A 288,358-nucleotide genomic window follows, 5' to 3' on the forward strand; every position below is an offset into this window, starting at 1 on the left:
GGCCTGCTGCCCGCCGCAATCGCCGCCGGGCCGGCCCGCACCCTGCCATTGAGACTGAACGGGGATTATTTATTTTTTTAACTTGGCCGCCGGGCCGGGGCGGGCATCGCCCCCGGTACCTCCAGCCGCTACTATTTCCGCGGGCCGTGTTCCAACACTATTCACCCCGGCCAAGAGGCCTATTCCCCGGCCCGCACCCCGCCATTGAGACTGCACGGGAATTATTATTTTTTTATCTCTCAACCTGTCCAAGAGGCCTGCTGCCCGCCGCACTCGCCGCCGGGCCGGCCCGCACCCCGCCATTGAGACTGAACGGGGATTATTATTTTTTTTAACTCGGCCTCCGGGCCGGGGCGGGCTTCGCCCCCGGTACCTCCAGCCGCTTCTATTTACGCGCGCCGCGTTCCAACATATTCACCCCGGCCAAGAGGCCTATTCCCCGGCCCACACCCCGCCATTGAGACTGCATGGGAATTATTATTTTTTTATCTCTCAACCTGTCCAAGTGGCCTGCTGCCCGCCGCAATCGCCACCGGGCCGGCCCGCACCCTGCCATTGAGACTGATCGGGAATTATTATTTTTTTATCTCTCAACCTGTCCAAGAGGCCTGCTGCCCGCCGCACTCGCCGCCGGGCCGGCCCGCACCCCGCCATTGACACTGAACGGGGATTATTTATTTTTTTAACTTGGCCGCCGGCCCGGGGCGGGCATCGCCCCCGGTACCTCCAGCCGCTACTATTTCCGCGGGCCGTGTTCCAACACTATTCACCCCGGCCAAGAGGCCTATTCACCGGCCCGCACCCCGCCATTGAGACTGCACGGGAATTATTATTTTTTTATCTCTCAACCTGTCCAAGAGGCCTGCTGCACGCCGCAATCGCCGCCGGGCCCTCCCGCACCCTGCCATTGAGACTGAACGGGGATTATTTATTTTTTTAACTTGGCCGCCGGCCCGGGGCGGGCATCGCCCCCGGTACCTCCAGCCGCTACTATTTCCGCGGGCCGTGTTCCAACACTATTCACCCCGGCCAAGAGGCCTATTCCCCGGCCCGCACCCCGCCATTGAGACTGCATGGGAATTATTATTTTTTTATCTCTCAACCTGTCCAAGAGGCCTGCTGCCCGCCGCACTCGCACCCCGCCATTGAGACTGAACGGGGATTATTATTTTTTTTAACTCGGCCTCCGGGCCGGGGCGGGCTTCGCCCCCGGTACCTCCAGCCGCTTCTATTTACGCGCGCCGCGTTCCAACATATTCACCCCGGCCAAGAGGCCTATTCCCCGGCCCGCACCCCGCCATTGAGACTGCATGGGAATTATTATTTTTTTATCTCTCAACCTGTCCAAGAGGCCTGCTGCCCGCCGCAATCGCCGCCGGGCCGGCCCGCACCCTGCCATAGAGACTGAACGGGAATTATTATTTTTTTATCTCTCAACCTGTCCAAGAGGCCTGCTGCCCGCCGCACTCGCACCCCGCCATTGAGACTGAACGGGGATTATTATTTTTTTTAACTCGGCCTCCGGGCCGGGGCGGGCTTCGCCCCCGGTACCTCCAGCCGCTTCTATTTACGCGCGCGTTCCAACATATTCACCCCGGCCAAGAGGCCTCTTCCCCGGCCACACTCGTCCGCCGGGCCGGCCCGCACCCCGCCATTGAGACTGCACGGGAATTATTATTTTTATATCTCTCAACCTGTCCAAGAGGCCGGGTGCCCGCCGCAATCGCCGCCGGGCCGGCCCGCACCCTGCCATTGAGACTGAATGGGGATTATTTATTTTTTTAACTTGGCCGCCGGCCCGGGGCGGGCATCGCCCCCGGTACCTCCAGCCGCTACTATTTCCGCGGGCCGTGTTCCAACACTATTCACCCCGGCCAAGAGGCCTATTCCCCGGCCCGCACCCCGCCATTGAGACTGCATGGGAATTATTATTTTTTTATCTCTCAACCTGTCCAAGAGGCCTGCTGCCCGCCGCAATCGCCGCCGGGCCGGCCCGCACCCTGCCATTGAGACTGAACGGGGATTATTTATTTTTTTAACTTGGCCGCCGGGCCGGGGCGGGCATCGCCCCCGGTACCTCCAGCCGCTTCTATTTCCGCGGGCCGTGTTCCAACACTATTCACCCCGGCCAAGAGGCCTATTCCCCGGCCCGCACCCCGCCATTGAGACTGCACGGGAATTATTATTTTTTTATCTCTCAACCTGTCCAAGAGGCCTGCTGCCCGCCGCACTCGCCGCCGGGCCGGCCCGCACCCCGCCATTGAGACTGAACGGGGATTATTATTTTTTTTAACTCGGCGTCCGGCCGGGGCGGGCTTCGCCCCCGGTACCTCCAGCCGCTTCTATTTACGCGCGCCGCGTTCCAACATATTCACCCCGGCCAAGAGGCCTATTCCCCGGCCCGCACCCCTCCATTGAGACTGCATGGGAATTATTATTTTTTTATCTCTCAACCTGTCCAAGAGGCCTGCTGCCCGCCGCAATCGCCGCCGGGCCGGCCCGCACCCTGCCATTGAGACTGAACGGGAATTATTATTTTTTTATCTCTCAACCTGTCCAAGAGGCCTGCTGCCCGCCGCACTCGCCGCCGGGCCGGCCCGCACCCTGCCATTGAGACTGAACGGGGATTATTTATTTTTTTAACTTGGCCGCCGGCCCGGGGCGGGCATCGCCCCCGGTACCTCCAGCCGCTACTATTTCCGCGGGCCGTGTTCCAACACTATTCACCCCGGCCAAGAGGCCTATTCCCCGGCCCGCACCCCGCCATTGAGACTGCACGGGAATTATTATTTTTTTATCTCTCAACCTGTCCAAGAGGCCTGCTGCCCGCCGCACTCGCCGCCGGGCCGGCCCGCACCCCGCCATTGAGACTGAACGGGGATTATTATTTTTTTTAACTCGGCCTCCGGGCCGGGGCGGGCTTCGCCCCCGGTACCTCCAGCCGCTTCTATTTACGCGCGCCGCGTTCCAACATATTCACCCCGGCCAAGAGGCCTATTCCCCGGCCCGCACCCCGCCATTGAGACTGCATGGGAATTATTATTTTTTTATCTCTCAACCTGTCCAAGAGGCCTGCTGCCCGCCGCAATCGCCGCCGGGCCGGCCCGCACCCTGCCATTGAGACTGAACGGGAATTATTATTTTTTTATCTCTCAACCTGTCCAAGAGGCCTGCTGCCCGCCGCACTCGCCGCCGGGCCGGCCCGCACCCTGCCATTGAGACTGAACGGGGATTATTTATTTTTTTAACTTGGCCGCCGACCCGGGGCGGGCATCGCCCCCGGTACCTCCAGCCGCTACTATTTCCGCGGGCCGTGTTCCAACACTATTCACCCCGGCCAAGAGGCCTATTCCCCGGCCCGCACCCCGCCATTGAGACTGCATGGGAATTATTATTTTTTTATCTCTCAACCTGTCCAAGAGGCCTGCTGCCCGCCGCAATCGCCGCCGGGCCGGCCCGAACCCTGCCATTGAGACTGAACGGGGATTATTTATTTTTTTAACTTGGCCGCCGGGCCGGGGCGGGCATCGCCCCCGGTACCTCCAGCCGCTACTATTTCCGCGGGCCGTGTTCCAACACTATTCACCCCGGCCAAGAGGCCTATTCCCCGGCCAGCACCCCGCCATTGAGACTGCACGGGAATTATTATTTTTTTATCTCTCAACCTGTCCAAGAGGCCTGCTGCCCGCCGCACTCGCCGCCGGGCCGGCCCGCACCCCGCCATTGAGACTGAACGGGGATTATTATTTTTTTTAACTCGGCGTCCGGGCCGGGGCGGGCTTCGCCCCCGGTACCTCCAGCCGCTTCTATTTACGCGCGCCGCGTTCCAACATATTCACCCCGGCCAAGAGGCCTATTCCCCGGCCCGCACCCCGCCATTGAGACTGCATGGGAATTATTATTTTTTTATCTCTCAACCTGTCCAAGAGGCCTGCTGCCCGCCGCAATCGCCGCCGGGCCGGCCCGCACCCTGCCATTGAGACTGAACGGGAATTATTATTTTTTTATCTCTCAACCTGTCCAAGAGGCCTGCTGCCCGCCGCACTCGCCGCCGGGCCGGCCCGCACCCTGCCATTGAGACTGAACGGGGATTATTTATTTTTTTAACTTGGCCGCCGGCCCGGGGCGGGCATCGCCCCCGGTACCTCCGGCCGCTACTATTTCCGCGGGCCGTGTTCCAACACTATTCACCCCGGCCAAGAGGCCTATTCCCCGGCCCGCACCCCGCCATTGAGACTGCACGGGAATTATTATTTTTTTATCTCTCAACCTGTCCAAGAGGCCTGCTGCCCGCCGCAATCGCCGCCGGGCCGGCCCGCACCCTGCCATTGAGACTGAACGGGGATTATTTATTTTTTTAACTTGGCCGCCGGGCCGGGGCGGGCATCGCCCCCGGTACCTCCAGCCGCTAATATTTCCGCGGGCCGTGTGCCAACACTATTCACCCCGGCCAAGAGGCCTATTCCCCGGCCCGCACCCCGCCATTGAGACTGCACGGGAATTATTATTTTTTTATCTCTCAACCTGTCCAAGAGGCCTGCTGCCCGCCGCACTCGCCGCCGGGCCGGCCCCGCACCCCGCCATTGAGACTGAACGGGGATTATTATTTTTTTTAACTCGGCCTCCGGGCCGGGGCGGGCTTCGCCCCCGGTACCTCCAGCCGCTTCTATTTACGCGCGCCGCGTTCCAACATATTCACCCCGGCCAAGAGGCCTATTCCCCGGCCCGCACCCCGCCATTGAGACTGAATGGGAATTATTATTTTTTTATCTCTCAACCTGTCCAAGAGGCCTGCTGCCCGCCGCAATCGCCGCCGGGCCGGCCCGCACCCTGCCATTGAGACTGAACGGGAATTATTATTTTTTTATCTCTCAACCTGTCCAAGAGGCCTGCTGCCCGCCGCACTCGCCGCCGGGCCGGCCCGCACCCTGCCATTGAGACTGAACGGGGATTATTTATTTTTTTAACTTGGCCGCCGGGCCGGGGCGGGCATCGCCCCCGGTACCTCCAGCCGCTACTATTTCCGCGGGCCGTGTTCCAACACTATTCACCCCGGCCAAGAGGCCTATTCCCCGGCCCGCACCCCGCCATTGAGACTGCACGGGAATTATTATTTTTTTATCTCTCAACCTGTCCAAGAGGCCTGCTGCCCGCCGCAATCGCCGCCGGGCCGGCCCGCACCCTGCCATTGAGACTGAACGGGAATTATTATTTTTTTATCTCTCAACCTGTCCAAGAGGCCTGCTGCCCACCGCACTCGCCGCCGGGCCGGCCCGCACCCTGCCATTGAGACTGAACGGGGATTATTTATTTTTTTAACTTGGCCGCCGACCCGGGGCGGGCATCGCCCCCGGTACCTCCAGCCGCTACTATTTCCGCGGGCCGTGTTCCAACACTATTCACCCCGGCCAAGAGGCCTATTCCCCGGCCCGCACCCCGCCATTGAGACTGCATGGGAATTATTATTTTTTTATCTCTCAACCTGTCCAAGAGGCCTGCTGCCCGCCGCAATCGCCGCCGGGCCGGCCCGAACCCTGCCATTGAGACTGAACGGGGATTATTTATTTTTTTAACTTGGCCGCCGGGCCGGGGCGGGCATCGCCCCCGGTACCTCCAGCCGCTACTATTTCCGCGGGCCGTGTTCCAACACTATTCACCCCGGCCAAGAGGCCTATTCCCCGGCCAGCACCCGGCCATTGAGACTGCACGGGAATTATTATTTTTTTATCTCTCAACCTGTCCAAGAGGCCTGCTGCCCGCCGCACTCGCCGCCGGGCCGGCCCGCACCCCGCCATTGAGACTGAACGGGGATTATTATTTTTTTTAACTCGGCGTCCGGGCCGGGGCGGGCTTCGCCCCCGGTACCTCCAGCCGCTTCTATTTACGCGCGCCGCGTTCCAACATATTCACCCCGGCCAAGAGGCCTATTCCCCGGCCCGCACCCCGCCATTGAGACTGCATGGGAATTATTATTTTTTTATCTCTCAACCTGTCCAAGAGGCCTGCTGCCCGCCGCAATCGCCGCCGGGCCGGCCCGCACCCTGCCATTGAGACTGAACGGGAATTATTATTTTTTTATCTCTCAACCTGTCCAAGAGGCCTGCTGCCCGCCGCACTCGCCGCCGGGCCGGCCCGCACCCTGCCATTGAGACTGAACGGGGATTATTTATTTTTTTAACTTGGCCGCCGGCCCGGGGCGGGCATCGCCCCCGGTACCTCCAGCCGCTACTATTTCCGCGGGCCGTGTTCCAACACTATTCACCCCGGCCAAGAGGCCTATTCCCCGGCCCGCACCCCGCCATTGAGACTGCACGGGAATTATTATTTTTTTATCTCTCAACCTGTCCAAGAGGCCTGCTGCCCGCCGCAATCGCCGCCGGGCCGGCCCGCACCCTGCCATTGAGACTGAACGGGGATTATTTATTTTTTTAACTTGGCCGCCGGGCCGGGGCGGGCATCGCCCCCGGTACCTCCAGCCGCTAATATTTCCGCGGGCCGTGTGCCAACACTATTCACCCCGGCCAAGAGGCCTATTCCCCGGCCCGCACCCCGCCATTGAGACTGCACGGGAATTATTATTTTTTTATCTCTCAACCTGTCCAAGAGGCCTGCTGCCCGCCGCACTCGCCGCCGGGCCGGCCCCGCACCCCGCCATTGAGACTGAACGGGGATTATTATTTTTTTTAACTCGGCCTCCGGGCCGGGGCGGGCTTCGCCCCCGGTACCTCCAGCCGCTTCTATTTACGCGCGCCGCGTTCCAACATATTCACCCCGGCCAAGAGGCCTATTCCCCGGCCCGCACCCCGCCATTGAGACTGAATGGGAATTATTATTTTTTTATCTCTCAACCTGTCCAAGAGGCCTGCTGCCCGCCGCAATCGCCGCCGGGCCGGCCCGCACCCTGCCATTGAGACTGAACGGGAATTATTATTTTTTTATCTCTCAACCTGTCCAAGAGGCCTGCTGCCCGCCGCACTCGCCGCCGGGCCGGCCCGCACCCTGCCATTGAGACTGAACGGGGATTATTTATTTTTTTAACTTGGCCGCCGGCCCGGGGCGGGCATCGCCCCCGGTACCTCCAGCCGCTACTATTTCCGCGGGCCGTGTTCCAACACTATTCACCCCGGCCAAGAGGCCTATTCCCCGGCCCGCACCCCGCCATTGAGACTGCACGGGAATTATTATTTTTTTATCTCCCAACCTGTCCAAGAGGCCTGCTGCCCGCCGCACTCGCCGCCGGGCCGGCCCGCACCCCGCCATTGAGACTGAACGGGGATTATTTTTTTTTTTAACTCGGCCTCCGGGCCGGGGCGGGCTTCGCCCCCGGTACCTCCAGCCGCTTCTATTTACGCGCGCCGCGTTCCAACATATTCACCCCGGCCAAGAGGCCTATTCCCCGGCCCGCACCCCTCCATTGAGACTGCATGGGAATTATTATTTTTTTATCTCTCAACCTGTCCAAGAGGCCTGCTGCCCGCCGCAATCGCCGCCGGGCCGGCCCGCACCCTGCCATTGAGACTGAACGGGAATTATTATTTTTTTATCTCTCAACCTGTCCAAGAGGCCTGCTGCCCGCTGCACTCGCCGCCGGGCCGGCCCGCACCCTGCCATTGAGACTGAACGGGGATTATTTATTTTTTTAACTTGGCCGCCGGGCCGGGGCGGGCATCGCCCCCGGTACCTCCAGCCGCTACTATTTCCGCGGGCCGTGTTCCAACACTATTCACCCCGGCCAAGAGGCCTATTCCCCGGCCCGCACCCCGCCATTGAGACTGCATGGGAATTATTATTTTTTTATCTCTCAACCTGTCCAAGAGGCCTGCTGCCCGCCGCAATCGCCGCCGGGCCGGCCCGCACCCTGCCATTGAGACTGAACGGGGATTATTTATTTTTTTAACTTGGCCGCCGGGCCGGGGCGGGCATCGCCCCCGGTACCTCCAGCCGCTACTATTTCCGCGGGCCGTGTTCCAACACTATTCACCCCGGCCAAGAGGCCTATTCCCCGGCCCGCACCCCGCCATTGAGACTGCACGGGAATTATTATTTTTTTATCTCTCAACCTGTCCAAGAGGCCTGCTGCCCGCCGCAATCGCCGCCGGGCCGGCCCGCACCCTGCCATTGAGACTGAACGGGGATTATTTATTTTTTTAACTTGGCCGCCGGGCCGGGGCGGGCATCGCCCCCGGTACCTCCAGCCGCTACTATTTCCGCGGGCCGTGTTCCAACACTATTCACCCCGGCCAAGAGGCCTATTCCCCGGCCCGCACCCCGCCATTGAGACTGCACGGGAATTATTATTTTTTTATCTCTCAACCTGTCCAAGAGGCCTGCTGCCCGCCGCACTCGCCGCCGGGCCGGCCCGCACCCCGCCATTGAGACTGAACGGGGATTATTATTTTTTTTAACTCGGCCTCCGGGCCGGGGCGGGCTTCGCCCCCGGTACCTCCAGCCGCTTCTATTTACGCGTGCCGCGTTCCAACATATTCACCCCGGCCAAGAGGCCTATTCCCCGGCCCGCACCCCGCCATTGAGACTGCATGGGAATTATTATTTTTTTATCTCTCAACCTGTCCAAGAGGCCTGCTGCCCGCCGCAATCGCCGCCGGGCCGGCCCGCACCCTGCCATTGAGACTGAACGGGAATTATTATTTTTTTATCTCTCAACCTGTCCAAGAGGCCTGCTGCCCGCCGCACTCGCCGCCGGGCCGGCCCGCACCCTGCCATTGAGACTGAACGGGGATTATTTATTTTTTTAACTTGGCCGCCGGGCCGGGGCGGGCATCGCCCCCGGTACCTCCAGCCGCTACTATTTCCGCGGGCCGTGTTCCAACACTATTCACCCCGGCCAAGAGGCCTATTCCCCGGCCCGCACCCCGCCATTGAGACTGCATGGGAATTATTATTTTTTTATCTCTCAACCTGTCCAAGAGGCCTGCTGCCCGCCGCACTCGCCGCCGGGCCGGCCCGCACCCCGCCATTGAGACTGAACGGGGATTATTATTTTTTTTAACTCGGCCTCCGGGCCGGGGCGGGCTTCGCCCCCGGTACCTCCAGCCGCTTCTATTTACGCGCGCCGCGTTCCAACATATTCACCCCGGCCAAGAGGCCTCTTCCCCGGCCACACTCGTCCGCCGGGCCGGCCCGCACCCCGCCATTGAGACTGCACGGGAATTATTATTTTTTTATCTCTCAACCTGTCCAAGAGGCCTGCTGCCCGCCGCACTCGCCGCCGGGCCGGCCCGCACCCCGCCATTGAGACTGAACGGGGATTATTATTTTTTTTAACTCGGCCTCCGGGCGGGGCGGGCTTCGCCCCCGGTACCTCCAGCCGCTTCTATTTACGCGCGCCGCGTTCCAACATATTCACCCCGGCCAAGAGGCCTCTTCCCCGGCCACACTCGTCCGCCGGGCCGGCCCGCACCCCGCCATTGAGACTGCACGGGAATTATTATTTTTATATCTCTCAACCTGTCCAAGAGGCCTGCTGCCCGCCGCAATCGCCGCCGGGCCGGCCCGCACCCTGCCATTGAGACTGAACGGGATTATTTATTTTTTTAACTTGGCCGCCGGGCCGGGGCGGGCATCGCCCCCGGTACCTCCAGCCGCTACTATTTCCGCGGGCCGTGTTCCAACACTATTCACCCCGGCCAAGAGGCCTATTCCCCGGCCCGCACCCCGCCATTGAGACTGCATGGGAATTATTATTTTTTTATCTCTCAACCTGTCCAAGAGGCCTGCTGCCCGCCGCAATCGCCGCCGGGCCGGCCCGCACCCTGCCATTGAGACTGAACGGGGATTATTTATTTTTTTAACTTGGCCGCCGGGCCGGGGCGGGCATCGCCCCCGGTACCTCCAGCCGCTACTATTTCCGCGGGCCGTGTTCCAACACTATTCACCCCGGCCAAGAGGCCTATTCCCCGGCCCGCACCCCGCCATTGAGACTGCACGGGAATTATTATTTTTTTATCTCTCAACCTGTCCAAGAGGCCTGCTGCCCGCCGCACTCGCCGCCGGGCCGGCCCGCACCCCGCCATTGAGACTGAACGGGGATTATTATTTTTTTTAACTCGGCGTCCGGGCCGGGGCGGGCTTCGCCCCCGGTACCTCCAGCCGCTTCTATTTACGCGCGCCGCGTTCCAACATATTCACCCCGGCCAAGAGGCCTATTCCCCGGCCCGCACCCCGCCATTGAGACTGCATGGGAATTATTATTTTTTTATCTCTCAACCTGTCCAAGAGGCCTGCTGCCTGCCGCAATCGCCGCCGGGCCGGCCCGCACCCTGCCATTGAGACTGAACGGGAATTATTATTTTTTTATCTCTCAACCTGTCCAAGAGGCCTGCTGCCCGCCGCACTCGCCGCCGGGCCGGCCCGCACCCTGCCATTGAGACTGAACGGGGATTATTTATTTTTTTAACTTGGCCGCCGGCCCGGGGCGGGCATCGCCCCCGGTACCTCCAGCCGCTACTATTTCCGCGGGCCGTGTTCCAACACTATTCACCCCGGCCAAGAGGCCTATTCCCCGGCCCGCACCCCGCCATTGAGACTGCACGGGAATTATTATTTTTTTATCTCTCAACCTGTCCAAGAGGCCTGCTGCCCGCCGCACTCGCCGCCGGGCCGGCCCGCACCCCGCCATTGAGACTGAACGGGGATTATTATTTTTTTTAACTCGGCCTCCGGGCCGGGGCGGGCTTCGCCCCCGGTACCTCCAGCCGCTTCTATTTACGCGCGCCGCGTTCCAACATATTCACCCCGGCCAAGAGGCCTATTCCCCGGCCCGCACCCCGCCATTGAGACTCCATGGGAATTATTATTTTTTTATCTCTCAACCTGTCCAAGAGGCCTGCTGCCCGCCGCAATCGCCGCCGGGCCGGCCCGCACCCTGCCATTGAGACTGAACGGGAATTATTATTTTTTTATCTCTCAACCTGTCCAAGAGGCCTGCTGCCCGCCGCACTCGCACCCCGCCATTGAGACTGAACGGGGATTATTATTTTTTTTAACTCGGCCTCCGGGCCGGGGCGGGCTTCGCCCCCGGTACCTCCAGCCGCTTCTATTTACGCGCGCCGCGTTCCAACATATTCACCCCGGCCAAGAGGCCTATTCCCCGGCCCGCACCCCGCCATTGAGACTGCATGGGAATTATTATTTTTTTATCTCTCAACCTGTCCAAGAGGCCTGCTGCCCGCCGCAATCGCCGCCGGGCCGGCCCGCACCCTGCCATAGAGACTGAACGGGAATTATTATTTTTTTATCTCTCAACCTGTCCAAGAGGCCTGCTGCCCGCCGCACTCGCACCCCGCCATTGAGACTGAACGGGGATTATTATTTTTTTTAACTCGGCCTCCGGGCCGGGGCGGGCTTCGCCCCCGGTACCTCCAGCCGCTTCTATTTACGCGCGCCGCGTTCCAACATATTCACCCCGGCCAAGAGGCCTCTTCCCCGGCCACACTCGTCCGCCGGGCCGGCCCGCACCCCGCCATTGAGACTGCACGGGAATTATTATTTTTATATCTCTCAACCTGTCCAAGAGGCCGGGTGCCCGCCGCAATCGCCGCCGGGCCGGCCCGCACCCTGCCATTGAGACTGAATGGGGATTATTTATTTTTTTAACTTGGCCGCCGGCCCGGGGCGGGCATCGCCCCCGGTACCTCCAGCCGCTACTATTTCCGCGGGCCGTGTTCCAACACTATTCACCCCGGCCAAGAGGCCTATTCCCCGGCCCGCACCCCGCCATTGAGACTGCATGGGAATTATTATTTTTTTATCTCTCAACCTGTCCAAGAGGCCTGCTGCCCGCCGCAATCGCCGCCGGGCCGGCCCGCACCCTGCCATTGAGACTGAACGGGGATTATTTATTTTTTTAACTTGGCCGCCGGGCCGGGGCGGGCATCGCCCCCGGTACCTCCAGCCGCTTCTATTTCCGCGGGCCGTGTTCCAACACTATTCACCCCGGCCAAGAGGCCTATTCCCCGGCCCGCACCCCGCCATTGAGACTGCACGGGAATTATTATTTTTTTATCTCTCAACCTGTCCAAGAGGCCTGCTGCCCGCCGCACTCGCCGCCGGGCCGGCCCGCACCCCGCCATTGAGACTGAACGGGGATTATTATTTTTTTTAACTCGGCGTCCGGCCGGGGCGGGCTTCGCCCCCGGTACCTCCAGCCGCTTCTATTTACGCGCGCCGCGTTCCAACATATTCACCCCGGCCAAGAGGCCTATTCCCCGGCCCGCACCCCGCCATTGAGACTGCATGGGAATTATTATTTTTTTATCTCTCAACCTGTCCAAGAGGCCTGCTGCCCGCCGCAATCGCCGCCGGGCCGGCCCGCACCCTGCCATTGAGACTGAACGGGAATTATTATTTTTTTATCTCTCAACCTGTCCAAGAGGCCTGCTGCCCGCCGCACTCGCCGCCGGGCCGGCCCGCACCCTGCCATTGAGACTGAACGGGGATTATTTATTTTTTTAACTTGGCCGCCGGGCCGGGGCGGACATCGCCCCCGGTACCTCCAGCCGCTACTATTTCCGCGGGCCGTGTTCCAACACTATTCACCCCGGCCAAGAGGCCTATTCCCCGGCCCGCACCCCGCCATTGAGACTGCACGGGAATTATTATTTTTTTATCTCTCAACCTGTCCAAGAGGCCTGCTGCCCGCCGCAATCGCCGCCGGGCCGGCCCGCACCCTGCCATTGAGACTGAACGGGAATTATTATTTTTTTATCTCTCAACCTGTCCAAGAGGCCTGCTGCCCACCGCACTCGCCGCCGGGCCGGCCCGCACCCTGCCATTGAGACTGAACGGGGATTATTTATTTTTTTAACTTGGCCGCCGGCCCGGGGCGGGCATCGCCCCCGGTACCTCCAGCCGCTACTATTTCCGCGGGCCGTGTTCCAACACTATTCACCCCGGCCAAGAGGCCTATTCCCCGGCCCGCACCCCGCCATTGAGACTGCATGGGAATTATTATTTTTTTATCTCTCAACCTGTCCAAGAGGCCTGCTGCCCGCCGCAATCGCCGCCGGGCCGGCCCGCACCCTGCCATTGAGACTGAACGGGGATTATTTATTTTTTTAACTTGGCCGCCGGGCCGGGGCGGGCATCGCCCCCGGTACCTCCAGCCGCTACTATTTCCGCGGGCCGTGTTCCAACACTATTCACCCCGGCCAAGAGGCCTATTCCCCGGCCAGCACCCCGCCATTGAGACTGCACGGGAATTATTATTTTTTTATCTCTCAACCTGTCCAAGAGGCCTGCTGCCCGCCGCACTCGCCGCCGGGCCGGCCCGCACCCCGCCATTGAGACTGAACGGGGATTATTATTTTTTTTAACTCGGCGTCCGGGCCGGGGCGGGCTTCGCCCCCGGTACCTCCAGCCGCTTCTATTTACGCGCGCCGCGTTCCAACATATTCACCCCGGCCAAGAGGCCTATTCCCCGGCCCGCACCCCGCCATTGAGACTGCATGGGAATTATTATTTTTTTATCTCTCAACCTGTCCAAGAGGCCTGCTGCCCGCCGCAATCGCCGCCGGGCCGGCCCGCACCCTGCCATTGAGACTGAACGGGAATTATTATTTTTTTATCTCTCAACCTGTCCAAGAGGCCTGCTGCCCGCCGCACTCGCCGCCGGGCCGGCCCGCACCCTGCCATTGAGACTGAACGGGGATTATTTATTTTTTTAACTTGGCCGCCGGCCCGGGGCGGGCATCGCCCCCGGTACCTCCAGCCGCTACTATTTCCGCGGGCCGTGTTCCAACACTATTCACCCCGGCCAAGAGGCCTATTCCCCGGCCCGCACCCCGCCATTGAGACTGCACGGGAATTATTATTTTTTTATCTCTCAACCTGTCCAAGAGGCCTGCTGCCCGCCGCACTCGCCGCCGGGCCGGCCCCGCACCCCGCCATTGAGACTGAACGGGGATTATTATTTTTTTTAACTCGGCCTCCGGGCCGGGGCGGGCTTCGCCCCCGGTACCTCCAGCCGCTTCTATTTACGCGCGCCGCGTTCCAACATATTCACCCCGGCCAAGAGGCCTATTCCCCGGCCCGCACCCCGCCATTGAGACTGAATGGGAATTATTATTTTTTTATCTCTCAACCTGTCCAAGAGGCCTGCTGCCCGCCGCAATCGCCGCCGGGCCGGCCCGCACCCTGCCATTGAGACTGAACGGGAATTATTATTTTTTTATCTCTCAACCTGTCCAAGAGGCCTGCTGCCCGCCGCACTCGCCGCCGGGCCGGCCCGCACCCTGCCATTGAGACTGAACGGGGATTATTTATTTTTTTAACTTGGCCGCCGGCCCGGGGCGGGCATCGCCCCCGGTACCTCCAGCCGCTACTATTTCCGCGGGCCGTGTTCCAACACTATTCACCCCGGCCAAGAGGCCTATTCCCCGGCCCGCACCCCGCCATTGAGACTGCACGGGAATTATTATTTTTTTATCTCTCAACCTGTCCAAGAGGCCTGCTGCCCGCCGCAATCGCCGCCGGGCCGGCCCGCACCCTGCCATTGAGACTGAACGGGGATTATTTATTTTTTTAACTTGGCCGCCGGGCCGGGTGGGGCATCGCCCCCGGTACCTCCAGCCGCTACTATTTCCGCGGGCCGTGTTCCAACACTATTCACCCCGGCCAAGAGGCCTATTCCCCGGCCCGCACCCCGCCATTGAGACTGCACGGGAATTATTATTTTTTTATCTCCCAACCTGTCCAAGAGGCCTGCTGCCCGCCGCACTCGCCGCCGGGCCGGCCCGCACCCCGCCATTGAGACTGAACGGGGATTATTTTTTTTTTTAACTCGGCCTCCGGGCCGGGGCGGGCTTCGCCCCCGGTACCTCCAGCCGCTTCTATTTACGCGCGCCGCGTTCCAACATATTCACCCCGGCCAAGAGGCCTATTCCCCGGCCCGCACCCCTCCATTGAGACTGCATGGGAATTATTATTTTTTTATCTCTCAACCTGTCCAAGAGGCCTGCTGCCCGCCGCAATCGCCGCCGGGCCGGCCCGCACCCTGCCATTGAGACTGAACGGGAATTATTATTTTTTTATCTCTCAACCTGTCCAAGAGGCCTGCTGCCCGCCGCACTCGCCGCCGGGCCGGCCCGCACCCTGCCATTGAGACTGAACGGGGATTATTTATTTTTTTAACTTGGCCGCCGGGCCGGGGCGGGCATCGCCCCCGGTACCTCCAGCCGCTACTATTTCCGCGGGCCGTGTTCCAACACTATTCACCCCGGCCAAGAGGCCTATTCCCCGGCCCGCACCCCGCCATTGAGACTGCATGGGAATTATTATTTTTTTATCTCTCAACCTGTCCAAGAGGCCTGCTGCCCGCCGCAATCGCCGCCGGGCCGGCCCGCACCCTGCCATTGAGACTGAACGGGGATTATTTATTTTTTTAACTTGGCCGCCGGGCCGGGGCGGGCATCGCCCCCGGTACCTCCAGCCGCTACTATTTCCGCGGGCCGTGTTCCAACACTATTCACCCCGGCCAAGAGGCCTATTCCCCGGCCCGCACCCCGCCATTGAGACTGCACGGGAATTATTATTTTTTTATCTCTCAACCTGTCCAAGAGGCCTGCTGCCCGCCGCAATCGCCGCCGGGCCGGCCCGCACCCTGCCATTGAGACTGAACGGGGATTATTTATTTTTTTAACTTGGCCGCCGGGCCGGGGCGGGCATCGCCCCCGGTACCTCCAGCCGCTACTATTTCCGCGGGCCGTGTTCCAACACTATTCACCCCGGCCAAGAGGCCTATTCCCCGGCCCGCACCCCGCCATTGAGACTGCACGGGAATTATTATTTTTTTATCTCTCAACCTGTCCAAGAGGCCTGCTGCCCGCCGCACTCGCCGCCGGGCCGGCCCGCACCCCGCCATTGAGACTGAACGGGGATTATTATTTTTTTTAACTCGGCCTCCGGGCCGGGGCGGGCTTCGCCCCCGGTACCTCCAGCCGCTTCTATTTACGCGCGCCGCGTTCCAACATATTCACCCCGGCCAAGAGGCCTATTCCCCGGCCCGCACCCCGCCATTGAGACTGCATGGGAATTATTATTTTTTTATCTCTCAACCTGTCCAAGAGGCCTGCTGCCCGCCGCAATCGCCGCCGGGCCGGCCCGCACCCTGCCATTGAGACTGAACGGGAATTATTATTTTTTTATCTCTCAACCTGTCCAAGAGGCCTGCTGCCCGCCGCACTCGCCGCCGGGCCGGCCCGCACCCTGCCATTGAGACTGAACGGGGATTATTTATTTTTTTAACTTGGCCGCCGGGCCGGGGCGGGCATCGCCCCCGGTACCTCCAGCCGCTACTATTTCCGCGGGCCGTGTTCCAACACTATTCACCCCGGCCAAGAGGCCTATTCCCCGGCCCGCACCCCGCCATTGAGACTGCATGGGAATTATTATTTTTTTATCTCTCAACCTGTCCAAGAGGCCTGCTGCCCGCCGCACTCGCCGCCGGGCCGGCCCGCACCCCGCCATTGAGACTGAACGGGGATTATTATTTTTTTTAACTCGGCCTCCGGGCCGGGGCGGGCTTCGCCCCCGGTACCTCCAGCCGCTTCTATTTACGCGCGCCGCGTTCCAACATATTCACCCCGGCCAAGAGGCCTCTTCCCCGGCCACACTCGTCCGCCGGGCCGGCCCGCACCCCGCCATTGAGACTGCACGGGAATTATTATTTTTTTATCTCTCAACCTGTCCAAGAGGCCTGCTGCCCGCCGCACTCGCCGCCGGGCCGGCCCGCACCCCGCCATTGAGACTGAACGGGGATTATTATTTTTTTTAACTCGGCCTCCGGGCCGGGGCGGGCTTCGCCCCCGGTACCTCCAGCCGCTTCTATTTACGCGCGCCGCGTTCCAACATATTCACCCCGGCCAAGAGGCCTCTTCCCCGGCCACACTCGTCCGCCGGGCCGGCCCGCACCCCGCCATTGAGACTGCACGGGAATTATTATTTTTATATCTCTCAACCTGTCCAAGAGGCCTGCTGCCCGCCGCAATCGCCGCCGGGCCGGCCCGCACCCTGCCATTGAGACTGAACGGGATTATTTATTTTTTTAACTTGGCCGCCGGGCCGGGGCGGGCATCGCCCCCGGTACCTCCAGCCGCTACTATTTCCGCGGGCCGTGTTCCAACACTATTCACCCCGGCCAAGAGGCCTATTCCCCGGCCCGCACCCCGCCATTGAGACTGCACGGGAATTATTATTTTTTTATCTCTCAACCTGTCCAAGAGGCCTGCTGCCCGCCGCACTCGCCGCCGGGCCGGCCCGCACCCCGCCATTGAGACTGAACGGGGATTATTATTTTTTTTAACTCGGCGTCCGGGCCGGGGCGGGCTTCGCCCCCGGTACCTCCAGCCGCTTCTATTTACGCGCGCCGCGTTCCAACATATTCACCCCGGCCAAGAGGCCTATTCCCCGGCCCGCACCCCGCCATTGAGACTGCATGGGAATTATTATTTTTTTATCTCTCAACCTGTCCAAGAGGCCTGCTGCCTGCCGCAATCGCCGCCGGGCCGGCCCGCACCCTGCCATTGAGACTGAACGGGAATTATTATTTTTTTATCTCTCAACCTGTCCAAGAGGCCTGCTGCCCGCCGCACTCGCCGCCGGGCCGGCCCGCACCCTGCCATTGAGACTGAACGGGGATTATTTATTTTTTTAACTTGGCCGCCGGCCCGGGGCGGGCATCGCCCCCGGTACCTCCAGCCGCTACTATTTCCGCGGGCCGTGTTCCAACACTATTCACCCCGGCCAAGAGGCCTATTCCCCGGCCCGCACCCCGCCATTGAGACTGCACGGGAATTATTATTTTTTTATCTCTCAACCTGTCCAAGAGGCCTGCTGCCCGCCGCACTCGCCGCCGGGCCGGCCCGCACCCCGCCATTGAGACTGAACGGGGATTATTATTTTTTTTAACTCGGCCTCCGGGCCGGGGCGGGCTTCGCCCCCGGTACCTCCAGCCGCTTCTATTTACGCGCGCCGCGTTCCAACATATTCACCCCGGCCAAGAGGCCTATTCCCCGGCCCGCACCCCTCCATTGAGACTGCATGGGAATTATTATTTTTTTATCTCTCAACCTGTCCAAGAGGCCTGCTGCCCGCCGCAATCGCCGCCGGGCCGGCCCGCACCCTGCCATTGAGACTGAACGGGAATTATTATTTTTTTATCTCTCAACCTGTCCAAGAGGCCTGCTGCCCGCCGCACTCGCCGCCGGGCCGGCCCGCACCCTGCCATTGAGACTGAACGGGGATTATTTATTTTTTTAACTTGGCCGCCGGGCCGGGGCGGGCATCGCCCCCGGTACCTCCAGCCGCTACTATTTCCGCGGGCCGTGTTCCAACACTATTCACCCCGGCCAAGAGGCCTATTCCCCGGCCCGCACCCCGCCATTGAGACTGCATGGGAATTATTATTTTTTTATCTCTCAACCTGTCCAAGAGGCCTGCTGCCCGCCGCAATCGCCGCCGGGCCGGCCCGCACCCTGCCATTGAGACTGAACGGGGATTATTTATTTTTTTAACTTGGCCGCCGGGCCGGGGCGGGCATCGCCCCCGGTACCTCCAGCCGCTACTATTTCCGCGGGCCGTGTTCCAACACTATTCACCCCGGCCAAGAGGCCTATTCCCCGGCCCGCACCCCGCCATTGAGACTGCACGGGAATTATTATTTTTTTATCTCTCAACCTGTCCAAGAGGCCTGCTGCCCGCCGCAATCGCCGCCGGGCCGGCCCGCACCCTGCCATTGAGACTGAAGGGGATTATTTATTTTTTTAACTTGGCCGCCGGGCCGGGGCGGGCATCGCCCCCGGTACCTCCAGCCGCTACTATTTCCGCGGGCCGTGTTCCAACACTATTCACCCCGGCCAAGAGGCCTATTCCCCGGCCCGCACCCCGCCATTGAGACTGCACGGGAATTATTATTTTTTTATCTCTCAACCTGTCCAAGAGGCCTGCTGCCCGCCGCACTCGCCGCCGGGCCGGCCCGCACCCCGCCATTGAGACTGAACGGGGATTATTATTTTTTTTAACTCGGCCTCCGGGCCGGGGCGGGCTTCGCCCCCGGTACCTCCAGCCGCTTCTATTTACGCGCGCCGCGTTCCAACATATTCACCCCGGCCAAGAGGCCTATTCCCCGGCCCGCACCCCGCCATTGAGACTGCATGGGAATTATTATTTTTTTATCTCTCAACCTGTCCAAGAGGCCTGCTGCCCGCCGCAATCGCCGCCGGGCCGGCCCGCACCCTGCCATTGAGACTGAACGGGAATTATTATTTTTTTTATCTCTCAACCTGTCCAAGAGGCCTGCTGCCCGCCGCACTCGCCGCCGGGCCGGCCCGCACCCTGCCATTGAGACTGAACGGGGATTATTTATTTTTTTAACTTGGCCGCCGGGCCGGGGCGGGCATCGCCCCCGGTACCTCCAGCCGCTACTATTTCCGCGGGCCGTGTTCCAACACTATTCACCCCGGCCAAGAGGCCTATTCCCCGGCCCGCACCCCGCCATTGAGACTGCATGGGAATTATTATTTTTTTATCTCTCAACCTGTCCAAGAGGCCTGCTGCCCGCCGCACTCGCCGCCGGGCCGGCCCGCACCCCGCCATTGAGACTGAACGGGGATTATTATTTTTTTTAACTCGGCCTCCGGGCCGGGGCGGGCTTCGCCCCCGGTACCTCCAGCCGCTTCTATTTACGCGCGCCGCGTTCCAACATATTCACCCCGGCCAAGAGGCCTCTTCCCCGGCCACACTCGTCCGCCGGGCCGGCCCGCACCCCGCCATTGAGACTGCACGGGAATTATTATTTTTTTATCTCTCAACCTGTCCAAGAGGCCTGCTGCCCGCCGCACTCGCCGCCGGGCCGGCCCGCACCCCGCCATTGAGACTGAACGGGGATTATTATTTTTTTTAACTCGGCCTCCGGGCCGGGGCGGGCTTCGCCCCCGGTACCTCCAGCCGCTTCTATTTACGCGCGCCGCGTTCCAACATATTCACCCCGGCCAAGAGGCCTCTTCCCCGGCCACACTCGTCCGCCGGGCCGGCCCGCACCCCGCCATTGAGACTGCACGGGAATTATTATTTTTATATCTCTCAACCTGTCCAAGAGGCCTGCTGCCCGCCGCAATCGCCGCCGGGCCGGCCCGCACCCTGCCATTGAGACTGAACGGGATTATTTATTTTTTTAACTTGGCCGCCGGGCCGGGGCGGGCATCGCCCCCGGTACCTCCAGCCGCTACTATTTCCGCGGGCCGTGTTCCAACACTATTCACCCCGGCCAAGAGGCCTATTCCCCGGCCCGCACCCCGCCATTGAGACTGCATGGGAATTATTATTTTTTTATCTCTCAACCTGTCCAAGAGGCCTGCTGCCCGCCGCAATCGCCGCCGGGCCGGCCCGCACCCTGCCATTGAGACTGAACGGGGATTATTTATTTTTTTAACTTGGCCGCCGGGCCGGGGCGGGCATCGCCCCCGGTACCTCCAGCCGCTACTATTTCCGCGGGCCGTGTTCCAACACTATTCACCCCGGCCAAGAGGCCTATTCCCCGGCCCGCACCCCGCCATTGAGACTGCACGGGAATTATTATTTTTTTATCTCTCAACCTGTCCAAGAGGCCTGCTGCCCGCCGCACTCGCCGCCGGGCCGGCCCGCACCCCGCCATTGAGACTGAACGGGGATTATTATTTTTTTTAACTCGGCGTCCGGGCCGGGGCGGGCTTCGCCCCCGGTACCTCCAGCCGCTTCTATTTACGCGCGCCGCGTTCCAACATATTCACCCCGGCCAAGAGGCCTATTCCCCGGCCCGCACCCCGCCATTGAGACTGCATGGGAATTATTATTTTTTTATCTCTCAACCTGTCCAAGAGGCCTGCTGCCTGCCGCAATCGCCGCCGGGCCGGCCCGCACCCTGCCATTGAGACTGAACGGGAATTATTATTTTTTTATCTCTCAACCTGTCCAAGAGGCCTGCTGCCCGCCGCACTCGCCGCCGGGCCGGCCCGCACCCTGCCATTGAGACTGAACGGGGATTATTTATTTTTTTAACTTGGCCGCCGGCCCGGGGCGGGCATCGCCCCCGGTACCTCCAGCCGCTACTATTTCCGCGGGCCGTGTTCCAACACTATTCACCCCGGCCAAGAGGCCTATTCCCCGGCCCGCACCCCGCCATTGAGACTGCACGGGAATTATTATTTTTTTATCTCTCAACCTGTCCAAGAGGCCTGCTGCCCGCCGCACTCGCCGCCGGGCCGGCCCGCACCCCGCCATTGAGACTGAACGGGGATTATTATTTTTTTTAACTCGGCCTCCGGGCCGGGGCGGGCTTCGCCCCCGGTACCTCCAGCCGCTTCTATTTACGCGCGCCGCGTTCCAACATATTCACCCCGGCCAAGAGGCCTATTCCCCGGCCCGCACCCCGCCATTGAGACTCCATGGGAATTATTATTTTTTTATCTCTCAACCTGTCCAAGAGGCCTGCTGCCCGCCGCAATCGCCGCCGGGCCGGCCCGCACCCTGCCATTGAGACTGAACGGGAATTATTATTTTTTTATCTCTCAACCTGTCCAAGAGGCCTGCTGCCCGCCGCACTCGCCGCCGGGCCGGCCCGCACCCTGCCATTGAGACTGAACGGGGATTATTTATTTTTTTAACTTGGCCGCCGGGCCGGGGCGGGCATCGCCCCCGGTACCTCCAGCCGCTACTATTTCCGCGGGCCGTGTTCCAACACTATTCACCCCGGCCAAGAGGCCTATTCCCCGGCCCGCACCCCACCATTGAGACTGCATGGGAATTATTATTTTTTTATCTCTCAACCTGTCCAAGAGGCCTGCTGCCCGCCGCAATCGCCGCCGGGCCGGCCCGCACCCTGCCATTGAGACTGAACGGGGATTATTTATTTTTTTAACTTGGCCGCCGGGCCGGGGCGGGCATCGCCCCCGGTACCTCCAGCCGCTACTATTTCCGCGGGCCGTGTTCCAACACTATTCACCCCGGCCAAGAGGCCTATTCCCCGGCCCGCACCCCGCCATTGAGACTGCACGGGAATTATTATTTTTTTATCTCTCAACCTGTCCAAGAGGCCTGCTGCCCGCCGCACTCGCCGCCGGGCCGGCCCGCACCCCGCCATTGACACTGAACGGGGATTATTTATTTTTTTAACTTGGCCGCCGGCCCGGGGCGGGCATCGCCCCCGGTACCTCCAGCCGCTACTATTTCCGCGGGCCGTGTTCCAACACTATTCACCCCGGCCAAGAGGCCTATTCCCCGGCCCGCACCCCGCCATTGAGACTGCACGGGAATTATTATTTTTTTATCTCTCAACCTGTCCAAGAGGCCTGCTGCACGCCGCAATCGCCGCCGGGCCGGCCCGCACCCTGCCATTGAGACTGAACGGGGATTATTTATTTTTTTTACTTGGCCGCCGGCCCGGGGCGGGCATCGCCCCCGGTACCTCCAGCCGCTACTATTTCCGCGGGCCGTGTTCCAACACTATTCACCCCGGCCAAGAGGCCTATTCCCCGGCCCGCACCCCGCCATTGAGACTGCATGGGAATTATTATTTTTTTATCTCTCAACCTGTCCAAGAGGCCTGCTGCCCGCCGCAATCGCCGCCGGGCCGGCCCGCACCCTGCCATTGAGACTGAACGGGAATTATTATTTTTTTATCTCTCAACCTGTCCAAGAGGCCTGCTGCCCGCCGCACTCGCACCCCGCCATTGAGACTGAACGGGGATTATTATTTTTTTTAACTCGGCCTCCGGGCCGGGGCGGGCTTCGCCCCCGGTACCTCCAGCCGCTTCTATTTACGCGCGCCGCGTTCCAACATATTCACCCCGGCCAAGAGGCCTATTCCCCGGCCCGCACCCCGCCATTGAGACTGCATGGGAATTATTATTTTTTTATCTCTCAACCTGTCCAAGAGGCCTGCTGCCCGCCGCAATCGCCGCCGGGCCGGCCCGCACCCTGCCATAGAGACTGAACGGGAATTATTATTTTTTTATCTCTCAACCTGTCCAAGAGGCCTGCTGCCCGCCGCACTCGCACCCCGCCATTGAGACTGAACGGGGATTATTATTTTTTTTAACTCGGCCTCCGGGCCGGGGCGGGCTTCGCCCCCGGTACCTCCAGCCGCTTCTATTTACGCGCGCCGCGTTCCAACATATTCACCCCGGCCAAGAGGCCTCTTCCCCGGCCACACTCGTCCGCCGGGCCGGCCCGCACCCCGCCATTGAGACTGCACGGGAATTATTATTTTTATATCTCTCAACCTGTCCAAGAGGCCGGGTGCCCGCCGCAATCGCCGCCGGGCCGGCCCGCACCCTGCCATTGAGACTGAATGGGGATTATTTATTTTTTTAACTTGGCCGCCGGCCCGGGGCGGGCATCGCCCCCGGTACCTCCAGCCGCTACTATTTCCGCGGGCCGTGTTCCAACACTATTCACCCCGGCCAAGAGGCCTATTCCCCGGCCCGCACCCCGCCATTGAGACTGCATGGGAATTATTATTTTTTTATCTCTCAACCTGTCCAAGAGGCCTGCTGCCCGCCGCAATCGCCGCCGGGCCGGCCCGCACCCTGCCATTGAGACTGAACGGGGATTATTTATTTTTTTAACTTGGCCGCCGGGCCGGGGCGGGCATCGCCCCCGGTACCTCCAGCCGCTTCTATTTCCGCGGGCCGTGTTCCAACACTATTCACCCCGGCCAAGAGGCCTATTCCCCGGCCCGCACCCCGCCATTGAGACTGCACGGGAATTATTATTTTTTTATCTCTCAACCTGTCCAAGAGGCCTGCTGCCCGCCGCACTCGCCGCCGGGCCGGCCCGCACCCCGCCATTGAGACTGAACGGGGATTATTATTTTTTTTAACTCGGCGTCCGGCCGGGGCGGGCTTCGCCCCCGGTACCTCCAGCCGCTTCTATTTACGCGCGCCGCGTTCCAACATATTCACCCCGGCCAAGAGGCCTATTCCCCGGCCCGCACCCCGCCATTGAGACTGCACGGGAATTATTATTTTTTTATCTCTCAACCTGTCCAAGAGGCCTGCTGCCCGCCGCAATCGCCGCCGGGCCGGCCCGCACCCTGCCATTGAGACTGAACGGGGATTATTTATTTTTTTAACTTGGCCGCCGGGCCGGGGCGGGCATCGCCCCCGGTACCTCCAGCCGCTAATATTTCCGCGGGCCGTGTGCCAACACTATTCACCCCGGCCAAGAGGCCTATTCCCCGGCCCGCACCCCGCCATTGAGACTGCACGGGAATTATTATTTTTTTATCTCTCAACCTGTCCAAGAGGCCTGCTGCCCGCCGCACTCGCCGCCGGGCCGGCCCCGCACCCCGCCATTGAGACTGAACGGGGATTATTATTTTTTTTAACTCGGCCTCCGGGCCGGGGCGGGCTTCGCCCCCGGTACCTCCAGCCGCTTCTATTTACACGCGCCGCGTTCCAACATATTCACCCCGGCCAAGAGGCCTATTCCCCGGCCCGCACCCCGCCATTGAGACTGAATGGGAATTATTATTTTTTTATCTCTCAACCTGTCCAAGAGGCCTGCTGCCCGCCGCAATCGCCGCCGGGCCGGCCCGCACCCTGCCATTGAGACTGAACGGGAATTATTATTTTTTTATCTCTCAACCTGTCCAAGAGGCCTGCTGCCCGCCGCACTCGCCGCCGGGCCGGCCCGCACCCTGCCATTGAGACTGAACGGGGATTATTTATTTTTTTAACTTGGCCGCCGGCCCGGGGCGGGCATCGCCCCCGGTACCTCCAGCCGCTACTATTTCCGCGGGCCGTGTTCCAACACTATTCACCCCGGCCAAGAGGCCTATTCCCCGGCCCGCACCCCGCCATTGAGACTGCACGGGAATTATTATTTTTTTATCTCTCAACCTGTCCAAGAGGCCTGCTGCCCGCCGCAATCGCCGCCGGGCCGGCCCGCACCCTGCCATTGAGACTGAACGGGGATTATTTATTTTTTTAACTTGGCCGCCGGGCCGGGGCGGGCATCGCCCCCGGTACCTCCAGCCGCTACTATTTCCGCGGGCCGTGTTCCAACACTATTCACCCCGGCCAAGAGGCCTATTCCCCGGCCCGCACCCCGCCATTGAGACTGCACGGGAATTATTATTTTTTTATCTCCCAACCTGTCCAAGAGGCCTGCTGCCCGCCGCACTCGCCGCCGGGCCGGCCCGCACCCCGCCATTGAGACTGAACGGGGATTATTTTTTTTTTTAACTCGGCCTCCGGGCCGGGGCGGGCTTCGCCCCCGGTACCTCCAGCCGCTTCTATTTACGCGCGCCGCGTTCCAACATATTCACCCCGGCCAAGAGGCCTATTCCCCGGCCCGCACCCCTCCATTGAGACTGCATGGGAATTATTATTTTTTTATCTCTCAACCTGTCCAAGAGGCCTGCTGCCCGCCGCAATCGCCGCCGGGCCGGCCCGCACCCTGCCATTGAGACTGAACGGGAATTATTATTTTTTTATCTCTCAACCTGTCCAAGAGGCCTGCTGCCCGCCGCACTCGCCGCCGGGCCGGCCCGCACCCTGCCATTGAGACTGAACGGGGATTATTTATTTTTTTAACTTGGCCGCCGGGCCGGGGCGGGCATCGCCCCCGGTACCTCCAGCCGCTACTATTTCCGCGGGCCGTGTTCCAACACTATTCACCCCGGCCAAGAGGCCTATTCCCCGGCCCGCACCCCGCCATTGAGACTGCATGGGAATTATTATTTTTTTATCTCTCAACCTGTCCAAGAGGCCTGCTGCCCGCCGCAATCGCCGCCGGGCCGGCCCGCACCCTGCCATTGAGACTGAACGGGGATTATTTATTTTTTTAACTTGGCCGCCGGGCCGGGGCGGGCATCGCCCCCGGTACCTCCAGCCGCTACTATTTCCGCGGGCCGTGTTCCAACACTATTCACCCCGGCCAAGAGGCCTATTCCCCGGCCCGCACCCCGCCATTGAGACTGCACGGGAATTATTATTTTTTTATCTCTCAACCTGTCCAAGAGGCCTGCTGCCCGCCGCAATCGCCGCCGGGCCGGCCCGCACCCTGCCATTGAGACTGAACGGGGATTATTTATTTTTTTAACTTGGCCGCCGGGCCGGGGCGGGCATCGCCCCCGGTACCTCCAGCCGCTACTATTTCCGCGGGCCGTGTTCCAACACTATTCACCCCGGCCAAGAGGCCTATTCCCCGGCCCGCACCCCGCCATTGAGACTGCACGGGAATTATTATTTTTTTATCTCTCAACCTGTCCAAGAGGCCTGCTGCCCGCCGCACTCGCCGCCGGGCCGGCCCGCACCCCGCCATTGAGACTGAACGGGGATTATTATTTTTTTTAACTCGGCCTCCGGGCCGGGGCGGGCTTCGCCCCCGGTACCTCCAGCCGCTTCTATTTACGCGCGCCGCGTTCCAACATATTCACCCCGGCCAAGAGGCCTATTCCCCGGCCCGCACCCCGCCATTGAGACTGCATGGGAATTATTATTTTTTTATCTCTCAACCTGTCCAAGAGGCCTGCTGCCCGCCGCAATCGCCGCCGGGCCGGCCCGCACCCTGCCATTGAGACTGAACGGGAATTATTATTTTTTTATCTCTCAACCTGTCCAAGAGGCCTGCTGCCCGCCGCACTCGCCGCCGGGCCGGCCCGCACCCTGCCATTGAGACTGAACGGGGATTATTTATTTTTTTAACTTGGCCGCCGGGCCGGGGCGGGCATCGCCCCCGGTACCTCCAGCCGCTACTATTTCCGCGGGCCGTGTTCCAACACTATTCACCCCGGCCAAGAGGCCTATTCCCCGGCCCGCACCCCGCCATTGAGACTGCATGGGAATTATTATTTTTTTATCTCTCAACCTGTCCAAGAGGCCTGCTGCCCGCCGCACTCGCCGCCGGGCCGGCCCGCACCCCGCCATTGAGACTGAACGGGGATTATTATTTTTTTTAACTCGGCCTCCGGGCCGGGGCGGGCTTCGCCCCCGGTACCTCCAGCCGCTTCTATTTACGCGCGCCGCGTTCCAACATATTCACCCCGGCCAAGAGGCCTCTTCCCCGGCCACACTCGTCCGCCGGGCCGGCCCGCACCCCGCCATTGAGACTGCACGGGAATTATTATTTTTTTATCTCTCAACCTGTCCAAGAGGCCTGCTGCCCGCCGCACTCGCCGCCGGGCCGGCCCGCACCCCGCCATTGAGACTGAACGGGGATTATTATTTTTTTTAACTCGGCCTCCGGGCCGGGGCGGGCTTCGCCCCCGGTACCTCCAGCCGCTTCTATTTACGCGCGCCGCGTTCCAACATATTCACCCCGGCCAAGAGGCCTCTTCCCCGGCCACACTCGTCCGCCGGGCCGGCCCGCACCCCGCCATTGAGACTGCACGGGAATTATTATTTTTATATCTCTCAACCTGTCCAAGAGGCCTGCTGCCCGCCGCAATCGCCGCCGGGCCGGCCCGCACCCTGCCATTGAGACTGAACGGGATTATTTATTTTTTTAACTTGGCCGCCGGGCCGGGGCGGGCATCGCCCCCGGTACCTCCAGCCGCTACTATTTCCGCGGGCCGTGTTCCAACACTATTCACCCCGGCCAAGAGGCCTATTCCCCGGCCCGCACCCCGCCATTGAGACTGCATGGGAATTATTATTTTTTTATCTCTCAACCTGTCCAAGAGGCCTGCTGCCCGCCGCAATCGCCGCCGGGCCGGCCCGCACCCTGCCATTGAGACTGAACGGGGATTATTTATTTTTTTAACTTGGCCGCCGGGCCGGGGCGGGCATCGCCCCCGGTACCTCCAGCCGCTACTATTTCCGCGGGCCGTGTTCCAACACTATTCACCCCGGCCAAGAGGCCTATTCCCCGGCCCGCACCCCGCCATTGAGACTGCACGGGAATTATTATTTTTTTATCTCTCAACCTGTCCAAGAGGCCTGCTGCCCGCCGCACTCGCCGCCGGGCCGGCCCGCACCCCGCCATTGAGACTGAACGGGGATTATTATTTTTTTTAACTCGGCGTCCGGGCCGGGGCGGGCTTCGCCCCCGGTACCTCCAGCCGCTTCTATTTACGCGCGCCGCGTTCCAACATATTCACCCCGGCCAAGAGGCCTATTCCCCGGCCCGCACCCCGCCATTGAGACTGCATGGGAATTATTATTTTTTTATCTCTCAACCTGTCCAAGAGGCCTGCTGCCTGCCGCAATCGCCGCCGGGCCGGCCCGCACCCTGCCATTGAGACTGAACGGGAATTATTATTTTTTTATCTCTCAACCTGTCCAAGAGGCCTGCTGCCCGCCGCACTCGCCGCCGGGCCGGCCCGCACCCTGCCATTGAGACTGAACGGGGATTATTTATTTTTTTAACTTGGCCGCCGGCCCGGGGCGGGCATCGCCCCCGGTACCTCCAGCCGCTACTATTTCCGCGGGCCGTGTTCCAACACTATTCACCCCGGCCAAGAGGCCTATTCCCCGGCCCGCACCCCGCCATTGAGACTGCACGGGAATTATTATTTTTTTATCTCTCAACCTGTCCAAGAGGCCTGCTGCCCGCCGCACTCGCCGCCGGGCCGGCCCGCACCCCGCCATTGAGACTGAACGGGGATTATTATTTTTTTTAACTTGGCCGCCGGGCCGGGGCGGGCATCGCCCCCGGTACCTCCAGCCGCTACTATTTCCGCGGGCCGTGTTCCAACACTATTCACCCCGGCCAAGAGGCCTATTCCCCGGCCCGCACCCCGCCATTGAGACTGCATGGGAATTATTATTTTTTTATCTCTCAACCTGTCCAAGAGGCCTGCTGCCCGCCGCAATCGCCGCCGGGCCGGCCCGCACCCTGCCATTGAGACTGAACGGGAATTATTATTTTTTTATCTCTCAACCTGTCCAAGAGGCCTGCTGCCCGCCGCACTCGCCGCCGGGCCGGCCCGCACCCTGCCATTGAGACTGAACGGGGATTATTTATTTTTTTAACTTGGCCGCCGGGCCGGGGCGGGCATCGCCCCCGGTACCTCCAGCCGCTACTATTTCCGCGGGCCGTGTTCCAACACTATTCACCCCGGCCAAGAGGCCTATTCCCCGGCCCGCACCCCGCCATTGAGACTGCATGGGAATTATTATTTTTTTATCTCTCAACCTGTCCAAGAGGCCTGCTGCCCGCCGCAATCGCCGCCGGGCCGGCCCGCACCCTGCCATTGAGACTGAACGGGGATTATTTATTTTTTTAACTTGGCCGCCGGGCCGGGGCGGGCATCGCCCCCGGTACCTCCAGCCGCTACTATTTCCGCGGGCCGTGTTCCAACACTATTCACCCCGGCCAAGAGGCCTATTCCCCGGCCCGCACCCCGCCATTGAGACTGCACGGGAATTATTATTTTTTTATCTCTCAACCTGTCCAAGAGGCCTGCTGCCCGCCGCAATCGCCGCCGGGCCGGCCCGCACCCTGCCATTGAGACTGAACGGGGATTATTTATTTTTTTAACTTGGCCGCCGGGCCGGGGCGGGCATCGCCCCCGGTACCTCCAGCCGCTACTATTTCCGCGGGCCGTGTTCCAACACTATTCACCCCGGCCAAGAGGCCTATTCCCCGGCCCGCACCCCGCCATTGAGACTGCACGGGAATTATTATTTTTTTATCTCTCAACCTGTCCAAGAGGCCTGCTGCCCGCCGCACTCGCCGCCGGGCCGGCCCGCACCCCGCCATTGAGACTGAACGGGGATTATTATTTTTTTTAACTCGGCCTCCGGGCCGGGGCGGGCTTCGCCCCCGGTACCTCCAGCCGCTTCTATTTACGCGCGCCGCGTTCCAACATATTCACCCCGGCCAAGAGGCCTATTCCCCGGCCCGCACCCCGCCATTGAGACTGCATGGGAATTATTATTTTTTTATCTCTCAACCTGTCCAAGAGGCCTGCTGCCCGCCGCAATCGCCGCCGGGCCGGCCCGCACCCTGCCATTGAGACTGAACGGGAATTATTATTTTTTTATCTCTCAACCTGTCCAAGAGGCCTGCTGCCCGCCGCACTCGCCGCCGGGCCGGCCCGCACCCTGCCATTGAGACTGAACGGGGATTATTTATTTTTTTAACTTGGCCGCCGGGCCGGGGCGGGCATCGCCCCCGGTACCTCCAGCCGCTACTATTTCCGCGGGCCGTGTTCCAACACTATTCACCCCGGCCAAGAGGCCTATTCCCCGGCCCGCACCCCGCCATTGAGACTGCATGGGAATTATTATTTTTTTATCTCTCAACCTGTCCAAGAGGCCTGCTGCCCGCCGCACTCGCCGCCGGGCCGGCCCGCACCCCGCCATTGAGACTGAACGGGGATTATTATTTTTTTTAACTCGGCCTCCGGGCCGGGGCGGGCTTCGCCCCCGGTACCTCCAGCCGCTTCTATTTACGCGCGCCGCGTTCCAACATATTCACCCCGGCCAAGAGGCCTCTTCCCCGGCCACACTCGTCCGCCGGGCCGGCCCGCACCCCGCCATTGAGACTGCACGGGAATTATTATTTTTTTATCTCTCAACCTGTCCAAGAGGCCTGCTGCCCGCCGCACTCGCCGCCGGGCCGGCCCGCACCCCGCCATTGAGACTGAACGGGGATTATTATTTTTTTTAACTCGGCCTCCGGGCCGGGGCGGGCTTCGCCCCCGGTACCTCCAGCCGCTTCTATTTACGCGCGCCGCGTTCCAACATATTCACCCCGGCCAAGAGGCCTCTTCCCCGGCCACACTCGTCCGCCGGGCCGGCCCGCACCCCGCCATTGAGACTGCACGGGAATTATTATTTTTATATCTCTCAACCTGTCCAAGAGGCCTGCTGCCCGCCGCAATCGCCGCCGGGCCGGCCCGCACCCTGCCATTGAGACTGAACGGGATTATTTATTTTTTTAACTTGGCCGCCGGGCCGGGGCGGGCATCGCCCCCGGTACCTCCAGCCGCTACTATTTCCGCGGGCCGTGTTCCAACACTATTCACCCCGGCCAAGAGGCCTATTCCCCGGCCCGCACCCCGCCATTGAGACTGCATGGGAATTATTATTTTTTTATCTCTCAACCTGTCCAAGAGGCCTGCTGCCCGCCGCAATCGCCGCCGGGCCGGCCCGCACCCTGCCATTGAGACTGAACGGGGATTATTTATTTTTTTAACTTGGCCGCCGGGCCGGGGCGGGCATCGCCCCCGGTACCTCCAGCCGCTACTATTTCCGCGGGCCGTGTTCCAACACTATTCACCCCGGCCAAGAGGCCTATTCCCCGGCCCGCACCCCGCCATTGAGACTGCACGGGAATTATTATTTTTTTATCTCTCAACCTGTCCAAGAGGCCTGCTGCCCGCCGCACTCGCCGCCGGGCCGGCCCGCACCCCGCCATTGAGACTGAACGGGGATTATTATTTTTTTTAACTCGGCGTCCGGGCCGGGGCGGGCTTCGCCCCCGGTACCTCCAGCCGCTTCTATTTACGCGCGCCGCGTTCCAACATATTCACCCCGGCCAAGAGGCCTATTCCCCGGCCCGCACCCCGCCATTGAGACTGCATGGGAATTATTATTTTTTTATCTCTCAACCTGTCCAAGAGGCCTGCTGCCTGCCGCAATCGCCGCCGGGCCGGCCCGCACCCTGCCATTGAGACTGAACGGGAATTATTATTTTTTTATCTCTCAACCTGTCCAAGAGGCCTGCTGCCCGCCGCACTCGCCGCCGGGCCGGCCCGCACCCTGCCATTGAGACTGAACGGGGATTATTTATTTTTTTAACTTGGCCGCCGGCCCGGGGCGGGCATCGCCCCCGGTACCTCCAGCCGCTACTATTTCCGCGGGCCGTGTTCCAACACTATTCACCCCGGCCAAGAGGCCTATTCCCCGGCCCGCACCCCGCCATTGAGACTGCACGGGAATTATTATTTTTTTATCTCTCAACCTGTCCAAGAGGCCTGCTGCCCGCCGCACTCGCCGCCGGGCCGGCCCGCACCCCGCCATTGAGACTGAACGGGGATTATTATTTTTTTTAACTCGGCCTCCGGGCCGGGGCGGGCTTCGCCCCCGGTACCTCCAGCCGCTTCTATTTACGCGCGCCGCGTTCCAACATATTCACCCCGGCCAAGAGGCCTATTCCCCGGCCCGCACCCCTCCATTGAGACTGCATGGGAATTATTATTTTTTTATCTCTCAACCTGTCCAAGAGGCCTGCTGCCCGCCGCAATCGCCGCCGGGCCGGCCCGCACCCTGCCATTGAGACTGAACGGGAATTATTATTTTTTTATCTCTCAACCTGTCCAAGAGGCCTGCTGCCCGCCGCACTCGCCGCCGGGCCGGCCCGCACCCTGCCATTGAGACTGAACGGGGATTATTTATTTTTTTAACTTGGCCGCCGGGCCGGGGCGGGCATCGCCCCCGGTACCTCCAGCCGCTACTATTTCCGCGGGCCGTGTTCCAACACTATTCACCCCGGCCAAGAGGCCTATTCCCCGGCCCGCACCCCGCCATTGAGACTGCATGGGAATTATTATTTTTTTATCTCTCAACCTGTCCAAGAGGCCTGCTGCCCGCCGCAATCGCCGCCGGGCCGGCCCGCACCCTGCCATTGAGACTGAACGGGGATTATTTATTTTTTTAACTTGGCCGCCGGGCCGGGGCGGGCATCGCCCCCGGTACCTCCAGCCGCTACTATTTCCGCGGGCCGTGTTCCAACACTATTCACCCCGGCCAAGAGGCCTATTCCCCGGCCCGCACCCCGCCATTGAGACTGCACGGGAATTATTATTTTTTTATCTCTCAACCTGTCCAAGAGGCCTGCTGCCCGCCGCAATCGCCGCCGGGCCGGCCCGCACCCTGCCATTGAGACTGAACGGGGATTATTTATTTTTTTAACTTGGCCGCCGGGCCGGGGCGGGCATCGCCCCCGGTACCTCCAGCCGCTACTATTTCCGCGGGCCGTGTTCCAACACTATTCACCCCGGCCAAGAGGCCTATTCCCCGGCCCGCACCCCGCCATTGAGACTGCACGGGAATTATTATTTTTTTATCTCTCAACCTGTCCAAGAGGCCTGCTGCCCGCCGCACTCGCCGCCGGGCCGGCCCGCACCCCGCCATTGAGACTGAACGGGGATTATTATTTTTTTTAACTCGGCCTCCGGGCCGGGGCGGGCTTCGCCCCCGGTACCTCCAGCCGCTTCTATTTACGCGCGCCGCGTTCCAACATATTCACCCCGGCCAAGAGGCCTATTCCCCGGCCCGCACCCCGCCATTGAGACTGCATGGGAATTATTATTTTTTTATCTCTCAACCTGTCCAAGAGGCCTGCTGCCCGCCGCAATCGCCGCCGGGCCGGCCCGCACCCTGCCATTGAGACTGAACGGGAATTATTATTTTTTTATCTCTCAACCTGTCCAAGAGGCCTGCTGCCCGCCGCACTCGCCGCCGGGCCGGCCCGCACCCTGCCATTGAGACTGAACGGGGATTATTTATTTTTTTAACTTGGCCGCCGGGCCGGGGCGGGCATCGCCCCCGGTACCTCCAGCCGCTACTATTTCCGCGGGCCGTGTTCCAACACTATTCACCCCGGCCAAGAGGCCTATTCCCCGGCCCGCACCCCGCCATTGAGACTGCATGGGAATTATTATTTTTTTATCTCTCAACCTGTCCAAGAGGCCTGCTGCCCGCCGCACTCGCCGCCGGGCCGGCCCGCACCCCGCCATTGAGACTGAACGGGGATTATTATTTTTTTTAACTCGGCCTCCGGGCCGGGGCGGGCTTCGCCCCCGGTACCTCCAGCCGCTTCTATTTACGCGCGCCGCGTTCCAACATATTCACCCCGGCCAAGAGGCCTCTTCCCCGGCCACACTCGTCCGCCGGGCCGGCCCGCACCCCGCCATTGAGACTGCACGGGAATTATTATTTTTTTATCTCTCAACCTGTCCAAGAGGCCTGCTGCCCGCCGCACTCGCCGCCGGGCCGGCCCGCACCCCGCCATTGAGACTGAACGGGGATTATTATTTTTTTTAACTCGGCCTCCGGGCCGGGGCGGGCTTCGCCCCCGGTACCTCCAGCCGCTTCTATTTACGCGCGCCGCGTTCCAACATATTCACCCCGGCCAAGAGGCCTCTTCCCCGGCCACACTCGTCCGCCGGGCCGGCCCGCACCCCGCCATTGAGACTGCACGGGAATTATTATTTTTATATCTCTCAACCTGTCCAAGAGGCCTGCTGCCCGCCGCAATCGCCGCCGGGCCGGCCCGCACCCTGCCATTGAGACTGAACGGGATTATTTATTTTTTTAACTTGGCCGCCGGGCCGGGGCGGGCATCGCCCCCGGTACCTCCAGCCGCTACTATTTCCGCGGGCCGTGTTCCAACACTATTCACCCCGGCCAAGAGGCCTATTCCCCGGCCCGCACCCCGCCATTGAGACTGCATGGGAATTATTATTTTTTTATCTCTCAACCTGTCCAAGAGGCCTGCTGCCCGCCGCAATCGCCGCCGGGCCGGCCCGCACCCTGCCATTGAGACTGAACGGGGATTATTTATTTTTTTAACTTGGCCGCCGGGCCGGGGCGGGCATCGCCCCCGGTACCTCCAGCCGCTACTATTTCCGCGGGCCGTGTTCCAACACTATTCACCCCGGCCAAGAGGCCTATTCCCCGGCCCGCACCCCGCCATTGAGACTGCACGGGAATTATTATTTTTTTATCTCTCAACCTGTCCAAGAGGCCTGCTGCCCGCCGCACTCGCCGCCGGGCCGGCCCGCACCCCGCCATTGAGACTGAACGGGGATTATTATTTTTTTTAACTCGGCGTCCGGGCCGGGGCGGGCTTCGCCCCCGGTACCTCCAGCCGCTTCTATTTACGCGCGCCGCGTTCCAACATATTCACCCCGGCCAAGAGGCCTATTCCCCGGCCCGCACCCCGCCATTGAGACTGCATGGGAATTATTATTTTTTTATCTCTCAACCTGTCCAAGAGGCCTGCTGCCTGCCGCAATCGCCGCCGGGCCGGCCCGCACCCTGCCATTGAGACTGAACGGGAATTATTATTTTTTTATCTCTCAACCTGTCCAAGAGGCCTGCTGCCCGCCGCACTCGCCGCCGGGCCGGCCCGCACCCTGCCATTGAGACTGAACGGGGATTATTTATTTTTTTAACTTGGCCGCCGGCCCGGGGCGGGCATCGCCCCCGGTACCTCCAGCCGCTACTATTTCCGCGGGCCGTGTTCCAACACTATTCACCCCGGCCAAGAGGCCTATTCCCCGGCCCGCACCCCGCCATTGAGACTGCACGGGAATTATTATTTTTTTATCTCTCAACCTGTCCAAGAGGCCTGCTGCCCGCCGCACTCGCCGCCGGGCCGGCCCGCACCCCGCCATTGAGACTGAACGGGGATTATTATTTTTTTTAACTCGGCCTCCGGGCCGGGGCGGGCTTCGCCCCCGGTACCTCCAGCCGCTTCTATTTACGCGCGCCGCGTTCCAACATATTCACCCCGGCCAAGAGGCCTATTCCCCGGCCCGCACCCCGCCATTGAGACTCCATGGGAATTATTATTTTTTTATCTCTCAACCTGTCCAAGAGGCCTGCTGCCCGCCGCAATCGCCGCCGGGCCGGCCCGCACCCTGCCATTGAGACTGAACGGGAATTATTATTTTTTTATCTCTCAACCTGTCCAAGAGGCCTGCTGCCCGCCGCACTCGCCGCCGGGCCGGCCCGCACCCTGCCATTGAGACTGAACGGGGATTATTTATTTTTTTAACTTGGCCGCCGGGCCGGGGCGGGCATCGCCCCCGGTACCTCCAGCCGCTACTATTTCCGCGGGCCGTGTTCCAACACTATTCACCCCGGCCAAGAGGCCTATTCCCCGGCCCGCACCCCACCATTGAGACTGCATGGGAATTATTATTTTTTTATCTCTCAACCTGTCCAAGAGGCCTGCTGCCCGCCGCAATCGCCGCCGGGCCGGCCCGCACCCTGCCATTGAGACTGAACGGGGATTATTTATTTTTTTAACTTGGCCGCCGGGCCGGGGCGGGCATCGCCCCCGGTACCTCCAGCCGCTACTATTTCCGCGGGCCGTGTTCCAACACTATTCACCCCGGCCAAGAGGCCTATTCCCCGGCCCGCACCCCGCCATTGAGACTGCACGGGAATTATTATTTTTTTATCTCTCAACCTGTCCAAGAGGCCTGCTGCCCGCCGCACTCGCCGCCGGGCCGGCCCGCACCCCGCCATTGACACTGAACGGGGATTATTTATTTTTTTAACTTGGCCGCCGGCCCGGGGCGGGCATCGCCCCCGGTACCTCCAGCCGCTACTATTTCCGCGGGCCGTGTTCCAACACTATTCACCCCGGCCAAGAGGCCTATTCCCCGGCCCGCACCCCGCCATTGAGACTGCACGGGAATTATTATTTTTTTATCTCTCAACCTGTCCAAGAGGCCTGCTGCACGCCGCAATCGCCGCCGGGCCGGCCCGCACCCTGCCATTGAGACTGAACGGGGATTATTTATTTTTTTTACTTGGCCGCCGGCCCGGGGCGGGCATCGCCCCCGGTACCTCCAGCCGCTACTATTTCCGCGGGCCGTGTTCCAACACTATTCACCCCGGCCAAGAGGCCTATTCCCCGGCCCGCACCCCGCCATTGAGACTGCATGGGAATTATTATTTTTTTATCTCTCAACCTGTCCAAGAGGCCTGCTGCCCGCCGCAATCGCCGCCGGGCCGGCCCGCACCCTGCCATTGAGACTGAACGGGAATTATTATTTTTTTATCTCTCAACCTGTCCAAGAGGCCTGCTGCCCGCCGCACTCGCACCCCGCCATTGAGACTGAACGGGGATTATTATTTTTTTTAACTCGGCCTCCGGGCCGGGGCGGGCTTCGCCCCCGGTACCTCCAGCCGCTTCTATTTACGCGCGCCGCGTTCCAACATATTCACCCCGGCCAAGAGGCCTATTCCCCGGCCCGCACCCCGCCATTGAGACTGCATGGGAATTATTATTTTTTTATCTCTCAACCTGTCCAAGAGGCCTGCTGCCCGCCGCAATCGCCGCCGGGCCGGCCCGCACCCTGCCATAGAGACTGAACGGGAATTATTATTTTTTTATCTCTCAACCTGTCCAAGAGGCCTGCTGCCCGCCGCACTCGCACCCCGCCATTGAGACTGAACGGGGATTATTATTTTTTTTAACTCGGCCTCCGGGCCGGGGCGGGCTTCGCCCCCGGTACCTCCAGCCGCTTCTATTTACGCGCGCCGCGTTCCAACATATTCACCCCGGCCAAGAGGCCTCTTCCCCGGCCACACTCGTCCGCCGGGCCGGCCCGCACCCCGCCATTGAGACTGCACGGGAATTATTATTTTTATATCTCTCAACCTGTCCAAGAGGCCGGGTGCCCGCCGCAATCGCCGCCGGGCCGGCCCGCACCCTGCCATTGAGACTGAATGGGGATTATTTATTTTTTTAACTTGGCCGCCGGCCCGGGGCGGGCATCGCCCCCGGTACCTCCAGCCGCTACTATTTCCGCGGGCCGTGTTCCAACACTATTCACCCCGGCCAAGAGGCCTATTCCCCGGCCCGCACCCCGCCATTGAGACTGCATGGGAATTATTATTTTTTTATCTCTCAACCTGTCCAAGAGGCCTGCTGCCCGCCGCAATCGCCGCCGGGCCGGCCCGCACCCTGCCATTGAGACTGAACGGGGATTATTTATTTTTTTAACTTGGCCGCCGGGCCGGGGCGGGCATCGCCCCCGGTACCTCCAGCCGCTTCTATTTCCGCGGGCCGTGTTCCAACACTATTCACCCCGGCCAAGAGGCCTATTCCCCGGCCCGCACCCCGCCATTGAGACTGCACGGGAATTATTATTTTTTTATCTCTCAACCTGTCCAAGAGGCCTGCTGCCCGCCGCACTCGCCGCCGGGCCGGCCCGCACCCCGCCATTGAGACTGAACGGGGATTATTATTTTTTTTAACTCGGCGTCCGGCCGGGGCGGGCTTCGCCCCCGGTACCTCCAGCCGCTTCTATTTACGCGCGCCGCGTTCCAACATATTCACCCCGGCCAAGAGGCCTATTCCCCGGCCCGCACCCCGCCATTGAGACTGCATGGGAATTATTATTTTTTTATCTCTCAACCTGTCCAAGAGGCCTGCTGCCCGCCGCAATCGCCGCCGGGCCGGCCCGCACCCTGCCATTGAGACTGAACGGGAATTATTATTTTTTTATCTCTCAACCTGTCCAAGAGGCCTGCTGCCCGCCGCACTCGCCGCCGGGCCGGCCCGCACCCTGCCATTGAGACTGAACGGGGATTATTTATTTTTTTAACTTGGCCGCCGGGCCGGGGCGGGCATCGCCCCCGGTACCTCCAGCCGCTACTATTTCCGCGGGCCGTGTTCCAACACTATTCACCCCGGCCAAGAGGCCTATTCCCCGGCCCGCACCCCGCCATTGAGACTGCACGGGAATTATTATTTTTTTATCTCTCAACCTGTCCAAGAGGCCTGCTGCCCGCCGCAATCGCCGCCGGGCCGGCCCGCACCCTGCCATTGAGACTGAACGGGGATTATTTATTTTTTTAACTTGGCCGCCGGGCCGGGGCGGGCATCGCCCCCGGTACCTCCAGCCGCTACTATTTCCGCTGGCCGTGTTCCAACACTATTCACCCCGGCCAAGAGGCCTATTCCCCGGCCCGCACCCCGCCATTGAGACTGCACGGGAATTATTATTTTTTTATCTCTCAACCTGTCCAAGAGGCCTGCTGCCCGCCGCACTCGCCGCCGGGCCGGCCCGCACCCCGCCATTGAGACTGAACGGGGATTATTATTTTTTTTAACTCGGCCTCCGGGCCGGGGCGGGCTTCGCCCCCGGTACCTCCAGCCGCTTCTATTTACGCGCGCCGCGTTCCAACATATTCACCCCGGCCAAGAGGCCTATTCCCCGGCCCGCACCCCGCCATTGAGACTGCATGGGAATTATTATTTTTTTATCTCTCAACCTGTCCAAGAGGCCTGCTGCCCGCCGCAATCGCCGCCGGGCCGGCCCGCACCCTGCCATTGAGACTGAACGGGAATTATTATTTTTTTATCTCTCAACCTGTCCAAGAGGCCTGCTGCCCGCCGCACTCGCCGCCGGGCCGGCCCGCACCCTGCCATTGAGACTGAACGGGGATTATTTATTTTTTTAACTTGGCCGCCGGGCGGGGCGGGCATCGCCCCCGGTACCTCCAGCCGCTACTATTTCCGCGGGCCGTGTTCCAACACTATTCACCCCGGCCAAGAGGCCTATTCCCCGGCCCGCACCCCGCCATTGAGACTGCACGGGAATTATTATTTTTTTATCTCTCAACCTGTCCAAGAGGCCTGCTGCCCGCCGCAATCGCCGCCGGGCCGGCCCGCACCCTGCCATTGAGACTGAACGGGGATTATTTATTTTTTTAACTTGGCCGCCGGCCCGGGGCGGGCATCGCCCCCGGTACCTCCAGCCGCTACTATTTCCGCGGGCCGTGTTCCAACACTATTCACCCCGGCCAAGAGGCCTATTCCCCGGCCCGCACCCCGCCATTGAGACTGCATGGGAATTATTATTTTTTTATCTCTCAACCTGTCCAAGAGGCCTGCTGCCCGCCGCAATCACCGCCGGGCCGGCCCGCACCCTGCCATTGAGACTGAACGGGAATTATTATTTTTTTATCTCTCAACCTGTCCAAGAGGCCTGCTGCCCACCGCACTCGCCGCCGGGCCGGCCCGCACCCTGCCATTGAGACTGAACGGGGATTATTTATTTTTTTAACTTGGCCGCCGGCCCGGGGCGGGCATCGCCCCCGGTACCTCCAGCCGCTACTATTTCCGCGGGCCGTGTTCCAACACTATTCACCCCGGCCAAGAGGCCTATTCCCCGGCCCGCACCCCGCCATTGAGACTGCACGGGAATTATTATTTTTTTATCTCTCAACCTGTCCAAGAGGCCTGCTGCCCGCCGCAATCGCCGCCGGGCCGGCCCGCACCCTGCCATTGAGACTGAACGGGGATTATTTATTTTTTTAACTTGGCCGCCGGGCCGGGGCGGGCATCGCCCCCGGTACCTCCAGCCGCTACTATTTCCGCGGGCCGTGTTCCAACACTATTCACCCCGGCCAAGAGGCCTATTCCCCGGCCCGCACCCCGCCATTGAGACTGCACGGGAATTATTATTTTTTTATCTCTCAACCTGTCCAAGAGGCCTGCTGCCCGCCGCACTCGCCGCCGGGCCGGCCCGCACCCCGCCATTGAGACTGAACGGGGATTATTATTTTTTTTAACTCGGCCTCCGGGCCGGGGCGGGCTTCGCCCCCGGTACCTCCAGCCGCTTCTATTTACGCGCGCCGCGTTCCAACATATTCACCCCGGCCAAGAGGCCTATTCCCCGGCCCGCACCCCGCCATTGAGACTGCATGGGAATTATTATTTTTTTATCTCTCAACCTGTCCAAGTGGCCTGCTGCCCGCCGCAATCGCCACCGGGCCGGCCCGCACCCTGCCATTGAGACTGATCGGGAATTATTATTTTTTTATCTCTCAACCTGTCCAAGAGGCCTGCTGCCCGCCGCACTCGCCGCCGGGCCGGCCCGCACCCCGCCATTGACACTGAACGGGGATTATTTATTTTTTTAACTTGGCCGCCGGCCCGGGGCGGGCATCGCCCCCGGTACCTCCAGCCGCTACTATTTCCGCGGGCCGTGTTCCAACACTATTCACCCCGGCCAAGAGGCCTATTCACCGGCCCGCACCCCGCCATTGAGACTGCACGGGAATTATTATTTTTTTATCTCTCAACCTGTCCAAGAGGCCTGCTGCACGCCGCAATCGCCGCCGGGCCCTCCCGCACCCTGCCATTGAGACTGAACGGGGATTATTTATTTTTTTAACTTGGCCGCCGGCCCGGGGCGGGCATCGCCCCCGGTACCTCCAGCCGCTACTATTTCCGCGGGCCGTGTTCCAACACTATTCACCCCGGCCAAGAGGCCTATTCCCCGGCCCGCACCCCGCCATTGAGACTGCATGGGAATTATTATTTTTTTATCTCTCAACCTGTCCAAGAGGCCTGCTGCCCGCCGCACTCGCACCCCGCCATTGAGACTGAACGGGGATTATTATTTTTTTTAACTCGGCCTCCGGGCCGGGGCGGGCTTCGCCCCCGGTACCTCCAGCCGCTTCTATTTACGCGCGCCGCGTTCCAACATATTCACCCCGGCCAAGAGGCCTATTCCCCGGCCCGCACCCCGCCATTGAGACTGCATGGGAATTATTATTTTTTTATCTCTCAACCTGTCCAAGAGGCCTGCTGCCCGCCGCAATCGCCGCCGGGCCGGCCCGCACCCTGCCATAGAGACTGAACGGGAATTATTATTTTTTTATCTCTCAACCTGTCCAAGAGGCCTGCTGCCCGCCGCACTCGCACCCCGCCATTGAGACTGAACGGGGATTATTATTTTTTTTAACTCGGCCTCCGGGCCGGGGCGGGCTTCGCCCCCGGTACCTCCAGCCGCTTCTATTTACGCGCGCCGCGTTCCAACATATTCACCCCGGCCAAGAGGCCTCTTCCCCGGCCACACTCGTCCGCCGGGCCGGCCCGCACCCCGCCATTGAGACTGCACGGGAATTATTATTTTTATATCTCTCAACCTGTCCAAGAGGCCGGGTGCCCGCCGCAATCGCCGCCGGGCCGGCCCGCACCCTGCCATTGAGACTGAATGGGGATTATTTATTTTTTTAACTTGGCCGCCGGCCCGGGGCGGGCATCGCCCCCGGTACCTCCAGCCGCTACTATTTCCGCGGGCCGTGTTCCAACACTATTCACCCCGGCCAAGAGGCCTATTCCCCGGCCCGCACCCCGCCATTGAGACTGCATGGGAATTATTATTTTTTTATCTCTCAACCTGTCCAAGAGGCCTGCTGCCCGCCGCAATCGCCGCCGGGCCGGCCCGCACCCTGCCATTGAGACTGAACGGGGATTATTTATTTTTTTAACTTGGCCGCCGGGCCGGGGCGGGCATCGCCCCCGGTACCTCCAGCCGCTTCTATTTCCGCGGGCCGTGTTCCAACACTATTCACCCCGGCCAAGAGGCCTATTCCCCGGCCCGCACCCCGCCATTGAGACTGCACGGGAATTATTATTTTTTTATCTCTCAACCTGTCCAAGAGGCCTGCTGCCCGCCGCACTCGCCGCCGGGCCGGCCCGCACCCCGCCATTGAGACTGAACGGGGATTATTATTTTTTTTAACTCGGCGTCCGGCCGGGGCGGGCTTCGCCCCCGGTACCTCCAGCCGCTTCTATTTACGCGCGCCGCGTTCCAACATATTCACCCCGGCCAAGAGGCCTATTCCCCGGCCCGCACCCCGCCATTGAGACTGCATGGGAATTATTATTTTTTTATCTCTCAACCTGTCCAAGAGGCCTGCTGCCCGCCGCAATCGCCGCCGGGCCGGCCCGCACCCTGCCATTGAGACTGAACGGGAATTATTATTTTTTTATCTCTCAACCTGTCCAAGAGGCCTGCTGCCCGCCGCACTCGCCGCCGGGCCGGCCCGCACCCTGCCATTGAGACTGAACGGGGATTATTTATTTTTTTAACTTGGCCGCCGGGCCGGGGCGGGCATCGCCCCCGGTACCTCCAGCCGCTACTATTTCCGCGGGCCGTGTTCCAACACTATTCACCCCGGCCAAGAGGCCTATTCCCCGGCCCGCACCCCGCCATTGAGACTGCACGGGAATTATTATTTTTTTATCTCTCAACCTGTCCAAGAGGCCTGCTGCCCGCCGCAATCGCCGCCGGGCCGGCCCGCACCCTGCCATTGAGACTGAACGGGGATTATTTATTTTTTTAACTTGGCCGCCGGCCCGGGGCGGGCATCGCCCCCGGTACCTCCAGCCGCTACTATTTCCGCGGGCCGTGTTCCAACACTATTCACCCCGGCCAAGAGGCCTATTCCCCGGCCCGCACCCCGCCATTGAGACTGCATGGGAATTATTATTTTTTTATCTCTCAACCTGTCCAAGAGGCCTGCTGCCCGCCGCAATCGCCGCCGGGCCGGCCCGCACCCCGCCATTGAGACTGAACGGGGATTATTTATTTTTTTAACTTGGCCGCCGGGCCGGGGCGGGCATCGCCCCCGGTACCTCCAGCCGCTACTATTTCCGCGGGCCGTGTTCCAACACTATTCACCCCGGCCAAGAGGCCTATTCCCCGGCCCGCACCCCGCCATTGAGACTGCACGGGAATTATTATTTTTTTATCTCTCAACCTGTCCAAGAGGCCTGCTGCCCGCCGCACTCGCCGCCGGGCCGGCCCGCACCCCGCCATTGAGACTGAACGGGGATTATTATTTTTTTTAACTCGGCCTCCGGGCCGGGGCGGGCTTCGCCCCCGGTACCTCCAGCCGCTTCTATTTACGCGCGCCGCGTTCCAACATATTCACCCCGGCCAAGAGGCCTATTCCCCGGCCCGCACCCCGCCATTGAGACTGCATGGGAATTATTATTTTTTTATCTCTCAACCTGTCCAAGAGGCCTGCTGCCCGCCGCACTCGCCGCCGGGCCGGCCCGCACCCCGCCATTGAGACTGAACGGGGATTATTATTTTTTTTAACTCGGCCTCCGGGCCGGGGCGGGCTTCGCCCCCGGTACCTCCAGCCGCTTCTATTTACGCGCGCCGCGTTCCAACATATTCACCCCGGCCAAGAGGCCTCTTCCCCGGCCACACTCGTCCGCCGGGCCGGCCCGCACCCCGCCATTGAGACTGCACGGGAATTATTATTTTTATATCTCTCAACCTGTCCAAGAGGCCGGGTGCCCGCCGCAATCGCCGCCGGGCCGGCCCGCACCCTGCCATTGAGACTGAATGGGGATTATTTATTTTTTTAACTTGGCCGCCGGCCCGGGGCGGGCATCGCCCCCGGTACCTCCAGCCGCTACTATTTCCGCGGGCCGTGTTCCAACACTATTCACCCCGGCCAAGAGGCCTATTCCCCGGCCCGCACCCCGCCATTGAGACTGCATGGGAATTATTATTTTTTTATCTCTCAACCTGTCCAAGAGGCCTGCTGCCCGCCGCAATCGCCGCCGGGCCGGCCCGCACCCTGCCATTGAGACTGAACGGGGATTATTTATTTTTTTAACTTGGCCGCCGGGCCGGGGCGGGCATCGCCCCCGGTACCTCCAGCCGCTTCTATTTCCGCGGGCCGTGTTCCAACACTATTCACCCCGGCCAAGAGGCCTATTCCCCGGCCCGCACCCCGCCATTGAGACTGCACGGGAATTATTATTTTTTTATCTCTCAACCTGTCCAAGAGGCCTGCTGCCCGCCGCACTCGCCGCCGGGCCGGCCCGCACCCCGCCATTGAGACTGAACGGGGATTATTATTTTTTTTAACTCGGCGTCCGGCCGGGGCGGGCTTCGCCCCCGGTACCTCCAGCCGCTTCTATTTACGCGCGCCGCGTTCCAACATATTCACCCCGGCCAAGAGGCCTATTCCCCGGCCCGCACCCCGCCATTGAGACTGCATGGGAATTATTATTTTTTTATCTCTCAACCTGTCCAAGAGGCCTGCTGCCCGCCGCAATCGCCGCCGGGCCGGCCCGCACCCTGCCATTGAGACTGAACGGGAATTATTATTTTTTTATCTCTCAACCTGTCCAAGAGGCCTGCTGCCGGCCGCACTCGCCGCCGGGCCGGCCCGCACCCTGCCATTGAGACTGAACGGGGATTATTTATTTTTTTAACTTGGCCGCCGGGCCGGGGCGGGCATCGCCCCCGGTACCTCCAGCCGCTACTATTTCCGCGGGCCGTGTTCCAACACTATTCACCCCGGCCAAGAGGCCTATTCCCCGGCCCGCACCCCGCCATTGAGACTGCACGGGAATTATTATTTTTTTATCTCTCAACCTGTCCAAGAGGCCTGCTGCCCGCCGCAATCGCCGCCGGGCCGGCCCGCACCCTGCCATTGAGACTGAACGGGGATTATTTATTTTTTTAACTTGGCCGCCGGCCCGGGGCGGGCATCGCCCCCGGTACCTCCAGCCGCTACTATTTCCGCGGGCCGTGTTCCAACACTATTCACCCCGGCCAAGAGGCCTATTCCCCGGCCCGCACCCCGCCATTGAGACTGCATGGGAATTATTATTTTTTTATCTCTCAACCTGTCCAAGAGGCCTGCTGCCCGCCGCAATCGCCGCCGGGCCGGCCCGCACCCCGCCATTGAGACTGAACGGGGATTATTTATTTTTTTAACTTGGCCGCCGGGCCGGGGCGGGCATCGCCCCCGGTACCTCCAGCCGCTACTATTTCCGCGGGCCGTGTTCCAACACTATTCACCCCGGCCAAGAGGCCTATTCCCCGGCCCGCACCCCGCCATTGAGACTGCACGGGAATTATTATTTTTTTATCTCTCAACCTGTCCAAGAGGCCTGCTGCCCGCCGCACTCGCCGCCGGGCCGGCCCGCACCCCGCCATTGAGACTGAACGGGGATTATTATTTTTTTTAACTCGGCCTCCGGGCCGGGGCGGGCTTCGCCCCCGGTACCTCCAGCCGCTTCTATTTACGCGCGCCGCGTTCCAACATATTCACCCCGGCCAAGAGGCCTATTCCCCGGCCCGCACCCCGCCATTGAGACTGCATGGGAATTATTATTTTTTTATCTCTCAACCTGTCCAAGAGGCCTGCTGCCCGCCGCAATCGCCGCCGGGCCGGCCCGCACCCTGCCATTGAGACTGAACGGGAATTATTATTTTTTTATCTCTCAACCTGTCCAAGAGGCCTGCTGCCCGCCGCACTCGCCGCCGGGCCGGCCCGCACCCTGCCATTGAGACTGAACGGGGATTATTTATTTTTTTAACTTGGCCGCCGGGCCGGGGCGGGCATCGCCCCCGGTACCTCCAGCCGCTACTATTTCCGCGGGCCGTGTTCCAACACTATTCACCCCGGCCAAGAGGCCTATTCCCCCGCCCGCACCCCGCCATTGAGACTGCATGGGAATTATTATTTTTTTATCTCTCAACCTGTCCAAGAGGCCTGCTGCCCGCCGCAATCGCCGCCGGGCCGGCCCGCACCCTGCCATTGAGACTGAACGGGGATTATTTATTTTTTTAACTTGGCCGCCGGGCCGGGGCGGGCATCGCCCCCGGTACCTCCAGCCGCTACTATTTCCGCGGGCCGTGTTCCAACACTATTCACCCCGGCCAAGAGGCCTATTCCCCGGCCCGCACCCCGCCATTGAGACTGCACGGGAATTATTATTTTTTTATCTCTCAACCTGTCCAAGAGGCCTGCTGCCTGCCGCAATCGCCGCCGGGCCGGCCTGCACCCTGCCATTGAGACTGAACGGGAATTATTATTTTTTTATCTCTCAACCTGTCCAAGAGGCCTGCTGCCCGCCGCACTCGCACCCCGCCATTGAGACTGAACGGGGATTATTATTTTTTTTAACTCGGCCTCCGGGCCGGGGCGGGCTTCGCCCCCGGTACCTCCAGCCGCTTCTATTTACGCGCGCCGCGTTCCAACATATTCACCCCGGCCAAGAGGCCTTTTCCCCGGCCCGCACCCCGCCATTGAGACTGCATGGGAATTATTATTTTTTTATCTCTCAACCTGTCCAAGAGGCCTGCTGCCCGCCGCAATCGCCGCCGGGCCGGCCCGCACCCTGCCATTGAGACTGAACGGGATTATTTATTTTTTTAACTTGGCCGCCGGCCCGGGGCGGGCATCGCCCCCGGTACCTCCAGCCGCTACTATTTCCGCGGGCCGTGTTCCAACACTATTCACCCCGGCCAAGAGGCCTATTCCCCGGCCCGCACCCCGCCATTGAGACTGCATGGGAATTATTATTTTTTTATCTCTCAACCTGTCCAAGAGGCCTGCTGCCCGCCGCAATCGCCGCCGGGCCGGCCCGCACCCTGCCATTGAGACTGAACGGGGATTATTTATTTTTTTAACTTGGCCGCCGGCCCGGGGCGGGCATCGCCCCCGGTACCTCCAGCCGCTACTATTTCCGCGGGCCGTGTTCCAACACTATTCACCCCGGCCAAGAGGCCTATTCCCCGGCCCGCACCCCGCCATTGAGACTGCACGGGAATTATTATTTTTTTATCTCTCAACCTGTCCAAGAGGCCTGCTGCCCGCCGCACTCGCCGCCGGGCCGGCCCGCACCCCGCCATTGAGACTGAACGGGGATTATTATTTTTTTTAACTCGGCCTCCGGGCCGGGGCGGGCTTCGCCCCCGGTACCTCCAGCCGCTTCTATTTACGCGCGCCGCGTTCCAACATATTCACCCCGGCCAAGAGGCCTCTTCCCCGGCCACACTCGTCCGCCGGGCCGGCCCGCACCCCGCCATTGAGACTGCACGGGAATTATTATTTTTATATCTCTCAACCTGTCCAAGAGGCCTGCTGCCCGCCGCAATCGCCGCCGGGCCGGCCCACACCCTGCCATTGAGACTGAATGGGGATTATTTATTTTTTTAACTTGGCCGCCGGCCCGGGGCGGGCATCGCCCCCGGTACCTCCAGCCGCTACTATTTCCGCGGGCCGTGTTCCAACACTATTCACCCCGGCCAAGAGGCCTATTCCCCGGCCCGCACCCCGCCATTGAGACTGCATGGGAATTATTATTTTTTTATCTCTCAACCTGTCCAAGAGGCCTGCTGCCCGCCGCAATCGCCGCCGGGCCGGCCCGCACCCTGCCATTGAGACTGAACGGGGATTATTTATTTTTTTAACTTGGCCGCCGGGCCGGGGCGGGAATCGCCCCCGGTACCTCCAGCCGCTACTATTTCCGCGGGCCGTGTTCCAACACTATTCACCCCGGCCAAGAGGCCTATTCCCCGGCCCGCACCCCGCCATTGAGACTGCACGGGAATTATTATTTTTTTATCTCTCAACCTGTCCAAGAGGCCTGCTGCCCGCCGCAATCGCCGCCGGGCCGGCCCGCACCCTGCCATTGAGACTGAACGGGGATTATTTATTTTTTTAACTTGGCCGCCGGCCCGGGGCGGGCATCGCCCCCGGTACCTCCAGCCGCTACTATTTCCGCGGGCCGTGTTCCAACACTATTCACCCCGGCCAAGAGGCCTATTCCCCGGCCCGCACCCCGCCATTGAGACTGTATGGGAATTATTATTTTTTTATCTCTCAACCTGTCCAAGAGGCCTGCTGCCCGCCGCAATCGCCGCCGGGCCGGCCCGCACCCTGCCATTGAGACTGAACGGGAATTATTATTTTTTTATCTCTCAACCTGTCCAAGAGGCCTGCTGCCCGCCGCACTCGCCGCCGGGCCGGCCCGCACCCCGCCATTGAGACTGCACGGGAATTATTATTTTTTTATCTCTCAACCTGTCCAAGAGGCCCGCTGCCCGCCGCACTCGCCGCCGGGCCGGCCCGCACCCCGCCATTGAGACTGAACGGGGATTATTATTTTTTTTAACTCGGCCTCCGGGCCGGGGCGGGCTTCGCCCCCGGTACCTCCAGCCGCTTCTATTTACGCGCGCCGCGTTCCAACATATTCACCCCGGCCAAGAGGCCTATTCCCCGGCCCGCACCCCGCCATTGAGACTGCATGGGAATTATTATTTTTTTATCTCTCAACCTGTCCAAGAGGCCTGCTGCCCGCCGCAATCGCCGCCGGGCCGGCCCGCACACTGCCATTGAGACTGAACGGGGATTATTTATTTTTTTAACTTGGCCGCCGGGCCGGGGCGGGCATCGCCCCCGGTACCTCCAGCCGCTACTATTTCCGCGGGCCGTGTTCCAACACTATTCACCCCGGCCAAGAGGCCTATTCCCCGGCCCGCACCCCGCCATTGAGACTGCATGGGAATTATTATTTTTTTATCTCTCAACCTGTCCAAGAGGCCTGCTGCCCGCCGCAATCGCCGCCGGGCCGGCCCGCACCCTGCCATTGAGACTGAACGGGAATTATTATTTTTTTTATCTCTCAACCTGTCCAAGAGGCCGTGCCCGCCGCAATCGCCGCCGGGCCGGCCCACACCCTGCCATTGAGACTGAATGGGGATTATTTATTTTTTTAACTTGGCCGCCGGCCCGGGGCGGGCATCGCCCCCGGTACCTCCAGCCGCTACTATTTCCGCGGGCCGTGTTCCAACACTATTCACCCCGGCCAAGAGGCCTATTCCCCGGCCCGCACCCCGCCATTGAGACTGCATGGGAATTATTATTTTTTTATCTCTCAACCTGTCCAAGAGGCCTGCTGCCCGCCGCAATCGCCGCCGGGCCGGCCCGCACCCTGCCATTGAGACTGAACGGGGATTATTTATTTTTTTAACTTGGCCGCCGGGCCGGGGCGGGAATCGCCCCCGGTACCTCCAGCCGCTACTATTTCCGCGGGCCGTGTTCCAACACTATTCACCCCGGCCAAGAGGCCTATTCCCCGGCCCGCACCCCGCCATTGAGACTGCACGGGAATTATTATTTTTTTATCTCTCAACCTGTCCAAGAGGCCTGCTGCCCGCCGCAATCGCCGCCGGGCCGGCCCGCACCCTGCCATTGAGACTGAACGGGGATTATTTATTTTTTTAACTTGGCCGCCGGGCCGGGGCGGGAATCGCCCCCGGTACCTCCAGCCGCTACTATTTCCGCGGGCCGTGTTCCAACACTATTCACCCCGGCCAAGAGGCCTATTCCCCGGCCCGCACCCCGCCATTGAGACTGCACGGGAATTATTATTTTTTTATCTCTCAACCTGTCCAAGAGGCCTGCTGCCCGCCGCAATCGCCGCCGGGCCGGCCCGCACCCTGCCATTGAGACTGAACGGGGATCATTTATTTTTTTAACTTGGCCGCCGGCCCGGGGAGGGCATCGCCCCCGGTACCTCCAGCCGCTACTATTTCCGCGGGCCGTGTTCCAACACTATTCACCCCGGCCAAGAGGCCTATTCCCCGGCCCGCACCCCGCCATTGAGACTGCATGGGAATTATTATTTTTTTATCTCTCAACCTGTCCAAGAGGCCTGCTGCCCGCCGCAATCGCCGCCGGGCCGGCCCGCACCCTGCCATTGAGACTGAACGGGAATTATTATTTTTTTATCTCTCAACCTGTCCAAGAGGCCTGCTGCCCGCCGCACTCGCCGCCGGGCCGGCCCGCACCCCGCCATTGAGACTGTACGGGATTATTTATTTTTTTTAACTCGGCCTCCGGGCCGGGGCGGGCTTCGCCCCCGGTACCTCCAGCCGCTTCTATTTACGCGCGCCGCGTTCCAACATATTCACCCCGGCCAAGAGGCCTCTTCCCCGGCCACACTCGTCCGCCGGGCCGGCCCGCACCCCGCCATTGAGACTGCACGGGAATTATTATTTTTTTATCTCTCAACCTGTCCAAGAGGCCTGCTGCCCGCCGCACTCGCCGCCGGGCCGGCCCGCACCCCGCCATTGAGACTGAACGGGGATTATTATTTTTTTTAACTCGGCCTCCGGGCCGGGGCGGGCTTCGCCCCCGGTACCTCCAGCCGCTTCTATTTACGCGCGCCGCGTTCCAACATATTCACCCCGGCCAAGAGGCCTCTTCCCCGGCCACACTCGTCCGCCGGGCCGGCCCGCACCCCGCCATTGAGACTGCACGGGAATTATTATTTTTATATCTCTCAACCTGTCCAAGAGGCCTGCTGCCCGCCGCAATCGCCGCCGGGCCGGCCCGCACCCTGCCATTGAGACTGAACGGGATTATTTATTTTTTTAACTTGGCCGCCGGGCCGGGGCGGGCATCGCCCCCGGTACCTCCAGCCGCTACTATTTCCGCGGGCCGTGTTCCAACACTATTCACCCCGGCCAAGAGGCCTATTCCCCGGCCCGCACCCCGCCATTGAGACTGCATGGGAATTATTATTTTTTTATCTCTCAACCTGTCCAAGAGGCCTGCTGCCCGCCGCAATCGCCGCCGGGCCGGCCCGCACCTTGCCATTGAGACTGAACGGGGATTATTTATTTTTTTAACTTGGCCGCCGGGCCGGGGCGGGCATCGCCCCCGGTACCTCCAGCCGCTACTATTTCCGCGGGCCGTGTTCCAACACTATTCACCCCGGCCAAGAGGCCTATTCCCCGGCCCGCACCCCGCCATTGAGACTGCACGGGAATTATTATTTTTTTATCTCTCAACCTGTCCAAGAGGCCTGCTGCCCGCCGCACTCGCCGCCGGGCCGGCCCGCACCCCGCCATTGAGACTGAACGGGGATTATTATTTTTTTTAACTCGGCGTCCGGGCTGGGGCGGGCTTCGCCCCCGGTACCTCCAGCCGCTTCTATTTACGCGCGCCGCGTTCCAACATATTCACCCCGGCCAAGAGGCCTATTCCCCGGCCCGCACCCCGCCATTGAGACTGCATGGGAATTATTATTTTTTTATCTCTCAACCTGTCCAAGAGGCCTGCTGCCCGCCGCACTCGCCGCCGGGCCGGCCCGCACCCTGCCATTGAGACTGAACGGGGATTATTTATTTTTTTAACTTGGCCGCCGGCCCGGGGCGGGCATCGCCCCCGGTACCTCGAGCCGCTACTATTTCCGCGGGCCGTGTTCCAACACTATTCACCCCGGCCAAGAGGCCTATTCCCCGGCCCGCACCCCGCCATTGAGACTGCACGGGAATTATTATTTTTTTATCTCTCAACCTGTCCAAGAGGCCTGCTGCCCGCCGCACTCGCCGCCGGGCCGGCCCGCACCCCGCCATTGAGACTGAACGGGGATTATTATTTTTTTTAACTCGGCCTCCGGGCCGGGGCGGGCTTCGCCCCCGGTACCTCCAGCCGCTTCTATTTACGCGCGCCGCGTTCCAACATATTCACCCCGGCCAAGAGGCCTATTCCCCGGCCCGCACCCCGCCATTGAGACTGCATGGGAATTATTATTTTTTATCTCTCAACCTGTCCAAGAGGCCTGCTGCCCGCCGCAATCGCCGCCGGGCCGGCCCGCACCCTGCCATTGAGACTGAACGGGAATTATTATTTTTTTATCTCTCAACCTGTCCAAGAGGCCTGCTGCCCGCCGCACTCGCCGCCGGGCCGGCCCGCACCCTGCCATTGAGACTGAACGGGGATTATTTATTTTTTTGACTTGGGGCCGGGGCGGGCATCGCCCCCGGTACCTCCAGCCGCTACTATTTCCGCGGGCCGTGTTCCAACACTATTCACCCCGGCCAAGAGGCCTATTCCCCGGCCCGCACCCCGCCATTGAGACTGCATGGGAATTATTATTTTTTTTATCTCTCAACCTGTCCAAGAGGCCTGCTGCCCGCCGCAATCGCCGCCGGGCCGGCCCGCACCCTGCCATTGAGACTGAACGGGGATTATTTATTTTTTTAACTTGGCCGCCGGGCCGGGGCGGGCATCGCCCCCGGTACCTCCAGCCGCTACTATTTCCGCGGGCCGTGTTCCAACACTATTCACCCCGGCCAAGAGGCCTATTCCCCGGCCCGCACCCCGCCATTGAGACTGCACGGGAATTATTATTTTTTTATCTCTCAACCTGTCCAAGAGGCCTGCTGCCCGCCGCAATCGCCGCCGGGCCGGCCCGCACCCTGCCATTGAGACTGAACGGGGATTATTTATTTTTTTAACTTGGCCGCCGGCCCGGGGCGGGCATCGCCCCCGGTACCTCCAGCCGCTACTATTTCCGCGGGCCGTGTTCCAACACTATTCACCCCGGCCAAGAGGCCTATTCCCCGGCCCGCACCCCGCCATTGAGACTGCATGGGAATTATTATTTTTTTATCTCTCAACCTGTCCAAGAGGCCTGCTGCCCGCCGCAATCGCCGCCGGGCCGGCCCGCACCCTGCCATTGAGACTGAACGGGGATTATTTATTTTTTTAACTTGGCCGCCGGGCCGGGGCGGGCATCGCCCCCGGTACCTCCAGCCGCTACTATTTCCGCGGGCCGTGTTCCAACACTATTCACCCCGGCCAAGAGGCCTATTCCCCGGCCCGCACCCCGCCATTGAGACTGCACGGGAATTATTATTTTTTTATCTCTCAACCTGTCCAAGAGGCCTGCTGCCCGCCGCACTCGCCGCCGGGCCGGCCCGCACCCCGCCATTGAGACTGAACGGGGATTATTATTTTTTTTAACTCGGCGTCCGGGCCGGGGCGGGCTTCGCCCCCGGTACCTCCAGCCGCTTCTATTTACGCGCGCCGCGTTCCAACATATTCACCCCGGCCAAGAGGCCTATTCCCCGGCCCGCACCCCGCCATTGAGACTGCATGGGAATTATTATTTTTTTATCTCTCAACCTGTCCAAGAGGCCTGCTGCCCGCCGCAATCGCCGCCGGGCCGGCCCGCACCCTGCCATTGAGACTGAACGGGAATTATTATTTTTTTATCTCTCAACCTGTCCAAGAGGCCTGCTGCCCGCCGCACTCGCCGCCGGGCCGGCCCGCACCCCGCCATTGAGACTGAACGGGGATTATTTTTTTTTTTAACTCGGCCTCCGGGCCGGGGCGGGCTTCGCCCCCGGTACCTCCAGCCGCTTCTATTTCCGCGGGCCGTGTTCCAACACTATTCACCCCGGCCAAGAGGCCTATTCCCCGGCCCGCACCCCTCCATTGAGACTGCACGGGAATTATTATTTTTTTATCTCTCAACCTGTCCAAGAGGCCTGCTGCCCGCCGCACTCGCCGCCGGGCCGGCCCGCACCCCGCCATTGAGACTGAACGGGGATTATTGTTTTTTTTAACTCGGCCTCCGGGCCGGGGCGGGCTTCGCCCCCGGTACCTCCAGCCGCTTCTATTTACGCGCGCCGCGTTCCAACATATTCACCCCGGCCAAGAGGCCTATTCCCCGGCCCGCACCCCGCCATTGAGACTGCATGGGAATTATTATTTTTTTATCTCTCAACCTGTCCAAGAGGCCTGCTGCCCGCCGCAATCGCCGCCGGGCCGGCCCGCACCCTGCCATTGAGACTGAACGGGAATTATTATTTTTTTATCTCTCAACCTGTCCAAGAGGCCTGCTGCCCGCCGCACTCGCCGCCGGGCCGGCCCGCACCCTGCCATTGAGACTGAACGGGGATTATTTATTTTTTTAACTTGGCCGCCGGGCCGGGGCGGGCATCGCCCCCGGTACCTCCAGCCGCTACTATTTCCGCGGGCCGTGTTCCAACACTATTCACCCCGGCCAAGAGGCCTATTCCCCGGCCCGCACCCCACCATTGAGACTGCATGGGAATTATTATTTTTTTATCTCTCAACCTGTCCAAGAGGCCTGCTGCCCGCCGCAATCGCCGCCGGGCCGGCCCGCACCCTGCCATTGAGACTGAACGGGGATTATTTATTTTTTTAACTTGGCCGCCGGGCCGGGGCGGGCATCGCCCCCGGTACCTCCAGCCGCTACTATTTCCGCGGGCCGTGTTCCAACACTATTCACCCCGGCCAAGAGGCCTATTCCCCGGCCCGCACCCCGCCATTGAGACTGCACGGGAATTATTATTTTTTTATCTCTCAACCTGTCCAAGAGGCCTGCTGCCCGCCGCAATCGCCGCCGGGCCGGCCCGCACCCTGCCATTGAGACTGAACGGGGATTATTTATTTTTTTAACTTGGCCGCCGGGCCGGGGCGGGCATCGCCCCCGGTACCTCCAGCCGCTACTATTTCCGCGGGCCGTGTTCCAACACTATTCACCCCGGCCAAGAGGCCTATTCCCCGGCCCGCACCCCGCCATTGAGACTGCACGGGAATTATTATTTTTTTATCTCTCAACCTGTCCAAGAGGCCTGCTGCACGCCGCAATCGCCGCCGGGCCGGCCCGCACCCTGCCATTGAGACTGAACGGGGATTATTTATTTTTTTAACTTGGCCGCCGGCCCGGGGCGGGCATCGCCCCCGGTACCTCCAGCCGCTACTATTTCCGCGGGCCGTGTTCCAACACTATTCACCCCGGCCAAGAGGCCTATTCCCCGGCCCGCACCCCGCCATTGAGACTGCATGGGAATTATTATTTTTTTATCTCTCAACCTGTCCAAGAGGCCTGCTGCCCGCCGCAATCGCCGCCGGGCCGGCCCGCACCCTGCCATTGAGACTGAACGGGAATTATTATTTTTTTATCTCTCAACCTGTCCAAGAGGCCTGCTGCCCGCCGCACTCGCACCCCGCCATTGAGACTGAACGGGGATTATTATTTTTTTTAACTCGGCCTCCGGGCCGGGGCGGGCTTCGCCCCCGGTACCTCCAGCCGCTTCTATTTACGCGCGCCGCGTTCCAACATATTCACCCCGGCCAAGAGGCCTATTCCCCGGCCCGCACCCCGCCATTGAGACTGCATGGGAATTATTATTTTTTTATCTCTCAACCTGTCCAAGAGGCCTGCTGCCCGCCGCAATCGCCGCCGGGCCGGCCCGCACCCTGCCATTGAGACTGAACGGGATTATTTATTTTTTTAACTTGGCCGCCGGCCCGGGGCGGGCATCGCCCCCGGTACCTCCAGCCGCTACTATTTCCGCGGGCCGTGTTCTAACACTATTCACCCCGGCCAAGAGGCCTATTCCCCGGCCCGCACCCCGCCATTGAGACTGCATGGGAATTATTATTTTTTTATCTCTCAACCTGTCCAAGAGGCCTGCTGCCCGCCGCAATCGCCGCCGGGCCGGCCCGCACCCTGCCATTGAGACTGAACGGGATTATTTATTTTTTTAACTTGGCCGCCGGCCCGGGGCGGGCATCGCCCCCGGTACCTCCAGCCGCTACTATTTCCGCGGGCCGTGTTCTAACACTATTCACCCCGGCCAAGAGGCCTATTCCCCGGCCCGCACCCCGCCATTGAGACTGCATGGGAATTATTATTTTTTTATCTCTCAACCTGTCCAAGAGGCCTGCTGCCCGCCGCAATCGCCGCCGGGCCGGCCCGCACCCTGCCATTGAGACTGAACGGGGATTATTTATTTTTTTAACTTGGCCGCCGGGCCGGGGCGGGCATCGCCCCCGGTACCTCCAGCCGCTACTATTTCCGCGGGCCGTGTTCCAACACTATTCACCCCGGCCAAGAGGCCTATTCCCCGGCCCGCACCCCGCCATTGAGACTGCATGGGAATTATTATTTTTTTATCTCTCAACCTGTCCAAGAGGCCTGCTGCCCGCCGCAATCGCCGCCGGGCCGGCCCGCACCCTGCCATTGAGACTGAACGGGGATTATTTATTTTTTTAACTTGGCCGCCGGGCCGGGGCGGGCATCGCCCCCGGTACCTCCAGCCGCTACTATTTCCGCGGGCCGTGTTCCAACACTATTCACCCCGGCCAAGAGGCCTATTCCCCGGCCCGCACCCCGCCATTGAGACTGCACGGGAATTATTATTTTTTTATCTCTCAACCTGTCCAAGAGGCCTGCTGCCCGCCGCACTCGCCGCCGGGCCGGCCCGCACCCCGCCATTGAGACTGAACGGGGATTATTATTTTTTTTAACTCGGCCTCCGGGCCGGGGCGGGCTTCGCCCCCGGTACCTCCAGCCGCTTCTATTTACGCGCGCCGCGTTCCAACATATTCACCCCGGCCAAGAGGCCTCTTCCCCGGCCACACTCGTCCGCCGGGCCGGCCCGCACCCCGCCATTGAGACTGCACGGGAATTATTATTTTTATATCTCTCAACCTGTCCAAGAGGCCGGGTGCCCGCCGCAATCGCCGCCGGGCCGGCCCGCACCCTGCCATTGAGACTGAACGGGATTATTTATTTTTTTAACTTGGCCGCCGGCCCGGGGCGGGCATCGCCCCCGGTACCTCCAGCCGCTACTATTTCCGCGGGCCGTGTTCCAACACTATTCACCCCGGCCAAGAGGCCTATTCCCCGGCCCGCACCCCGCCATTGAGACTGCATGGGAATTATTATTTTTTTATCTCTCAACCTGTCCAAGAGGCCTGCTGCCCGCCGCACTCGCCGCCGGGCCGGCCCGCACCCCGCCATTGAGACTGAACGGGGATTATTATTTTTTTTAACTCGGCCTCCGGGCCGGGGCGGGCTTCGCCCCCGGTACCTCCAGCCGCTTCTATTTACGCGCGCCGCGTTCCAACATATTCACCCCGGCCAAGAGGCCTATTCCCCGGCCCGCACCCCGCCATTGAGACTGCATGGGAATTATTATTTTTTTATCTCTCAACCTGTCCAAGAGGCGTGCTGCCCGCCGCAATCGCCGCCGGGCCGGCCCGCACCCTGCCATTGAGACTGAACGGGAATTATTATTTTTTTATCTCTCAACCTGTCCAAGAGGCCTGCTGCCCGCCGCACTCGCCGCCGGGCCGGCCCGCACCCCGCCATTGAGACTGAACGGGGATTATTTATTTTTTTAACTTGGCCGCCGGGCCGGGGCGGGCATCGCCCCCGGTACCTCCAGCCGCTACTATTTCCGCGGGCCGTGTTCCAACACTATTCACCCCGGCCAAGAGGCCTATTCCCCGGCCCGCACCCCGCCATTGAGACTGAACGGGAATTATTATTTTTTTATCTCTCAACCTGTCCAAGAGGCCTGCTGCCCGCCGCACTCGCACCCCGCCATTGAGACTGAACGGGGATTATTATTTTTTTTAACTCGGCCTCCGGGCCGGGGCGGGCTTCGCCCCCGGTACCTCCAGCCGCTTCTATTTACGCGCGCCGCGTTCCAACATATTCACCCCGGCCAAGAGGCCTTTTCCCCAGCCCGCACCCCGCCATTGAGACTGCATGGGAATTATTATTTTTTTATCTCTCAACCTGTCCAAGAGGCCTGCTGCCCGCCGCAATCGCCGCCGGGCCGGCCCGCACCCTGCCATTGAGACTGAACGGGATTATTTATTTTTTTAACTTGGCCGCCGGCCCGGGGCGGGCATCGCCCCCGGTACCTCCAGCCGCTACTATTTCCGCGGGCCGTGTTCCAACACTATTCACCCCGGCCAAGAGGCCTATTCCCCGGCCCGCACCCCGCCATTGAGACTGCATGGGAATTATTATTTTTTTATCTCTCAACCTGTCCAAGAGGCCTGCTGCCCGCCGCAATCGCCGCCGGGCCGGCCCGCACCCTGCCATTGAGACTGAACGGGGATTATTTATTTTTTTAACTTGGCCGCCGGCCCGGGGCGGGCATCGCCCCCGGTACCTCCAGCCGCTACTATTTCCGCGGGCCGTGTTCCAACACTATTCACCCCGGCCAAGAGGCCTATTCCCCGGCCCGCACCCCGCCATTGAGACTGCACGGGAATTATTATTTTTTTATCTCTCAACCTGTCCAAGAGGCCTGCTGCCCGCCGCACTCGCCGCCGGGCCGGCCCGCACCCCGCCATTGAGACTGAACGGGGATTATTATTTTTTTTAACTCGGCCTCCGGGCCGGGGCGGGCTTCGCCCCCGGTACCTCCAGCCGCTTCTATTTACGCGCGCCGCGTTCCAACATATTCACCCCGGCCAAGAGGCCTCTTCCCCGGCCACACTCGTCCGCCGGGCCGGCCCGCACCCCGCCATTGAGACTGCACGGGAATTATTATTTTTATATCTCTCAACCTGTCCAAGAGGCCGTGCCCGCCGCAATCGCCGCCGGGCCGGCCCACACCCTGCCATTGAGACTGAATGGGGATTATTTATTTTTTTAACTTGGCCGCCGGCCCGGGGCGGGCATCGCCCCCGGTACCTCCAGCCGCTACTATTTCCGCGGGCCGTGTTCCAACACTATTCACCCCGGCCAAGAGGCCTATTCCCCGGCCCGCACCCCGCCATTGAGACTGCACGGGAATTATTATTTTTTTATCTCTCAACCTGTCCAAGAGGCCTGCTGCCCGCCGCAATCGCCGCCGGGCCGGCCCGCACCCTGCCATTGAGACTGAACGGGGATTATTTATTTTTTTAACTTGGCCGCCGGCCCGGGGCGGGCATCGCCCCCGGTACCTCCAGCCGCTACTATTTCCGCGGGCCGTGTTCCAACACTATTCACCCCGGCCAAGAGGCCTATTCCCCGGCCCGCACCCCGCCATTGAGACTGCATGGGAATTATTATTTTTTTATCTCTCAACCTGTCCAAGAGGCCTGCTGCCCGCCGCAATCGCCGCCGGGCCGGCCCGCACCCTGCCATTGAGACTGAACGGGGATTATTTATTTTTTTAACTTGGCCGCCGGGCCGGGGCGGGCATCGCCCCCGGTACCTCCAGCCGCTACTATTTCCGCGGGCCGTGTTCCAACACTATTCACCCCGGCCAAGAGGCCTATTCCCCGGCCCGCACCCCGCCATTGAGACTGCACGGGAATTATTATTTTTTTATCTCTCAACCTGTCCAAGAGGCCTGCTGCCCGCCGCACTCGCCGCCGGGCCGGCCCGCACCCCGCCATTGAGACTGAACGGGGATTATTATTTTTTTTAACTCGGCGTCCGGGCCGGGGCGGGCTTCGCCCCCGGTACCTCCAGCCGCTTCTATTTACGCGCGCCGCGTTCCAACATATTCACCCCGGCCAAGAGGCCTATTCCCCGGCCCGCACCCCGCCATTGAGACTGCATGGGAATTATTATTTTTTTATCTCTCAACCTGTCCAAGAGGCCTGCTGACCGCCGCAATCGCCGCCGGGCCGGCCCGCACCCTGCCATTGAGACTGAACGGGAATTATTATTTTTTTATCTCTCAACCTGTCCAAGAGGCCTGCTGCCCGCCGCACTCGCCGCCGGGCCGGCCCGCACCCCGCCATTGAGACTGAACGGGGATTATTATTTTTTTTAACTCGGCCTCCGGGCCGGGGCGGGCTTCGCCCCCGGTACCTCCAGCCGCTTCTATTTCCGCGGGCCGTGTTCCAACACTATTCACCCCGGCCAAGAGGCCTATTCCCCGGCCCGCATCCCTCCATTGAGACTGCACGGGAATTATTATTTTTTTATCTCTCAACCTGTCCAAGAGGCCTGCTGCCCGCCGCACTCGCCGCCGGGCCGGCCCGCACCCCGCCATTGAGACTGAACGGGGATTATTGTTTTTTTTAACTCGGCCTCCGGGCCGGGGCGGGCTTCGCCCCCGGTACCTCCAGCCGCTTCTATTTACGCGCGCCGCGTTCCAACATATTCACCCCGGCCAAGAGGCCTATTCCCCGGCCCGCACCCCGCCATTGAGACTGCATGGGAATTATTATTTTTTTATCTCTCAACCTGTCCAAGAGGCCTGCTGCCCGCCGCAATCGCCGCCGGGCCGGCCCGCACCCTGCCATTGAGACTGAACGGGAATTATTATTTTTTTATCTCTCAACCTGTCCAAGAGGCCTGCTGCCCGCCGCACTCGCCGCCGGGCCGGCCCGCACCCTGCCATTGAGACTGAACGGGGATTATTTATTTTTTTAACTTGGCCGCCGGGCCGGGGCGGGCATCGCCCCCGGTACCTCCAGCCGCTACTATTTCCGCGGGCCGTGTTCCAACACTATTCACCCCGGCCAAGAGGCCTATTCCCCGGCCCGCACCCCGCCATTGAGACTGCATGGGAATTATTATTTTTTTATCTCTCAACCTGTCCAAGAGGCCTGCTGCCCGCCGCAATCGCCGCCGGGCCGGCCCGCACCCTGCCATTGAGACTGAACGGGGATTATTTATTTTTTTAACTTGGCCGCCGGGCCGGGGCGGGCATCGCCCCCGGTACCTCCAGCCGCTACTATTTCCGCGGGCCGTGTTCCAACACTATTCACCCCGGCCAAGAGGCCTATTCCCCGGCCCGCACCCCGCCATTGAGACTGCATGGGAATTATTATTTTTTTATCTCTCAACCTGTCCAAGAGGCCTGCTGCCCGCCGCAATCGCCGCCGGGCCGTCCCGCACCCTGCCATTGGGACTGAACGGGGATTATTTATTTTTTTAACTTGGCCGCCGGGCCGGGGCGGGCATCGCCCCCGGTACCTCCAGCCGCTACTATTTCCGCGGGCCGTGTTCCAACACTATTCACCCCGGCCAAGAGGCCTATTCCCCGGCCCGCACCCCGCCATTGAGACTGCACGGGAATTATTATTTTTTTATCTCTCAACCTGTCCAAGAGGCCTGCTGCCCGCCGCACTCGCCGCCGGGCCGGCCCGCACCCCGCCATTGAGACTGAACGGGGATTATTATTTTTTTTAACTCGGCCTCCGGGCCGGGGCGGGCTTCGCCCCCGGTACCTCCAGCCGCTTCTATTTACGCGCGCCGCGTTCCAACATATTCACCCCGGCCAAGAGGCCTCTTCCCCGGCCACACTCGTCCGCCGGGCCGGCCCGCACCCCGCCATTGAGACTGCACGGGAATTATTATTTTTATATCTCTCAACCTGTCCAAGAGGCCGGGTGCCCGCCGCAATCGCCGCCGGGCCGGCCCGCACCCTGCCATTGAGACTGAATGGGGATTATTTATTTTTTTAACTTGGCCGCCGGCCCGGGGCGGGCATCGCCCCCGGTACCTCCAGCCGCTACTATTTCCGCGGGCCGTGTTCCAACACTATTCACCCCGGCCAAGAGGCCTATTCCCCGGCCCGCACCCCGCCATTGAGACTGCATGGGAATTATTATTTTTTTATCTCTCAACCTGTCCAAGAGAACTGCTGCCCGCCGCAATCGCCGCCGGGCCGGCCCGCACCCTGCCATTGAGACTGAACGGGGATTATTTATTTTTTTAACTTGGCCGCCGGGCCGGGGCGGGCATCGCCCCCGGTACCTCCAGCCGCTTCTATTTCCGCGGGCCGTGTTCCAACACTATTCACCCCGGCCAAGAGGCCTATTCCCCGGCCCGCACCCCGCCATTGAGACTGCATGGGAATTATTATTTTTTTATCTCTCAACCTGTCCAAGAGGCCTTCTGCCCGCCGCAATCGCCGCCGGGCCGGCCCGCACCCTGCCATTGAGACTGAACGGGGATTATTTATTTTTTTAACTTGGCCGCCGGGCCGGGGCGGGCATCGCCCCCGGTACCTCCAGCCGCTACTATTTCCGCGGGCCGTGTTCCAACACTATTCACCCCGGCCAAGAGGCCTATTCCCCGGCCCGCACCCCGCCATTGAGACTGCATGGGAATTATTATTTTTTTATCTCTCAACCTGTCCAAGAGGCCTGCTGCCCGCCGCAATCGCCGCCGGGCCGGCCCGCACCCCGCCATTGAGACTGAACGGGGATTATTTATTTTTTTAACTTGGCCGCCGGGCCGGGGCGGGCATCGCCCCCGGTACCTCCAGCCGCTACTATTTCCGCGGGCCGTGTTCCAACACTATTCACCCCGGCCAAGAGGCCTATTCCCCGGCCCGCACCCCGCCATTGAGACTGCACGGGAATTATTATTTTTTTATCTCTCAACCTGTCCAAGAGGCCTGCTGCCCGCCGCACTCGCCGCCGGGCCGGCCCGCACCCCGCCATTGAGACTGAACGGGGATTATTATTTTTTTTAACTCGGCCTCCGGGCCGGGGCGGGCTTCGCCCCCGGTACCTCCAGCCGCTTCTATTTACGCGCGCCGCGTTCCAACATATTCACCCCGGCCAAGAGGCCTATTCCCCGGCCCGCACCCCGCCATTGAGACTGCATGGGAATTATTATTTTTTTATCTCTCAACCTGTCCAAGAGGCCTGCTGCCCGCCGCAATCGCCGCCGGGCCGGCCCGCACCCTGCCATTGAGACTGAACGGGAATTATTATTTTTTTATCTCTCAACCTGTCCAAGAGGCCTGCTGCCCGCCGCACTCGCCGCCGGGCCGGCCCGCACCCTGCCATTGAGACTGAACGGGAATTATTATTTTTTTATCTCTCAACCTGTCCAAGAGGCCTGCTGCCCGCCGCACTCGCACCCCGCCATTGAGACTGAACGGGGATTATTATTTTTTTTAACTCGGCCTCCGGGCCGGGGCGGGCTTCGCCCCCGGTACCTCCAGCCGCTTCTATTTACGCGCGCCGCGTTCCAACATATTCACCCCGGCCAAGAGGCCTTTTCCCCGGCCCGCACCCCGCCATTGAGACTGCATGGGAATTATTATTTTTTTATCTCTCAACCTGTCCAAGAGGCCTGCTGCCCGCCGCAATCGCCGCCGGGCCGGCCCGCACCCTGCCATTGAGACTGAACGGGATTATTTATTTTTTTAACTTGGCCGCCGGCCCGGGGCGGGCATCGCCCCCGGTACCTCCAGCCGCTACTATTTCCGCGGGCCGTGTTCCAACACTATTCACCCCGGCCAAGAGGCCTATTCCCCGGCCCGCACCCCGCCATTGAGACTGCATGGGAATTATTATTTTTTTATCTCTCAACCTGTCCAAGAGGCGTGCTGCCCGCCGCAATCGCCGCCGGGCCGGCCCGCACCCTGCCATTGAGACTGAACGGGAATTATTATTTTTTTATCTCTCAACCTGTCCAAGAGGCCTGCTGCCCGCCGCACTCGCCGCCGGGCCGGCCCGCACCCCGCCATTGAGACTGAACGGGGATTATTTATTTTTTTAACTTGGCCGCCGGGCCGGGGCGGGCATCGCCCCCGGTACCTCCAGCCGCTACTATTTCCGCGGGCCGTGTTCCAACACTATTCACCCCGGCCAAGAGGCCTATTCCCCGGCCCGCACCCCGCCATTGAGACTGAACGGGAATTATTATTTTTTTATCTCTCAACCTGTCCAAGAGGCCTGCTGCCCGCCGCACTCGCACCCCGCCATTGAGACTGAACGGGGATTATTATTTTTTTTAACTCGGCCTCCGGGCCGGGGCGGGCTTCGCCCCCGGTACCTCCAGCCGCTTCTATTTACGCGCGCCGCGTTCCAACATATTCACCCCGGCCAAGAGGCCTATTCCCCGGCCCGCACCCCGCCATTGAGACTGCATGGGAATTATTATTTTTTTATCTCTCAACCTGTCCAAGAGGCCTGCTGCCCGCCGCAATCGCCGCCGGGCCGGCCCGCACCCTGCCATTGAGACTGAACGGGATTATTTATTTTTTTAACTTGGCCGCCGGCCCGGGGCGGGCATCGCCCCCGGTACCTCCAGCCGCTACTATTTCCGCGGGCCGTGTTCTAACACTATTCACCCCGGCCAAGAGGCCTATTCCCCGGCCCGCACCCCGCCATTGAGACTGCATGGGAATTATTATTTTTTTATCTCTCAACCTGTCCAAGAGGCCTGCTGCCCGCCGCAATCGCCGCCGGGCCGGCCCGCACCCTGCCATTGAGACTGAACGGGATTATTTATTTTTTTAACTTGGCCGCCGGCCCGGGGCGGGCATCGCCCCCGGTACCTCCAGCCGCTACTATTTCCGCGGGCCGTGTTCTAACACTATTCACCCCGGCCAAGAGGCCTATTCCCCGGCCCGCACCCCGCCATTGAGACTGCATGGGAATTATTATTTTTTTATCTCTCAACCTGTCCAAGAGGCCTGCTGCCCGCCGCAATCGCCGCCGGGCCGGCCCGCACCCTGCCATTGAGACTGAACGGGGATTATTTATTTTTTTAACTTGGCCGCCGGGCCGGGGCGGGCATCGCCCCCGGTACCTCCAGCCGCTACTATTTCCGCGGGCCGTGTTCCAACACTATTCACCCCGGCCAAGAGGCCTATTCCCCGGCCCGCACCCCGCCATTGAGACTGCATGGGAATTATTATTTTTTTATCTCTCAACCTGTCCAAGAGGCCTGCTGCCCGCCGCAATCGCCGCCGGGCCGGCCCGCACCCTGCCATTGAGACTGAACGGGGATTATTTATTTTTTTAACTTGGCCGCCGGGCCGGGGCGGGCATCGCCCCCGGTACCTCCAGCCGCTACTATTTCCGCGGGCCGTGTTCCAACACTATTCACCCCGGCCAAGAGGCCTATTCCCCGGCCCGCACCCCGCCATTGAGACTGCACGGGAATTATTATTTTTTTATCTCTCAACCTGTCCAAGAGGCCTGCTGCCCGCCGCACTCGCCGCCGGGCCGGCCCGCACCCCGCCATTGAGACTGAACGGGGATTATTATTTTTTTTAACTCGGCCTCCGGGCCGGGGCGGGCTTCGCCCCCGGTACCTCCAGCCGCTTCTATTTACGCGCGCCGCGTTCCAACATATTCACCCCGGCCAAGAGGCCTCTTCCCCGGCCACACTCGTCCGCCGGGCCGGCCCGCACCCCGCCATTGAGACTGCACGGGAATTATTATTTTTATATCTCTCAACCTGTCCAAGAGGCCGGGTGCCCGCCGCAATCGCCGCCGGGCCGGCCCGCACCCTGCCATTGAGACTGAACGGGATTATTTATTTTTTTAACTTGGCCGCCGGCCCGGGGCGGGCATCGCCCCCGGTACCTCCAGCCGCTACTATTTCCGCGGGCCGTGTTCCAACACTATTCACCCCGGCCAAGAGGCCTATTCCCCGGCCCGCACCCCGCCATTGAGACTGCATGGGAATTATTATTTTTTTATCTCTCAACCTGTCCAAGAGGCCTGCTGCCCGCCGCACTCGCCGCCGGGCCGGCCCGCACCCCGCCATTGAGACTGAACGGGGATTATTATTTTTTTTAACTCGGCCTCCGGGCCGGGGCGGGCTTCGCCCCCGGTACCTCCAGCCGCTTCTATTTACGCGCGCCGCGTTCCAACATATTCACCCCGGCCAAGAGGCCTATTCCCCGGCCCGCACCCCGCCATTGAGACTGCATGGGAATTATTATTTTTTTATCTCTCAACCTGTCCAAGAGGCGTGCTGCCCGCCGCAATCGCCGCCGGGCCGGCCCGCACCCTGCCATTGAGACTGAACGGGAATTATTATTTTTTTATCTCTCAACCTGTCCAAGAGGCCTGCTGCCCGCCGCACTCGCCGCCGGGCCGGCCCGCACCCCGCCATTGAGACTGAACGGGGATTATTTATTTTTTTAACTTGGCCGCCGGGCCGGGGCGGGCATCGCCCCCGGTACCTCCAGCCGCTACTATTTCCGCGGGCCGTGTTCCAACACTATTCACCCCGGCCAAGAGGCCTATTCCCCGGCCCGCACCCCGCCATTGAGACTGAACGGGAATTATTATTTTTTTATCTCTCAACCTGTCCAAGAGGCCTGCTGCCCGCCGCACTCGCACCCCGCCATTGAGACTGAACGGGGATTATTATTTTTTTTAACTCGGCCTCCGGGCCGGGGCGGGCTTCGCCCCCGGTACCTCCAGCCGCTTCTATTTACGCGCGCCGCGTTCCAACATATTCACCCCGGCCAAGAGGCCTTTTCCCCAGCCCGCACCCCGCCATTGAGACTGCATGGGAATTATTATTTTTTTATCTCTCAACCTGTCCAAGAGGCCTGCTGCCCGCCGCAATCGCCGCCGGGCCGGCCCGCACCCTGCCATTGAGACTGAACGGGATTATTTATTTTTTTAACTTGGCCGCCGGCCCGGGGCGGGCATCGCCCCCGGTACCTCCAGCCGCTACTATTTCCGCGGGCCGTGTTCCAACACTATTCACCCCGGCCAAGAGGCCTATTCCCCGGCCCGCACCCCGCCATTGAGACTGCATGGGAATTATTATTTTTTTATCTCTCAACCTGTCCAAGAGGCCTGCTGCCCGCCGCAATCGCCGCCGGGCCGGCCCGCACCCTGCCATTGAGACTGAACGGGGATTATTTATTTTTTTAACTTGGCCGCCGGCCCGGGGCGGGCATCGCCCCCGGTACCTCCAGCCGCTACTATTTCCGCGGGCCGTGTTCCAACACTATTCACCCCGGCCAAGAGGCCTATTCCCCGGCCCGCACCCCGCCATTGAGACTGCACGGGAATTATTATTTTTTTATCTCTCAACCTGTCCAAGAGGCCTGCTGCCCGCCGCACTCGCCGCCGGGCCGGCCCGCACCCCGCCATTGAGACTGAACGGGGATTATTATTTTTTTTAACTCGGCCTCCGGGCCGGGGCGGGCTTCGCCCCCGGTACCTCCAGCCGCTTCTATTTACGCGCGCCGCGTTCCAACATATTCACCCCGGCCAAGAGGCCTCTTCCCCGGCCACACTCGTCCGCCGGGCCGGCCCGCACCCCGCCATTGAGACTGCACGGGAATTATTATTTTTATATCTCTCAACCTGTCCAAGAGGCCGTGCCCGCCGCAATCGCCGCCGGGCCGGCCCACACCCTGCCATTGAGACTGAATGGGGATTATTTATTTTTTTAACTTGGCCGCCGGCCCGGGGCGGGCATCGCCCCCGGTACCTCCAGCCGCTACTATTTCCGCGGGCCGTGTTCCAACACTATTCACCCCGGCCAAGAGGCCTATTCCCCGGCCCGCACCCCGCCATTGAGACTGCACGGGAATTATTATTTTTTTATCTCTCAACCTGTCCAAGAGGCCTGCTGCCCGCCGCAATCGCCGCCGGGCCGGCCCGCACCCTGCCATTGAGACTGAACGGGGATTATTTATTTTTTTAACTTGGCCGCCGGCCCGGGGCGGGCATCGCCCCCGGTACCTCCAGCCGCTACTATTTCCGCGGGCCGTGTTCCAACACTATTCACCCCGGCCAAGAGGCCTATTCCCCGGCCCGCACCCCGCCATTGAGACTGCATGGGAATTATTATTTTTTTATCTCTCAACCTGTCCAAGAGGCCTGCTGCCCGCCGCAATCGCCGCCGGGCCGGCCCGCACCCTGCCATTGAGACTGAACGGGGATTATTTATTTTTTTAACTTGGCCGCCGGGCCGGGGCGGGCATCGCCCCCGGTACCTCCAGCCGCTACTATTTCCGCGGGCCGTGTTCCAACACTATTCACCCCGGCCAAGAGGCCTATTCCCCGGCCCGCACCCCGCCATTGAGACTGCACGGGAATTATTATTTTTTTATCTCTCAACCTGTCCAAGAGGCCTGCTGCCCGCCGCACTCGCCGCCGGGCCGGCCCGCACCCCGCCATTGAGACTGAACGGGGATTATTATTTTTTTTAACTCGGCGTCCGGGCCGGGGCGGGCTTCGCCCCCGGTACCTCCAGCCGCTTCTATTTACGCGCGCCGCGTTCCAACATATTCACCCCGGCCAAGAGGCCTATTCCCCGGCCCGCACCCCGCCATTGAGACTGCATGGGAATTATTATTTTTTTATCTCTCAACCTGTCCAAGAGGCCTGCTGACCGCCGCAATCGCCGCCGGGCCGGCCCGCACCCTGCCATTGAGACTGAACGGGAATTATTATTTTTTTATCTCTCAACCTGTCCAAGAGGCCTGCTGCCCGCCGCACTCGCCGCCGGGCCGGCCCGCACCCCGCCATTGAGACTGAACGGGGATTATTATTTTTTTTAACTCGGCCTCCGGGCCGGGGCGGGCTTCGCCCCCGGTACCTCCAGCCGCTTCTATTTCCGCGGGCCGTGTTCCAACACTATTCACCCCGGCCAAGAGGCCTATTCCCCGGCCCGCATCCCTCCATTGAGACTGCACGGGAATTATTATTTTTTTATCTCTCAACCTGTCCAAGAGGCCTGCTGCCCGCCGCACTCGCCGCCGGGCCGGCCCGCACCCCGCCATTGAGACTGAACGGGGATTATTGTTTTTTTTAACTCGGCCTCCGGGCCGGGGCGGGCTTCGCCCCCGGTACCTCCAGCCGCTTCTATTTACGCGCGCCGCGTTCCAACATATTCACCCCGGCCAAGAGGCCTATTCCCCGGCCCGCACCCCGCCATTGAGACTGCATGGGAATTATTATTTTTTTATCTCTCAACCTGTCCAAGAGGCCTGCTGCCCGCCGCAATCGCCGCCGGGCCGGCCCGCACCCTGCCATTGAGACTGAACGGGAATTATTATTTTTTTATCTCTCAACCTGTCCAAGAGGCCTGCTGCCCGCCGCACTCGCCGCCGGGCCGGCCCGCACCCTGCCATTGAGACTGAACGGGGATTATTTATTTTTTTAACTTGGCCGCCGGGCCGGGGCGGGCATCGCCCCCGGTACCTCCAGCCGCTACTATTTCCGCGGGCCGTGTTCCAACACTATTCACCCCGGCCAAGAGGCCTATTCCCCGGCCCGCACCCCGCCATTGAGACTGCATGGGAATTATTATTTTTTTATCTCTCAACCTGTCCAAGAGGCCTGCTGCCCGCCGCAATCGCCGCCGGGCCGGCCCGCACCCTGCCATTGAGACTGAACGGGGATTATTTATTTTTTTAACTTGGCCGCCGGGCCGGGGCGGGCATCGCCCCCGGTACCTCCAGCCGCTACTATTTCCGCGGGCCGTGTTCCAACACTATTCACCCCGGCCAAGAGGCCTATTCCCCGGCCCGCACCCCGCCATTGAGACTGCATGGGAATTATTATTTTTTTATCTCTCAACCTGTCCAAGAGGCCTGCTGCCCGCCGCAATCGCCGCCGGGCCGTCCCGCACCCTGCCATTGGGACTGAACGGGGATTATTTATTTTTTTAACTTGGCCGCCGGGCCGGGGCGGGCATCGCCCCCGGTACCTCCAGCCGCTACTATTTCCGCGGGCCGTGTTCCAACACTATTCACCCCGGCCAAGAGGCCTATTCCCCGGCCCGCACCCCGCCATTGAGACTGCACGGGAATTATTATTTTTTTATCTCTCAACCTGTCCAAGAGGCCTGCTGCCCGCCGCACTCGCCGCCGGGCCGGCCCGCACCCCGCCATTGAGACTGAACGGGGATTATTATTTTTTTTAACTCGGCCTCCGGGCCGGGGCGGGCTTCGCCCCCGGTACCTCCAGCCGCTTCTATTTACGCGCGCCGCGTTCCAACATATTCACCCCGGCCAAGAGGCCTCTTCCCCGGCCACACTCGTCCGCCGGGCCGGCCCGCACCCCGCCATTGAGACTGCACGGGAATTATTATTTTTATATCTCTCAACCTGTCCAAGAGGCCGGGTGCCCGCCGCAATCGCCGCCGGGCCGGCCCGCACCCTGCCATTGAGACTGAATGGGGATTATTTATTTTTTTAACTTGGCCGCCGGCCCGGGGCGGGCATCGCCCCCGGTACCTCCAGCCGCTACTATTTCCGCGGGCCGTGTTCCAACACTATTCACCCCGGCCAAGAGGCCTATTCCCCGGCCCGCACCCCGCCATTGAGACTGCATGGGAATTATTATTTTTTTATCTCTCAACCTGTCCAAGAGAACTGCTGCCCGCCGCAATCGCCGCCGGGCCGGCCCGCACCCTGCCATTGAGACTGAACGGGGATTATTTATTTTTTTAACTTGGCCGCCGGGCCGGGGCGGGCATCGCCCCCGGTACCTCCAGCCGCTTCTATTTCCGCGGGCCGTGTTCCAACACTATTCACCCCGGCCAAGAGGCCTATTCCCCGGCCCGCACCCCGCCATTGAGACTGCATGGGAATTATTATTTTTTTATCTCTCAACCTGTCCAAGAGGCCTTCTGCCCGCCGCAATCGCCGCCGGGCCGGCCCGCACCCTGCCATTGAGACTGAACGGGGATTATTTATTTTTTTAACTTGGCCGCCGGGCCGGGGCGGGCATCGCCCCCGGTACCTCCAGCCGCTACTATTTCCGCGGGCCGTGTTCCAACACTATTCACCCCGGCCAAGAGGCCTATTCCCCGGCCCGCACCCCGCCATTGAGACTGCATGGGAATTATTATTTTTTTATCTCTCAACCTGTCCAAGAGGCCTGCTGCCCGCCGCAATCGCCGCCGGGCCGGCCCGCACCCCGCCATTGAGACTGAACGGGGATTATTTATTTTTTTAACTTGGCCGCCGGGCCGGGGCGGGCATCGCCCCCGGTACCTCCAGCCGCTACTATTTCCGCGGGCCGTGTTCCAACACTATTCACCCCGGCCAAGAGGCCTATTCCCCGGCCCGCACCCCGCCATTGAGACTGCACGGGAATTATTATTTTTTTATCTCTCAACCTGTCCAAGAGGCCTGCTGCCCGCCGCACTCGCCGCCGGGCCGGCCCGCACCCCGCCATTGAGACTGAACGGGGATTATTATTTTTTTTAACTCGGCCTCCGGGCCGGGGCGGGCTTCGCCCCCGGTACCTCCAGCCGCTTCTATTTACGCGCGCCGCGTTCCAACATATTCACCCCGGCCAAGAGGCCTATTCCCCGGCCCGCACCCCGCCATTGAGACTGCATGGGAATTATTATTTTTTTATCTCTCAACCTGTCCAAGAGGCCTGCTGCCCGCCGCAATCGCCGCCGGGCCGGCCCGCACCCTGCCATTGAGACTGAACGGGAATTATTATTTTTTTATCTCTCAACCTGTCCAAGAGGCCTGCTGCCCGCCGCACTCGCCGCCGGGCCGGCCCGCACCCTGCCATTGAGACTGAACGGGAATTATTATTTTTTTATCTCTCAACCTGTCCAAGAGGCCTGCTGCCCGCCGCACTCGCACCCCGCCATTGAGACTGAACGGGGATTATTATTTTTTTTAACTCGGCCTCCGGGCCGGGGCGGGCTTCGCCCCCGGTACCTCCAGCCGCTTCTATTTACGCGCGCCGCGTTCCAACATATTCACCCCGGCCAAGAGGCCTTTTCCCCGGCCCGCACCCCGCCATTGAGACTGCATGGGAATTATTATTTTTTTATCTCTCAACCTGTCCAAGAGGCCTGCTGCCCGCCGCAATCGCCGCCGGGCCGGCCCGCACCCTGCCATTGAGACTGAACGGGATTATTTATTTTTTTAACTTGGCCGCCGGCCCGGGGCGGGCATCGCCCCCGGTACCTCCAGCCGCTACTATTTCCGCGGGCCGTGTTCCAACACTATTCACCCCGGCCAAGAGGCCTATTCCCCGGCCCGCACCCCGCCATTGAGACTGCATGGGAATTATTATTTTTTTATCTCTCAACCTGTCCAAGAGGCCTGCTGCCCGCCGCAATCGCCGCCGGGCCGGCCCGCACCCTGCCATTGAGACTGAACGGGGATTATTTATTTTTTTAACTTGGCCGCCGGCCCGGGGCGGGCATCGCCCCCGGTACCTCCAGCCGCTACTATTTCCGCGGGCCGTGTTCCAACACTATTCACCCCGGCCAAGAGGCCTATTCCCCGGCCCGCACCCCGCCATTGAGACTGCACGGGAATTATTATTTTTTTATCTCTCAACCTGTCCAAGAGGCCTGCTGCCCGCCGCACTCGCCGCCGGGCCGGCCCGCACCCCGCCATTGAGACTGAACGGGGATTATTATTTTTTTTAACTCGGCCTCCGGGCCGGGGCGGGCTTCGCCCCCGGTACCTCCAGCCGCTTCTATTTACGCGCGCCGCGTTCCAACATATTCACCCCGGCCAAGAGGCCTCTTCCCCGGCCACACTCGTCCGCCGGGCCGGCCCGCACCCCGCCATTGAGACTGCACGGGAATTATTATTTTTATATCTCTCAACCTGTCCAAGAGGCCTGCTGCCCGCCGCAATCGCCGCCGGGCCGGCCCACACCCTGCCATTGAGACTGAATGGGGATTATTTATTTTTTTAACTTGGCCGCCGGCCCGGGGCGGGCATCGCCCCCGGTACCTCCAGCCGCTACTATTTCCGCGGGCCGTGTTCCAACACTATTCACCCCGGCCAAGAGGCCTATTCCCCGGCCCGCACCCCGCCATTGAGACTGCATGGGAATTATTATTTTTTTATCTCTCAACCTGTCCAAGAGGCCTGCTGCCCGCCGCAATCGCCGCCGGGCCGGCCCGCACCCTGCCATTGAGACTGAACGGGGATTATTTATTTTTTTAACTTGGCCGCCGGGCCGGGGCGGGAATCGCCCCCGGTACCTCCAGCCGCTACTATTTCCGCGGGCCGTGTTCCAACACTATTCACCCCGGCCAAGAGGCCTATTCCCCGGCCCGCACCCCGCCATTGAGACTGCACGGGAATTATTATTTTTTTATCTCTCAACCTGTCCAAGAGGCCTGCTGCCCGCCGCAATCGCCGCCGGGCCGGCCCGCACCCTGCCATTGAGACTGAACGGGGATTATTTATTTTTTTAACTTGGCCGCCGGCCCGGGGCGGGCATCGCCCCCGGTACCTCCAGCCGCTACTATTTCCGCGGGCCGTGTTCCAACACTATTCACCCCGGCCAAGAGGCCTATTCCCCGGCCCGCACCCCGCCATTGAGACTGTATGGGAATTATTATTTTTTTATCTCTCAACCTGTCCAAGAGGCCTGCTGCCCGCCGCAATCGCCGCCGGGCCGGCCCGCACCCTGCCATTGAGACTGAACGGGAATTATTATTTTTTTATCTCTCAACCTGTCCAAGAGGCCTGCTGCCCGCCGCACTCGCCGCCGGGCCGGCCCGCACCCCGCCATTGAGACTGCACGGGAATTATTATTTTTTTATCTCTCAACCTGTCCAAGAGGCCCGCTGCCCGCCGCACTCGCCGCCGGGCCGGCCCGCACCCCGCCATTGAGACTGAACGGGGATTATTATTTTTTTTAACTCGGCCTCCGGGCCGGGGCGGGCTTCGCCCCCGGTACCTCCAGCCGCTTCTATTTACGCGCGCCGCGTTCCAACATATTCACCCCGGCCAAGAGGCCTATTCCCCGGCCCGCACCCCGCCATTGAGACTGCATGGGAATTATTATTTTTTTATCTCTCAACCTGTCCAAGAGGCCTGCTGCCCGCCGCAATCGCCGCCGGGCCGGCCCGCACACTGCCATTGAGACTGAACGGGGATTATTTATTTTTTTAACTTGGCCGCCGGGCCGGGGCGGGCATCGCCCCCGGTACCTCCAGCCGCTACTATTTCCGCGGGCCGTGTTCCAACACTATTCACCCCGGCCAAGAGGCCTATTCCCCGGCCCGCACCCCGCCATTGAGACTGCATGGGAATTATTATTTTTTTATCTCTCAACCTGTCCAAGAGGCCTGCTGCCCGCCGCAATCGCCGCCGGGCCGGCCCGCACCCTGCCATTGAGACTGAACGGGAATTATTATTTTTTTTATCTCTCAACCTGTCCAAGAGGCCGTGCCCGCCGCAATCGCCGCCGGGCCGGCCCACACCCTGCCATTGAGACTGAATGGGGATTATTTATTTTTTTAACTTGGCCGCCGGCCCGGGGCGGGCATCGCCCCCGGTACCTCCAGCCGCTACTATTTCCGCGGGCCGTGTTCCAACACTATTCACCCCGGCCAAGAGGCCTATTCCCCGGCCCGCACCCCGCCATTGAGACTGCATGGGAATTATTATTTTTTTATCTCTCAACCTGTCCAAGAGGCCTGCTGCCCGCCGCAATCGCCGCCGGGCCGGCCCGCACCCTGCCATTGAGACTGAACGGGGATTATTTATTTTTTTAACTTGGCCGCCGGGCCGGGGCGGGAATCGCCCCCGGTACCTCCAGCCGCTACTATTTCCGCGGGCCGTGTTCCAACACTATTCACCCCGGCCAAGAGGCCTATTCCCCGGCCCGCACCCCGCCATTGAGACTGCACGGGAATTATTATTTTTTTATCTCTCAACCTGTCCAAGAGGCCTGCTGCCCGCCGCAATCGCCGCCGGGCCGGCCCGCACCCTGCCATTGAGACTGAACGGGGATTATTTATTTTTTTAACTTGGCCGCCGGGCCGGGGCGGGAATCGCCCCCGGTACCTCCAGCCGCTACTATTTCCGCGGGCCGTGTTCCAACACTATTCACCCCGGCCAAGAGGCCTATTCCCCGGCCCGCACCCCGCCATTGAGACTGCACGGGAATTATTATTTTTTTATCTCTCAACCTGTCCAAGAGGCCTGCTGCCCGCCGCAATCGCCGCCGGGCCGGCCCGCACCCTGCCATTGAGACTGAACGGGGATCATTTATTTTTTTAACTTGGCCGCCGGCCCGGGGAGGGCATCGCCCCCGGTACCTCCAGCCGCTACTATTTCCGCGGGCCGTGTTCCAACACTATTCACCCCGGCCAAGAGGCCTATTCCCCGGCCCGCACCCCGCCATTGAGACTGCATGGGAATTATTATTTTTTTATCTCTCAACCTGTCCAAGAGGCCTGCTGCCCGCCGCAATCGCCGCCGGGCCGGCCCGCACCCTGCCATTGAGACTGAACGGGAATTATTATTTTTTTATCTCTCAACCTGTCCAAGAGGCCTGCTGCCCGCCGCACTCGCCGCCGGGCCGGCCCGCACCCCGCCATTGAGACTGAACGGGGATTATTATTTTTTTTAACCTGGCCTCCGGGCCGGGGCGGGCTTCGCCCCCGGTACCTCCAGCCGCTTCTATTTACGCGCGCCGCGTTCCAACATATTCACCCCGGCCAAGAGGCCTCTTCCCCGGCCACACTCGTCCGCCGGGCCGGCCCGCACCCCGCCATTGAGACTGCACGGGAATTATTATTTTTTTATCTCTCAACCTGTCCAAGAGGCCTGCTGCCCGCCGCACTCGCCGCCGGGCCGGCCCGCACCCCGCCATTGAGACTGTACGGGATTATTTATTTTTTTTAACTCGGCCTCCGGGCCGGGGCGGGCTTCGCCCCCGGTACCTCCAGCCGCTTCTATTTACGCGCGCCGCGTTCCAACATATTCACCCCGGCCAAGAGGCCTCTTCCCCGGCCACACTCGTCCGCCGGGCCGGCCCGCACCCCGCCATTGAGACTGCACGGGAATTATTATTTTTTTATCTCTCAACCTGTCCAAGAGGCCTGCTGCCCGCCGCACTCGCCGCCGGGCCGGCCCGCACCCCGCCATTGAGACTGAACGGGGATTATTATTTTTTTTAACTCGGCCTCCGGGCCGGGGCGGGCTTCGCCCCCGGTACCTCCAGCCGCTTCTATTTACGCGCGCCGCGTTCCAACATATTCACCCCGGCCAAGAGGCCTCTTCCCCGGCCACACTCGTCCGCCGGGCCGGCCCGCACCCCGCCATTGAGACTGCACGGGAATTATTATTTTTATATCTCTCAACCTGTCCAAGAGGCCTGCTGCCCGCCGCAATCGCCGCCGGGCCGGCCCGCACCCTGCCATTGAGACTGAACGGGATTATTTATTTTTTTAACTTGGCCGCCGGGCCGGGGCGGGCATCGCCCCCGGTACCTCCAGCCGCTACTATTTCCGCGGGCCGTGTTCCAACACTATTCACCCCGGCCAAGAGGCCTATTCCCCGGCCCGCACCCCGCCATTGAGACTGCATGGGAATTATTATTTTTTTATCTCTCAACCTGTCCAAGAGGCCTGCTGCCCGCCGCAATCGCCGCCGGGCCGGCCCGCACCTTGCCATTGAGACTGAACGGGGATTATTTATTTTTTTAACTTGGCCGCCGGGCCGGGGCGGGCATCGCCCCCGGTACCTCCAGCCGCTACTATTTCCGCGGGCCGTGTTCCAACACTATTCACCCCGGCCAAGAGGCCTATTCCCCGGCCCGCACCCCGCCATTGAGACTGCACGGGAATTATTATTTTTTTATCTCTCAACCTGTCCAAGAGGCCTGCTGCCCGCCGCACTCGCCGCCGGGCCGGCCCGCACCCCGCCATTGAGACTGAACGGGGATTATTATTTTTTTTAACTCGGCGTCCGGGCTGGGGCGGGCTTCGCCCCCGGTACCTCCAGCCGCTTCTATTTACGCGCGCCGCGTTCCAACATATTCACCCCGGCCAAGAGGCCTATTCCCCGGCCCGCACCCCGCCATTGAGACTGCATGGGAATTATTATTTTTTTATCTCTCAACCTGTCCAAGAGGCCTGCTGCCCGCCGCACTCGCCGCCGGGCCGGCCCGCACCCTGCCATTGAGACTGAACGGGGATTATTTATTTTTTTAACTTGGCCGCCGGCCCGGGGCGGGCATCGCCCCCGGTACCTCGAGCCGCTACTATTTCCGCGGGCCGTGTTCCAACACTATTCACCCCGGCCAAGAGGCCTATTCCCCGGCCCGCACCCCGCCATTGAGACTGCACGGGAATTATTATTTTTTTATCTCTCAACCTGTCCAAGAGGCCTGCTGCCCGCCGCACTCGCCGCCGGGCCGGCCCGCACCCCGCCATTGAGACTGAACGGGGATTATTATTTTTTTTAACTCGGCCTCCGGGCCGGGGCGGGCTTCGCCCCCGGTACCTCCAGCCGCTTCTATTTACGCGCGCCGCGTTCCAACATATTCACCCCGGCCAAGAGGCCTATTCCCCGGCCCGCACCCCGCCATTGAGACTGCATGGGAATTATTATTTTTTTATCTCTCAACCTGTCCAAGAGGCCTGCTGCCCGCCGCAATCGCCGCCGGGCCGGCCCGCACCCTGCCATTGAGACTGAACGGGAATTATTATTTTTTTATCTCTCAACCTGTCCAAGAGGCCTGCTGCCCGCCGCACTCGCCGCCGGGCCGGCCCGCACCCTGCCATTGAGACTGAACGGGGATTATTTATTTTTTTAACTTGGCCGCCGGGCCGGGGCGGGCATCGCCCCCGGTACCTCCAGCCGCTACTATTTCCGCGGGCCGTGTTCCAACACTATTCACCCCGGCCAAGAGGCCTATTCCCCGGCCCGCACCCCAACATTGAGACTGCATGGGAATTATTATTTTTTTATCTCTCAACCTGTCCAAGAGGCCTGCTGCCCGCCGCAATCGCCGCCGGGCCGGCCCGCACCCTGCCATTGAGACTGAACGGGGATTATTTATTTTTTTAACTTGGCCGCCGGGCCGGGGCGGGCATCGCCCCCGGTACCTCAAGCCGCTACTATTTCCGCGGGCCGTGTTCCAACACTATTCACCCCGGCCAAGAGGCCTATTCCCCGGCCCGCACCCCGCCATTGAGACTGCACGGGAATTATTATTTTTTTATCTCTCAACCTGTCCAAGAGGCCTGCTGCCCGCCGCACTCGCCGCCGGGCCGGCCCGCACCCCGCCATTGAGACTGAACGGGGATTATTATTTTTTTTAACTCGGCGTCCGGCCGGGGCGGGCTTCGCCCCCGGTACCTCCAGCCGCTTCTATTTACGCGCGCCGCGTTCCAACATATTCACCCCGGCCAAGAGGCCTATTCCCCGGCCCGCACCCCGCCATTGAGACTGAACGGGAATTATTATTTTTTTATCTCTCAACCTGTCCAAGAGGCCTGCTGCCCGCCGCACTCGCACCCCGCCATTGAGACTGAACGGGGATTATTATTTTTTTTAACTCGGCCTCCGGGCCGGGGCGGGCTTCGCCCCCGGTACCTCCAGCCGCTTCTATTTACGCGCGCCGCGTTCCAACATATTCACCCCGGCCAAGAGGCCTTTTCCCCGGCCCGCACCCCGCCATTGAGACTGCATGGGAATTATTATTTTTTTATCTCTCAACCTGTCCAAGAGGCCTGCTGCCCGCCGCAATCGCCGCCGGGCCGGCCCGCACCCTGCCATTGAGACTGAACGGGATTATTTATTTTTTTAACTTGGCCGCCGGCCCGGGGCGGGCATCGCCCCCGGTACCTCCAGCCGCTACTATTTCCGCGGGCCGTGTTCCAACACTATTCACCCCGGCCAAGAGGCCTATTCCCCGGCCCGCACCCCGCCATTGAGACTGCATGGGAATTATTATTTTTTTATCTCTCAACCTGTCCAAGAGGCCTGCTGCCCGCCGCAATCGCCGCCGGGCCGGCCCGCACCCTGCCATTGAGACTGAACGGGGATTATTTATTTTTTTAACTTGGCCGCCGGCCCGTGGCGGGCATCGCCCCCAGTACCTCCAGCCGCTACTATTTCCGCGGGCCGTGTTCCAACACTATTCACCCCGGCCAAGAGGCCTATTCCCCGGCCCGCACCCCGCCATTGAGACTGCACGGGAATTATTATTTTTTTATCTCTCAACCTGTCCAAGAGGCCTGCTGCCCGCCGCACTCGCCGCCGGGCCGGCCCGCACCCCGCCATTGAGACTGAACGGGGATTATTATTTTTTTTAACTCGGCCTCCGGGCCGGGGCGGGCTTCGCCCCCGGTACCTCCAGCCGCTTCTATTTACGCGCGCCGCGTTCCAACATATTCACCCCGACCAAGAGGCCTCTTCCCCGGCCACACTCGTCCGCCGGGCCGGCCCGCACCCCGCCATTGAGACTGCACGGGAATTATTATTTTTATATCTCTCAACCTGTCCAAGAGGCCGTGCCCGCCGCAATCGCCGCCGGGCCGGCCCACACCCTGCCATTGAGACTGAATGGGGATTATTTATTTTTTTAACTTGGCCGCCGGCCCGGGGCGGGCATCGCCCCCGGTACCTCCAGCCGCTACTATTTCCGCGGGCCGTGTTCCAACACTATTCACCCCGGCCAAGAGGCCTATTCCCCGGCCCGCACCCCGCCATTGAGACTGCACGGGAATTATTATTTTTTTATCTCTCAACCTGTCCAAGAGGCCTGCTGCCCGCCGCAATCGCCGCCGGGCCGGCCCGCACCCTGCCATTGAGACTGAACGGGGATTATTTATTTTTTTAACTTGGCCGCCGGCCCGGGGCGGGCATCGCCCCCGGTACCTCCAGCCGCTACTATTTCCGCGGGCCGTGTTCCAACACTATTCACCCCGGCCAAGAGGCCTATTCCCCGGCCCGCACCCCGCCATTGAGACTGCATGGGAATTATTATTTTTTTATCTCTCAACCTGTCCAAGAGGCCTGCTGCCCGCCGCAATCGCCGCCGGGCCGGCCCGCACCCTGCCATTGAGACTGAACGGGGATTATTTATTTTTTTAACTTGGCCGCCGGGCCGGGGCGGGCATCGCCCCCGGTACCTCCAGCCGCTACTATTTCCGCGGGCCGTGTTCCAACACTATTCACCCCGGCCAAGAGGCCTATTCCCCGGCCCGCACCCCGCCATTGAGACTGCACGGGAATTATTATTTTTTTATCTCTCAACCTGTCCAAGAGGCCTGCTGCCCGCCGCACTCGCCGCCGGGCCGGCCCGCACCCCGCCATTGAGACTGAACGGGGATTATTATTTTTTTTAACTCGGCGTCCGGGCCGGGGCGGGCTTCGCCCCCGGTACCTCCAGCCGCTTCTATTTACGCGCGCCGCGTTCCAACATATTCACCCCGGCCAAGAGGCCTATTCCCCGGCCCGCACCCCGCCATTGAGACTGCATGGGAATTATTATTTTTTTATCTCTCAACCTGTCCAAGAGGCCTGCTGCCCGCCGCAATCGCCGCCGGGCCGGCCCGCACCCTGCCATTGAGACTGAACGGGAATTATTATTTTTTTATCTCTCAACCTGTCCAAGAGGCCTGCTGCCCGCCGCACTCGCCGCCGGGCCGGCCCGCACCCCGCCATTGAGACTGAACGGGGATTATTATTTTTTTTAACTCGGCCTCCGGGCCGGGGCGGGCTTCGCCCCCGGTACCTCCAGCCGCTTCTATTTCCGCGGGCCGTGTTCCAACACTATTCACCCCGGCCAAGAGGCCTATTCCCCGGCCCGCATCCCTCCATTGAGACTGCACGGGAATTATTATTTTTTTATCTCTCAACCTGTCCAAGAGGCCTGCTGCCCGCCGCACTCGCCGCCGGGCCGGCCCGCACCCCGCCATTGAGACTGAACGGGGATTATTGTTTTTTTTAACTCGGCCTCCGGGCCGGGGCGGGCTTCGCCCCCGGTACCTCCAGCCGCTTCTATTTACGCGCGCCGCGTTCCAACATATTCACCCCGGCCAAGAGGCCTATTCCCCGGCCCGCACCCCGCCATTGAGACTGCATGGGAATTATTATTTTTTTATCTCTCAACCTGTCCAAGAGGCCTGCTGCCCGCCGCAATCGCCGCCGGGCCGGCCCGCACCCTGCCATTGAGACTGAACGGGAATTATTATTTTTTTATCTCTCAACCTGTCCAAGAGGCCTGCTGCCCGCCGCACTCGCCGCCGGGCCGGCCCGCACCCTGCCATTGAGACTGAACGGGGATTATTTATTTTTTTAACTTGGCCGCCGGGCCGGGGCGGGCATCGCCCCCGGTACCTCCAGCCGCTACTATTTCCGCGGGCCGTGTTCCAACACTATTCACCCCGGCCAAGAGGCCTATTCCCCGGCCCGCACCCCACCATTGAGACTGCATGGGAATTATTATTTTTTTATCTCTCAACCTGTCCAAGAGGCCTGCTGCCCGCCGCAATCGCCGCCGGGCCGGCCCGCACCCTGCCATTGAGACTGAACGGGGATTATTTATTTTTTTAACTTGGCCGCCGGGCCGGGGCGGGCATCGCCCCCGGGACCTCCAGCCGCTACTATTTCCGCGGGCCGTGTTCCAACACTATTCACCCCGGCCAAGAGGCCTATTCCCCGGCCCGCACCCCGCCATTGAGACTGCACGGGAATTATTATTTTTTTATCTCTCAACCTGTCCAAGAGGCCTGCTGCCCGCCGCAATCGCCGCCGGGCCGGCCCGCACCCTGCCATTGAGACTGAACGGGGATTATTTATTTTTTTAACTTGGCCGCCGGGCCGGGGCGGGCATCGCCCCCGGTACCTCCAGCCGCTACTATTTCCGCGGGCCGTGTTCCAACACTATTCACCCCGGCCAAGAGGCCTATTCCCCGGCCCGCACCCCGCCATTGAGACTGCACGGGAATTATTATTTTTTTATCTCTCAACCTGTCCAAGAGGCCTGCTGCACGCCGCAATCGCCGCCGGGCCGGCCCGCACCCTGCCATTGAGACTGAACGGGGATTATTTATTTTTTTAACTTGGCCGCCGGCCCGGGGCGGGCATCGCCCCCGGTACCTCCAGCCGCTACTATTTCCGCGGGCCGTGTTCCAACACTATTCACCCCGGCCAAGAGGCCTATTCCCCGGCCCGCACCCCGCCATTGAGACTGCATGGGAATTATTATTTTTTTATCTCTCAACCTGTCCAAGAGGCCTGCTGCCCGCCGCAATCGCCGCCGGGCCGGCCCGCACCCTGCCATTGAGACTGAACGGGGATTATTTATTTTTTTAACTTGGCCGCCGGGCCGGGGCGGGCATCGCCCCCGGTACCTCCAGCCGCTACTATTTCCGCGGGCCGTGTTCCAACACTATTCACCCCGGCCAAGAGGCCTATTCCCCGGCCCGCACCCCGCCATTGAGACTGCATGGGAATTATTATTTTTTTATCTCTCAACCTGTCCAAGAGGCCTGCTGCCCGCCGCAATCGCCGCCGGGCCGTCCCGCACCCTGCCATTGGGACTGAACGGGGATTATTTATTTTTTTAACTTGGCCGCCGGGCCGGGGCGGGCATCGCCCCCGGTACCTCCAGCCGCTACTATTTCCGCGGGCCGTGTTCCAACACTATTCACCCCGGCCAAGAGGCCTATTCCCCGGCCCGCACCCCGCCATTGAGACTGCACGGGAATTATTATTTTTTTATCTCTCAACCTGTCCAAGAGGCCTGCTGCCCGCCGCACTCGCCGCCGGGCCGGCCCGCACCCCGCCATTGAGACTGAACGGGGATTATTATTTTTTTTAACTCGGCCTCCGGGCCGGGGCGGGCTTCGCCCCCGGTACCTCCAGCCGCTTCTATTTACGCGCGCCGCGTTCCAACATATTCACCCCGGCCAAGAGGCCTCTTCCCCGGCCACACTCGTCCGCCGGGCCGGCCCGCACCCCGCCATTGAGACTGCACGGGAATTATTATTTTTATATCTCTCAACCTGTCCAAGAGGCCGGGTGCCCGCCGCAATCGCCGCCGGGCCGGCCCGCACCCTGCCATTGAGACTGAATGGGGATTATTTATTTTTTTAACTTGGCCGCCGGCCCGGGGCGGGCATCGCCCCCGGTACCTCCAGCCGCTACTATTTCCGCGGGCCGTGTTCCAACACTATTCACCCCGGCCAAGAGGCCTATTCCCCGGCCCGCACCCCGCCATTGAGACTGCATGGGAATTATTATTTTTTTATCTCTCAACCTGTCCAAGAGAACTGCTGCCCGCCGCAATCGCCGCCGGGCCGGCCCGCACCCTGCCATTGAGACTGAACGGGGATTATTTATTTTTTTAACTTGGCCGCCGGGCCGGGGCGGGCATCGCCCCCGGTACCTCCAGCCGCTTCTATTTCCGCGGGCCGTGTTCCAACACTATTCACCCCGGCCAAGAGGCCTATTCCCTGGCCCGCACCCCGCCATTGAGACTGCATGGGAATTATTATTTTTTTATCTCTCAACCTGTCCAAGAGGCCTTCTGCCCGCCGCAATCGCCGCCGGGCCGGCCCGCACCCTGCCATTGAGACTGAACGGGGATTATTTATTTTTTTAACTTGGCCGCCGGGCCGGGGCGGGCATCGCCCCCGGTACCTCCAGCCGCTACTATTTCCGCGGGCCGTGTTCCAACACTATTCACCCCGGCCAAGAGGCCTATTCCCCGGCCCGCACCCCGCCATTGAGACTGCATGGGAATTATTATTTTTTTATCTCTCAACCTGTCCAAGAGGCCTGCTGCCCGCCGCAATCGCCGCCGGGCCGGCCCGCACCCCGCCATTGAGACTGAACGGGGATTATTTATTTTTTTAACTTGGCCGCCGGGCCGGGGCGGGCATCGCCCCCGGTACCTCCAGCCGCTACTATTTCCGCGGGCCGTGTTCCAACACTATTCACCCCGGCCAAGAGGCCTATTCCCCGGCCCGCACCCCGCCATTGAGACTGCACGGGAATTATTATTTTTTTATCTCTCAACCTGTCCAAGAGGCCTGCTGCCCGCCGCACTCGCCGCCGGGCCGGCCCGCACCCCGCCATTGAGACTGAACGGGGATTATTATTTTTTTTAACTCGGCCTCCGGGCCGGGGCGGGCTTCGCCCCCGGTACCTCCAGCCGCTTCTATTTACGCGCGCCGCGTTCCAACATATTCACCCCGGCCAAGAGGCCTATTCCCCGGCCCGCACCCCGCCATTGAGACTGCATGGGAATTATTATTTTTTTATCTCTCAACCTGTCCAAGAGGCCTGCTGCCCGCCGCAATCGCCGCCGGGCCGGCCCGCACCCTGCCATTGAGACTGAACGGGAATTATTATTTTTTTATCTCTCAACCTGTCCAAGAGGCCTGCTGCCCGCCGCACTCGCCGCCGGGCCGGCCCGCACCCTGCCATTGAGACTGAACGGGGATTATTTATTTTTTTAACTTGGCCGCCGGGCCGGGGCGGGCATCGCCCCCGGTACCTCCAGCCGCTACTATTTCCGCGGGCCGTGTTCCAACACTATTCACCCCGGCCAAGAGGCCTATTCCCCCGCCCGCACCCCGCCATTGAGACTGCATGGGAATTATTATTTTTTTATCTCTCAACCTGTCCAAGAGGCCTGCTGCCCGCCGCAATCGCCGCCGGGCCGGCCCGCACCCTGCCATTGAGACTGAACGGGGATTATTTATTTTTTTAACTTGGCCGCCGGGCCGGGGCGGGCATCGCCCCCGGTACCTCCAGCCGCTACTATTTCCGCGGGCCGTGTTCCAACACTATTCACCCCGGCCAAGAGGCCTATTCCCCGGCCCGCACCCCGCCATTGAGACTGCACGGGAATTATTATTTTTTTATCTCTCAACCTGTCCAAGAGGCCTGCTGCCTGCCGCAATCGCCGCCGGGCCGGCCTGCACCCTGCCATTGAGACTGAACGGGAATTATTATTTTTTTATCTCTCAACCTGTCCAAGAGGCCTGCTGCCCGCCGCACTCGCACCCCGCCATTGAGACTGAACGGGGATTATTATTTTTTTTAACTCGGCCTCCGGGCCGGGGCGGGCTTCGCCCCCGGTACCTCCAGCCGCTTCTATTTACGCGCGCCGCGTTCCAACATATTCACCCCGGCCAAGAGGCCTTTTCCCCGGCCCGCACCCCGCCATTGAGACTGCATGGGAATTATTATTTTTTTATCTCTCAACCTGTCCAAGAGGCCTGCTGCCCGCCGCAATCGCCGCCGGGCCGGCCCGCACCCTGCCATTGAGACTGAACGGGATTATTTATTTTTTTAACTTGGCCGCCGGCCCGGGGCGGGCATCGCCCCCGGTACCTCCAGCCGCTACTATTTCCGCGGGCCGTGTTCCAACACTATTCACCCCGGCCAAGAGGCCTATTCCCCGGCCCGCACCCCGCCATTGAGACTGCATGGGAATTATTATTTTTTTATCTCTCAACCTGTCCAAGAGGCCTGCTGCCCGCCGCAATCGCCGCCGGGCCGGCCCGCACCCTGCCATTGAGACTGAACGGGGATTATTTATTTTTTTAACTTGGCCGCCGGCCCGGGGCGGGCATCGCCCCCGGTACCTCCAGCCGCTACTATTTCCGCGGGCCGTGTTCCAACACTATTCACCCCGGCCAAGAGGCCTATTCCCCGGCCCGCACCCCGCCATTGAGACTGCACGGGAATTATTATTTTTTTATCTCTCAACCTGTCCAAGAGGCCTGCTGCCCGCCGCACTCGCCGCCGGGCCGGCCCGCACCCCGCCATTGAGACTGAACGGGGATTATTATTTTTTTTAACTCGGCCTCCGGGCCGGGGCGGGCTTCGCCCCCGGTACCTCCAGCCGCTTCTATTTACGCGCGCCGCGTTCCAACATATTCACCCCGGCCAAGAGGCCTCTTCCCCGGCCACACTCGTCCGCCGGGCCGGCCCGCACCCCGCCATTGAGACTGCACGGGAATTATTATTTTTATATCTCTCAACCTGTCCAAGAGGCCTGCTGCCCGCCGCAATCGCCGCCGGGCCGGCCCACACCCTGCCATTGAGACTGAATGGGGATTATTTATTTTTTTAACTTGGCCGCCGGCCCGGGGCGGGCATCGCCCCCGGTACCTCCAGCCGCTACTATTTCCGCGGGCCGTGTTCCAACACTATTCACCCCGGCCAAGAGGCCTATTCCCCGGCCCGCACCCCGCCATTGAGACTGCATGGGAATTATTATTTTTTTATCTCTCAACCTGTCCAAGAGGCCTGCTGCCCGCCGCAATCGCCGCCGGGCCGGCCCGCACCCTGCCATTGAGACTGAACGGGGATTATTTATTTTTTTAACTTGGCCGCCGGGCCGGGGCGGGAATCGCCCCCGGTACCTCCAGCCGCTACTATTTCCGCGGGCCGTGTTCCAACACTATTCACCCCGGCCAAGAGGCCTATTCCCCGGCCCGCACCCCGCCATTGAGACTGCACGGGAATTATTATTTTTTTATCTCTCAACCTGTCCAAGAGGCCTGCTGCCCGCCGCAATCGCCGCCGGGCCGGCCCGCACCCTGCCATTGAGACTGAACGGGGATTATTTATTTTTTTAACTTGGCCGCCGGCCCGGGGCGGGCATCGCCCCCGGTACCTCCAGCCGCTACTATTTCCGCGGGCCGTGTTCCAACACTATTCACCCCGGCCAAGAGGCCTATTCCCCGGCCCGCACCCCGCCATTGAGACTGTATGGGAATTATTATTTTTTTATCTCTCAACCTGTCCAAGAGGCCTGCTGCCCGCCGCAATCGCCGCCGGGCCGGCCCGCACCCTGCCATTGAGACTGAACGGGAATTATTATTTTTTTATCTCTCAACCTGTCCAAGAGGCCTGCTGCCCGCCGCACTCGCCGCCGGGCCGGCCCGCACCCCGCCATTGAGACTGCACGGGAATTATTATTTTTTTATCTCTCAACCTGTCCAAGAGGCCCGCTGCCCGCCGCACTCGCCGCCGGGCCGGCCCGCACCCCGCCATTGAGACTGAACGGGGATTATTATTTTTTTTAACTCGGCCTCCGGGCCGGGGCGGGCTTCGCCCCCGGTACCTCCAGCCGCTTCTATTTACGCGCGCCGCGTTCCAACATATTCACCCCGGCCAAGAGGCCTATTCCCCGGCCCGCACCCCGCCATTGAGACTGCATGGGAATTATTATTTTTTTATCTCTCAACCTGTCCAAGAGGCCTGCTGCCCGCCGCAATCGCCGCCGGGCCGGCCCGCACACTGCCATTGAGACTGAACGGGGATTATTTATTTTTTTAACTTGGCCGCCGGGCCGGGGCGGGCATCGCCCCCGGTACCTCCAGCCGCTACTATTTCCGCGGGCCGTGTTCCAACACTATTCACCCCGGCCAAGAGGCCTATTCCCCGGCCCGCACCCCGCCATTGAGACTGCATGGGAATTATTATTTTTTTATCTCTCAACCTGTCCAAGAGGCCTGCTGCCCGCCGCAATCGCCGCCGGGCCGGCCCGCACCCTGCCATTGAGACTGAACGGGAATTATTATTTTTTTTATCTCTCAACCTGTCCAAGAGGCCGTGCCCGCCGCAATCGCCGCCGGGCCGGCCCACACCCTGCCATTGAGACTGAATGGGGATTATTTATTTTTTTAACTTGGCCGCCGGCCCGGGGCGGGCATCGCCCCCGGTACCTCCAGCCGCTACTATTTCCGCGGGCCGTGTTCCAACACTATTCACCCCGGCCAAGAGGCCTATTCCCCGGCCCGCACCCCGCCATTGAGACTGCATGGGAATTATTATTTTTTTATCTCTCAACCTGTCCAAGAGGCCTGCTGCCCGCCGCAATCGCCGCCGGGCCGGCCCGCACCCTGCCATTGAGACTGAACGGGGATTATTTATTTTTTTAACTTGGCCGCCGGGCCGGGGCGGGAATCGCCCCCGGTACCTCCAGCCGCTACTATTTCCGCGGGCCGTGTTCCAACACTATTCACCCCGGCCAAGAGGCCTATTCCCCGGCCCGCACCCCGCCATTGAGACTGCACGGGAATTATTATTTTTTTATCTCTCAACCTGTCCAAGAGGCCTGCTGCCCGCCGCAATCGCCGCCGGGCCGGCCCGCACCCTGCCATTGAGACTGAACGGGGATTATTTATTTTTTTAACTTGGCCGCCGGGCCGGGGCGGGAATCGCCCCCGGTACCTCCAGCCGCTACTATTTCCGCGGGCCGTGTTCCAACACTATTCACCCCGGCCAAGAGGCCTATTCCCCGGCCCGCACCCCGCCATTGAGACTGCACGGGAATTATTATTTTTTTATCTCTCAACCTGTCCAAGAGGCCTGCTGCCCGCCGCAATCGCCGCCGGGCCGGCCCGCACCCTGCCATTGAGACTGAACGGGGATCATTTATTTTTTTAACTTGGCCGCCGGCCCGGGGAGGGCATCGCCCCCGGTACCTCCAGCCGCTACTATTTCCGCGGGCCGTGTTCCAACACTATTCACCCCGGCCAAGAGGCCTATTCCCCGGCCCGCACCCCGCCATTGAGACTGCATGGGAATTATTATTTTTTTATCTCTCAACCTGTCCAAGAGGCCTGCTGCCCGCCGCAATCGCCGCCGGGCCGGCCCGCACCCTGCCATTGAGACTGAACGGGAATTATTATTTTTTTATCTCTCAACCTGTCCAAGAGGCCTGCTGCCCGCCGCACTCGCCGCCGGGCCGGCCCGCACCCCGCCATTGAGACTGAACGGGGATTATTATTTTTTTTAACCTGGCCTCCGGGCCGGGGCGGGCTTCGCCCCCGGTACCTCCAGCCGCTTCTATTTACGCGCGCCGCGTTCCAACATATTCACCCCGGCCAAGAGGCCTCTTCCCCGGCCACACTCGTCCGCCGGGCCGGCCCGCACCCCGCCATTGAGACTGCACGGGAATTATTATTTTTTTATCTCTCAACCTGTCCAAGAGGCCTGCTGCCCGCCGCACTCGCCGCCGGGCCGGCCCGCACCCCGCCATTGAGACTGTACGGGATTATTTATTTTTTTTAACTCGGCCTCCGGGCCGGGGCGGGCTTCGCCCCCGGTACCTCCAGCCGCTTCTATTTACGCGCGCCGCGTTCCAACATATTCACCCCGGCCAAGAGGCCTCTTCCCCGGCCACACTCGTCCGCCGGGCCGGCCCGCACCCCGCCATTGAGACTGCACGGGAATTATTATTTTTTTATCTCTCAACCTGTCCAAGAGGCCTGCTGCCCGCCGCACTCGCCGCCGGGCCGGCCCGCACCCCGCCATTGAGACTGAACGGGGATTATTATTTTTTTTAACTCGGCCTCCGGGCCGGGGCGGGCTTCGCCCCCGGTACCTCCAGCCGCTTCTATTTACGCGCGCCGCGTTCCAACATATTCACCCCGGCCAAGAGGCCTCTTCCCCGGCCACACTCGTCCGCCGGGCCGGCCCGCACCCCGCCATTGAGACTGCACGGGAATTATTATTTTTATATCTCTCAACCTGTCCAAGAGGCCTGCTGCCCGCCGCAATCGCCGCCGGGCCGGCCCGCACCCTGCCATTGAGACTGAACGGGATTATTTATTTTTTTAACTTGGCCGCCGGGCCGGGGCGGGCATCGCCCCCGGTACCTCCAGCCGCTACTATTTCCGCGGGCCGTGTTCCAACACTATTCACCCCGGCCAAGAGGCCTATTCCCCGGCCCGCACCCCGCCATTGAGACTGCATGGGAATTATTATTTTTTTATCTCTCAACCTGTCCAAGAGGCCTGCTGCCCGCCGCAATCGCCGCCGGGCCGGCCCGCACCTTGCCATTGAGACTGAACGGGGATTATTTATTTTTTTAACTTGGCCGCCGGGCCGGGGCGGGCATCGCCCCCGGTACCTCCAGCCGCTACTATTTCCGCGGGCCGTGTTCCAACACTATTCACCCCGGCCAAGAGGCCTATTCCCCGGCCCGCACCCCGCCATTGAGACTGCACGGGAATTATTATTTTTTTATCTCTCAACCTGTCCAAGAGGCCTGCTGCCCGCCGCACTCGCCGCCGGGCCGGCCCGCACCCCGCCATTGAGACTGAACGGGGATTATTATTTTTTTTAACTCGGCGTCCGGGCTGGGGCGGGCTTCGCCCCCGGTACCTCCAGCCGCTTCTATTTACGCGCGCCGCGTTCCAACATATTCACCCCGGCCAAGAGGCCTATTCCCCGGCCCGCACCCCGCCATTGAGACTGCATGGGAATTATTATTTTTTTATCTCTCAACCTGTCCAAGAGGCCTGCTGCCCGCCGCACTCGCCGCCGGGCCGGCCCGCACCCTGCCATTGAGACTGAACGGGGATTATTTATTTTTTTAACTTGGCCGCCGGCCCGGGGCGGGCATCGCCCCCGGTACCTCGAGCCGCTACTATTTCCGCGGGCCGTGTTCCAACACTATTCACCCCGGCCAAGAGGCCTATTCCCCGGCCCGCACCCCGCCATTGAGACTGCACGGGAATTATTATTTTTTTATCTCTCAACCTGTCCAAGAGGCCTGCTGCCCGCCGCACTCGCCGCCGGGCCGGCCCGCACCCCGCCATTGAGACTGAACGGGGATTATTATTTTTTTTAACTCGGCCTCCGGGCCGGGGCGGGCTTCGCCCCCGGTACCTCCAGCCGCTTCTATTTACGCGCGCCGCGTTCCAACATATTCACCCCGGCCAAGAGGCCTATTCCCCGGCCCGCACCCCGCCATTGAGACTGCATGGGAATTATTATTTTTTTATCTCTCAACCTGTCCAAGAGGCCTGCTGCCCGCCGCAATCGCCGCCGGGCCGGCCCGCACCCTGCCATTGAGACTGAACGGGAATTATTATTTTTTTATCTCTCAACCTGTCCAAGAGGCCTGCTGCCCGCCGCACTCGCCGCCGGGCCGGCCCGCACCCTGCCATTGAGACTGAACGGGGATTATTTATTTTTTTAACTTGGCCGCCGGGCCGGGGCGGGCATCGCCCCCGGTACCTCCAGCCGCTACTATTTCCGCGGGCCGTGTTCCAACACTATTCACCCCGGCCAAGAGGCCTATTCCCCGGCCCGCACCCCACCATTGAGACTGCATGGGAATTATTATTTTTTTATCTCTCAACCTGTCCAAGAGGCCTGCTGCCCGCCGCAATCGCCGCCGGGCCGGCCCGCACCCTGCCATTGAGACTGAACGGGGATTATTTATTTTTTTAACTTGGCCGCCGGGCCGGGGCGGGCATCGCCCCCGGTACCTCAAGCCGCTACTATTTCCGCGGGCCGTGTTCCAACACTATTCACCCCGGCCAAGAGGCCTATTCCCCGGCCCGCACCCCGCCATTGAGACTGCACGGGAATTATTATTTTTTTATCTCTCAACCTGTCCAAGAGGCCTGCTGCCCGCCGCACTCGCCGCCGGGCCGGCCCGCACCCTGCCATTGAGACTGAACGGGGATTATTTATTTTTTTAACTTGGCCGCCGGGCCGGGGCGGGCATCGCCCCCGGTACCTCCAGCCGCTTCTATTTCCGCGGGCCGTGTTCCAACACTATTCACCCCGGCCAAGAGGCCTATTCCCCGGCCCGCACCCCGCCATTGAGACTGCACGGGAATTATTATTTTTTTATCTCTCAACCTGTCCAAGAGGCCTGCTGCCCGCCGCACTCGCCGCCGGGCCGGCCCGCACCCCGCCATTGAGACTGAACGGGGATTATTATTTTTTTTAACTCGGCGTCCGGCCGGGGCGGGCTTCGCCCCCGGTACCTCCAGCCGCTTCTATTTACGCGCGCCGCGTTCCAACATATTCACCCCGGCCAAGAGGCCTATTCCCCGGCCCGCACCCCGCCATTGAGACTGCATGGGAATTATTATTTTTTTATCTCTCAACCTGTCCAAGAGGCCTGCTGCCCGCCGCAATCGCCGCCGGGCCGGCCCGCACCCTGCCATTGAGACTGAACGGGAATTATTATTTTTTTATCTCTCAACCTGTCCAAGAGGCCTGCTGCCCGCCGCACTCGCACCCCGCCATTGAGACTGAACGGGGATTATTTTTTTTTTTAACTCGGCCTCCGGGCCGGGGCGGGCTTCGCCCCCGGTACCTCCAGCCGCTTCTATTTACGCGCGCCGCGTTCCAACATATTCACCCCGGCCTATTCCCCGGCCCGCACCCCGCCATTGAGACTGCATGGGAATTATTATTTTTTTATCTCTCAACCTGTCCAAGAGGCCTGCTGCCCGCCGCAATCGCCGCCGGGCCGGCCCGCACCCTGCCATTGAGACTGAACGGGATTATTTATTTTTTTAACTTGGCCGCCGGCCCGGGGCGGGCATCGCCCCCGGTACCTCCAGCCGCTACTATTTCCGCGGGCCGTGTTCTAACACTATTCACCCCGGCCAAGAGGCCTATTCCCCGGCCCGCACCCCGCCATTGAGACTGCATGGGAATTATTATTTTTTTATCTCTCAACCTGTCCAAGAGGCCTGCTGCCCGCCGCAATCGCCGCCGGGCCGGCCCGCACCCTGCCATTGAGACTGAACGGGATTATTTATTTTTTTAACTTGGCCGCCGGCCCGGGGCGGGCATCGCCCCCGGTACCTCCAGCCGCTACTATTTCCGCGGGCCGTGTTCTAACACTATTCACCCCGGCCAAGAGGCCTATTCCCCGGCCCGCACCCCGCCATTGAGACTGCATGGGAATTATTATTTTTTTATCTCTCAACCTGTCCAAGAGGCCTGCTGCCCGCCGCAATCGCCGCCGGGCCGGCCCGCACCCTGCCATTGAGACTGAACGGGGATTATTTATTTTTTTAACTTGGCCGCCGGGCCGGGGCGGGCATCGCCCCCGGTACCTCCAGCCGCTACTATTTCCGCGGGCCGTGTTCCAACACTATTCACCCCGGCCAAGAGGCCTATTCCCCGGCCCGCACCCCGCCATTGAGACTGCATGGGAATTATTATTTTTTTATCTCTCAACCTGTCCAAGAGGCCTGCTGCCCGCCGCAATCGCCGCCGGGCCGGCCCGCACCCTGCCATTGAGACTGAACGGGGATTATTTATTTTTTTAACTTGGCCGCCGGGCCGGGGCGGGCATCGCCCCCGGTACCTCCAGCCGCTACTATTTCCGCGGGCCGTGTTCCAACACTATTCACCCCGGCCAAGAGGCCTATTCCCCGGCCCGCACCCCGCCATTGAGACTGCACGGGAATTATTATTTTTTTATCTCTCAACCTGTCCAAGAGGCCTGCTGCCCGCCGCACTCGCCGCCGGGCCGGCCCGCACCCCGCCATTGAGACTGAACGGGGATTATTATTTTTTTTAACTCGGCCTCCGGGCCGGGGCGGGCTTCGCCCCCGGTACCTCCAGCCGCTTCTATTTACGCGCGCCGCGTTCCAACATATTCACCCCGGCCAAGAGGCCTCTTCCCCGGCCACACTCGTCCGCCGGGCCGGCCCGCACCCCGCCATTGAGACTGCACGGGAATTATTATTTTTATATCTCTCAACCTGTCCAAGAGGCCGGGTGCCCGCCGCAATCGCCGCCGGGCCGGCCCGCACCCTGCCATTGAGACTGAATGGGGATTATTTATTTTTTTAACTTGGCCGCCGGCCCGGGGCGGGCATCGCCCCCGGTACCTCCAGCCGCTACTATTTCCGCGGGCCGTGTTCCAACACTATTCACCCCGGCCAAGAGGCCTATTCCCCGGCCCGCACCCCGCCATTGAGACTGCATGGGAATTATTATTTTTTTATCTCTCAACCTGTCCAAGAGGCCAGCTGCCCGCCGCAATCGCCGCCGGGCCGGCCCGCACCCTGCCATTGAGACTGAACGGGGATTATTTATTTTTTTAACTTGGCCGCCGGGCCGGGGCGGGCATCGCCCCCGGTACCTCCAGCCGCTTCTATTTCCGCGGGCCGTGTTCCAACACTATTCACCCCGGCCAAGAGGCCTATTCCCCGGCCCGCACCCCGCCATTGAGACTGCATGGGAATTATTATTTTTTTATCTCTCAACCTGTCCAAGAGGCCTGCTGCCCGCCGCAATCGCCGCCGGGCCGGCCCGCACCCTGCCATTGAGACTGAACGGGGATTATTTATTTTTTTAACTTGGCCGCCGGGCCGGGGCGGGCATCGCCCCCGGTACCTCCAGCCGCTACTATTTCCGCGGGCCGTGTTCCAACACTATTCACCCCGGCCAAGAGGCCTATTCCCCGGCCCGCACCCCGCCATTGAGACTGCATGGGAATTATTATTTTTTTATCTCTCAACCTGTCCAAGAGGCCTGCTGCCCGCCGCAATCGCCGCCGGGCCGGCCCGCACCCCGCCATTGAGACTGAACGGGGATTATTTATTTTTTTAACTTGGCCGCCGGGCCGGGGCGGGCATCGCCCCCGGTACCTCCAGCCGCTACTATTTCCGCGGGCCGTGTTCCAACACTATTCACCCCGGCCAAGAGGCCTATTCCCCGGCCCGCACCCCGCCATTGAGACTGCACGGGAATTATTATTTTTTTATCTCTCAACCTGTCCAAGAGGCCTGCTGCCCGCCGCAATCGCCGCCGGGCCGGCCCGCACCCTGCCATTGAGACTGAACGGGGATTATTATTTTTTTTAACTCGGCCTCCGGGCCGGGGCGGGCTTCGCCCCCGGTACCTCCAGCCGCTTCTATTTACGCGCGCCGCGTTCCAACATATTCACCCCGGCCAAGAGGCCTTTTCCCCGGCCCGCACAACGCCATTGAGACTGCATGGGAATTATTATTTTTTTATCTCTCAACCTGTCCAAGAGGCCTGCTGCCCGCCGCAATCGCCGCCGGGCCGGCCCGCACCCTGCCATTGAGACTGAACGGGATTATTTATTTTTTTAACTTGGCCGCCGGCCCGGGGCGGGCATCGCCCCCGGTACCTCCAGCCGCTACTATTTCCGCGGGCCGTGTTCCAACACTATTCACCCCGGCCAAGAGGCCTATTCCCCGGCCCGCACCCCGCCATTGAGACTGCACGGGAATTATTATTTTTTTATCTCTCAACCTGTCCAAGAGGCCTGCTGCCCGCCGCACTCGCCGCCGGGCCGGCCCGCACCCCGCCATTGAGACTGAATGGGGATTATTATTTTTTTTAACTCGGCCTCCGGGCCGGGGCGGGCTTCGCCCCCGGTACCTCCAGCCGCTTCTATTTACGCGCGCCGCGTTCCAACATATTCACCCCGGCCAAGAGGCCTATTCCCCGGCCCGCACCCCGCCATTGAGACTGCATGGGAATTATTATTTTTTTATCTCTCAACCTGTCCAAGAGGCGTGCTGCCCGCCGCAATCGCCGCCGGGCCGGCCCGCACCCTGCCATTGAGACTGAACGGGAATTATTATTTTTTTATCTCTCAACCTGTCCAAGAGGCCTGCTGCCCGCCGCACTCGCCGCCGGGCCGGCCCGCACCCCGCCATTGAGACTGAACGGGGATTATTTATTTTTTTAACTTGGCCGCCGGGCCGGGGCGGGCATCGCCCCCGGTACCTCCAGCCGCTACTATTTCCGCGGGCCGTGTTCCAACACTATTCACCCCGGCCAAGAGGCCTATTCCCCGGCCCGCACCCCGCCATTGAGACTGAACGGGAATTATTATTTTTTTATCTCTCAACCTGTCCAAGAGGCCTGCTGCCCGCCGCACTCGCACCCCGCCATTGAGACTGAACGGGGATTATTATTTTTTTTAACTCGGCCTCCGGGCCGGGGCGGGCTTCGCCCCCGGTACCTCCAGCCGCTTCTATTTACGCGCGCCGCGTTCCAACATATTCACCCCGGCCAAGAGGCCTTTTCCCCGGCCCGCACCCCGCCATTGAGACTGCATGGGAATTATTATTTTTTTATCTCTCAACCTGTCCAAGAGGCCTGCTGCCCGCCGCAATCGCCGCCGGGCCGGCCCGCACCCTGCCATTGAGACTGAACGGGATTATTTATTTTTTTAACTTGGCCGCCGGCCCGGGGCGGGCATCGCCCCCGGTACCTCCAGCCGCTACTATTTCCGCGGGCCGTGTTCCAACACTATTCACCCCGGCCAAGAGGCCTATTCCCCGGCCCGCACCCCGCCATTGAGACTGCATGGGAATTATTATTTTTTTATCTCTCAACCTGTCCAAGAGGCCTGCTGCCCGCCGCAATCGCCGCCGGGCCGGCCCGCACCCTGCCATTGAGACTGAACGGGGATTATTTATTTTTTTAACTTGGCCGCCGGCCCGGGGCGGGCATCGCCCCCGGTACCTCCAGCCGCTACTATTTCCGCGGGCCGTGTTCCAACACTATTCACCCCGGCCAAGAGGCCTATTCCCCGGCCCGCACCCCGCCATTGAGACTGCACGGGAATTATTATTTTTTTATCTCTCAACCTGTCCAAGAGGCCTGCTGCCCGCCGCACTCGCCGCCGGGCCGGCCCGCACCCCGCCATTGAGACTGAACGGGGATTATTATTTTTTTTAACTCGGCCTCCGGGCCGCGGCGGGCTTCGCCCCCGGTACCTCCAGCCGCTTCTATTTACGCGCGCCGCGTTCCAACATATTCACCCCGGCCAAGAGGCCTCTTCCCCGGCCACACTCGTCCGCCGGGCCGGCCCGCACCCCGCCATTGAGACTGCACGGGAATTATTATTTTTATATCTCTCAACCTGTCCAAGAGGCCGTGCCCGCCGCAATCGCCGCCGGGCCGGCCCACACCCTGCCATTGAGACTGAATGGGGATTATTTATTTTTTTAACTTGGCCGCCGGCCCGGGGCGGGCATCGCCCCCGGTACCTCCAGCCGCTACTATTTCCGCGGGCCGTGTTCCAACACTATTCACCCCGGCCAAGAGGCCTATTCCCCGGCCCGCACCCCGCCATTGAGACTGCACGGGAATTATTATTTTTTTATCTCTCAACCTGTCCAAGAGGCCTGCTGCCCGCCGCAATCGCCGGCGGGCCGGCCCGCACCCTGCCATTGAGACTGAACGGGGATTATTTATTTTTTTAACTTGGCCGCCGGCCCGGGGCGGGCATCGCCCCCGGTACCTCCAGCCGCTACTATTTCCGCGGGCCGTGTTCCAACACTATTCACCCCGGCCAAGAGGCCTATTCCCCGGCCCGCACCCCGCCATTGAGACTGCATGGGAATTATTATTTTTTTATCTCTCAACCTGTCCAAGAGGCCTGCTGCCCGCCGCAATCGCCGCCGGGCCGGCCCGCACCCCGCCATTGAGACTGAACGGGGATTATTATTTTTTTTAACTCGGCCTCCGGGCCGGGGCGGGCTTCGCCCCCGGTACCTCCAGCCGCTTCTATTTCCGCGGGCCGTGTTCCAACACTATTCACCCCGGCCAAGAGGCCTATTCCCCGGCCCGCACCCCGCCATTGAGACTGCATGGGAATTATTATTTTTTTATCTCTCAACCTGTCCAAGAGGCCTGCTGCCCGCCGCAATCGCCGCCGGGCCGGCCCGCACCCTGCCATTGAGACTGAACGGGAATTATTATTTTTTTATCTCTCAACCTGTCCAAGAGGCCTGCTGCCCGCCGCACTCGCCGCCGGGCCGGCCCGCACCCCGCCATTGAGACTGAACGGGGATTATTATTTTTTTTAACTCGGCCTCCGGGCCGGGGCGGGCTTCGCCCCCGGTACCTCCAGCCGCTTCTATTTCCGCGGGCCGTGTTCCAACACTATTCACCCCGGCCAAGAGGCCTATTCCCCGGCCCGCATCCCTCCATTGAGACTGCACGGGAATTATTATTTTTTTATCTCTCAACCTGTCCAAGAGGCCTGCTGCCCGCCGCACTCGCCGCCGGGCCGGCCCGCACCCCGCCATTGAGACTGAACGGGGATTATTGTTTTTTTTAACTCGGCCTCCGGGCCGGGGCGGGCTTCGCCCCCGGTACCTCCAGCCGCTTCTATTTACGCGCGCCGCGTTCCAACATATTCACCCCGGCCAAGAGGCCTATTCCCCGGCCCGCACCCCGCCATTGAGACTGCATGGGAATTATTATTTTTTTATCTCTCAACCTGTCCAAGAGGCCTGCTGCCCGCCGCAATCGCCGCCGGGCCGGCCCGCACCCTGCCATTGAGACTGAACGGGAATTATTATTTTTTTATCTCTCAACCTGTCCAAGAGGCCTGCTGCCCGCCGCACTCGCCGCCGGGCCGGCCCGCACCCTGCCATTGAGACTGAACGGGGATTATTTATTTTTTTAACTTGGCCGCCGGGCCGGGGCGGGCATCGCCCCCGGTACCTCCAGCCGCTACTATTTCCGCGGGCCGTGTTCCAACACTATTCACCCCGGCCAAGAGGCCTATTCCCCGGCCCGCACCCCACCATTGAGACTGCATGGGAATTATTATTTTTTTATCTCTCAACCTGTCCAAGAGGCCTGCTGCCCACCGCAATCGCCGCCGGGCCGGCCCGCACCCTGCCATTGAGACTGAACGGGGATTATTTATTTTTTTAACTTGGCCGCCGGGCCGGGGCGGGCATCGCCCCCGGTACCTCCAGCCGCTACTATTTCCGCGGGCCGTGTTCCAACACTATTCACCCCGGCCAAGAGGCCTATTCCCCGGCCCGCACCCCGCCATTGAGACTGCACGGGAATTATTATTTTTTTATCTCTCAACCTGTCCAAGAGGCCTGCTGCCCGCCGCAATCGCCGCCGGGCCGGCCCGCACCCTGCCATTGAGACTGAACGGGGATTATTTATTTTTTTAACTTGGCCGCCGGGCCGGGGCGGGCATCGCCCCCGGTACCTCCAGCCGCTACTATTTCCGCGGGCCGTGTTCCAACACTATTCACCCCGGCCAAGAGGCCTATTCCCCGGCCCGCACCCCGCCATTGAGACTGCACGGGAATTATTATTTTTTTATCTCTCAACCTGTCCAAGAGGCCTGCTGCACGCCGCAATCGCCGCCGGGCCGGCCCGCACCCTGCCATTGAGACTGAACGGGGATTATTTATTTTTTTAACTTGGCCGCCGGCCCGGGGCGGGCATCGCCCCCGGTACCTCCAGCCGCTACTATTTCCGCGGGCCGTGTTCCAACACTATTCACCCCGGCCAAGAGGCCTATTCCCCGGCCCGCACCCCGCCATTGAGACTGCATGGGAATTATTATTTTTTTATCTCTCAACCTGTCCAAGAGGCCTGCTGCCCGCCGCAATCGCCGCCGGGCCGGCCCGCACCCTGCCATTGAGACTGAACGGGGATTATTTATTTTTTTAACTTGGCCGCCGGGCCGGGGCGGGCATCGCCCCCGGTACCTCCAGCCGCTACTATTTCCGCGGGCCGTGTTCCAACACTATTCACCCCGGCCAAGAGGCCTATTCCCCGGCCCGCACCCCGCCATTGAGACTGCATGGGAATTATTATTTTTTTATCTCTCAACCTGTCCAAGAGGCCTGCTGCCCGCCGCAATCGCCGCCGGGCCGTCCCGCACCCTGCCATTGGGACTGAACGGGGATTATTTATTTTTTTAACTTGGCCGCCGGGCCGGGGCGGGCATCGCCCCCGGTACCTCCAGCCGCTACTATTTCCGCGGGCCGTGTTCCAACACTATTCACCCCGGCCAAGAGGCCTATTCCCCGGCCCGCACCCCGCCATTGAGACTGCACGGGAATTATTATTTTTTTATCTCTCAACCTGTCCAAGAGGCCTGCTGCCCGCCGCACTCGCCGCCGGGCCGGCCCGCACCCCGCCATTGAGACTGAACGGGGATTATTATTTTTTTTAACTCGGCCTCCGGGCCGGGGCGGGCTTCGCCCCCGGTACCTCCAGCCGCTTCTATTTACGCGCGCCGCGTTCCAACATATTCACCCCGGCCAAGAGGCCTCTTCCCCGGCCACACTCGTCCGCCGGGCCGGCCCGCACCCCGCCATTGAGACTGCACGGGAATTATTATTTTTATATCTCTCAACCTGTCCAAGAGGCCGGGTGCCCGCCGCAATCGCCGCCGGGCCGGCCCGCACCCTGCCATTGAGACTGAATGGGGATTATTTATTTTTTTAACTTGGCCGCCGGCCCGGGGCGGGCATCGCCCCCGGTACCTCCAGCCGCTACTATTTCCGCGGGCCGTGTTCCAACACTATTCACCCCGGCCAAGAGGCCTATTCCCCGGCCCGCACCCCGCCATTGAGACTGCATGGGAATTATTATTTTTTTATCTCTCAACCTGTCCAAGAGGCCTGCTGCCCGCCGCAATCGCCGCCGGGCCGGCCCGCACCCTGCCATTGAGACTGAACGGGGATTATTTATTTTTTTAACTTGGCCGCCGGGCCGGGGCGGGCATCGCCCCCGGTACCTCCAGCCGCTTCTATTTCCGCGGGCCGTGTTCCAACACTATTCACCCCGGCCAAGAGGCCTATTCCCCGGCCCGCACCCCGCCATTGAGACTGCATGGGAATTATTATTTTTTTATCTCTCAACCTGTCCAAGAGGCCTGCTGCCCGCCGCAATCGCCGCCGGGCCGGCCCGCACCCTGCCATTGAGACTGAACGGGGATTATTTATTTTTTTAACTTGGCCGCCGGGCCGGGGCGGGCATCGCCCCCGGTACCTCCAGCCGCTACTATTTCCGCGGGCCGTGTTCCAACACTATTCACCCCGGCCAAGAGGCCTATTCCCCGGCCCGCACCCCGCCATTGAGACTGCATGGGAATTATTATTTTTTTATCTCTCAACCTGTCCAAGAGGCCTGCTGCCCGCCGCAATCGCCGCCGGGCCGGCCCGCACCCCGCCATTGAGACTGAACGGGGATTATTTATTTTTTTAACTTGGCCGCCGGGCCGGGGCGGGCATCGCCCCCGGTACCTCCAGCCGCTACTATTTCCGCGGGCCGTGTTCCAACACTATTCACCCCGGCCAAGAGGCCTATTCCCCGGCCCGCACCCCGCCATTGAGACTGCACGGGAATTATTATTTTTTTATCTCTCAACCTGTCCAAGAGGCCTGCTGCCCGCCGCACTCGCCGCCGGGCCGGCCCGCACCCCGCCATTGAGACTGAACGGGGATTATTATTTTTTTTAACTCGGCCTCCGGGCCGGGGCGGGCTTCGCCCCCGGTACCTCCAGCCGCTTCTATTTACGCGCGCCGCGTTCCAACATATTCACCCCGGCCAAGAGGCCTATTCCCCGGCCCGCACCCCGCCATTGAGACTGCATGGGAATTATTATTTTTTTATCTCTCAACCTGTCCAAGAGGCCTGCTGCCCGCCGCAATCGCCGCCGGGCCGGCCCGCACCCTGCCATTGAGACTGAACGGGAATTATTATTTTTTTATCTCTCAACCTGTCCAAGAGGCCTGCTGCCCGCCGCACTCGCCGCCGGGCCGGCCCGCACCCTGCCATTGAGACTGAACGGGGATTATTTATTTTTTTAACTTGGCCGCCGGGCCGGGGCGGGCATCGCCCCCGGTACCTCCAGCCGCTACTATTTCCGCGGGCCGTGTTCCAACACTATTCACCCCGGCCAAGAGGCCTATTCCCCCGCCCGCACCCCGCCATTGAGACTGCATGGGAATTATTATTTTTTTATCTCTCAACCTGTCCAAGAGGCCTGCTGCCCGCCGCAATCGCCGCCGGGCCGGCCCGCACCCTGCCATTGAGACTGAACGGGGATTATTTATTTTTTTAACTTGGCCGCCGGGCCGGGGCGGGCATCGCCCCCGGTACCTCCAGCCGCTACTATTTCCGCGGGCCGTGTTCCAACACTATTCACCCCGGCCAAGAGGCCTATTCCCCGGCCCGCACCCCGCCATTGAGACTGCACGGGAATTATTATTTTTTTATCTCTCAACCTGTCCAAGAGGCCTGCTGCCTGCCGCAATCGCCGCCGGGCCGGCCTGCACCCTGCCATTGAGACTGAACGGGAATTATTATTTTTTTATCTCTCAACCTGTCCAAGAGGCCTGCTGCCCGCCGCACTCGCACCCCGCCATTGAGACTGAACGGGGATTATTATTTTTTTTAACTCGGCCTCCGGGCCGGGGCGGGCTTCGCCCCCGGTACCTCCAGCCGCTTCTATTTACGCGCGCCGCGTTCCAACATATTCACCCCGGCCAAGAGGCCTTTTCCCCGGCCCGCACCCCGCCATTGAGACTGCATGGGAATTATTATTTTTTTATCTCTCAACCTGTCCAAGAGGCCTGCTGCCCGCCGCAATCGCCGCCGGGCCGGCCCGCACCCTGCCATTGAGACTGAACGGGATTATTTATTTTTTTAACTTGGCCGCCGGCCCGGGGCGGGCATCGCCCCCGGTACCTCCAGCCGCTACTATTTCCGCGGGCCGTGTTCCAACACTATTCACCCCGGCCAAGAGGCCTATTCCCCGGCCCGCACCCCGCCATTGAGACTGCATGGGAATTATTATTTTTTTATCTCTCAACCTGTCCAAGAGGCCTGCTGCCCGCCGCAATCGCCGCCGGGCCGGCCCGCACCCTGCCATTGAGACTGAACGGGGATTATTTATTTTTTTAACTTGGCCGCCGGCCCGGGGCGGGCATCGCCCCCGGTACCTCCAGCCGCTACTATTTCCGCGGGCCGTGTTCCAACACTATTCACCCCGGCCAAGAGGCCTATTCCCCGGCCCGCACCCCGCCATTGAGACTGCACGGGAATTATTATTTTTTTATCTCTCAACCTGTCCAAGAGGCCTGCTGCCCGCCGCACTCGCCGCCGGGCCGGCCCGCACCCCGCCATTGAGACTGAACGGGGATTATTATTTTTTTTAACTCGGCCTCCGGGCCGGGGCGGGCTTCGCCCCCGGTACCTCCAGCCGCTTCTATTTACGCGCGCCGCGTTCCAACATATTCACCCCGGCCAAGAGGCCTCTTCCCCGGCCACACTCGTCCGCCGGGCCGGCCCGCACCCCGCCATTGAGACTGCACGGGAATTATTATTTTTATATCTCTCAACCTGTCCAAGAGGCCTGCTGCCCGCCGCAATCGCCGCCGGGCCGGCCCACACCCTGCCATTGAGACTGAATGGGGATTATTTATTTTTTTAACTTGGCCGCCGGCCCGGGGCGGGCATCGCCCCCGGTACCTCCAGCCGCTACTATTTCCGCGGGCCGTGTTCCAACACTATTCACCCCGGCCAAGAGGCCTATTCCCCGGCCCGCACCCCGCCATTGAGACTGCATGGGAATTATTATTTTTTTATCTCTCAACCTGTCCAAGAGGCCTGCTGCCCGCCGCAATCGCCGCCGGGCCGGCCCGCACCCTGCCATTGAGACTGAACGGGGATTATTTATTTTTTTAACTTGGCCGCCGGGCCGGGGCGGGCATCGCCCCCGGTACCTCCAGCCGCTACTATTTCCGCGGGCCGTGTTCCAACACTATTCACCCCGGCCAAGAGGCCTATTCCCCGGCCCGCACCCCGCCATTGAGACTGCATGGGAATTATTATTTTTTTATCTCTCAACCTGTCCAAGAGGCCTGCTGCCCGCCGCAATCGCCGCCGGGCCGGCCCGCACCCTGCCATTGAGACTGAACGGGGATTATTTATTTTTTTAACTTGGCCGCCGGGCCGGGGCGGGCATCGCCCCCGGTACCTCCAGCCGCTACTATTTCCGCGGGCCGTGTTCCAACACTATTCACCCCGGCCAAGAGGCCTATTCCCCGGCCCGCACCCCGCCATTGAGACTGCACGGGAATTATTATTTTTTTATCTCTCAACCTGTCCAAGAGGCCTGCTGCCCGCCGCACTCGCCGCCGGGCCGGCCCGCACCCCGCCATTGAGACTGAACGGGGATTATTATTTTTTTTAACTCGGCGTCCGGGCCGGGGCGGGCTTCGCCCCCGGTACCTCCAGCCGCTTCTATTTACGCGCGCCGCGTTCCAACATATTCACCCCGGCCAAGAGGCCTATTCCCCGGCCCGCACCCCGCCATTGAGACTGCATGGGAATTATTATTTTTTTATCTCTCAACCTGTCCAAGAGGCCTGCTGCCCGCCGCAATCGCCGCCGGGCCGGCCCGCACCCTGCCATTGAGACTGAACGGGAATTATTATTTTTTTATCTCTCAACCTGTCCAAGAGGCCTGCTGCCCGCCGCACTCGCCGCCGGGCCGGCCCGCACCCCGCCATTGAGACTGAACGGGGATTATTATTTTTTTTAACTCGGCCTCCGGGCCGGGGCGGGCTTCGCCCCCGGTACCTCCAGCCGCTTCTATTTCCGCGGGCCGTGTTCCAACACTATTCACCCCGGCCAAGAGGCCTATTCCCCGGCCCGCATCCCTCCATTGAGACTGCACGGGAATTATTATTTTTTTATCTCTCAACCTGTCCAAGAGGCCTGCTGCCCGCCGCACTCGCCGCCGGGCCGGCCCGCACCCCGCCATTGAGACTGAACGGAGATTATTGTTTTTTTTAACTCGGCCTCCGGGCCGGGGCGGGCTTCGCCCCCGGTACCTCCAGCCGCTTCTATTTACGCGCGCCGCGTTCCAACATATTCACCCCGGCCAAGAGGCCTATTCCCCGGCCCGCACCCCGCCATTGAGACTGCATGGGAATTATTATTTTTTTATCTCTCAACCTGTCCAAGAGGCCTGCTGCCCGCCGCAATCGCCGCCGGGCCGGCCCGCACCCTGCCATTGAGACTGAACGGGAATTATTATTTTTTTATCTCTCAACCTGTCCAAGAGGCCTGCTGCCCGCCGCACTCGCCGCCGGGCCGGCCCGCACCCTGCCATTGAGACTGAACGGGGATTATTTATTTTTTTAACTTGGCCGCCGGGCCGGGGCGGGCATCGCCCCCGGTACCTCCAGCCGCTACTATTTCCGCGGGCCGTGTTCCAACACTATTCACCCCGGCCAAGAGGCCTATTCCCCGGCCCGCACCCCACCATTGAGACTGCATGGGAATTATTATTTTTTTATCTCTCAACCTGTCCAAGAGGCCTGCTGCCCGCCGCAATCGCCGCCGGGCCGGCCCGCACCCTGCCATTGAGACTGAACGGGGATTATTTATTTTTTTAACTTGGCCGCCGGGCCGGGGCGGGCATCGCCCCCGGTACCTCCAGCCGCTACTATTTCCGCGGGCCGTGTTCCAACACTATTCACCCCGGCCAAGAGGCCTATTCCCCGGCCCGCACCCCGCCATTGAGACTGCACGGGAATTATTATTTTTTTATCTCTCAACCTGTCCAAGAGGCCTGCTGCCCGCCGCAATCGCCGCCGGGCCGGCCCGCACCCTGCCATTGAGACTGAACGGGGATTATTTATTTTTTTAACTTGGCCGCCGGGCCGGGGCGGGCATCGCCCCCGGTACCTCCAGCCGCTACTATTTCCGCGGGCCGTGTTCCAACACTATTCACCCCGGCCAAGAGGCCTATTCCCCGGCCCGCACCCCGCCATTGAGACTGCACGGGAATTATTATTTTTTTATCTCTCAACCTGTCCAAGAGGCCTGCTGCACGCCGCAATCGCCGCCGGGCCGGCCCGCACCCTGCCATTGAGACTGAACGGGGATTATTTATTTTTTTAACTTGGCCGCCGGCCCGGGGCGGGCATCGCCCCCGGTACCTCCAGCCGCTACTATTTCCGCGGGCCGTGTTCCAACACTATTCACCCCGGCCAAGAGGCCTATTCCCCGGCCCGCACCCCGCCATTGAGACTGCATGGGAATTATTATTTTTTTATCTCTCAACCTGTCCAAGAGGCCTGCTGCCCGCCGCAATCGCCGCCGGGCCGGCCCGCACCCTGCCATTGAGACTGAACGGGGATTATTTATTTTTTTAACTTGGCCGCCGGGCCGGGGCGGGCATCGCCCCCGGTACCTCCAGCCGCTACTATTTCCGCGGGCCGTGTTCCAACACTATTCACCCCGGCCAAGAGGCCTATTCCCCGGCCCGCACCCCGCCATTGAGACTGCATGGGAATTATTATTTTTTTATCTCTCAACCTGTCCAAGAGGCCTGCTGCCCGCCGCAATCGCCGCCGGGCCGTCCCGCACCCTGCCATTGGGACTGAACGGGGATTATTTATTTTTTTAACTTGGCCGCCGGGCCGCGGCGGGCATCGCCCCCGGTACCTCCAGCCGCTACTATTTCCGCGGGCCGTGTTCCAACACTATTCACCCCGGCCAAGAGGCCTATTCCCCGGCCCGCACCCCGCCATTGAGACTGCACGGGAATTATTATTTTTTTATCTCTCAACCTGTCCAAGAGGCCTGCTGCCCGCCGCACTCGCCGCCGGGCCGGCCCGCACCCCGCCATTGAGACTGAACGGGGATTATTATTTTTTTTAACTCGGCCTCCGGGCCGGGGCGGGCTTCGCCCCCGGTACCTCCAGCCGCTTCTATTTACGCGCGCCGCGTTCCAACATATTCACCCCGGCCAAGAGGCCTCTTCCCCGGCCACACTCGTCCGCCGGGCCGGCCCGCACCCCGCCATTGAGACTGCACGGGAATTATTATTTTTATATCTCTCAACCTGTCCAAGAGGCCGGGTGCCCGCCGCAATCGCCGCCGGGCCGGCCCGCACCCTGCCATTGAGACTGAATGGGGATTATTTATTTTTTTAACTTGGCCGCCGGCCCGGGGCGGGCATCGCCCCCGGTACCTCCAGCCGCTACTATTTCCGCGGGCCGTGTTCCAACACTATTCACCCCGGCCAAGAGGCCTATTCCCCGGCCCGCACCCCGCCATTGAGACTGCATGGGAATTATTATTTTTTTATCTCTCAACCTGTCCAAGAGGCCTGCTGCCCGCCGCAATCGCCGCCGGGCCGGCCCGCACCCTGCCATTGAGACTGAACGGGGATTATTTATTTTTTTAACTTGGCCGCCGGGCCGGGGCGGGCATCGCCCCCGGTACCTCCAGCCGCTTCTATTTCCGCGGGCCGTGTTCCAACACTATTCACCCCGGCCAAGAGGCCTATTCCCCGGCCCGCACCCCGCCATTGAGACTGCATGGGAATTATTATTTTTTTATCTCTCAACCTGTCCAAGAGGCCTGCTGCCCGCCGCAATCGCCGCCGGGCCGGCCCGCACCCTGCCATTGAGACTGAACGGGAATTATTATTTTTTTATCTCTCAACCTGTCCAAGAGGCCTGCTGCCCGCCGCACTCGCCGCCGGGCCGGCCCGCACCCTGCCATTGAGACTGAACGGGGATTATTTATTTTTTTAACTTGGCCGCCGGGCCGGGGCGGGCATCGCCCCCGGTACCTCCAGCCGCTACTATTTCCGCGGGCCGTGTTCCAACACTATTCACCCCGGCCAAGAGGCCTATTCCCCCGCCCGCACCCCGCCATTGAGACTGCATGGGAATTATTATTTTTTTATCTCTCAACCTGTCCAAGAGGCCTGCTGCCCGCCGCAATCGCCGCCGGGCCGGCCCGCACCCTGCCATTGAGACTGAACGGGGATTATTTATTTTTTTAACTTGGCCGCCGGGCCGGGGCGGGCATCGCCCCCGGTACCTCCAGCCGCTACTATTTCCGCGGGCCGTGTTCCAACACTATTCACCCCGGCCAAGAGGCCTATTCCCCGGCCCGCACCCCGCCATTGAGACTGCACGGGAATTATTATTTTTTTATCTCTCAACCTGTCCAAGAGGCCTGCTGCCTGCCGCAATCGCCGCCGGGCCGGCCTGCACCCTGCCATTGAGACTGAACGGGAATTATTATTTTTTTATCTCTCAACCTGTCCAAGAGGCCTGCTGCCCGCCGCACTCGCACCCCGCCATTGAGACTGAACGGGGATTATTATTTTTTTTAACTCGGCCTCCGGGCCGGGGCGGGCTTCGCCCCCGGTACCTCCAGCCGCTTCTATTTACGCGCGCCGCGTTCCAACATATTCACCCCGGCCAAGAGGCCTTTTCCCCGGCCCGCACCCCGCCATTGAGACTGCATGGGAATTATTATTTTTTTATCTCTCAACCTGTCCAAGAGGCCTGCTGCCCGCCGCAATCGCCGCCGGGCCGGCCCGCACCCTGCCATTGAGACTGAACGGGATTATTTATTTTTTTAACTTGGCCGCCGGCCCGGGGCGGGCATCGCCCCCGGTACCTCCAGCCGCTACTATTTCCGCGGGCCGTGTTCCAACACTATTCACCCCGGCCAAGAGGCCTATTCCCCGGCCCGCACCCCGCCATTGAGACTGCATGGGAATTATTATTTTTTTATCTCTCAACCTGTCCAAGAGGCCTGCTGCCCGCCGCAATCGCCGCCGGGCCGGCCCGCACCCTGCCATTGAGACTGAACGGGGATTATTTATTTTTTTAACTTGGCCGCCGGCCCGGGGCGGGCATCGCCCCCGGTACCTCCAGCCGCTACTATTTCCGCGGGCCGTGTTCCAACACTATTCACCCCGGCCAAGAGGCCTATTCCCCGGCCCGCACCCCGCCATTGAGACTGCACGGGAATTATTATTTTTTTATCTCTCAACCTGTCCAAGAGGCCTGCTGCCCGCCGCACTCGCCGCCGGGCCGGCCCGCACCCCGCCATTGAGACTGAACGGGGATTATTATTTTTTTTAACTCGGCCTCCGGGCCGGGGCGGGCTTCGCCCCCGGTACCTCCAGCCGCTTCTATTTACGCGCGCCGCGTTCCAACATATTCACCCCGGCCAAGAGGCCTCTTCCCCGGCCACACTCGTCCGCCGGGCCGGCCCGCACCCCGCCATTGAGACTGCACGGGAATTATTATTTTTATATCTCTCAACCTGTCCAAGAGGCCTGCTGCCCGCCGCAATCGCCGCCGGGCCGGCCCACACCCTGCCATTGAGACTGAATGGGGATTATTTATTTTTTTAACTTGGCCGCCGGCCCGGGGCGGGCATCGCCCCCGGTACCTCCAGCCGCTACTATTTCCGCGGGCCGTGTTCCAACACTATTCACCCCGGCCAAGAGGCCTATTCCCCGGCCCGCACCCCGCCATTGAGACTGCATGGGAATTATTATTTTTTTATCTCTCAACCTGTCCAAGAGGCCTGCTGCCCGCCGCAATCGCCGCCGGGCCGGCCCGCACCCTGCCATTGAGACTGAACGGGGATTATTTATTTTTTTAACTTGGCCGCCGGGCCGGGGCGGGAATCGCCCCCGGTACCTCCAGCCGCTACTATTTCCGCGGGCCGTGTTCCAACACTATTCACCCCGGCCAAGAGGCCTATTCCCCGGCCCGCACCCCGCCATTGAGACTGCACGGGAATTATTATTTTTTTATCTCTCAACCTGTCCAAGAGGCCTGCTGCCCGCCGCAATCGCCGCCGGGCCGGCCCGCACCCTGCCATTGAGACTGAACGGGGATTATTTATTTTTTTAACTTGGCCGCCGGCCCGGGGCGGGCATCGCCCCCGGTACCTCCAGCCGCTACTATTTCCGCGGGCCGTGTTCCAACACTATTCACCCCGGCCAAGAGGCCTATTCCCCGGCCCGCACCCCGCCATTGAGACTGTATGGGAATTATTATTTTTTTATCTCTCAACCTGTCCAAGAGGCCTGCTGCCCGCCGCAATCGCCGCCGGGCCGGCCCGCACCCTGCCATTGAGACTGAACGGGAATTATTATTTTTTTATCTCTCAACCTGTCCAAGAGGCCTGCTGCCCGCCGCACTCGCCGCCGGGCCGGCCCGCACCCCGCCATTGAGACTGAACGGGAATTATTATTTTTTTATCTCTCAACCTGTCCAAGAGGCCTGCTGCCCGCCGCACTCGCCGCCGGGCCGGCCCGCACCCCGCCATTGAGACTGCACGGGAATTATTATTTTTTTATCTCTCAACCTGTCCAAGAGGCCCGCTGCCCGCCGCACTCGCCGCCGGGCCGGCCCGCACCCCGCCATTGAGACTGAACGGGGATTATTATTTTTTTTAACTCGGCCTCCGGGCCGGGGCGGGCTTCGCCCCCGGTACCTCCAGCCGCTTCTATTTACGCGCGCCGCGTTCCAACATATTCACCCCGGCCAAGAGGCCTATTCCCCGGCCCGCACCCCGCCATTGAGACTGCATGGGAATTATTATTTTTTTATCTCTCAACCTGTCCAAGAGGCCTGCTGCCCGCCGCAATCGCCGCCGGGCCGGCCCGCACCCTGCCATTGAGACTGAACGGGGATTATTTATTTTTTTAACTTGGCCGCCGGGCCGGGGCGGGCATCGCCCCCGGTACCTCCAGCCGCTACTATTTCCGCGGGCCGTGTTCCAACACTATTCACCCCGGCCAAGAGGCCTATTCCCCGGCCCGCACCCCGCCATTGAGACTGCATGGGAATTATTATTTTTTTATCTCTCAACCTGTCCAAGAGGCCTGCTGCCCGCCGCAATCGCCGCCGGGCCGGCCCGCACCCTGCCATTGAGACTGAACGGGAATTATTATTTTTTTATCTCTCAACCTGTCCAAGAGGCCGTGCCCGCCGCAATCGCCGCCGGGCCGGCCCACACCCTGCCATTGAGACTGAATGGGGATTATTTATTTTTTTAACTTGGCCGCCGGCCCGGGGCGGGCATCGCCCCCGGTACCTCCAGCCGCTACTATTTCCGCGGGCCGTGTTCCAACACTATTCACCCCGGCCAAGAGGCCTATTCCCCGGCCCGCACCCCGCCATTGAGACTGCATGGGAATTATTATTTTTTTATCTCTCAACCTGTCCAAGAGGCCTGCTGCCCGCCGCAATCGCCGCCGGGCCGGCCCGCACCCTGCCATTGAGACTGAACGGGGATTATTTATTTTTTTAACTTGGCCGCCGGGCCGGGGCGGGAATCGCCCCCGGTACCTCCAGCCGCTACTATTTCCGCGGGCCGTGTTCCAACACTATTCACCCCGGCCAAGAGGCCTATTCCCCGGCCCGCACCCCGCCATTGAGACTGCACGGGAATTATTATTTTTTTATCTCTCAACCTGTCCAAGAGGCCTGCTGCCCGCCGCAATCGCCGCCGGGCCGGCCCGCACCCTGCCATTGAGACTGAACGGGGATTATTTATTTTTTTAACTTGGCCGCCGGGCCGGGGCGGGAATCGCCCCCGGTACCTCCAGCCGCTACTATTTCCGCGGGCCGTGTTCCAACACTATTCACCCCGGCCAAGAGGCCTATTCCCCGGCCCGCACCCCGCCATTGAGACTGCACGGGAATTATTATTTTTTTATCTCTCAACCTGTCCAAGAGGCCTGCTGCCCGCCGCAATCGCCGCCGGGCCGGCCCGCACCCTGCCATTGAGACTGAACGGGGATCATTTATTTTTTTAACTTGGCCGCCGGCCCGGGGAGGGCATCGCCCCCGGTACCTCCAGCCGCTACTATTTCCGCGGGCCGTGTTCCAACACTATTCACCCCGGCCAAGAGGCCTATTCCCCGGCCCGCACCCCGCCATTGAGACTGCATGGGAATTATTATTTTTTTATCTCTCAACCTGTCCAAGAGGCCTGCTGCCCGCCGCAATCGCCGCCGGGCCGGCCCGCACCCTGCCATTGAGACTGAACGGGAATTATTATTTTTTTATCTCTCAACCTGTCCAAGAGGCCTGCTGCCCGCCGCACTCGCCGCCGGGCCGGCCCGCACCCCGCCATTGAGACTGAACGGGGATTATTATTTTTTTTAACCTGGCCTCCGGGCCGGGGCGGGCTTCGCCCCCGGTACCTCCAGCCGCTTCTATTTACGCGCGCCGCGTTCCAACATATTCACCCCGGCCAAGAGGCCTCTTCCCCGGCCACACTCGTCCGCCGGGCCGGCCCGCACCCCGCCATTGAGACTGCACGGGAATTATTATTTTTTTATCTCTCAACCTGTCCAAGAGGCCTGCTGCCCGCCGCACTCGCCGCCGGGCCGGCCCGCACCCCGCCATTGAGACTGTACGGGATTATTTATTTTTTTTAACTCGGCCTCCGGGCCGGGGCGGGCTTCGCCCCCGGTACCTCCAGCCGCTTCTATTTACGCGCGCCGCGTTCCAACATATTCACCCCGGCCAAGAGGCCTCTTCCCCGGCCACACTCGTCCGCCGGGCCGGCCCGCACCCCGCCATTGAGACTGCACGGGAATTATTATTTTTTTATCTCTCAACCTGTCCAAGAGGCCTGCTGCCCGCCGCACTCGCCGCCGGGCCGGCCCGCACCCCGCCATTGAGACTGAACGGGGATTATTTATTTTTTTAACTCGGCCTCCGGGCCGGGGCGGGCTTCGCCCCCGGTACCTCCAGCCGCTTCTATTTACGCGCGCCGCGTTCCAACATATTCACCCCGGCCAAGAGGCCTATTCCCCGGCCCGCACCCCGCCATTGAGACTGCATGGGAATTATTATTTTTTTATCTCTCAACCTGTCCAAGAGGCCTGCTGCCCGCCGCACTCGCCGCCGGGCCGGCCCGCACCCTGCCATTGAGACTGAACGGGGATTATTTATTTTTTTAACTTGGCCGCCGGCCCGGGGCGGGCATCGCCCCCGGTACCTCCAGCCGCTACTATTTCCGCGGGCCGTGTTCCAACACTATTCACCCCGGCCAAGAGGCCTATTCCCCGGCCCGCACCCCGCCATTGAGACTGCACGGGAATTATTATTTTTTTATCTCTCAACCTGTCCAAGAGGCCTGCTGCCCGCCGCACTCGCCGCCGGGCCGGCCCGCACCCCGCCATTGAGACTGAACGGGGATTATTATTTTTTTTAACTCGGCCTCCGGGCCGGGGCGGGCTTCGCCCCCGGTACCTCCAGCCGCTTCTATTTACGCGCGCCGCGTTCCAACATATTCACCCCGGCCAAGAGGCCTATTCCCCGGCCCGCACCCCGCCATTGAGACTGCATGGGAATTATTATTTTTTTATCTCTCAACCTGTCCAAGAGGCCTGCTGCCCGCCGCAATCGCCGCCGGGCCGGCCCACACCCTGCCATTGAGACTGAACGGGAATTATTATTTTTTTATCTCTCAACCTGTCCAAGAGGCCTGCTGCCCGCCGCACTCGCCGCCGGGCCGGCCCGCACCCTGCCATTGAGACTGAACGGGGATTATTTATTTTTTTAACTTGGCCGCCGGGCCGGGGCGGGCATCGCCCCCGGTACCTCCAGCCGCTACTATTTCCGCGGGCCGTGTTCCAACACTATTCACCCCGGCCAAGAGGCCTATTCCCCGGCCCGCACCCCACCATTGAGACTGCATGGGAATTATTATTTTTTTATCTCTCAACCTGTCCAAGAGGCCTGCTGCCCGCCGCAATCGCCGCCGGGCCGGCCCGCACCCTGCCATTGAGACTGAACGGGGATTATTTATTTTTTTAACTTGGCCGCCGGGCCGGGGCGGGCATCGCCCCCGGTACCTCAAGCCGCTACTATTTCCGCGGGCCGTGTTCCAACACTATTCACCCCGGCCAAGAGGCCTATTCCCCGGCCCGCACCCCGCCATTGAGACTGCACGGGAATTATTATTTTTTTATCTCTCAACCTGTCCAAGAGGCCTGCTGCCCGCCGCACTCGCCGCCGGGCCGGCCCGCACCCTGCCATTGAGACTGAACGGGGATTATTTATTTTTTTAACTTGGCCGCCGGGCCGGGGCGGGCATCGCCCCCGGTACCTCCAGCCGCTTCTATTTCCGCGGGCCGTGTTCCAACACTATTCACCCCGGCCAAGAGGCCTATTCCCCGGCCCGCACCCCGCCATTGAGACTGCACGGGAATTATTATTTTTTTATCTCTCAACCTGTCCAAGAGGCCTGCTGCCCGCCGCACTCGCCGCCGGGCCGGCCCGCACCCCGCCATTGAGACTGAACGGGGATTATTATTTTTTTTAACTCGGCGTCCGGCCGGGGCGGGCTTCGCCCCCGGTACCTCCAGCCGCTTCTATTTACGCGCGCCGCGTTCCAACATATTCACCCCGGCCAAGAGGCCTATTCCCCGGCCCGCACCCCGCCATTGAGACTGCATGGGAATTATTATTTTTTTATCTCTCAACCTGTCCAAGAGGCCTGCTGCCCGCCGCAATCGCCGCCGGGCCGGCCCGCACCCTGCCATTGAGACTGAACGGGAATTATTATTTTTTTATCTCTCAACCTGTCCAAGAGGCCTGCTGCCCGCCGCACTCGCCGCCGGGCCGGCCCGCACCCTGCCATTGAGACTGAACGGGGATTATTTATTTTTTTAACTTGGCCGCCGGGCCAGGGCGGGCATCGCCCCCGGTACCTCCAGCCGCTACTATTTCCGCGGGCCGTGTTCCAACACTATTCACCCCGGCCAAGAGGCCTATTCCCCGGCCCGCACCCCGCCATTGAGACTGCGCGGGAATTATTATTTTTTTATCTCTCAACCTGTCCAAGAGGCCTGCTGCCCGCCGCAATCGCCCGCCGGGCTGGCCCGCACCCTGCCATTGAGACTGAACGGGGATTATTTATTTTTTTAACTTGGCCGCCGGCCCGGGGCGGGCATCGCCCCCGGTACCTCCAGCCGCTACTATTTCCGCGGGCCGTGTTCCAACACTATTCACCCCGGCCAAGAGGCCTATTCCCCGGCCCGCACCCCGCCATTGAGACTGCACGGGAATTATTATTTTTTTATCTCTCAACCTGTCCAAGAGGCCTGCTGCCCGCCGCACTCGCCGCCGGGCCGGCCCGCACCCCGCCATTGAGACTGAACGGGGATTATTATTTTTTTTAACTCGGCCTCCGGGCCGGGGCGGGCTTCGCCCCCGGTACCTCCAGCCGCTTCTATTTACGCGCGCCGCGTTCCAACATATTCACCCCGGCCAAGAGGCCTCTTCCCCGGCCACACTCGTCCGCCGGGCCGGCCCGCACCCCGCCATTGAGACTGCACGGGAATTATTATTTTTATATCTCTCAACCTGTCCAAGAGGCCGTGCCCGCCGCAATCGCCGCCGGGCCGGCCCACACCCTGCCATTGAGACTGAATGGGGATTATTTATTTTTTTAACTTGGCCGCCGGCCCGGGGCGGGCATCGCCCCCGGTACCTCCAGCCGCTACTATTTCCGCGGGCCGTGTTCCAACACTATTCACCCCGGCCAAGAGGCCTATTCCCCGGCCCGCACCCCGCCATTGAGACTGCATGGGAATTATTATTTTTTTATCTCTCAACCTGTCCAAGAGGCCTGCTGCCCGCCGCAATCGCCGCCGGGCCGGCCCGCACCCTGCCATTGAGACTGAACGGGGATTATTTATTTTTTTAACTTGGCCGCCGGGCCGGGGCGGGAATCGCCCCCGGTACCTCCAGCCGCTACTATTTCCGCGGGCCGTGTTCCAACACTATTCACCCCGGCGAAGAGGCCTATTCCCCGGCCCGCACCCCGCCATTGAGACTGCACGGGAATTATTATTTTTTTATCTCTCAACCTGTCCAAGAGGCCTGCTGCCCGCCGCAATCGCCGCCGGGCCGGCCCGCACCCTGCCATTGAGACTGAACGGGGATTATTTATTTTTTTAACTTGGCCGCCGGCCCGGGGCGGGCATCGCCCCCGGTACCTCCAGCCGCTACTATTTCCGCGGGCCGTGTTCCAACACTATTCACCCCGGCCAAGAGGCCTATTCCCCGGCCCGCACCCCGCCATTGAGACTGTATGGGAATTATTATTTTTTTATCTCTCAACCTGTCCAAGAGGCCTGCTGCCCGCCGCAATCGCCGCCGGGCCGGCCCGCACCCTGCCATTGAGACTGAACGGGAATTATTATTTTTTTATCTCTCAACCTGTCCAAGAGGCCTGCTGCCCGCCGCACTCGCCGCCGGGCCGGCCCGCACCCCGCCATTGAGACTGCACGGGAATTATTATTTTTTTATCTCTCAACCTGTCCAAGAGGCCCGCTGCCCGCCGCACTCGCCGCCGGGCCGGCCCGCACCCCGCCATTGAGACTGAACGGGGATTATTATTTTTTTTAACTCGGCCTCCGGGCCGGGGCGGGCTTCGCCCCCGGTACCTCCAGCCGCTTCTATTTACGCGCGCCGCGTTCCAACATATTCACCCCGGCCAAGAGGCCTATTCCCCGGCCCGCACCCCGCCATTGAGACTGCATGGGAATTATTATTTTTTTATCTCTCAACCTGTCCAAGAGGCCTGCTGCCCGCCGCAATCGCCGCCGGGCCGGCCCGCACCCTGCCATTGAGACTGAACGGGAATTATTATTTTTTTATCTCTCAACCTGTCCAAGAGGCCGTGCCCGCCGCAATCGCCGCCGGGCCGGCCCACACCCTGCCATTGAGACTGAATGGGGATTATTTATTTTTTTAACTTGGCCGCCGGCCCGGGGCGGGCATCGCCCCCGGTACCTCCAGCCGCTACTATTTCCGCGGGCCGTGTTCCAACACTATTCACCCCGGCCAAGAGGCCTATTCCCCGGCCCGCACCCCGCCATTGAGACTGCATGGGAATTATTATTTTTTTATCTCTCAACCTGTCCAAGAGGCCTGCTGCCCGCCGCAATCGCCGCCGGGCCGGCCCGCACCCTGCCATTGAGACTGAACGGGGATTATTTATTTTTTTAACTTGGCCGCCGGGCCGGGGCGGGAATCGCCCCCGGTACCTCCAGCCGCTACTATTTCCGCGGGCCGTGTTCCAACACTATTCACCCCGGCCAAGAGGCCTATTCCCCGGCCCGCACCCCGCCATTGAGACTGCACGGGAATTATTATTTTTTTATCTCTCAACCTGTCCAAGAGGCCTGCTGCCCGCCGCAATCGCCGCCGGGCCGGCCCGCACCCTGCCATTGAGACTGAACGGGGATTATTTATTTTTTTAACTTGGCCGCCGGGCCGGGGCGGGAATCGCCCCCGGTACCTCCAGCCGCTACTATTTCCGCGGGCCGTGTTCCAACACTATTCACCCCGGCCAAGAGGCCTATTCCCCGGCCCGCACCCCGCCATTGAGACTGCACGGGAATTATTATTTTTTTATCTCTCAACCTGTCCAAGAGGCCTGCTGCCCGCCGCACTCGCCGCCGGGCCGGCCCGCACCCCGCCATTGAGACTGCACGGGAATTATTATTTTTTTATCTCTCAACCTGTCCAAGAGGCCCGCTGCCCGCCGCACTCGCCGCCGGGCCGGCCCGCACCCCGCCATTGAGACTGAACGGGGATTATTATTTTTTTTAACTCGGCCTCCGGGCCGGGGCGGGCTTCGCCCCCGGTACCTCCAGCCGCTTCTATTTACGCGCGCCGCGTTCCAACATATTCACCCCGGCCAAGAGGCCTATTCCCCGGCCCGCACCCCGCCATTGAGACTGCACGGGAATTATTATTTTTTTATCTCTCAACCTGTCCAAGAGGCCTGCTGCCCGCCGCAATCGCCGCCGGGCCGGCCCGCACCCTGCCATTGAGACTGAACGGGATTATTTATTTTTTTAACTTGGCCGCCGGCCCGGGGCGGGCATCGCCCCCGGTACCTCCAGCCGCTACTATTTCCGCGGGCCGTGTTCCAACACTATTCACCCCGGCCAAGAGGCCTATTCCCCGGCCCGCACCCCGCCATTGAGACTGCATGGGAATTATTATTTTTTTTATCTCTCAACCTGTCCAAGAGGCCTGCTGCCCGCCGCAATCGCCGCCGGGCCGGCCCGCACCCTGCCATTGAGACTGAACGGGGATTATTTATTTTTTTAACTTGGCCGCCGGGCCGGGGCGGGCATCGCCCCCGGTACCTCCAGCCGCTACTATTTCCGCGGGCCGTGTTCCAACACTATTCTACCCGGCCAAGAGGCCTATTCCCCGGCCCGCACCCCGCCATTGAGACTGCACGGGAATTATTATTTTTTTATCTCTCAACCTGTCCAAGAGGCCTGCTGCCCGCCGCAATCGCCGCCGGGCCGGCCCGCACCCTGCCATTGAGACTGAACGGGGATTATTTATTTTTTTAACTTGGCCGCCGGCCCGGGGCGGGCATCGCCCCCGGTACCTCCAGCCGCTACTATTTCCGCGGGCCGTGTTCCAACACTATTCACCCCGGCCAAGAGGCCTATTCCCCGGCCCGCACCCCGCCATTGAGACTGCATGGGAATTATTATTTTTTTATCTCTCAACCTGTCCAAGAGGCCTGCTGCCCGCCGCAATCGCCGCCGGGCCGGCCCGCACCCTGCCATTGAGACTGAACGGGGATTATTTATTTTTTTAACTTGGCCGCCGGGCCGGGGCGGGAATCGCCCCCGGTACCTCCAGCCGCTACTATTTCCGCGGGCCGTGTTCCAACACTATTCACCCCGGCCAAGAGGCCTATTCCCCGGCCCGCACCCCGCCATTGAGACTGCACGGGAATTATTATTTTTTTATCTCTCAACCTGTCCAAGAGGCCTGCTGCCCGCCGCAATCGCCGCCGGGCCGGCCCGCACCCTGCCATTGAGACTGAACGGGGATTATTTATTTTTTTAACTTGGCCGCCGGGCCGGGGCGGGAATCGCCCCCGGTACCTCCAGCCGCTACTATTTCCGCGGGCCGTGTTCCAACACTATTCACCCCGGCCAAGAGGCCTATTCCCCGGCCCGCACCCCGCCATTGAGACTGCACGGGAATTATTATTTTTTTATCTCTCAACCTGTCCAAGAGGCCTGCTGCCCGCCGCACTCGCCGCCGGGCCGGCCCGCACCCCGCCATTGAGACTGCACGGGAATTATTATTTTTTTATCTCTCAACCTGTCCAAGAGGCCCGCTGCCCGCCGCACTCGCCGCCGGGCCGGCCCGCACCCCGCCATTGAGACTGAACGGGGATTATTATTTTTTTTAACTCGGCCTCCGGGCCGGGGCGGGCTTCGCCCCCGGTACCTCCAGCCGCTTCTATTTACGCGCGCCGCGTTCCAACATATTCACCCCGGCCAAGAGGCCTATTCCCCGGCCCGCACCCCGCCATTGAGACTGCACGGGAATTATTATTTTTTTATCTCTCAACCTGTCCAAGAGGCCTGCTGCCCGCCGCAATCGCCGCCGGGCCGGCCCGCACCCTGCCATTGAGACTGAACGGGATTATTTATTTTTTTAACTTGGCCGCCGGCCCGGGGCGGGCATCGCCCCCGGTACCTCCAGCCGCTACTATTTCCGCGGGCCGTGTTCCAACACTATTCACCCCGGCCAAGAGGCCTATTCCCCGGCCCGCACCCCGCCATTGAGACTGCATGGGAATTATTATTTTTTTTATCTCTCAACCTGTCCAAGAGGCCTGCTGCCCGCCGCAATCGCCGCCGGGCCGGCCCGCACCCTGCCATTGAGACTGAACGGGGATTATTTATTTTTTTAACTTGGCCGCCGGGCCGGGGCGGGCATCGCCCCCGGTACCTCCAGCCGCTACTATTTCCGCGGGCCGTGTTCCAACACTATTCTACCCGGCCAAGAGGCCTATTCCCCGGCCCGCACCCCGCCATTGAGACTGCACGGGAATTATTATTTTTTTATCTCTCAACCTGTCCAAGAGGCCTGCTGCCCGCCGCAATCGCCGCCGGGCCGGCCCGCACCCTGCCATTGAGACTGAACGGGGATTATTTATTTTTTTAACTTGGCCGCCGGCCCGGGGCGGGCATCGCCCCCGGTACCTCCAGCCGCTACTATTTCCGCGGGCCGTGTTCCAACACTATTCACCCCGGCCAAGAGGCCTATTCCCCGGCCCGCACCCCGCCATTGAGACTGCATGGGAATTATTATTTTTTTATCTCTCAACCTGTCCAAGAGGCCTGCTGCCCGCCGCAATCGCCGCCGGGCCGGCCCGCACCCTGCCATTGAGACTGAACGGGGATTATTTATTTTTTTAACTTGGCCGCCGGGCCGGGGCGGGCATCGCCCCCGGTACCTCCAGCCGCTACTATTTCCGCGGGCCGTGTTCCAACACTATTCACCCCGGCCAAGAGGCCTATTCCCCGGCCAGCACCCCGCCATTGAGACTGCACGGGAATTATTATTTTTTTATCTCTCAACCTGTCCAAGAGGCCTGCTGCCCGCCGCACTCGCCGCCGGGCCGGCCCGCACCCCGCCATTGAGACTGAACGGGGATTATTATTTTTTTTAACTCGGCGTCCGGGCCGGGGCGGGCTTCGCCCCCGGTACCTCCAGCCGCTTCTATTTACGCGCCCCGCGTTCCAACATATTCACCCCGGCCAAGAGGCCTATTCCCCGGCCCGCACCCCGCCATTGAGACTGCATGGGAATTATTATTTTTTTATCTCTCAACCTGTCCAAGAGGCCTGCTGCCCGCCGCAATCGCCGCCGGGCCGGCCCGCACCCTGCCATTGAGACTGAACGGGAATTATTATTTTTTTATCTCTCAACCTGTCCAAGAGGCCTGCTGCCCGCCGCACTCGCCGCCGGGCCGGCCCGCACCCTGCCATTGAGACTGAACGGGGATTATTTATTTTTTTAACTTGGCCGCCGGCCCGGGGCGGGCATCGCCCCCGGTACCTCCAGCCGCTACTATTTCCGCGGGCCGTGTTCCAACACTATTCACCCCGGCCAAGAGGCCTATTCCCCGGCCCGCACCCTGCCATTGAGACTGAACGGGAATTATTATTTTTTTATCTCTCAACCTGTCCAAGAGGCCTGCTGCCCGCCGCACTCGCCGCCGGGCCGGCCCGCACCCTGCCATTGAGACTGAACGGGGATTATTTATTTTTTTAACTTGGCCGCCGGCCCGGGGCGGGCATCGCCCCCGGTACCTCCAGCCGCTACTATTTCCGCGGGCCGTGTTCCAACACTATTCACCCCGGCCAAGAGGCCTATTCCCCGGCCCGCACCCCGCCATTGAGACTGCACGGGAATTATTATTTTTTTATCTCTCAACCTGTCCAAGAGGCCTGCTGCCCGCCGCAATCGCCGCCGGGCCGGCCCGCACCCTGCCATTGAGACTGAACGGGGATTATTTATTTTTTTAACTTGGCCGCCGGGCCGGGGCGGGCATCGCCCCCGGTACCTCCAGCCGCTACTATTTCCGCGGGCCGTGTTCCAACACTATTCACCCCGGCCAAGAGGCCTATTCCCCGGCCCGCACCCCGCCATTGAGACTGCACGGGAATTATTATTTTTTTATCTCCCAACCTGTCCAAGAGGCCTGCTGCCCGCCGCACTCGCCGCCGGGCCGGCCCGCACCCCGCCATTGAGACTGAACGGGGATTATTATTTTTTTTAACTCGGCGTCCGGGCCGGGGCGGGCTTCGCCCCCGGTACCTCCAGCCGCTTCTATTTACGCGCCCCGCGTTCCAACATATTCACCCCGGCCAAGAGGCCTATTCCCCGGCCCGCACCCCGCCATTGAGACTGCATGGGAATTATTATTTTTTTATCTCTCAACCTGTCCAAGAGGCCTGCTGCCCGCCGCAATCGCCGCCGGGCCGGCCCGCACCCTGCCATTGAGACTGAACGGGGATTATTTATTTTTTTAACTTGGCCGCCGGCCCGGGGCGGGCATCGCCCCCGGTACCTCCAGCCGCTACTATTTCCGCGGGCCGTGTTCCAACACTATTCACCCCGGCCAAGAGGCCTATTCCCCGGCCCGCACCCCGCCATTGAGACTGCACGGGAATTATTATTTTTTTATCTCTCAACCTGTCCAAGAGGCCTGCTGCCCGCCGCAATCGCCGCCGGGCCGGCCCGCACCCTGCCATTGAGACTGAACGGGGATTATTTATTTTTTTAACTTGGCCGCCGGGCCGGGGCGGGCATCGCCCCCGGTACCTCCAGCCGCTACTATTTCCGCGGGCCGTGTTCCAACACTATTCACCCCGGCCAAGAGGCCTATTCCCCGGCCCGCACCCCGCCATTGAGACTGCATGGGAATTATTATTTTTTTATCTCTCAACCTGTCCAAGAGGCCTGCTGCCCGCCGCAATCGCCGCCGGGCCGGCCCGCACCCTGCCATTGAGACTGAACGGGGATTATTTATTTTTTTAACTTGGCCGCCGGGCCGGGGCGGGCATCGCCCCCGGTACCTCCAGCCGCTACTATTTCCGCGGGCCGTGTTCCAACACTATTCACCCCGGCCAAGAGGCCTATTCCCCGGCCCGCACCCCGCCATTGAGACTGCACGGGAATTATTATTTTTTTATCTCTCAACCTGTCCAAGAGGCCTGCTGCCCGCCGCAATCGCCGCCGGGCCGGCCCGCACCCTGCCATTGAGACTGAACGGGGATTATTTATTTTTTTAACTTGGCCGCCGGGCCGGGGCGGGCATCGCCCCCGGTACCTCCAGCCGCTACTATTTCCGCGGGCCGTGTTCCAACACTATTCACCCCGGCCAAGAGGCCTATTCCCCGGCCCGCACCCCGCCATTGAGACTGCACGGGAATTATTATTTTTTTATCTCTCAACCTGTCCAAGAGGCCTGCTGCCCGCCGCAATCGCCGCCGGGCCGGCCCGCACCCTGCCATTGAGACTGAACGGGGATTATTTATTTTTTTAACTTGGCCGCCGGGCCGGGGCGGGCATCGCCCCCGGTACCTCCAGCCGCTACTATTTCCGCGGGCCGTGTTCCAACACTATTCACCCCGGCCAAGAGGCCTATTCCCCGGCCCGCACCCCGCCATTGAGACTGCACGGGAATTATTATTTTTTTATCTCTCAACCTGTCCAAGAGGCCTGCTGCCCGCCGCAATCGCCGCCGGGCCGGCCCGCACCCTGCCATTGAGACTGAACGGGGATTATTTATTTTTTTAACTTGGCCGCCGGGCCGGGGCGGGCATCGCCCCCGGTACCTCCAGCCGCTACTATTTCCGCGGGCCGTGTTCCAACACTATTCACCCCGGCCAAGAGGCCTATTCCCCGGCCCGCACCCCGCCATTGAGACTGCATGGGAATTATTATTTTTTTATCTCTCAACCTGTCCAAGAGGCCTGCTGCCCGCCGCAATCGCCGCCGGGCCGGCCCGCACCCTGCCATTGAGACTGAACGGGAATTATTATTTTTTTATCTCTCAACCTGTCCAAGAGGCCTGCTGCCCGCCGCACTCGCCGCCGGGCCGGCCCGCACCCTGCCATTGAGACTGAACGGGGATTATTTATTTTTTTAACTTGGCCGCCGGGCCGGGGCGGGCATCGCCCCCGGTACCTCCAGCCGCTACTATTTCCGCGGGCCGTGTTCCAACACTATTCACCCCGGCCAAGAGGCCTATTCCCCGGCCCGCACCCCGCCATTGAGACTGCATGGGAATTATTATTTTTTTATCTCTCAACCTGTCCAAGAGGCCTGCTGCCCGCCGCACTCGCCGCCGGGCCGGCCCGCACCCCGCCATTGAGACTGAACGGGGATTATTATTTTTTTTAACTCGGCCTCCGGGCCGGGGCGGGCTTCGCCCCCGGTACCTCCAGCCGCTTCTATTTACACGCGCCGCGTTCCAACATATTCACCCCGGCCAAGAGGCCTCTTCCCCGGCCACACTCGTCCGCCGGGCCGGCCCGCACCCCGCCATTGAGACTGCACGGGAATTATTATTTTTTTATCTCTCAACCTGTCCAAGAGGCCTGCTGCCCGCCGCACTCGCCGCCGGGCCGGCCCGCACCCCGCCATTGAGACTGAACGGGGATTATTATTTTTTTTAACTCGGCCTCCGGGCCGGGGCGGGCTTCGCCCCCGGTACCTCCAGCCGCTTCTATTTACGCGCGCCGCGTTCCAACATATTCACCCCGGCCAAGAGGCCTCTTCCCCGGCCACACTCGTCCGCCGGGCCGGCCCGCACCCCGCCATTGAGACTGCACGGGAATTATTATTTTTATATCTCTCAACCTGTCCAAGAGGCCTGCTGCCCGCCGCAATCGCCGCCGGGCCGGCCCGCACCCTGCCATTGAGACTGAACGGGATTATTTATTTTTTTAACTTGGCCGCCGGGCCGGGGCGGGCATCGCCCCCGGTACCTCCAGCCGCTACTATTTCCGCGGGCCGTGTTCCAACACTATTCACCCCGGCCAAGAGGCCTATTCCCCGGCCCGCACCCCGCCATTGAGACTGCATGGGAATTATTATTTTTTTATCTCTCAACCTGTCCAAGAGGCCTGCTGCCCGCCGCAATCGCCGCCGGGCCGGCCCGCACCCTGCCATTGAGACTGAACGGGGATTATTTATTTTTTTAACTTGGCCGCCGGGCCGGGGCGGGCATCGCCCCCGGTACCTCCAGCCGCTACTATTTCCGCGGGCCGTGTTCCAACACTATTCACCCCGGCCAAGAGGCCTATTCCCCGGCCCGCACCCCGCCATTGAGACTGCATGGGAATTATTATTTTTTTATCTCTCAACCTGTCCAAGAGGCCTGCTGCCCGCCGCAATCGCCGCCGGGCCGGCCCGCACCCTGCCATTGAGACTGAACGGGAATTATTATTTTTTTATCTCTCAACCTGTCCAAGAGGCCTGCTGCCCGCCGCACTCGCCGCCGGGCCGGCCCGCACCCTGCCATTGAGACTGAACGGGGATTATTTATTTTTTTAACTTGGCCGCCGGGCCGGGGCGGGCATCGCCCCCGGTACCTCCAGCCGCTACTATTTCCGCGGGCCGTGTTCCAACACTATTCACCCCGGCCAAGAGGCCTATTCCCCGGCCCGCACCCCGCCATTGAGACTGCATGGGAATTATTATTTTTTTATCTCTCAACCTGTCCAAGAGGCCTGCTGCCCGCCGCACTCGCCGCCGGGCCGGCCCGCACCCCGCCATTGAGACTGAACGGGGATTATTATTTTTTTTAACTCGGCCTCCGGGCCGGGGCGGGCTTCGCCCCCGGTACCTCCAGCCGCTTCTATTTACACGCGCCGCGTTCCAACATATTCACCCCGGCCAAGAGGCCTCTTCCCCGGCCACACTCGTCCGCCGGGCCGGCCCGCACCCCGCCATTGAGACTGCACGGGAATTATTATTTTTTTATCTCTCAACCTGTCCAAGAGGCCTGCTGCCCGCCGCACTCGCCGCCGGGCCGGCCCGCACCCCGCCATTGAGACTGAACGGGGATTATTATTTTTTTTAACTCGGCCTCCGGGCCGGGGCGGGCTTCGCCCCCGGTACCTCCAGCCGCTTCTATTTACGCGCGCCGCGTTCCAACATATTCACCCCGGCCAAGAGGCCTCTTCCCCGGCCACACTCGTCCGCCGGGCCGGCCCGCACCCCGCCATTGAGACTGCACGGGAATTATTATTTTTATATCTCTCAACCTGTCCAAGAGGCCTGCTGCCCGCCGCAATCGCCACCGGGCCGGCCCGCACCCTGCCATTGAGACTGAACGGGATTATTTATTTTTTTAACTTGGCCGCCGGGCCGGGGCGGGCATCGCCCCCGGTACCTCCAGCCGCTACTATTTCCGCGGGCCGTGTTCCAACACTATTCACCCCGGCCAAGAGGCCTATTCCCCGGCCCGCACCCCGCCATTGAGACTGCATGGGAATTATTATTTTTTTATCTCTCAACCTGTCCAAGAGGCCTGCTGCCCGCCGCAATCGCCGCCGGGCCGGCCCGCACCCTGCCATTGAGACTGAACGGGGATTATTTATTTTTTTAACTTGGCCGCCGGGCCGGGGCGGGCATCGCCCCCGGTACCTCCAGCCGCTACTATTTCCGCGGGCCGTGTTCCAACACTATTCACCCCGGCCAAGAGGCCTATTCCCCGGCCCGCACCCCGCCATTGAGACTGCACGGGAATTATTATTTTTTTATCTCTCAACCTGTCCAAGAGGCCTGCTGCCCGCCGCAATCGCCGCCGGGCCGGCCCGCACCCTGCCATTGAGACTGAACGGGAATTATTATTTTTTTATCTCTCAACCTGTCCAAGAGGCCTGCTGCCCGCCGCACTCGCCGCCGGGCCGGCCCGCACCCTGCCATTGAGACTGAACGGGGATTATTTATTTTTTTAACTTGGCCGCCGGCCCGGGGCGGGCATCGCCCCCGGTACCTCCAGCCGCTACTATTTCCGCGGGCCGTGTTCCAACACTATTCACCCCGGCCAAGAGGCCTATTCCCCGGCCCGCACCCCGCCATTGAGACTGCACGGGAATTATTATTTTTTTATCTCTCAACCTGTCCAAGAGGCCTGCTGCCCGCCGCACTCGCCGCCGGGCCGGCCCGCACCCCGCCATTGAGACTGAACGGGGATTATTATTTTTTTTAACTCGGCCTCCGGGCCGGGGCGGGCTTCGCCCCCGGTACCTCCAGCCGCTTCTATTTACGCGCGCCGCGTTCCAACATATTCACCCCGGCCAAGAGGCCTATTCCCCGGCCCGCACCCCGCCATTGAGACTGCATGGGAATTATTATTTTTTTATCTCTCAACCTGTCCAAGAGGCCTGCTGCCCGCCGCAATCGCCGCCGGGCCGGCCCGCACCCTGCCATTGAGACTGAACGGGAATTATTATTTTTTTATCTCTCAACCTGTCCAAGAGGCCTGCTGCCCGCCGCACTCGCCGCCGGGCCGGCCCGCACCCTGCCATTGAGACTGAACGGGGATTATTTATTTTTTTTAACTTGGCCGCCGGGCCGGGGCGGGCATCGCCCCCGGTACCTCCAGCCGCTACTATTTCCGCGGGCCGTGTTCCAACACTATTCACCCCGGCCAAGAGGCCTATTCCCCGGCCCGCACCCCACCATTGAGACTGCATGGGAATTATTATTTTTTTATCTCTCAACTTGTCCAAGAGGCCTGCTGCCCGCCGCAATCGCCGCCGGGCCGGCCCGCACCCTGCCATTGAGACTGAACGGGGATTATTTATTTTTTTAACTTGGCCGCCGGGCCGGGGCGGGCATCGCCCCCGGTACCTCCAGCCGCTACTATTTCCGCGGGCCGTGTTCCAACACTATTCACCCCGGCCAAGAGGCCTATTCCCCGGCCCGCACCCCGCCATTGAGACTGCACGGGAATTATTATTTTTTTATCTCTCAACCTGTCCAAGAGGCCTGCTGCCCGCCGCACTCGCCGCCGGGCCGGCCCGCACCCCGCCATTGACACTGAACGGGGATTATTTATTTTTTTAACTTGGCCGCCGGCCCGGGGCGGGCATCGCCCCCGGTACCTCCAGCCGCTACTATTTCCGCGGGCCGTGTTCCAACACTATTCACCCCGGCCAAGAGGCCTATTCCCCGGCCCGCACCCCGCCATTGAGACTGCACGGGAATTATTATTTTTTTATCTCTCAACCTGTCCAAGAGGCCTGCTGCACGCCGCAATCGCCGCCGGGCCGGCCCGCACCCTGCCATTGAGACTGAACGGGGATTATTTATTTTTTTAACTTGGCCGCCGGCCCGGGGCGGGCATCGCCCCCGGTACCTCCAGCCGCTACTATTTCCGCGGGCCGTGTTCCAACACTATTCACCCCGGCCAAGAGGCCTATTCCCCGGCCCGCACCCCGCCATTGAGACTGCATGGGAATTATTATTTTTTTATCTCTCAACCTGTCCAAGAGGCCTGCTGCCCGCCGCAATCGCCGCCGGGCCGGCCCGCACCCCGCCATTGAGACTGAACGGGGATTATTATTTTTTTTAACTCGGCCTCCGGGCCGGGGCGGGCTTCGCCCCCGGTACCTCCAGCCGCTTCTATTTACGCGCGCCGCGTTCCAACATATTCACCCCGGCCGAGAGGCCTATTCCCCGGCCACACTCGTCCGCCGGGCCGGCCCGCACCCCGCCATTGAGACTGCACGGGAATTATTATTTTTTTATCTCTCAACCTGTCCAAGAGGCCTGCTGCCCGCCGCAATCGCCGCCGGGCCGGCCCGCACCCTGCCATTGAGACTGAACGGGGATTATTTATTTTTTTAACTTGGCCGCCGGCCCGGGGCGGGCATCGCCCCCGGTACCTCCAGCCGCTACTATTTCCGCGGGCCGTGTTCCAACACTATTCACCCCGGCCAAGAGGCCTATTCCCCGGCCCGCACCCCGCCATTGAGACTGCATGGGAATTATTAATTTTTTATCTCTCAACCTGTCCAAGAGGCCTGCTGCCCGCCGCAATCGCCGCCGGGCCGGCCCGCACCCCGCCATTGAGACTGAACGGGGATTATTATTTTTTTTAACTCGGCCTCCGGGCCGGGGCGGGCTTCGCCCCCGGTACCTCCAGCCGCTTCTATTTACGCGCGCCGCGTTCCAACATATTCACCCCGGCCGAGAGGCCTCTTCCCCGGCCACACTCGTCCGCCGGGCCGGCCCGCACCCCGCCATTGAGACTGCACGGGAATTATTATTTTTTTATCTCTCAACCTGTCCAAGAGGCCTGCTGCCCGCCGCAATCGCCGCCGGGCCGGCCCGCACCCTGCCATTGAGACTGAACGGGGATTATTTATTTTTTTAACTTGGCCGCCGGCCCGGGGCGGGCATCGCCCCCGGTACCTCCAGCCGCTACTATTTCCGCGGGCCGTGTTCCAACACTATTCACCCCGGCCAAGAGGCCTATTCCCCGGCCCGCACCCCGCCATTGAGACTGCACGGGAATTATTATTTTTTTATCTCTCAACCTGTCCAAGAGGCCTGCTGCCCGCCGCACTCGCCGCCGGGCCGGCCCGCACCCCGCCATTGAGACTGAACGGGGATTATTATTTTTTTTAACTCGGCCTCCGGGCCGGGGCGGGCTTCGCCCCCGGTACCTCCAGCCGCTTCTATTTACGCGCGCCGCGTTCCAACATATTCACCCCGGCCAAGAGGCCTCTTCCCCGGCCACACTCGTCCGCCGGGCCGGCCCGCACCCCGCCATTGAGACTGCACGGGAATTATTATTTTTATATATTTTTTAACTTGGCCGCCGGGCCGGGGCGGGCATCGCCCCCGGTACCTCCAGCCGCTACTATTTCCACGGGCCGTGTTCCAACACTATTCACCCCGGCCAAGAGGCCTATTCCCCGGCCCGCACCCCGCCATTGAGACTGCACGGGAATTATTATTTTTTTATCTCTCAACCTGTCCAAGAGGCCTGCTGCCCGCCGCAATCGCCGCCGGGCCGACCCGCACCCCGCCATTGAGACTGAACGGGGATTATTATTTTTTTTAACTCGGCCGCCGGGCCGGGACGGGCTTCGCAAACGGTACCTCCAGCCGCTTCTATTTACACGCGCCGCGTTCCAACATATTCACCCCGGCCAAGAGGCCTCTTCCCCGGCCACACTCGTCCGAAGGGGCCGGCCCGCACCCCGCCATTGAGACTGCACGGGAATTATTATTTTTTTATCTCTCAACCTGTCCAAGAGGCCTGCTGCCCGCTGCAATCGCCGACGGGCCGGCCCGCACCCTGCCATTGAAGACTGAACGGGGATTATTCATTTTTTTAACTTGGCCGCCGGGCCGGGGCGGGCATCGCCCCCGGTACCTCCAGCCGCTACTATTTCCGCGGGCCGTGTTCCAACACTATTCACCCCGGCCAAGAGGCCTATTCCCCGGCCCGCACCCCGTCATTGAGACTGCACGGGAATTATTATTTTTTTATCTCTCAACCTGTCCAAGAGGCCTGCTGCCCGCCGCACTCGCCGCCGGGCCGGCCCGCACCCCGCCATTGAGACTGAACGGGGATTATTATTTTTTTTAACTCGGCCTCCGGGCCTTAGCGGGCTTCGACCCCGGTACCTCCAGCCGCTTCTATTTACGCGCGCCGCGTTCCAACATATTCACCCCGGCCAAGAGGCCTCTTCCCCGGCCACACTCGTCCGCCGGGCCGGCCCGCACCCCGCCATTGAGACTGCACGGGAATTATTATTTTTTTATCTTTCAACCTGTCCAAGAGGCCTGCTGCCCGCCGCAATCGCCGCCGGGCCGGCCCGCACCCTGCCATTGAGACTGAACGGGGATTATTTATTTTTTTAACTTGGCCGCCGGCCCGGGGCGGGCATCGCCCCCGGTACCTCCAGCCGCTACTATTTCCGCGGGCCGTGTTCCAACACTATTCACCCCGGCCAAGAGGCCTATTCCCCGGCCCGCACCCCGCCATTGAGACTGCATGGGAATTATTAATTTTTTATCTCTCAACCTGTCCAAGAGGCCTGCTGCCCGCCGCAATCGCCGCCGGGCCGGCCCGCACCCCGCCATTGAGACTGAACGGGGATTATTATTTTTTTTAACTCGGCCTCCGGGCCGGGGCGGGCTTCGCCCCCGGTACCTCCAGCCGCTTCTATTTACGCGCGCCGCGTTCCAACATATTCACCCCGGCCGAGAGGCCTCTTCCCCGGCCACACTCGTCCGCCGGGCCGGCCCGCACCCCGCCATTGAGACTGCACGGGAATTATTATTTTTTTATCTCTCAACCTGTCCAAGAGGCCTGCTGCCCGCCGCAATCGCCGCCGGGCCGGCCCGCACCCTGCCATTGAGACTGAACGGGGATTATTTATTTTTTTAACTTGGCCGCCGGCCCGGGGCGGGCATCGCCCCCGGTACCTCCAGCCGCTACTATTTCCGCGGGCCGTGTTCCAACACTATTCACCCCGGCCAAGAGGCCTATTCCCCGGCCCGCACCCCGCCATTGAGACTGCATGGGAATTATTATTTTTTTATCTCTCAACCTGTCCAAGAGGCCTGCTGCCCGCCGCAATCGCCGCCGGGCCGGCCCGCACCCCGCCATTGAGACTGAACGGGGATTATTATTTTTTTTTACTCGGCCTCCCGGCCGGGGCGGGCTTCGCCCCCGGTACCTCCAGCCGCTTCTATTTACGCGCGCCGCGTTCCAACATATTCACCCCGGCCAAGAGGCCTCTTCCCCGGCCACACTCGTCCGCCGGGCCGGCCCGCACCCCGCCATTGAGACTGCACGGGAATTATTATTTTTTTATCTCTCAACCTGTCCAAGAGGCCTGCTGCCCGCCGCAATCGCCGCCGGGCCGGCCCGCACCCTGCCATTGAGACTGAACGGGGATTATTTATTTTTTTAACTTGGCCGCCGGCCCGTGGCGGGCATCGCCCCCTTTACCTCCAGCCGCTACTATTTCCGCGGGCCGTGTTCCAACACTATTCACCCCGGCCAAGAGGCCTATTCCCCGGCCCGCACCCCGCCATTGAGACTGCATGGGAATTATTATTTTTTTATCTCTCAACCTGTCCAAGAGGCCTGCTGCCCGCCGCAATCGCCGCCGGGCCGGCCCGCACCCTGCCATTGAGACTGAACGGGGATTATTTATTTTTTTAACTTGGCCGCCGGGCCGGGGCGGGCATCGCCCCCGGTACCTCCAGCCGCTACTATTTCCGCGGGCCGTGTTCAAACACTATTCACCCCGGCCAAGAGGCCTATTCCCCGGCCCGCACCCCGTCATTGAGACTGCACGGGAATTATTATTTTTTTATCTCTCAACCTGTCCAAGAGGCCTGCTGCCCGCCGCAATCGCCGCCGGGCCGGCCCGCACCCTGCCATTGAGACTGAACGGGATTATTTATTTTTTTAACTTGGCCGCCGGGCCGGGGCGGGCATCGCCCCCGGTACCTCCAGCCGCTACTATTTCCACGGGCCGTGTTCCAACACTATTCACCCCGGCCAAGAGGCCTATTCCCCGGCCCGCACCCCGCCATTGAGACTGCACGGGAATTATTATTTTTTTATCTCTCAAACTGTCCAAGAGGCCTGCTGCCCGCCGCACTCGCCGCCGGGCCGGCCCGCACCCCTCATTGAGACTGAACGGGGATTATTATTTTTTTTAACTCGGCCGCCGGGCCGGGACGGGCTTCGCAAACGGTACCTCCAGCCGCTTCTATTTACACGCGCCGCGTTCCAACATATTCACCCCGGCCAAGAGGCCTCTTCCCCGACCACACTCGTCCGCCGGGCCGGCCCGCACCCCGCCATTGAGACTGCACGGGAATTATTATTTTTTTATCTCTCAACCTGTCCAAGAGGCCTGCTGCCCGCCGCACTCGCCGCCGGGCCGGCCCGCACCCCGCCATTGAGACTGCATGGGAATTATTAATTTTTTATCTCTCAACCTGTCCAAGAGGCCTGCTGCCCGCCGCAATCGCCGCCGGGCCGGCCCGCACCCCGCCATTGAGACTGAACGGGGATTATTATTTTTTTTAACTCGGCCTCCGGGCCGGGGCGGGCTTCGCCCCCGGTACCTCCAGCCGCTTCTATTTACGCGCGCCGCGTTCCAACATATTCACCCCGGCCGAGAGGCCTCTTCCCCGGCCACACTCGTCCGCCGGGCCGGCCCGCACCCCGCCATTGAGACTGCACGGGAATTATTATTTTTTTATCTCTCAACCTGTCCAAGAGGCCTGCTGCCCGCCGCAATCGCCGCCGGGCCGGCCCGCACCCTGCCATTGAGACTGAACGGGGATTATTTATTTTTTTAACTTGGCCGCCGGCCCGGGGCGGGCATCGCCCCCGTACCTCCAGCCGCTACTATTTCCGCGGGCCGTGTTCCAACACTATTCACCCCGGCCAAGAGGCCTATTCCCCGGCCCGCACCCCGCCATTGAGACTGCATGGGAATTATTAATTTTTTATCTCTCAACCTGTCCAAGAGGCCTGCTGCCCGCCGCAATCGCCGCCGGGCCGGCCCGCACCCCGCCATTGAGACTGAACGGGGATTATTTTTTTTTTTAACTCGGCCTCCGGGCCGGGGCGGGCTTCGCCCCCGGTACCTCCAGCCGCTTCTATTTACGCGCGCCGCGTTCCAACATATTCACCCCGGCCGAGAGGCCTCTTCCCCGGCCACACTCGTCCGCCGGGCCGGCCCGCACCCCGCCATTGAGACTGCACGGGAATTATTATTTTTTTATCTCTCAACCTGTCCAAGAGGCCTGCTGCCCGCCGCAATCGCCGCCGGGCCGGCCCGCACCCTGCAATTGAGACTGAACGGGGATTATTAATTTTTTTAACTTGGCCGCCGGCCCGGGGCGGGCATCGCCCCCGGTACCTCCAGCCGCTACTATTTCCGCGGGCCGTGTTCCAACACTATTCACCCCGGCCAAGAGGCCTATTCCCCGGCCCGCACCCCGCCATTGAGACTGCATGGGAATTATTATTTTTTTATCTCTCAACCTGTCCAAGAGGCCTGCTGCCCGCCGCAATCGCCGCCGGGCCGGCCCGCACCCTGCCATTGAGACTGAACGGGGATTATTTATTTTTTTAACTTAGCCGCCGGCCAGGGGCGGGCATCGCCCCCGGTACCTCCAGCCGCTACTATTTCCGCGGGCCGTGTTCCAACACTATTCACCCCGGCCAAGAGGCCTATTCCCCGGCCCGCACCCCGCCATTGAGACTGCATGGGAATTATTATTTTTTTATCTCTCAACCTGTCCAAGAGGCCTGCTGCCCGCCGCACTCGCCGCCGGGCCGGCCTGCACCCCGCCATTGAGACTGAACGGGGATTATTATTTTTTTTAACTCGGCCTCCGGGCCGGGGCGGGCTTCGCCCCCGGTACCTCCACTCGCTTCTATTTACGCGCGCCGCGTTCCAACATATTCACCCCGGCCAAGAGGCCTCTTCCCCGGCCACACTCGTCCGCCGGGCCGGCCCGCACCCCGCCATTGAGACTGCACGGGAATTATTATTTTTTTATCTCTCAACCTGTCCAAGAGGCCTGCTGCCCGCCGCAATCGCCGCCGGGCCGGCCCCACCCTGCCATTGAGACTGAACGGGGATTATTTATTTTTTTAACTTGGCCGCCGGCCCGGGGCGGGCATCGCCCCCGCTACCTCCAGCCGCTACTATTTCCGCGGGCCGTGTTCCAACACTATTCACCCCGGCCAAGAGGCCTATTCCCCGGCCCGCACCCCGCCATTGAGACTGCATGGGAATTATTATTTTTTTATCTCTCAACCTGTCCAAGAGGCCTGCTGCCCGCCGCAATCGCCGCCGGGCCGGCCCGCACCCTGCCATCTAGACTGAACGGGGATTATTTATTTTTTTAACTTGGCCGCCGGGCCGGGGCGGGCATCGCCCCCGGTACCTCCAGCCGCTACTATTTCCCCGGGCCGTGTTCCAACACTATTCACCCCGGCCAAGAGGCCTATTCCCCGGCCCGCACCCCGCCATTGAGACTGCACGGGAATTATTATTTTTTTATCTCTCAACCTGTCCAAGAGGCCTGCTGCCCGCCGCACTCGCCGCCGGGCCGGCCCGCACCCCGCCATTGAGACTGAACGGGTATTATTATTTTTTTTTAACTCGGCCTCCGGGCCGGGGCGGGATTCGCCCCCGGTACCTCCAGCCGCTACTATTTCCGCGGGCCGCGTTCCAACACTATTCACCCCGGCCAAGAGGCCTATTCCCCGGCCCGCACCCCGCCATTGAGACTGCACGGGAATTATTATTTTTTTATCTCTCAACCTGTCCAAGAGGCCTGCTGCCCGCCGGACTCACCGCCGGGCCAGCCCGCACCCCGCCATTGAGACTGCACGGGAATTATTATTTTTTTATCTCTCAACCTGTCCAAGAGGCATGCTGCCCGCCGCAATCGCCGCTGGGCCGGCCCGCACCCCGACATTGAGACTGAACGGGGATTATTATTTTTTTTAACTTGGCCGCCGGGCCGGGGCGGGCATCACCCCCGGTACCTCCAGCCGCTACTATTTCCGCGGGCCGCGTTCCAACACTATTCACCCCGGCCAAGAGGCCTATTCCCCGGCCCGCACCCCGCCATTGAGACTGCACGGGAATTATTATTTTTTTATCTCTCAACCTGTCCAAGAGGCCTGCTGCCCGCCGCACTCGCCGCCGGGCCGGCCCGCACCCCGCCATTGAGACTGCATGGGAATTATTATTTTTTTATCTCTCAACCTGTCCAAGAGGCCTGCTGCCCGCCGCAATCGCCGCCGGGCCGGCCCGCACCCTGCCATTGAGACTGAACGGGGATTATTTATTTTTTTAACTTGGCCGCCGGCCCGGGGCGGGCATCGCCCCCGGTACCTCCAGCCGCTACTATTTCCGCGGGCCGTGTTCCAACACTATTCACCCCGGCCAAGAGGCCTATTCCCCGGCCCGCACCCCGCCATTGAGACTGCACGGGAATTATTATTTTTTTATCTCTCAACCTGTCCAAGAGGCCTGCTGCCCGCCGCACTCGCCGCCGGGCCGGCCCGCACCCCGCCATTGAGACTGAACGGGTATTATTTTTTTTTTTTTAACTCGGCCTCCGGGCCGGGGCGGGCTTCGCCCCCGGTACCTCCAGCCGCTTCTATTTACGCGCGCCGCGTTCCAACATATTCACCCCGGCCAAGAGGCCTCTTCCCCGGCCACACTCGTCCGCCGGGCCGGCCCGCACCCCGCCATTGAGACTGCACGGGAATTATTATTTTTTTATCTCTCAACCTGTCCAAGAGGCCTGCTGCCCGCCGCAATCGCCGCCGGGCCGGCCCGCACCCCGCCATTGAGACTGAACGGGGATTATTATTTTTTTTAACTCGGCCTCCGGGCGGGGCGGGCTTCGCCCCCGGTACCTCCAGCCGCTTCTATTTACGCGCGCCGCGTTCCAACATATTCACCCCGGCCAAGAGGCCTCTTCCCCGGCCACACTCGCCCGCCGGGCCGGCCCGCACCCCGCCATTGAGACTGCATGGGAATTATTATTTTTTTATCTCTCAACCTGTCCAAGAGAACTGCTGCCCGCCGCAATCACCGCCGGGCCGGCCCGCACCCTGCCATTGAGACTGAACGGGGATTATTTATTTTTTTTGACTTGGCCGCCGGGCCGATGTGGGCATCGCCCCCGGTACCTCCAGCCGCTACTATTTCCGCGAGCCGTGTTCCAACACTATTCACCCCGGCCAAGAGGCCTATTCCCCGGCCCGCACCCCGCCATTGAGACTGCACGGGAATTATTATTTTTTTATCTCTCAACCTGTCCAAGAGGCCTGCTGCCCGCCGCACTCGCCGCCGGGCCGGCCCGCACCCCGCCATTGAGACTGAACGGGGATTATTATTTTTTTTAACTCGGCCTCCGGGCCGGGGCGGGCTTCGCACCCGGTACCTCCAGCCGCTTCTATTTACGCGCGCCGCGTTCCAACATATTCACCCCGGCCAAGAGGCCTCTTCCCCGGCCACACTCGTCCGCCGGGCCGGCCCGCACCCCGCCATTGAGACTGCACGGGAATTATTATTTTTTTATCTCTCAACCTGTCCAAGAGGCCTGCTGCCCGCCGCAATCGCCGCCGGGCCGGCCCGCACCCTGCCATTCAGACTGAACGGGGATTATTATTTTTTTTAACTCGGCCTCCGGGCCGGGGCGGGCTTCGACCCCGGTTCCTCCAGCCGCTTCTATTTACGCGCGCCGCGTTCCAACATATTCACCCCGGCCGAGAGGCCTCTTCCCCGGCCACACTCGTCCGCCGGGCCGGCCCGCACCCCGCCATTGAGACTGCACGGGAATTATTATTTTTTTATCTCTCAACCTGTCCAAGAGGCCTGCTGCCCGCCGCAATCGCCGCCCGGCCGGCCCGCACCCTGCCATTGAGACTGAACGGGGATTATTTATTTTTTTAACTTGGCCGCCGGGCCGGGGCGGGCATCGCCCCCGGTACCTCCAGTCGCTACTATTTCCGCGGGCCGTGTTCCAACACTATTCACCCCGGCCAAGAGGCCTATTCCCCGGCCCGCACCCCGCCATTGAGACTGCAGGGGAATTATTATTTTTTTATCTCTCAACCTGTCCAAGAGGCCTGCTGCCCGCCGCACTCGCCGCCGGGCCGGCCCGCACCCCGCCATTGAGACTGAACGGGGATTATTATTTTTTTTAACTCGGCCTCCGGGCCGGGGCGGGCTTCGCCCCCGGTACCTCCAGCCGCTACTATTTCCGCGGGCCGTGTTCCAACACTATTCACCCCGGCCAAGAGGCCTATTCCCCGGCCCGCACCCCGCCATTGAGACTGCATGGGAATTATTATTTTTTTATCTCTCAACCTGTCCAAGAGGCCTGCTGCCCGCCGCAATCGCCGCCGGGCCGGCCCGCACCCTGCCATTGAGACTGAACGGGATTATTTATTTTTTTAACTTGGCCGCCGGGCCGGGGCGGGCATCGCCCCCGGTACCTCCAGCCGCTACTATTTCCACAGGCCGTGTTCCAACACTATTCACCCCGGCCAAGAGGCCTATTCCCCGGCCCGCACCCCGCCATTGAGACTGCACGGGAATTATTATTTTTTTATCTCTCAACCTGTCCAAGAGGCCTGCTGCCCGCCGCACTCGCCGCCGGGCCGGCCCGCACCCCGCCATTGAGACTGAACGGGGATTATTATTTTTTTTAACTCGGCCGCCGGGCCGGGACGGGCTTCGCAAACGGTACCTCCAGCCGCTTCTATTTACACGCGCCGCGTTCCAACATATTCACCCCGGCCAAGAGGCCTGCTGCCCGCCGCACTCGCCGCCGGGCCGGCCCGCACCCCGCCATTGAGACTGCATGGGAATTATTATTTTTTTATCTCTCAACCTGTCCAAGAGAACTGCTGCCCGCCGCAATCGCCGCCGGGCCGGCCCGCACCCTGCCATTGAGACTGAACGGGGATTATTTATTTTTTTTAACTTGGCCGCCGGGCCGGGGCGGGCATCGCCCCCGGTACCTCCAGTCGCTACTATTTCCGCGGGCCGTGTTCCAACACTATTCACCCCGGCCAAGAGGCCTATTCCCCGGCCCGCACCCCGCCATTGAGACTGCACGGGAATTATTATTTTTTTATCTCTCAACCTGTCCAAGAGGCCTGCTGCCCGCCGCACTCGCCGCCGGGCCTGCCCGCACCCCGCCATTGAGACTGAACGGGGATTATTATTTTTTTTAACTCGGCCTCCGGGCCGGGGCGGGCTTCGCCCCCGGTACCTCCAGCCCCTTCTATTTACGCGCGCCGCGTTCCAACATATTCACCCCGGCCAAGAGGCCTCTTCCCCGGCCACACTCGTCCGCCGGGCCGGCCCTCACCCCGCCATTGAGACTGCACGGGAGTTATTATTTTTTTATCTCTCAACCTGTCCATGAGGCCTGCTGCCCGCCGCAATCGCCGCCGGGCCGGCCCGCACCCTGCCATTGAGACTGAACGGGGATTATTTATTTTTTTAACTTGGCCGCCGGCCCGGGGCGGGCATCGCCCCCGGTACCTCCAGCCGCTACTATTTCCGCGGGCCGTGTTCCAACACTATTCACCCCGGCCAAGAGGCCTATTCCCCGGCCCGCACCCCGCCATTGAGACTGCATGGGAATTATTATTTTTTTATCTCTCAACCTGTCCAAGAGGCCTGCTGCCCGCCGCAATCGCTGCCGGGCCGGCCCGCACCCAGCCATTGAGACTGAACGGGGATTATTTTTTTTTTTAACTCGGCCTCCCGGCCGGGGCGGGCTTCGCCCCCGGTACCTCCAGCCGCTTCTATTTACGCGCGCCGCGTTCCAACATATTCACCCCGGCCAAGAGGCCTATTCCCCGGCCCGCACCCCGCCATTGAGACTGCACGGGAATTATTATTTTTTTATCTCTCAACCTGTCCAAGAGGCCTGCTGCCCGCCGCAATCGCCGCCCGGCCGGCCCGCACCCTGCCATTGAGACTGAACGGGGATTATTTATTTTTTTAACTTGGCCGCCGGCCCGGGGCGGGCATCGCCCCCGGTACCTCCAGCCGCTACTATTTCCGCGGGCCGTGTTCCAACACTATTCACCCCGGCCAAGAGGCCTATTCCCCGGCCCGCACCCCTCCATTGAGACTGCATGGGAATTATTATTTTTTTATCTCTCAACCTGTCCAAGAGGCCTGCTGCCCGCCGCAATCGCCGCCGGGCCGGCCCGCACCCTGCCATTGAGACTGAACGGGGATTATTTATTTTTTTAACTTGGCCGCCGGGCCAGGGCGGGCATCGCCCCCGGTACCTCCAGCCGCTACTATTTCCGCGGGCCGTGTTCCAACACTATTCACCCCGGCCAAGAGGCCTATTCCCCGGCCCGCACCCCGCCATTGAGACTGCACGGGAATTATTATTTTTTTATCTCTCAACCTGTCCAAGAGGCCTGCTGCCCGCCGCACTCGCCGCCGGGCCGGCCCGCACCCCGCCATTGAGACTGAACGGGTATTATTATTTTTTTTTAACTCGGCCTCCGGGCCGGGGCGGGCTTCGCCCCCGGTACCTCCAGCCGCTACTATTTCCGCGGGCCGCGTTCCAACACTATTCACCCCGGCCAAGAGGCCTATTCCCCGGCCCGCACCCCGCCATTGAGACTGCACGGGAATTATTATTTTTTTATCTCTCAACCTGTCCAAGAGGCCTGCTGCCCGCCGCACTCGCCGCCGGGCCGGCCCGCACCCCGCCATTGAGACTGCATGGGAATTATTATTTTTTTATCTCTCAACCTGTCCAAGAGGCCTGCTGCCCGCCGGACTCACCGCCGGGCCAGCCCGCACCCCGCCATTGAGACTGCACGGGAATTATTATTTTTTTATCTCTCAACCTGTCCAAGAGGCATGCTGCCCGCCGCAATCGCCGCTGGGCCGGCCCGCACCCCGCCATTGAGACTGAACGGGGATTATTATTTTTTTTAACTTGGCCGCCGGGCCGGGGCGGGCATCAACCCCGGTACCTCCAGCCGCTACTATTTCCGCGGGCCGCGTTCCAACACTATTCAACCCGGCCAAGAGGCCTATTCCCCGGCCCGCACCCCGCCATTGAGACTGCACGGGAATTATTATTTTTTTATCTCTCAACCTGTCCAAGAGGCCTGCTGCCCGCCGCACTCGCCGCCGGGCCGGCCCGCACCCCGCCATTGAGACTGCATGGGAATTATTATTTTTTTATCTCTCAACCTGTCCAAGAGGCCTGCTGCCCGCCGCAATCGCCGCCGGGCCGGCCCGCACCCTGCCATTGAGACTGAACGGGGATTATTTATTTTTTTAACTTGGCCGCCGGCCCGGGGCGGGCATCGCCCCCGGTACCTCCAGCCGCTACTATTTCCGCGGGCCGTGTTCCAACACTATTCACCCCGGCCAAGAGGCCTATTCCCCGGCCCGCACCCCGCCATTGAGACTGCATGGGAATTATTATTTTTTTATCTCTCAACCTGTCCAAGAGGCCTGCTGCCCGCCGCAATCGCCGCCGGGCCGGCCCGCACCCTGCCATTGAGACTGAACGGGGATTATTTATTTTTTTAACTTGGCCGCCGGGCCAGGGCGGGCATCGCCCCCGGTACCTCCAGCCGCTACTATTTCCGCGGGCCGTGTTCCAACACTATTCACCCCGGCCAAGAGGCCTATTCCCCGGCCCGCACCCCGCCATTGAGACTGCACGGGAATTATTATTTTTTTATCTCTCAACCTGTCCAAGAGGCCTGCTGCCCGCCGCACTCGCCGCCGGGCCGGCCCGCACCCCGCCATTGAGACTGAACGGGTATTATTATTTTTTTTTAACTCGGCCTCCGGGCCGGGGCGGGCTTCGCCCCCGGTACCTCCAGCCGCTTCTATTTACGCGCGCCGCGTTCCAACATATTCACCCCGGCCAAGAGGCCTCTTCCCCGGCCACACTCGTCCGCCGGGCCGGCCCGCACCCCGCCATTGAGACTGCACGGGAATTATTATTTTTTTATCTCTCAACCTGTCCAAGAGGCCTGCTGCCCGCCGCAATCGCCGCCGGGCCGGCCCGCACCCCGCCATTGAGACTGAACGGGGATTATTATTTTTTTTAACTCGGCCTCCGGGCGGGGCGGGCTTCGCCCCCGGTACCTCCAGCCGCTTCTATTTACGCGCGCCGCGTTCCAACATATTCACCCCGGCCAAGAGGCCTCTTCCCCGGCCACACTCGCCCGCCGGGCCGGCCCGCACCCCGCCATTGAGACTGCATGGGAATTATTATTTTTTTATCTCTCAACCTGTCCAAGAGAACTGCTGCCCGCCGCAATCACCGCCGGGCCGGGCCGCACCCTGCCATTGAGACTGAACGGGGATTATTTATTTTTTTTGACTTGGCCGCCGGGCCGGGGTGGGCATCGCCCCCGGTACCTCCAGCCGCTACTATTTCCGCGAGCCGTGTTCCAACACTATTCACCCCGGCCAAGAGGCCTATTCCCCGGCCCGCACCCCGCCATTGAGACTGCACGGGAATTATTATTTTTTTATCTCTCAACCTGTCCAAGAGGCCTGCTGCCCGCCGCAATCGCCGCCGGGCCGGCCCGCACTCCGCCATTGAGACTGAACGGGGATTATTATTTTTTTTAACTCGGCCTCCGGGCCGGGGCGGGCTTCGCCCCCGGTACCTCCAGCCGCTTCTATTTACGCGCGCCGCGTTCCAACATATTCACCCCGGCCAAGAGGCCTCTTCCCCGGCCACACTCGTCCGCCGGGCCGGCCCGCACCCCGCCATTGAGGCTGCACGGGAATTATTATTTTTTTATCTCTCAACCTGTCCAAGAGGCCTGCTGCCCGCCGCACTCGCCGCCGGGCCGGCCCGCACCCCGCCATTGAGACTGAACGGGGATTATTATTTTTTTTAACTCGGCCTCCGGGCCGGGGCGGGCTTCGCCCCCGGTACCTCCAGCCGCTTCTATTTACGCGCGCCGCGTTCCAACATATTCACCCCGGCCAAGAGGCCTCTTCCCCGGCCACACTCGTCCGCCGGGCCGGCCCGCACTCCGCCATTGAGACTGCATGGGAATTATTATTTTTTTATCTCTCAACCTGTCCAAGAGGCCTGCTGCCCTCCGCAATCGCCGCCGGGCCGGCCCGCACCCTGCCATTGAGACTGAACGGGGATTATTTATTTTTTTAACTTGGCCGCCGGGCCGGGGCGGGCATCGCCCCCGGTACCTCCAGCCGCTACTATTTCCGCGGGCCGTGTTCCAACACTATTCACCCCGGCTAAGAGGCCTATTCCCCGGCCCGCAACCCGCCATTGAGACTGCACGGGAATTATTATTTTTTTATCTCTCAACCTGTCCAAGAGGCCTGCTGCCCGCCGCAATCGCCGCCGGGCCGGCCCGCACCCCGCCTTTGAGACTGAACGGGGATTATTATTTTTTTTAACTCGGCCTCCGGGCCGGGGCGGGCTTCGCCCCCGGTACCTCCAGCCGCTTCTATTTACGCGCGCCGCGTTCCAACATATTCACCCCGGCCAAGAGGCCTCTTCCCCGGCCACACTCGTCCGCCGGGCCGGCCCGCACCCCGCCATTGAGACTGCACGGGAATTATTATTTTTTTATCTCTCAACCTGTCCAAGAGGCCTGCTGCCCGCCGCAATCGCCGCCGGGCCGGCCCGCACCCTGCCATTGAGACTGAACGGGGATTATTTATTTTTTTAACTTGGCCGCCGGGCCAGGGCGGGCATCGCCCCCGGTACCTCCAGCCGCTACTATTTCCGCGGGCCGTGTTCCAACACTATTCACCCCGGCCAAGAGGCCTATTCCCCGGCCCGCACCCCGCCATTGAGACTGCACGGGAATTATTATTTTTTTATCTCTCAACCTGTCCAAGAGGCCTGCTGCCCGCCGCAATCGCCGCCGGGCCGGCCCGCACCCCGCCTTTGAGACTGAACGGGGATTATTATTTTTTTTAACTCGGCCTCCTGGCCGGGGCGGGCTTCGCCCCCGGTACCTCCAGCCGCTTCTATTTACGCGCGCCGCGTTCCAACATATTCACCCCGGCCAAGAGGCCTCTTCCCCGGCCACACTCGTCCGCCGGGCCGGCCCGCACCCCGCCATTGAGACTGCACGGGAATTATTATTTTTTTATCTCTCAACCTGTCCAAGAGGCCTGCTGCCCGCCGCAATCGCCGCCGGGCCGGCCCGCACCCTGCCATTGAGACTGAACGGGGATTATTTATTTTTTTAACTTGGCCGCCGGCCCGGGGCGGGCATCGCCCCCGGTACCTCCAGCCGCTACTATTTCCGCGGGCCGTGTTCCAACACTATTCACCCCGGCCAAGAGGCCTATTCCCCGGCCCGCACCCCGCCATTGAGACTGCATGGGAATTATTATTTTTTTATCTCTCAAACTGTCCAAGAGGCCTGCTGCCCGCCGCAATCGCCGCCGGGCCGGCCCGCACCCTGCCATTGAGACTGAACGGGGATTATTTATTTTTTTAACTTGGCCGCCGGGCCGGGGCGGGCATCGCCCCCGGTACCTCCAGCCGCTACTATTTCCGCGGGCCGTGTTCCAACACTATTCACCCCGGCCAAGAGGCCTATTCCCCGGCCCGCACCCCGCCATTGAGACTGCATGGGAATTATTATTTTTTTATCTCTCAACCTGTCCAAGAGGCCTGCTGCCCGCCGCAATCGCCGCCGGGCCGGCCCGCACCCTGCCATTGAGACTGAACGGGGATTATTTATTTTTTTAACTTGGCCGCCGGCCCGGGACGGGCATCGCCCCCGGTACCTCCAGCCGCTACTATTTCCGCGGGCCGTGTTCCAACACTATTCACCCCGGCCAAGAGGCCTATTCCCCGGCCCGCACCCCGCCATTGAGACTGCATGGGAATTATTATTTTTTTATCTCTCAACCTGTCCAAGAGGCCTGCTGCCCGCCGCAATCGCCGCCGGGCCGGCCCGCACCCTGCCATTGAGACTGAACGGGGATTATTTATTTTTTTAACTTGGCCGCCGGCCCGGGACGGGCATCGCCCCCGGTACCTCCAGCCGCTACTATTTCCGCGGGCCGTGTTCCAACACTATTCACCCCGGCCAAGAGGCCTATTCCCCGGCCCGCACCCCGCCATTGAGACTGCATGGGAATTATTAATTTTTTATCTCTCAACCTGTCCAAGAGGCCTGCTGCCCGCCGCAATCGCCGCCGGGCCGGCCCGCACCCCGCCATTGAGACTGAACGGGTATTATTTTTTTTTTTTAACTCGGCCTCCGGGCCGGGGCGGGCTTCGCCCCCGGTACCTCCAGCCGCTACTATTTCCGCGGGCCGCGTTCCAACACTATTCACCCCGGCCAAGAGGCCTATTCCCCGGCCCGCACCCCGCCATTGAGACTGCACGGGAATTATTATTTTTTTATCTCTCAACCTGTCCAAGAGGCCTGCTGCCCGCCGGACTCACCGCCGGGCCAGCCCGCACCCCGCCATTGAGACTGCACGGGAATTATTATTTTTTTATCTCTCAACCTGTCCAAGAGGCATGCTGCCCGCCGCAATCGCCGCTGGGCCGGCCCGCACCCCGCCATTGAGACTGAACGGGGATTATTATTTTTTTTAACTTGGCCGCCGGGCCGGGGCGGGCATCACCCCCGGTACCTCCAGCCGCTACTATTTCCGCGGGCCGCGTTCCAACACTATTCAACCCGGCCAAGAGGCCTATTCCCCGGCCCGCACCCCGCCATTGAGACTGCACGGGAATTATTATTTTTTTATCTCTCAACCTGTCCAAGAGGCCTGCTGCCCGCCGCACTCGCCGCCGGGCCGGCCCGCACCCCGCCATTGAGACTGCATGGGAATTATTATTTTTTTATCTCTCAACCTGTCCAAGAGGCCTGCTGCCCGCCGCAATCGCCGCCGGGCCGGCCCGCACCCTGCCATTGAGACTGAACGGGGATTATTTATTTTTTTAACTTGGCCGCCGGCCCGGGGCGGGCATCGCCCCCGGTACCTCCAGCCGCTACTATTTCCGCGGGCCGTGTTCCAACACTATTCACCCCGGCCAAGAGGCCTATTCCCCGGCCCGCACCCCGCCATTGAGACTGCATGGGAATTATTATTTTTTTATCTCTCAACCTGTCCAAGAGGCCTGCTGCCCGCCGCAATCGCCGCCGGGCCGGCCCGCACCCTGCCATTGAGACTGAACGGGGATTATTTATTTTTTTAACTTGGCCGCCGGGCCAGGGCGGGCATCGCCCCCGGTACCTCCAGCCGCTACTATTTCCGCGGGCCGTGTTCCAACACTATTCACCCCGGCCAAGAGGCCTATTCCCCGGCCCGCACCCCGCCATTGAGACTGCACGGGAATTATTATTTTTTTATCTCTCAACCTGTCCAAGAGGCCTGCTGCCCGCCGCACTCGCCGCCGGGCCGGCCCGCACCCCGCCATTGAGACTGAACGGGTATTATTATTTTTTTTTAACTCGGCCTCCGGGCCGGGGCGGGCTTCGCCCCCGGTACCTCCAGCCGCTTCTATTTACGTGCGCCGCGTTCCAACATATTCACCCCGGCCAAGAGGCCTCTTCCCCGGCCACACTCGTCCGCCGGGCCGGCCCGCACCCCGCCATTGAGACTGCACGGGAATTATTATTTTTTTATCTCTCAACCTGTCCAAGAGGCCTGCTGCCCGCCGCAATCGCCGCCGGGCCGGCCCGCACCCCGCCATTGAGACTGAACGGGGATTATTATTTTTTTTAACTCGGCCTCCGGGCGGGGCGGGCTTCGCCCCCGGTACCTCCAGCCGCTTCTATTTACGCGCGCCGCGTTCCAACATATTCACCCCGGCCAAGAGGCCTCTTCCCCGGCCACACTCGCCCGCCGGGCCGGCCCGCAACACCCCTTTGAGACTGCATGGGAATTATTATTTTTTTATCTCTCAACCTGTCCAAGAGAACTGCTGCCCGCCGCAATCACCGCCGGGCCGGGCCGCACCCTGCCATTGAGACTGAACGGGGATTATTTATTTTTTTTGACTTGGCCGCCGGGCCGGGGTGGGCATCGCCCCCGGTACCTCCAGCCGCTACTATTTCCGCGAGCCGTGTTCCAACACTATTCACCCCGGCCAAGAGGCCTATTCCCCGGCCCGCACCCCGCCATTGAGACTGCACGGGAATTATTATTTTTTTATCTCTCAACCTGTCCAAGAGGCCTGCTGCCCGCCGCAATCGCCGCCGGGCCGGCCCGCACTCCGCCATTGAGACTGAACGGGGATTATTATTTTTTTTAACTCGGCCTCCGGGCCGGGGCGGGCTTCGCCCCCGGTACCTCCAGCCGCTTCTATTTACGCGCGCCGCGTTCCAACATATTCACCCCGGCCAAGAGGCCTCTTCCCCGGCCACACTCGTCCGCCGGGCCGGCCCGCACCCCGCCATTGAGACTGCACGGGAATTATTATTTTTTTATCTCTCAACCTGTCCAAGAGGCCTGCTGCCCGCCGCACTCGCCGCCGGGCCGGCCCGCACCCCGCCATTGAGACTGAACGGGGATTATTTTTTTTTTTAACTCGGCCTCCGGGCCGGGGCGGGCTTCGCCCCCGGTACCTCCAGCCGCTTCTATTTACGCGCGCCGCGTTCCAACATATTCACCCCGGCCAAGAGGCCTCTTCCCCGGCCACACTCGTCCGCCGGGCCGGCCCGCACTCCGCCATTGAGACTGCACGGGAATTATTATTTTTTTATCTCTCAACCTGTCCAAGAGGCCTGCTGCCCTCCGCAATCGCCGCCGGGCCGGCCCGCACCCTGCCATTGAGACTGAACGGGGATTATTATTTTTTTTAACTCGGCCGCCGGGCCGGGGCGGGCTTCGCCCCCGGTACCTCCAGCCGCTTCTATTTACGCGCGCCGCGTTCCAACATATTCACCCCGGCGAAGAGGCCTCATCCCCGGCCACACTCGTCCGCCGGGCCGGCCCGCACTCCGCCATTGAGACTGCACGGGAATTATTATTTTTTTATCTCTCAACCTGTCCAAGAGGCCTGCTGCCCTCCGCAATCGCCGCCGGGCCGGCCCGCACCCTGCCATTGAGACTGAACGGGGATTATTATTTTTTTTAACTCGGCCGCCGGGCCGGGGCGGGCATCGCCCCCGGTACCTCCAGCCGCTACTATTTCCGCGGGCCGTGTTCCAACACTATTCACCCCGGCCAAGAGGCCTCTTCCCCGGCCACACTCGTCCGCCGGGCCGGCCCGCACCCCGCCATTGAGACTGCACGGGAATTATTATTTTTTTATCTCTCAACCTGTCCAAGAGGCCTGCTGCCCGCCGCAATCGCCGCCGGGCCGGCCCGCACCCTGCCATTGAGACTGAACGGGGATTATTTATTTTTTTAACTTGGCCGCCGGGCCAGGGCGGGCATCGCCCCCGGTACCTCCAGCCGCTACTATTTCCGCGGGCCGTGTTCCAACACTATTCACCCCGGCCAAGAGGCCTATTCCCCGGCCCGCACCCCGCCATTGAGACTGCACGGGAATTATTATTTTTTTATCTCTCAACCTGTCCAAGAGGCCTGCTGCCCGCCGCAATCGCCGCCGGGCCGGCCCGCACCCCGCCTTTGAGACTGAACGGGGATTATTATTTTTTTTAACTCGGCCTCCGGGCCGGGGCGGGCTTCGCCCCCGGTACCTCCAGCCGCTTCTATTTACGCGCGCCGCGTTCCAACATATTCACCCCGGCCAAGAGGCCTCTTCCCCGGCCACACTCGTCCGCCGGGCCGGCCCGCACCCTGCCATTGAGACTGAACGGGGATTATTTATTTTTTTAACTTGGCCGCCGGGCCAGGGCGGGCATCGCCCCCGGTACCTCCAGCCGCTACTATTTCCGCGGGCCGTGTTCCAACACTATTCACCCCGGCCAAGAGGCCTATTCCCCGGCCCGCACCCCGCCATTGAGACTGCATGGGAATTATTATTTTTTTATCTCTCAAACTGTCCAAGAGGCCTGCTGCCCGCCGCAATCGCCGCCGGGCCGGCCCGCACCCTGCCATTGAGACTGAACGGGGATTATTTATTTTTTTAACTTGGCCGCCGGGCCGGGGCGGGCATCGCCCCCGGTACCTCCAGCCGCTACTATTTCCGCGGGCCGTGTTCCAACACTATTCGCCCCGGCCAAGAGGCCTATTCCCCGGCCCGCACCCCGCCATTGAGACTGCATGGGAATTATTATTTTTTTATCTCTCAACCTGTCCAAGAGGCCTGCTGCCCGCCGCAATCGCCGCCGGGCCGGCCCGCACCCTGCCATTGAGACTGAACGGGGATTATTTATTTTTTTAACTTGGCCGCCGGCCCGGGACGGGCATCGCCCCCGGTACCTCCAGCCGCTACTATTTCCGCGGGCCGTGTTCCAACACTATTCACCCCGGCCAAGAGGCCTATTCCCCGGCCCGCACCCCGCCATTGAGACTGCATGGGAATTATTATTTTTTTATCTCTCAACCTGTCCAAGAGGCCTGCTGCCCGCCGCAATCGCCGCCGGGCCGGCCCGCACCCTGCCATTGAGACTGAACGGGGATTATTTATTTTTTTAACTTGGCCCCCGGTACCTCCAGCCGCTACTATTTCCGCGGGCCGTGTTCCAACACTATTCACCCCGGCCAAGAGGCCTATTCCCCGGCCCGCACCCCGCCATTGAGACTGCATGGGAATTATTATTTTTTTATCTCTCAAACTGTCCAAGAGGCCTGCTGCCCGCCGCAATCGCCGCCGGGCCGGCCCGCACCCTGCCATTGAGACTGAACGGGGATTATTTATTTTTTTAACTTGGCCGCCGGGCCGGGGCGGGCATCGCCCCCGGTACCTCCAGCCGCTACTATTTCCGCGGGCCGCGTTCCAACACTATTCACCCCGGCCAAGAGGCCTATTCCCCGGCCACACTCGTCCGCCGGGCCGGCCCGCACTCCGCCATTGAGACTGCACGGGAATTATTATTTTTTTATCTCTCAACCTGTCCAAGAGGCCTGCTGCCCGCCGCACTCGCCGCCGGGCAGGCCCGCACCCCGCCATTGAGACTGCACGGGAATTATTATTTTTTCATCTCTCAACCTGTCCAAGAGGCGTGCTGCCCGCCGCAATCGCCGCCGGGCCGGCCCGCACCCCGTCATTGAGACTGAACGGGGATTACTATTTTTTTTAACTCGGCCGCCGGGCCGGGGCGGGCTTCGCCCCCGGTACCTCCAGCCGCTACTATTTCCGCGGGCCGCGTTCCAACACTATTCACCCCGGCCAAGAGGCCTCTTCACTGGCCACACTCATCCGCCGGGCCGGCCCGCACCCCGCCATTGAGACTGCACGGGAATTATTATTTTTTTATCTCTCAACCTGTCCAAGAGGCCTGCTGCCCGCCGCACTCGCCGCCGGGCCGGCCCGCACCCCGCCATTGAGACCGCATGGGAATTATTATTTTTTTATCTCTCAACCTGTCCAAGAGAACTGCTGCCCGCCGCAATCGCCGCCGGGCCGGCCCGCACCCTGCCATTGAGACTGAACGGGGATTATTTATTTTTTTTAACTTGGCCGCCGGGCCGGGGCAGGCATCGCCCCCGGTACCTCCAGCCGCTACTATTTCTGCGGGCCGTGTTCCAACACTATTCACCCCGGCCAAGAGGCCTATTCCCCGGCCCGCACCCCGCCATTGAGACTGCACGGGAATTATTATTTTTTTATCTCTCAACCTGTCCAAGAGGCCTGCTGCCCGCCGCAATCGCCGCCGGGCCGGCCCGCACCCCGCCATTGAGACTGAACGGGGATTATTATTTTTTTTAACTCGGCCTCCGGGCCGGGGCGGGCTTCGCCCCCGGTACCTCCAGCCGCTTCTATTTACGCGCGCCGCGTTCCAACATATTCACCCCGGCCAAGAGGCCTCTTCCCCGGCCACACTCGTCCGCCGGGCCGGCCCGCACCCCGCCATTGAGACTGCACGGGAATTATTATTTTTTTATCTCTCAACCTGTCCAAGAGGCCTGCTGCCCGCCGCAATCGCCGCCGGGCCGGCCCGCACCCTGCCATTGAGACTGAACGGGGATTATTTATTTTTTTTAACTTGGCCGCCGGCCCGGGGCGGGCATCGCCCCCGGTACCTCCAGCCGCTACTATTTCCGCGGGCCGTGTTCCAACACTATTCACCCCGGCCAAGAGGCCTATTCCCCGGCCCGCACCCCGCCATTGAGACTGCATGGGAATTATTATTTTTTTATCTCTCAAACTGTCCAAGAGGCCTGCTGCCCGCCGCAATCGCCGCCGGGCCGGCCCGCACCCTGCCATTGAGACTGAACGGGGATTATTTATTTTTTTAACTTGGCCGCCGGGCCGGGGCGGGCATCGCCCCCGGTACCTCCAGCCGCTACTATTTCCGCGGGCCGTGTTCCAACACTATTCACCCCGGCCAAGAGGCCTATTCCCCGGCCCGCACCCCGCCATTGAGACTGCATGGGAATTATTATTTTTTTATCTCTCAACCTGTCCAAGAGGCCTGCTGCCCGCCGCAATCGCCGCCGGGCCGGCCCGCACCCTGCCATTGAGACTGAACGGGGATTATTTATTTTTTTAACTTGGCCGCCGGCCCGGGGCGGGCATCGCCCCCGGTACCTCCAGCCGCTACTATTTCCGCGGGCCGTGTTCCAACACTATTCACCCCGGCCAAGAGGCCTATTCCCCGGCCCGCACCCCGCCATTGAGACTGCATGGGAATTATTATTTTTTTATCTCTCAAACTGTCCAAGAGGCCTGCTGCCCGCCGCAATCGCCGCCGGGCCGGCCCGCACCCTGCCATTGAGACTGAACGGGGATTATTTATTTTTTTAACTTGGCCGCCGGCCCGGGGCGGGCATCGCCCCCGGTACCTCCAGCCGCTACTATTTCCGCGGGCCGTGTTCCAACACTATTCACCCCGGCCAAGAGGCCTATTCCCCGGCCCGCACCCCGCCATTGAGACTGCATGGGAATTATTATTTTTTTATCTCTCAACCTGTCCAAGAGGCCTGCTGCCCGCCGCAATCGCCGCCGGGCCGGCCCGCACCCTGCCATTGAGACTGAACGGGGATTATTTATTTTTTTAACTTGGCCCCCGGTACCTCCAGCCGCTACTATTTCCGCGGGCCGTGTTCCAACACTATTCACCCCGGCCAAGAGGCCTATTCCCCGGCCCGCACCCCGCCATTGAGACTGCACGGGAATTATTATTTTTTTATCTCTCAACCTGTCCAAGAGGCCTGCTGCCCGCCGCACTCGCCGCCGGGCCGGCCCGCACCCCGCCATTGAGACTGAACGGGGATTATTATTTTTTTTAACTCGGCCTCCGGGCCGGGGCGGGCTTCGCCCCCGGTACCTCCAGCCGCTTCTATTTACGCGCGCCGCGTTCCAACATATTCACCCCGGCCAAGAGGCCTCTTCCCCGGCCACACTCGTCCGCCGGGCCGGCCCGCACTCCGCCATTGAGACTGCAAGGGAATTATTATTTTTTTATCTCTCAAACTGTCCAAGAGGCCTGCTGCCCGCCGCAATCGCCGCCGGGCCGGCCCGCACCCTGCCATTGAGACTGAACGGGGATTATTTATTTTTTTAACTTGGCCGCCGGGCCGGGGCGGGCATCGCCCCCGGTACCTCCAGCCGCTACTATTTCCGCGGGCCGCGTTCCAACACTATTCACCCCGGCCAAGAGGCCTATTCCCCGGCCACACTCGTCCGCCGGGCCGGCCCGCACTCCGCCATTGAGACTGCACGGGAATTATTATTTTTTTATCTCTCAACCTGTCCAAGAGGCCTGCTGCCCGCCGCACTCGCCGCCGGGCAGGCCCGCACCCCGCCATTGAGACTGCACGGGAATTATTATTTTTTCATCTCTCAACCTGTCCAAGAGGCGTGCTGCCCGCCGCAATCGCCGCCGGGCCGGCCCGCACCCCGTCATTGAGACTGAACGGGGATTACTATTTTTTTTAACTCGGCCGCCGGGCCGGGGCGGGCTTCGCCCCCGGTACCTCCAGCCGCTACTATTTCCGCGGGCCGCGTTCCAACACTATTCACCCCGGCCAAGAGGCCTCTTCACTGGCCACACTCGTCCGCCGGGCCGGCCCGCACCCCGCCATTGAGACTGCACGGGAATTATTATTTTTTTATCTCTCAACCTGTCCAAGAGGCCTGCTGCCCGCCGCACTCGCCGCCGGGCAGGCCCGCACCCCGCCATTGAGACTGCACGGGAATTATTATTTTTTTATCTCTCAACCTGTCCAAGAGGCCTGCTGCCCGCCGCACTCGCCGCCGGGCCGGCCCGCACCCCGCCATTGAGACTGCATGGGAATTATTATTTTTTTATCTCTCAACCTGTCCAAGAGGCGTGCTGCCCGCCGCAATCGCCGCCGGGCCGGCCCGCACCCCGTCATTGAGACTGAACGGGGATTACTATTTTTTTTAACTCGGCCGCCGGGCCGGGGCGGGCTTCGCCCCCGGTACCTCCAGCCGCTACTATTTCCGCGGGCCGCGTTCCAACACTATTCACCCCGGCCAAGAGGCCTCTTCACTGGCCACACTCGTCCGCCGGGCCGGCCCGCACCCCGCCATTGAGACTGCACGGGAATTATTATTTTTTTATCTCCCAACTTGTCCAAGAGGCCTGCTGCCCGCCGCACTCGCCGCCGGGCTGGCCCGCACCCCGCCATTGAGACCGCATGGGAATTATTATTTTTTTATCTCTCAATCTGTCCAAGAGGCCTGCTGCCCGCCGCAATCGCCGCCGGGCCAGCCCGCACCCCGCCATTGAGACTGCATGGGAATTATTATTTTTTTATCCCTCAACCTGTCCAAGAGGCCTGCTGCCCGCCGCAATCGCCGCCGGGCCGGCCCGCACCCTGCCATTGAGACTGAACGGGGATTGTTTATTTTTTTAACTTGGCCGCCGGGCCGGGGCGGGCATCGCCCCCGGTACCTCCAGCCGCTACTATTTCCGCGGGCCGCGTTCCAACACTATTCACCCCGGCCAAGAGGCCTATTCCCCGGCACGCACCCCGCCATTGAGACTGCACGGGAATTATTCTTTTTTTATCTCTCAACCTGTCCAAGAGGCCTGCTGCCCCCCGCACTCGCCGCCGGGCAGGCCCGCACCCCGCCATTGAGACTGCACGGGAATTATTATTTTTTTATCTCTCAACCTGTCCAAGAGGCCTGCTGCCCGCCGGACTCACCGCCGGGCCAGCCCGCACCCCGCCATTGAGACTGCATGGGAATTATTATTTTTTTATCTCTCAACCTGTCCAAGAGGCCTGCTGCCCGCCGCAATCGCCGCCGGGCCAGCCCGCACCCCGCCATTGAGACTGCATGGGAATTATTATTTTTTTATCTCTCAACCTGTCCAAGAGGCCTGCTGCCCGCCGCAATCGCCGCCGGGCCGGCCCGCACCCCGCCATTGAGACTGAACGGGGATTGTTTATTTTTTTAACTTGGCCGACGGGCCGGGGCGGGCATCGCCCCCGGTACCTCCAGCCGCTACTATTTCCGCGGGCCGCGTTCCAACACTATTCACCCCGGCCAAGAGGCCTATTCCCCGGCCCGTACCCCGCCATTGAGACTGCACGGGAATTATTATTTTTTTATCTCTCAACCTGTCCAAGAGGCCTGCTGCCCGCCGCACTCGCCGCCGGGCAGGCCCGCACCCCGCCATTGAGACTGCACGGGAATTATTATTTTTTTATCTCTCAACCTGTCCAAGAGGCCTGCTGCCGGCCGCACTCGCCGCCGGGCCGGCCCGCACCCCGCCATTGAGAATGCATGGGAATTATTATTTTTTTATCTCTCAACCTGTCCAAGAGGCGTGCTGCCCGCCGCAATCGCCGCCGGGCCGGCCCGCACCCCGTCATTGAGACTGAACGGGGATTACTATTTTTTTTAACTCGGCCGCCGGGCCGGGGCGGGCTTCGCCCCCGGTACCTCCAGCCGCTACTATTTCCGCGGGCCACGTTCCAACACTATTCACCCCGGCCAAGAGGCCTCTTCACTGGCCACACTCGTCCGCCGGGCCGGCCCGCACCCCGCCATTGAGACTGGACGGGAATTATTATTTTTTTATCTCTCAACCTGTCCAAGAGGCCTGCTGCCCGCCGCACTCGCCGCCGGGCCGGCCCGCACCCCGCCATTGAGACCGCACGGGAATTATTATTTTTTTATCTCTCAATCTGTCCAAGAGGCCTGCTGCCCGCCGCAATCGCCGCCGGGCCAGCCCGCACCCCGCCATTGAGACTGCATGGGAATTATTATTTTTTTATCTCTCAACCTGTCCAAGAGGCCTGCTGCCCGCCGCAATCGCCGCCGGGCCGGCCCGCACCCTGCCATTGAGACTGAACGGGGATTGTTTATTTTTTTAACTTGGCCGCCGGGCCGGGGCGGGCATCGCCCCCGGTACCTCCAGCCGCTACTATTTCCGCGGGCCGCGTTCCAACACTATTCACCCCGGCCAAGAGGCCTATTCCCCGGCACGCACCCCGCCATTGAGACTGCACGGGAATTATTCTTTTTTTAGCTCTCAACCTGTCCAAGAGGCCTGCTGCCCCCCGCACTCGCCGCCGGGCAGGCCCGCACCCCGCCATTGAGACTGCACGGGAATTATTATTTTTTTATCTCTCAACCTGTCCAAGAGGCCTGCTGCCCGCCGCACTCGCCGCCGGGCCGGCCCGCACCCCGCCATTGACACTGCATGGGAATTATTATTTTTTTATCTCTCAACCTGTCCAAGAGGCATGCTGCCCGCCGCAATCGCCGCTGGGCCGGCCCGCACCCCGCCATTGAGACTGAACGGGGATTATTATTTTTTTAACTTGGCCGCCGGGCCGGGGCGGGCATCACCCCCGGTACCTCCAGCCGCTACTATTTCCGCGGGCCGCGTTCCAACACTATTCACCCCGGCCAAGAGGCCTATTCCCCGGCCACACGCGGCCGCCGGGCCGCCCCGCACCCTGCCATTGAGACTGCACGGGAATTATTATTTTTTTATCTCTCAACCTGTCCAAGAGGCCTGCTGCCCGCCGGACTCACCGCCGGGCCGGCCCGCACCCCGCCATTGAGACTGCATGGGAATTATTATTTTTTTATCTCTCAATCTGTCCAAGAGGCCTGCTGCCCGCCGCAATCGCCGCCGGGCCGGCCCGCACCCTGCCATTGAGACTGAACGGGGATTGTTTATTTTTTTAACTTGGCCGCCGGGCCGGGGCGGGCATCGCCCCCGGTACCTCCAGCCGCTACTATTTCCGCGGGCCGCGTTCCAACACTATTCACCCCGGCCAAGAGGCCTATTCCCCGGCCCGCACCCCGCCATTGAGACTGCATGGGAATTATTATTTTTTTATCTCTCAACCTGTCCAAGAGGCCTGCTGCCCGCCGCACTCGCCGCCGGGCCGGCCCGCACCCCGCCATTGAGACTGAACGGGGATTATTATTTTTTTTAACTCGGCCGCCGGGCCGGGGCGGGCTTCGCCCCCGGTACCTCCAGCCGCTTCTATTTACGCGCGCCGCGTTCCAACATATTCACCCTGGCCAAGAGGCCTCTTCCCCGGCCATACTCGTCCGCCGGGCCGGCCCGCACCCCGCCATTGAGACTGCACGGGAATTATTATTTTTTTATCTCTCAACCTGTCCAAGAGGCCTGCTGCCCGCCGCACTCGCCGCCGGGATGGCCCGCACCCCGCCATTGAGACTGCATGGGAATTATTATTTTTTTATCTCTCAACCTGTCCAAGAGTACTGCTGCCCGCACCCTGCCATTGAGACTGAACGGGATTATTTATTTCTTTAACTTGGCCGCCGGCCCGGGGCGGGCATCGCCCCCGGTACCTCCAGCCGCTACTATTTCCGCGGGCCGTGTTCCAACACTATTCACCCCGGCCAAGAGGCCTATTCCCCGGCCCGCACCCCGCCATTGAGACTGCACGGGAATTATTATTTTTTTATCTCTCAACCTGTCCAAGAGGCCTGCTGCCCGCCGCACTCGCCGCCGGGCCGGCCCGCACCCTGCCATTGAGACTGAACGGGGATTATTATTTTTTTTAACTCGGCCTCCGGGCCGGGGCGGGCTTCGCCCCCGGTACCTCCAGCCGCTTCTATTTACGCGCGCCGCGTTCCAACATATTCACCCCGGCCAAGAGGCCTCTTCCCCGGCCACACTCGTCCGCCGGGCCGGCCCGCACCCCGCCATTGAGACTGAAAGGGAATTATTTTTTTTTTATCTCTCAACCTGTCCAAGAGGCCTGCTGCCCGCCGCAATCGCCGCCGGGCCGGCCCGCACCCTGCCATTGAGACTGAATGGGGATTGTTTATTTTTTTAACTTGGCCGCCGGGCCGGGGCGGGCATCGCCCCCGGTACCTCCAGCCGCTACTATTTCCGCGGGCCGCGTTCCAACACTATTCACCCCGGCCAAGAGGCCTATTCCCCGGCACGCACCCCGCCATTGAGACTGCACGGGAATTATTCTTTTTTTATCTCTCAACCTGTCCAAGAGGCCTGCTGCCCCCCGCACTCGCCGCCGGGCAGGCCCGCACCCCGCCATTGAGACTGCACGGGAATTATTATTTTTTTATCTCTCAACCTGTCCAAGAGGCCTGCTGCCCGCCGCACTCGCCGCCGGGCCGGCCCGCACCCCGCCATTGACACTGCATGGGAATTATTATTTTTTTATCTCTCAACCTGTCCAAGAGGCATGCTGCCCGCCGCAATCGCCGCTGGGCCGGCCCGCACCCCGCCATTGAGACTGAACGGGGATTATTATTTTTTTAACTTGGCCGCCGGGCCGGGGCGGGCATCACCCCCGGTACCTCCAGCCGCTACTATTTCCGCGGGCCGCGTTCCAACACTATTCACCCCGGCCAAGAGGCCTATTCCCCGGCCACACGCGGCCGCCGGGCCGCCCCGCACCCTGCCATTGAGACTGCACGGGAATTATTATTTTTTTATCTCTCAACCTGTCCAAGAGGCCTGCTGCCCGCCGGACTCACCGCCGGGCCGGCCCGCACCCCGCCATTGAGACTGCATGGGAATTATTATTTTTTTATCTCTCAATCTGTCCAAGAGGCCTGCTGCCCGCCGCAATCGCCGCCGGGCCGGCCCGCACCCTGCCATTGAGACTGAACGGGGATTGTTTATTTTTTTAACTTGGCCGCCGGGCCGGGGCGGGCATCGCCCCCGGTACCTCCAGCCGCTACTATTTCCGCGGGCCGCGTTCCAACACTATTCACCCCGGCCAAGAGGCCTATTCCCCGGCCCGCACCCCGCCATTGAGACTGCATGGGAATTATTATTTTTTTATCTCTCAACCTGTCCAAGAGGCCTGCTGCCCGCCGCACTCGCCGCCGGGCCGGCCCGCACCCCGCCATTGAGACTGAACGGGGATTATTATTTTTTTTAACTCGGCCGCCGGGCCGGGGCGGGCTTCGCCCCCGGTACCTCCAGCCGCTTCTATTTACGCGCGCCGCGTTCCAACATATTCACCCTGGCCAAGAGGCCTCTTCCCCGGCCATACTCGTCCGCCGGGCCGGCCCGCACCCCGCCATTGAGACTGCACGGGAATTATTATTTTTTTATCTCTCAACCTGTCCAAGAGGCCTGCTGCCCGCCGCACTCGCCGCCGGGATGGCCCGCACCCCGCCATTGAGACTGCATGGGAATTATTATTGTTTTATCTCTCAACCTGTCCAAGAGTACTGCTGCCCGCCGCAATCGCCGCCGGGCCGGCCCGCACCCTGCCATTGAGACTGAACGGGATTATTTATTTTTTTAACTTGGCCGCCGGCCCGGGGCGGGCATCGCCCCCGGTACCTCCAGCCGCTACTATTTCCGCGGGCCGTGTTCCAACACTATTCACCCCGGCCAAGAGGCCTATTCCCCGGCCCGCACCCCGCCATTGAGACTGCACGGGAATTATTATTTTTTTATCTCTCAACCTGTCCAAGAGGCCTGCTGCCCGCCGCACTCGCCGCCGGGCCGGCCCGCACCCCGCCATTGAGACTGGAACGGGGATTATTATTTTTTTTAACTCGGCCTCCGGGCCGGGGCGGGCTTCGCCCCCGGTACCTCCAGCCGCTTCTATTTACGCGCGCTGCGTTCCAACATATTCACCCCGGCCAAGAGGAATCTTCCCCGGCCACACTCGTCCGCCGGGCCGGCCCGCACCCCGCCATTGAGACTGCATGGGAATTATTATTTTTTTATCTCTCAACCTGTCCAAGAGGCCTGCTGCCCACCGCAATCGCCGCCGGGCCGGCCCGCACCCTGCCATTGAGACTGAACGGGGATTATTTATTTATTTTTAACTTGGCCGCCGGGCCGGGGCGGGCATCGCCCCCGGTACCTCCAGCCGCTACTATTTCCGCGGGCCGTGTTCCAACACTATTCACCCCGGCCAAGAGGCCTATTCCCCGGCCCGCACCCCGCCATTGAGACTGCACGGGAATTATTTTTTTTTTTATCTCTCAACCTGTCCAAGAGGCCTGCTGCCCGCCGCAATCGCCGCCGGGCCGGCCCGCACCCCGCCATTGAGACTGAACGGGGATTATTATTTTTTTTAACTCGGCCTCCGGGCCGGGGCGGGCTTCGCCCCCGGTACCTCCAGCCGCTTCTATTTACGCGCGCCGCGTTCAAACATATTCATCCCGGCCAAGAGGCCTATTCCCCGGCCCGCACCCCGCCATTGAGACTGCATGGGAATTATTATTTTTTTATCTCTCAACCTGTCCAAGAGGCCTGCTGCCCGCCGCAATCGCCGCCGGGCCGGCCCGCACCCTGCCATTGAGACTGAACGGGGATTATTTATTTTTTTAACTTGGCCGCCGGGCCGGGGCGGGCATCGCCCACTGTACCTCCAGCCGCTACTATTTCCGCGGGCCGTGTTCCAACACTATTCACCCCGGCCAAGAGGCCTATTCCCCGGCCCGCACCCCGCCATTGAGACTGCATGGGAATTATTATTTTTTTATCTCTCAACCTGTCCAAGAGGCCTGCTGCCCGCCGCAATCGCCGCCGGGCCGGCCCGCACCCTGCCATTGAGACTGAACGGGGATTATTTATTTTTTTAACTTGGCCGCCGTGCCGGGGCGGGCATCGCCCCCGGTACCTCCAGCCGCTACTATTTCCGCGGGCCGTGTTCCAACACTATTCACCCCGGCCAAGAGGCCTATTCCCCGGCCCGCACCCCGCCATTGAGACTGCACGGGAATTATTATTTTTTTATCTCTCAACCTGTCCAAGAGGCCTGCTGCCCGCCGCACTCGCCGCCGGGCCGGCCCGCACCCCGCCATTGAGACTGAAAGGGGATTATTATTTTTTTTAACTCGGCCTCCGGGCCGGGGCGGGCTTCTCCCCCGGTACCTCCAGCCGCTTCTATTTACGTGCGCCGCGTTCCAACATATTCACCCCGGCCAAGAGGCCTCTTCCCCGGCCACACTCGTCCGCCGGGCCGGCCCGCACCCCGCCATTGAGACTGCACGGGAATTATTATTTTTTTATCTCTCAACCTGTCGAAGAGGCCTGCTGCCCGCCGCACTCGCCGCCGGGCCGGCCCGCACCCCGCCATTGAGACTGCACGGGAATTATTATTTTTTTATCTCTCAACCTGTCCAAGAGGCATGCTGCCCGCCGCAATCGCCGCTGGGCCGGCCCGCACCCCGCCATTGAGACTGAACGGGGATTATTATTTTTTTTAACTTGGCCGCCGGGCCGGGGCGGGCATCACCCCCGGTACCTCCATCCGCTACTATTTCCGCGGGCCGCGTTCCAACACTATTCACCCCGGCCAAGAGGCCTATTCCCCGGCTGCCCGCCGCACTCGCCGCCGGGCCGGCCCGCACCCCGCCATTGAGACTGCATGGGAATTATTATTTTTCTATCGCTCAATCTGTCCAAGAGGCCTGCTGCCCGCCGCAATCGCCGCCGGGCCGGCCCGCACCCCGCCATTGAGACTGAACGGGGATTATTATTTTTTTTAACTCGGCTGCCGGGCCGGGGCGGGCTTCGCCCCCGGTACTTCCAGCCGCTACTATTTCCGCAGGCCGCGTTCCAACACTATTCACCCCGGCCAAGAGGCCTATTCCCCGGCCACACGCGGCCGCCGGGCCGGCCCGCACCCCGCCATTGAGACTGCACGGGAATTATTATTTTTTTATCTCTCAACCTGTCCAAGAGGCCTGCTGCCCGCCGGACTCACCGCCGGGCCAGCCCGCACCCCGCCATTGAGACTGCATGGGAATTATTATTTTTTTATCTCTCAACCTGTCCAAGAGGCCTGCTGCCCGCCGCAATCGCCGCCGGTCCGGCCCGCACCCTGCCATTGAGACTGAACGGGGATTGTTTATTTTTTTAACTTGGCCGCCGGGCCGGGGCGGGCATCGCCCCCGGTACCTCCAGCCGCTACTATTTCCGCGGGCCGCGTTCCAACACTATTCACCCCGGCCAAGAGGCCTATTCCCCGGCCCGCACCCCGCCATTGAGACTGCACGGGAATTATTATTTTTTTATCTCTCAACCTGTCCAAGACGCCTGCTGCCCGCCGCACTCGCCGCCGGGCAGGCCCGCACCCCGCCATTGAGACTGCACGGGAATTATTATTTTTTTATCTCTCAACCTGTCCAAGAGGCCTGCTGCCCGCCGGACTCACCGCCGGGCCAGCCCGCACCCCGCCATTGAGACTGCATGGGAATTATTATTTTTTTATCTCTCAACCTGTCCAAGAGGCCTGCTGCCCGCCGCAATCGCCGCCGGGCCGGCCCGCACCCTGCCATTGAGACTGAACGGGGATTGTTTATTTTTTTAACTTGGCCGCCGGGCCGGGGCGGGCATCGCCCCCGGTACCTCCAGCCGCTACTATTTCCGCGGGCCGCGTTCCAACACTATTCACCCCGGCCAAGAGGCCTATTCCCCGGCCCGCACCCCGCCATTGAGACTGCACGGGAATTATTATTTTTTTATCTCTCAACCTGTCCAAGAGGCCTGCTGCCCGCCGGACTCACCGCCGGGCCAGCCTGCACCCCGCCATTGAGACTGCACGGGAATTATTATTTTTTTATCTCTCAACCTGTCCAAGAGGCATGCTGCCCGCCGCAATCGCCGCTGGGCCGGCCCGCACCCCGCCATTGAGACTGAACGGGGATTATTATTTTTTTTAACTTGGCCGCCGGGCCGGGGCGGGGCGGGCATCACCCCCGGTACCTCCAGCCGCTACTATTTCCGCGGGCCGCGTTCCAACACTATTCACCCCAAGAGGCCTATTCCCCGGCCCGCACCCCGCCATTGAGACTGCACGGGAATTATTATTTTTTTATCTCTCAACCTGTCCAAGAGGCCTGCTGCCCGCCGCACTCGCCGCCGGGCCGGCCCGCACCCCGCCATTGAGACTGCATGGGAATTATTATTTTTTTATCTCTCAACCTTTCCAAGAGGCCTGCTGCCCGCCGCACTCGCCGCCGGGCCGGCCCGCACCCCGCCATTGAGACTGAACGGGATTATTTATTTTTTTAACTTGGCCGCCGGGCCAGGGCGGGCATCGCCCCCGGTACCTCCAGCCGCTACTATTTCCGCGGGCCGTGTTCCAACACTATTCACCCCGGCCAAGAGGCCTTTTCCCCGGCCCGCACCCCGCCATTGAGACTGCATGGGAATTATTATTTTTTTATCTCTCAACCTGTCCAAGAGGCCTGCTGCCCGCCGCAATCGCCGCCGGGCCGGCCCGCACCCTGCCATTGAGACTGAACGGGGATTATTTATTTTTTTAACTTGGCCGCCGGGCCAGGGCGGGCATCGCCCCCGGTACCTCCAGCCGCTACTATTTCCGCGGGCCGTATTCCAACACTATTCACCCCGGCCAAGAGGCCTATTCCCCGGCCCGCACCCCGCCATTGAGACTGCACGGGAATTATTATTTTTTTATCTCTCAACCTGTCCAAGAGGCCTGCTGCCCGCCGCACTCGCCGCCGGGCCGGCCCGCACCCCGCCATTGAGACTGGAACGGGGATTATTATTTTTTTTAACTCGGCCTCCGGGCCGGGGCGGGCTTCGCCCCCGGTACCTCCAGCCGCTTCTATTTACGCGCGCCGCGTTCCAACATATTCACCCCGGCCAAGAGGCCTCTTCCCCGGCCACACTCGTCCGCCGGAACGGCCCGCACCCCGCCATTGAGACTGCACGGGAATTATTATTTTTTTATCTCTCAACCTGTCCAAGAGGCCTGCTGCCCGCCGCAATCGCCGCCGGGCCGGCCCGCACCCTGCCATTGAGACTGAACGGGGATTATTTATTTTTTTAACTTGGCCGCCGGGCCGGGGCGGGCATCGCCCCCGGTACCTCCAGCCGCTACTATTTCCGCGGGCCGTGTTCCAACACTATTCACCCCGGCCAAGAGGCCTATTCCCCGGCCCGCACCCCGCCATTGAGACTGCATGGGAATTATTATTTTTTTATCTCTCAACCTGTCCAAGAGGCCTGCTGCCCGCCGCAATCGCCGCCGGGCCGGCCCGCACCCTGCCATTGAGACTGAACGGGGATTATTTATTTTTTTATCTCTCAACCTGTCCAAGAGGCCTGCTGCCCGCCGCACTCGCCGCCGGGCCGGCCTGCACCCCGCCATTGAGACTGCATGGGAATTATTATTTTTTTATCTCTCAACCTGTCCAAGAGGCCTGCTGCCCGCCGCACTCGCCGCCGGGCCGGCCCGCACCCAGCCATTGAGACTGCATGGGAATTATTATTTTTTTATCTCTCAACCTGTCCAAGAGGCATGCTGCCCGCCGCAATCGCCGCTGGGCCGGCCCGCACCCCGCCATTGAGACTGAACGGGGATTATTATTTTTTTAACTTGGCCGCCGGGCCGGGGCGGGCATCACCCCCGGTACCTCCAGCCGCTACTATTTCCGCGGGCCGCGTTCCAACACTATTCACCCCGGCCAAGAGGCCTATTCCCCGGCCCGCACCCCGCCATTGAGACTGCATGGTAATTATTATTTTTTTATCTCTCAATCTGTCCAAGAGGCCTGCTGCCCGCCGCAATCGCCGCCGGGCCGGCCCGCACCCCGCCATTGAGACTGAACGGGATTATTATTTTTTTATCTCTCAACCTGTCCAAGAGGCCTGCTGCCCGCCGCAATCGCCGCCGGGCCGGCCCGCACCCTGCCATTGAGACTGAACGGGGATTGTTTATTTTTTTAACTTGGCCGCCGGGCCGGGGCGGGCATCGCCCCCGGTACCTCCAGCCGCTACTATTTCCGCGGGCCGCGTTCCAACACTATTCACCCCGGCCAAGAGGCCTATTCCCCGGCCCGCACCCCGCCATTGAGACTGCACGGGAATTATTATTTTTTTATCTCTCAACCTGTCCAAGAGGCCTGCTGCCCGCCGCACTCGCCGCCGGGCCGGCCCGCACCCCGCCATTGAGACTGCATGGGAATTATTATTTTTTTATCTCTCAACCTGTCCAAGAGGCATGCTGCCCGCCGCAATCGCCGCTGGGCCGGCCCGCACCCCGCCATTGAGACTGAACGGGGATTATTATTTTTTTAACTTGGCCGCCGGGCCGGGGCGGGCATCACCCCCGGTACCTCCAGCCGCTACTATTTCCGCGGGCCGCGTTCCAACACTATTCACCCCGGCCAAGAGGCCTATTCCCCGGCCCGCACCCCGCCATTGAAACTGCACGGGAATTATTATTTTTTTATCTCTCAACCTGTCCAAGAGGCCTGCTGCCCGCCGCACTCGCCGCCGGGCCGGCCCGCACCCCGCCATTGAGACTGCATGGGAATTATTATTTTTTTATCTCTCAATCTGTCCAAGAGGCCTGCTGCCCGCCGCAATCGCCGCCGGGCCGGCCTGCACCCCGCCATTGAGACTGCATGGGAATTATTATTTTTTTATCTCTCAACCTGTCCAAGAGGCCTGCTGCCCGCCGCACTCGCCGCCGGGCCGGCCCGCACCCAGCCATTGAGACTGCATGGGAATTATTATTTTTTTATCTCTCAACCTGTCCAAGAGGCATGCTGCCCGCCGCAATCGCCGCTGGGCCGGCCCGCACCCCGCCATTGAGACTGAACGGGGATTATTATTTTTTTAACTTGGCCGCCGGGCCGGGGCGGGCATCACCCCCGGTACCTCCAGCCGCTACTATTTCCGCGGGCCGCGTTCCAACACTATTCACCCCGGCCAAGAGGCCTATTCCCCGGCCCGCACCCCGCCATTGAGACTGCATGGTAATTATTATTTTTTTATCTCTCAATCTGTCCAAGAGGCCTGCTGCCCGCCGCAATCGCCGCCGGGCCGGCCCGCACCCCGCCATTGAGACTGAACGGGATTATTATTTTTTTATCTCTCAACCTGTCCAAGAGGCCTGCTGCCCGCCGCAATCGCCGCCGGGCCGGCCCGCACCCTGCCATTGAGACTGAACGGGGATTGTTTATTTTTTTAACTTGGCCGCCGGGCCGGGGCGGGCATCGCCCCCGGTACCTCCAGCCGCTACTATTTCCGCGGGCCGCGTTCCAACACTATTCACCCCGGCCAAGAGGCCTATTCCCCGGCCCGCACCCCGCCATTGAGACTGCACGGGAATTATTATTTTTTTATCTCTCAACCTGTACAAGAGGCCTGCTGCCCGCCGCACTCGCCGCCGGGCCGGCCCGCACCCCGCCATTGAGACTGCATGGGAATTATTATTTTTTTATCTCTCAACCTGTCCAAGAGGCATGCTGCCCGCCGCAATCGCCGCTGGGCCGGCCCGCACCCCGCCATTGAGACTGAACGGGGATTATTATTTTTTTAACTTGGCCGCCGGGCCGGGGCGGGCATCACCCCCGGTACCTCCAGCCGCTACTATTTCCGCGGGCCGCGTTCCAACACTATTCACCCCGGCCAAGAGGCCTATTCCCCGGCCCGCACCCCGCCATTGAAACTGCACGGGAATTATTATTTTTTTATCTCTCAACCTGTCCAAGAGGCCTGCTGCCCGCCGCACTCGCCGCCGGGCCGGCCCGCACCCCGCCATTGAGACTGCATGGGAATTATTATTTTTTTATCTCTCAATCTGTCCAAGAGGCCTGCTGCCCGCCGCAATCGCCGCCGGGCCGGCCCGCACCCCGCCATTGAGACTGAACGGGATTATTTTTTTTTTTAACTCGGCCGCCGGGCCGGGGCGGGCTTCGCCCCCGGTACCTCCAGCCGCTACTATTTCCGCGGGCCGCGTTCCAACACTATTCACCCCGGCCAAGAGGCCTATTCCCCGGCCACACGCGGCCGCCGGGCCGGCCCGCACCCTGCCATTGAGACTGCACGGGAATTATTATTTTTTTATCTCTCAACCTGTCCAAGAGGCCTGCTGCCCGCCGGACTCACCGCCGGGCCAGCACGCACCCCGCCATTGAGACTGCATGGGAATTATTATTTTTTTATCTCTCAACCTGTCCAAGAGGCCTGCTGCCCGCCGCAATCGCCGCCGGGCCGGCCCGCACCCCGCCATTGAGACTGAACGGGGATTATTATTTTTTTTAACTCGGCCGCCGGGCCGGGGCGGGCTTCGCCCCCGGTACCTCCAGCCGCTTCTATTTACGCGCGCCGCGTTCCAACATATTCACCCCGGCCAAGAGGCCTCTTCCCCGGCCATACTCGTCCGCCGGGCCGGCCCGCACCCCGCCATTGAGACTGCACGGGAATTATTATTTTTTTATCTCTCAACCTGTCCAAGAGGCCTGCTGCCCGCCGCACTCGCCGCCGGGCCGGCCCGCACCCCGCCATTGAGACTGCATGGGAATTATTATTTTTTTATCTCTCAACCTGTCCAAGAGAACTGCTGCCCGCCGCAATCGCCGCCGGGCCGGCCCGCACCCTGCCATTGAGACTGAACGGGATTATTTATTTTTTTAACTTGGCCAGCGGCCCGGGGCGGGCATCGCCCCCGGTACCTCCAGCCGCTACTATTTCCGCGGGCCGTGTTCCAACACTATTCACCCCGGCCAAGAGGCCTATACCCCGGCCCGCACCCCGCCATTGAGACTGCACGGGAATTATTATTTTTTTATCTCTCAACCTGTCCAAGAGGCCTGCTGCCCGCCGCACTCGCCGCCGGGCCGGCCCGCACCCCGCCATTGAGACTGCATGGGAATTATTATTTTTTTATCTCTCAACCTGTCCAAGAGAACTGCTGCCCGCCGCAATCGCCGCCGGGCCGGCCCGCACCCTGCCATTGAGACTGAACGGGATTATTTATTTTTTTAACTTGGCCGCCGGCCCGGGGCGGGCATCGCCCCCGGTACCTCCAGCCGCTACTATTTCCGCGGGCCGTGTTCCAACACTATTCACCCCGGCCAAGAGGCCTATTCCCCGGCCCGCACCCCGCCATTGAGACTGCATGGGAATTATTATTTTTTTATCTCTCAACCTGTCCAAAAGGCCTGCTGCCCGCCGCAATCGCCGCCGGGCCGGCCCGCACCCTGCCATTGAGACTGAACGGGGATTATTTATTTTTTTAACTTGGCCGCCGGGCCGGGGCGGGCATCGCCCCCGGTACCTCCTGCCGCTACTATTTCCGCGGGTCGTGTTCCAACACTATTCACCCCGGCCAAGAGGCCTATTCCCCGGCCCGCACCCCGCCATTGAGACTGCACGGGAATTATTATTTTTTATCTCTCAACCTGTCCAAGAGGCCTGCTGCCCGCCGCAATCGCCGCCGGGCCGGCCCGCACCCCGCCATTGAGACTGCACGGGAATTATTATTTTTTTATCTCTCAACCTGTCGAAGAGGCCTGCTGCCCGCCGCACTCGCCGCCGGGCCGGCCCGCACCCCGCCATTGAGACTGAACGGGGATTATTATTTTTTTTAACTCGGCCTCCGGGCCGGGGCGGGCTTCGCCCCCGGTACCTCCAGCCGCTTTTATTTACGCGCGCCGCGTTCCAACATATTCACCCCGGCCAAGAGGCCTCTTCCCCGGCCACACTCGTCCGCCGGGCCGGCCCGCACCCCGCCATTGAGACTGCACGGGAATTATTATTTTTTTATCTCTCAACCTGTCCAAGAGGCCTGCTGCCCGCCGGACTCACCGCCGGGCCAGCCCGCACCCCGCCATTGAGACTGCATGGGAATTATTATTTTTTTATCTCTCAACCTGTCCAAGAGGCATGCTGCCCGCCGCAATCGCCGCTGGGCCGGCCCGCACCCCGCCATTGAGACTGAACGGGGATTATTATTTTTTTTAACTTGGCCGCCGGGCCGGGGCGGGCATCACCCCCGGTACCTCCAGCCGCTACTATTTCCGCGGGCCGCGTTCCAACACTATTCACCCCGGCCAAGAGGCCTATTCCCCGGCTGCCCGCCGCACTCGCCGCCGGGCCGGCCCGCACCCCGCCATTGAGACTGCATGGGAATTATTATTTTTTTATCTCTCAATCTGTCCAAGAGGCATGCTGCCCGCCGCAATCGCCGCCGGGCCGGCCCGCACCCCGCCATTGAGACTGAACGGGGATTTTTTTTTTTTTTAACTCGGCCGCCGGGCCGGGGCGGGCTTCGCCCCCGGTACCTCCAGCCGCTACTATTTCCGCAGGCCGCGTTCCAACACTATTCACCCCGGCCAAGAGGCCTATTCCCCGGCCACACGCGCCCGCCGGGCCGGCCCGCACCCCGCCATTGAGACTGCACGGGAATTATTATTTTTTTATCTCTCAACCTGTCCAAGAGGCCTGCTGCCCGCCGGACTCACCGCCGGGCCAGCCCGCACCCCGCCATTGAGACTGCATGGGAATTATTATTTTTTTATCTCTCAACCTGTCCAAGAGGCCTGCTGCCCGCCGCAATCGCCGCCGGGCCGGCCCGCACCCTGCCATTGAGACTGAACGGGGATTGTTTATTTTTTTAACTTGTCCGCCGGGCCGGGGCGGGCATCGCCCCCGGTACCTCCAGCCGCTACTATTTCCGCGGGCCGCGTTCCAACACTATTCACCCCGGCCAAGAGGCCTATTCCCCGGCCCGCACCCCGCCATTGAGACTGCACGGGAATTATTATTTTTTTATCTCTCAACCTGTCCAAGACGCCTGCTGCCCGCCGCACTCGCCGCCGAGCAGGCCCGCACCCCGCCATTGAGACTGCACGGGAATTGTTATTTTTTTATCTCTCAACCTGTCCAAGAGGCCTGCTGCCCGCCTGACTCACCGCCGGGCCAGCCCGCACCCCGCCATTGAGACTGCATGGGAATTATTATTTTTTTATCTCTCAACCTGTCCAAGAGGCCTGCTGCCCGCCGCACTCTCCGCCGGGCCGGCCCGCACCCCGCCATTGAGACTGCACGGGAATTATTATTTTTTTATCTCTCAACCTGTCCAAGAGGCCTGCTGCCCGCCGCAATCGCCGCCGGGCCGGCCCGCACCCCGCCATTGAGACTGAACGGGGATTATTATTTTTTTTAACTCGGCCTCCGGGCCGGGGCGGGCTTCGCCCCCGGTACCTCCAGCCACTTCTATTTACGCGCGCCGCGTTCCAACATATTCACCCCGGCCAAGAGGCCTCTTCCCCGGCCACACTCGCCCGCCGGGCCGGCCCGCACCCCGCCATTGAGACTGCATGGGAATTATTATTTTTTTATCTCTCAACCTGTCCAAGAGAACTGCTGCCCGCCGCAATCGCCGCCGGGCTGGCCCGCACCCTGCCATTGAGACTGAACGGGGATTATTTATTTTTTTTAACTTGGCCGCCGGGCCGGGGCGGGCATCGCCCCCGGTACCTCCAGCTGCTCCTATTTCCGCGGGCCGTGTTCCAACACTATTCACCCCGGCCAAGAGGCCTATTCCCCGGCCCTCACCCCGCCATTGAGACTGCACGGGAATTATTATTTTCTATCTCTCAACCTGTCCAAGAGGCCTGCTGCCCGCCGCACTCGCCGCCGGGCCGGCCCGCACTCCGCCATTGAGACTGAACGGGGATTATTATTTTTTTTAACTCGGCCTCCGGGCCGGGGCGGGCTTCGCCCCCGGTACCTCCAGCCGCTTCTATTTACGCGCGCCGCGTTCCAACATATTCACCCCGGCCAAGAGGCCTATTCCCCGGCCCGCACCCCGCCATTGAGACTGCATGGGAATTATTATTTTTTTATCTCTCAACCTGTCCAAGAGGCCTGCTGCCCGCCGCAATCGCCGCCGGGCCGGCCCGCACCCCGCCATTGAGACTGCACGGGAATTATTATTTTTTTATCTCTCAACCTGTCCAAGAGGCCTGCTGCCCGCCGCAATCGCCGCCGGGCCGGCCCGCACCCCGCCATTGAGACTGAACGGGGATTATTATTTTTTTTAACTCGGCCTCCGGGCCGGGGCGGGCTTCGCCCCCGGTACCTCCAGCCGCTTCTATTTACGCGCGCCGCGTTCCAACATATTCACCCCGGCCAAGAGGCCTCTTCCCCGGCCACACTCGTCCGCCGGGCCGGCCCGCACTCCGCCATTGAGACTGCACGGGAATTATTATTTTTTTATCTCTCAACCTGTCCAAGAGGCCTGCTGCCCGCCGCAATCGCCGCCGGGCCGGCCCGCACCCTGCCATTGAGACTGAACGGGGATTATTTATTTTTTTAACTTGGCCGCCGGGCCAGGGCGGGCATCGCCCCCGGTACCTCCAGCCGCTACTATTTCCGCGGGCCGTGTTCCAACACTATTCACCCCGGCCAAGAGGCCTATTCCCCGGCCCGCACCCCGCCATTGAGACTGCACGGGAATTATTATTTTTTTATCTCTCAACCTGTCCAAGAGGCCTGCTGCCCGCCGCAATCGCCGCCGGGCCGGCCCGCACCCCGCCATTGAGACTGAACGGGGATTATTTTTTTTTTTAACTCGGTCTCCGGGCCGGGGCGGGCTTCGCCCCCGGTACCTCCAGCCGCTTCTATTTACGCGCGCCGCGTTCCAACATATTCACCCCGGCCAAGAGGCCTCTTCCCCGGCCACACTCGTCCGCCGGGCCGGCCCGCACCCCGCCATTGAGACTGCACGGGAATTATTATTTTTTTATCTCTCAACCTGTCCAAGAGGCCTGCTGCCCGCCGCAATCGCCGCCGGGCCGGCCCGCACCTCGCCATTGAGACTGAACGGGGATTATTATTTTTTTTAACTCGGCCACCGGGCCGGGGCCGGCATCGCCCCCGGTACCTCCAGCCGCTACTATTTCCGCGGGCCGAGTTCCAACGCTATTCACCCCGGCCAAGAGGCCTATTCCCCGGCCCGCACCCCGCCATTGAGACTGCACGGGAATTATTATTTTTTTATCTCTCAACCTGTCCAAGAGGCCTGCTGCCCGCCGCACTCGCCGCCGGGCAGGCCCGCACCCCGCCATTGAGACTGCACGGGAATTATTATTTTTTTATCTCTCAACCTGTCCAAGAGGCCTGCTGCCCGCCGCACTCGCCGCCGGGCCGGCCCGCACCCCGCCATTGAGACTGCATGGGAATTATTATTTTTTTATCTCTCAACCTGTCCAAGAGGCCTGCTGCCCGCCGCACTCGCCGCCGGGCAGGCCCGCACCCCGCCATTGAGACTGCACGGGAATTATTATTTTTTTATCTCTCAACCTGTCCAAGAGGCGTGCTGCCCGCCGCAATCGCCGCCGGGCCGGCCCGCACCCCGTCATTGAGACTGAACGGGGATTACTATTTTTTTTAACTCGGCCGCCGGGCCGGGGCGGGCTTCGCCCCCGGTACCTCCAGCCGCTACTATTTCCGCGGGCCGCGTTCCAAACCCTATTCAACCCGGCCAAGAGGCCTCTTCACTGGCCACACTCGTCCGCCGGGCCGGCCCGCACCCCGCCATTGAGACTGCACGGGAATTATTATTTTTTTATCTCTCAACCTGTCCAAGAGGCCTGCTGCCCGCCGCACTCGCCACCGGGCCGGCCCGCACCCCGCCATTGAGACCGCATGGGAATTATTATTTTTTTATCTCTCAATCTGTCCAAGAGGCCTGCTGCCCGCCGCAATCGCCGCCGGGCCGGCCCGCACCCCGCCATTGAGACTGCACGGGAATTATTATTTTTTTATCTCTCAACCTGTCCAAGAGGCCTGCTGCCCGCCGCAATCGCCGCCGGGCCGGCCCGCACCCCGCCATTGAGACTGAACGGGGATTATTATTTTTTTTAACTCGGCCACCGGGCCGGGGCCGGCATCGCCCCCGGTACCTCCAGCCGCTACTATTTCCGCGGGCCGCGTTCCAACACTATTCACCCCGTCCAAGAGGCCTATTCCCCGGCCCGCACCCCGCCATTGAGACTGCACGGGAATTATTATTTTTTTATCTCTCAACCTGTCCAAGAGGCCTGCTGCCCGCCGCACTCGCCGCCGGGCAGGCCCGCACCCCGCCATTGAGACTGCACGGGAATTATTATTTTTTTATCTCTCAACCTGTCCAAGAGGCCTGCTGCCCGCCGCACTCGCCGCCGGGCCGGCCCGCACCCCGCCATTGAGACTGCATGGGAATTATTATTTTTTTATCTCTCAACCTGTCCAAGAGGCGTGGTGCCCGCCGCAATCGCCGCCGGGCCGGCCCGCACCCCGTCATTGAGACTGAACGGGGATTACTATTTTTTTTAACTCGGCCGCCGGGCCGGGGCGGGCTTCGCCCCCGGTACCTCCAGCCGCTACTATTTCCGCGGGCCGCGTTCCAACACTATTCAACCCGGCCAAGAGGCCTCTTCACTGGCCACACTCGTCCGCCGGGCCGGCCCGCACCCCGCCATTGAGACTGCACGGGAATTATTATTTTTTTATCTCTCAACCTGTCCAAGAGGCCTGCTGCCCGCCGCACTCGCCGCCGGGCCGGCCCGCACCCCGCCATTTAGACCGCATGGGAATTATTATTTTTTTATCTCTCAATCTGTCCAAGAGGCCTGCTGCCCGCCGACGGGCCAGCCCGCACCCCGCCATTGAGACTGCATGGGAATTATTATTTTTTTATCTCTCAACCTGTCCAAGAGGCCTGCTGCCCGCCGCAATCGCCGCCTGGCCGGCCCGCACCCTGCCATTGAGACTGAACGGGGATTGTTTATTTTTTTAACTTGGCCGCCGGGCCGGGGCGGGGCGGGCATCGCCCCCGGTACCTCCAGCCGCTACTATTTCCGCGGGCCGCGTTCCAACACTATTCACCCCGGCCAAGAGGCCTATTCCCCGGCACGCACCCCGCCATTGAGACTGCATGGGAATTATTATTTTTTTATCTCTCAATCTGTCCAAGAGGCCTGCTGCCCGCCGCAATCGCCGCCGGGCAGGCCCGCACCCCGCCATTGAGACTGAACGGGGATTATTATTTTTTTTAACTCGGCCGCCGGGCCGGGGCGGGCTTCGCCCCCGGTACCTCCAGCCGCTACTATTTCCGCAGGCCGCGTTCCAACACTATTCACCCCGGCCAAGAGGCCTATTCCCCGGCCACACGCGGCCGCCGGGCCGGCCCGCACCCCGCCATTGAGACTGCACGGGAATTATTATTTTTTTATCTCTCAACCTGTCCAAGAGGCCTGCTGCCCGCCGGACTCACCGCCGGGCCAGCACGCACCCCGCCATTGAGACTGCATGGGAATTATTATTTTTTTATCTCTCAACCTGTCCAAGAGGCCTGCTGCCCGCCGCACTCGCCGCCGGGCCGGCCCGCACTCCGCCATTGAGACTGAACGGGGATTTTTTTTTTTTTTAACTCGGCCTCCGGGCCGGGGCGGGCTTCTCCCCCGGTACCTCCAGCCGCTTCTATTTACGTGCGCCGCGTTCCAACATATTCACCACGGCCAAGAGGCCTCTTCCCCGGCCACACTCGTCCGCCGGGCCGGCCCGCACCCCGCCATTGAGACTGCACGGGAATTATTATTTTTTTATCTCTCAACCTGTCGAAGAGGCCTGCTGCCCGCCGCACTCGCCGCCGGGCCGGCCCGCACCCCGCCATTGAGACTGAACGGGGATTATTATTTTTTTTAACTCGGCCTCCGGGCCGGGGCGGGCTTCGCCCCCGGTACCTCCAGCCGCTTTTATTTACGCGCGCCGCGTTCCAACATATTCACCCCGGCCAAGAGGCCTCTTCCCCGGCCACACTCGTACGCCGGGCCGGCCCGCACCCCGCCATTGAGACTGCACGGGAATTATTATTTTTTTATCTCTCAACCTGTCCAAGAGGCCTGCTGCCCGCCGCAATCGCCGCCGGGCCGGCCCGCACCCCGCCATTGAGACTGAACGGGGATTATTATTTTTTTTAACTTGGCCGCCGGGCCGGGGCGGGCATCACCCCCGGTACCTCCAGCCCCTACTATTTCCGCGGGCCGCGTTCCAACACTATTCACCCCGGCCAAGAGGCCTATTCCCCGGCTGCCCGCCGCACTCGCCGCCGGCCCGCACCCCGCCATTGAGACTGCATGGGAATTATTATTTTTTTATCTCTCAATCTGTCCAAGAGGCCTGCTGCCCGCCGCAATCGCCGCCGGGCCGGCCCGCACCCCGCCATTGAGACTGAACGGGGATTATTATTTTTTTTAACTCGGCCGCCGGGCCGGGGCGGGCTTCGCCCCCGGTACCTCCAGCCGCTACTATTTCCGCAGGCCGCGTTCCAACACTATTCACCCCGGCCAAGAGGTCTATTCCCCGGCCACACGCGGCCGCCGGGCCGGCCCGCACCCCGCCATTGAGACTGCACGGGAATTATTATTTTTTTATCTCTCAACCTGTCCAAGAGGCCTGCTGCCCGCCGGACTCACCGCCGGGCCAGCCCGCACCCCGCCATTGAGACTGAACGGGGATTATTTTTTTTTTTAACTTGGCCGCCGGGCCGCGGCGGGCATCACCCCCGGTACCTCCAGCCCCTACTATTTCCGCGGGCCGCGTTCCAACACTATTCACCCCGGCCAAGAGGCCTATTCCCCGGCTGCCCGCCGCACTCGCCGCCGGCCCGCACCCCGCCATTGAGACTGCATGGGAATTATTATTTTTTTATCTCTCAACCTGTCCAAGAGGCCTGCTGCCCGCCGGACTCACCGCCGGACCAGCCCGCACCCCGCCATTGAGACTGCATGGGAATTATTATTTTTTTATCTCTCAATCTGTCCAAGAGGCCTGCTGCCCGCCGCAATCGCCGCCGGGCCGGCCCGCACCCCGCCATTGAGACTGAACGGGGATTATTATTTTTTTTAACTCGGCCGCCGGGCCGGGGCGGGCATCGCCCCCGGTACCTCCAGCCGCTACTATTTCCGCGGGCCGCGTTCCAACACTATTCACCCCGGCCAAGAGGCCTATTCCCCGGCCCGCACCCCGCCATTGAGACTGCACGGGAATTATTATTTTTTTATCTCTCAACCTGTCCAAGACGCCTGCTGCCCGCCGCCGGGCAGGCCCGCACCCCGCCATTGAGACTGCACGGGAATTATTATTTTTTTATCTCTCAACCTGTCCAAGAGGCCTGCTGCCCGCCGGACTCACCGCCGGGCCAGCCCGCACCCCGCCATTGAGACTGCATGGGAATTATTATTTTTTTATCTCTCAACCTGTCCAAGAGGCCTGCTGCCCGCCGCAATCGCCGCCGGGCCGGCCCGCACCCTGCCATTGAGACTGAACGGGGATTGTTTATTTTTTTAACTTGGCCGCCGGGCCGGGGCGGGCATCGCCCCCGGTACCTCCAGCCGCTACTATTTCCGCGGGCCGCGTTCCAACACTATTCACCCCGGCCAAGAGGCCTATTCCCCGGCCCGCACCCCGCCATTGAGACTGCACGGGAATTATTATTTTTTTATCTCTCAACCTGTCCAAGAGGCCTGCTGCCCGCCGGACTCACCGCCGGGCCAGCCCGCACCCCGCCATTGAGACTGCACGGGAATTATTATTTTTTTATCTCTCAACCTGTCCAAGAGGCATGCTGCCCGCCGCAATCGCCGCTGGGCCGGCCCGCACCCCGACATTGAGACTGAACGGGGATTATTATTTTTTTTAACTTGGCCGCCGGGCCGGGGCGGGCATCACCCCCGGTACCTCCAGCCGCTACTATTTCCGCGGGCCGCGTTCCAACACTATTCACCCCGGCCAAGAGGCCTATTCCCCGGCCCGCACCCCGCCATTGAGACTGCACGGGAATTATTATTTTTTTATCTCTCAACCTGTCCAAGGGGCTAGCTGCCCGCCGGACTCACCGCCGGGCCAGCCCGCACCCCGCCATTGAGACTGCACGGGAATTATTATTTTTTTATCTCTCAACCTGTCCAAGAGGCCTGCTGCCCGCCGCAATCGCCGCCGGGCCGGCCCGCACCCTGCCATTGAGACTGAACGGGGATTATTTATTTTTTTAACTTGGCCGCCGGCCCGGGGCGGGCATCGCCCCCGGTACCTCCAGCCGCTACTATTTCCGCGGGCCGTGTTCCAACACTATTCACCCCGGCCAAGAGGCCTATTCCCCGGCCCGCACCCCGCCATTGAGACTGCATGGGAATTATTATTTTTTTATCTCTCAACCTGTCCAAGAGGCCTGCTGCCCGCCGCAATCGCCGCCGGGCCGGCCCGCACCCTGCCATTGAGACTGAACGGGGATTATTTATTTTTTTAACTTGGCCGCCGGGCCAGGGCGGGCATCGCCCCCGGTACCTCCAGCCGCTACTATTTCCGCGGGCCGTGTTCCAACACCATTCACCCCGGCCAAGAGGCCTATTCCCCGGCCCGCACCCCGCCATTGAGACTGCACGGGAATTATTATTTTTTTATCTCTCAACCTGTCCAAGGGGCTAGCTGCCCGCCGGACTCACCGCCGGGCCAGCCCGCACCCCGCCATTGAGACTGCACGGGAATTATTATTTTTTTATCTCTCAACCTGTCCAAGAGGCCTGCTGCCCGCCGCAATCGCCGCCGGGCCGGCCCGCACCCCGCCATTGAGACTGAACGGGGATTTTTTTTTTTTTTAACTCGGTCTCCGGGCCGGGGCGGGCTTCGCCCCCGGTACCTCCAGCCGCTTCTATTTACGCGCGCCGCGTTCCAACATATTCACCCCGGCCAAGAGGCCTCTTCCCCGGCCACACTCGTCCGCCGGGCCGGCCCGCACCCCGCCATTGAGACTGCATGGGAATTATTATTTTTTTATCTCTCAACCTGTCCAAGAGAACTGCTGCCCGCCGCAATCGCCGCCGGGCTGGCCCGCACCCTGCCATTGAGACTGAACGGGGATTATTTATTTTTTTTTAACTTGGCCGCCGGGCCGGGGCGGGCATCGCCCCCGGTACCTCCAGCCGCTCCTATTTCCGCGGGCCGTGTTCCAACACTATTCACCCCGGCCAAGAGGCCTATTCCCCGGCCCGCACCCCGCCATTGAGACTGCACGGGAATTATTATTTTCTATCTCTCAACCTGTCCAAGAGGCCTGCTGCCCGCCGCACTCGCCGCCGGGCCGGCCCGCACTCCGCCATTGAGACTGAACGGGGATTATTATTTTTTTTAACTCGGCCTCCGGGCCGGGGCGGGCTTCGCCCCCGGTACCTCCAGCCGCTTTTATTTACGCGCGCCGCGTTCCAACATATTCACCCCGGCCAAGAGGCCTCTTCCCCGGCCACACTCGTCCGCCGGGCAGGCCCGCACCCCGCCATTGAGACTGCATGGGAATTATTATTTTTTTATCTCTCAACCTGTCCAAGAGGCCTGCTGCCCGCCGCAATCGCCGCCGGGCCGGCCCGCACCCTGCCATTGAGACTGAACGGGGATTATTATTTTTTTTTAACTTGGCCGCCGGGCCGGGGCGGGCATCGCCCCCGGTACCTCCAGCCGCTACTATTTCCGCGGGCCGTGTTCCAACACTATTCACCCCGGCCAAGAGGCCTATTCCCCGGCCCGCACCCCGCCATTGAGACTGCACGGGAATTATTATTTTTTATCTCTCAACCTGTCCAAGAGGCCTGCTGCCCGCCGCAATCGCCGCCGGGCCGGCCCGCACCCCGCCATTGAGACTGAACGGGGATTATTATTTTTTTTAACTCGGCCTCCGGGCCGGGGCGGGCTTCGCCCCCGGTACCTCCAGCCGCTTCTATTTACGCGCGCCGCGTTCCAACATATTCACCCCGGCCAAGAGGCCTATTCCCCGGCCCGCACCCCGCCATTGAGACTGCATGGGAATTATTATTTTTTTATCTCTCAACCTGTCCAAGAGGCCTGCTGCCCGCCGCAATCGCCGCCGGGCCGGCCCGCACCCCGCCATTGAGACTGCACGGGAATTATTATTTTTTTATCTCTCAACCTGTCCAAGAGGCCTGCTGCCCGCCGCAATCGCCGCCGGGCCGGCCCGCACCCCGCCATTGAGACTGAACGGGGATTATTATTTTTTTTAACTCGGCCTCCGGGCCGGGGCGGGCTTCGCCCCCGGTACCTCCAGCCGCTTCTATTTACGCGCGCCGCGTTCCAACATATTCACCCCGGCCAAGAGGCCTCTTCCCCGGCCACACTCGTCCGCCGGGCCGGCCCGCACTCCGCCATTGAGACTGCACGGGAATTATTATTTTTTTATCTCTCAACCTGTCCAAGAGGCCTGCTGCCCGCCGCAATCGCCGCCGGGCCGGCCCGCACCCTGCCATTGAGACTGAACGGGGATTATTTATTTTTTTAACTTGGCCGCCGGGCCAGGGCGGGCATCGCCCCCGGTACCTCCAGCCGCTACTATTTCCGCGGGCCGTGTTCCAACACTATTCACCCCGGCCAAGAGGCCTATTCCCCGGCCCGCACCCCGCCATTGAGACTGCACGGGAATTATTATTTTTTTATCTCTCAACCTGTCCAAGAGGCCTGCTGCCCGCCGCAATCGCCGCCGGGCCGGCCCGCACCCCGCCATTGAGACTGAACGGGGATTATTTTTTTTTTTAACTCGGTCTCCGGGCCGGGGCGGGCTTCGCCCCCGGTACCTCCAGCCGCTTCTATTTACGCGCGCCGCGTTCCAACATATTCACCCCGGCCAAGAGGCCTCTTCCCCGGCCACACTCGTCCGCCGGGCCGGCCCGCACCCCGCCATTGAGACTGCACGGGAATTATTATTTTTTTATCTCTCAACCTGTCCAAGAGGCCTGCTGCCCGCCGCAATCGCCGCCGGGCCGGCCCGCACCTCGCCATTGAGACTGAACGGGGATTATTATTTTTTTTAACTCGGCCACCGGGCCGGGGCCGGCATCGCCCCCGGTACCTCCAGCCGCTACTATTTCCGCGGGCCGAGTTCCAACGCTATTCACCCCGGCCAAGAGGCCTATTCCCCGGCCCGCACCCCGCCATTGAGACTGCACGGGAATTATTATTTTTTTATCTCTCAACCTGTCCAAGAGGCCTGCTGCCCGCCGCACTCGCCGCCGGGCAGGCCCGCACCCCGCCATTGAGACTGCACGGGAATTATTATTTTTTTATCTCTCAACCTGTCCAAGAGGCCTGCTGCCCGCCGCACTCGCCGCCGGGCCGGCCCGCACCCCGCCATTGAGACTGCATGGGAATTATTATTTTTTTATCTCTCAACCTGTCCAAGAGGCGTGCTGCCCGCCGCAATCGCCGCCGGGCCGGCCCGCACCCCGTCATTGAGACTGAACGGGGATTACTATTTTTTTTAACTCGGCCGCCGGGCCGGGGCGGGCTTCGCCCCCGGTACCTCCAGCCGCTACTATTTCCGCGGGCCGCGTTCCAAACCCTATTCAACCCGGCCAAGAGGCCTCTTCACTGGCCACACTCGTCCGCCGGGCCGGCCCGCACCCCGCCATTGAGACTGCACGGGAATTATTATTTTTTTATCTCTCAACCTGTCCAAGAGGCCTGCTGCCCGCCGCACTCGCCACCGGGCCGGCCCGCACCCCGCCATTGAGACCGCATGGGAATTATTATTTTTTTATCTCTCAATCTGTCCAAGAGGCCTGCTGCCCGCCGCAATCGCCGCCGGGCCGGCCCGCACCCCGCCATTGAGACTGCACGGGAATTATTATTTTTTTATCTCTCAACCTGTCCAAGAGGCCTGCTGCCCGCCGCAATCGCCGCCGGGCCGGCCCGCACCCCGCCATTGAGACTGAACGGGGATTATTATTTTTTTTAACTCGGCCACCGGGCCGGGGCCGGCATCGCCCCCGGTACCTCCAGCCGCTACTATTTCCGCGGGCCGCGTTCCAACACTATTCACCCCGTCCAAGAGGCCTATTCCCCGGCCCGCACCCCGCCATTGAGACTGCACGGGAATTATTATTTTTTTATCTCTCAACCTGTCCAAGAGGCCTGCTGCCCGCCGCACTCGCCGCCGGGCAGGCCCGCACCCCGCCATTGAGACTGCACGGGAATTATTATTTTTTTATCTCTCAACCTGTCCAAGAGGCCTGCTGCCCGCCGCACTCGCCGCCGGGCCGGCCCGCACCCCGCCATTGAGACTGCATGGGAATTATTATTTTTTTATCTCTCAACCTGTCCAAGAGGCGTGGTGCCCGCCGCAATCGCCGCCGGGCCGGCCCGCACCCCGTCATTGAGACTGAACGGGGATTACTATTTTTTTTAACTCGGCCGCCGGGCCGGGGCGGGCTTCGCCCCCGGTACCTCCAGCCGCTACTATTTCCGCGGGCCGCGTTCCAACACTATTCAACCCGGCCAAGAGGCCTCTTCACTGGCCACACTCGTCCGCCGGGCCGGCCCGCACCCCGCCATTGAGACTGCACGGGAATTATTATTTTTTTATCTCTCAACCTGTCCAAGAGGCCTGCTGCCCGCCGCACTCGCCGCCGGGCCGGCCCGCACCCCGCCATTGAGACCGCATGGGAATTATTATTTTTTTATCTCTCAATCTGTCCAAGAGGCCTGCTGCCCGCCGCCGGGCCAGCCCGCACCCCGCCATTGAGACTGCATGGGAATTATTATTTTTTTATCTCTCAATCTGTCCAAGAGGCCTGCTGCCCGCCGCAATCGCCGCCGGGCAGGCCCGCACCCCGCCATTGAGACTGAACGGGGATTGTTTATTTTTTTTAACTCGGCCGCCGGGCCGGGGCGGGCTTCGCCCCCGGTACCTCCAGCCGCTACTATTTCCGCAGGCCGCGTTCCAACACTATTCACCCCGGCCAAGAGGCCTATTCCCCGGCCACACGCGGCCGCCGGGCCGGCCCGCACCCCGCCATTGAGACTGCACGGGAATTATTATTTTTTTATCTCTCAACCTGTCCAAGAGGCCTGCTGCCCGCCGGACTCACCGCCGGGCCAGCACGCACCCCGCCATTGAGACTGCATGGGAATTATTATTTTTTTATCTCTCAACCTGTCCAAGAGGCCTGCTGCCCGCCGCACTCGCCGCCGGGCCGGCCCGCACCCCGCCATTGAGACTGAACGGGGATTTTTTTTTTTTTTAACTCGGCCTCCGGGCCGGGGCGGGCTTCTCCCCCGGTACCTCCAGCCGCTTCTATTGACGTGCGCCGCGTTCCAACATATTCACCACGGCCAAGAGGCCTCTTCCCCGGCCACACTCGTCCGCCGGGCCGGCCCGCACCCCGCCATTGAGACTGCACGGGAATTATTATTTTTTTATCTCTCAACCTGTCGAAGAGGCCTGCTGCCCGCCGCACTCGCCGCCGGGCCGGCCCGCACCCCGCCATTGAGACTGAACGGGGATTATTATTTTTTTTAACTCGGCCTCCGGGCCGGGGCGGGCTTCGCCCCCGGTACCTCCAGCCGCTTTTATTTACGCGCGCCGCGTTCCAACATATTCACCCCGGCCAAGAGGCCTCTTCCCCGGCCACACTCGTACGCCGGGCCGGCCCGCACCCCGCCATTGAGACTGCACGGGAATTATTATTTTTTTATCTCTCAACCTGTCCAAGAGGCCTGCTGCCCGCCGCAATCGCCGCCGGGCCGGCCCGCACCCCGCCATTGAGACTGAACGGGGATTATTATTTTTTTTAACTTGGCCGCCGGGCCGGGGCGGGCATCACCCCCGGTACCTCCAGCCCCTACTATTTCCGCGGGCCGCGTTCCAACACTATTCACCCCGGCCAAGAGGCCTATTCCCCGGCTGCCCGCCGCACTCGCCGCCGGCCCGCACCCCGCCATTGAGACTGCATGGGAATTATTATTTTTTTATCTCTCAATCTGTCCAAGAGGCCTGCTGCCCGCCGCAATCGCCGCCGGGCCGGCCCGCACCCCGCCATTGAGACTGAACGGGGATTATTATTTTTTTTAACTCGGCCGCCGGGCCGGGGCGGGCTTCGCCCCCGGTACCTCCAGCCGCTACTATTTCCGCAGGCCGCGTTCCAACACTATTCACCCCGGCCAAGAGGTCTATTCCCCGGCCACACGCGGCCGCCGGGCCGGCCCGCACCCCGCCATTGAGACTGCACGGGAATTATTATTTTTTTATCTGTCAACCTGTCCAAGAGGCCTGCTGCCCGCCGGACTCACCGCCGGGCCAGCCCGCACCCCGCCATTGAGACTGAACGGGGATTATTTTTTTTTTTAACTTGGCCGCCGGGCCGGGGCGGGCATCACCCCCGGTACCTCCAGCCCCTACTATTTCCGCGGGCCGCGTTCCAACACTATTCACCCCGGCCAAGAGGCCTATTCCCCGGCTGCCCGCCGCACTCGCCGCCGGCCCGCACCCCGCCATTGAGACTGCATGGGAATTATTATTTTTTTATCTCTCAACCTGTCCAAGAGGCCTGCTGCCCGCCGGACTCACCGCCGGACCAGCCCGCACCCCGCCATTGAGACTGCATGGGAATTATTATTTTTTTATCTCTCAATCTGTCCAAGAGGCCTGCTGCCCGCCGCAATCGCCGCCGGGCCGGCCCGCACCCCGCCATTGAGACTGAACGGGGATTATTATTTTTTTTAACTCGGCCGCCGGGCCGGGGCGGGCATCGCCCCCGGTACCTCCAGCCGCTACTATTTCCGCGGGCCGCGTTCCAACACTATTCACCCCGGCCAAGAGGCCTATTCCCCGGCCCGCACCCCGCCATTGAGACTGCACGGGAATTATTATTTTTTTATCTCTCAACCTGTCCAAGACGCCTGCTGCCCGCCGCACTCGCCGCCGGGCAGGCCCGCACCCCGCCATTGAGACTGCACGGGAATTATTATTTTTTTATCTCTCAACCTGTCCAAGAGGCCTGCTGCCCGCCGGACTCACCGCCGGGCCAGCCCGCACCCCGCCATTGAGACTGCATGGGAATTATTATTTTTTTATCTCTCAACCTGTCCAAGAGGCCTGCTGCCCGCCGCAATCGCCGCCGGGCCGGCCCGCACCCTGCCATTGAGACTGAACGGGGATTGTTTATTTTTTTAACTTGGCCGCCGGGCCGGGGCGGGCATCGCCCCCGGTACCTCCAGCCGCTACTATTTCCGCGGGCCGCGTTCCAACACTATTCACCCCGGCCAAGAGGCCTATTCCCCGGCCCGCACCCCGCCATTGAGACTGCACGGGAATTATTATTTTTTTATCTCTCAACCTGTCCAAGAGGCCTGCTGCCCGCCGGACTCACCGCCGGGCCAGCCCGCACCCCGCCATTGAGACTGCACGGGAATTATTATTTTTTTATCTCTCAACCTGTCCAAGAGGCATGCTGCCCGCCGCAATCGCCGCTGGGCCGGCCCGCACCCCGACATTGAGACTGAACGGGGATTATTATTTTTTTTAACTTGGCCGCCGGGCCGGGGCGGGCATCACCCCCGGTACCTCCAGCCGCTACTATTTCCGCGGGCCGCGTTCCAACACTATTCACCCCGGCCAAGAGGCCTATTCCCCGGCCCGCACCCCGCCATTGAGACTGCACGGGAATTATTATTTTTTTATCTCTCAACCTGTCCAAGACGCCTGCTGCCCGCCGCACTCGCCGCCGGGCAGGCCCGCACCCCGCCATTGAGACTGCACGGGAATTATTATTTTTTTATCTCTCAACCTGTCCAAGAGGCCTGCTGCCCGCCGGACTCACCGCCGGGCCAGCCCGCACCCCGCCATTGAGACTGCATGGGAATTATTATTTTTTTATCTCTCAACCTGTCCAAGAGGCCTGCTGCCCGCCGCAATCGCCGCCGGGCCGGCCCGCACCCTGCCATTGAGACTGAACGGGGATTGTTTATTTTTTTAACTTGGCCGCCGGGCCGGGGCGGGCATCGCCCCCGGTACCTCCAGCCGCTACTATTTCCGCGGGCCGCGTTCCAACACTATTCACCCCGGCCAAGAGGCCTATTCCCCGGCCCGCACCCCGCCATTGAGACTGCACGGGAATTATTATTTTTTTATCTCTCAACCTGTCCAAGAGGCCTGCTGCCCGCCGGACTCACCGCCGGGCCAGCCCGCACCCCGCCATTGAGACTGCACGGGAATTATTATTTTTTTATCTCTCAACCTGTCCAAGAGGCATGCTGCCCGCCGCAATCGCCGCTGGGCCGGCCCGCACCCCGACATTGAGACTGAACGGGGATTATTATTTTTTTTAACTTGGCCGCCGGGCCGGGGCGGGCATCACCCCCGGTACCTCCAGCCGCTACTATTTCCGCGGGCCGCGTTCCAACACTATTCACCCCGGCCAAGAGGCCTATTCCCCGGCCCGCACCCCGCCATTGAGACTGCACGGGAATTATTATTTTTTTATCTCTCAACCTGTCCAAGAGGCCTGCTGCCCGCCGCACTCGCCGCCGGGCCGGCCCGCACCCCGCCATTGAGACTGCATGGGAATTATTATTTTTTTATCTCTCAACCTGTCCAAGAGGCCTGCTGCCCGCCGCAATCGCCGCCGGGCCGGCCCGCACCCTGCCATTGAGACTGAACGGGGATTATTTATTTTTTTAACTTGGCCGCCGGCCCGGGGCGGGCATCGCCCCCGGTACCTCCAGCCGCTACTATTTCCGCGGGCCGTGTTCCAACACTATTCACCCCGGCCAAGAGGCCTATTCCCCGGCCCGCACCCCGCCATTGAGACTGCATGGGAATTATTATTTTTTTATCTCTCAACCTGTCCAAGAGGCCTGCTGCCCGCCGCAATCGCCGCCGGGCCGGCCCGCACCCTGCCATTGAGACTGAACGGGGATTATTTATTTTTTTAACTTGGCCGCCGGGCCAGGGCGGGCATCGCCCCCGGTACCTCCAGCCGCTACTATTTCCGCGGGCCGTGTTCCAACACCATTCACCCCGGCCAAGAGGCCTATTCCCCGGCCCGCACCCCGCCATTGAGACTGCACGGGAATTATTATTTTTTTATCTCTCAACCTGTCCAAGAGGCCTGCTGCCCGCCGCACTCGCCGCCGGGCCGGCCCGCACCCCGCCATTGAGACTGAACGGGTATTATTTTTTTTTTTTAACTCGGCCTCCGGGCCGGGGCGGGCTTCGCCCCCGGTACCTCCAGCCGCTACTATTTCCGCGGGCCGCGTTCCAACACTATTCACCCCGGCCAAGAGGCCTATTCCCCGGCCCGCACCCCGCCATTGAGACTGCACGGGAATTATTATTTTTTTATCTCTCAACCTGTCCAAGGGGCTAGCTGCCCGCCGGACTCACCGCCGGGCCAGCCCGCACCCCGCCATTGAGACTGCACGGGAATTATTATTTTTTTATCTCTCAACCTGTCCAAGAGGCATGCTGCCCGCCGCAATCGCCGCTGGGCCGGCCCGCACCCCGCCATTGAGACTGAACGGGGATTATTATTTTTTTTAACTTGGCCGCCGGGCCGGGGCGGGCATCACCCCCGGTACCTCCAGCCGCTACTATTTCCGCGGGCCGCGTTCCAACACTATTCACCCCGGCCAAGAGGCCTATTCCCCGGCCCGCACCCCGCCATTGAGACTGCACGGGAATTATTATTTTTTTATCTCTCAACCTGTCCAAGAGGCCTGCTGCCCGCCGCACTCGCCGCCGGGCCGACCCGCACCCCGCCATTGAGACTGCATGGGAATTATTATTTTTTTATCTCTCAACCTGTCCAAGAGGCCTGCTGCCCGCCGCAATCGCCGCCGGGCCGGCCCGCACCCTGCCATTGAGACTGAACGGGGATTATTTATTTTTTTAACTTGGCCGCCGGCCCGGGGCGGGCATCGCCCCCGGTACCTCCAGCCGCTACTATTTCCGCGGGCCGTGTTCCAACACTATTCACCCCGGCCAAGAGGCCTATTCCCCGGCCCGCACCCCGCCATTGAGACTGCATGGGAATTATTATTTTTTTATCTCTCAACCTGTCCAAGAGGCCTGCTGCCCGCCGCAATCGCCGCCGGGCCGGCCCGCACCCTGCCATTGAGACTGAACGGGGATTATTTATTTTTTTAACTTGGCCGCCGGGCCAGGGCGGGCATCGCCCCCGGTACCTCCAGCCGCTACTATTTCCGCGGGCCGTGTTCCAACACTATTCACCCCGGCCAAGAGGCCTATTCCCCGGCCCGCACCCCGCCATTGAGACTGCACGGGAATTATTATTTTTTTATCTCTCAACCTGTCCAAGAGGCCTGCTGCCCGCCGCACTCGCCGCCGGGCCGGCCCGCACCCCGCCATTGAGACTGAACGGGTATTATTTTTTTTTTTTAACTCGGCCTCTGGGCCGGGGCGGGCTTCGCCCCCGGTACCTCCAGCCGCTTCTATTTACGCGCGCCGCGTTCCAACATATTCACCCCGGCCAAGAGGCCTCTTCCCCGGCCACACTCGTCCGCCGGGCCGGCCCGCACCCCGCCATTGAGACTGCACGGGAATTATTATTTTTTTATTTCTCAACCTGTCCAAGAGGCCTGCTGCCCGCCGCAATCGCCGCCGGGCCGGCCCGCACCCCGCCATTGAGACTGAACGGGGATTATTATTTTTTTTAACTCGGCCTCCGGGCGGGGCGGGCTTCGCCCCCGGTACCTCCAGCCGCTTCTATTTACGCGCGCCGCGTTCCAACATATTCACCCCGGCCAAGAGGCCTCTTCCCCGGCCACACTCGCCCGCCGGGCCGGCCCGCACCCCGCCATTGAGACTGCATGGGAATTATTATTTTTTTATCTCTCAACCTGTCCAAGAGAACTGCTGCCCGCCGCAATCACCGCCGGGCCGGCCCGCACCCTGCCATTGAGACTGAACGGGGATTATTTATTTTTTTTAACTTGGCCGCCGGGCCGGGGTGGGCATCGCCCCCGGTACCTCCAGCCGCTACTATTTCCGCGAGCCGTGTTCCAACACTATTCACCCCGGCCAAGAGGCCTATTCCCCGGCCCGCACCCCGCCATTGAGACTGCACGGGAATTATTATTTTTTTATCTCTCAACCTGTCCAAGAGGTCTGCTGCCCGCCGCACTCGCCGCCGGGCCGGCCCGCACCCCGCCATTGAGACTGAACGGGGATTATTATTTTTTTTAACTCGGCCTCCGGGCCGGGGCGGGCTTCGCCCCCGGTACCTCCAGCCGCTTCTATTTACGCGCGCCGCGTTCCAACATATTCACCCCGGCCAAGAGGCCTGTTCCCCGGCCACACTCGTCCGCCGGGCCGGCCCGCACCCCGCCATTGAGACTGCACGGGAATTATTATTTTTTTATCTCTCAACCTGTCCAAGAGGCCTGCTGCCCGCCGCAATCGCCGCCGGGCCGGCCCGCACCCTGCCATTCAGACTGAACGGGGATTATTTATTTTTTTAACTTGGCCGCCGGGCCGGGGCGGGCATCGCCCCCGGTACCTCCAGCCGCTACTATTTCCGCGGGCCGTGTTCCAACACTATTCACCCCGGCCAAGAGGCCTATTCCCCGGCCCGCACCCCGCCATTGAGACTGCATGGGAATTATTATTTTTTTATCTCTCAAACTCTCCAAGAGGCCTGCTGCCCGCCGCAATCGCCGCCGGGCCGGCCCGCACCCTGCCATTGAGACTGAACGGGGATTATTATTTTTTTTAACTCGGCCTCCGGGCCGGGGCGGGCTTCGCCCCCGGTACCTCCAGCCGCTTCTATTTACGCGCGCCGCGTTCCAACATATTCACCCCGGCCAAGAGGCCTCTTCCCCGGCCACACTCGTCCGCCGGGCCGGCCCGCACTCCGCCATTGAGACTGCACGGGAATTATTATTTTTTTATCTCTCAACCTGTCCAAGAGGCCTGCTGCCCGCCGCAATCGCCGCCGGGCCGGCCCACACCCTGCCATTGAGACTGAACGGGGATTATTTATTTTTTTAACTTGGCCGCCGGTCCAGGGCGGGCATCGCCCCCGGTACCTCCAGCCGCTACTATTTCCGCGGGCCGTGTTCCAACACTATTCACCCCGGCCAAGAGGCCTATTCCCCGGCCCGCACCCCGCCATTGAGACTGCCCGGGAATTATTATTTTTTTATCTCTCAACCTGTCCAAGAGGCCTGCTGCCCGCCGCAATCGCCGCCGGGCCGGCCCGCACCCCGCCTTTGAGACTGAACGGGGATTATTATTTTTTTTAACTCGGCCTCCGGGCCGGGGCGGGCTTCGCCCCCGGTACCTCCAGCCGCTTCTATTTACGCGCGCCGCGTTCCAACATATTCACCCCGGCCAAGAGGCCTCTTCCCCGGCCACACTCGTCCGCCGGGCCGGCCCGCACCCCGCCATTGAGACTGCATGGGAATTATTATTTTTTTATCTCTCAACCTGTCCAAGAGAACTGCTGCCCGCCGCAATCGCCGCCGGGCCGGCCCGCACCCTGCCATTGAGACTGAACGGGGATTATTTATTTTTTTTAACTTGGCCGCCGGGCCGGGGCGGGCATCGCCCCCGGTACCTCCAGCCGCTACTATTTCCGCGGGCCGTGTTCCAACACTATTCACCCCGGCCAAGAGGCCTATTCCCCGGCCCGCACCCCGCCATTGAGACTGCACGGGAATTATTATTTTTTTATCTCTCAACCTGTCCAAGAGGCCTGCTGCCCGCCGCAATCGCCGCCGGGCCGGCCCGCACCCCGCCATTGAGACTGAACGGGGATTATTATTTTTTTTAACTCGGCCTCCGGGCCGGGGCGGGCTTCGCCCCCGGTACCTCCAGCCGCTTCTATTTACGCGCGCCGCGTTCCAACATATTCACCCCGGCCAAGAGGCCTCTTCCCCGGCCACACTCGTCCGCCGGGCCGGCCCGCACCCCGCCATTGAGACTGCACGGGAATTATTATTTTTTTATCTCTCAACCTGTCCAAGAGGCCTGCTGCCCGCCGCAATCGCCGCCGGGCCGGCCCGCACCCTGCCATTGAGACTGAACGGGGATTATTTATTTTTTTTAACTTGGCCGCCGGCCCGGGGCGGGCATCGCCCCCGGTACCTCCAGCCGCTACTATTTCCGCGGGCCGTGTTCCAACACTATTCACCCCGGCCAAGAGGCCTATTCCCCGGCCCGCACCCCGCCATTGAGACTGCATGGGAATTATTATTTTTTTATCTCTCAAACTGTCCAAGAGGCCTGCTGCCCGCCGCAATCGCCGCCGGGCCGGCCCGCACCCTGCCATTGAGACTGAACGGGGATTATTTATTTTTTTAACTTGGCCGCCGGGCCGGGGCGGGCATCGCCCCCGGTACCTCCAGCCGCTACTATTTCCGCGGGCCGTGTTCCAACACTATTCACCCCGGCCAAGAGGCCTATTCCCCGGCCCGCACCCCGCCATTGAGACTGCATGGGAATTATTATTTTTTTATCTCTCAACCTGTCCAAGAGGCCTGCTGCCCGCCGCAATCGCCGCCGGGCCGGCCCGCACCCTGCCATTGAGACTGAACGGGGATTATTTATTTTTTTAACTTGGCCGCCGGCCCGGGGCGGGCATCGCCCCCGGTACCTCCAGCCGCTACTATTTCCGCGGGCCGTGTTCCAACACTATTCACCCCGGCCAAGAGGCCTATTCCCCGGCCCGCACCCCGCCATTGAGACTGCATGGGAATTATTATTTTTTTATCTCTCAACCTGTCCAAGAGGCCTGCTGCCCGCCGCAATCGCCGCCGGGCCGGCCCGCACCCTGCCATTGAGACTGAACGGGGATTATTTATTTTTTTAACTTGGCCCCCGGTACCTCCAGCCGCTACTATTTCCGCGGGCCGTGTTCCAACACTATTCACCCTGGCCAAGAGGCCTATTCCCCGGCCCGCACCCCGCCATTGAGACTGCACGGGAATTATTATTTTTTTATCTCTCAACCTGTCCAAGAGGCCTGCTGCCCGCCGCACTCGCCGCCGGGCCGGCCCGCACCCCGCCATTGAGACTGAACGGGGATTATTATTTTTTTTAACTCGGCCTCCGGGCCGGGGCGGGCTTCGCCCCCGGTACCTCCAGCCGCTTCTATTTACGCGCGCCGCGTTCCAACATATTCACCCCGGCCAAGAGGCCTGTTCCCCGGCCACACTCGTCCGCCGGGCCGGCCCGCACCCCGCCATTGAGACTGCACGGGAATAATTATTTTTTTATCTCTCAACCTGTCCAAGAGGCCTGCTGCCCGCCGCAATCGCCGGCGGGCCGGCCCGCACCCTGCCATTCAGACTGAACGGGGATTATTTATTTTTTTAACTTGGCCGCCGGGCCGGGGCGGGCATCGCCCCCGGTACCTCCAGCCGCTACTATTTCCGCGGGCCGTGTTCCAACACTATTCACCCCGGCCAAGAGGCCTATTCCCCGGCCCGCACCCCGCCATTGAGACTGCATGGGAATTATTATTTTTTTATCTCTCAAACTGTCCAAGAGGCCTGCTGCCCGCCGCAATCGCCGCCGGGCCGGCCCGCACCCTGCCATTGAGACTGAACGGGGATTATTATTTTTTTTAACTCGGCCTCCGGGCCGGGGCGGGCTTCGCCCCCGGTACCTCCAGCCGCTTCTATTTACGCGCGCCGCGTTCCAACATATTCACCCCGGCCAAGAGGCCTCTTCCCCGGCCACACTCGTCCGCCGGGCCGGCCCGCACTCCGCCATTGAGACTGCACGGGAATTATTATTTTTTTATCTCTCAACCTGTCCAAGAGGCCTGCTGCCCGCCGCAATCGCCGCCGGGCCGGCCCGCACCCTGCCATTGAGACTGAACGGGGATTATTTATTTTTTTAACTTGGCCGCCGGGCCAGGGCGGGCATCGCCCCCGGTACCTCCAGCAGCTACTATTTCCGCGGGCCGTGTTCCAACACTATTCACCCCGGCCAAGAGGCCTATTCCCCGGCCCGCACCCCGCCATTGAGACTGCACGGGAATTATTATTTTTTTATCTCTCAACCTGTCCAAGAGGCCTGCTGCCCGCCGCAATCGCCGCCGGGCCGGCCCGCACCCCGCCTTTGAGACTGAACGGGGATTATTATTTTTTTTAACTCGGCCTCCGGGCCGGGGCGGGCTTCGCCCCCGGTACCTCCAGCCGCTTCTATTTACGCGCGTCGCGTTCCAACATATTCACCCCGGCCAAGAGGCCTCTTCCCCGGCCACACTCGTCCGCCGGGCCGGCCCGCACCCCCCCATTGAGACTGCATGGGAATTATTATTTTTTTATCTCTCAACCTGTCCAAGAGAACTGCTGCCCGCCGCAATCGCCGCCGGGCCGGCCCGCACCCTGCCATTGAGACTGAACGGGGATTATTTATTTTTTTTAACTTGGCCGCCGGGCCGGGGCGAGCATCGCCCCCGGTACCTCCAGCCGCTACTATTTCCGCGGGCCGTGTTCCAACACTATTCACCCCGGCCAAGAGGCCTATTCCCCGGCCCGCACCCCGCCATTGAGACTGCACGGGAATTATTATTTTTTTATCTCTCAACCTGTCCAAGAGGCCTGCTGCCCGCCGCAATCGCCGCCGGGCCGGCCCGCACCCCGCCATTGAGACTGAACGGGGATTATTATTTTTTTTAACTCGGCCTCCGGGCCGGGGCGGGCTTCGCCCCCGGTACCTCCAGCCGCTTCTATTTACGCGCGCCGCGTTCCAACATATTCACCCCGGCCAAGAGGCCTCTTCCCCGGCCACACTCGTCCGCCGGGCCGGCCCGCACCCCACCATTGAGACTGCACGGGAATTATTATTTTTTTATCTCTCAACCTGTCCAAGAGGCCTGCTGCCCCCCGCAATCGCCGCCGGGCCGGCCCGCACCCTGCCATTGAGACTGAACGGGGATTATTTATTTTTTTAACTTGGCCGCCGGCCCGGGGCGGGCATCGCCCCCGGTACCTCCAGCCGCTACTATTTCCGCGGGCCGTGTTCCAACACTATTCACCCCGGCCAAGAGGCCTATTCCCCGGCCCGCACCCCGCCATTGAGACTGCATGGGAATTATTATTTTTTTATCTCTCAAACTGTCCAAGAGGCCTGCTGCCCGCCGCAATCGCCGCCGGGCCGGCCCGCACCCTGCCATTGAGACTGAACGGGGATTATTTATTTTTTTAACTTGGCCGCCGGGCCGGGGCGGGCATCGCCCCCGGTACCTCCAGCCGCTACTATTTCCGCGGGCCGTGTTCCAACACTATTCACCCCGGCCAAGAGGCCTATTCCCCGGCCCGCACCCCGCCATTGAGACTGCATGGGAATTATTATTTTTTTATCTCTCAACCTGTCCAAGAGGCCTGCTGCCCGCCGCAATCGCCGCCGGTCCGGCCCGCACCCTGCCATTGAGACTGAACGGGGATTATTTATTTTTTTAACTTGGCCCCCGGTACCTCCAGCCGCTACTATTTCCGCGGGCCGTGTTCCAACACTATTCACCCTGGCCAAGAGGCCTATTCCCCGGCCCGCACCCCGCCATTGAGACTGCACGGGAATTATTATTTTTTTATCTCTCAACCTGTCCAAGAGGCCTGCTGCCCGCCGCAATCGCCACCGGGCCGGCCCGCACCCCGCCATTGAGACTGAACGGGGATTATTATTTTTTTTAACTCGGCCTCCGGGCCGGGGCGGGCTTCGCCCCCGGTACCTCCAGCCGCTTCTATTTACGCGCGCCGCGTTCCAACATATTCACCCCGGCCAAGAGGCCTCTTCCCCGGCCACACTCGTCCGCCGGGCCGGCCCGCACTCCGCCATTGAGACTGCACGGGAATTATTATTTTTTTATCTCTCAACCTGTCCAAGAGGCCTACTGCCCGCCGCAATTGCCGCCGGGCCGGCCCGCACCCTGCCATTGAGACTGAACGGGGATTATTTATTTTTTTAACTTGGCCGCCGGCCCGCGCCGGGCATCGCCCCCGGTACCTCCAGCCGCTACTATTTCCGCGGGCCGTGTTCCAACACTATTCACCCCGGCCAAGAGGCCTATTCCCCGGCCCACACCCCGCCATTGAGACTGCATGGGAATTATTATTTTTTTATCTCTCAAACTGTCCAAGAGGCCTGCTGCCCGCCGCAATCGCCGCCGGGCCGGCCCGCACCCTGCCATTGAGACTGAACGGGGATTATTTATTTTTTTAACTTGGCCGCCGGGCCGGGGCGGGCATCGCCCCCGGTACCTCCAGCCGCTACTATTTCCGCGGGCCGCGTTCCAACACTATTCACCCCGGCCAAGAGGCCTATTCCCCGGCCACACTCGTCCGCCGGGCCGGCCCGCACTCCGCCATTGAGACTGCACGGGAATTATTATTTTTTTATCTCTCAACCTGTCCAAGAGGCCTGCTGCCCGCCGCACTCGCCGCCGGGAAGGCCCGCACCCCGCCATTGAGACTGCACGGGAATTATTATTTTTTCATCTCTCAACCTGTCCAAGAGGCGTGCTGCCCGCCGCAATCGCCGCCGGGCCGGCCCGCACCCCGTCATTGAGACTGAACGGGGATTACTATTTTTTTTAACTCGGCCGCCGGGCCGGGGCGGGCTTCGCCCCCGGTACCTCCAGCCGCTACTATTTCCGCGGGCCGCGTTCCAACACTATTCACCCCGGCCAAGAGGCCTCTTCACTGGCCACACTCGTCCGCCGGGCCGGCCCGCACCCCGCCAATGAGACTGCACGGGAATTATTATTTTTTTATCTCTCAACCTGTCCAAGAGGCCTGCTGCCCGCCGCACTCGCCGCCGGGCCGGCCCGCACCCCGCCATTGAGACCGCATGGGAATTATTATTTTTTTATCTCTCAATCTGTCCAAGAGGCCTGCTGCCCGCCGCAATCGCCGCCGGGCCAGCCCGCACCCCGCCATTGAGACTGCATGGGAATTATTATTTTTTTATCTCTCAACCTGTCCAAGAGGCCTGCTGCCCGCCGCAATCGCCGCCGGGCCAGCCCGCACCCCGCCATTGAGACTGCATGGGAATTATTATTTTTTTATCTCTCAACCTGTCCAAGAAGCCTGCTGCCCGCCGCAATCGCCGCCGGGCCGGCCCGCACCCTGCCATTGAGACTGAACGGGGATTGTTTATTTTTTTAACTTGGCCGCCGGGCCGGGGCGGGCATCGCCCCCGGTACCTCCAGCCGCTACTATTTCCGCGGGCCGCGTTCCAACACTATTCACCCCGGCCAAGAGGCCTATTCCCCGGCCCGCACCCCGCCATTGAGACTGCACGGGAATTATTATTTTTTTATCTCTCAACCTGTCCAAGAGGCCTGCTGCCCGCCGCACTCGCCGCCGGGCAGGCCCGCACCCCGCCATTGAGACTGCACGGGAATTATTATTTTTTTATCTCTCAACCTGTCCAAGAGGCCTGCTGCCCGCCGCCGGGCCGGCCCGCACCCCGCCATTGAGACTGCATGGGAATTATTATTTTTTTATCTCTCAACCTGTCCAAGAGGCGTGCTGCCCGCCGCAATCGCCGCCGGGCCGGCCCGCACCCCGTCATTGAGACTGAACGGGGATTACTATTTTTTTTAACTCGGCCGCCGGGCCGGGGCGGGCTTCGCCCCCGGTACCTCCAGCCACTACTATTTCCGCGGGCCGCGTTCCAACACTATTCACCCCGGCCAAGAGGCCTCTTCACTGGCCACACTCGTCCGCCGGGCCGGCCCGCACCCCGCCATTGAGACTGCACGGGAATTATTATTTTTTTATCTCTCAACCTGTCCAAGAGGCCTGCTGCCCGCCGCACTCGCCGCCGGGCCGGCCCGCACCCCGCCATTGAGACCGCATGGGAATTATTATTTTTTTATCTCTCAATCTGTCCAAGAGGCCTGCTGCCCGCCGCAATCGCCGCCGGGCCAGCCCGCACCCCGCCATTGAGACTGCATGGGAATTATTATTTTTTTATCTCTCAACCTGTCCAAGAGGCCTGCTGCCCGCCGCAATCGCCGCCGGGCCGGCCCGCACCCTGCCATTGAGACTGAACGGGGATTGTTTATTTTTTTAACTTGGCCGCCGGGCCGGGGCGGGCATCGCCCCCGGTACCTCCAGCCGCTACTATTTCCGCGGGCCGCGTTCCAACACTATTCACCCCGGCCAAGAGGCCTATTCCCCGGCACGCACCCCGCCATTGAGACTGCACGGGAATTATTCTTTTTTTATCTCTCAACCTGTCCAAGAGGCCTGCTGCCCCCCGCACTCGCCGCCGGGCAGGCCCGCACCCCGCCATTGAGACTGCACGGGAATTATTATTTTTTTATCTCTCAACCTGTCCAAGAGGCCTGCTGCCCGCCGGACTCACCGCCGGGCCAGCCCGCACCCCGCCATTGAGACTGCATGGGAATTACTATTTTTTTATCTCTCAACCTGTCCAAGAGGCCTGCTGCCCGCCGCAATCGCCGCCGGGCCGGCCCGCACCCTGCCATTGAGACTGAACGGGGATTATTATTTTTTTAACTTGGCCGCCGGGCCGGGGCGGGCATCACCCCCGGTACCTCCAGCCGCTACTATTTCCGCGGGCCACATTCCAACACTATTCACCCCGGCCAAGAGGCCTATTCCCCGGCCCGCACCCCGCCATTGAAACTGCACGGGAATTATTATTTTTTTATCTCTCAACCTGTCCAAGAGGCCTGCTGCCCGCCGCACTCGCCGCCGGGCCGGCCCGCACCCCGCCATTGAGACTGCATGGGAATTATTATTTTTTTATCTCTCAATCTGTCCAAGAGGCCTGCTGCCCGCCGCAATCGCCGCCGGGCCGGCCCGCACCCCGCCATTGAGACTGAACGGGATTATTATTTTTTTTAACCCCGCCGCCGGGCCGGGGCGGGCTTCGCCCCCGGTACCTCCAGCCGCTACTATTTCCGCGGGCCGCGTTCCAACACTATTCACCCCGGCCAAGAGGCCTATTCCCCGGCCACACGCGGCCGCCGGGCCGCCCCGCACCCTGCCATTGAGACTGCACGGGAATTATTATTTTTTTATCTCTCAACCTGTCCAAGAGGCCTGCTGCCCGCCGGACTCACCGCCGGGCCGGCCCGCACCCCGCCATTGAGACTGCATGGGAATTATTATTTTTTTATCTCTCAATCTGTCCAAGAGGCCTGCTGCCCGCCGCAATCGCCGCCGGGCCGGCCCGCACCCTGCCATTGAGACTGAACGGGGATTGTTTATTTTTTTAACTTGGCCGCCGGGCCGGGGCGGGCATCGCCCCCGGTACCTCCAGCCGCTACTATTTCCGCGGGCCGCGTTCCAACACTATTCACCCCGGCCAAGAGGCCTATTCCCCGGCCCGCACCCCGCCATTGCGACTGCATGGGAATTATTATTTTTTTATCTCTCAACCTGTCCAAGAGGCCTGCTGCCCGCCGCACTCGCCGCCGGGCCGGCCCGCACCCCGCCATTGAGACTGAACGGGGATTATTATTTTTTTTAACTCGGCCGCCGGGCCGGGGCGGGCTTCGCCCCCGGTACCTCCAGCCGCTTCTATTTACGCGCGCCGCGTTCCAACATATTCACCCTGGCCAAGAGGCCTCTTCCCCGGCCATACTCGTCCGCCGGGCCGGCCCGCACCCCGCCATTGAGACTGGACGGGAATTATTATTTTTTTATCTCTCAACCTGTCCAAGAGGCCTGCTGCCCGCCGCACTCGCCGCCGGGATGGCCCGCACCCCGCCATTGAGACTGCATGGGAATTATTATTTTTTTATCTCTCAACCTGTCCAAGAGAACTGCTGCCCGCCGCAATCGCCGCCGGGCCGGCCCGCACCCTGCCATTGAGACTGAACGGGATTACTTATTTTTTTAACTTGGCCGCCGGCCCGGGGCGGGCATCGCCCCCGGTACCTCCAGCCGCTACTATTTCCGCGGGCCGTGTTCCAACACTATTCACCCCGGCCAAGAGGCCTATTCCCCGGCCCGCACCCCGCCAATGAGACTGCACGGGAATTATTATTTTTTTATCTCTCAACCTGTCCAAGAGGCCTGCTGCCCGCCGCACTCGCCGCCGGGCCGGCCCGCACCCCGCCATTGAGACTGGAACGGGGATTATTATTTTTTTTAACTCGGCCTCCGGGCCGGGGCGGGCTTCGCCCCCGGTACCTCCAGCCGCTTCTATTTACGCGCGCCGCGTTCCAACATATTCACCCCGGCCAAGAGGCCTCTTCCCCGGCCACACTCGTCCGCCGGGCCGGCCCGCACCCCGCCATTGAGACTGCACGGGAATTATTATTTTTTTATCTCTCAACCTGTCCAAGAGGCCTGCTGCCCGCCACAATCGCCGCCGGGCCGGCCCGCACCCTGCCATTGAGACTGAACGGGGATTATTTATTTTTTTAACTTGGCCGCCGGACCGGGGCGGGCATCGCCCCCGGTACCTCCAGCCGCTACTATTTCCGCGGGCCGTGTTCCAACACTATTCACCCCGGCCAAGAGGCCTATTCCCCGGCCCGCACCCCGCCATTGAGACTGCACGGGAATTATTATTTTTTTATCTCTCAACCTGTCCAAGAGGCCTGCTGCCCGCCGCACTCGCCGCCGGGCCGGCCCGCACCCCGCCATTGAGACTGGAACGGGGATTATTATTTTTTTTAACTCGGCCTCCGGGCCGGGGCGGGCTTCGCCCCCGGTACCTCCAGCCGCTTCTATTTACGCGCGCTGCGTTCCAACATATTCAGCCCGGCCAAGAGGAATCTTCCCCGGCCACACTCGTCCGCCGGGCCGGCCCGCACCCCGCCATTGAGACTGCATGGGAATTATTATTTTTTTATCTCTCAACCTGTCCAAGAGGCCTGCTGCCCGCCGCAATCGCCGCCGGGCCGGCCCGCACCCTGCCATTGAGACTGAACGGGGATTATTTATTTATTTTTAACTTGGCCGCCGGGCCGGGGCGGGCATCGCCCCCGGTACCTCCAGCCGCTACTATTTCCGCGGGCCGTGTTCCAACACGGTTTTCTCCGGGTGCTCCGGTTTCCTCCCACATTCCAAAAACATGCATGGCAGGCTGATTGGACGCTCTAAATTGTCCCTCGGTGTGAATGTGAGCGTGGATGGTTGTTCGTCTCTGTGTGCCCTGTGATTGGCTGGCAACCGATTCAGGGTGTCCCCTGCTTACTGCCCGGAGACAGCTGGGATAGGCTCCAGCACCCCCCGCGACCCTAGTGAGGATCAAGCGGTTAGGAAGATGAATGAATGAATGAGTGTTCCAACACTATTCACCCCGGCCAAGAGGCCTATTCCCCGGCCCGCACCCCGCCATTGAGACTGCACGGGAATTATTATTTTTTTTATCTCTCAACCTGTCCAAGAGGCCTGCTGCCCGCCGCAATCGCCGCCGGGCCGGCCCGCACCCCGCCATTGAGACTGAACGGGGATTATTATTTTTTTTAACTCGGCCTCCGGGCCGGGGCGGGCTTCGCCCCCGGTACCTCCAGCCGCTTCTATTTACGCGCGCCGCGTTCCAACATATTCACCCCGGCCAAGAGGCCTATTCCCCGGCCCGCACCCCGCCATTGAGACTGCATGGGAATTATTATTTTTTTATCTCTCAACCTGTCCAAGAGGCCTGCTGCCCGCCGCAATCGCCGCCGGGCCGGCCCGCACCCTGCCATTGAGACTGAACGGGGATTATTTATTTTTTTAGCTTGGCCGCCGTGCCGGGGCGGGCATCGCCCCCGGTACCTCCAGCCGCTACTATTTCCGCGGGCCGTGTTCCAACACTATTCACCCCGGCCAAGAGGCCTATTCCCCGGCCCGCACCCCGCCATTGAGACTGCACGGGAATTATTATTTTTTTATCTCTCAACCTGTCCAAGAGGCCTGCTGCCCGCCGCACTCGCCGCCGGGCCGGCCCGCACCCCGCCATTGAGACTGAACGGGGATTATTATTTTTTTTAACTCGGCCTCCGGGCCGGGGCGGGCTTCTCCCCCGGTACCTCCAGCCGCTTCTATTTACGTGTGCCGCGTTCCAACATATTCACCCCGGCCAAGAGGCCTCTTCCCCGGCCACACTCGTCCGCCGGGCCGGCCCGCACCCCGCCATTGAGACTGCACGGGAATTATTATTTTTTTATCTCTCAACCTGTCGAAGAGGCCTGCTGCCCGCCGCACTCGCCGCCGGGCCGGCCCGCACCCCGCCATTGAGACTGCACGGGAATTATTATTTTTTTATCTCTCAACCTGTCCAAGAGGCCTGCTGCCCGCCGGACTCACCGCCGGGCCAGCCCGCACCCCGCCATTGAGACTGCATGGGAATTATTATTTTTTTATCTCTCAACCTGTCCAAGAGGCATGCTGCCCGCCGCAATCGCCGCTGGGCCGGCCCGCACCCCGCCATTGAGACTGAACGGGGATTATTATTTTTTTTAACTTGGCCGCCAGGCCGGGGCGGGCATCACCCCCGGTACCTCCAGCCGCTACTATTTCCGCGGGCCGCGTTCCAACACTATTCACCCCGGCCAAGAGGCCTATTCCCCGGCTGCCCGCCGCACTCGCCGCCGGGCCGGCCCGCACCCCGCCATTGAGACTGCATGGGAATTATTATTTTTTTATCTCTCAATCTGTCCAAGAGGCCTGCTGCCCGCCGCAATCGCCGCCGGGCCGGCCCGCACCCCGCCATTGAGACTGAACGGGGATTATTATTTTTTTTAACTCGGCAGCCGGGCCGGGGCGGGCTTCGCCCCCGGTACCTCCAGCCGCTACTATTTCCGCAGGCCGCGTTCCAACACTATTCACCCCGGCCAAGAGGCCTATTCCCCGGCCACACGCGGCCGCCGGGCCGGCCCGCACCCCGCCATTGAGACTGCACGGGAATTATTATTTTTTTATCTCTCAACCTGTCCAAGAGGCCTGCTGCCCGCCGAACTCACCGCCGGGCCAGCCCGTACCCCGCCATTGATACTGCATGGGAATTATTATTTTTTTATCTCTCAACCTGTCCAAGAGGCCTGCTGCCCGCCGCAATCGCCGCCGGTCCGGCCCGCACCCTGCCATTGAGACTGAACGGGGATTGTTTATTTTTTTAACTTGGCCGCCGGGCCGGGGCGGGCATCGCCCCCGGTACCTCCAGCCGCTACTATTTCCGCGGGCCGCGTTCCAACACTATTCACCCCGGCCAAGAGGCCTATTCCCCGGCCCGCACCCCGCCATTGAGACTGCACGGGAATTATTATTTTTTTATCTCTCAACCTGTCGAAGAGGCCTGCTGCCCGCCGCACTCGCCGCCGGGCCGGCCCGCACCCCGCCATTGAGACTGCACGGGAATTATTATTTTTTTATCTCTCAACCTGTCGAAGAGGCCTGCTGCCCGCCGGACTCACCGCCGGGCCAGCCCGCACCCCGCCTTTGAGACTGCATGGGAATTATTATTTTTTTATCTCTCAACCTGTCCAAGAGGCATGCTGCCCGCCGCAATCGCCGCTGGGCCGGCCCGCACCCCGCCATTGAGACTGAACGGGGATTATTATTTTTTTTAACTTGGCCGCCAGGCCGGGGCGGGCATCACCCCCGGTACCTCCAGCCGCTACTATTTCCGCGGGCCGCGTTCCAACACTATTCACCCCGGCCAAGAGGCCTATTCCCCGGCTGCCCGCCGCACTCGCCGCCGGGCCGGCCCGCACCCCGCCATTGAGACTGCATGGGAATTATTATTTTTTTATCTCTCAATCTGTCCAAGAGGCCTGCTGCCCGCCGCAATCGCCGCCGGGCCGGCCCGCACCCCGCCATTGAGACTGAACGGGGATTATTATTTTTTTTAACTCGGCTGCCGGGCCGGGGCGGGCTTCGCCCCCGGTACCTCCAGCCGCTACTATTTCCGCAGGCCGCGTTCCAACACTATTCACCCCGGCCAAGAGGCCTATTCCCCGGCCACACGCGGCCGCCGGGCCGGCCCGCACCCCGCCATTGAGACTGCACGGGAATTATTATTTTTTTATCTCTCAACCTGTCCAAGAGGCCTGCTGCCCGCCGGACTCACCGCCGGGCCAGCCCGCACCCTGCCATTGAGACTGAACGGGGATTGTTTATTTTTTTAACTTGGCCGCCGGGCCGGGGCGGGCATCGCCCCCGGTACCTCCAGCCGCTACTATTTCCGCGGGCCGCGTTCCAACACTATTCACCCCGGCCAAGAGGCCTATTCCCCGGCCCGCACCCCGCCATTGAGACTGCACGGGAATTATTATTTTTTTATCTCTCAACCTGTCCAAGACGCCTGCTGCCCGCCGCACTCGCCGCCGGGCAGGCCCGCACCCCGCCATTGAGACTGCACGGGAATTATTTTTTTTTTATCTCTCAACCTGTCCAAGAGGCCTGCTGCCCGCCGGACTCACCGCCGGGCCAGCCCGCACCCCGCCATTGAGACTGCATGGGAATTATTATTTTTTTATCTCTCAACCTGTCCAAGAGGCCTGCTGCCCGCCGCAACCGCCGCCGGGCCGGCCCGCACCCTGCCATTGAGACTGCATGGGAATTATTATTTTTTTATCTCTCAACCTGTCCAAGAGGCCTGCTGCCCGCCGCAATCGCCGCCGGGCCGGCCCGCACCCTGCCATTGAGACTGAACGGGGATTATTTATTTTTTTAACTTGGCCGCCGTGCCGGGGCGGGCATCGCCCCCGGTACCTCCAGCCGCTACTATTTCCGCGGGCCGTGTTCCAACACTATTCACCCCGGCCAAGAGGCCTATTCCCCGGCCCGCACCCCGCCATTGAGACTGCACGGGAATTATTATTTTTTTATCTCTCAACCTGTCCAAGAGGCCTGCTGCCCGCCGCACTCGCCGCCGGGCCGGCCCGCACCCCGCCATTGAGACTGAACGGGGATTATTATTTTTTTTAACTCGGCCTCCGGGCCGGGGCGGGCTTCTCCCCCGGTACCTCCAGCCGCTTCTATTTACGTGCGCCGCGTTCCAACATATTCACCCCGGCCAAGAGGCCTCTTCCCCGGCCATACTCGTCCGCCGGGCCGGCCCGCACCCCGCCATTGAGACTGCACGGGAATTATTATTTTTTTATCTCTCAACCTGTCGAAGAGGCCTGCTGCCCGCCGCACTCGTCCCCGGGCCGGCCCGCACCCCGCCATTGAGACTGCACGGGAATTATTATTTTTTTATCTCTCAACCTGTCCAAGAGGCCTGCTGCCCGCCGGACTCACCGCCGGGCCAGCCCGCACCCCGCCATTGAGACTGCATGGGAATTATTATTTTTTTATCTCTGAACCTGTCCAAGAGGCATGCTGCCCGCCGCAATCGCCGCTGGGCCGGCCCGCACCCCGCCATTGAGACTGAACGGGGATTATTATTTTTTTTAACTTGGCCGCCGGGCCGGGGCGGGCATCACCCCCGGTACCTCCAGCCGCTACTATTTCCGCGGGCCGTGTTCCAACACTATTCACCCCGGCCAAGAGGCCTATTCCCCGGCTGCCCGCCGCACTCGCCACCGGGCCGGCCCGCACCCCGCCATTGAGACTGCATGGGAATTATTATTTTTTTATCTCTCAATCTGTCCAAGAGGCCTGCTGCCCGCCGCAATCGCCGCCGGGCCGGCCCGCACCCCGCCATTGAGACTGCACGGGAATTATTATTTTTTTATCTCTCAACCTGTCCAAGAGGCCTGCTGCCCGCCGGACTCACCGCCGGGCCAGCCCACACCCCGCCATTGAGACTGCATGGGAATTATTATTTTTTTATCTCTCAACCTGTCCAAGAGGCCTGCTGCCCGCCGCAATCGCCGCCGGTCCGGCCCGCACCCTGCCATTGAGACTGAACGGGGATTGTTTATTTTTTTAACTTGGCCGCCGGGCCGGGGCGGGCATCGCCCCCGGTACCTCCAGCCGCTACTATTTCCGCGGGCCGCGTTCCAACACTATTCACCCCGGCCAAGAGGCCTATTCCCCGGCCCGCACCCCGCCATTGAGACTGCACGGGAATTATTATTTTTTTATCTCTCAACCTGTCCAAGACGCCTGCTGCCCGCCGCACTCGCCGCCGGGCAGGCCCGCACCCCGCCATTGAGACTGCACGGGAATTATTATTTTTTTATCTCTCAACCTGTCCAAGAGGCCGGCTGCCCGCCGGACTCACCGCCGGGCCAGCCCGCACCCCGCCATTGAGACTGCATGGGAATTATTATTTTTTTATCTCTCAACCTGTCCAAGAGGCCTGCTGCCCGCCGCAATCGCCGCCGGGCCGGCCCGCACCCTGCCATTGAGACTGAACGGGGATTGTTTATTTTTTTAACTTGGCCGCCGGGCCGGGGCGGGCATCGCCCCCGGTACCTCCAGCCGCTACTATTTCCTCGGGCCGCGTTCCAACACTATTCACCCCGGCCAAGAGGCCTATTCCCCGGCCCGCACCCCGCCATTGAGACTGCACGGGAATTATTATTTTTTTATCTCTCAACCTGTCCAAGAGGCCTGCTGCCCGCCGGACTCACCGCCGGGCCAGCCTGCACCCCGCCATTGAGACTGCACGGGAATTATTATTTTTTTATCTCTCAACCTGTCCAAGAGGCATGCTGCCCGCCGCAATCGCCGCTGGGCCGGCCCGCACCCCGCCATTGAGACTGAACGGGGATTATTATTTTTTTTAACTTGGCCGCCGGGCCGGGGCGGGCATCACCCCCGGTACCTCCAGCCGCTACTATTTCCGCGGGCCGCGTTCCAACACTATTCACCCCGGCCAAGAGGCCTATTCCCCGGCCCGCACCCCGCCATTGAGACTGCACGGGAATTATTATTTTTTTATCTCTCAACCTGTCCAAGAGGCCTGCTGCCCGCCGCACTCGCCGCCGGGCCGGCCCGCACCCCGCCATTGAGACTGCATGGGAATTATTATTTTTTTATCTCTCAACCTGTCCAAGAGGCCTGCTGCCCGCCGCACTCGCCGTCGGGCCGGCCCGCACCCCGCCATTGAGACTGAACGGGATTATTTATTTTTTTAACTTGGCCGCCGGGCCAGGGCGGGCATCGCCCCCGGTACCTCCAGCCGCTACTATTTCCGCGGGCCGTGTTCCAACACTATTCACCCCGGCCAAGAGGCCTATTCCCCGGCCCGCACCCCGCCATTGAGACTGCATGGGAATTATTATTTTTTTATCTCTCAACCTGTCCAAGAGGCCTGCTGCCCGCCGCAATCGCCGCCGGGCCGGCCCGCACCCTGCCATTGAGACTGAACGGGGATTATTTATTTTTTTAACTTGGCCGCCGGGCCAGGGCGGGCATCGCCCCCGGTACCTCCAGCCGCTACTATTTCCGCGGGCCGTATTCCAACACTATTCACCCCGGCCAAGAGGCCTATTCCCCGGCCCGCACCCCGCCATTGAGACTGCACGGGAATTATTATTTTTTTATCTCTCAACCTGTCCAAGAGGCCTGCTGCCCGCCGCACTCGTCGCCGGGCCGGCCCGCACCCCGCCATTGAGACTGGAACGGGGATTATTATTTTTTTTAACTCGGCCTCCGGGCCGGGGCGGGCTTCGCCCCCGGTACCTCCAGCCGCTTCTATTTACGCGCGCCGCGTTCCAACATATTCACCCCGGCCAAGAGGCCTCTTCCCCGGCCACACTCGTCCGCCGGAACCGCCCGAACCCCGCCATTGAGACTGCACGGGAATTATTATTTTTTTATCTCTCAACCTGTCCAAGAGGCCTGCTGCCCGCCGCAATCGCCGCCGGGCCGGCCCGCACCCTGCCATTGAGACTGAACGGGGATTATTTATTATTTTAACTTGGCCGCCGGGCCGGGGCGGGCATCGCCCCCGGTACCTCCAGCCGCTACTATTTCCGCGGGCCGTGTTCCAACACTATTCACCCCGGCCAAGAGGCCTATTCCCCGGACCGCACCCCGCCATTGAGACTGCATGGGAATTATTATTTTTTTATCTCTCAACCTGTCCAAGAGGCCTGCTGCCCGCCGCACTCGCCGCCGGGCCGGCCCGCACCCCGCCATTGAGACTGAACGGGATTATTTATTTTTTTAACTTGGCCGCCGGGCCAGGGCGGGCATCGCCCCCGGTACCTCCAGCCGCTACTATTTCCGCGGGCCGTATTCCAACACTATTCACCCCGGCCAAGAGGCCTATTCCCCGGCCCGCACCCCGCCATTGAGACTGCACGGGAATTATTATTTTTTTATCTCTCAACCTGTCCAAGAGGCCTGCTGCCCGCCGCACTCGCCGCCGGGCCGGCCCGCACCCCGCCATTGAGACTGAACGGGGATTATTATTTTTTTTAACTCGGCCTCCGGGCCGGGGCGGGCTTCGCCCCCGGTACCTCCAGCCGCTTCTATTTACGCGCGCCGCGTTCCAACATATTCACCCCGGCCAAGAGGCCTCTTCCCCGGCCACACTCGTCCGCCGGAACCGCCCGCACCCCGCCATTGAGACTGCACGGGAATTATTATTTTTTTATCTCTCAACCTGTCCAAGAGGCCTGCTGCCCGCCGCAATCGCCGCCGGGCCGGCCCGCACCCTGCCATTGAGACTGAACGGGGATTATTTATTTTTTTAACTTGGCCGCCGGGCCGGGGCGGGCATCGCCCCCGGTACCTCCAGCCGCTACTATTTCCGCGGGCCGTGTTCCAACACTATTCACCCCGGCCAAGAGGCCTATTCCCCGGCCCGCACCCCGCCATTGAGACTGCATGGGAATTATTATTTTTTTATCTCTCAACCTGTCCAAGAGGCCTGCTGCCCGCCGCAATCGCCGCCGGGCCGGCCCGCACCCTGCCATTGAGACTGAACGGGGATTATTTATTTTTTTATCTCTCAACCTGTCGAAGAGGCCTGCTGCCCGCCGCACTCGCCGCCGGGCCGGCCCGCACCCTGCCATTGAGACTGCATGGGAATTATTATTTTTTTATCTCTCAACCTGTCCAAGAGGCCTGCTGCCCGCCGCACTCGCCGCCGGGCCGGCCCGCACCCAGCCATTGAGACTGCATGGGAATTATTATTTTTTTATCTCTCAACCTGTCCAAGAGGCATGCTGCCCGCCGCAATCGCCGCTGGGCCGGCCCGCACCCCGCCATTGAGACTGAACGGGGATTATTATTTTTTTAACTTGGCCGCCGGGCCGGGGCGGGCATCACCCCCGGTACCTCCAGCCGCTACTATTTCCGCGGGCCGCGTTCCAACATTATTCACCCCGGCCAAGAGGCCTATTCCCCGGCCCGCACCCCGCCATTGAGACTGCATGGGAATTATTATTTTTTTATCTCTCAATCTGTCCAAGAGGCCTGCTGCCCGCCGCAATCGCCGCCGGGCCGGCCCGCACCCCGCCATTGAGACTGCACGGGAATTATTATTTTTTTATCTCTCAACCTGTCCAAGAGGCCTGCTGCCCGCCGCAATCGCCGCCGGGCCGGCCCGCACCCTGCCATTGAGACTGAACGGGGATTATTTATTTTTTTAACTTGGCCGCCGGCCCGGGGCGGGCATCGCCCCCGGTACCTCCAGCCGCTACTATTTCCGCGGGCCGTGTTCCAACACTATTCACCCCGGCCAAGAGGCCTATTCCTCGGCCCGCACCCCGCCATTGAGACTGCACGGGAATTATTTTTTTTTTATCTCTCAACCTGTCCAAGAGGCCTGCTGCCCGCCGCACTCGCCGCCGGGCCGGCCCGCACCCCGCCATTGAGACTGAACGGGGATTATTATTTTTTTTAACTCGGCCTCCGGGCCGGGGCGGGCTTCGCCCCCGGTACCTCCAGCCGCTTCTATTTACGCGCGCCGCGTTCCAACATATTCACCCCGGCCAAGAGGCCTATTCCCCGGCCCGCACCCCGCCATTGAGACTGCATGGGAATTATTATTTTTTTATCTCTCAACCTGTCCAAGAGGCCTGCTGCCCGCCGCAATCGCCGCCGGGCCGGCCCGCACCCTGCCATTGAGACTGAACGGGGATTATTTATTTTTTTAACTTGGCCGCCGGGCCAGGGCGGGCATCGCCCCCGGTACCTCCAGCCGCTACTATTTCCGCGGGCCGTGTTCCAACACTATTCACCCCGGCCAAGAGGCCTATTCCCCGGCCCGCACCCCGCCATTGAGACTGCACGGGAATTATTATTTTTTTATCTCTCAACCTGTCCAAGAGAGCTGCTGCCCGCCGCACTCGCCGCCGGGCCGGCCCGCACCCCGCCATTGAGACTGGAACGGGGATTATTATTTTTTTTTAACTCGGCCTCCGGGCCGGGGCGGGCTTCGCCCCCGGTACCTCCAGCCGCTTCTATTTACGCGCGCCGCGTTCCAACATATTCACCCCGGCCATGAGGCCTCTTCCCCGGCCACACTCGTCCGCCGGGCCGGCCCGCACCCCGCCATTGAGACTGCACGGGAATTATTATTTTTTTATCTCTCAACCTGTCCAAGAGGCCTGCTGCCCGCCGCAATCGCCGCCGGGCCGGCCCGCACACCGCCATTGAGACTGAACGGGGATTATTATTTTTTTTAACTCGGCCTCCGTGCCGGGGCGGGCTTCGCCCCTGGTACCTCCAGCCGCTTCTATTTACGCGCGCCGCGTTCCAACATATTCACCCCGGCCAAGAGGCCTATTCCCCGGCCCGCACCCCGCCATTGAGACTGCACGGGAATTATTATTTTTTTATCTCTCAACCTGTCCAAGAGGCCTGCTGCCCGCCGCAATCGCCGCCGGGCCGGCCCGCACCCCGCCATTGAGACTGAACGGGGATTATTATTTTTTTTAACTCGGCCTCCGGGCCGGGGCGGGCTTCGCCCCCGGTACCTCCAGCCGCTTCTATTTACGCGTGCCGCGTTCCAACATATTCACCCCGGCCAAGAGGCCTATTCCCCGGCCCGCACCCCGCCATTGAGACTGAACGGGGATTATTTATTTTTTTAACTTGGCCCGCCCGCCCACGGTACCTCCAGCCGCTACTATTTCCGCGGGCCGTGTTCCAACACTATTCACCCCGGCCAAGAGGCCTATTCCCCGGCCCGCACCCCGCCATTGAGACTGCATGGGAATTATTATTTTTTTATCTCTCAACCTGTCCAAGAGGCCTGCTGCCCGCCGCAATCGCCGCCGGGCCGGCCCGCACCCTGCCATTGAGACTGAACGGGGATTATTTATTTTTTTAACTTGGCTCGCCCGCCCACGGTACCTCCAGCCGCTACTATTTCCGCGGGCCGTGTTCCAACACTATTCACCCCGGCCAAGAGGCCTATTCACCGGCCCGCACCCCGCCATTGAGACTGCATGGGAATTATTATTTTTTTATCTCTCAACCTGTCCAAGAGGCCTGCTGCCCGCCGCAATCGCCGCCGGGCCGGCCCGCACCCTGCCATTGAGACTGAACGGGATTATTTATTTTTTTAACTTGGCCGCCGGGCCGGGGCGGGCATCGCCCCCGGTACCTCCAGCCGCTACTATTTCCGCGGGCCGTGTTCCAACACTATTCACCCCGGCCAAGAGGCCTATTCCCCGGCCCGCACCCCGCCATTGAGACTGCACGGGAATTATTATTTTTTTTATCTCTTAACCTGTCCAAGAGGCCTGCTGCCCGCCGCACTCGCCGCCGGGCCGGCCCGCACCCCGCCATTGAGACTGAACGGGGATTATTATTTTTTTTAACTCGGCCTCCGGGCCGGGGCGGGCTTCTCCCCCGGTACCTCCAGCCGCTTCTATTTACGTGCGCCGCGTTCCAACATATTCACCCTGGCCAAGAGGCCTCTTCCCCGGCCACACTCGTCCGCCGGGCCGGCCCTCACCCCGCCATTGAGACTGCACGGGAGTTATTATTTTTTTATCTCTCAACCTGTCCAAGAGGCCTGCTGCCCGCCGGACTCACCGCCGGGCCAGCCCGCACCCCGCCATTGAGACTGCATGGGAATTATTATTTTTTTATCTCTCAACCTGTCCAAGAGGCCTGCTGCCCGCCGCAATCGCCGCCGGGCCGGCCCGCACCCTGCCATTGAGACTGAACGGGGATTGTTTATTTTTTTAACTTGGCCGCCGGGTCGGGGCGGGCATCGCCCCCGGTACCTCCAGCCGCTACTATTTCCGCGGGCTGCGTTCCAACACTATTCACCCCGGCCAAGAGGCCTATTCCCCGGCCCGCACCCCGCCATTGAGACTGCACGGGAATTATTATTTTTTTATCTCTCAACCTGTCCAAGACGCCTGCTGCCCGCCGCACTCGCCGCCGGGCAGGCCCGCACCCCGCCATTGAGACTGCACGGGAATTATTATTTTTTTATCTCTCAACCTGTCCAAGAGGCCTGCTGCCCGCCGGACTCACCGCCGGGCCAGCCCGCACCCCGCCATTGAGACTGCATGGGAATTATTATTTTTTTATCTCTCAACCTGTCCAAGAGGCCTGCTGCCCGCCGCAATCGCCGCCGGGCCGGCCCGCACCCTGCCAGTGAGACTGAACGGGATTGTTTATTTTTTTAACTTGGCCGCCGGGCCGGGGCGGGCATCGCCCCCGGTACCTCCAGCCGCTACTATTTCCGCGGGCCGCGTTCCAACACTATTCACCCCGGCCAAGAGGCCTATTCCCCGGCCCGCACCCCGCCATTGAGACTGCACGGGAATTATTATTTTTTTATCTCTCAACCTGTCCAAGAGGCCTGCTGCCCGCCGCAATCGCCGCCGGGCCGGCCCGCACCCTGCCATTGAGACTGAACGGGGATTGTTTATTTTTTTAACTTGGCCGCCGGGTCGGGGCGGGCATCGCCCCCGGTACCTCCAGCCGCTACTATTTCCGCGGGCTGCGTTCCAACACTATTCACCCCGGCCAAGAGGCCTATTCCCCGGCCCGCACCCCGCCATTGAGACTGCACGGGAATTATTATTTTTTTATCTCTCAACCTGTCCAAGACGCCTGCTGCCCGCCGCACTCGCCGCCGGGCAGGCCCGCACCCCGCCATTGAGACTGCACGGGAATTATTATTTTTTTATCTCTCAACCTGTCCAAGAGGCCTGCTGCCCGCCGGACTCACCGCCGGGCCAGCCCGCACCCCGCCATTGAGACTGCATGGGAATTATTATTTTTTTATCTCTCAACCTGTCCAAGAGGCCTGCTGCCCGCCGCAATCGCCGCCGGGCCGGCCCGCACCCTGCCAGTGAGACTGAACGGGATTGTTTATTTTTTTAACTTGGCCGCCGGGCCGGGGCGGGCATCGCCCCCGGTACCTCCAGCCGCTACTATTTCCGCGGGCCGCGTTCCAACACTATTCACCCCGGCCAAGAGGCCTATTCCCCGGCCCGCACCCCGCCATTGAGACTGCACGGGAATTATTATTTTTTTATCTCTCAACCTGTCCAAGAGGCCTGCTGCCCGCCGGACTCACCGCCGGGTCAGCCCGCACCCCGCCATTGAGACTGCACGGGAATTATTATTTTTTATCTCTCAACCTGTCTAAGAGGCCGGCTGCCCGCCGCACTCGCCGCCGGGCCGGCCCGCACCCCGCCATTGAGACTGAACGGGGATTATTATTTTTTTTTCTCTCAACCTGTCCAAGAGGCCTGCTGCCCGCCGCAATCGCCGCCGGGCCGGCCCGCACCCTGCCATTGAGACTGAACGGGATTGTTTATTTTTTTAACTTGGCCGCCGGGCCGGGGCGGGCATCGCCCCCGGTACCTCCAGCCGCTACTATTTCCGCGGGCCGCGTTCCAACACTATTCACCCCGGCCAAGAGGCCTATTCCCCGGCCCGCACCCCGCCATTGAGACTGCACGGGAATTATTATTTTTTTATCTCTCAACCTGTCCAAGAGGCCTGCTGCCCGCCGGACTCACCGCCGGGTCAGCCCGCACCCCGCCATTGAGACTGCACGGGAATTATTATTTTTTATCTCTCAACCTGTCTAAGAGGCCGGCTGCCCGCCGCACTCGCCGCCGGGCCGGCCCGCACCCCGCCATTGAGACTGCACGGGAATTATTATTTTTTTATCTCTCAACCTGTCCAAGAGGCCTGCTGCCCGCCGCAATCGCCGCCGGGCCGGCCCGCACCCTGCCATTGAGACTGAACGGGGATTGTTTATTTTTTTAACTTGGCCGCCGGGTCGGGGCGGGCATCGCCCCCGGTACCTCCAGCCGCTACTATTTCCGCGGGCTGCGTTCCAACACTATTCACCCCGGCCAAGAGGCCTATTCCCCGGCCCGCACCCCGCCATTGAGACTGCACAGGAATTATTATTTTTTTATCTCTCAACCTGTCCAAGACGCCTGCTGCCCGCCGCACTCGCCGCCGGGCAGGCCCGCACCCCGCCATTGAGACTGCACGGGAATTATTATTTTTTTATCTCTCAACCTGTCCAAGAGGCCTGCTGCCCGCCGGACTCACCGCCGGGCCGGCCCGCACCCTGCCATTGAGACTGAACGGGGATTGTTTATTTTTTTAACTTGGCCGCCGGGTCGGGGCGGGCATCGCCCCCGGTACCTCCAGCCGCTACTATTTCCGCGGGCTGCGTTCCAACACTATTCACCCCGGCCAAGAGGCCTATTCCCCGGCCCGCACCCCGCCATTGAGACTGCACGGGAATTATTATTTTTTTATCTCTCAACCTGTCCAAGACGCCTGCTGCCCGCCGCACTCGCCGCCGGGCAGGCCCGCACCCCGCCATTGAGACTGCACGGGAATTATTATTTTTTTATCTCTCAACCTGTCCAAGAGGCCTGCTGCCCGCCGGACTCACCGCCGGGCCAGCCCGCACCCCGCCATTGAGACTGCATGGGAATTATTATTTTTTATCTCTCAACCTGTCCAAGAGGCCTGCTGCCCGCCGCAATCGCCGCCAGGCCGGCCCGCACCCTGCCAGTGAGACTGAACGGGATTGTTTATTTTTTTAACTTGGCCGCCGGGCCGGGGCGGGCATCGCCCCCGGTACCTCCAGCCGCTACTATTTCCGCGGGCCGCGTTCCAACACTATTCACCCCGGCCAAGAGGCCTATTCCCCGGCCCGCACCCCGCCATTGAGACTGCACGGGAATTATTATTTTTTTATCTCTCAACCTGTCCAAGAGGCCTGCTGCCCGCCGGACTCACCGCCGGGTCAGCCCGCACCCCGCCATTGAGACTGCACGGGAATTATTATTTTTTATCTCTCAACCTGTCTAAGAGGCCGGCTGCCCGCCGCACTCGCCGCCGGGCCGGCCCGCACCCCGCCATTGAGACTGAACGGGGATTATTATTTTTTTTAACTCGGCCGCCGGGCCGGGGCGGGCTTCGCCCCCGGTACCTCCAGCCGCTTCTATTTACGCGCGCCGCGTTCCAACATATTCACCCCGGCCAAGAGGCCTCTTCCCCGGCCACACTCGTCCGCCGGGCCGGCCCGCACCCCGCCATTGAGACTGCACGGGAATTATTATTTTTTAATCTCTCAACCTGTCCAAGAGGCCTGCTGCCCGCCGCACTCGCCGCCGGGCCGGCCCGCACCCCGCCATTGGGACTGAACGGGGATTATTATTTTTTTTAACTCGGCCTCCGGGCCGGGGCGGGCTTCGCCCCCGGTACCTCCAGCCGCTTCTATTTACGCGCGCCGCGTTCCAACATATTCACCCCGGCCAAGAGGCCTCTTCCCCGGCCACACTCGTCCGCCGGGTCGGCCCGCACCCCGCCATTGAGACTGCACGGGAATTATTATTTTTTAATCTCTCAACCTGTCCAAGAGGCCTGCTGCCCGCCGCACTCGCCGCCGGGCCGGCCCGCACCCCGCCATTGAGACTGAACGGGGATTATTATTTTTTTTAACTCGGCCTCCGGGCCGGGGCGGGCTTCGCCCCCGGTACCTCCAGCTGCTTCTATTTACGCGCGCCGCGTTCCAACCGATTCACCCCGGCCAAGAGGCCTCTTCCCCGGCCGCACTCGCCGCCGGGCAGGCCCGCACCCCGCCATTGAGACTGCACGGGAATTATTATTTTTTTATCTCTCAACCTGTCCAAGAGGCCTGCTGCCCGCCGCACTCGCCGCCGGGCAGGCCCGCACCCTGCCATTGAGACTGAACGGGGATTATTCATTTTTTTAACTTGGCAGCCGGGCCGGGGCGGGCATCACCCCCGGTACCTCCAGCCGCTACTATTTCCGCGGGCCGCGTTCCAACACTATTAACCCCGGCCAAGAGGCCTATTCCCCGGCCCGCACCCCGCCATTGAGACTGCACGGGAATTATTATTTTTTTATCTCTCAACCTGTCCAAGAGGCTTGCTGCCCGCCGCACTCGCCGCCGGGCAGGCCCGCACCCCGCCATTGAGACTGCACGGGAATTATTATTTTTTTATCTCTCAACCTGTCCAAGAGGCCTGCTGCCCGCCGCACTCGCCGCCGGGCCGGCCCGCACCCCGCCATTGAGACTGCATGGGAATTATTATTTTTTTATCTCTCAACCTGTCCAAGAGGCCTGCTGCCCGCCGCAATCGCCGCCGGGCCGGCCTGCACCCTGCCATTGAGACTGAACGGGGATTATTTATTTTTTTAACTTGGCCGCCGGGCCGGGGCGGGCATCGCCCCCGGTACCTCCAGCCGCTACTATTTCCGCGGGCCGCGTTCCAACACTATTCACCCCGGCCAAGAAGCCTATTCCCCGGCCCGCACCCCGCCATTGAGACTGCACGGGAATTATTTTTTTTTTATCTCTCAACCTGTCCAAGAGGCCTGCTGCCCGCCGCACTCGCCGCCGGGCCGGCCCGCACCCCGCCATTGAGACTGAACGGGGATTATTATTTTTTTTAACTCGGCCTCCGGGCCGGGGCGGGCTTCGCCCCCGGTACCTCCAGCCGCTTCTATTTACGCGCGCCACGTTCCAACATATTCACCCCGGCCAAGAGGCCTCTTCCCAGGCCACACTCGTCCGCCGGGCCGGCCCGCACCCCGCCATTGAGACTGCACGGGAATTATTATTTTTTTATCTCTCAACCTGTCCAAGAGGCCTGCTGCCCGCCGCAATCGCCGCCGGGCCGGCCCGCACCCTGCCATTGAGACTGAACGGGATTATTTATTTTTTTAACTTGGCCGCCGGCCCGGGCCGGGCATCGCCCCCGGTACCTCCAGCCGCTACTATTTCCGCGGGCCGTGTTCCAACACTATTCACCCCGGCCAAGAGGCCTATTCCCCGGCCCGCACCCCACCATTGAGACTGCACGGGAATTATTATTTTTTTATCTCTCAACCTGTCCAAGAGGCCTGCTGCCCGCCGCACTCGCTGCCGGGCCGGCCCGCACCCCGCCATTGAGACTGAACGGGGATTATTATTTTTTTTAACTCGGCCTCCGGGCCGGGGCGGGCTTCGCCCCCGGTACCTCCAGCCGCTTCTATTTACGCGCGCCGCGTTCCAACATATTCACCCCGGCCACGAGGCCTCTTCCCCGGCCACACTCGTCCGCCGGGCCGGCCCGCACCCCGCCATTGAGACTGCACGGGAATTATTATTTTTTTATCTCTCAACCTGTCCAAGAGGCCCGCTGCCCGCCGCAATCGCCGCCGGGCCGGCCCGCACCCTGCCATTGAGACTGAACGGGGATTATTTATTTTTTTAACTTGGCCGCCGGCCCGGGGCGGGCATCGCCCCCGGTACCTCCAGCCGCTACTATTTCCGCGGGACGTGTTCCAACACTATTCACCCCGGCCAAGAGGCCTATTCCCCGGCCCGCACCCCGCCATTGAGACTGCACGGGAATTATTATTTTTTTATCTCTCAACCTGTCCAAGAGGCCTGCTGCCCGCCGCACTCGCCGCCGGGCCGGCCCGCACCCCGCCATTGAGACTGGAACGGGGATTATTATTTTTTTTTAACTCCGCCTCCGGGCCGGGGCGGGCTTCGCCCCCGGTACCTCCAGCCGCTTCTATTTACGCGTGCCGCGTTCCAACATATTCACCCCGGCCAAGAGGCCTCTTCCCCGGCCACACTCGTCCGCCGGGCCGGCCCGCACCCCGCCATTGAGACTGCACGGGAATTATTATTTTTTTATCTCTCAACCTGTCCAAGAGGCCTGCTGCCCGCCGCAATCGGCGCCGGGCCGGCCCGCACCCCGCCATTGAGACTGAACGGGGATTATTATTTTTTTTAACTCGGCCTCCGTGCCGGGGCGGGCTTCGCCCCCGGTACCTCCGGCCGCTTCTATTTACGCGCGCCGCGTTCAAACATATTCACCCCGGCCAAGAGGCCTCTTCCCCGGCCACACTCGTCCGCCGGGCCGGCCCGCACCCCGCCATTGAGACTGTATGGGAATTATTATTTTTTTATCTCTCAACCTGTCCAAGAGAACTGCTGCCCGCCGCAATCGCCGCCGGGCCGGCCCGCACCCTGCCATTGAGACTGAACGGGGATTATTTATTTTTTTTAACTTGGCCGCCGGGCCGGGGCGGGCATCGCCCCCGGTACCTCCAGCCGCTACTATTTCCGCGGGCCGTGTTCCAACACTATTCACCCCGGCCAAGAGGCCTATTCCCCGGCCCTCACCCCGCCATTGAGACTGCACGGGAATTATTATTTTTTTATCTCTCAACCTGTCCAAGAGGCCTGCTGCCCGCCGCAATCGCCGCCGGGCCGGCCCACACCCCGCCATTGAGACTGAACGGGGATTATTATTTTTTTTAACTCGGCCTCCGGGCCGGGGCGGGCTTCGCCCCCGGTACCTCCAGCAGCTTCTATTTACGCGCGCCGCGTTCCAACATATTCACCCCGGCCAAGAGGCCTATTCCCCGGCCCGCACCCCGCCATTGAGACTGAACGGGGATTATTTATTTTTTTAACTTGGCCCGCCCGCCCACGGTACCTCCAGCCGCTACTATTTCCGCGGGCCGTGTTCCAACACTATTCACCCCGGCCAAGAGGCCTATTCCCCGGCCCGCACCCCGCCATTGAGACTGCATGGGAATTATTATTTTTTTATCTCTCAACCTGTCCAAGAGGCCTGCTGCCCGCCGCAATCGCCGCCGGGCCGGCCCGCACCCTGCCATTGAGACTGAACGGGGATTATTTATTTTTTTAACTTGGCCCGCCCGCCCACGGTACCTCCAGCCGCTACTATTTCCGCGGGCCGTGTTCCAACACTATTCACCCCGGCCAAGAGGCCTATTCACCGGCCCGCACCCCGCCATTGAGACTGCATGGGAATTATTATTTTTTTATCTCTCAACCTGTCCAAGAGGCCTGCTGCCCGCCGCAATCGCCGCCGGGCCGGCCCGCACCCTGCCATTGAGACTGAACGGGATTATTTATTTTTTTAACTTGGCCGCCGGGCCGGGGCGGGCATCGCCCCCGGTACCTCCAGCCGCTACTATTTCCGCGGGCCGTGTTCCAACACTATTCACCCCGGCCAAGAGGCCTATTCCCCGGCCCGCACCCCGCCATTGAGACTGCACGGGAATTATTATTTTTTTATCTCTTAACCTGTCCAAGAGGCCTGCTGCCCGCCGCACTCGCCGCCGGGCCGGCCCGCACCCCGCCATTGAGACTGAACGGGGATTATTATTTTTTTTAACTCGGCCTCCGGGCCGGGGCGGGCTTCTCCCCCGGTACCTCCAGCCGCTTCTATTTACGTGCGCCGCGTTCCAACATATTCACCCCGGCCAAGAGGCCTCTTCCCCGGCCACACTCGTCCGCCGGGCCGGCCCGCACCCCGCCATTGAGACTGCACGGGAATTATTATTTTTTTATCTCTCAACCTGTCGAAGAGGCCTGCTGCCCGCCGCACTCGCCGCCGGGCCGGCCCGCAGCCCGCCATTGAGACTGAACGGGGATTATTATTTTTTTTAACTCGGCCTCCGGGCCCGGGCGGGCTTCGCCCCCGGTACCTCCAGCCGCTTTTATTTACGCGCGCCGCGTTCCAACATATTCACCCCGGCCAAGAGGCCTCTTCCCCGGCCACACTCGTCCGCCGGGCCGGCCCGCACCCCGCCATTGAGACTGCACGGGAATTATTATTTTTTTATCTCTCAACCTGTCCAAGAGGCCTGCTGCCCGCCGGACTCACCGCCGGGCCAGCCCGCACCCCGCCATTGAGACTGCATGGGAATTATTATTTTTTTATCTCTCAACCTGTCCAAGAGGCATGCTGCCCGCCGCAATCGCCGCTGGGTCGGCCCGCACCCCGCCATTGAGACTGAACGGGATTATTATTTTTTTTAACTTGGCCGCCGGGCCGGGGCGGGCATCACCCCCGGTACCTCCAGCCGCTACTATTTCCGCGGGCCGCGTTCCAACACTATTCACCCCGGCCAAGAGGCCTATTCCCCGGCTGCCCGCCGCACTCGCCGCCGGGCCGGCCCGCACCCCGCCATTGAGACTGCACGGGAATTATTATTTTTTTATCTCTCAACCTGTCCAAGAGGCCTGCTGCCCGCCGCAATCGCCGCCGGGCCGGCCCGCACCCCGCCATTGAGACTGAACGGGGATTATTATTTTTTTTAACTCGGCCGCCGGGCCGGGGCGGGCTTCGCCCCCGGTACCTCCAGCCGCTACTATTTCCGCGGGCCGCGTTCCAACACTATTCACCCCGGCCAAGAGGCCTATTCCCCGGCCACACGCGGCCGCCGGGCCGGCCCGCACCCCGCCATTGAGACTGCACGGGAATTATTATTTTTTTATCTCTCAACCTGTCCAAGAGGCCTCTTCACTGGCCACACTCGTCCGCCGGGCCGGCCCGCACCCCGCCATTGAGACTGCACTGGGATTATTTATTTTTTTATCTCTCAACCTGTCCAAGAGGCCTGCTGCCCGCCGCAATCGCCGCCGGGCCGGCCCGCACCCTGCCATTGAGACTGAACGGGGATTATTTATTTTTTTAACTTGGCCGCCGGGCCGGGGCGGGCATCGCCCCCGGTCCCTCCAGCCGCTACTATTTCCGCGGGCCGCGTTCCAACACTATTCACCCCGGCCAAGAGGCCTATTCCCCGGCCCGCACCCCGCCATTGAGACTGCACGGGGATTTTTTTTTTTTTTAACTCGGCCGCCGGGCCGGGGCGGGCTTCGCCCCCGGTACCTCCAGCCGCTACTATTTCCGCGGGCCGCGTTCCAACACTATTCACCCCGGCCAAGAGGCCTCTTCCCCGGCCACACTCGTCCGCCGGTTCTGCCCGCACCCCGCCATTGAGACTGAACGGGGATTATTATTTTTTTTAACTCGGCCGCCGGGCCGGGGCGGGCTTCGCCCCCGGTACCTCCAGCCGCTACTATTTCCGCGGGCCGCGTTCCAACACTATTCACCCCGGCCAAGAGGCCTCTTCCCCGGCCACACTCGTCCGCCGGGCCTGCCCGCACCCCGCCATTGAGACTGAACGCTGATTATTATTTTTTTTAACTCGGCCGCCGGGCCGGGGCGGGCATCGCCCCCGGTACCTCCAGCCGCTACTATTTCCGCGCGCCGCGTTCCAACACTATTCACCCCGGCCACACTCGTCCGCCGGGCCGGCCCGTACCCCGCCATTGAGACTGAACGGGGATTATTATTTTTTTTAACTCGGCCGCCGGGCCGGGGCGGGCTTCGCCCCCGGTACCTCCAGCCTCTACTATTTCCGCGGGCCGCGTTCCAACACTATTCACCCCGGCCAAGAGGCCTCTTCCCCGGCCACACTCGTCCGCCGGGCCGGCCCGCACCCCGCCATTGAGACTGAACGGGGATTATTATTTTTTTTAACTCGGCCGCCGGGCCGGGGCGGGCATCGCCCCCGGTACCTCCAGCCGCTACTATTTCCGCGGGCCGCGTTCCAACACTATTCACCCCGGCCAAGAGGCCTATTCCCCGGCCACACTCGTCCGCCGGGCCGGTCCGCACCCCGCCATTGAGACTGAACGGGGATTATTTTTTTTTTTTAACTCGGCCTCCGGGCCGGGGCGGGCATCGCCCCCGGTAGCTCCAGCCGCTACTATTTCCGCGGGCGGCGTTCCAACACTATTCACCCCGGCCAAGAGGCCTATTCCCCGGCCACACTCGGCCGCCGGGCCGGCCCGCACCCCGCCATTGAGACTGCACGGGAATTATTATTTTTTTATCTCTCAACCTGTCCAAGAGGCCTGCTGCCCGCCGGACTCGCCGCCGGGCCGGCCCGCGCCCCGCCATTGAGACTGCATGGGAATTATTATTTTTTTATCTCTCAACCTGTCCAAGAGGCATGCTGCCCGCCGCAATCGCCGCCGGGCCGGCCCGCACCCCGCCATTGAGACTGAACGGGGATTATTATTTTTTTTAACTTGGCCGCCGGGCCGGGGCGGGCTTCGTCCCCGGTACCTCCAGCAGCTACTATTTCCGCGGGCCGCGTTCCAACACTATTCACCCCGGCCAAGAGGCCTCTTCCCGGCCACACTCGTCCGCCGGCCCGCACCCCGCCATTGAGACTGAACGGGGATTATTATTTTTTTTAACTCGGCCGCCGGGCCGGGGCGGGCTTCGCCCCCGGTACCTCCAGCCGCTACTATTTCCGCGGGCCGCGTTCCAACACTATTAACCCCGGCCAAGAGGCCTCTTCCCCGGCCACACTCGGCCACCGGGCCGCCCCGCACCCTGCCATTGAGACTGAACGGGATTTTTTTTTTTTTTAACTTGGCCGCCGGGCCGGGGCGGGCTTCGCCCCCGGTACCTCCAGCAGCTACTATTTCCGCGGGCCGCGTTCCAACACTATTCACCCCGGCCAAGAGGCCTCTTCCCCGGCCACACTCGTCCGCCGGGCCGGCCCGCACCCCGCCATTGAGACTGAACGGGGATTATTTTTTTTTTTAACTCGGCCGCCGGGCCGGGGCGGGCTTCGCCCCCGGTATCACCAGCCGCTACTATTTCCGCGGGCCGCGTTCCAACACTATTAACCCCGGCCAAGAGGCCTCTTCCCCGGCCACACTCGGCCACCGGGCCGGCCTGCACCCTGCCATTGAGACTGAATTGGGATTATTTATTTTTTTAACTTGGCCTCCGGGCCGGGGCGGGCATCGCCCCCGGTACCTCCAGCCGCTACTATTTCCGCCTGCCGCGTTCCAACACTATTCACCCCGGCCAAGAGGCCTCTTCACTGGCCACACTCGTCCGCCGGGTCGGCCCGCACCCCGCCATTGAGACTGCACGGGAATTATTATTTTTTTATCTCTCAACCTGTCCAAGAGGCCTGCTGCCCGCCGCAATTGCCGCCGGGCCGGCACGCACCCCGCCATTGAGACTGAACGGGGATTATTATTTTTTTTAACTCGGCCTCCGGGCCGGGGCGGGCATCGCCCCCGGTACCTCCAGCCGCTACTATTTCCGCGGGCCGCGTTCCAACACTATTCACCCCGGCCAAGAGGCCTCTTCACTGGCCACACTCGTCCGCCGGGCCGGCCCGCACCCCGCCATTGAGACTGCACGGGAATTATTATTTTTTTATCTCTCAACCTGTCCAAGAGGCCTGCTGCCCGCCGCACTCGCCGCCGGGCCGGCCCGCACCCTGCCATTGAGACTGCATGGGAATTATTATTTTTTTATCTCTCAATCCGTCCAAGAGGCCTGCTGCCCGCCGCAATCGCCGCCGGGCCGGCCCGCACCCTGCCATTGAGACTGAACGGGGATTATTTATTTTTTTAACTTGGCCGCCGGGCCGGGGCGGGCATCGCCCCCGGTACCTCCAGCCGCTACTATTTCCGCGGGCCGCGTTCCAACACTATTCACCCCGGCCAAGAGGCCTCTTCACTGGCCACACTCGTCCGCCGGGCCGGCCCGCACCCCGCCATTGAGACTGCACGGGAATTATTATTTTTTTATCTCTCAACCTGTCCAAGAGGCCTGCTGCCCGCCGCACTCGCCGCCGGGCGGGCCCGCACCCCGCCATTGAGACTGCATGGGAATTATTATTTTTTTATCTCTCAACCTGTCCAAGAGGCCTGCTGCCCGCCGCAATCGCCGCCGGGCCGGCCCGCACCCTGCCATTGAGACTGAACGGGGATTATTTATTTTTTTAACTTGGCCGCCGGGCCGGGGCGGGCATCGCCACCGGTACCTCCAGCCGCTACTATTTCCGCGGGCCGCGCTCCAACACTATTCACCCCGGCCAAGAGGCCTATTCCCCGGCCCGCACCCCGCCATTGAGACTGAACGGGGATTATTTTTTTTTTTAACTCGGCCGCCGGGCCGGGGCGGGCTTCGCCCCTGGTACCTCCAGCCGCTACTATTTCCGCGGGCTGCGTTCCAACACTATTAACCCCGGCCAAGAGGGCTCTTCCCCGGCCACACTCGGCCACCGGGCCGGCCCGTACCCTGCCATTGAGACTGAACGGGATTATTTATTTTTTTAACTTGGCCGCCGGGCCGGGGCGGGCTTCGCCCCCGGTACCTCCAGCCGCTACTATTTCCGCGCGCCGCGTTCCAACATATTCACCCCGGCCAAGAGGCCTCTTCCCCGGCCACAGTCGGCCGCCGGACCGGCCCGCACCCCGCCATTGAGACTGCACGGGGATTATTATTTTTTTTAACTCGGCCGCCGGGCCGGGGCGGGCTTCGCCCCCGGTACCTCCAGCCGCTACTATTTCCGCGGGCCGCGTTCCAACACTATTAACCCCAGCCAAGAGGCCTCTTCCCCGGCCACACTCGGCCACCGGGCCGGCCCGCACCCTGCCATTGAGACTGAACGGGGATTATTATTTTTTTTAACTCGGCCGCCGGGCCGGGGCGGGCTTCGCCCCCGGTACCTCCAGCCGCTACTATTTCCGCGGGCCGCGTTCCAACACTATTAACCCCGGCCAAGAGGCCTCTTCCCCGGCCACACTCGGCCACCGGGCCGGCCCGCACCCTGCCATTGAAACTGAACGGGATTATTTTTTTTTTTAACTTGGCCGCCGGGCCGGGGCGGGCTTCGCCCCCGGTACCTCCAGCAGCTACTATTTCCGCGGGCCGCGTTCCAACACTATTCACCCCGGCCAAGAGGCCTCTTCCCCGGCCACACTCGTCCGCCGGGCCGGCCCGCACCCCGCCTTTGAGACTGAACGGGGATTATTATTTTTTTTAACTCGGCCGCCGGGCCGGCGCGGGCTTCTCCCCCGGTACCTCCAGCCGCTACTATTTCCGCGGGCCGCGTTCCAACACTATTCACCCCGGCCAAGAGGCCTCTTCACTGGCCACACTCGTCCGCCGGGTCGGCCCGCACCCCGCCATTGAGACTGCACGGGAATTATTATTTTTTTATCTCTCAACCTGTCCAAGAGGCCTGCTGCCCGCCGCAATTGCCGCCGGGCCGGCACGCACCCCGCCATTGAGACTGAACGGGGATTATTATTTTTTTTAACTCGGCCGCCGGGCCGGGGCGGGCTTCGCCCCCGGTACCTCCAGCCGCTACTATTTCCGCGGGCCGCGTTCCAACACTATTAACCCCGGCCAAGAGGCCTCTTCCCCGGCCACACTCGGCCACCGGGCCGGCCCGCACCCTGCCATTGAGACTGAACGGGGATTTTTTTTTTTTTTAACTTGGCCTCCGGGCCGGGGCGGGCATCGCCCCCGGTACCTCCAGCCGCTACTATTTCCGCGGGCCGCGTTCCAACACTATTCACCCCGGCCAAGAGGCCTCTTCACTGGCCACACTCGTCCGCCGGGCCGGCCCGCACCCCGCCATTGAGACTGCACGGGAATTATTATTTTTTTATCTCTCAACCTGTCCAAGAGGCCTGCTGCCCGCAGCACTCGCCGCCGGGCCGGCCCGCACCCCGCCATTGAGACTGCACGGGAATTATTATTTTTTTATCTCTCAACCTGTCCAAGAGGCCTGCTGCCCGCCGCACTCGCCGCCGGGCCGGCCCGCACCCCGCCATTGAGACTGCACGGGAATTATTATTTTTTTATCTCTCAACCTGTCCAAGAGGCCTGCTGCCCGGCGCAATCGCCGCCGGGCCGGCCCGCACCCCGCCATTGAGACTGAACGGGGATTATTTATTTTTTTAACTCGGCCGCCGGGCCGGGGCGGGCATCGCCCCCGGTACATCCAGCCGCTACTATTTCCGCGGGCCGCGTTCCAACACTATTCACCCCGGCCAAGAGGGATCTTCCCTTGCCACACTCGGCCACCGGGCCGGCCCGCACCCTGCCATTGAGACTGAACGGGATTATTTATTTTTTTAACTTGGCCGCCGGGCCGGGGCGGGCTTCGCCCCCGGTACCTCCAGCCGCTACTATTTCCGCGCGCCGCGTTCCAACATATTCACCCCGGCCAAGAGGCCTCTTCCCCGGCCACAGTCGGCCGCCGGACCGGCCCGCACTCCGCCATTGAGACTGCACGGGGATTATTTTTTTTAACTCGGCCGCCGGGCCGGGGCGGGCTTCGCCCCCGGTACCTCCAGCCGCTACTATTTCCGCGGGCCGCGTTCCAACACTATTAACCCCAGCCAAGAGGCCTCTTCCCCGGCCACACTCGGCCACCGGGCCGGCCCGCACCCCGCCATTGAGACTGAACGGGGATTATTATTTTTTTTAACTCGGCCGCCGGGCCGGGGCGGGCTTCGCCCCCGGTACCTCCAGCCGCTACTATTTCCCCGGGCCGCGTTCCAACACTATTCACCCCGGCCAAGAGGCCTCTTCACTGGCCACACTCGGCCACCGGGCCGGCCCGCACCCTGCCATTGAGACTGAACGGGATTATTTATTTTTTTAACTTGGCCGCCGGGCCGGGGCGGGCTTCGCCCCCGGTACCTCCAGCCGCTACTATTTCCACGGGCCGCATTCCAACACTATTCACCCCGGCCAAGAGGCCTCTTCCCCGGCCACACTCGGCCACCGGGCCGGCCCGCACCCTGCCATTGAGACTGAACGGGATTATTTATTTTTTTAACTTGGCCGCCGGGCCGGGGCGGGCATCGCCCCCGGTACCTCCAGCCGCTACTATTTCCGCGCGCCGCGTTCCAACACTATTCACCCCGGCAACACTCGTCCGCCGGGCCGGCCCGCACCCCACCATTGAGACTGAACGGGGATTATTATTTTTTTTAACTCGGCCGCCGGGCCGGGGCGGGCTTCGCCCCCGGTACCTCCAGCCGCTACTATTTCCGCGGGCCGCGTTCCAACACTATTCACCCCGGCCAAGAGGCCTCTTCCCCGGCCACACTCGTCCGCCGGGCCGGTCCGCACCCCGCCATTGAGACTGAACGGGGATTTTTTTTTTTTTAACTCGGCCGCCGGGCCGGGGCGGGCATCGCCCCCGGTAGCTCCAGCCGCTACTATTTCCGCGGGCGGCGTTCCAACACTATTCACCCCGGCCAAGAGGCCTATTCCCCGGCCACACTCGGCCGCCGGGCCGGCCCGCACCCCGCCATTGAGACTGCACGGGAATTATTATTTTTTTATCTCTCAACCTGTCCAAGAGGCCTGCTGCCCGCCGGACTCGCCGCCGGGCCGGCCCGCGCCCCGCCATTGAGACTGCATGGGAATTATTATTTTTTTATCTCTCAACCTGTCCAAGAGGCATGCTGCCCGCCGCAATCGCCGCCGGGCCGGCCCGCACCCCGCCATTGAGACTGAACGGGGATTATTATTTATTTTAACTCGGCCGCCGGGCCGGGGCGGGCTTCGCCCCCGGTACCTCCAGCCGCTACTATTTCCGCGGGCCGCGTTCCAACACTATTATACCCGGCCAAGAGGCCTCTTCCCCGGCCACACTCGGCCACCGGGCCGGCCCGCACCCCGCCATTGAGACTGCATGGGAATTATTATTTTTTTTATCTCTCAACCTGTCCAAGAGGCCGGCCTGCCATTGAGACTGAACGGGGATTATTTATTTTTTTAACTTGGCCGCCGGGCCGGGGCGGGCATCGCCCCCGGTACCTCCAGCCGCTACTATTTCCGCGGGCCGCGTTCCAACACTATTCACCCCGGCCAAGAGGCCTCTTCACTGGCCACACTTGTCCGCCGGGCCGGCCCGCACCCCGCAATTGAGACTGCATGGGAATTATTATTTTTTTTATCTCTCAACCTGTCCAAGAGGCCTGCTGCCCGCCGCACTCGGCAGCCGAGTGGAGCCTGCTGCCCGCCATTGAGACTGAACGGGGATTATTATTTTTTTTAACTCGGCCGCCGGGCCGGGGCGGGCTTCGCCCCCGGTACCTCCAGCCGCTACTATTTCCGCGGGCGGCGTTCCAACACTATTCACCCCGGCCAAGAGGCCTATTCCCCGGCCACACTCGGCCGCCGGGCCGGCCCGCACCCCGCCATTGAGACTGCACGGGAATTATTATTTTTTTATCTCTCAACCTGTCCAAGAGGCCTGCTGCCCGCCGGACTCGCCGCCGGGCCGGCCCGCGCCCCGCCATTGAGACTGCATGGGAATTATTATTTTTTTATCTCTCAACCTGTCCAAGAGGCATGCTGCCCGCCGCAATCGCCGCCGGGCCGGCCCGCACCCCGCCATTGAGACTGAACGGGGATTATTATTTATTTTAACTCGGCCGCCGGGCCGGGGCGGGCTTCGCCCCCGGTACCTCCAGCCGCTACTATTTCCGCGGGCCGCGTTCCAACACTATTATACCCGGCCAAGAGGCCTCTTCCCCGGCCACACTCGGCCACCGGGCCGGCCCGCACCCCGCCATTGAGACTGCATGGGAATTATTATTTTTTTTATCTCTCAACCTGTCCAAGAGGCCGGCCTGCCATTGAGACTGAACGGGGATTATTTATTTTTTTAACTTGGCCGCCGGGCCGGGGCGGGCATCGCCCCCGGTACCTCCAGCCGCTACTATTTCCGCGGGCCGCGTTCCAACACTATTCACCCCGGCCAAGAGGCCTCTTCACTGGCCACACTTGTCCGCCGGGCCGGCCCGCACCCCGCAATTGAGACTGCATGGGAATTATTATTTTTTTTATCTCTCAACCTGTCCAAGAGGCCTGCTGCCCGCCGCACTCGGCAGCCGAGTGGAGCCTGCTGCCCGCCATTGAGACTGAACGGGGATTATTATTTTTTTTAACTCGGCCGCCGGGCCGGGGCGGGCTTCGCCCCCGGTACCTCCAACCGCTACTATTTCCGCGGGCCGCGTTCCAACACTATTCACCCCGGCCAAGAGGCCTCTTCCCCGGCCACACTCGGCCGCCGGGCCGGCCCGCACCCCGCCATTGAGACTGCACGGGGATTATTATTTTTTTATCTCTCAACCTGTCCAAGAGGCCTGCTGCCCGCCGCACTCGGCAGCCGAGTGGAGCCTGCTGCCCGCCATTGAGACTGAACGGGGATTATTATTTTTTTTAACTCGGCCGCCGGGCCGGGGCGGGCTTCGCCCCCGGTACCTCCAGCCGCTACTATTTCCGCGGGCGGCGTTCCAACACTATTCACCCCGGCCAAGAGGCCTATTCCCCGGCCACACTCGGCCGCCGGGCCGGCCCGCACCCCGCCATTGAGACTGCACGGGAATTATTATTTTTTTATCTCTCAACCTGTCCAAGAGGCCTGCTGCCCGCCGGACTCGCCGCCGGGCCGGCCCGCGCCCCGCCATTGAGACTGCATGGGAATTATTATTTTTTTATCTCTCAACCTGTCCAAGAGGCATGCTGCCCGCCGCAATCGCCGCCGGGCCGGCCCGCACCCCGCCATTGAGACTGAACGGGGATTATTATTTATTTTAACTCGGCCGCCGGGCCGGGGCGGGCTTCGCCCCCGGTACCTCCAGCCGCTACTATTTCCGCGGGCCGCGTTCCAACACTATTATACCCGGCCAAGAGGCCTCTTCCCCGGCCACACTCGGCCACCGGGCCGGCCCGCACCCCGCCATTGAGACTGCATGGGAATTATTATTTTTTTTATCTCTCAACCTGTCCAAGAGGCCGGCCTGCCATTGAGACTGAACGGGGATTATTTATTTTTTTAACTTGGCCGCCGGGCCGGGGCGGGCATCGCCCCCGGTACCTCCAGCCGCTACTATTTCCGCGGGCCGCGTTCCAACACTATTCACCCCGGCCAAGAGGCCTCTTCACTGGCCACACTTGTCCGCCGGGCCGGCCCGCACCCCGCAATTGAGACTGCATGGGAATTATTATTTTTTTTATCTCTCAACCTGTCCAAGAGGCCTGCTGCCCGCCGCACTCGGCAGCCGAGTGGAGCCTGCTGCCCGCCATTGAGACTGAACGGGGATTATTATTTTTTTTAACTCGGCCGCCGGGCCGGGGCGGGCTTCGCCCCCGGTACCTCCAACCGCTACTATTTCCGCGGGCCGCGTTCCAACACTATTCACCCCGGCCAAGAGGCCTCTTCCCCGGCCACACTCGGCCGCCGGGCCGGCCCGCACCCCGCCATTGAGACTGCACGGGGATTATTATTTTTTTATCTCTCAACCTGTCCAAGAGGCCTGCTGCCCGCCGCACTCGGTGGCCGAGTGCAGCCTGCTCCCCGCCATTGAGACTGAACGGGGATTATTATTTTTTTATCTCTCAACCTGTCCAAGAGGCCTGCTGCCCGCTGCACTCGGAGGCCGAGTGCGGCCTGCTCCCCGCCATTGAGACTGGACGGAGATTTTATTTTTTTATCTCTCAACCTGTCCAAGAGGCCTGCTCCCCGGCCGCACTCGCCGACCGCACTCGGCGGCCGGCCGCACTCCGCCGCCGTGCCGGCCCGCACCCCGCACCCCGCCATTGAGACTGCACGGGGATTATTATTTTTTTATCTCTCAACCTGTCCAAGAGGACCTGCTGCCCGCCGCACTCGGCGGCCGAGTGCGGCCTGCTCCCCGCCATTGAGACTGAGCGGGGATTATTATTTTTTTATCTCTCAACCTGTCCAAGGGGCCTGCTCCTCGGCCGCACTCCGCCGCCGGGCCGGCCCGCACTCCGCCATTGAGACTGAACGGGATTATTATTTTTTTATCTCTCAACCTGTCCAAGGGGCCTGCTCCCCGGCCGCACTCCGCGGCCGCACTCCGCGGCCGGCCGCACTTAGCCGCCGGGCCGGCCCTCACCCCGCCGTTGAGACTGAACGGGGATTATTATTTTTTTATCTCTCAACCTGTCCAAGAGGCCTGCTCCCCGCCATTGAAACTGAACGGGGATTATTATTTTTTTGTCTCTAAACCTGTCCAAGAGGCCTGCTGCCCGCCGCACTCGGCGCCCGAGTGCGGCCTGCTTCCCGCCATTGAGACGGAACGGGGATTATTATTTTTTTATATCTCAACCGGTCCAAGGGGCCTGCTCCCCGGGCGCACTCGGCGGCCGCACTCGGCAACTAGTAAGCCTCAAAATGATCTTGCTAGTGAACTAGTAGGCGTTTTGCGGCTTACATGTCAACTAGTAAGCTTCAAAATGATCTTACTAGTACACTAGTGGGCATTTTGCGGCTTACATGTGAATTAGTAAGCCTCAAAATGATCTTACTAGTGAACTAGTGGGCGTTTTGCGGCTTACAAGTCAACTAGTAAGCCTCAAAATGATCTTACTAGTGAACTAGTGAGCGTTTTGCAGCTGACATGTCAACTAGTAAGCCTCAAAATGCTCTTACTAGTGAACTAGTGGGCGTTTTTCAACTTACATGTCAACTAGTAAGCCTCAAAATGATCTTACTAGTAAACTAGTGGGCGTTTTGTGGCTTACATGTTCACTAGTAAGCGTCAAAATTACCTTACTAGTGAACTAGTGGGCGTTTTGCGGCTTACATGTCAACTAGTAAGCCTCAAAATGATCTTACTAGTGAACTAGTAGGCGTTTTGCGGCATACATGTCAACTAGTAAGCCTAGAAATGATCTTACTAGTGAACTAGTCGGCGTTTGGCGGCTTACATGTCAACTAGTAAGCCTCAAAATGATCTTACTAGTCAACTAGTGGGCGTTTTGTGGCTTACATGTCAACTAGTAAGCCTCAAAATGATCTTACTAGTGAACTAATGGGCACATTTATGGCCTTGTATGTTCACTAGTAAGCGTCAAAATGATCTTACTAGTGAACTAGTGGGCACATTTATGGCCTTACATGTTCACTAGGAAGCCTCAAAATGATCTTACTAGTGAACTAATGGGCACATTTATGGCCTTGTATGTTCACTAGTAAGAGTCAAAATGATCTTACTAGTGAACTAGTGGGCACATTTATGGCCTTACATGTTCACTAGTAAGCGTCAAAATGATCTTACTAGTGAACTAGTGGGTGTTTTGCGGCTTACATGTCAACTAGTAAGCCTCAAAATGATCTTACTAGTGAACTAGTGAGCGTTTTGTGGCTTGCATGTTCACTAGTAAGCCTCAAAATGATCTTACTAGTGAACTAGTGGGCGTTTTGCGGCTTACATGTCAACTAGTGAGCCTCAAAATGATCTTACTAGTGAACTAGTGGGCGTTTTGTGGCTTACATGTTCACTAGTAAGCGTCAAAATGACCTTACTAGTGAATTAGTGAGCGTTTTGTGGCTTACATGTCAACTAGTAAGCCTCAAAATGATCTTACTAGTTAACTAGTGGGCGTTTTGTGGCTTACATGGTCACTAGTAAGCCTCAAAATGACCTTACTAGTAAACTAGTGGGCACATTTATGGCCTTACATGTTCACTAGTAAGCGTCAAAATGATCTTACTAATGAACTAGTGGGCACGTTTATGGCCTTACATGTTCACTAGTAAGCGTGAAAATGATCTTACTAGTGAGCTAGTGGGCGTTTTGCGGCTTACATGTCAACTAGTAAGCCTCAAAATGATCTTACTAGTGAACTAGTGGGTTCTTTTGTGGCTTACATGTTCAGTAGTAAGCGTCACAATGACCTTACTTGTGAACTAATGAGCGTTTTGCGGCTTACATGTCGAAAAATAAGCCTCAAAATGATCTTAATAGTGAACTAGTGGGCGTTTTGTGGCTTACATGTTAACTAGTAAGCATCAAAATGACCTTACTAGTGAACTAGTGGGCGTTTTGTGGCTTACATGTTCACTAGTAAGCGTCAAAATGACCATACTAGTGAATTAGTGAGCGTTTTGTGGCTTACATGTCAACTAGTAAGCCTCAAAATGATCTTACTAGTTAACTAGTGGGCGTTTTGTGTCTTACATGTTCACTAGTAAGCCTCAAAATGACCTTACTAGTGAACTAGTGGGCCCATTTATGTGAACTAGTGAGCATTTTGTAGCTTACATGTTCACTAGTAAGCGTCAAAATGATCTTACGAGTGAACTAGTGGGCGTTTTGCGGCTTCCATGTTAACTAGTAAGTGTCAAAATGACCTTACTAGTGAACTAGTGGGCGTTTTGTGGCTTACATGTCAACAAATAAGCCTCAAAATGATCTTACTAGTGAACTAATGGGCACATTTATGGCCTTACGTGTTCACTAGTAAGCGTCAAAATGATCTTACTAGTGAACTAGTGGGCACGTTTATGGCCTTACATGTTCACTAGTAAGCGTGAAAATGATCTTACTAGTGAACTAGTGGGCGTTTTGCGCCTTACATGTCAACTTGTAAGCCTCAAAATGATCTTACGAGTGAGCTAGTGGGCGTTTTGCGGCTTACATGTCAACTAGTAAGCCTCAAAATGATCTTACTAGTGAACTAGTGGGTTCTTTTGTGGCTTACATGTTCACTAGTAAGCGTCACAATGACCTTACTTGTGAACTAGTGAGCGTTTTGTGGCTTACATGTTCACTAGTAAGCGTCAAAATGATCTTACTAGTGAACTAGTGGGCGTTTTGTGGCTTACATGTTCATTAGTAAGCCTCAAAATGATCTTACTAGTGAACTAGTGGGCACATTTATGGCCTTACGTGTTCACTAGTAAGCGTCAAAATGATCTTACTAGTAAACTAGTGGGCGTTTTGTGGCTTACATCTTCACTCGTAAGCCTCAAAATGACCTTATAGGGAACTAGTGGGCACATTTATGGCCTTACGTGTTCACTAGTAAGCCTCAAAATGATCTTACTAGTGAACTAGTGGGCGTTTTGTGGCTTACATGTCAACTAGTAAGCCTCAAAATGATCTTACGAGTGAACTAGTGGGCGTTTTGCGGCTTACATGTCAACTAGTAAGCCTCAAAATGATCTTACTAGTGAACTAGTGGGCACATTTATGGCCTTACATGTTCACTAGTAAGCGTCAAAATGATCTTACTAGTGAACTAGTGGGTTCTTTTGCGGCTTACATGTTCACTAGTAAGCGTCACAATGACCTTACTTGTGAACTAGTGAGCGTTTTGTGGCTTACATGTTCACTAGTAAGCGTCAAAATGATCTTACGAGTGAACTAGTGGGCGTTTTGCGGATTACATGTCAACAAGTAAGCCTCAAAATGATCTTACTAATGAACTAGTGGGCGTTTTTTGGCTTACATGTTCACTAGTAAGCGTCAAAATGACCTTACTAGTGAATTAGTGAGCGTTTTGTGGCTTACATCTCAACTAGTAAGCCTCAAAATGATCTTATTAGTGAACTAGTGGGCGTTTTGTGGCTTACATGTTCACTAGAAAGCCTCAAAATGATCTTACTAGTGAACTAGTGGGCACATTTATGGCCTTACATGTTCACTAGTAAGCCTCAAAATGATCTTAAGAGTGAATAAGTGGGCGTTTTGCGGCTTACATGTCAACAAATAAGCCTCAAAATGATCTTACTAGTGAACTAATGGGCGTTTTGTGGCTTACATGTTAACTAGTAAGTGTCAAAATGACCTTACTAGTGAACTAGTGGGCGTTTTGTGGCTTACATGTTCACTAGTAAGCGTCAAAATGACCTTACTAGTGAATTAGTGAGCGTTTTGTGGCTTACATGTCAACTAGTAAGCCTCAAAATGATCTTACTAGTGAACTAGTGGGCACGTTTATGGCCTTACATGTTCACTAGTAAGCGTGAAAATGATCTTACTAGTGAACTAGTGGACGTTTTGCGCCTTACATGTCAACTTGTAAGCCTCAAAATGATCTTACGAGTGAGCTAGTGGGCGTTTTGCGGCTTACATGTCAACTAGTAAGCCTCAAAATGATCTTACTAGTGAACTAGTGGGTTCTTTTGTGGCTTACATGTTCACTAGTAAGCGTCACAATGACCTTACTTGTAAACTAGTGAGCGTTTTGTGGCTTACATGTTCACTAGTAAGCGTCAAAATGATCTTACTAGTGAACTAGTGGGCGTTTTGTGGCTTACATGTTCATTAGTAAGCCTCAAAATGATCTTACTAGTGAACTAGTGGGCGTTTTGTGGCTTACATGTCAAATAGTAAGCCTCAAAATGATCTTACTAGTGAACTAGTGGGCACATTTATGGCCTTACGTGTTCACTAGTAAGCGTCAAAATGATCTTACTAGTAAACTAGTGGGCGTTTTGTGGCTTACATGTCAACTAGTAAGCCTCAAAATGATCTTACGAGTGAACTACTGGGCGTTTTGCGGCTTACATGTAACCAGTAAGCCTCAAAATGATCTTACTAATGAACTAGTGGGCGTTTTGTGGCTTACATGTTCACTAGTAACCGTCAAAATGACCTTACTAGTGAATAAGTGAACGTTTTGTGGCTTACATCTCAACTAGTAAGCCTCAAAATGATCTTACTAGTGAACTAGTGGGCGTTTTGTGGCTTACATGTTCACTAGTAAGCCTCAAAATGATCTTACTAGTGAACTAGTGGGCACATTTATGGCCTTACATGTTCAATAGTAAGCGTCAAAATGATCTTACTAGTGAACTAGTGGGCGTTTTGCGGCTTGCATGTCAACTAGTAAGCCTCAAAATGATCTTACGAGTGAACAAGTGGGCGTTTTGCGGCTTACATGTCAACAAATAAGCCTCAAAATGATCTTACTAGTGAACTAATGGGCGTTTTGTGGCTTACATGTTAACTAGTGTCAAAATGATCTTACTAGTGAACTAGTGGGCGTTTTGTGGCTTACATGTCAACTAGTAAGCCTCAAAATGATCTTACGAGTGAACTAGTGGGCGTTTTGCGGCTTACATGTCAACTAGTAAGCCTCAAAATGATCTTACTAGTGAACTTGTGGGCACATTTATGGCCTTACATGTTCACTAGTAAGCGTCAAAATGATCTTACTAGTGAACTAGTGGGTTCTTTTGTGGCTTACATGTTCACTAGTAAGCGTCAAAATGATCTTACGAGTGAACTAGTGGGCGTTTTGCGGCTTACATGTCAACAAGTAAGCCTACAAATGATCTTACTAATGAACTAGTGGGCGTTTTGTGGCTTACATGTTCACTAGTAAGCGTCACAATGACGTTACTTGTGAACTAGTGAGCTTTTTGTGGCTTACATGTTCACTAGTAAGCGTCAAAATGATCTTACTAGTGAACTAGTGGGCGTTTTGTGGCTTACATGTTCATTAGTAAGCCTCAAAATGATCTTACTAGTGAACTAGTGGGCGTTTTGTGGCTTACATGTCAAATAGTAAGCCTCAAAATGATATTACTAGTGAACTAGTGGGTTCTTTTGTGGCTTACATGTTCACTAGTAAGCGTCACAATGACCTTACTTGTGAACTAGTGGGCGTTTTGTGGCTTACATGTTCACTAGTAAGCGTCAAAATGACCTTACTAGTGAACTAGTGGGCGTTTTGCGGCTTACATGTCAAATAGTAAGCCTCAAAATGATCTTACTAGTGAACTAGTGGGTTCTTTTGTGGCTTACATGTTCATTAGTAAGCCTCAAAATGATCTTACTAGTGAACTAGTGGGCGTTTTGTGGCTTACATGTCAAATAGTAAGCCTCAAAATGATCTTACTAGTGAACTAGTGGGCACATTTATGGCCTTACGTGTTCACTAGTAAGCGTCAAAATGATCTTACTAGTAAACTAGTGGGCGTTTTGTGGCTTACATCTTCACTCGTAAGCCTCAAAATGACCTTATAGGGAACTAGTGGGCACATTTATGGCCTTACGTGTTCACTAGTAAGCGTGAAAATGATCTTACTAGTGAACTAGTGGGCCTTTTGCGGCTTACATGTCAACTAGTAAGCCTCAAAATGATCTTGCGAGTGAGCTAGTGGGCGTTTTGCGGCTTACATGTCAACTAGTAAGCCTCAAAATGATCTTACTAGTGAACTAGTGGGTTCCTTTGTGGCTTACATGTTCACTAGTAAGCGTCACAATGACCTTACTTGTGAACTAGTGAGCGTTTTGTGGCTTACATGTTCACTAGTAAGCGTCAAAATGATCTTACGAGTAAACTAGTGGGCGTTTTGCGGCTTACATGTCAACAAGTAAGCCTCAAAATGATCTTACTAATGAACTAGTGGGCGTTTTGTGGCTTACATGTTCACTAGTAAGTGTCAAAATGACCTTACTAGTGAATTAGTGAGCGTTTTGTGGCTTACATCTCAACTAGTAAGCCTCAAAATGATCTTACTAGTGAACTAGTGGGCGTTTTGTAGCTTACATGTTCACTAGTAAGCCTCAAAATGACCTTACTAGTGAACTAGTGGGCACATTTATGGCCTTACATGTTCACTAGTAAGCGTCAAAATGATCTTACTAGTGAACTAGTGGGCACGTTTATGGCCTTACATGTTCACTAGTAAGCGTGAAAATGATCTTACTATCTAACTAGTGGGCGTTTTGCGCCTTACATGTCAACTTGTAAGCCTCAAAATGACCTTACGAGTGAGCTAGTGGGCGTTTTGCGGCTTACATGTCAACTAGTAAGCCTCAAAATGATCTTACTAGTGAACTAGTGGGTTCTTTTGTGGCTTACATGTTCACTAGTAAGCGTCACAATGACCTTACTTGTGAATTAGTGAGCGTTTTGTGGCTTACATGTTCACTAGTAAGCGTCAAAATGATCTTACTAGTGAAGTAGTGGGCGTTTTGTGGCTTACATGTTCATTAGTAAGCCTCAAAATGATCTTACTAGTGAACTAGTGGGCGTTTTGTGGCTTAAATGTCAAATAGTAAGCCTCAAAATGATCTTACTAGTGAACTAGTGGGCACATTTATGGCCTTACGTGTTCACTAGTAACCGTCAAAATGATCTTACTAGTAAACTAGTGGGCGTTTTGTGGCTTACATCTTCACTCGTAAGCCTCAAAATGATCTTATAGGGAACTAGTGGGCACATTTATGGCCTTACGTGTTCACTAGTAAGCCTCAAAATGATCTTACTAGTGAACAAGTGGGCGTTTTCTGGCTTAAATGTCAACTAGTAAGCCTCAAAATGATCTTACGAGTGAACTAGTGGGCGTTTTGCGGCTGACATGTCAACAAGAAAGCCTCAAAATGATCTTACTAATGAACTAGTGGGCGTTTTGTGGCTTACATGTTCACTAGTAACCGTCAAAATGACCTTACTAGTGAATAAGTGAGCGTTTTGTGGCTCACATCTCAACTAGTAAGCCTCAAAATGATCTTACTAGTGAACTAGTGGGCGTTTTGCGGCTTGCATGTCAACTAGTAAGCCTCAAAATGATCTTACGAGTGAACTAGTGGGCGTTTTGCGGCTTACATGTCAACAAATAAGCCTCAAAATGATCTTACTAGTGAACTAGTGGGCGTTTTGTGGCTTACATGTTAACTAGTAAGCGTCAAAATGACCTTACTAGTGAACTAGTGGGCGTTTTGTGGCTTACATGTTCACTAGTAAGCGTCAAAATGACCTTACTAGTGAATTAGTGAGCGTTTTGTGGCTTACATGTCAACTAGTAAGCCTCAAAATGATCTTACTAGTTAACTAGTGGGCGTTTTGTGGCTTACATGTTCACTAGTAAGCCTCAAAATGACCTTACTAGTAAACTAGTGGGCACATTTATGGCCTTACATGTTCACTAGTAAGCGTCAAAATGATCTTACTAGTGAACTAGTGGGCACCTTTGTGGCCTTACATGTTCACTAGTAAGCGTGAAAATGATCTTACTAGTGAACTAGTGGGCGTTTTGCGGCTTACATGTCAAATAGTAAGCCTCAAAATGATCTTACTAGTGAACTAGTGGGCACATTTATGGCCTTACGTGTTCACTAGTAAGCGTCAAAATGATCTTACTAGTAAACTAGTGGGCGTTTTGTGGCTTACATCTTCACTAGTAAGCCTCAAAATGAACTTACTAGTGAACTAGTGGGCATTTTGTGGCTTACATGTCAACTAGTAAGCCTCAAAATGATCTTACTAGTGAACTAGTAGGCACATTTATAGCCTTACATGTTCACTAGTAAGCGTCAAAATGATTTTACTAGTGAACTAGTACTAGTACAACGCCTCCGCAACATCTGGTCATCGAAAGCCATCACTACTACCACCAAGCTATGCCTCTATATGTCAGTGGTTATAGCAACAGCGATTTACGCCTGTGAGACATGGATGAAGACAGCCAACATAACCAACAAGTTATATGTCTTCCATTAGCGTTGCCTGAGATCCATCCTATGGATCTCATGGAGAGACCACGTCGCCAACGGGGAGGTGATGAAGAAGGCAGGAGTGGCTGAACTGTCAGACATTGTCTCTGAAAGGAGAAGGAAAATGATCGGCCACATACTCGACTGTCAAGAGAGAGACCGGCAAGTGTGGCCATGGACTGGATGCCAGAGGGTGGAAAGAGGAAGAGAGGTAGGCCAAAGAAGACGTGGAGACAGACTGCCAAAGAAGACCTCAGTGAGATGGGTGTCAGCTGGCATGGAGCAAGAAGGGTCGCCAGTGACCGGACCAAATGGAAGAAACTCGTCGCCCAATGTTCCAAATAGGAACTGGCGGAACTAACTAACTAACTAACTAACTAACTAACTAACTAGTGAACTAGTGGGCACATTTATGGCGTTACATGTTCACTAGTAAGCGTCAAAATGATCTTACTAGTGAACTAGTGGGCGTTTTGCGGCTTACAAGTCAACTAGTAAGCCTCAAAATGATCTTACTAGTGAACTAGTGAGCGTTTTGCAGCTTACATGTCAACTAGTAAGCCTCAAAATGCTCTTACTAGTGAACTAGTGGGCGTTTTTCAACTTACATGTCAACTAGTAAGCCTCAAAATGATCTTACTAGTAAACTAGTGGGCGTTTTGTGGCTTACATGTTCACTAGTAAGCGTCAAAATTACCTTACTAGTGAACTAGTGGGCGTTTTGCGGCTTACATGTCAACTAGTAAGCCTCAAAATGATCTTACTAGTGAACTAGTAGGCGTTTTGCGGCTTATATGTCAACTAGTAAGCCTCAAAATGATCTTACTAGTGAACTAATGGGCACATTTATGGCCTTGTATGTTCACTAGTAAGCGTCAAAATGATCTTACTAGTGAACTAGTGGGCACATTTATGGCCTTACATGTTCACTAGTAAGCGTCAAAATGATCTTACTAGTGAACTAGTGGGCGTTTTGTGGCTTACATGTAAACTAGTAAGCCTCAAAATTATCTTACTAGTGAACTAGTGGGCACATTTATGGCCATACATGTTCACTAGTAAGCGTCAAAATTATCTTACTAGTGAACTAGTGGGTGTTTTGCGGCTTACATGTCAACTAGTAAGCCTCAAAATGATCTTACTAGTGAACTAGTGAGCGTTTTGTGGCTTGCATGTTCACTAGTAAGCCTCAAAATGATCTTACTAGTGAACTAGTGGGCATTTTGCGGCTTACATGTGAATTAGTAAGCCTCAAAATGATCTTACTAGTGAACTAGTGGGCGTTTTGCGGCTTACATGTCAACTAGTGAGCCTCAAAATGATCTTACTAGTGAACTAGTGGGCGTTTTGTGGCTTACATGTTCACTAGTAAGCGTCAAAATGACCTTACTAGTGAATTAGTGAGCGTTTTGTGGCTTACATGTCAACTTGTAAGCCTCAACATGATCTTACTAGTGAACTAGTGGGTTCTTTTGTGGCTTACATGTTCACTAGTAAGCGTCACAATGACCTTACTTGTGAACTAGTGAGCGTTTTGTAGCTTACATGTTCACTAGTAAGCGTCAAAATGATCTTACGAGTGAACTAGTGGGCGTTTTGCGGCTTCCATGTCAACAAGTAAGCCTCAAAATGATCTTACTAGTGAACTAATGGGCGTTTTGTGGCTTACATGTTAACTAGTAAGTGTCAAAATGACCTTACTAGTGAACTAGTGGGCGTTTTGTGGCTTACATGTCAACAAATAAGCCTCAAAATGATCTTACTAGTGAACTAATGGGCACATTTATGGCCTTACGTGTTCACTAGTAAGCGTCAAAATGATCTTACTAGTGAACTAGTGGGCACGTTGATGGCCTTACATGTTCACTAGTAAGCGTGAAAATGATCTTACTAGTGAACTAGTGGGCGTTTTGCGCCTTACATGTCAACTTGTAAGCCTCAAAATGATCTTACGAGTGAGCTAGTGGGCGTTTTGCGGCTTACATGTCAACTAGTAAGCCTCAATATGATCTTACTAGTGAACTAGTGGGTTCTTTTGTGGCTTACATGTTCACTAGTAAGCGTCACAATGACCTTACTTGTGAACTAGTGAGCGTATTGCGGCTTACATGTCAAAAAATAACCCTCAAAATGATCTTAATAGTGAACTAGTGGGCGTTTTGTGGCTTACATGTTAACTAGTAAGCATCAAAATGACCTTACTAGTGAACTAGTGGGCGTTTTGTGGCTTACATGTTCACTAGCAAGCGTCAAAATGACCATACTAGTGAATTAGTGAGCGTTTCGTGGCTTACATGTTAACTAGTAAGCATCAAAATGACCTTACTAGTGAACTAGTGGGCGTTTTGTGGCTTACATGTTCACTAGTAAGCGTCAAAATGACCATACTAGTGAATTAGTGAGCGTTTTGTGGCTTACATGTCAACTAGTAAGCCTCAAAATGACCTTACTAGTGAACTAGTGGGCACATTTATGGCCTTACATGTTCACTAGGAAGCGTCAAAATGATCTTACTAGTGAACTAGTGGGCACGTTTATGGCCTTTCATGTTCACTAGTAAGCGTGAAAATGATCTTACTAGTGAACTAGTGGGCGTTTTACGGCTTACATGTCAACTAGTAAACCTCAAAATGATCTTACGAGTGAGCGAGTGGGCGTTTTGCGGCTTAAATGTCAACTAGTAAGCCTCAAAATGATCTTACTAGTGAACTAGTGGGTTCTTTTGTGGCTTACATGTTCACTAGTAAGCGTCACAATGACCTTACTTGTGAACTCGTGAGCGTTTTGTAGCTTACATGTTCACTAGTAAGCGTCAAAATGATCTTACGAGTGAACTAGTGGGCGTTTTGCGGCTTCCATGTCAACAAGTAAGCCTCAAAATGATCTTACTAGTGAACTAATGGGCGTTTTGTGGCTTACATGTTAACTAGTAAGTGTCAAAATGACCTTACTAGTGAACTAGTGGGCGTTTTGTGGCTTACATGTCAACAAATAAGCCTCAAAATAATCTTACTAGTGAACTAATGGGCACATTTATGGCCTTACGTGTTCACTAGTAAGCGTCAAAATGATCTTACTAGTGAACTAGTGGGCACGTTTATGGCCTTACATGTTCACTAGTAAGCGTGAAAATGATCTTACTAGTGAACTAGTGGGTTCTTTTGTGGCTTACATGTTCACTAGTAAGCGTCACAATGACCTTGACCAATGACCAGTCGTCTGTCCCTTCCCCCAACCACAAACTGCAACCTCTCTCACTGAGGACTTCTTCTCCTCCCCCTCCTCTTTCGACCAGCTCTCATCAACCCAGTATGTCACCTGGTTCCTGCCTGTCCGTCACAACAGAGCAGGTAAGGAACCAACTGAGGAAGATGAATGTGAGGAAGGCGGCAGGTCCGGACAAGATCAGTTCCCGGCTCCTCAGGACCTGCTCTGACCAGCTGTGTAACATTGTCCAGCACATCTTCAACCTGAGCCTGAAGCTGGGCAGAGCTCCACAGCTGTGGAAAACTTCGTGCCTGGTCCCAGTGCCCAAGACCCCCCACCCTAAGGAGCTGAACAGCTACAGACCGGTGGCGCTGACGTCTCACCTGATGAAGACGCTGGAGAGACTCATCCTCGCCCACCTTCGACCGCTGGTGAGCCCGTCACTGGACCCGCTGCAGTTTGCCTATCAGCCTGGCATCGGCGTGGAAGACGCCATTATCTACCTCCTCCACTCAGTGCTGTCACACTTGGAGAAGGCTGGGAGCACTGTGAGAATCATGTTCTTTGATTTCTCCAGTGCCTTCAACACCATCCAGCCCAATTTGCTGGGAGGCAAACTGCAGAACGCCGGAGTGGACCACCATCTCACAGCATGGATCATAGATTACCTCACAAATCGGCCGCAGTACGTGAGATTGCAGAGCTGTGAGTCGGACCGGCTTCTCTGCAGCACTGGAGCGCCGCAGGGGACTGTTCTGGCTCCATTCCTGTTCATCCTCTACACCTCGGACTTCAGACATGACACTCCAAACTGCCACCTTCAGAAGTTCTCCGATGACTCTGCGATTGTTGGCCTCATTACAGAAGGGGATGATCGGGAGTACAGGGGACTGACAAAGGACTTTGTGGACTGGTGCCAGCAGAATCTCCTCCAGATCAACCCGAGGAAAACTAAGGAGTTGGTTGTGGATTTCTGCAGGAAAAAGTCCTCACCAGCACCGATGAACATCCAGGGTATGGACATAGAGAGGGTAACCTCCTACAAGTACCTTGGTGTTCTTCTCAACGACAAACTGGACTGGTCCACAAACACGGACACCCTGATTAGGAAAGGACAGAGCCGACTCTTCCTACTCAGGAAACTGAGGTCTTTTGGGGTTCAGGGGTCACTCCTTAAGACGTTCTATAACTCGGTGGTGGCCTCGGCCATCTATTATGGCATTGTCTGCTGGTCAGGCAGCATCTCGGCCCGGGACAGAAAGAGACTGGAGCGACTGGTCAGGAAGGCCAGTTCTGTCCTGGGTTGCTCCCTTGACACTCTGGAGGAGGTGGGCAACAGAAGGATGCTAACTAAGCTAAAAGCTATGATGGCCAGTCCCTCCCACCCCCTCCAGCCCGCCCTGACAGCACTTGGTAGCTCCTTCAGCCAGAGACTGTTACACCCGCGCTGCAAGAAGGAGAGATACCGACGCTCGTTCCTACCGACTGCTGTCAGGCTGATGAATAAAAAATAACAATCATAATAATAATTAAACGATGTGAAGGTAAATTGTAAATAGTACTGCGATTTATCCATTTGTGTTCATATTGTATTTAATTGAAAGATGTTGGTTGTTGTTTTTTTTTTTTCCTCTTCTTTCTACATACATTCTTGCTGCTGGAGGCTGTAAATTTCCCCATTGTGGGACAAATAAAGGATATCTTATCTTATCTTACTTGTGAACTAGTGAGCGTTTTGTGGCTTACATGTTCACTAGTAAGCGTCAAAATGATCTTATGAGTGAACTAGTGGGCGTTTTGCGGCTTACATGTCAACAAGTAAGCCTCAAAATGATCTTACTAATGAACTAGTGGGCGTTTTGTGGCTTACATGTTCACTAGTAAGCGTCAAAATGACCTTACTAGTGAATTAGTGAGCGTTTTGTGGCTTACATCTCAACTAGTAAGCCTCAAAATGATCTTACTAGTGAACTAGTGGGCGTTTTGTGGCTTACATGTTCACTAGAAAGCCTCAAAATGATCTTACTAGTGAACTAGTGGGCACATTTATGGCCTTACATGTTCACTAGTAAGCGTCAAAATGATCTTATGAGTGAACAAGTGGGCGTTTTGCGGCTTACATGTCAACAAATAAGCCTCAAAATGATCTTACTAGTGAACTAATGGGCGTTTTGTGGCTTACATGTTAACTAGTAAGTGTCAAAATGACCTTACTAGTGAACTAGTGGGCGTTTTGTGGCTTACATGTCAACTAGTACGCCTCAAAATGATCTTACTAGTTAACTAGTGGGCGTTTTGTGGCTTACATGTTCACTAGTAAGCCTCAAAATGACCTTACTAGTGAAATAGTGGGCACATTTATGGCCTTACATGTTCACTAGTAAGCGTCAAAATGATCTTACTAGTGAACTAGTGGGCACGTTTATGGCCTTACATGTCAACTTGTAAGCCTCAAAATGACCTTACGAGTGAGCTAGTGGGCGTTTTGCGGCTTACATGTCAACTAGTAAGCCTCAAAATGATCTTACTAGTGAACTAGTGGGTTCTTTTGTGGCTTACATGTTCACTAGTAAGCGTCACAATGACCTTACTTGTGAACTAGTGAGCGTTTTGTGGCTTACATGTTCACTAGTAAGCGTCAAAATGATCTTACTAGTGAACTAGTGGGCGTTTTGTGGCTTACATGTTCATTAGTAAGCCTCAAAATGATCTTACTAGTGAACTAGTGGGCGTTTTGTGGCTTACATGTCAAATAGTAAGCCTCAAAATGATCTTACTAGTGAACTAGTGGGCACATTTATGGCCTTACGTGTTCACTAGTAAGCGTCAAAATGATCTTACTAGTAAACTAGTGGGCGTTTTGTGGCTTACATCTTCACTCGTAAGCCTAAAAATGATCTTATAGGGAACTACTGGGCACATTTATGGCCTTACGTGTTCACTAGTAAGCCTCAAAATGATCTTACTAGTGAACTAGTGGGCGTTTTGTGGCTTACATGTCAACTAGTAAGCCTCAAAATGATCTTACGAGTGAACTAGTGGGCGTTTTGCGGCTTACATGTCAACAAGTAAGCCTCAAAATGATCTTACTAATGAACTAGTGGGCGTTTTGTGGCTTACATGTTCACTAGTAACCGTCAAAATGACCTTACTAGTGAATAAGTGAGCGTTTTGTGGCTTACATCTCAACTAGTAAGCCTCAAAATGATCTTACTAGTGAACTAGTGGGCGTTTTGTGGCTTACATGTTCACTAGTAAGCCTCAAAATGATCTTACTAGTGAACTAGTGGGCACATTTATGGCCTTACATGTTCACTAGTAAGCGTCAAAATGACCTTACTAGTGAATTAGTGAGCGTTTTGTGGCTTACATGTTCACTAGTAAGCCTCAAAATGACCTTACTAGTGAACTAGTGGGCACATTTATGGCCTTACATGTTCACTAGTAAGCGTCAAAATGACCTTACTAGTGAACTAGTGAGCGTTTTGTGGCTTACATGTTCACTAGTAAGTGTCAAAATGATCTTACCAGTGAACTGGTGGGCGTATTGCGCCTTACATGTCAACTTGTAAGCCTCAAAATGATCTTACGAGTGAGCTAGTGGGCGTTTTGTGGCTTACATGTTCACTAGAAAGCCTCAAAATGATCTTACTAGTGAAGTAGTGGGCACATTTATGGCCTTACATGTTCACTAGTAAGCCTCAAAATGATCTTAAGAGTGAACAAGTGGGCGTTTTGCGGCTTACATGTCAACAAATAAGCCTCAAAATGATCTTACTAGTGAACTAATGGGCGTTTTGTGGCTTACATGTTAACTAGTAAGTGTCAAAATGACCTTACTAGTGAACTAGTGGGCGTTTTGTGGCTTACATGTTCACTAGTAAGCGTCAAAATGACCTTACTAGTGAATTAGTGAGCGTTTTGTGGCTTACATGTCAACTAGTAAGCCTCAAAATGATCTTACTAGTTAACTAGTGGGCGTTTTGTGGCTTACATGTTCACTAGTAAGCCTCAAAATGATCTTACTAGTGAACTAGTGGGCACGTTTATGGCCTTACATGTTCACTAGTAAGCGTGAAAATGATCTTACTAGTGAACTAGTGGGCGTTTTGCGCCTTACATGTCAACTTGTAAGCCTCAAAATGACCTTACGAGTGAGCTAGTGGGCGTTTTGCGGCGTACATGTCAACCAGTAAGCCTCAAAATGATCTTACTAGTGAACTAGTGGGTTCTTTAGTGGCTTACATGTTCACTAGTAAGCGTCACAATGACCTTACTTGTGAACTAGTGAGCGTTTTGTGGCTTACATGTTCACTAGTAAGCGTCAAAATGATCTTACTAGTTAACTAGTGGGCGTTTTGTGGCTTACATGTTCACTAGTAAGCCTCAAAATGACCTTACTAGTGAACTAGTGGGCACGTTTATGGCCTTACATGTCAACTTGTAAGCCTCAAAATGACCTTACGAGTGAGCTAGTGGGCGTTTTGCGGCTTACATGTCAACTAGTAAGCCTCAAAATGATCTTACTAGTGAACTAGTGGGTTCTTTTGTGGCTTACATGTTCACTAGTAAGCGTCACAATGACCTTACTTGTGAACTAGTGAGCGTTTTGTGGCTTACATGTTCACTAGTAAGCGTCAAAATTATCTTACTAGTGAACTAGTGGGCGTTTTGTGGCTTACATGTCAAATAGTAAGCCTCAAAATGATCTTACTAGTGAACTAGTGGGCACATTTATGGCCTTACGTGTTCACTAGTAAGCGTCAAAATGATCTTACTAGTAAACTAGTGGGCGTTTTGTGGCTTACATCTTCACTCGTAAGCCTCAAAATGATCTTATAGGGAACTAGTGGGCACATTTATGGCCTTACGTGTTCACTAGTAAGCCTCAAAATGATCTTACTAGTGAACTAGTGGGCGTTTTGTGGCTTACATGTCAACTAGTAAGCCTCAAAATGATCTTACGAGTGAACTAGTGGGCGTTTTGCGGCTTACATGTCAACAAGTAAGCCTCAAAATGATCTTATTAATGAACTAGTGGGCGTTTTGTGGCTTACATGTTCACTAGTAACCGTAAATATGACCTTACTAGTGAATAAGTGAGCGTTTTGTGGCTTACATCTCAACTAGTAAGCCTCAAAATGATCTTACTAGTGAACTAGTGGGCGTTTTGTGGCTTACATGTTCACTAGTAAGCCTCAAAATGATCTTACGAGTGAACTAGTGGGCACATTTATGGCCTTACATGTGACTAGTCAGCGTCAAAATGATCTTACTAGTGAACTAGTGGGCGTTTTGCGGCTTGCATGTCAACTAGTAAGCCTCAAAATGATCTTACTAGTGAACTAATGGGCGTTTTGTGACTTACATGTTAACTAGTAAGTGTCAAAATGACCTTACTAGTGAACTAGTGGGCGTTTTGTGGCTTACATTTTCACTAGTAAGCGTCAAAATGACCTTACTAGTGAATTAGCGAGCGTTTTGTGGCTTACATGTCAACTAGTAAGCCTCAAAATGATCTTACTAGTTAACTAGTGGGCGTTTTGTGGCTTACATGTTCACTAGTAAGCCTCAAAATGACCTTACTAGTGAACTAGTGGGCGTTTTGTGGCTTACATGTCAAATAGTAAGCCTCAAAATGATCTTACTAGTGAACTAGTGGGCACATTTATGGCCTTACGTGTTCACTACTAAGCGTCAAAATGATCTTACTAGTAAACTAGTTGGCGTTTTGTGGCTTACATCTTCACTCGTAAGCCTCAAAATGATCTTATAGGGAACTAGTGGGCACATTTATGGCCTTACGTGTTCACTAGTAAGCCTCAAAATGATCTTACTAGTGAACTAGTGGGCGTTTTGTGGCTTACATGTCAACTAGTAAGCCTCAAAATGATCTTACGAGTGAACTAGTGGGCGTTTTGCGGCTTACATGTCAACAAGTAAGCCTCAAAATGATCTTATTAATGAACTAGTGGGCGTTTTGTGGCTTACATGTTCACTAGTAACCGTCAAAATGACCTTACTAGTGAATAAGTGAGCGTTTTGTGGCTTACATCTCAACTAGTAAGCCTCAAAATGATCTTACTAGTGAACTAGTGGGCGTTTTGTGGCTTACATGTTCACTAGTAAGCCTCAAAATGATCTTACGAGTGAACTAGTGGGCACATTTATGGCCTTACATGTGACTAGTCAGCGTCAAAATGATCTTACTAGTGAACTAGTGGGCGTTTTGCGGCTTGCATGTCAACTAGTAAGCCTCAAAATGATCTTACTAGTGAACTAATGGGCGTTTTGTGGCTTACATGTTAACTAGTAAGTGTCAAAATGACCTTACTAGTGAACTAGTGGGCGTTTTGTGGCTTACATTTTCACTAGTAAGCGTCAAAATGACCTTACTAGTGAATTAGCGAGCGTTTTGTGGCTTAAATGTCAACTAGTAAGCCTCAAAATGATCTTACTAGTTAACTAGTGGGCGTTTTGTGGCTTACATGTTCACTAGTAAGCCTCAAAATGACCTTACTAGTGAACTAGTGGGCACATTTATGGCCTTACATGTTCACTAGTAATCGTCAAAATGATATTACTAGTGAACTAGTGGGCACGTTTATGGCCTTACATGTTCACTAGTAAGCGTGAAAATGATCTTACTGGTGAACTAGTGGGCGTTTTGCGCCTTACATGTCAACTTGTAAGCCTCAAAATGACCTTACGAGTGAGCTAGTGGGCGTTTTGCGGCTTACATGTCAACTAGTAAGCCTCAAAATGATCTTACTAGTGAACTCGTTTGTTCTTTTGTGGCTTACATGTTCACTAGTAAGCGTCACAATGACCTTACTTGTGAACTAGTGAGCGTTTTGTGGCTTACATGTTCACTAGTAAGCGTCAAAATGATCTTACTAGTGAACTAGTGGGCGTTTTGTGGCTTACATGTTCATTAGTAAGCCTCAAAATGATCTTACTAGTGAACTAGTGGGCGTTTTGTGGCTTACATGTCAAATAGTAAGCCTCAAAATGATGTTACTAGTGAACTAGTGGGCACATTTATGGCCTTACGTGTTCACTAGTAAGCGTCAAAATGATCTTACTAGTAAACTAGTGGGCGTTTTGTGGCTTACATCTTCACTCGTAAGCCTCAAAATGATCTTATAGGGAACTAGTGGGCGTTTTGTGGCTTACATGTCAAATAGTAAGCCTCAAAATGATCTTACTAGTGAACTAGTGGGCACATTTATGGCCTTACGTGTTCACTAGTAAGCGTCAAAATGATCTTACTAGTAAACTAGTGGGCGTTTTACGGCTTACATGTCAACTAGTAAGCCTCAAAATGATCTTACGAGTGAACTAGTGGGCGTTTTGCGGCTTACATGTCAACTAGTAAGCCTCAAAATGATCTTACTAGTGAAATAGTGGGCACATTTATGGCCTTACATGTTCACTAGTAAGCGTCAAAATGATCTTACTAGTGAACTAGTGGGTTCTTTTGTGGCTTACATGTTCACTAGTAAGCGTCACAATGACCTTACTTGTGAACTAGTGAGCGTTCTGTGGCTTACATGTTCACTAGTAAGCGTCAAAATGATCTTACGAGTGAACTAGTGGGCGTTTTGCGGCTTACATGTCAACAAGTAAGCCTCAAAATGATCTTACTAGTTAACTAGTGGGCGTTTTGTGGCTTACATGTTCACTAGTAAGCCTCAAAATGACCTTACTAGTGAACTAGTGGGCACATTTATGGCCTTACATGTTCACTAGTAAGCATCAAAATGATCTTACTAGTGAACTAGTGGGCACGTTTATGGCCTTACATGTCAACTTGTAAGCCTCAAAATGACCTTACGAGTGAGCTAGTGGGCGTTTTGCGGCTTACATGTCAACTAGTAAGCCTCAAAATGATCTTACGAGTGAACTAGTGGGCGTTTTGCGGCTTACATGTCAACTAGTAAGCCTCAAAATGATCTTACTAGTGAAATAGTGGGCACATTTATGGCCTTACATGTTCACTAGTAAGCGTCAAAATGACCTTACTAGTGAACTAGTGGGTTCTTTTGTGGCTTACATGTTCACTAGTAAGCGTCACAATGACCTTACTTGTGAACTAGTGAGCGTTTTGTGGCTTACATGTTCACTAGTAAGCGTCACAATGACCTTACTTGTGAACTAGTGAGCGTTTTGTGGCTTACATGTTCACTAATAAGCGTCAAAATGATCTTACTAGTGAACTAGTGGGCGTTTTGTGGCTTACATGTTCATTAGTAAGCCTCAAAATGATCTTACTAGTGAACTAGTGGGCGTTTTGTGGCTTACATGTCAAATAGTAAGCCTCAAAATGATCTTACTAGTGAACTAGTGGGCACATTTATGGCCTTACGTGTTCACTAGTAAGCGTCAAAATGATCTTACTAGTAAACTAGTGGGCGTTTTGTGGCTTACATCTTCACTCGTAAGCCTCAAAATGATCTTATAGGGAACTACTGGGCACATTTATGGCCTTACGTGTTCACTTGTAAGCCTCAAAATGATCTTACTAGTGAACTAGTGGGCGTTTTGTGGCTTACATGTCAACTAGTAAGCCTCAAAATGATCTTACGAGTGAACTAGTGGGCGTTTTGCGGCTTACATGTCAACAAGTAAGCCTCAAAATGATCTTACTAATGAACTAGTGGGCGTTTTGTGGCTTACATGTTCACTAGTAACCGTCAAAATGACCTTACTAGTGAATAAGTGAGCGTTTTGTGGCTTACATCTCAACTAGTAAGCCTCAAAATGATCTTACTATTGAACTAGTGGGCGTTTTGTGGCTTACATGTTCACAAGTAAGCCTCAAAATGATCTTACTAGTGAACTAGTGGGCACATTTATGGCCTTACATGTTCACTAGTAAGCGTCAAAATGATCTTACTAGTGAACTAGTGGGCACGTTTATGGCCTTACATGTTCACTAGTAAGCGTGAAAATGATCTTACTAGTGAACTAGTGGGCGTTTTGCGCCTTACATGTCAACTTGTAAGCCTCAAAATGATCTTACTAGTGAACTAGTGGGCGTTTTGTGGCTTACATGTTCACTAGTAAGCGTCAAAATGACCTTACTAGTGAATTAGTGAGCGTTTTGTGGCTTACATGTTCACTAGTAAGCCTCAAAATGACCTTACTAGTGAACTAGTGGGCACATTAATGGCCTTACATGTTCACTAGTAAGCGTCAAAATGATCTTACTAGTGAACTAGTGGGCACGTTTATGGCCTTACATGTTCACTAGTAAGCGTGAAAATGATCTTACTAGTGAACTAGTGGGCGTTTTGCGCCTTACATGTCAACTTGTAAGCCTCAAAATGATCTTACTAGTGAACTAGTGGGCACATTTATGGCCTTACATCTTCACTCGTAAGCCTCAAAATGACCTTATAGGGAACTAGTGGGCACATTTATGGCCTTACGTGTTCACTAGTAAGCCTCAAAATGATCTTACTAGTGAACTAGTGGGCGTTTTGTGGCTTACATGTCAACTAGTAAGCCTCAAAATGATCTTACGAGTGAACTAGTGGGCGTTTTGCGGCTTACATGTCAACTAGTAAGCCTCAAAATGATCTTACTAGTGAACTAGTGGGCACATTTATGGCCTTACATGTTCACTAGTAAGCGTCAAAATGATCTTACTAGTGAACTAGTGGGTTCTTTTGCGGCTTACATGTTCACTAGTAAGCGTCACAATGACCTTACTTGTGAACTAGTGAGCGTTTTGTGGCTTACATGTTCACTAGTAAGCGTCAAAATGATCTTACGAGTGAACTAGTGGGCGTTTTGCGGATTACACGTCAACAAGTAAGCCTCAAAATGATCTTACTAATGAACTAGTGGGCGTTTTGTGGCTTACATGTGCACTAGTAAGCGTCAAAATGACCTTACTAGTGAATTAGTGAGCGTTTTGTGGCTTACATCTCAACTAGTAAGCCTCAAAATGATCTTATTAGTGAACTAGTGGGCGTTTTGTGGCTTACATGTTCACTAGAAAGCCTCAAAATGATCTTACTAGTGAGCACATTTATGGCCTTACATGTTCACTAGTAAGCCTCAAAATGATCTTAAGAGTGAACAAGTGGGCGTTTTGCGGCTTACATGTCAACAAATAAGCCTCAAAATGATCTTACTAGTGAACTAATGGGCGTTTTGTGGCTTACATGTTAACTAGTAAGTGTCAAAATGACCTTACTAGTGAACTAGTGGGCGTTTTGTGGCTTACATGTTCACTAGTAAGCGTCAAAATGACCTTACTAGTGAATTAGTGAGCGTTTTGTGGCTTACATGTCAACTAGTAAGCCTCAAAATGATCTTACTAGTGAACTAGTGGGCACGTTTATGGCCTTACATGTTCACTAGTAAGCGTGAAAATGATCTTACTAGTGAACTAGTGGACGTTTTGCGCCTTACATGTCAACTTGTAAGCCTCAAAATGATCTTACGAGTGAGCTAGTGGGCGTTTTGCGGCTTACATGTCAACTAGTAAGCCTCAAAATGATCTTACTAGTGAACTAGTGGGTTCTTTTGTGGCTTACATGTTCACTAGTAAGCGTCACAATGACCTTACTTGTGAACTAGTGAGCGTTTTGTGGCTTACATGTTCACTAGTAAGCGTCAAAATGATCTTACTAGTGAACTAGTGGGCGTTTTGTGGCTTACATGTTCATTAGTAAGCCTCAAAATGATCTTACTAGTGAACTAGTGGGCGTTTTGTGGCTTACATGTCAAATAGTAAGCCTCAAAATGATCTTACTAGTGAACTAGTGGGCACATTTATGGCCTTACGTGTTCACTAGTAAGCGTCAAAATGATCTTACTAGTAAACTAGTGGGCGTTTTGTGGCTTACATGTCAACTAGTAAGCCTCAAAATGATCTTACGAGTGAACTACTGGGCGTTTTGCGGCTTACATGTCAACAAGTAAGCCTCAAAATGATCTTACTAATGAACTAGTGGGCGTTTTGTGGCTTACATGTTCACTAGTAACCGTCAAAATGAACTTACTAGTGAATAAGTGAGCGTTTTGTGGCTTACATCTCAACTAGTAAGCCTCAAAATGATCTTACTAGTGAACTAGTGGGCGTTTTGTGGCTTACATGTTCACTAGTAAGCCTCAAAATGATCTTACTAGTGAACTAGTGGGCACATTTATGGCCTTCCATGTTCAATAGTAAGCGTCAAAATGATCTTACTAGTGAACTAGTGGGCGTTTTGCGGCTTGCATGTCAACTAGTAAGCCTCAAAATGATCTTACGAGTGAACAAGTGGGCGTTTTGCGGCTTACATGTCAACAAATAAGCCTCAAAATGATCTTACTAGTGAACTAATGGGCGTTTTGTGGCTTACATGTTAACTAGTGTCAAAATGATCTTACTAGTGAACTAGTGGGCGTTTTGTGGCTTACATGTCAACTAGTAAGCCTCAAAATGATCTTACGAGTGAACTAGTGGGCGTTTTGCGGCTTACATGTCAACTAGTAAGCCTCAAAATGATCTTACTAGTGAACTTGTGGGCACATTTATGGCCTTACATGTTCACTAGTAAGCGTCAAAATGATCTTACTAGTGAACTAGTGGGTTCTTTTGTGGCTTACATGTTCACTAGTAAGCGTCAAAATGATCTTACGAGTGAACTAGTGGGCGTTTTGCGGCTTACATGTCAACAAGTAAGCCTACAAATGATCTTACTAATGAACTAGTGGGCGTTTTGTGGCTTACATGTTCACTAGTAAGCGTCACAATGACGTTACTTGTGAACTAGTGAGCTTTTTGTGGCTTACATGTTCACTAGTAAGCGTCAAAATGATCTTACTAGTGAACTAGTGGGCGTTTTGTGGCTTACATGTTCATTAGTAAGCCTCAAAATGATCTTACTAGTGAACTAGTGGGCGTTTTGTGGTTTACATGTCAAATAGTAAGCCTCAAAATGATATTACTAGTGAACTAGTGGGTTCTTTTGTGGCTTACATGTTCACTAGTAAGCGTCACAATGACCTTACTTGTGAACTAGTGGGCGTTTTGTGGCTTACATGTTCACTAGTAAGCGTCAAAATGACCTTACTAGTGAACTAGTGGGCGTTTTGCGGCTTACATGTCAAATAGTAAGCCTCAAAATGATCTTACTAGTGAACTAGTGGGTTCTTTTGTGGCTTACATGTTCATTAGTAAGCCTCAAAATGATCTTACTAGTGAACTAGTGGGCACATTTATGGCCTTACGTGTTCACTAGTAAGCGTCAAAATGATCTTACTAGTAAACTAGTGGGCGTTTTGTGGCTTACATCTTCACTCGTAAGCCTCAAAATGACCTTATAGGGAACTAGTGGGCACATTTATGGCCTTACGTGTTCACTAGTAAGCGTGAAAATGATCTTACTAGTGAACTAGTGGGCCTTTTGCGGCTTACATGTCAACTAGTAAGCCTCAAAATGATCTTGCGAGTGAGCTAGTGGGCGTTTTGCGGCTTACATGTCAACTTGTAAGCCTCAAAATGATCTTACGAGTGAGCTAGTGGGCGTTTTGCGGCTTACATGTCAAATAGTAAGCCTCAAAATGATCTTACTAGTGAACTAGTGGGTTCTTTTGTGGCTTACATGTTCACTAGTAAGCGTCACAATGACCTTACTTGTGAACTAGTGAGCGTTTTGTGGCTTACATGTTCACTAGTAAGCGTGAAAATGATCTTACTAGTGAACTAGTGGGCCTTTTGCGGCTTACATGTCAACTAGTAAGCCTCAAAATGATCTTGCGAGTGAGCTAGTGGGCGTTTTGCGGCTTACATGTTAACTAGTAAGCCTCAAAATGATCTTACTAGTGAACTAGTGGGTTCTTTTGTGGCTTACATGTTCACTAGTAAGCGTCACAATGACCTTACTTGTGAACTAGTGAGCGTTTTGTGGCTTACATGTTCACTAGTAAGCGTCAAAATGATCTTACGAGTGAACTAGTGGGCGTTTTGCGGCTTACATGTCAACAAGTAAGCCTCAAAATGATCTTACTAATGAACTAGTGGGCGTTTTGTGGCTTACATGTTCACTAGTAAGTGTCAAAATGACCTTACTAGTGAATTAGTGAGCGTTTTGTGGCTTACATCTCAACTAGTAAGCCTCAAAATGATCTTACTAGTGAACTAGTGGGCGTTTTGTGGCTTACATGTTCACTAGTAAGCCTCAAAATGACCTTACTAGTGAACTAGTGGGCACATTTATGGCCTTACATGTTCACTAGTAAGCGTCAAAATGATCTTACTAGTGAACTAGTGGGCACGTTTATGGCCTTACATGTTCACTAGTAAGCGTGAAAATGATCTTACTAGTGAACTAGTGGGCGTTTTGCGCCTTACATGTCAACTTGTAAGCCTCAAAATGACCTTACGAGTGAGCTAGTGGGCGTTTTGCGGCTTACATGTCAACTAGTAAGCCTCAAAATGATCTTACTAGTGAACTAGTGGGTTCTTTCGTGGCTTACATGTTCACTAGTAAGCGTCACAATGACCTTACTTGTGAATTAGTGGGCGTTTTGTGGCTTACATGTTCACTAGTAAGCGTCAAAATGACATTACTAGTGAATTAGTGAGCGTTTTGTGGCTTACATGTCAACTAGTAAGCCTCAAAATGATCTTACGAGTGAACTAGTGGGCGTTTTGCGGCTTACATGTCAACAAGTAAGCCTCAAAATGATCTTACGAGTGAGCTAGTGGGCGTTTTGCGGCTTACATGTCAACTAGTAAGCCTCAAAATGATCTTACTAGTGAACTAGTGGGTTCTTTTGTGGCTTACATGTTCACTAGTAAGCGTCACAATGACCTTACTTGTGAACTAGTGAGCGTTTTGTGGCTTACATGTTCACTAGTAAGCGTGAAAATGATCTTACTAGTGAACTAGTGGGCCTTTTGCGGCTTACATGTCAACTAGTAAGCCTCAAAATGATCTTGCGAGTGAGCTAGTGGGCGTTTTGCGGCTTACATGTCAACTAGTAAGCCTCAAAATGATCTTACTAGTGAACTAGTGGGTTCTTTTGTGGCTTACATGTTCACTAGTAAGCGTCACAATGACCTTACTTGTGAACTAGTGAGCGTTTTGTGGCTTACATGTTCACTAGTAAGCGTCAAAATGATCTTACGAGTGAACTAGTGGGCGTTTTGCGGCTTACATGTCAACAAGTAAGCCTCAAAATGATCTTACTAATGAACTAGTGGGCGTTTTGTGGCTTACATGTTCACTAGTAAGTGTCAAAATGACCTTACTAGTGAATTAGTGAGCGTTTTGTGGCTTACATCTCAACTAGTAAGCCTCAAAATGATCTTACTAGTGAACTAGTGGGCGTTTTGTGGCTTACATGTTCACTAGTAAGCCTCAAAATGACCTTACTAGTGAACTAGTGGGCACATTTATGGCCTTACATGTTCACTAGTAAGCGTCAAAATGATCTTACTAGTGAACTAGTGGGCACGTTTATGGCCTTACATGTTCACTAGTAAGCGTCAAAATGACCTTACTAGTGAATTAGTGAGCGTTTTGTGGCTTACATGTTCACTAGTAAGCCTCAAAATGACCTTACTAGTGAACTAGTGGGCACATTTATGGCCTTACATGTTCACTAGTAAGCGTCAAAATGACCTTACTAGTGAACTAGTGAGCGTTTTGTGGCTTACATGTTCACTAGTAAGTGTCAAAATGATCTTACCAGTGAACTGGTGGGCGTATTGCGCCTTACATGTCAACTTGTAAGCCTCAAAATGATCTTACGAGTGAGCTAGTGGGCGTTTTGTGGCTTACATGTTCACTAGAAAGCCTCAAAATGATCTTACTAGTGAACTAGTGGGCACATTTATGGCCTTACATGTTCACTAGTAAGCCTCAAAATGATCTTAAGAGTGAACAAGTGGGCGTTTTGCGGCTTACATGTCAACAAATAAGCCTCAAAATGATCTTACTAGTGAACTAATGGGCGTTTTGTGGCTTACATGTTAACTAGTAAGTGTCAAAATGACCTTACTAGTGAACTAGTGGGCACGTTTATGGCCTTACATGTTCACTAGTAAGCGTGAAAATGATCTTACTAGTGAACTAGTGGGCGTTTTGCGCCTTACATGTCAACTTGTAAGCCTCAAAATGACCTTACGAGTGAGCTAGTGGGCGTTTTGCGGCGTACATGTCAACCAGTAAGCCTCAAAATGATCTTACTAGTGAACTAGTGGGTTCTTTAGTGGCTTACATGTTCACTAGTAAGCGTCACAATGACCTTACTTGTGAACTAGTGAGCGTTTTGTGGCTTACATGTTCACTAGTAAGCGTCAAAATGATCTTACTAGTTAACTAGTGGGCGTTTTGTGGCTTACATGTTCACTAGTAAGCCTCAAAATGACCTTACTAGTGAACTAGTGGGCACGTTTATGGCCTTACATGTCAACTTGTAAGCCTCAAAATGACCTTACGAGTGAGCTAGTGGGCGTTTTGCGGCTTACATGTCAACTAGTAAGCCTCAAAATGATCTTACTAGTGAACTAGTGGGTTCTTTTGTGGCTTACATGTTCACTAGTAAGCGTCACAATGACCTTACTTGTGAACTAGTGAGCGTTTTGTGGCTTACATGTTCACTAGTAAGCGTCAAAATTATCTTACTAGTGAACTAGTGGGCGTTTTGTGGCTTACATGTCAAATAGTAAGCCTCAAAATGATCTTACTAGTGAACTAGTGGGCACATTTATGGCCTTACGTGTTCACTAGTAAGCGTCAAAATGATCTTACTAGTAAACTAGTGGGCGTTTTGTGGCTTACATCTTCACTCGTAAGCCTCAAAATGATCTTATAGGGAACTAGTGGGCACATTTATGGCCTTACGTGTTCACTAGTAAGCCTCAAAATGATCTTACTAGTGAACTAGTGGGCGTTTTGTGGCTTACATGTCAACTAGTAAGCCTCAAAATGATCTTACGAGTGAACTAGTGGGCGTTTTGCGGCTTACATGTCAACAAGTAAGCCTCAAAATGATCTTATTAATGAACTAGTGGGCGTTTTGTGGCTTACATGTTCACTAGTAACCGTAAATATGACCTTACTAGTGAATAAGTGAGCGTTTTGTGGCTTACATCTCAACTAGTAAGCCTCAAAATGATCTTACTAGTGAACTAGTGGGCGTTTTGTGGCTTACATGTTCACTAGTAAGCCTCAAAATGATCTTACGAGTGAACTAGTGGGCACATTTATGGCCTTACATGTGACTAGTCAGCGTCAAAATGATCTTACTAGTGAACTAGTGGGCGTTTTGCGGCTTGCATGTCAACTAGTAAGCCTCAAAATGATCTTACTAGTGAACTAATGGGCGTTTTGTGACTTACATGTTAACTAGTAAGTGTCAAAATGACCTTACTAGTGAACTAGTGGGCGTTTTGTGGCTTACATTTTCACTAGTAAGCGTCAAAATGACCTTACTAGTGAATTAGCGAGCGTTTTGTGGCTTACATGTCAACTAGTAAGCCTCAAAATGATCTTACTAGTTAACTAGTGGGCGTTTTGTGGCTTACATGTTCACTAGTAAGCCTCAAAATGACCTTACTAGTGAACTAGTGGGCGTTTTGTGGCTTACATGTCAAATAGTAAGCCTCAAAATGATCTTACTAGTGAACTAGTGGGCACATTTATGGCCTTACGTGTTCACTACTAAGCGTCAAAATGATCTTACTAGTAAACTAGTTGGCGTTTTGTGGCTTACATCTTCACTCGTAAGCCTCAAAATGATCTTATAGGGAACTAGTGGGCACATTTATGGCCTTACGTGTTCACTAGTAAGCCTCAAAATGATCTTACTAGTGAACTAGTGGGCGTTTTGTGGCTTACATGTCAACTAGTAAGCCTCAAAATGATCTTACGAGTGAACTAGTGGGCGTTTTGCGGCTTACATGTCAACAAGTAAGCCTCAAAATGATCTTATTAATGAACTAGTGGGCGTTTTGTGGCTTACATGTTCACTAGTAACCGTCAAAATGACCTTACTAGTGAATAAGTGAGCGTTTTGTGGCTTACATCTCAACTAGTAAGCCTCAAAATGATCTTACTAGTGAACTAGTGGGCGTTTTGTGGCTTACATGTTCACTAGTAAGCCTCAAAATGATCTTACGAGTGAACTAGTGGGCACATTTATGGCCTTACATGTGACTAGTCAGCGTCAAAATGATCTTACTAGTGAACTAGTGGGCGTTTTGCGGCTTGCATGTCAACTAGTAAGCCTCAAAATGATCTTACTAGTGAACTAATGGGCGTTTTGTGGCTTACATGTTAACTAGTAAGTGTCAAAATGACCTTACTAGTGAACTAGTGGGCGTTTTGTGGCTTACATTTTCACTAGTAAGCGTCAAAATGACCTTACTAGTGAATTAGCGAGCGTTTTGTGGCTTAAATGTCAACTAGTAAGCCTCAAAATGATCTTACTAGTTAACTAGTGGGCGTTTTGTGGCTTACATGTTCACTAGTAAGCCTCAAAATGACCTTACTAGTGAACTAGTGGGCACATTTATGGCCTTACATGTTCACTAGTAATCGTCAAAATGATATTACTAGTGAACTAGTGGGCACGTTTATGGCCTTACATGTTCACTAGTAAGCGTGAAAATGATCTTACTGGTGAACTAGTGGGCGTTTTGCGCCTTACATGTCAACTTGTAAGCCTCAAAATGACCTTACGAGTGAGCTAGTGGGCGTTTTGCGGCTTACATGTCAACTAGTAAGCCTCAAAATGATCTTACTAGTGAACTCGTTTGTTCTTTTGTGGCTTACATGTTCACTAGTAAGCGTCACAATGACCTTACTTGTGAACTAGTGAGCGTTTTGTGGCTTACATGTTCACTAGTAAGCGTCAAAATGATCTTACTAGTGAACTAGTGGGCGTTTTGTGGCTTACATGTTCATTAGTAAGCCTCAAAATGATCTTACTAGTGAACTAGTGGGCGTTTTGTGGCTTACATGTCAAATAGTAAGCCTCAAAATGATGTTACTAGTGAACTAGTGGGCACATTTATGGCCTTACGTGTTCACTAGTAAGCGTCAAAATGATCTTACTAGTAAACTAGTGGGCGTTTTGTGGCTTACATCTTCACTCGTAAGCCTCAAAATGATCTTATAGGGAACTAGTGGGCGTTTTGTGGCTTACATGTCAAATAGTAAGCCTCAAAATGATCTTACTAGTGAACTAGTGGGCACATTTATGGCCTTACGTGTTCACTAGTAAGCGTCAAAATGATCTTACTAGTAAACTAGTGGGCGTTTTACGGCTTACATGTCAACTAGTAAGCCTCAAAATGATCTTACGAGTGAACTAGTGGGCGTTTTGCGGCTTACATGTCAACTAGTAAGCCTCAAAATGATCTTACTAGTGAAATAGTGGGCACATTTATGGCCTTACATGTTCACTAGTAAGCGTCAAAATGATCTTACTAGTGAACTAGTGGGTTCTTTTGTGGCTTACATGTTCACTAGTAAGCGTCACAATGACCTTACTTGTGAACTAGTGAGCGTTCTGTGGCTTACATGTTCACTAGTAAGCGTCAAAATGATCTTACGAGTGAACTAGTGGGCGTTTTGCGGCTTACATGTCAACAAGTAAGCCTCAAAATGATCTTACTAGTTAACTAGTGGGCGTTTTGTGGCTTACATGTTCACTAGTAAGCCTCAAAATGACCTTACTAGTGAACTAGTGGGCACATTTATGGCCTTACATGTTCACTAGTAAGCATCAAAATGATCTTACTAGTGAACTAGTGGGCACGTTTATGGCCTTACATGTCAACTTGTAAGCCTCAAAATGACCTTACGAGTGAGCTAGTGGGCGTTTTGCGGCTTACATGTCAACTAGTAAGCCTCAAAATGATCTTACTAGTGAACTAGTGGGTTCTTTTGTGGCTTACATGTTCACTAGTAAGCGTCACAATGACCTTACTTGTGAACTAGTGAGCGTTTTGTGGCTTACATGTTCACTAGTAAGCGTCACAATGACCTTACTTGTGAACTAGTGAGCGTTTTGTGGCTTACATGTTCACTAATAAGCGTCAAAATGATCTTACTAGTGAACTAGTGGGCGTTTTGTGGCTTACATGTTCATTAGTAAGCCTCAAAATGATCTTACTAGTGAACTAGTGGGCGTTTTGTGGCTTACATGTCAAATAGTAAGCCTCAAAATGATCTTACTAGTGAACTAGTGGGCACATTTATGGCCTTACGTGTTCACTAGTAAGCGTCAAAATGATCTTACTAGTAAACTAGTGGGCGTTTTGTGGCTTACATCTTCACTCGTAAGCCTCAAAATGATCTTATAGGGAACTACTGGGCACATTTATGGCCTTACGTGTTCACTTGTAAGCCTCAAAATGATCTTACTAGTGAACTAGTGGGCGTTTTGTGGCTTACATGTCAACTAGTAAGCCTCAAAATGATCTTACGAGTGAACTAGTGGGCGTTTTGCGGCTTACATGTCAACAAGTAAGCCTCAAAATGATCTTACTAATGAACTAGTGGGCGTTTTGTGGCTTACATGTTCACTAGTAACCGTCAAAATGACCTTACTAGTGAATAAGTGAGCGTTTTGTGGCTTACATCTCAACTAGTAAGCCTCAAAATGATCTTACTATTGAACTAGTGGGCGTTTTGTGGCTTACATGTTCACAAGTAAGCCTCAAAATGATCTTACTAGTGAACTAGTGGGCACATTTATGGCCTTACATGTTCACTAGTAAGCGTCAAAATGATCTTACTAGTGAACTAGTGGGCACGTTTATGGCCTTACATGTTCACTAGTAAGCGTGAAAATGATCTTACTAGTGAACTAGTGGGCGTTTTGCGCCTTACATGTCAACTTGTAAGCCTCAAAATGATCTTACTAGTGAACTAGTGGGCGTTTTGTGGCTTACATGTTCACTAGTAAGCGTCAAAATGACCTTACTAGTGAATTAGTGAGCGTTTTGTGGCTTACATGTTCACTAGTAAGCCTCAAAATGACCTTACTAGTGAACTAGTGGGCACATTAATGGCCTTACATGTTCACTAGTAAGCGTCAAAATGATCTTACTAGTGAACTAGTGGGCACGTTTATGGCCTTACATGTTCACTAGTAAGCGTGAAAATGATCTTACTAGTGAACTAGTGGGCGTTTTGCGCCTTACATGTCAACTTGTAAGCCTCAAAATGATCTTACTAGTGAACTAGTGGGCACATTTATGGCCTTACATCTTCACTCGTAAGCCTCAAAATGACCTTATAGGGAACTAGTGGGCACATTTATGGCCTTACGTGTTCACTAGTAAGCCTCAAAATGATCTTACTAGTGAACTAGTGGGCGTTTTGTGGCTTACATGTCAACTAGTAAGCCTCAAAATGATCTTACGAGTGAACTAGTGGGCGTTTTGCGGCTTACATGTCAACTAGTAAGCCTCAAAATGATCTTACTAGTGAACTAGTGGGCACATTTATGGCCTTACATGTTCACTAGTAAGCGTCAAAATGATCTTACTAGTGAACTAGTGGGTTCTTTTGCGGCTTACATGTTCACTAGTAAGCGTCACAATGACCTTACTTGTGAACTAGTGAGCGTTTTGTGGCTTACATGTTCACTAGTAAGCGTCAAAATGATCTTACGAGTGAACTAGTGGGCGTTTTGCGGATTACACGTCAACAAGTAAGCCTCAAAATGATCTTACTAATGAACTAGTGGGCGTTTTGTGGCTTACATGTGCACTAGTAAGCGTCAAAATGACCTTACTAGTGAATTAGTGAGCGTTTTGTGGCTTACATCTCAACTAGTAAGCCTCAAAATGATCTTATTAGTGAACTAGTGGGCGTTTTGTGGCTTACATGTTCACTAGAAAGCCTCAAAATGATCTTACTAGTGAGCACATTTATGGCCTTACATGTTCACTAGTAAGCCTCAAAATGATCTTAAGAGTGAACAAGTGGGCGTTTTGCGGCTTACATGTCAACAAATAAGCCTCAAAATGATCTTACTAGTGAACTAATGGGCGTTTTGTGGCTTACATGTTAACTAGTAAGTGTCAAAATGACCTTACTAGTGAACTAGTGGGCGTTTTGTGGCTTACATGTTCACTAGTAAGCGTCAAAATGACCTTACTAGTGAATTAGTGAGCGTTTTGTGGCTTACATGTCAACTAGTAAGCCTCAAAATGATCTTACTAGTGAACTAGTGGGCACGTTTATGGCCTTACATGTTCACTAGTAAGCGTGAAAATGATCTTACTAGTGAACTAGTGGACGTTTTGCGCCTTACATGTCAACTTGTAAGCCTCAAAATGATCTTACGAGTGAGCTAGTGGGCGTTTTGCGGCTTACATGTCAACTAGTAAGCCTCAAAATGATCTTACTAGTGAACTAGTGGGTTCTTTTGTGGCTTACATGTTCACTAGTAAGCGTCACAATGACCTTACTTGTGAACTAGTGAGCGTTTTGTGGCTTACATGTTCACTAGTAAGCGTCAAAATGATCTTACTAGTGAACTAGTGGGCGTTTTGTGGCTTACATGTTCATTAGTAAGCCTCAAAATGATCTTACTAGTGAACTAGTGGGCGTTTTGTGGCTTACATGTCAAATAGTAAGCCTCAAAATGATCTTACTAGTGAACTAGTGGGCACATTTATGGCCTTACGTGTTCACTAGTAAGCGTCAAAATGATCTTACTAGTAAACTAGTGGGCGTTTTGTGGCTTACATGTCAACTAGTAAGCCTCAAAATGATCTTACGAGTGAACTACTGGGCGTTTTGCGGCTTACATGTCAACAAGTAAGCCTCAAAATGATCTTACTAATGAACTAGTGGGCGTTTTGTGGCTTACATGTTCACTAGTAACCGTCAAAATGAACTTACTAGTGAATAAGTGAGCGTTTTGTGGCTTACATCTCAACTAGTAAGCCTCAAAATGATCTTACTAGTGAACTAGTGGGCGTTTTGTGGCTTACATGTTCACTAGTAAGCCTCAAAATGATCTTACTAGTGAACTAGTGGGCACATTTATGGCCTTCCATGTTCAATAGTAAGCGTCAAAATGATCTTACTAGTGAACTAGTGGGCGTTTTGCGGCTTGCATGTCAACTAGTAAGCCTCAAAATGATCTTACGAGTGAACAAGTGGGCGTTTTGCGGCTTACATGTCAACAAATAAGCCTCAAAATGATCTTACTAGTGAACTAATGGGCGTTTTGTGGCTTACATGTTAACTAGTGTCAAAATGATCTTACTAGTGAACTAGTGGGCGTTTTGTGGCTTACATGTCAACTAGTAAGCCTCAAAATGATCTTACGAGTGAACTAGTGGGCGTTTTGCGGCTTACATGTCAACTAGTAAGCCTCAAAATGATCTTACTAGTGAACTTGTGGGCACATTTATGGCCTTACATGTTCACTAGTAAGCGTCAAAATGATCTTACTAGTGAACTAGTGGGTTCTTTTGTGGCTTACATGTTCACTAGTAAGCGTCAAAATGATCTTACGAGTGAACTAGTGGGCGTTTTGCGGCTTACATGTCAACAAGTAAGCCTACAAATGATCTTACTAATGAACTAGTGGGCGTTTTGTGGCTTACATGTTCACTAGTAAGCGTCACAATGACGTTACTTGTGAACTAGTGAGCTTTTTGTGGCTTACATGTTCACTAGTAAGCGTCAAAATGATCTTACTAGTGAACTAGTGGGCGTTTTGTGGCTTACATGTTCATTAGTAAGCCTCAAAATGATCTTACTAGTGAACTAGTGGGCGTTTTGTGGTTTACATGTCAAATAGTAAGCCTCAAAATGATATTACTAGTGAACTAGTGGGTTCTTTTGTGGCTTACATGTTCACTAGTAAGCGTCACAATGACCTTACTTGTGAACTAGTGGGCGTTTTGTGGCTTACATGTTCACTAGTAAGCGTCAAAATGACCTTACTAGTGAACTAGTGGGCGTTTTGCGGCTTACATGTCAAATAGTAAGCCTCAAAATGATCTTACTAGTGAACTAGTGGGTTCTTTTGTGGCTTACATGTTCATTAGTAAGCCTCAAAATGATCTTACTAGTGAACTAGTGGGCACATTTATGGCCTTACGTGTTCACTAGTAAGCGTCAAAATGATCTTACTAGTAAACTAGTGGGCGTTTTGTGGCTTACATCTTCACTCGTAAGCCTCAAAATGACCTTATAGGGAACTAGTGGGCACATTTATGGCCTTACGTGTTCACTAGTAAGCGTGAAAATGATCTTACTAGTGAACTAGTGGGCCTTTTGCGGCTTACATGTCAACTAGTAAGCCTCAAAATGATCTTGCGAGTGAGCTAGTGGGCGTTTTGCGGCTTACATGTCAACTTGTAAGCCTCAAAATGATCTTACGAGTGAGCTAGTGGGCGTTTTGCGGCTTACATGTCAACTAGTAAGCCTCAAAATGATCTTACTAGTGAACTAGTGGGTTCTTTTGTGGCTTACATGTTCACTAGTAAGCGTCACAATGACCTTACTTGTGAACTAGTGAGCGTTTTGTGGCTTACATGTTCACTAGTAAGCGTGAAAATGATCTTACTAGTGAACTAGTGGGCCTTTTGCGGCTTACATGTCAACTAGTAAGCCTCAAAATGATCTTGCGAGTGAGCTAGTGGGCGTTTTGCGGCTTACATGTTAACTAGTAAGCCTCAAAATGATCTTACTAGTGAACTAGTGGGTTCTTTTGTGGCTTACATGTTCACTAGTAAGCGTCACAATGACCTTACTTGTGAACTAGTGAGCGTTTTGTGGCTTACATGTTCACTAGTAAGCGTCAAAATGATCTTACGAGTGAACTAGTGGGCGTTTTGCGGCTTACATGTCAACAAGTAAGCCTCAAAATGATCTTACTAATGAACTAGTGGGCGTTTTGTGGCTTACATGTTCACTAGTAAGTGTCAAAATGACCTTACTAGTGAATTAGTGAGCGTTTTGTGGCTTACATCTCAACTAGTAAGCCTCAAAATGATCTTACTAGTGAACTAGTGGGCGTTTTGTGGCTTACATGTTCACTAGTAAGCCTCAAAATGACCTTACTAGTGAACTAGTGGGCACATTTATGGCCTTACATGTTCACTAGTAAGCGTCAAAATGATCTTACTAGTGAACTAGTGGGCACGTTTATGGCCTTACATGTTCACTAGTAAGCGTGAAAATGATCTTACTAGTGAACTAGTGGGCGTTTTGCGCCTTACATGTCAACTTGTAAGCCTCAAAATGACCTTACGAGTGAGCTAGTGGGCGTTTTGCGGCTTACATGTCAACTAGTAAGCCTCAAAATGATCTTACTAGTGAACTAGTGGGTTCTTTCGTGGCTTACATGTTCACTAGTAAGCGTCACAATGACCTTACTTGTGAATTAGTGGGCGTTTTGTGGCTTACATGTTCACTAGTAAGCGTCAAAATGACATTACTAGTGAATTAGTGAGCGTTTTGTGGCTTACATGTCAACTAGTAAGCCTCAAAATGATCTTACGAGTGAACTAGTGGGCGTTTTGCGGCTTACATGTCAACAAGTAAGCCTCAAAATGATCTTACGAGTGAGCTAGTGGGCGTTTTGCGGCTTACATGTCAACTAGTAAGCCTCAAAATGATCTTACTAGTGAACTAGTGGGTTCTTTTGTGGCTTACATGTTCACTAGTAAGCGTCACAATGACCTTACTTGTGAACTAGTGAGCGTTTTGTGGCTTACATGTTCACTAGTAAGCGTGAAAATGATCTTACTAGTGAACTAGTGGGCCTTTTGCGGCTTACATGTCAACTAGTAAGCCTCAAAATGATCTTGCGAGTGAGCTAGTGGGCGTTTTGCGGCTTACATGTCAACTAGTAAGCCTCAAAATGATCTTACTAGTGAACTAGTGGGTTCTTTTGTGGCTTACATGTTCACTAGTAAGCGTCACAATGACCTTACTTGTGAACTAGTGAGCGTTTTGTGGCTTACATGTTCACTAGTAAGCGTCAAAATGATCTTACGAGTGAACTAGTGGGCGTTTTGCGGCTTACATGTCAACAAGTAAGCCTCAAAATGATCTTACTAATGAACTAGTGGGCGTTTTGTGGCTTACATGTTCACTAGTAAGTGTCAAAATGACCTTACTAGTGAATTAGTGAGCATTTTGTGGCTTACATCTCAACTAGTAAGCCTCAAAATGATCTTACTAGTGAACTAGTGGGCGTTTTGTGGCTTACATGTTCACTAGTAAGCCTCAAAATGACCTTACTAGTGAACTAGTGGGCACATTTATGGCCTTACATGTTCACTAGTAAGCGTCAAAATGATCTTACTAGTGAACTAGTGGGCACGTTTATGGCCTTACATGTTCACTAGTAAGCGTGAAAATGATCTTACTAGTGAACTAGTGGGCGTTTTGCGCCTTACATGTCAACTTGTAAGCCTCAAAATGACCTTACGAGTGAGCTAGTGGGCGTTTTGCGGCTTACATGTCAACTAGTAAGCCTCAAAATGTTCTTACTAGTGAACTAGTGGGTTCTTTTGTGGCTTACATGTTCACTAGTAAGCGTCACAATGACCTTACTTGTGAATTAGTGGGCGTTTTGTGGCTTACATGTTCACTAGTAAGCGTCAAAATGACATTACTAGTGAATTAGTGAGCGTTTTGTGGCTTACATGTCAACTAGTAAGCCTCAAAATGATCTTACTAGTTAACTAGTGGACGTTTTGTGGCTTACATGTTCACTAGTAAGCCTCAAAATGACCTTACTAGTAAACTATTGGGCACATTTATGGCCTTACATGTTCACTAGTAAGCGTCAAAATGATCTTACTAGTGAACTAGTGGGCACCTTTGTGGCCTTACATGTTCACTAGTAAGCGTGAAAATGATCTTACTAGTGAACTAGTGGGCGTTTTGCGGCTTACATGTCAACTAGTAAGCCTCAAAATGATCTTGCGAGTGAGCTAGTGGGCGTTTTGCGGCTTACATGTCAACTAGTAAGCCTCAAAATGATCTTACTAGTGAACTAGTGGGCACATTTATGGCCTTACATGTTCACTAGTAAGCGTCAAAATGACCTTACGAGTGAACTAGTGGGCGTTTTGCGGCTTACATGTCAACTAGTAAGCCTCAAAATGATCTTACTAATGAACTAGTGGGCGTTTTGTGGCTTACATGTTCACTAGTAAGTGTCAAAATGACCTTACTAGTGAACTAGTGGGCACATTTATGGCCTTACATGTTCACTAGTAAGCGTCAAAATGACCTTACGAGTGAACTAGTGGGCGTTTTGCGGCTTGCATGTCAACTAGTAAGCCTCAAAATTATCTTACGAGTGAACTAGTGGGCGTTTTGCGGCTTACATGTCAACAAGTAAGCCTCAAAATGATCTTACTAATGAACTAGTGGGCGTTTTGTGGCTTACATGTTCACTAGTAAGCGTCAAAATGACCTTACTGGTGAATTAGTGAGCGTTTTGTGGCTTGCATGTCAACTAGTAAGCCTCAAAATGATCTTACTAGTGAACTAGTGGGCACATTTATGGCCTTACGTGTTCACTAGTAAGCCTCAAAATGATCTTACTAGTGAACTAGTGGGCACATTTATGGCCTTACGTGTTCACTAGTAAGCGTCAAAATGATCTTACTAGTAAACTAGTGGGCGTTTTGTGGCTTACATCTTCACTCGTAAGCCTCAAAATGATCTTACTAATGAACTAGTGGGCGTTTTGTGGCTTACATGTCAACTAGTGAGCCTCAAAATGATCTTACTAGTGAACTAGTGGGCACATTTATGGCCTTACATGTTCACTAGTAAGCGTCAAAATGACCTTACTAGTGAACTAGTGAGCGTTTTGTGGCGTACATGTTCACTAGTAAACCTCAAAATGACCTTACTAGTGAACTTGTGAGCGTTTTATGGCTTACAAGTTCACTAGTAAGGGTCAAAATGATCTTACTAGTGAACTAGTGGGCGTTTTGTGGCTTACATCTTCACTAGTAAGCCTCAAAATGAACTTACTAGTGAACTAGTGGGCATTTTGTGGCTTACATGTCAACTAGTAAGCCTCAAAATGATCTTACTAGTGAACTAGTAGGCACATTTATAGCCTTACATGTTCACTAGTAAGCGTCAAAATGATTTTACTAGTGAACTAGTACTAGTACAACGCCTCCGCAACATCTGGTCATCGAAAGCCATCACTACTACCACCAAGCTATGCCTCTATATGTCAGTGGTTATAGCAACAGCGATTTACGCCTGTGAGACATGGATGAAGACAGCCAACATAACCAACAAGTTATATGTCTTCCATTAGCGTTGCCTGAGATCCATCCTGAGGATCTCATGGAGAGACCACGTCGCCAACGGGGAGGTGATGAAGAAGGCAGGAGTGGCTGAACTGTCAGACATTGTCTCTGAAGAGGAGAAGGAAAATGATCGGCCACATACTCGACTGTCAAGAGAGAGACCGGCAAGTGTGGCCATGGACTGGATGCCAGAGGGTGGAAAGAGGAAGAGAGGTAGGCCAAAGAAGACGTGGAGACAGACTGCCAAAGAAGACCTCAGTGAGATGGGTGTCAGCTGGCATGGAGCAAGAAGGGTCGCCAGTGACCGGACCAAATGGAAGAAACTCGTCGCCCAATGTTCCAAATAGGAACTGGCGGAACTAACTAACTAACTAACTAACCAACTAACTAACTAACTAACTAACTAACTAAATAACTAACTAGTGAACTAGTGGGCACATTTATGGCGTTACATGTTCACTAGTAAGCGTCAAAATGATCTTACTAGTGAACTAGTGGGCGTTTTGCGGCTTACAAGTCAACAAGTAAGCCTCAAAATGATCTTACTAGTGAACTAGTGAGCGTTTTGCAGCTTACATGTCAACTAGTAAGCCTCAAAATGCTCTTACTAGTGAACTAGTGGGCGTTTTTCAACTTACATGTCAACTAGTAAGCCTCAAAATGATCTTACTAGTAAACTAGTGGGCGTTTTGTGGCTTACATGTTCACTAGTAAGCGTCAAAATTACCTTACTAGTGAACTAGTGGGCGTTTTGCGGCTTACATGTCAACTAGTAAGCCTCAAAATGATCTTACTAGTGAACTAGTAGGCGTTTTGCGGCTTACATGTCAACTAGTAAGCCTCAAAATGATCTTACTAGTGAACTAGTCGGCGTTTGGCGGCTTACATGTCAACTAGTAAGCCTCAAAATGATCTTACTAGTCAACTAGTGGGCGTTTTGTGGCTTACATGTCAACTAGTAAGCCTCAAAATGATCTTACTAGTGAACTAATGGGCACATTTATGGCCTTGTATGTTCACTAGTAAGCGGTAAAATGATCTTACTAGTGAACTAGTGGGCACATTTATGGCCTTACATGTTCACTAGTAAGCGTCAAAATGATCTTACTAGTGAACTAGTGGGTGTTTTGTGGCTTACATGTAAACTAGTAAGCCTCAAAATTATCTTACTAGTGAACTAGTGGGCACATTTATGGCCATACATGTTCACTAGTAAGCGTCAAAATTATCTTACTAGTGAACTAGTGGGTGTTTTGCGGCTTACATGTCAACTAGTAAGCCTCAAAATGATCTTACTAGTGAACTAGTGAGCGTTTTGTGGCTTGCATGTTCACTAGTAAGCATCAAAATGACCTTACTAGTGAACTAGTGGGCGTTTTGCGGCTTACATGTCAACTAGTAAGCCTCAAAATGATCTTACTAGTGAACTAGTAGGCGTTTTGCGGCTTACATGTCAACTAGTAAGCCTCAAAATGATCTTACTAGTGAACTAGTCGGCGTTTGGCGGCTTACATGTCAACTAGTAAGCCTCAAAATGATCTTACTAGTCAACTAGTGGGCGTTTTGTGGCTTACATGTCAACTAGTAAGCCTCAAAATGATCTTACTAGTGAACTAATGGGCACATTTATGGCCTTGTATGTTCACTAGTAAGCGTCAAAATGATCTTACTAGTGAACTAGTGGGCACATTTATGGCCTTACATGTTCACTAGTAAGCGTCAAAATGATCTTACTAGTGAACTAGTGGGCGTTTTGTGGCTTACATGTAAACTAGTAAGCCTCAAAATTATCTTACTAGTGAACTAGTGGGCACATTTATGGCCATACATGTTCACTAGTAAGCGTCAAAATTATCTTACTAGTGAACTAGTGGGTGTTTTGCGGCTTACATGTCAACTAGTAAGCCTCAAAATGATCTTACTAGTGAACTAGTGAGCGTTTTGTGGCTTGCATGTTCACTAGTAAGCCTCAAAATGATCTTACTAGTGAACTAGTGGGCATTTTGCGGCTTACATGTGAATTAGTAAGCCTCAAAATGATCTTACTAGTGAACTAGTGGGCGTTTTGCGGCTTACATGTCAACTAGTGAGCCTCAAAATGATCTTACTAGTGAACTAGTGGGCGTTTTGTGGCTTACATGTTCACTAGTAAGCGTCAAAATGACCTTACTAGTGAATTAGTGAGCGTTTTGTGGCTTACATGTCAACTAGTAAGCCTCAAAATGATCTTACTAGTTAACTAGTGGGCGTTTTGTGGCTTACATGTTCACTAGTAAGCCTCAAAATGACCTTACTAGTAAACTAGTGGGCACATTTATGGCCTTACATGTTCACTAGTAAGCGTCAAAATGATCTTACTAATGAACTAGTGGGCACGTTTATGGCCTTTCATGTTCACTAGTAAGCGTGAAAATGATCTTACTAGTGAACTAGTGGGCGTTTTGCGCCTTCCATGTCAACTAGTAAGCCTCAAAATGATCTTACGAGTGAGCTAGTGGGCGTTTTGCGGCTTACATGTCAACTAGTAAGCCTCAAAATGATCTTACTAGTGAACTAGTGGGTTCTTTTGTGGCTTACATGTTCACTAGTAAGCGTCACAATGACCTTACTTGTGAACTAGTGAGCGTTTTGCGGCTTACATGTCAAAAAATAAGCCTCAAAATGATCTTAATAGTGAACTAGTGGGCGTTTTGTGGCTTACATGTTAACTAGTAAGCATCAAAATGACCTTACTAGTGAACTAGTGGGCGTTTTGTGGCTTACATGTTCACTAGTAAGCGTAAAAATGACCATACTAGTGAATTAGTGAGCGTTTTGTGGCTTACATGTAAACTAGTAAGCCTCAAAATGATCTTACTAGTTAACTAGTGGGCGTTTTGTGTCTTACATGTTCATTAGTAAGCCTCAAAATGACCTTACTAGTGAACTAGTGGGCACATTTATGGCCTTACATGTTCACTAGGAAGCGTCAAAATGATCTTACTAGTGAACTAGTGGGCACGTTTATGGCCTTACATGTTCACTAGTAAGCGTGAAAATGATCTTACTAGTGAACTAGTGGGCGTTTTACGGCTTACATGTCAACTAGTAAACCTGAAAATGATCTTACGAGTGAGCTAGTGGGCGTTTTGCGGCTTACATGTCAACTAGTAAGCCTCAAAATGATCTTACTAGTGAACTAGTGGGTTCTTTTGCAGCTTACATGTTCACTAGTAAGCGTCACAATGACCTCACTTGTGAACTAGTGAGCGTTTTGTAGCTTACATGTTCACTAGTAAGCGTCAAAATGATCTTACGAGTGAACTAGTGGGCGTTTTGTGGCTTACATGTTCATTAGTAAGGCTCAAAATGATCTTACTAGTGAACTAGTGGGCGTTTTGTGGCTTACATGTCAAATAGTAAGCCTCAAAATGATCTTACTAGTGAACTAGTGGGCACGTTTATGGCCTTACATGTTCACTAGTAAGCGTGAAAATGATCTTACTAGTGAACTAGTGGGCGTTTTACGGCTTACATGTTCACTAGTAAGCCTCAAAATGATCTTACTAGTGAACAAGTGGGCGTTTTGCGGCTTACATGTCAACAAATAAGCCTCAAAATGATCTTACTAGTGAACTAATGGGCGTTTTGTGGCTTACATGTTAACTAGTAAATGTCAAAATGACCTTACTAGTGAACTAGTGGGCGTTTTGTGGCTTACATGTTCACTAGTAAGCATCAAAATGACCTTACTAGTGAATTAGTGAGCGTTTTGTGGCTTACATGTGAACTAGTAAGCCTCAAAATGATCTTACTAGTGAACTAGTGGGTTCTTTTGTGGCTTACATGTTCACTAGTAAGCGTCACAATGACCTTACTTGTGAACTAGTGAGCGTTTTGCGGCTTACATGTCAAAAAATAAGCCTCAAAATGATCTTAATAGTGAACTAGTGGGCGTTTTGTGGCTTACATGTTAACTAGTAAGCATCAAAATGACCTTACTAGTGAACTAGTGGGCGTTTTGTGGCTTACATGTCAACTAGTAAGCCTCAAAATGATCTTACTAGTTAACTAGTGGGCGTTTTGTGTCTTACATGTTCACTAGTAAGCCTCAAAATGACCTTACTAGTGAACTAGTGGGCACATTTATGGCCTTACATGTTCACTAGGAAGCGTCAAAATGATCTTACTAGTGAACGAGTGGGCACGTTTATGGCCTTACATGTTCACTAGTAAGCGTGAAAATGATCTTACTAGTGAACTAGTGGGCGTTTTACGGCTTACATGTCAACTAGTAAACCTCAAAATGATCTTACGAGTGAGCTAGTGGGCGTTTTGCGGCTTACATGTCAACTAGTAAGCCTCAAAATGATCTTACTAGTGAACTAGTGGGTTCTTTTGTGGCTTACATGTTCACTAGTAAGCGTCACAATGACCTTACTTGTGAACTAGTGAGCGTTTTGTAGCTTACATGTTCACTAGTAAGCGTCAAAATGATCTTACGAGTGAACTAGTGGGCGTTTTGCGGCTTCCATGTCAACAAGTAAGCCTCAAAATGATCTTACTAGTGAACTAATGGGCGGTTTGTGGCTTACATGTTAACTAGTAAGTGTCAAAATGACCTTACTAGTGAACTAGTGGGCGTTTTGTGGCTTACATGTCAACAAATAAGCCTCAAAATGATCTTACTAGTGAACTAATGGGCACATTTATGGCCTTACGTGTTCACTAGTAAGCGTCAAAATGATCTTACTAGTGAACTAGTGGGCACATTTATGGCCTTACATGTTCACTAGTAAGCGTGAAAATGATCTTACTAGTGAACTAGTGGGCGTTTTGCGCCTTACATATCAACTTGTAAGCCTCAAAATGATCTTACGAGTGAGCTAGTGGGCGTTTTGCGGCTTACATGTCAACTAGTAAGCCTCAAAATGATCTTACTAGTGAACTAGTGGGTTCTTTTGTGGCTTACATGTTCACTAGTAAGCGTCACAATGACCTTACTTGTGAACTAGTGAGCGTTTTGTGGCTTACATGTTCACTAGTAAGCGTCAAAATGATCTTACTAGTGAACTAGTGGGCGTTTTGTGGCTTACATGTTCATTAGTAAGCCTCAAAATGATCTTACTAGTGAACTAGTGGGCGTTTTGTGGCTTACATGTCAAATAGTAAGCCTCAAAATGATCTTACTAGTGAACTAGTGGGCACATTTATGGCCTTACGTGTTCACTAGTAAGCCTCAAAATGATCTTACTAGTGAACTAATGGGCGTTTTGTGGCTTACATGTTAACTAGTAAGTGTCAAAATGACCTTACTAGTGAACTAGTGGGCGTTTTGTGGCTTACATGTCAACAAATAAGCCTCAAAATGATCTTACTAGTGAACTAATGGGCACATTTATGGCCTTACGTGTTCACTAGTAAGCGTCAAAATGATCTTACTAGTGAACTAGTGGGCACGTTTATGGCCTTACATGTTCACTAGTAAGCGTGAAAATGATCTTACTAGTGAACTAGTGGGCGTTTTGTGCCTTACATATCAACTTGTAAGCCTCAAAATGATCTTACGAGTGAGCTCGTGGGCGTTTTGCGGCTTACATGTCAACTAGTAAGCCTCAAAATGATCTTACTAGTGAACTAGTGGGTTCTTTTGTGGCTTACATGTTCACTAGTAAGCGTCACAATGACCTTACTTGTGAACTAGTGAGCGTTTTGTGGCTTACATGTTCACTAGTAAGCGTCAAAATGATCTTACTAGTGAACTAGTGGGCGTTTTGTGGCTTACATGTTAACTAGTAAGTGTCAAAATGACCTTACTAGTGAACTAGTGGGCGTTTTGTGGCTTACATGTCAACAAATAAGCCTCAAAATGATCTTACTAGTGAACTAATGGGCACATTTATGGCCTTACGTGTTCACTAGTAAGCGTCAAAATGATCTTACTAGTGAACTAGTGGGCACGTTTATGGCCTTACATGTTCACTAGTAAGCGTGAAAATGATCTTACTAGTGAACTAGTGGGCGTTTTGTGCCTTACATATCAACTTGTAAGCCTCAAAATGATCTTACGAGTGAGCTCGTGGGCGTTTTGCGGCTTACATGTCAACTAGTAAGCCTCAAAATGATCTTACTAGTGAACTAGTGGGATCTTTTGTGGCTTACATGTTCACTAGTAAGCGTCACAATGACCTTACTTGTGAACTAGTGAGCGTTTTGTGGCTTACATGTTCACTAGTAAGCGTCAAAATGATCTTACTAGTGAACTAGTGGGCGTTTTGTGGCTTACATGTTCATTAGTAAGCCTAAAAATGATCTTACTAGTGAACTAGTGGGCGTTTTGTGGCTTACATGTCAAATAGTAAGCCTCAAAATGATCTTACGAGTGAGCTCGTGGGCGTTTTGCGGCTTACATGTCAACTAGTAAGCCTCAAAATGATCTTACTAGTGAACTAGTGGGTTCTTTTGTGGCTTACATGTTCACTAGTAAGCGTCACAATGACCTTACTTGTGAACTAGTGAGCGTTTTGTGGCTTACATGTTCACTAGTAAGCGTCAAAATGATCTTACTAGTGAACTAGTGGGCGTTTTGTGGCTTACATGTTAACTAGTAAGTGTCAAAATGACCTTACTAGTGAACTAGTGGGCGTTTTGTGGCTTACATGTCAACAAATAAGCTTCAAAATGATCTTACTAGTGAACTAATGGGCACATTTATGGCCTTACGTGTTCACTAGTAAGCGTCAAAATGATCTTACTAGTGAACTAGTGGGCACGTTTATGGCCTTACATGTTCACTAGTAAGCGTGAAAATGATCTTACTAGTGAACTAGTGGGCGTTTTGTGCCTTACATATCAACTTGTAAGCCTCAAAATGATCTTACGAGTGAGCTCGTGGGCGTTTTGCGGCTTACATGTCAACTAGTAAGCCTCAAAATGATCTTACTAGTGAACTAGTGGGATCTTTTGTGGCTTACATGTTCACTAGAAAGCGTCACAATGACCTTACTTGTGAACTAGTGAGCGTTTTGTGGCTTACATGTTCACTAGTAAGCGTCAAAATGATCTTACTAGTGAACTAGTGGGCGTTTTGTGGCTTACATGTTCATTAGTAAGCCTCAAAATGATCTTACTAGTGAACTAGTGGGCGTTTTGTGGCTTACATGTCAAATAGTAAGCCTCAAAATGATCTTACTAGTGAACTAGTGGGCACATTTATGGCCTTACGTGTTCACTAGTAAGCGTCAAAATGATCTTACTAGTAAACTAGTGGGCGTTTTACGGCTTACATCTTCACTCGTAAGCCTCAAAATGACCTTATAGGGAACTAGTGGGCACATTTATGGCCTTACGTGTTCACTAGTAAGCCTCAAAATGATCTTACTAGTGAACTAGTGGGCGTTTTGTGGCTTACATGTCAACTAGTAAGCCTCAAAATGATCTTACGAGTGAACTAGTGGGCGTTTTGCGGCTTACATGTCAACTAGTAAGCCTCAAAATGATCTTACTAGTGAACTAGTGGGCACATTTATGGCCTTACATGTTCACTAGTAAGCGTCAAAATGATCTTACTAGTGAACTAGTGGGTTCTTTTGTGGCTTACATGTTCACTAGTAAGCGTCACAATGACCTTACTTGTGAACTAGTGAGCGTTTTGTGGCTTACATGTTCACTAGTAAGCGTCAAAATGATCTTACGAGTGAACTAGTGGGCGTTTTGCGGCTTACATGTCAACAAGTAAGCCTCAAAATGATCTTACTAATGAACTAGTGGGCGTTTTGTGGCTTACATGTTCACTAGTAAGCGTCAAAATGACCTTACTAGTGAATTAGTGAGCGTTTTGTGGCTTACATCTCAACTAGTAAGCCTCAAAATGATCTTACTAGTGAACTAGTGGGCGTTTTGTGGCTTACATGTTCACTAGAAAGCCTCAAAATGATCTTACTAGTGAACTAGTGGGCACATTTATGGCCTTACATGTTCACTAGTAAGCCTCAAAATGATCTTAAGAGTGAACAAGTGGGCGTTTTGCGGCTTACATGTCAACAAATAAGCCTCAAAATGATCTTACTAGTGAACTAATGGGCGTTTTGTGGCTTACATGTTAACTAGTAAGTGTCAAAATGACCTTACTAGTGAACTAGTGGGCGTTTTGTGGCTTACATGTCAACTAGTAAGCCTCAAAATGATCTTACTAGTCAACTAGTGGGCACATTTATGGCCTTACATGTTCACTAGTAAGCGTCAAAATGATCTTACTAGTGAACTAGTGGGCGTTTTGCGGCTTACATGTTAACTAGTACGTGTCAAAATGACCTTACTAGTGAACTAGTGGGCGTTTTGTGGCTTACATGTTCACTAGTAAGCGTCAAAATGACCTTACTAGTGAATTAGTGAGCGTTTTGTGGCTTACATGTTCACTAGTAAGCGTCAAAATGATCTTACTAGTGAACTAGTGGGCACGTTTATGGCCTTACATGTTCACTAGTAAGCGTGAAAATGATCTTACTAGTGAACTAGTGGGCGTTTTGCGCCTTACATGTCAACTTGTAAGCCTCAAAATGATCTTACGAGTGAGCTAGTGGGCGTTTTGCGGCTTACATGTCAACTAGTAAGCCTCAAAATGATCTTACTAGTGAACTAGTGGGTTCTTTTGTGGCTTACATGTTCACTAGTAAGCGTCACAATGACCTTACTTGTGAACTAGTGAGCGTTTTGTGGCTTACATGTTCACTAGTAAGCGTCAAAATGATCTTACTAGTGAACTAGTGGGCGTTTTGTGGCTTACATGTTCATTAGTAAGCCTCAAAATGATCTTACTAGTGAACTAGTGGGCGTTTTGTGGCTTACATGTCAAATAGTAAGCCTCAAAATGATCTTACTAGTGAACTAGTGGGCACATTTATGGCCTTACGTGTTCACTAGTAAGCGTCAAAATGATCTTACTAGTAAACTAGTGGGCGTTTTGTGGCTTACATCTTCACTCGTAAGCCTCAAAATGACCTTATAGGGAACTAGTGGGCACATTTATGGCCTTACGTGTTCACTAGTAAGCCTCAAAATGATCTTACTAGTGAACTAGTGGGCGTTTTGTGGCTTACATGTCAACTAGTAAGCCTCAAAATGATCTTACGAGTGAACTAGTGGGCGTTTTGCGGCTTACATGTCAACAAGTAAGCCTCAAAATGATCTTACTAATGAACTAGTGGGCGTTTTGTGGCTTACATGTTCACTAGTAACCGTCAAAATGACCTTACTAGTGAATAAGTGAGCGTTTTGTGGCTTACATCTCAACTAGTAAGCCTCAAAATGATCTTACTAGTGAACTAGTGGGCGTTTTGTGGCTTACATGTTCACTAGTAAGCCTCAAAATGATCTTACTAGTGAACTAGTGGGCACATTTATGGCCTTACATGTTCACTAGTAAGCGTCAAAATGATCTTACTAGTGAACTAGTGGGCGTTTTGCGGCTTACATGTTAACTAGTACGTGTCAAAATGACCTTACTAGTGAACTAGTGGGCGTTTTGTGGCTTACATGTTCACTAGTAAGCGTCAAAATGATCTTACTAGTGAACTAGTGGGCACGTTTATGGCCTTAAATGTTCACTAGTAAGCGTGAAAATGATCTTACTAGTGAACTAGTGGGCGTTTTGCGCCTTACATGTCAACTTGTAAGCCTCAAAATGACCTTACGAGTGAGCTAGTGGGCACATTTATGGCCTTACATGTTCACTAGTAAGCGTCAAAATGATCTTACTAGTGAACTAGTGGGTTCTTTTGTGGCTTACATGTTCACTAGTAAGCGTCACAATGACCTTACTTGTGAACTAGTGAGCGTTTTGTGGCTTACATGTTCACTAGTAAGCGTCAAAATGATCTTACGAGTGAACTAGTGGGCGTTTTGCGGATTACATGTCAACAAGTAAGCCTCAAAATGATCTTACTAATGAACTAGTGGGCGTTTTGTGGCTTACATGTTCACTAGTAAGCGTCAAAATGACCTTACTAGTGAATTAGTGAGCGTTTTGTGGCTTACATCTCAACTAGTAAGCCTCAAAATGATCTTATTAGTGAACTAGTGGGCGTTTTGTGGCTTACATGTTCACTAGAAAGCCTCAAAATGATCTTACTAGTGAACTAGTGGGCACATTTATGGCCTTACATGTTCACTAGTAAGCCTCAAAATGATCTTAAGAGTGAACAAGTGGGCGTTTTGCGGCTTACATGTCAACAAATAAGCCTCAAAATGATCTTACTAGTGAACTAATGGGCGTTTTGTGGCTTACATGTTAACTAGTAAGTGTCAAAATGACCTTACTAGTGAACTAGTGGGCGTTTTGTGGCTTACATGTTCACTAGTAAGCGTCAAAATGACCTTACTAGTGAATTAGTGAGCGTTTTGTGGCTTACATGTCAACTAGTAAGCCTCAAAATGATCTTACTAGTTAACTAGTGGGCGTTTTGTGGCTTACATGTTCACTAGTAAGCGTCAAAATGATCTTACTAGTGAACTAGTGGGCACGTTTATGGCCTTACATGTCAACTTGTAAGCCTCAAAATGACCTTACGAGTGAGCTAGTGGGCGTTTTGCGGCTTACATGTCAACTAGTAAGCCTCAAAATGATCTTACTAGTGAACTAGTGGGTTCTTTTGTGGCTTACATGTTCACTGGTAAGCGACACAATGACCTTACTTGTGAACTAGTGAGCGTAGTGTGGCTTACATGTTCACTAGTAAGCGTCAAAATGATCTTACTAGTGAACTAGTGGGCGTTTTGTGGCTTACATGTTCATTAGTAAGCCTCAAAATGATCTTACTAGTGAACTAGTGGGCGTTTTGTGGCTTACATGTCAAATAGTAGGCCTCAAAATGATCTTACTAGTGAACTAGTGGGCACATTTATGGCCTTACGTGTTCACTAGTAAGCGTCAAAATGATCTTACTAGTAAACTAGTGGGCGTTTTGTGGCTTACATCTTCACTCGTAAGCCTCAAAATGATCTTATAGGGAACTAGTGGGCACATTTATGGCCTTACGTGTTCACTAGTAAGCCTCAAAATGATCTTACTAGTGAACTAGTGGGCGTTTTGTGGCTTACATGTCAACTAGTAAGCCTCAAAATGATCTTACGAGTGAACTAGTGGGCGTTTTGCGGCTTACATGTCAACAAGTAAGCCTCAAAATGATCTTACTAATGAACTAGTGGGCGTTTTGTGGCTTACATGTTCACTAGTAACCGTCAAAATGACCTTACTAGTGAATAAGTGAGCGTTTTGTGGCTTACATCTCAACTAGTAAGCCTCAAAATGATCTTACTAGTGAACTAGTGGGCGTTTTGTGGCTTACATGTTCACTAGTAAGCCTCAAAATGATCTTACTAGTGAACTAGTGGGCGTTTTGCGGCTTGCATGTCAACTAGTAAGCCTCAAAATGATCTTACGAGTGAACAAGTGGGCGTTTTGCGGCTTACATGTCAACAAATAAGCCTCAAAATGATCTTACTAGTGAACTAATGGGCGTTTTGTGGCTTACATGTTAACTCGTGTCAAAATGATCTTACTAGTGAACTAGTGGGCGTTTTGTGGCTTACATGTCAACTAGTAAGCCTCAAAATGATCTTACGAGTGAACTAGTGGGCGTTTTGCGGCTTACATGTCAACTAGTAAGCCTCAAAATGATCTTACTAGTGAACTAGTGGGCACATTTATGGCCTTACATGTTCACTAGTAAGCGTCAAAATGATCTTACTAGTGAACTAGTGGGTTCTTTTGTGGCTTACATGTTCACTAGTAAGCGTCAAAATGATCTTACTAGTGAACTAGTGGGCGTTTTGCGGCTTGCATGTCAACTAGTAAGCCTCAAAATGATCTTACGAGTGAACAAGTGGGCGTTTTGCGGCTTACATGTCAACAAATAAGCCTCAAAATGATCTTACTAGTGAACTAATGGGCGTTTTGTGGCTTACATGTTAACTAGTGTCAAAATGATCTTACTAGTGAACTAGTGGGCGTTTTGTGGCTTACATGTCAACTAGTAAGCCTCAAAATGATCTTACGAGTGAACTAGTGGGCGTTTTGCGGCTTACATGTCAACTAGTAAGCCTCAAAATGATCTTACTAGTGAACTAGTGGGCACATTTATGGCCTTACATGTTCACTAGTAAGCGTCAAAATGATCTTACTAGTGAAATAGTGGGTTCTTTTGTGGCTTACATGTTCACTAGTAAGCGTCAAAATGATCTTATGAGTGAACTAGTGGGCGTTTTGCGGCTTACATGTCAACAAGTAAGCCTACAAATGATCTTACTAATGAACTAGTGGGCGTTTTGTGGCTTACATGTTCACTAGTCAGCGTCAAAATGACCTTACTAGTGAATTAGTGAGCGTTTTGTGGCTTACATCTCAACTAGTAAGCCTCAAAATGATCTTACTAGTGAACTAGTGGGCGTTTTGTGGCTTACATGTTCACTAGAAAGCCTCAAAATGATCTTACTAGTGAACTAGTGGGCACATTTATGGCCTTACATGTTCACTAGTAAGCCTCAAAATGATCTTAAGAGTGAACAAGTGGGCGTTTTGCGGCTTACATGTCAACAAATAAGCCTCAAAATGATCTTACTAGTGAACTAATGGGCGTTTTGTGGCTTACATGTTAACTAGTAAGTGTCAAAATGACCTTACTAGTGAACTAGTGGGCGTTTTGTGGCTTACATGTTCACTAGTAAGCGTCAAAATGATCTTACTAGTGAACTAGTGGGCGTTTTGTGGCTTACATGTCAACTAGTAAGCCTCAAAATGATCTTACTAGTTAACTAGTGGGCGTTTTGTGGCTTACATGTTCACTAGTAAGCCTCAAAATGACCTTACTCGTGAACTAGTGGGCACATTTATGGCCTTACATGTTCACTAGTAAGCGTCAAAATGATCTTACTAGTGAACTAGTGGGCACGTTTATGGCCTTACATGTTCACTAGTAAGCGTGAAAATGATCTTACTAGTGAACTAGTGGGCGTTTTGCGCCTTACATGTCAACTTGTAAGCCTCAAAATGACCTTACGAGTGAGCTAGTGGGTGTTTTGCGGCGTACATGTCAACTAGTAAGCCTCAAAATGATCTTACTAGTGAACTAGTGGGTTCTTTAGTGGCTTACATGTTCACTAGTAAGCGTCACAATGACCTTACTTGTGAACTAGTGAGCGTTTTGTGGCTTACATGTTCACTAGTAAGCGTCAAAATGATCTTACTAGTTAACTAGTGGGCGTTTTGTGGCTTACATGTTCACTAGTAAGCCTCAAAATGACCTTACTAGTGAACTAGTGGGCACGTTTATGGCCTTACATGTCAACTTGTAAGCCTCAAAATGACCTTACGAGTGAGCTAGTGGGCGTTTTGCGGCTTACATGTCAACTAGTAAGCCTCGAAATGATCTTACTAGTGAACTAGTGGGTTCTTTTGTGGCTTACATGTTCACTAGTAAGCGTCACAATGACCTTACTTGTGAACTAGTGAGCGTTTTGTGGCTTACATGTTCACTAGTAAGCGTCAAAATTATCTTACTAGTGAACTAGTGGGCGTTTTGTGGCTTACATGTTCATTAGTAAGCCTCAAAATGATCTTACTAGTGAACTAGTGGGCGTTTTGTGGCTTACATGTCAAATAGTAAGCCTCAAAATGATCTTACTAGTGAACTAGTTGGCACATTTATGGCCTTACGTGTTCACTAGTAAGCGTCAAAATGATCTTACTAGTAAACTAGTGGCCGTTTTGTGGCTTACATCTTCACTCGTAAGCCTCAAAATGATCTTATAGGGAACTAGTGGGCACATTTATGGCCTTACGTGTTCACTAGTAAGCCTCCAAATGATCTTACTAGTGAACTAGTGGGCGTTTTGTGGCTTACATGTCAACTAGTAAGCCTCAAAATGATCTTACGAGTGAACTAGTGGGCGTTTTGCGGCTTACATGTCAACAAGTAAGCCTCAAAATGATCTTACTAATGAACTAGTGGGCGTTTTGTGGCTTACATGTTCACTAGTAACCGTCAAAATGACCTTACTAGTGAATAAGTGAGCGTTTTGTGGCTTACATCTCAACTAGTAAGCCTCAAAATGATCTTACTAGTGAACTAGTGGGCGTTTTGTGGCTTACATGTTCACTAGTAAGCCTCAAAATGATCTTACTAGTGTACTAGTGGGCACATTTATGGCCTTACATGTGACTAGTAAGCGTCAAAATGATCTTACTAGTGAACTAGTGGGCGTTTTGCGGCTTGCATGTCAACTAGTAAGCCTCAAAATGATCTTACTAGTGAACTAATGGGCGTTTTGTGGCTTACATGTTAACTAGTAAGTGTCAAAATGACCTTACTAGTGAACTAGTGGGCGTTTTGTGGCTTACATTTTCACTAGTAAGCGTCAAAATGACCTTACTAGTGAATTAGCGAGCGTTTTGTGGCTTACATGTCAACTAGTAAGCCTCAAAATGACCTTACTAGTTAACTAGTGGGCGTTTTGTGGCTTACATGTTCACTAGTAAGCCTCAAAATGACCTTACTAGTGAACTAGTGGGCACATTTATGGCCTTACATGTTCACTAGTAATCGTCAAAATGATCTTACTAGTGAACTAGTGGGCACGTTTATGGCCTTACATGTTCACTAGTAAGCGTGAAAATGATCTTACTGGTGAACTAGTGGGCGTTTTGCGCCTTACATGTCAACTTGTAAGCCTCAAAATGACCTTACGAGTGAGCTAGTGGGCGTTTTGCGGCTTACATGTCAACTAGTAAGCCTCAAAATGATCTTACTAGTGAACTCGTTTGTTCTTTTGTGGCTTACATGTTCACTAGTAAGCGTCACAATGACCTTACTTGTGAACTAGTGAGCGTTTTGTGGCTTACATGTTCACTAGTAAGCGTCAAAATGATCCTACTAGTGAACTAGTGGGCGTTTTGTGGCTTACATGTTCATTAGTAAGCCTCAAAATGATCTTACTAGTGAACTAGTGGGCGTTTTGTGGCTTACATGTCAAATAGTAAGCCTCAAAATGATGTTACTAGTGAACTAGTGGGCACATTTATGGCCTTACGTGTTCACTAGTAAGCGTCAAAATGATCTTACTAGTAAACTAGTGGGCGTTTTGTGGCTTACATCTTCACTCGTAAGCCTCAAAATGATCTTATAGGGAACTAGTGGGCACATTTATGGCCTTACGTGTTCACTAGTAAGCCTCAAAATGATCTTACTAGTGAACTAGTGGGCGTTTTGTGGCTTACATGTCAACTAGTAAGCCTCAAAATGATCTTACGAGTGAACTAGTGGGCGTTTTGCGGATTACATGTCAACAAGTAAGCCTTAAAATGATCTTACTAGTGAACTAGTGGGCGTTTTGTGGCTTACATGTTCACTAGTAAGCGTCAAAATTACCTTCCTAGTGAATTAGTGAGCGTTTTGTGGCTTACATGTTAACTAGTAAGCCTTAAAATGATCTTACTAGTTAACTAGTGGGCGTTTTGTGGCTTACATGTTCACTAGTAAGCCACAAAATGACCTTACTAGTGAACTAGTGGGCACATTTATGGCCTTACATGTTCACTAGTAAGCGTCAAAATGATCTTACTAGTGAACTAGTGGGCACGTTTATGGCCTTACATGTTCACTAGTAAGCGTGAAAATGATCTTACTAGTGAACTAGTGGGCGTTTTGCGCCTTACATGTCAACTTGTAAGCCTCAAAATGACCTTACGAGTGAGCTAGTGGGCGTTTTGCGGCGTACATGTCAACTAGTAAGCCTCAAAATGATCTTACTAGTGAACTAGTGGGTTCTTTAGTGGCTTACATGTTCACGAGTAAGCGTCACAATGACCTTACTTGTGAACTAGTGAGCGTTTTGTGGCTTACATGTTCACTAGTAAGCGTCAAAATGATCTTACTAGTGAACTAGTGGGCACATTTATGGCATTACGTGTTCACTAGTAAGCGTCAAAATGATCTTACTAGTAAACTAGTGGGAGTTTTGTGGCTTACATCTTCACTCGTAAGCCTCAAAATGATCTTATAGGGAACTAGTGTGCACATTTATGGCATTACGTGTTCACTAGTAAGCGTCAAAATGATCTTACTAGTAAACTAGTGGGAGTTTTGTGGGTTACATGTTCACTAGTAAGCGTCACAATGACCTTACTTGTGAACTAGTGAGCGTTTTGTGGCTTACATGTTCACTAGTAAGCGTCAAAATGATCTTACTAGTGAACTAGTGGGCGTTTTGTGGCTTACATGTTCATTAGTAAGCCTCAAAATGATCTTACTAGTGAACTAGTGGGCGTTTTGTGGCTTACATGTCAAATAGTAAGCCTCAAAATGATCTTACTAGTGAACTAGTGGGCACATTTATGGCATTACATGTTCACTAGTAAGCGTCAAAATGATCTTACTAGTAAACTAGTGGGAGTTTTGTGGCTTACATCTTCACTCGTAAGCCTCAAAATGATCTTATAGGGAACTAGTGGGCACATTTATGGCCTTACGTGTTCACTAGCAAGCCTCAAAATGATCTTACTAGTGAACTAGTGGGCGTTTTGTGGCTTACATGTCAACTAGTAAGCCTCAAAATGATCTTACGAGTGAACTAGTGGGCGTTTTGCGGCTTACATGTCAACAAGTAAGCCTTAAAATGATCTTACTAGTGAACTAGTGGGCGTTTTGTGGCTTACATGTTCACTAGTAAGCGTCAAAATGACCTTACTAGTGAATTAGTGAGCGTTTTGTGGCTTACATGTCAACTAGTAAGCCTCAAAATGATCTTACTAGTTAACTAGTGGGCGTTTTGTGGCTTACATGTTCACTAGTAAGCCTCAAAATGACCTTACTAGTGAACTAGTGGGCACATTTATGGCCTTACATGTTCACTAGTAAGCGTCAAAATGATCTTACTAGTGAACTAGTGGGCACGTTTATGGCCTTACATGTTCACTAGTAAGCGGAAAATGACCTTACGAGTGAGCTAGTGGGCGTTTTGCGGCGTACATGTCAACTAGTAAGCCTCAAAATGATCTTACTAGTGAACTAGTGGGTTCTTTAGTGGCTTACATGTTCACTAGTAAGCGTCACAATGACCTTACTTGTGAACTAGTGAGCGTTTTGTGGCTTACATGTTCACTAGTAAGCGTCAAAATGATCTTACTAGTGAACTAGTGGGCGTTTTGTGGCTTACATGTTCATTAGTAAGCCTCAAAATGATCTTACTAGTGAACTAGTGGGCGTTTTGTGGCTTACATGTCAAATAGTAAGCCTCAAAATGATCTTACTAGTGAACTAGTGGGCACATTTATGGCCTTAGGTGTTCACTAGTAAGCGTCAAAATGATCTTACTAGTAAACTAGTGGGAGTTTTGTGGCTTACATCTTCACTCGTAAGCCTCAAAATGATCTTATAGGGAACTAGTGGGCACGTTTATGGCCTTACATGTTCACTAGTAAGCGTGAAAATGATCTTACTAGTGAACTAGTGGGCGTTTTGCGCCTTACATGTCAACTTGTAAGCCTCAAAATGACCTTACGAGTGAGCTAGTGGGCGTTTTGCGGCGTACATGTCAACTAGTAAGCCTCAAAATGATCTTACTAGTGAACTAGTGGGTTCTTTAGTGGCTTACATGTTCACGAGTAAGCGTCACAATGACCTTACTTGTGAACTAGTGAGCGTTTTGTGGCTTACATGTTCACTAGTAAGCGTCAAAATGATCTTACTAGTGAACTAGTGGGCACATTTATGGCATTACGTGTTCACTAGTAAGCGTCAAAATGATCTTACTAGTAAACTAGTGGGAGTTTTGTGGCTTACATCTTCACTCGTAAGCCTCAAAATGATCTTATAGGGAACTAGTGTGCACATTTATGGCATTACGTGTTCACTAGTAAGCGTCAAAATGATCTTACTAGTAAACTAGTGGGAGTTTTGTGGGTTACATGTTCACTAGTAAGCGTCACAATGACCTTACTTGTGAACTAGTGAGCGTTTTGTGGCTTACATGTTCACTAGTAAGCGTCAAAATGATCTTACTAGTGAACTAGTGGGCGTTTTGTGGCTTACATGTTCATTAGTAAGCCTCAAAATGATCTTACTAGTGAACTAGTGGGCGTTTTGTGGCTTACATGTCAAATAGTAAGCCTCAAAATGATCTTACTAGTGAACTAGTGGGCACATTTATGGCATTACATGTTCACTAGTAAGCGTCAAAATGATCTTACTAGTAAACTAGTGGGAGTTTTGTGGCTTACATCTTCACTCGTAAGCCTCAAAATGATCTTATAGGGAACTAGTGGGCACATTTATGGCCTTACGTGTTCACTAGCAAGCCTCAAAATGATCTTACTAGTGAACTAGTGGGCGTTTTGTGGCTTACATGTCAACTAGTAAGCCTCAAAATGATCTTACGAGTGAACTAGTGGGCGTTTTGCGGCTTACATGTCAACAAGTAAGCCTTAAAATGATCTTACTAGTGAACTAGTGGGCGTTTTGTGGCTTACATGTTCACTAGTAAGCGTCAAAATGACCTTACTAGTGAATTAGTGAGCGTTTTGTGGCTTACATGTCAACTAGTAAGCCTCAAAATGATCTTACTAGTTAACTAGTGGGCGTTTTGTGGCTTACATGTTCACTAGTAAGCCTCAAAATGACCTTACTAGTGAACTAGTGGGCACATTTATGGCCTTACATGTTCACTAGTAAGCGTCAAAATGATCTTACTAGTGAACTAGTGGGCACGTTTATGGCCTTACATGTTCACTAGTAAGCGGAAAATGACCTTACGAGTGAGCTAGTGGGCGTTTTGCGGCGTACATGTCAACTAGTAAGCCTCAAAATGATCTTACTAGTGAACTAGTGGGTTCTTTAGTGGCTTACATGTTCACTAGTAAGCGTCACAATGACCTTACTTGTGAACTAGTGAGCGTTTTGTGGCTTACATGTTCACTAGTAAGCGTCAAAATGATCTTACTAGTGAACTAGTGGGCGTTTTGTGGCTTACATGTTCATTAGTAAGCCTCAAAATGATCTTACTAGTGAACTAGTGGGCGTTTTGTGGCTTACATGTCAAATAGTAAGCCTCAAAATGATCTTACTAGTGAACTAGTGGGCACATTTATGGCCTTAGGTGTTCACTAGTAAGCGTCAAAATGATCTTACTAGTAAACTAGTGGGAGTTTTGTGGCTTACATCTTCACTCGTAAGCCTCAAAATGATCTTATAGGGAACTAGTGGGCATATTTATGTCCTTACGTGTTCACTAGCAAGCCTCAAAATGATCTTACTAGTGAACTAGTGGGCGTTTTGTGGCTTACATGTCAACTAGTAAGCCTCAAAATGATCTTACGAGTGAACTAGTGGGCGTTTTGCGGCTTACATGTCAACAAGTAAGTCTCAAAATGATCTTACTAATGAACTAGTGGGTGTTTTGTGGCTTACATGTTCACTAGTAAGCGTCAAAATGACCTTACTAGTGAATTAGTGAGCGTTTTGTGGCTTACATGTCAACTAGTAAGCCTCAAAATGATCTTACTATTGAACTAGTGGGCGTTTTGTGGCTTACATGTTCACTAGTTAGCCTCAAAATGATCTTACTGGTGAACTAGTGGGCACATTTATGGCCTTACATATTCACTAGTAAGCGTCAAAATGATCTTACTAGTGAACTAGTGGGCATTTTGCGGCTTGCATGTCAACAAGTAAGCCTCAAAATGATCTTACTAATGAACTAGTGGGCGTTTTGTGGCTTACATTTTCACTAGTAAGCGTCAAAATGACCTTACTAGTGAACTAGTGAGCGTTTTGTGGCTTACATGTTCACTAGTAAGCGTCAAAATGATCTTACCAGTGAACTGGTGGGCGTTTTGCGGCTTACATGTCAACTAGTAAGCCTCAAAATGATCTTACTAATGAACTAGTGGGCATTTTGTGGCTTACATGTCAACCAGTAAGCCTCAAAATGATCTTACTAGTGAACTAGTGGGCACATTTATGGCCTTACATGTTCACTAGTAAGCGTCAAAATGATCTTACTAGTAAACTAGTGGGCGTTTTGTGGCTTACATCTTCACTCGTAATCCTCAAAATGATCTTATAGGGAACTAGTGGGCACATTTATGGCCTTACGTGTTCACTAGTAAGCCTCAAAATGATCTTACTAGTGAACAAGTGGGCGTTTTCTGGCTTACATGTCAACTAGTAAGCCTCAAAATGATCTTACGAGTGAACTAGTGGGCGTTTTGCGGCATACATGTCAACAAGTAAGCCTCAAAATGATCTTACTAATGAACTAGTGGGCGTTTTGTGGCTTACATGTCAACTAGTAAGCCTCAAAATGATCTTGCGAGTGAGCTAGTGGGCGTTTTGCGGCTTACATGTCAACTAGTAAGCCTCAAAATGATCTTACTAGTGAACTAGTGGGCGTTTTGTGGCTTACATGTTCATTAGTAAGCCTCAAATTGATCTTACTAGTGAACTAGTGGGCGTTTTGTGGCTTACATGTCAAATAGTAAGCCTCAAAATGTTCTTACTAGTGAACTAGTGGGCACATTTATGGCCTTACGTGTTCACTAGTAAGCGTCAAAATGATCTTACTAGTAAACTAGTGGGCGTTTTGTGGCTTACATCTTCACTCGTAAGCCTCAAAATGATCTTATAGGGAACTAGTGGGCACATTTATGGCCTTACGTGTTCACTAGTAAGCCTCAAAATGATCTTACTAGTGAACTAGTGGGCGTTTTGTGGCTTACATGTCAACTAGTAAGCCTCAAAATGATCTTACGAGTGAACTAGTGGGCGTCTTGTGGCTTACATGTTAACTAGTAAGCGTCAAAATGACCTTACTAGTGAACTAGTGACAATTTGTGGCTTACATGTTCACGAGTAAGCGTCAAAATGACCTTACTAGTGAACTAGTGAGCGTTTTGTTGCTTACATGTTCACTAGTAAGCCTCAAAATGATCTTACGAGTGAGCTAAGGGGCGTTTTGTGGCTTACATGCCAACTAGTAAGCCTCAAAATGATCTTACTAGTGAACTAGTGGGCGTTTTGTGGCTTACATCTTCACTAGTAAGCCTCAAAATGAACTTACTAGTGAACTAGTGGGCGTTTTGCGGCTTACATGTCAACTAGCAAGCCTCAAAATGATCTTACGAGTGAGCTAAGGGGCGTTTTGCGGCTTACATGTCAACTAGTAAGCTTCAAAATGATCTTACTAGTGAACTAGTGGGCACATTTATGGCCTTACATGTTCACTAGTAAGCGTCAAAATGATCTTACCAGTGAACTAGTGGGCGTTTTGCGGCTTACATGTCAACTAGTAAGCCTCAAAATGATCTTACTAGTGAACTAGTGGGCATTTTGTGGCTTACATGTCAACTAGTAAGCCTCAAAATCATCTTACTAGTGAACTAGTGGGCACATTTATGGCCTTATATGTTCACTAGTAAGCCTCAAAATGATCTTAGTAGTGAACTAGTGGTCGTTTTGTGGCTTACATGTTCACGAGTAAGCGTCAAAATGATCTTACTAGTGAACTAGTGGGCGTTTTGCGGCTTGCATGTCAACTAGTAAGCCTCAAAATGATCTTACGAGTGAACTAGTGGGCGTTTTGGGGCTTACACGTCAACAAGTAAGTCTCAAAATGATCTTACTAATGAACTAGTGAGTGTTTTGTAGCTTACATGTTCACTAGTAAGCGTCAAAATGACCTTACTAGTGAATTAGTGAGCGTTTTGTGGCTTACATGTCAACTAGTAAGCCTCAAAATGATCTTACTATTGAACTAGTGGGCGTTTTGTGGCTTACATGTTCACTAGTTAGCCTCAAAATGATCTTACTAGTGAACTAGTGGGCACATTTATGGCCTTACATATTCACTACTAAGCGTCAAAATGATCTTACTAGTGAACTAGTGGGCATTTTGCGGCTTGCATTTCAACAAGTAAGCCTCAAAATGATCTTACAAATGAACTAGTGGGCGTTTTGTGGCTTACATTTTCACTAGTAAGTGTCAAAATGACCTTACTAGTGAACTAGTGAGCGTTTTGTGGCTTACATGTTCACTAGTAAGCGTCAAAATGATCTTACTAGTGAACTAGTGGGCATTTTGTGGCTTACATGTCAACCAGTAAGCCTCAAAATGATCTTACTAGTGAACTAGTGGGCACATTTATGGCCTTACATGTTCACTAGTAAGCGTCAAAACGATCTTACTAGTAAACTAGTGGGCGTTTTGTGGCTTACATCTTCACTCGTAAGCCTCAAAATGATCTTATAGGGAACTAGTGGGCACATTTATGGCCTTACGTGTTCACTAGTAAGCCTCAAAATGATCTTACTAGTGAACAAGTGGGCGTTTTCTGGCTTACATGTCAACTAGTAAGCCTCAAAATGATCTTAAGAGTGAACTAGTGGGCGTTTTGCGGCTTACATGTCAACAAGTAAGCCTCAAAATGATCTTACGAGTGAACTAGTGGGCGTTTTGTGGCTTACATGTCAACAAGTAAGCCTCAAAATGATCTTACTAATGAACTAGTGGGCGTTTTGTGGCTTACATGTTCACGAGTAAGCGTCAAAATGACCTTACTAGTGAACTAGTGAGCGTTTTGTTGCTTACATGTTCACTAGTAAGCCTCAAAATGATCTTACGAGTGAGCTAAGGGGCGTTTTGTGGCTTACATGTCAACAATTAAGCCTCAAAATGATCTTACTAATGAACTAGTGGGCGTTTTGTGGCTTACATAAGATAAGATATCCTTTATTTGTCCCACAATGGGGAAATTTACAGCCTCCAGCAGCAAGAATGTATGTAGAAAGAAGAAGAGAAAAAAAAAACAACAAACATCTTTCAATTAAATACAATATGAACACAAATGGATAAATCGCAGTACTATTTACAATTTACCTTCACATCATTTAATTATTATTATTATTATGATTGTTATTTTTTATTCATCAGCCTGACAGCATGTCAACTAGTAAGCCTCAAAATGATCTTGCAAGTGAGCTAGTGGGCGTTTTGCGGCTTACATGTCAACTAGTAAGCCTCAAAATGATCTTACTAGTGAACTAGTGGGTTCTTTTGTGGCTTACATGTTCACTAGTAAGCGTCACAATGACCTTACTTGTGAACTAGTGAGCTTTTTGTGGCTTACATGTTCACTAGTAAGCGTCAAAATGATCTTACTAGTGAACTAGTGGGCGTTTTGTGGCTTACATGTTCATTAGTAAGCCTCAAAATGATCTTACTAGTGAACTAGTGGGCATTTTGTGGCTTACATGTCAACCAGTAAGCCTCAAAATGATCTTACTAGTGAACTAGTGGGCACATTTATGGCCTTACATGTTCACTAGTAAGCGTCAAAATGATCTTACTAGTAAACTAGTGGGCGTTTTGTGGCTTACATCTTCACTCGTAAGCCTCAAAATGATCTTATAGGGAACTAGTGGGCACATTTATGGCCTTACGTGTTCACTAGTAAGCCTCAAAATGATCTTAGTAGTGAACAAGTGGGCGTTTTCTGGCTTACATGTCAACTAGTAAGCCTCAAAATGATCTTACGAGTGAACTAGTGGGCGTTTTGTGGCTTACATGTTAACTAGTAAGCGTCAAAATGACCTTACTAGTGAACTAGTGACAATTTGTGGCTTACATGTTCACGAGTAAGCGTCAAAATGACCTTACTAGTGAACTAGTGAGCGTTTTGTTGCTTACATGTTCACGAGTAAGCCTCAAAATGAACTTACTAGTGAACTAGTGGGCGTTTTGCGGCTTACATGTCAACTAGCAAGCCTCAAAATGATCTTACGAGTGAGCTAAGGGGCGTTTTGCGGCTTACATGTCAACTAGTAAGCTTCAAAATGATCTTACTAGTGAACTAGTGGGCACATTTATGGCCTTACATGTTCACTAGTAAGCGTCAAAATGATCTTACCAGTGAACTAGTGGGCGTTTTGCGGCTTACATGTCAACTAGTAAGCCTCAAAATGATCTTACTAGTGAACTAGTGGGCATT

This window comes from Hippocampus zosterae, chromosome 15 (genome assembly GCF_025434085.1).
Source record: "Hippocampus zosterae strain Florida chromosome 15, ASM2543408v3, whole genome shotgun sequence".
NCBI lineage: Eukaryota > Metazoa > Chordata > Actinopteri > Syngnathiformes > Syngnathidae > Hippocampus > Hippocampus zosterae.